The sequence below is a fragment of the Carassius carassius genome, chromosome 18, assembly GCF_963082965.1.
Source record: "Carassius carassius chromosome 18, fCarCar2.1, whole genome shotgun sequence".
In the NCBI taxonomy this organism is placed as follows: domain Eukaryota; kingdom Metazoa; phylum Chordata; class Actinopteri; order Cypriniformes; family Cyprinidae; genus Carassius; species Carassius carassius.
In genome coordinates, this window is record NC_081772.1 from 5,148,829 (window position 1) to 5,375,607 (window position 226,779).

Genomic DNA, 226,779 nt, shown 5'->3' on the forward strand with positions numbered 1-226,779 from the left:
AATGCACAAAAAATCAGTTGTCACACTATATCTCCCAATAATGTGTCTTAAATGATATGTGACCCTGGAGCACAAAAGCAGTCTGAAGTTGCTGGGGTATATTTGTAGCAGTAGCCAAAAATACATTGTATGGGTCAAAATTAATCGATTTTTCTTTTATGCCAAAAATCATTAGGATATTAAGTAAATATCATGTTTCATGAAGATATTTTGTAAATATCCTACCGTGAATATATCAAAACTTAATTTTTGATTAATAATATGCATTTCTAAGAACTTCATTTGGAAAAATTCAAAGGTGATTTTCTCAGTATTCAGATTTTTTGCACCCTCAGATTCCAGAGTTTCAAATAGCTGTATCTCGGCCAAATATTGTCAAAAAATTGTATTTAATTGAAAAAGCATTTAAATGCTTATGAACGAAGCTCTGTAGTTTTTACAGTTGGAGCAGAACATATAATACTAATGCAATGCAATGATGACTGAGACATGAACAAATAAATGTTCCAAATGATAACATAACAATAACATGCAGATCATGCATAAATTGAGATTTATGACAGATCACGTTACCTTCCCTCTAAGCCTAAACCCAAGGGGGCATCTTCTTTACAGTGTGGTTTTTGACAGCTGACATATAGTTCTCTGACACAAGTGCACCGTTGAGTGCTTGAAATAAATGACCTACTTTTATTATCATAGACCACGATCAATCTCACCAAACATTTTCAAGTGACATCGTAACTGTATGGGATGCATAACTTAATGCTTATAAATCTCAACTCAGAAGTGGTGATTCACTGCGATTCGTCTTTGAGCCAGGTACTTGAATAAGAAAGTTTGAATAAGGATTAGAAAGATTGCCTGCTAAATAATAATTAAATTTTAACATTCAGAAGAAAATAAAAAGTGGTGTTTCATAGATGTTAAAGCTGACCTAATTGAGCTTGACTGCTTTCTCATGTCTCTGATGTCTATGTCCAATATGAATCCAATAAGCAGTTTAATGCATGCTTATTGCACGTAACAGTGGTAGAGTCTTTTTTTTATTAAATATGAAGTAAATAATAAATATAAAAATATCTATCGTCTGTCCGTCTGTCTATTTATATATCTATATACATAACTTCTAATAAAATATGATATAAATAATCCTGAAAATGATTAATGAAATCATAATAATGAAAACTGTAATAAAATGTGATATGAACCACAAAATAAAATAACTAAGCATATTAAATATAAATAAGATATTTTAAAGGTAAAATACAACAATAAATAAATAATAAATAAATTCTAATAAAATATGATATAAAATATGCTATAAAAAATAAAATATGATATATAAAATTTATATATTTAAATAATAATAGATATTATTAAATAGCCTAATAAATATAAATACGTAAATTGTAATACAGCAAAATATTTATTTAACACTTTCTGGTATTTATTTATTTTTAATTCTGCTAGTACAACTAAATATGTATTTATTTGGTTAGTTCATTAGTTAGTTGAAATATTTTAGTTTTGTTTCCAGGCGAATTGCATCAGAAACGGGGGACTGAGTCTGGACAGTGACTCTGACACCTCTGCAGTGTTTCTGTGTGACAAGCTCTCCTCAAGACTTGAGACTGGAGGCTCTCTACCCCAGGGTCCTCCCAACAAGGTGGGAAGGGGGGTCAGCTGCACCGATCACATGGAGGCCAGGCCTCTCTCCCCCTCTTGCTGGCCGTACAGTTTCTGGCGACAGGTGCGAGCGATGATGACCACTCAGTGCACACACATCAGGTCAGTATGGCTCCGTGTGGGGAATACAGCAATCAGGTCCTGGAGGACGGCCTGTGTCGACTCATGGCCACGCTACCCAAGCTGGACGACAAGCGCTGCCCGGACATGAAGTAACATACTTGCTTCATGAGAACGAGGAACTCAAAAAGCAGATTCTGGCCCTGCGGGAGACAGTGTCCGAACGTCAGGAGGAGCTTTGCAACTATCGTCATTGAGTCAAAGTCTTAGAACTACAGGTGTGTGTGGATTTTGTGGATTTGCTTAGTTTCCATGATTGTTGGCTCAACTGTTACTACTTTCAGACTGGTGTGTGTGTGTGTGTGTGTGTGTGTGTGCGTATAGGCTATAGATAAATTATAAAACTCTGCTGTAAGACCTTAATATGCCATGTAGAGGGTCAAGACTCAAATCTTTTTAAATATGTTCATTGAGACCGCAACAAATCAATTCAAAGATTTTTGAACCGATTGATTTTTTTTTAAATGCTGCATTCTATAAATGGAGAGACGTTCAGAACAAGCCGATACACTTAACTAAATTGAATATTCCAGGACTACATATGACAGAGAGGACAGTATAGAACGAATCGATTGAGTCGTCTAATTTGAAACTCTGACGCGATGGAGAGGACGTTTAGGACGAACCGATTCAGTAGAATGATTCAAATTTCCGACGTTACTTATGAAAGGGAGGGCCATTTAGAGTGAACCGATTCAGTAGAATGATTCAAAATTTCCTACACTACATATGAGAGAGGGCCATTTAGAGTGAACCGATTCAGTAGAATGATTCAAAATTTCCTACACTACATATGAGAGAGGGCCATTCAGAACAGAATGATTCATTAGAATGATTTGGACTTTTCTGTGGTGAAGTAGCTTGTTACTGCAATGTTTTGCTAGCAACTGAGCTAAAGTTACTGGTATTGAAAAAAAATTTAGTTATATCGCCGCCACTTTTTTCCTCAGAGTTTTGTCTGTAAAATAATCTTAGTTTGGATGACCTCTGTATTACTTTTTGACAGTGAATGAGAAAGCTTGGCCCACAGGTTAAGCATTGAGTACTGAGTCCGGTAACGTTAGTTACAGGTGACGAGGGACAGACCTAAGAATAATTATAAAACATCTTATTCTGATAAGTATAACATTTCTCTATGATACTTACATGTTTTGTTTTTTTACTACTATGTTCGTGATTATTATCATTAGTATCATGGTTTTTGGACATTTACTATGATAATACCATGGCTTGTTAACATGCATAATAATATGTTTTAGTTCACCCAAAAATGAAAATTATGTCATTAATAACTCACCCTCATGTCGTTCCAAACCCGTAAGACCTCCATTCATCTTCAGAACACAGTTTAAGATATTTTAGATTTAGTCCGAGAGCTTTCTGTTCCTTCATTGAAAATGTATGTATTAAAGTGAATATTAAAGTGTGAGTCAATTATTAACCAATTTAAGCCCAACACTCTTACCACAGTATACTGTCCATGTCCAGAAAGGTAAGAAAAACATCATCAAAGTAGTCCATGTGACATCAGAGGGACAGTTAGAATTTATTAAGGCATCGAAAATATATTTTGGTCCAAAAATAACCAAAATTACGACTTTATTCAGCACTGTCTTCTCTTCTGGGCGCTACTGATGTGTTATCTTTGTTACTGGGCGCACCAGAAAACACGTCAGCAGCGCCACTGAACGCACTTACAACAGACCCAGAAGAGAAGACAATGCTGAATAAATTCTAACTGACCCTCTGATGTCACATGGACTACTTTGATTATGGTTTTCTTACCTTTCTGGACATGGACAGTATACCGTACACACAGTTTCAATGGAGGGACTGAGAGCTCTCGGACTAAATCTTAAATATCTTAAACTGTGTTCCGGTCTTACGGGTTTGGATCGACATGAGGGTGAGTCATTAATGACATAATTTTCATTTTTGGGCGAACTAACCCTTTAAGCTGTTCATGCTGTTAAATGAGCTGATGATTCACACGGACAGATCCTGTCTGCTTCTCCCTCTCCTGGCCTATTATGCAAATGCACTGCATTGCACTTGAGAAGGTCTCATTTTGCAAAAGTTAACAGGAATTGTTCTTGTCACTTTTTTTTGACTGGGAGTCGTGATGTTTGTTTGTTTGGCCTTTCACATGGTGTAGAGAAGAACTTTAGTAATTCATCTATGGAGCAGTCATAAAGGCATTGTAAAGTCCATATGAACCGAGCATTTAATTCAAGTCTTGTTAAAAGATACAATCACTTTATATAATGAACAAAATTTAATTAGGCTTTTGTTTACATCGATCTTGGATTAAACTGCACATATACAGTGAGTGTGTGTGTATACTGTGTATATATATAATTTCTAATGTATGTACTATTAACTATAGTTAATTTAAATATAATATTTAATTATTATTTTCAAACTCTATTGTATACACAGCCAAAAGAGACAAATTAGACAAATTAAATTACAAGTTGTGGTGCATTAAAGGCATAGTTCACCCAAAAATTAAATTTCCTTTCATCATTTACTAATAAAATTACATGCCAAACCCAAAAGACTGGTTAATCTTTGTTATAGTTTGTATATAGTTTTAGGAAGACATATGATAACTTTATAACAAACTGATTTAATTTCAGATTTAATTCACATCTGTCTTGGATTAAAAAGCTCAAGGTTTCATTAAAATACCTTAATTTGTGTTTCGAAGTCTAACCAAAGTCTTATGGCTATGTGAATAAGTAAATGATGACTGAATTTATTTTGTTGTTGTTTTTTTGAGTGGACTAGCTCATTTAGCTAGTACGGAGTTATGGTCAGTTCCTGGTCTGAACCAACAGAGGGTGACAAATCATAGCACCATTTATGAGACAGCCAAACGTATGACCTCTTCTTCATCTCAAATTGTTTAATGAGAACTGAAATGGCTCACACTTTATACAGTATGTTTTTTATATTAATTATTTTATTATAGTTTTATGTGTTTTCACTCCAGAGGTGCAGCATGTCATCGCCTGTGCCTCTATCTACTATAACGGAGTGCGTCACTCTGGGATCTACACCGTAGTGCCCTCACTAGGGGCCATGCCAGTGGAAGTCTATGTAATATGGACACTGACGGTAAGAAACCACTCAACACATGCAGTAATGACTGTCCAGGACTCAACTATAAGGATGGGCCCGGAGTTTTGGGTCAGTTGACCATCCTTAACAAAATATATATTTATAAGGGCTGTCCCCGACTAAGGATTCGAATCTGAATTTTTGAACCTTGCCGATATTCGACTGATAGTCGAATCCTATGTTTGGGGGGGGGGGGCAAAATACATAGAGTCAAGTTAGACATTCGACCGCCTTAATTTTAAACTTAATTTTAGCCCAGTTTTTGGCTCGCCGACAGGTTTTGAGAAATCACTGACAAATGCCCGAAATCTCAGGCAAATCTTTGCTCGTTCACGCGAGTGACAATCACGCAGTGTGAATGAGCAAAGACACGATCTGAGAGAATCGCCGACGAGTCGCCGATGCCTGTGAGATATTTGGCTTGCTAAATATCTGGACCTGTCGGCGATTCAAAATCATGCTGTCTGAAAAGTGTTCTGACTGAAAACTACATCGGCAATGACCGACAGCCAATGAGAGAGCAAGATACAGAGCAGCGGGAGTTCGGGGAGGAGTTATAGACCACAATATCAGCAAGCATGGCTTCATTTCAGAAAAAGTCTTTCTTCTCGGTCTATTTGGACCCATGAAATGGAAGAAAAATTAGTATAAATTTAGCAGGAGCACCCGTGTCTTTTCGACATTTCATTGCAGTCTCACGTGAAAACTCCGGTCTTGCATGTGTGATATCGCATTGTTTCCTTGTCACATCTCGCGTGTGTTTGGTTGTGAAACATAGTTTGCGTGCCAGACAGAGTTGTCGGCGATTCTTCCTATTGTAAAGTCATGCAGTGTGAAACCTTCTGTCGCCGATCCATCGTGCAGTGTGAACACAGCAGTGACTGAATGCTGGCCAAGATAGTCATGCAGTGTGAAAAGAACAGTGACCCAAGTTCTTTGAAAATCATGCAGTCTGAACTCGGCTTAAGGGAATGTGTAACGAACGCCTTGCGGATACAAAAGGGGTAAATAATGTTTTATGTTTTGATTAAAGAAGTGCTATTGAATGATTAACCGCGATTAATCACATCCAAAATAAAAGTTTATGATTACATAATATATGTCTGTGTACTGTGTATGTTGATTATGTATATATAAATTAGTGGTGGGCCGTTATCTGCGTTTAACGTGTTGTGTTAACGTGAGACTCTTATCGGGCGATTAAAAAAATATCGCCGTTAATCTATTCTCAAAGTTGGGTTGGGAGCTGGGTCTATACTAAGCAAGCTATGATGACTTTCACCTTGATATTTTATATAACCGACTGGCTGAGGCCAGCCTAAAAAGATGCTCAGGACAGTTGACGGGCCACTGCTGCGCATCGTCACGAAAGCGTATCTTTTTCACGTGTTTTTAAGCCTTACCACTTGTCGATTTAAACATTAAAGCATCCAAAAACAAGACGCGGAAAAGTTGAACAAAAGTTGAGTAGCTGGTTACTCACGCGCTGTGTTCGGTGCACACGAGAGATCGAGAGCCGCGACACTGATCACGGACAGCGACACTGAACCGAGCTCTCTTCGGCTAAGTTCTCCTCAAAGTCCCTCCTGCACCTGAACGAACAAAGACAAATCGCAGTTTGAACAAACAAAAAGATTGGGCTAGTTGCATATCTCCGCCATCTTGGATTTCCGGTCTTGCGAGTGTGTGCGTAGATATTTCCGGTTGTGCTAAAAGTCAGTGCTGAGAACCGGAGAAATCCAAATATTACCTTCTATATGTTTACAGGATTTATAATATCACTTCAAATGCAAATAAGATATCCACTGCTATTATTACTATACTATAAATGTTAACTGAGCCAGTGGATTTGAAACTTGTGTATGTTTGGGTCTGGTGAATGAATTTAATACACTTCCCTACTGTTCACGAAATGAAAGTTGAACTCATGGTGCGTATACAAAGCTACATAATGTATTTTTATCTTACCAATTATGTAAATGTACAAATTACTTATTTCTCGAAAATGTTTGTATTACATTGATTTTTTTTATGAAATATTTACCTCGTGAGACGTGGGCTGCGATTTATCTTCATAAGTATCCATTTCTCAATTGTGCACATACATCAGTTTGTTTCATCATTATTTTCACAACATATTTTATTATTTTACACAATTAACTAATACATGACTAAATCTGTTTCATCTGATAATTAATGCAAAAGAATAACAATATACCTGCGCTGCTCGGATAATGATTGACATATGTCAGTCATATAATGATTTATGCTGCAGATCTTTCACAAAACAAATACTGTAAACATTGATAAAAACACACATGAATGCAAACAGCGATCTTTTAATTTATGCAAACCTACCATAATTACATTACGTTTAATTGTACAGTTACAGTTATAAATTATGTTATCAAATAAAGTTAATACATGCTTTATCAGAAATCTCTGTGCGTCTCGTTTGACAGTCAGAAACCTCTTTAACAGTCAGAACAAAATCAGCTCTTTGAAAATGTAAAGTTTTACATATTTGAGTGGTTTGTGTTTGAAAGAAGAAATCCCAGTGGACTGATTAACCTGACACTGACGCTGATCCGCATAATCAACAAAAAATAAAGCAATCTCCGTGTTGTATCTTGATGAATTTCCACACAGAATTACGCAAAAATGTAGGGTGGATGTTTCCCCATGTCTTTGATATACTACTATCCGCTGTTAAATAAAAAAATCATTGATTATATACATCTAGCCAAGTTTCGTATGTAAGTTTCCCTTATAGTAAATGCGAGCGTCGCAAGACCGGAAGTAAGTATGCATACACTCGCATCGCTGAAGCTCACCGGCGCCATCTTGTGCACCTAGCCCATTCAGTACTCGCGGTGTTCTGGTGTTCAGGGCTCACGCAGAGAAAGGCGTCTCAAAACACTTGAACATCGAATTTGCTTATTTTTGCTCTTGTGCCAACAAATACATACAAAATATGTCAAAATATCCACCTTGGAAATTATGCTCGAAAAAACTGTCAGTTATTAAAAAGTGAAAGTAAACAGTTGAGGAAAAAAATGGGATGTGTATTATATTGGATGCGTTCATCGTCTCTTAAAGTGACCGCGCCTAATTTAGCTACTGGCTGCTGTAATGTTAATCCAAGAAAATCAAAATGAAAATCACTCACTGCTCTTGACTGAATTACTTTGTAGTTTTAACAGTCAAACCAAAAAGTATTCAGTCACCAGATATAATTTTTGATATATATAGCAAAACTGTAATAATGTGAGAAATGTTGAAGGTGTCTGAATAAAATGTAGGTTTGATTGTATATTTAATTTTTACATTGAAGACTATCCAGTGCTATTTTACATTTAATTATTTGGTTTCTGTACCTTGACACCTACAAACTTGAAAAAAACTTAAACATTGTGTAAATAGCACAAATAAATAAAAATAAACGAACATACAAATTAAACAATTTCAAACAGGGCCCTCTGGTACAATCTTCACCGGGTCCCCGCTGACCCCAGCTACGGCCCTGCTCACGCCTGTTTCACACACACTCCGTATGCAGTCCGTGTGCGTTACGTATGTGGTGCAGCACGGACTCGACAGAGGTGGGTAGAGTACCTAAAAACTGTACTCAAGTAAAAGTAAAAGTACTTCTAGAAATAATTACTCAAGTAAAAGTAAAAGTACTAGTCTTGAATAGTTACTTGAGTAAGAGTAAAAGAGTATCGGATAAAAAATCTACTCAAGTAGTTAGTTACTAGTTACTTTGGGTCATATATACTGAGCCTATTTTTATTTAGATATATAGATAAAATGTATGTAATGTATGTGTGCATGTAAAAATGTATATATTTCATCAGCCTTTACTCCAATTTATGTAATTATAAAACCTTGTCTGTTTACTTAAATAACAGATATAGGTGTCATGCCATAAAAATCTTAATCGGCTATTTTTTGTCCTTTTTAAGCTTCATTCAACTTGACTCCCCTCTGTTATAAGCCACACACGTACAACAAACTAATGTCACAGTGGTATCGTGTACTGTAAACGAATGTAGCCCAAGTTATTACCTGTTAAACAGTAGACAGCACACGCGGTGTTCATCTAATAAGGATCTCCATCGCTAGCAAATAATATCCTTTGCAGATTTGCTTTCAATTCAATGCAGTTCCAGCCACGTTTTCAACGCTGCTGATCTTAAACGTTACAACTCTGAGTGAACCACTTCAGATGCTCAGCGCGTGCGGCAGGGAACTGAACGACTCATTCAAACTGATTCATGAACCAATTCACTCGTTTGCCAATTGGTTTGATCAAGCCTTTGAACAGAATTGACTCAAAAGAATGAATCATTCGCGAAAGGGCATCGCTCATTGCCCAGAGAAAAGTAGACGGCGCGTTTGGAATAAACTGAAGCACCTAACATTTATTGCATTAAGATAAAGTAACGAGAGGAGCGTCGCCCAAAGTAACGAAGTAAAAGTACAGTTCTTTCCCCAAAAAATTACTCAAGTAAGAGTATAAAGTACCCATCTTTAAATATACTCCGAAAAGTATTAGTTACCCCAAAAAATTACTCAAGTAAATGTAACGAAGTAAATGTAACTCGTTACTACCCACCTCTGGGACTCAATGTGCTTTCACACAGGACGCGTTTGCAGTTCGCTACTCGGTACGTAAACGATCGCTGCACTGCTGCAGACGCAACGCTCCTGGAACGCAACTGGAATCCGTTAACATGGGTGCGTAAAAAAATATGCAACGCATACGCACTGCAGACGGAGTATGTGTGAAACAGGCGTAAGGTTGTTTGCACCTTGTGCAATGTGGAATTAGTTTACAGCTTTTTCAAGCACTTTGTGATGCATTTTGGAAACAGGAGATGAGCCCCTTTTCTAATGCACCACCTAGCTTGATAAACCCCTTCTCAAAGACTTACTGTTTGTCAATTTTATTTCAATTTTTTTATTTCAAGATTTATCTAGATTAATTTCAAGATCACAGTGAGATTAATCTAGATTAAAAAAATTTATCTATGCCCACCACTAATATAAATACACACACATGCATGTATATATTTTAGAAAAATATGTTATGTTTATATTCTAACTATATTTATATATAATATAAATTATATGAATATAAACAGTATACATGTAAATACATGTAAATATTTTAAATATATATACTGTATGTGTGTGTCTTTATATATATATATATATATATATATATATATATATATATATATATATATATATAATAAATGTACACAGTACACACACACATATATTATGTAAACAAAAACTTATTTTGGTTGTGATTAATCCCGATTAATCGTTTGACAGCACTAATTAAAAGATAAAAAAAACGTCAGCGAAACCCTAACAAATAATAATTTAAAAAAAAAAACATTTACAATAGTGCTTTCATTATAACGTTGGCCTATATGACAGTAGTTATTAATGTTCTGCATTTTTGTTTTGAGTTGCGCGTGCTGAAGATGACCAGTAGAGTGATGCATTTGATAGCAAGTTTACTCAACGGGATTCATCTTTTCATATAGAATACGCTTCATTATTCATACAACATAATGTTAATATTAGGACTTATAGACTATCTACAAAAAGGGCTCGAATGCACATGAACATATCTCCGGGGCTCTGTGTTGTGGAAGCGTTCTTCACACAACAATATATACATATAGATATTTCATAAATCGATTATATTCTGAAGCACAGTATAAAACAATTCAAATGCGAAAAAGAACTCTGATCAAAATTAGAGGACACCGTTTTAGGAAAAGTACTACACATCTGAACATCCTTATAGAAAACTGCTTATTTGCTGAGCCGTACTGTTCTCTATTTTGAAACATTTTGCTGGAAATCTGCTGTGGATGAATAATTGGGTTATTTTTATAAAGTTTATAGGAAAATTTAGAGACTTTCAAAACTGTAGCAAAAGAAACTGATTCTCTTTTATGTCTAATGAGACTTCAGTTTTGTGCTGAAATAGCACCATTGGGGCGGATGAGGAACCTTCTGAGGCTTAAAATAGCAAAGGCAAATATCATTTTGATGACCTACAAAACACTTCCTAACCATAAGTATAATTGCTGTGGTCGTTAGATGAAAGCCAAATGACTTGGCATGTGCATTAACCTCATAAAAAGAGATTTGATTTTTGAATGCTTGAAAGTATATTCTTAAAAAAAAAAAAAAAAAATAGTGACGTGACATTCAGCCAAGTATGGTGACACATACTCAGAATTCGTGCTCTGCATTTAACCCATCCAAAGTGCACACACACACACACCCGGAGCAGTGAGCAGCCAGTGGCGCCCGGGGAGCAGTTAGGGGTTCTATGCCTTGCTCAAGGACACCTAAGTCATGGTATTGCCGGCCTGAGACTCAAACCCACAACCCTAGGGTTAGGAGTCAAACTCTCTAACCACTAGGCCATGACACTTTTACATTTCCTTCCTAATAAAAACATGGTCATAATTGGAGCCCATGCATAATGCATGTCTCAGGTGGCGGCTGGACTGTGATCCAGTGCAGGCAAGATGGCTCTGTGAACTTTGACCGCAGCTGGAAGGAGTATAAAGAGGGATTTGGAGACCTGCACACCGAATACTGGCTGGGAAACGAACACATCCATGAACTGAGCAGTCAGGGAGACTATCTGCTCCGTATTGACCTGGATGACTGAAGCAGGAAACACAAACACACTGTTTATCAGAGTTTCAGGTGAGGCATGTCCATCACTGACTGACTGGAAGGACTTCATATGGATGCACAATGTTTAATACCGATTAAACATTTGGCCTTGTAATCAGCATTGTGTTTGTGAGGAAATTCAGCACTTTGAGTGTGTGTGTGTTTGCAGTGTGGAGGACGAGAGCACTCGGTACTGTCTGCATGTGTCGGGCTTCAGTGGGACAGTGGAGGACTCCTTCAGCTGGTACCATGACAAGCACACCCAACACGGGTAACATCTGTGCCGAGATCTCCCACGCTGGCTGGTGGTAAAACCATTGTTTCTACGCAAACCTCAACAGCATCTACTACAAGGTATGAGGTGGCCTGCTTGTTATAGACACAGAGGTTGTAGGTTTAAGCCCCAGAAGTGTTTATGAGCTGTTACTGTTACTGAACCCTTGGTTTGGTAATGTAGTTGAAAATAAATAAGTAAACACTAAACAAACAAATAAATAAAATTGTTATGTTAAATATAATTGTTAAATGAAAAATAATTTAAAAATATAAATTTAATTTGAAATCTTTCATAAATTGTCATTACACGTGCAAGTGGGTAATATTGTGGCTTATACATTTTTTTTTATGTAGTTTTTCTCTGATGAGTGTATCTCTAGTCTAGATAGACTTATTTTTTATTAACATTTTGAATTATACTTTATTTTTATGTTTTCAATTTTAATTTCAGTTTGTTTTAGTACTTTAGTTGTTTTTTAATACTTTAAAAAATGTCTGAATATAATTTTTTTTATTTGTATTTATTAGTTTTAGTTTATTTAGTACTTAAATTAAAATGAGAAATGTTGGCTCAACATGGCTTTTTTATTTATTTATTTGATTTAATTTCAGTGAACATTTATTTTAGATAATGAAAATGTTTTTATGGCTATGGTTTTAGGTTATTGGAATTGTTTATTTGTATTTATGCTTTGAAAACCTTGGTTTTTTATTACTTTTTTATGACCCTATGAACGTTTTAATGACTATTTGACATCTTTAAGTTCCATCAAAATAATTTTTCAAAGTTTAAAGTGTCAAATCATCTGAACATGAAAACATAACCTAACAAAATCTCTAAATAAGGGTATACTAAATTCTTCTCTGTGATATAATTTACTGTGTGATGAATTTCTTAGCACTTGAACTACAGAATGGTTTTAGCAAGCTGGTTATATTACACTGACATTTTTGCAAGTAAATAAATAAATAAATGAAACTGCTAATTTAAAAATACACATTTAATTAAAATCTTTCAGAAACTGTCGTTTAACCTGTAAGTGTGTAATATTATAGCATGTAATTTTTTTTAATTAATTTTAAATCTTTTATTTTTAATTTAATTTAATGTAGCTTTTCACTGATCAATGTACCACTGTTATACTATTATAGTTTTTATTAATATTTAGAATTTTTAGTTGTCTTAGTACTTAAATGTTTTTAGCAAGCTGGTTATATTACACTGACATTTTTGTAAGGAATTAAATAAATAAAATTGCTAAATGAAGAATAATTTTAAAAAAATCAATTTAATTAAAATCTTTATTTAATTGTCAATTAACCTGTAAGTATTTAATATTTTAGCATGATCATTTTTTTATGTAATGTAGTTTTTCACTGATCAATGTATAACTGATATACTTTTAAGAGTTTTTATTAATATTTAGAATTTTAGTTGTCTTAGTACTTAAATGTTTTTAGCAAGCTGGTCATACACTGAAACTGACATTTTTGTGTAAATAAATAAATAATACAATTATGGCATATGGCAAATCTGTTGTCTTTTGAATTCAGGACTGTTACATCAACTAATCATTTTTAACCAAACAAAAATACTAAAATGCATTTTAATTTAGAAAAACATACTGATATTAAAAAGTGTATTCAAGTCATTCTCTGAATGAATAAATGTATAGTGTAAAGATGTATTTAAATCAGAAGCTAAAGAATCTGTGCTGATGTCTGATTCTGTTATTCTGATGGACAGAGTGGCCGCTACTTGCTGAAGGGGAAGAACCCTCTTGGTCCGGACGGTATCGTGTGGTACACCTGGAAAGATTCGTCCCAAAGCACTTTCTTAAAACACCTGTTTACCACTATTTTCCTGATCAAGAGGATTATTGCATGAGTATGATTAATGATTCATTATTGCATTTAATCAAATATGTGACCCTGGAGCACAAAAGCAGTCTTAAGTGGCTGGGGTATATTTGTAGCAGTAGCCAAAAAAAACATTGTATGGATCAAAATTATAGATTTTTCTTTTATGCCAAAAAATCATTAGGAATTAAATTAAGTAAAGATCATGTTCCATGAAGATATTTTGTAAATTTCCTACCGTAAATATATCAAAACTTAATTTCTGATTAGTAATATGCATTGCTAAGAATTAATTTGGACAAATTCAAAGGTGATTTTTTGCATCTAAAAAATCTAGATTTTCAGATTTTCAAATAGTTGGATCTCAGCCAAATATTGTCAGATCCTAATAAACCATACATCAATGGAAAGATTTATTTATTTCTATATATTTATTTTATATAATTTATTCAGGTGGTGTATAAATCTCAATTTCTAAAAATTGACACTTAAGACTGGTTTTGTGGTCCAGGGTCACAAATACACTATTGTTAAAAATTTAGGGGTTGATAAATTATGTTCATGTTTTTGAAAGAACTCTCATGATGGCTGCATTTGTTTGATCAAAATATTACATACTAAATATAATCTCTTTAAAAATATTTTACTGACCCCAGATTTTTCAATGGTAGTATATAATAATAATAAAAAAAAATTATATATAAAAATATATTTTGGAAATATTTCATAATTATGTAGAAACCGCTCACATTATCAAAACTACTTTGAGAGAAAAAAAAGACTTGAGTTTAACGATTTTGTTTTTCATGAAGGTAAAATAAGTGGTTAACTGGTAAAAATATGTAAAAGGGCTCACAAAAAAAAGCCAAAAACTGAAGCCAGAAACACTGTAGCACAAAACAATTTTCATTTGTTAAATATGCCTGTAATTTTGTAGGTTCTTTGTGGAGTACTGTACTGAAAGCAAAAAATAATATGGTTTATGAAATGGAAAAAGTGATTGAAATAAAGAGGAAATGCTACAGTACAACAACCTTGATGAACTGGTCATTTTAAACATGTACTTATTTCTATGTTATACAGTTATCTTACAAAGGCTTTCCTTTCTAAGCACAAAATCACACCAAACATTGGTCTTATTAGTGTGTGAAGCACATTCAGACATAAAACAACACATCTTTTGAGACAGCCTCATTCATATTCTCTATAAACACACAGCTGACTCACAAGGCTCCCTTTCCTAGCCTTGAGAGCCGATTCGCTGTTACCAAAACAGCTTCTTACAGTATCTTGAATTAAGCAGAGCCACCATCTACATAGGCCGCTTGCTAGGTTTTGAGACACAACCCCCATCTCAGGGTTTCCTGTTATTCACACTTTATATCCATTTTCAGACACTCGTACAAAGAGAAGAAAAAAAAAAACTCCCCCGCATAGCATACAAATCAGTTTTTATTAAATCGTAATCTCAATTGTTTTGTCATTATGTGTGCAAAAGACTTGCAACCACTGCTATACATAAAAAATATATGAACAACATGCATCAGGTGGAGTATAATATCATTTTTACAGGATAACAAATTGGTGATAACTGCACTGAGGTGGAAGCATCAAGCGGAGCATAATCTCTGTTTGTAATTTGGCTTTGGGGAGAGAAAATTAATGTCACAATGTCTCTTATGGGGAAAAAGGACCAGCCCTCCTGTTATCATCTCCAGAAAAGTTCAATGAAAATGATTGGGATTGTTTTTGAGACCAAACACAAACAGGATGATGCATCTGAAAGGCCACAGTAAAGTGCAGTGGGGAAAAAAAAGCATTTCTATATCTATATATTTTTTTTCTTTTCTTTTTTTTTCACAGGGTCTCTACAAAACCAGGCACAATCAAACTTGGCTTGGCCTCATAAATGCACCAGAATCTGTTTAGATCACTTGTATAAAAGCATGTGTTGTATAAATGTTGCGTCTCTCTCTGAATCTTTCATATTTATAATTAATCAAAACTAGCAAGGTCATAACAGAGCTTGGAACATCCGTCAAATCAACAACTACATAATTATAATAATTAAAGCTCCCATATGATCTGATATTTTAGTCACGATCTGTAGCTGCTTTTTAAAAACACTTGAGCTTAGCCAGTGCTCATGCAGGTCACGGATCGGTGCTATCTTTGGCCTGATATCGACAGGAGATTTTTATGGCACTGACATCATGACACAAACAACATGAATAGAAAAACAGAACGAGAATAATCGTGTAAGATGAAAAGAGAGAAAGAGTGAGGGAGCTTCTCCGCCGTTACATAGTAGTGAACTGACTGTGAGCGTGTCGTAGTTTCTCTGCAATCTGCCAAAACACAAAAACCAATTCAACAGTTTAACATCTCCAAACATTATAGCACATTTTTTTTTACTTTTTCTATTGTTTAGACACTTTACCATCTCATAGAATTTGACTTGCTCCTCTAGGTACTGCTGCATCACCCTGTTGTAGTCATAGATACGGTTGCTATGGAAGTGGTTCATTTCGGCTGCACAGAGACAGATGTGTTAAAATTGTCACTTCAATGTTTCGAATTTATAGGATTTATTTTATTATTTTTTTTAAATTATTACATTTTACAAATATTTTTAACAACATGAAGCCTTGGTGAACAGGAGAGACTTTGAAAAACAAACACTTGCAGGTTTTATTACACTGTATTTTACTGTATTATATTATATATATATATATATATATAAAAAATTCTCCTATTCATGTTGTGAAGTATAATAATAAAATAAAACAATGATACAATAACAGAACAAGAAAAGAACATTTTAAGATTGTGATTTTGTTCCTCTGTACAGATTTCAAGCAAAAGCAAATAAAAATAAATACTTTGCATAGCTAGAAAAATGTACTTATATTGAATAAAGAAATTTTCATTTTCATGGCTTTCCCGAATCTGGAAATCACTGATATCTTCAAGTTTTCCAGTCCCGTGGGAACCCTGTACTTAACTCGGTTTGTGTCTGTTGAAAATTATAGTTATGCTTCCAGCATTCTAATGTTGTGCTAACATCATGTAAGACTTAGTGTAATTATGACTTATTCTGTAATGTAATACAAAAGTTCTAAACAGGTTGTTTTGGGGTCACTGTAAGTAAATCACAATACCTTGCAGAGAGTAAGACATGGTGCTGGCACGTTTCGACATGGTGATCTTATCTGAGGGGGTGATTTTACCCGCAGCCACTAGTTTATCTGCTTCCTTTACCTTCTCTATGGCAGCCTGTGTGAGAGAATGCAGTCAGCCAAGTCAGTTCTCCAGTCTTCATATCTTTGTATATAATCTACGGCTCTGTTCAAACATCTAGTGAGCTGCCTAAAAGATCAGGTTCTATGACAATTAGGACGCTTGCTAAGTTTTAAACCAGAGTTTGAGTCTATAAGGATGCATGTCTGCACGCTGACATGGTGAGTAAAGTACTCCTGTTTACCTTGTGAACGCCAATAGTATCAGGAAAGCATCCCAGCAGACCTTTGTACTCATTGTTAGTTTCCATGAGGAAGTGAAGGTCTTTCTTGGGCTAGAGAGAGACAAAACGTAATGATTAAATCAGACGAAAGGGTTAACAGAAATCTAAAACATTTTCAAGGCTATGCTGGAGACAGACAACAACCATGTGTTCATTCATTGAATTTTTCAGTGGTAAGGTTGAAGATAAATAACACAAGGCTATATGAATGTGGATCACATAACTATGGCTTCCTCCGACCTATACAGCTGCTTTCAGGGTCCTGATCCTGATTATTTTGCGATAATGACCTTACATGCATTACTATTCAAAAGTTTGGGAACAGTAAGATTTTTCCGAAGTTGATCAGTGACCGAACAGACATTGCTAATGTTACAAAAGATTGCTATTATATGTAAATTATGTTCTTTTGAACTTCATATTCATCAGAAAATACTGGAAAAAACATAACACTGTTTCCACAAATATATCACATTTTTACATTGATAATAATAAGAACTGTTTCTTGAGTAGAATGATCATGTGACACTGAGTAAAATACATTTTGAAATATATTACAATAAAAAAACATTTTAAATTATGCAATAATATTTGTTTCTACTGTATTTTTGCAGTCTTTATGAGCATAAAAGCAAGCATAAGAGCAATGTTTCAAACATTGGAAAAAAGATCTTGCTGGCCCTCAAGTTTTGAATGGTAGTGTAATGTAAAATATGGTAATATATAAGGATGTTTTGATGTACAAATAGTTACACTTCTCCTGTAACATAAGAGGCTGTAAGAGACGTAACTTCCTAATATAAGAGAGAACTGAGATGTTCTAGAGTAAGGTTTTTTTTTCTACCTGCTCCGCCACCATCTGAGCAATCTCCTCGTAGGTCTTTCCTGCTGCCGTCAGTGCATCTGTGAGCACAGCCTCTCCTTAAAGTCAAACAAAATCATACATTCAGGAAAGAAAAACAGACTAATGGATGAACATCTAACACAAATACTGCTGGTTAAAGATGAAGCGAGGTGAGGGAAAAAGGAACAAGAAAATGCTCAAAGTTTCTCAGAACTAGACCAGATGGTAAAAAGGGAACAGAATATTTTTACCTCATTGATGTTCTTTAGTTAGAGGAACCAAATAGTTTCTGATACCTTCATATCCACTGCTGATGAACACTGAAGACAGGTTTTGGAAAGCTTTGCCAATCCGTTGATATTCCTTTGGCAGAGCTGTGAAGAACAAACAGGAAATACGACTTATAAACTTGAGAATCTAAAAACTTGAAGTATGACATTTTATCCAGCTGTATTTACTCAGTGAAACTTATAACATCCAAATGAAAAACACAACACCAACATCTCAAAAAAGCACTGAGTTGGAAAAAGGATCACCCCCCGCCTAAAAATGACTTGTAAACTCAATCAGGTTAGCTGATCACCTTCTCAATGGCGCACAAAGCCTCTCTAGTGTGATCAGTTGTGCTCATTTTGATTAACTCAGCATGAAAATAGATTTCCTGAAACATTTCAGTCCTTGGTAGTGCAACTGAAGCAAACAATCAGCTATGGGTGGCGAGACACAGTCAAAAGATCTCTGGGAGAAAGTTGTGTACAGGCACAAGTCAGAAGATGAATACAGAAACATTTCAAAGGCTTTATCAATGCCTAGAAGCACAGTGAAGTCTGTTATTAAGAAGTGGAATGTATTTGGTACAACAAGACCTTCCATGGATCAAGACGTTGCTCCAAACTGGATAAAAGAGCTGGAGGAAACTGGTCAAAGAGGCGACCAAGAGACCTACAGCAACTCTGAAGCAGCTGCAGGAATTTATGAAAAAGAGTGATCGTTGTGTGCATGTGACAATATCACAAATTCTCCACAAATGTGGTTTGTATGGGAAGGTTGCAAGAAAAAAGCCACTCCTCAAGAAAGGCCACATGCAGTAACCTTAACAATTCGGAGGCCACATGACACTAAAATTGAATTATTTGGCCTCAATACCAAATGATATGTCTGGCAGAAATCCATTACAGCTCACTACAAAAATCACAGCATTCCTGCAGTAAAGCATTGAGGTGTTGATATCCTGTGATGGGGGTGTTTCTCTTCAGCAGGAACTGGGGCACTTGTCAGGACAGAAGTAAAAATGGATGGGGCAAATTACCACCAAAGTCTTGAGGATAATCTTTTGCCCTCTGCCAGTAAGTTGTCAATGGGGAGAAGGTTTACCCTCTAACATGACAATGACCCAAAGCACACAGCAAAACGGAGCACACAGTAATTGAAGGAGAAAAAGGTGAATGTTCTTGCATGGCCTATAGTCAGAGGCCAGACTTAAACCCCAATGAAAATCTGTGGAATGACTTGATGAATGCAGTCCACAAACACTCACCATCAAATTGAACTGAACTTGGAGCAGTTCTGCAAATATTGCTAAGTCTAGATATGCAAATTTAGTAGAGACAGAGACATATCCCAACAGACTAAAGGCTGTAATTAAAGCAAAAAGTGGTTAAGCAAAATACTTATGCAACTTTTTCCAACTCAGTGATTCTGTTTTAAAAAAAAATTTCTGACATGTTGGTGTCATATCTTTCACATGGGTGTTATATGTTGCAATGAGTAAATACTGCTGGATAAAACAAAACGGTGTCTGTTTTCATTTCAGGCTGCAAAGCAACAATGTGATTTTTTTAAAAGGGAATGAGTCTTTTCTATATCCACTTTATATATCTATCTACACAAATATATCATATCTATATGTATATCTATATGTATATCTATCTATATATCTATATCTCTCTCTCTCTCTCTCTCTCTATATATTATATATATATATATATATATATATATATATATATATATATATATAGACATTAACTTGAGTTGGTCAAACTGACAATAATAATAATAATCTCTTCCTGATAAGCAGGTGACAGGTTAGCACTTTTGATTACATTCTGTTTGCTGTAAAGAAGTTTCAAATGCAAATAGTATGTGATACTCACGGCCTGTGCAGCGTTTCCAGTGTTCATTTCCTACTGTCAGCAAGTCTTTTACACCATCATCCATCGCCCTGGTGAAACGGTTGAACTGTTCACTCTTCTGCTCTCTGAAGGTAACAAGACAACACAGATGAACTTCCATCAACAAGAGGATGCATGCAATTCACTGGCAGACCATCTCTGACCAGCTACAAAAAAGCTTCTGGCTGATCACATTAACTTGAGTTGGTCAAACTGACAATAATAATAAGCTAATAACCTACTTGGACTAGATTTTAAATCAGGGAAGTGATCCTGAGGAGGGCTGTACTGTAGGACTTACACTTCAGTCAGGTCCAGGTCTGGCAGTCCCTCAGGCTCTATCGTGGAGAAAACCATGACTCCGACGGTCTCATCTTTTTCTGCTTTTCTCTTTCCCATTTTCCAGTCCTGTAATACAGATTTATAGTAATAAAATCAAAGACAATGTCTAAAAACCTACAGTATTTAGATGCATATTTACATGGAAGATACAAAGGGATCAAAAGACAACTGATTAGATCAACAACTACATATTTATTTAGTACTAAAAACACTCTTTACCTTCTCATCTTTGTACGAGAGAAACAGCTGGAAGACTTCACTGCTGGAGATAACTGGATGCCGGCACATTCGCGACATCCAACCCTGAAGCCTCTCCATGCGCATTTTTATAAATTCCTCCTCAAAGCGACCTGAAAAGGGGGGTATTAAATCAACCTCATACTATTTGCATTTGAAACTTCTTTACAGCAAACAGAATGTAATCAAAAGTGCTAACCTGTCACCTGCTTATCAGGAAGAGAGGGGATTGGAATAGCCGATCCAAATTTTTCCAAAAGCCTTTCATATAACCAATCGAAGTGCTTGTACCTATGAATGACAGGCTTGTTCGTGGTCTGCAAAAACATAAGATGACATGAAACAACATCAGCTGGAATGACTAACACAGAGATGCTCATGCAAACATGATGGTTTCTGTACTTACAGTGGGTATGACTTGGTACTCAATGTAACTCTTGAGGCCATACATTTTGGAGCCCTTTTTAGGGTCAGCAACAACACAGTCCAGCTGATAGTCTGGATACGCCCACACTGGGCCAACTTCTCCTGTCTGAAATACAGTATGTATATATACATCCACATTATATAAAAATGATATAGTAATTAAAACCCTTCATGGAACATGAGTCTCATTCTAGTATGTGGCAGTCTCAATACAACAGGTTCATCGAGAAGCAAAATTACATAAGTCTTGTTTTATGATAAAACGATCAAAATGAAGTGAGTTTAAGATCATCATTGACAGATATTTGTTCCTGTTTTAAGCATCAATTCACATAATTGTAATCGATTTCTCAGAAAACAAGACCTCACCTATTTTCTGTTGTATTTCAATTAAATCTATTTTGATTTAAGGCTGTTTAGATATTTGCAGTGGAAAAGACTACGAAAGATTTTTTGCAGTGCATGCAACTTTTAATGCCATTACTACTACTTTCAGACTTTCTGCTATGATTTAAGGCTTACATAAACAGACAGTTTGGTTCCTTTGGCGGGCAGTTTGGACAGCAAGTACAGCTCAGGACCTGATTTAGAGAAACCAGGGAATCTGCAAAGAGAAGATGTTGCTTACAAAAAAAAAATATGATGATAAAAAAAAAATGGAATCCAGAAAGAACACACGAAAACGCATATGAACTGGATTATATCTTTATTATGCGTATTATTATTATTACATGACTCTTGGATGCATGTCCAATCTGTGTGGTGTGATCAGACTTACTTGTTGAGGGCAATTTTCATGGATGAACCATGAGCTCCGCCTCTGTTTATAGCCCCGCCCTCTCCAGCTTCAGATTCAGCATAGCCACCCGATGACTTCACGTCATCCCACTCCTCGTCCCACTCATCGTCTTCTGCACCTATAAACAGTAATTACACACACTTCAAACATACTTAAAAAAAAAATACTAAGAACCAAGTGTTAGTTATTAAAATCACACTCAAGAAAAATCAGCCACAACTAGCTGGACAAATCAGCTAAACTAACCTCTGATAAAGATTAAATAGATCATAACAAATAGATCATAATTGTAATTTGTACAAAAACTGGTCATTGTCACAAAAGTATAATGTATACAGTATAAACTTATACTATTCTGAAGTTCTGTATATAAAAGGTATTTGAAAAGTAATAAAAATGTAAGAATGAATGCTTAACCATTTCCAAGTCAGTTTTAATATAATAATTTAACAACAACAAAGACATTTGCATTTGTTAGTTTTAATAAAACCCCTGGGACATAAACATGCCTGTTCTGAGGCCGTGTTAAATAAACAACAAAGTTCACAGCAAGAAAACCCCTACAAAACATTCTCACACACATTCCTGTGAGTTTCTGGCAACTGTTGAGCTCATGCAGCTTGTTATTAAAACCACATTAAAGTCCTCACACGAATTTCATGGTTTACCTGAGAGATCAATAAGACATGGGTAGGGGTAAATGTCTTCAGAGAAAAGGAAAAGATTATTTGTTATGATAAAATAAATCTTTTAAGTTACTTTTTGACAGCAAATATCACCTCCAAATTATGCACCTCCATTTTAAAGTATAAAACTAATTGCTCAATGGAAAAATTACAAATATATTTCATTCTTAGTAGAACATGAGTTGATGAATAATTTGGTGAAAGTGTCATCTTGTTTGTGGGAATAAATCAGTTTTTCAAGGGAAAAAAAAAAATCTACAAAAGGTACAAATGAACCTAAAGTAATCCGCAGCATCTGACTGCCAAGAGTTAAAAAAAAAAAAACACACAAAAAACCAACATCTTTGATCATCAGTTTATACTGTTCAACTAAAACAAATACTAGGAAATATAATGCGCAGTATGCTAGTTTTGCATTATGAATGCACTCTCTTGTAATAAAAAAATCTGCCAAGAACATCCATGAAGCGCAGCATGTCGCTACTCACAAACTCCAGAGCCTTCTTGTTCTCTACATATGCTTGACCGAAACCCTTAAAGAGGAATGTAACAGCTCCCAGTGAGGAATAAACATTATTTTAAGTATTTTTGTCTTGTTGCTGTGGTAAACGATCATAGAGGTGCCCTCAACAAATTACTACTTAAAATATATAACATTCAAGGTTCAACAACAACAACCTTTATTTATAAAAGCACATTTAACACAATAAAAACTGATCCAAAGTGCTGTACACAGTGCATATCAGGACTACACTATAAAAAACAACAATTACAAGTTTCCAAAAGCTAAAGAATAAAAATGTGTTTTCAGAGTAGATTGGGCCCAGCCACAGAAAAGGCCCGATCACCCTTTAATTTGTAACGACTTCGTGACACATTTAAAAGCAAGTGATTTGAAGATCTAAGTGACCTAGCAGGACAGTATGGCACAATAAGATCACAAATATACCTTGGTGCACAGCCAGACAATGCCTTGTAAACAAACATAAGGATCTTAAAATCAACTCTAAACTTAATGGGAAGCCAGTGAAGGGATGCCAAAACCGGAGAAATATGATCCCTCTTTCTAGACCCAGTCAAAAGTCTTGCAGCAGCATTTTGAACAATTTGCAATCGAGAATGAGGAAGACCACAATAAAGAGAGTTGCAATAATCTAATCGTGATGTTACAAAAGCATGAATTGCAACTTCTAGGTCTTTGCTTGAAAGAATATTCTTCAACTTTGCAATAGATCTTAAATGGAAAAAGCTTCCTCTAATAACCGCACTAATCTGTTTATTAAAGAGTAGTGAAGAATCAAAGATCACTCCAAGGTTTTTGATTTGTTTGCATACATTTGTTGAGAGAGGACCTAACTGTGCTTTCAGAGCAGGAGAGGAGTTCACAAACTTTTTGACCAATGCATTTCCGAGACCTCTCTATTCCTTGCCAATTACTGAATAAGAAATGTAAAAAATCATATTGATTCAGACTGGTTTGATAATGAATCATTAAGACCAATCATTTTTTGTTATATCCTGTGCAAAATCAGTAAGTTTTAGTCCAATGCGATGACAGTAACTAGCATTTTTGGGGAAGGAAATGAAAAAGAAAAGGAAATTGGGTTAAAAATGTATGTAACATGACAAGAGGTTTAAAATAAAGACACAAGCACTCAAATAAGCCAAAACAACTCAAATAAAATATTTCACCTTCTCAACAAGTTTTTCCTATGAAGAAACAGGATTCATAGTCTTGAAACTTTTGGATATATGAGGTGGCGTTATTTTAGTGCAATTGTAGATATGGAAAATTTATTTAATAATTAAACACCATGGGAATTTATATAATGAATATAAATTTTACTAGTCATGCTTAACTCTAAAATGTTTTATTTTAGCAGAAATTGTGAGTAACTGTGGATATTTTCATAGCTTCTTATCCTTGGTTCTTACCCACTAAATCATGAATGACTGGATAATTGATTATGTAATGGAAATTGACTGGTCAAAAATAGTGAGATCCCTGAAGAACATTGTAAATTAATATATGCTTGTAATATTTATGAAATTTAATTATTTTAATTTTAATTATGTAATTTACAAAAACTAGGAGGTACCAAATATTAAAACCCATCTGAAAACAATGCTAGGACTAAGGGGCCTTCCAATATTGTTGTGGACAACTTTGAATCCAAGAAGTTGGAATACTGAAGATGTAGAATGAATAATCCAACTTGGGTTTGAATAGTTACCTGGACCCTGGTAGGCCTGCGGATGCCCTTGTCCTCCAGAATGCCATGCATTGCTGCTGGTTTTCCCCGTCTCTGTGCCCTCTGGCTGAGCTGCCCAGTTATTAGAAACCCCCCCAGATGCATTGCTATCAAACACTGCCCATGGGTCATTACCATTACTTGTCTGAAAGAAAGAAAAAGAAAAACAATTTTACAATTGGTAAGAAACAGAAAGCATCAAATAGGAGCATTTTCACTAGTGGTCTCAGACCAAGCAATGCATATGAACCATTTACAAATAATATTGATATTTTATTATGCAAGGCTAAATAACAGTCCTAACCACAACACACACTTAAGACCTAAAATCTTTTCCACAGCATAACATGAGTCTGTCTTGACCATAATTTATGTACATTTAAATTTATGCATTTAGAAGACGCTTTTATCAAAAGGTACTTACAGTGCATTCAGGCTATCAATTTTTACCTATCATGTGTTCCCGGGGAATCGAACCCCCAACCTTGTGCTTGACAGCGCAATGATCTACCAATTGAGCTACAGGAATACTAATTAATTAACTAACATTTAATTAATGTTCAACTGGTTGAGGTCAGTCGACTGCTCTTTTGTCCTGTAGACTGAGTAAATTATGATTGCACATGCTCACAATCTTCCATAATTCAAGCAGCACACAGCAAAACTTTTTATCTGTGAAATTAAAAAAAATTTAAAATGATACGAAAAGCCCACTCACACCTGACGACAAGCACTCTAATAACCTTTGGTTGTCATTATATTATCCTGAAAGACTTTATTTGAACAGGTATTTTCAGATGTTGACCGATTCAAGGACTTCTAAAGAAAGGGAATATACGTATATGGATGGAAATGTTGAATGGAAAGAGATTTTGACCTTCCTGATGGATGCTTCAGCTTGTCAACACTGAACAACTGACTCTCAATGGCCCTCTGGCCTTCATGACATAAAAGCCCAGAGACACAGAGACACAAAAACATAGGCTCTGTGTTTCCAAATCATTATCTTGTGGTGCACAATAGACACATCATCCGAGCCTCATTCATGTTATTATCTCGTTGTATTCAATACGATGAAATTTTGCTCAGAGCATGTTGAATGATTTCTGTCACATAATATTGTTATTTTACTGCTGTTGACGATAGACATGCATCAGATAAAGTCAAACACTGTTTGGTTCCCCATTTTTGTATTTCCTCATGCAAAAACTGAATGTCATGCATTGAGAAATGTAGCACCATGCAGAAAAGGACTGGTTTCAGAAAGTTTTATGTCGATTCATGCATGTTTGGAACTAGGAAGTTCCAAACATGCATTTTGGAAATTTCTGGCCGATAGCTATTCAGATGCCACTTCTTTGACTTATAACTCAGTAAAGGGCAAGTTTTCCTTTAGAAAAAGTGGCAAGAATGTCTGCTTTTTCACAACTCACGTATACTGTTTATCAGTTTGCAGCCAGGTCAGGTGGTTAAAAAAGCAGTATGGAACATTTCAAATCTTGATAACAGACCAGTTTTCAGTTTTTCAACAACAAAACATGAAAAACGAAGTAGCGGTCCAACAAATGATTGAATCATCGTATTTATGTTTCAAAAGCGGGCAGATAGACTGTGATGTCGAAACAGTGCTGATCAGTTTGATTGATGTGCGATTTGCAGTTGTCTGGTGTAATCAGTGGAGTCGGATTCAATCTGAATGCATTCAGACCCCGAGAACCAGGTGTTTAGGTTTTGGTCTTGTTAGTGAGGGCCCCAGAATCGAGCATGTGTGGCGTCCGTCATGCCAAATGCATTTCGTGTACCTCATCAGGGGAGGTGGATGAAAATCCTGGGGTTACTGGGGTGACTGGAGTTTCCGGCTGAGCTACATCCACCTTAGGGGAAAGATGTGACATCATCATAAAACGCTGAAAAGGAAAGGTTACCCTGACATGACCCTAAATACAACACCTTCTTCATCAAACCACTGATTTTATCAATAGCAGAAGCCTAGCTGAGACCTACAATGGTTTTCAATTTCAGACAGTTCAGTTCGAAAACTAGCACAAAACATTATTCATATATAACATGTATTTGAATTGCATCTAAAAGGCATTCCATTTGGATTATACAGTTTTAACCTATAGGAATTTAAAAAAAAAAAAGAAAAAAAAGAAAACAACAGGTAGTGTTTCTGTATTAATAAACTGAATAAGTTTTAAATTCACAATAATTAAAGGTACATTAGGTGATTGTCTTCAGAAACATTTTTTGTTATGCTGGTTAAAAGTATCTTCACATCCTGATAGCAATCATCAAGTTAAGTGGTCTAAATGTATTTATATGCATTTATGTATTTTGTGGAAGGCGTAGGACCAAGAAATGTTCGTCCAATCAAAACGCACGGTCCAAGCATTTTAATTGGCTTTCCTACCTGCCTGTCAGCATACATATTTGCATACCTATGTGCACCCTGTTCATGTGAGACCAGGATACGTCATCAGCGTGTAGACAGAGCTAAAATCGCACACAAAAATCAACAACCTTCCTTCCTTGGTATTGTAGTACTGTTATATGGATGTATGCTTTCAGTGCTATAAGGTTAAAGTAAGCATTTCCCAAGATCTCCTACTGCACCTTTTAAAATGTATATATTTATCATCAATAAATTTAGTTAGGTTTTTAACCAACTAATTTATCTAATTAATTAATTTTAACCAACTGAATAATGCCTGTTCCATAGTTAGCCATATTTTAACCATGTTCATACTTTTAACTTACCTAATCAATTTAATTGTTTTCACAATATCAATGCTGATATTAAGCAATCTGAATAAATGCATTTTAAAAACATGGTTATTTGAATAAAAAAATAAATAAATTGAAACAGTTGATAATAAACTATGTCACTAATTTTCATTCCATTTATTTTCTGTATGATATAGTATGTGTCATAGATTTTATGTGCAATTCAAATACATAATTTAGGCCTAAATATTTTTGGGAGCGCACAGAAACAAAACTATTTTTGGTTGAGCAGTTTTACATGTTACCCACGCCCAAGCCCCGTCTCTTTCTGTGTAAGTGGGTGGTTATTTAAAAAAGTTTAAAAAAAAACTTGCTGTTTTATCGAAGATCTGATTTACATCAAGACTTGATGACCCACCGATAAAAAATGAGAGCGCTAACTAATATTTGTGCCTACAGAGCACAGGGACTTCTGTGGTTAACTGTGTCACACATTTAGCAAAAACTCATATTTATCTAGCATTGCTGCTGGTTTCACATCTGTTATCAGAAATCCATCGAGCGCATGCGGACTATAGCTTCTAGGTTAAAGACTCTCCTTTGACTAGCCAATCAGCTCCAGGCTTTGAGATAACACCATAAACAACTGCTTTTCATCACGGATGGTTTCACATGATCAGTTCTGATGAATCATGACCAGACTTGACAACATGAACTCAACATGAAACAACATGACAACATGACACTCATGAACTCAACACTAAAAGTATTCGTTTTAGTTAAGCACGATTCATCATTAAAAGATTTTCTGAAGAAAAAAAGGTTTGTTTTCATAAGCTGTAATCAGCTTATAACAACTTAAAGGAGCTATGTGGAGGTTTTTACTTAAATAAAATCTTTAAGATAGAGTTTTCATTTGTACATGTATGAGCCAACCATGATGTAAAAAAAAAAGAATGACACCTCGACTGCCACCACGGTCGCCTCTATCAGCCTGTAGGCTCAATTGTGTGTGGAGGAGTAAGGCCCGAATTGGCGCGAAAATTCACAAAATGTGACGTCATGCGCGTTCTCGTCTACTTGGGCTTACAACCGTACGGCAGACCAGCCATTATAGTAAGCAGCAGCAATAGTGTTTTCAAATGGACTCTGCGGATGGAAAGAAGTGACCAGCCTCCAGCACAATTCAGACACCCACGGACACTCCTCGTAAGTAAAAAAAAAAAAAAAAAAAAAAAAAAAAAGAGCATGCGCACTGAGAACGAGCATGAGACTGGCTGCAGTTCCTCTAACGGCCACTGGTGTCAGTAGCGGTTAGAAATTTCAGAACCTACGCAATGCTCCTTTAACATATTGTGAGCATTCTAACATTCTAATATGTTTCACTCAAATAAAATCCTGATATTATTTTCCTGTAGCTGCTCTGAAATGTTTCACTTAATGGAAGTCAGACGAAAGCGGTTTTATGTTCTTTAAAACTGCTCAAATTTACACAAAACTAAAGCCAATGGCAGGGGAAACAAATGCCATGCAACTCAAGGATTCCCACTCCTCAAAATATTGCTGATCAAATCATAGTTCCTCCAAAAAACAAAGCAGCCCACTCAATGAAAACTTCAGTCTCAGCACTGAAGGCCAAACCCACAGTACCTCACTAACAAAAGGGAGAATCCAAACACTTCATCCTGTATATTAATTAAAAATCATCATCCTTCACATTTGGCCCCTCGCTGATCCTCTGAATTAGCACCACAGGATGTTTTATTCTCAGTATCAGTATTTGCTTTCACATGCATTTATACATTCGGAGTAAGATGTTTAATTCTTCAAAAGTGGAATCTCCCTTCCTGCTCACATCCTCTCAGGAAGTTAAACAGTGGGAGAAATACTCTGAGAAGGAGCATTAGACAGATGATGAACCGAACAGTGCATGATAAACTGACTGGTTTATGTGCAGCATTAGCCAACAGACTGAACAAGTAACGTGAAATTTACCCATCATACTCATGATGCTTTACCTGTGCGGTGCCGGCCGGGGTCGGCATGTGACTGTCGAAGAACGAGAGATCGAGGGGGGCTGCATTTCCTCCAGATGTAAAAGGCTTAGCCTGGTTAATCTAGTAGAACATGAAGAGAAGAGTTTACAAGTGTCAGTCATTGTCAAATCAAACAGAATCAAGCGGGTTTGTACATTAAAACAGAGATTTTGTTCAAACTTTGTGTTATATGAGACTAAATGGAAGTTCTGTAAAATGTTATATTTAATGGTAGATAATAGATTAATTTAATATAATATTAGCATTTCATTTGTTAAATTATCATCTTTACTGTATTTAAAAAAAAAAAAAAAAAAAAAAAAGTAAAATCCTGTGAAGCAAGGTTTTAGATATGATATCTCATTTCATGCACTATGATTACTAGTATCTCATGAATTGGTAGATTTATAGACAAAGTTGTTCTAATCCAAATGTGACCCTGGAGCACAAACCAGTCATAAATCACTGGGGTATATCTTTAGCAATAGCCAAAAAAAATTGTAAGGGTCAAAATTATCGATTTTTTTTATGCCAAAAATAATTAGGATACTAAGTAAAGATCTTGTTCCATGAAGATATTTTGTACATTTCCTTCTGTAAATATATTAAAACTTAATTTTGATTAGTAATATGCATTGCTTTAAAGGCAATTTTCTCAATATTTAGATTTTTTGGAACACTCAGATTCCAGATTTTCAAATAATTGTATCTCGTCCAAATACTGTCCGATCCTAATAAACCATACATCAATGGAAAGATTATTTATTCAGCTTTGTATTAAATATATAAATAAATAAACAAATAAAAAAAAAAAAAAAATAAAGCTGCTAACGTTGTAAAAAAAAAAAAAAAAAGTGACATTTTTAATGTTTTTAATTGCAAAACCTGAGGACTAAATATATCAATAAAAAGACCATGGATACTACTAAATTCAAACTTAAGCCTAAATCACTATCATTAGCAAAATGTGAGATTAATGTTTTATTTCTATATGGTGCAATATTTTGCTCATTTTGACGCACTCATTCGATACTTCCTAGGAAAATATTCCCTCCAGATGACTTTATATGAAAGTTTGGACTATTGAAGTCCTATTTTTTTTTTATTCATAAAAGTATAAGAAATCGCTTTTTCAACCCAATTTAACTTCCATAAAAAAAAAACTCCAAGAATTAAACAACCACAACAAAAAATTGTTTTGGGTGCGCAAAGAATGTGAATTTGGAGAAGTGTGAACATGTGGTCATTAGTTTGGCTCGGAGAACAGAGAAATGAAGGAAGCACATGTGTTTGTACGATAGTGCAGCTGTGAGTTCAGGTCAGGAGGGATACTGAAATATATGTCTGCAGCCAGCAACAGAAGGAATCAATCCACAGCCTTTTTATACAGAGAGTAAACTGTTTACCAGGTCAGCGTCTGCATGACTGCCTCAGCATGGCTTTATAATGTGATTATGTTCAGCTACACAGTATAATGCTCTTTAACACAAAGATACCGCTGCATCTTGATTGATAAACAACTGGACTTCTCAAGGCTTTTTGGCTTAAGTTTCCATAAATAACACTGATGTAACTCTTGTATTTTCCAATAGCAAGGAAATTCCTATTTTTCCATATCAAGTATTATAAAGTGAAGCAAGCACATTCATTCAGTGAAAAGAAAACACTTCCTGTTGATCAATCAGGTCACATTCCAGCAGCAACGGTTTCTCTGTCCTTTTGGTATTGTAGCAGATATGACTCCAACCAGACAAATTAAAGAGTCGATCAGGGCTGTGGCTGAAACACGAGCTGAATTCCTCAGTAAGGCAACAGGAAGTCATAAAACATTCTGTGCCACAAGTCCCAAGCAAGATAACCAACCAACGCTTTCACAGAACAGCTTTCAACATTAACACCACTAGAACAATTATTGACAATTTCAATTCGGAGAAGAGATTTGTCAAATTTGTTGTTCGTAATTGATAAGCAACGCCGGACATCACATGTAAACCCATGAGAGTACTACACAAGATCTTTTGACTTCCCCCACCCAGCAGAACCAGACTGAAATTCCTAAGGGGGAAGGGGCTTTGAACCTCTGGTCTCCACAGAAATCTTTGTCAAGAGAATGGCAAAGAAACTGTCTTTTCTACATATATATGGACCAAAATGAACTCCAAAATGTCTTCTAAATGAATATCAGTCCATCGCTTAACTCCATATTCATTTATATGTAACCCACACATTTGACTATCATGTTATAATCACTTATTGTGTATGTCTTTTAATAACTATGGGATAGCTTAAGGATACATAGTCATGTCTAGTATCTATGTAATCGAATCTGCTTGCTTTAAACAGTCCTGACAATCAGTTATTGGTCAAATGTATCATATTCTTGTTATAGGAATCATGTCCAAAATTAGACCCTGCAAGAGCGGGAAAATTCGGACCACATGCTTGGTAAGATAAACATATGATTTATGATACCCCCGAGCCAAGACAATATCTGATTGGTCAAGACAACATTTGAGGTGTGGCCAACAGGCCAGTTTAAATACTCAGGACACCATAAAATCTGGCTTTTAGTCTCTAGCTTTGCTTCTGCTATTAGTCATGTCGGCTTTTAGTTGTTAGCTTTGCTTCTGCTACTAGTCATGCCAGCTTTTAGCTTTGCTTCTTAGCTTTAAGCCATGCTGTTTGTCATCACTGTTCTTTGAGCGCGGTTCAAGCGTGCTTCAGCCTGCATGCCTGCTGCTACTTAGCCACGATGAGAAGAAACACCACATAGTCTCGTCAAACTTTATTTCTTTTCTTTTCCGTTTGAGAGTTGCGTGTTCCGAGTTAAGTTTTGTAACGTCGAGTTTCAACTTCAACCCGCACACAACTCCGTCTTCAGCCAACGCCCAACCAGGGCTTCCCAAGACGTCACTTCAGCGACTACTGAACTTCCAGCCAATCAGCGACATCGGAATACCCCTTTCAACGACAACAAAGGGGACTCCCTTTTCACAGGAGACGCAAGCAACCTCCAGACTGTGACCTTTACTGGTGTATCTAATATAATTTTAACCTCATTGAGGAACTCAATGCGAGGATTAATTACGTGATTGATGGTTGTTCATGTCTATGCAATTTAACGTATTACTGTAAACTTTGGATTCCACATTTCCATTCTCTTAAACTCATCTTTCCCTAACTTCCGATCTTCCTGCAACTTGTGTGAATGTGTAAGTGCGTGCATTTGTGTGTTAGATTAGTTTATATGTCTTAGATTTATCTAATAAAGCCTTATTCATATTGAAAAGAGAAGTATCTTGTGTTTTGTGCTTACAAGTTAATGTCTTAAACTGCCGATCTTGTTACTGTGCTAATTGATAGTGTTTTCACTATAGTTTGGATATTAATATCCAGCGCAGATTTGATGTTAAACGGCTCGTTCAGTGAATCGCAGGGCGTCTCAGTGATCTGCCGTGAAACAGTGATTCTGTTCAAATTCCCTTTAAAATCTTAAATGATTCCCTTTGAGCTAAACTGACCTGTTTCCCTTACAGTATCAAAGCACTGCCAGGTGCGTATTATATATACTTTATCATCCATAGTAAAAGACTAATATGCCGGCCATGTAATTAATCAGCTAGAATTTATTTTGAAGTATTGATAAACATAAGCACCTGAACTTTGTGCACATTTTGTTTTTAGATATTTCTGAGTGGATTTTAAGTATCTACTGTAAAAATTAACTGTTCTTTTAAGTTGTTATTAATGTTGCTAATCTTGTTTTAGCCTTCTGTAAGCTTTTTTTTTTTTTTTTTTTTAAGATGTCTCCCATGAAAACAACAGCTGCATCTATTTGATCAAACATACAGTAAAAACTGAAATATTGTGAAATATTATTACTATTTAAAATAACTGCTTTCTATTTTAATATATTTTTAACAGCAATTTTTTCCTGTGATGCAAAGCTGTATTTTCAGCATCATTACTCCAGTCTTCAGTGTCACATGATCCTGCTGAAATCATTCTAATATACTGATTTAGTTCTCATTAAATATTTTTTATTATTATTATGAATGTTTATTTATTGTGACACCATATCAGCAAAAAACAATGGCTATATTCATAGCGACATTAACAATATAATTTCAATACGTCAATATAATTTTTTTTCTAAGAAACAATCATAATACAAAAACATCAATAGTGCAGATACAATAGTCAGTAACGATTAATAGTAAAGTAACAAGAAAACAATAGCACTGATAAAAATGATCAATGTTGAAAACGGTTGTGCAGCTTAATACTTTATAGGAAAATGTGATGCATTTTTTATAGCATTCTTTAATTAACAGAAATTTAAAAATAACTGTATTTATTTGAAATACATTTTAATTATTTCTTTCTTACAGACCAAAAGCTTTTTAAAAGTAGCGTATATACACACAGTATGTCATCTTTGTAGAAGCCATTTTTGGCAACCATTGCTTACCTCTATATAGTCCTCTGGCACCAATCCGACTTCTCCTCTGGAGTTCTTTGCCTCAATCCATCCTCCACCGATGTTCTGAGAACAGAAGAGAATGGTTCATCTCTACAGAGAAGGTTTTGATCCGTTCATACACATGCAACAACTCATGGAGACAGACAACAGACATGAAGAGCCAGGTGTTATGAAACATTATGAAAGTAAAATAAACTCACCTGGTTGGTTATTGTGATTGTCTCCCCCTCTCGAACCGACAGCTCATTATTCCCAGGCTCTGCCGTGAAATCATATAAAACCTGTGCCTGTGTGGAGACTAAACATGCGTAAGTAAAACACATGCATATACAACACACTAAATTTGTTAATTAAGCTTTCATTAAATGTTACTAGAACAGAACCAGTGACACTTGTTTTACTGTTTTTTTCTTTGGACACTATTAAATGCTCATGACCTCAGCATTAACCTGTTTAACATGTAACGAACACTGTCTCTGGAATTTTTTACATGTATTATATAATCAATGAATTAATGTCTTTTCACATGAACAACTGTCACCATTGCAAATTTGGTGAACCACACGAAAATGTCAAGGTCTTTGTGCCATTTTTTTAGCACAAAATCATATAAAAAAAACAATTGATTACATATCAAGTAAATAAATTGATGCTTATTATTTTGAACATTGCAATTTTTTGCATTTTGATATCCAAATCACACCTCTGAAATGTCAAAAAAAAGAAAAAAAAAGAAGAAGACTTTTTTTTTTAATTACTATAATTAGGGCTGAAATTATTCCTTGAGTAACTCGAGTAACTCGATTACAAAAAATGATCGAGGCAAATTCCTCTGCCTCGAAGCCTCTTTTAATTTATTTTCAATCTCACGTCAGGTTCTTTCGCAATGATTTGTTTAATGTGACACAATGTGTTTACGTCACCCACAAAGCGGAAGGAGACACAAATGCTGCGTCCGAAATTTCTTTTACTGTCTATGGAAATCGCGTACTGCGAGGAGTCAGCAGTGTTTTGATTTGAGGGCGCAGGCAAACGTAAAGAGAACATCGTGGCGTGTGTCCATTGCAAGATAGAGCTGGCATACCACAACTAGGGCCCTATGATTTCCATGATGCAGAGAACGCGGAGGGAATCGCGGAATCCAGCCATAAAAATAGAATTTACAGTTTAACGCGGAATGGCATGGAATTTGCCAAGTTTTGAATTAATTAATCAAAAGTCATTGCACTTACATCAATCACGATATGGACTAATATCTGTAAATATTAAACCGGAACAATTTGTTTAAATATGAATCCTGCATGTTCTGCGGGTCTCTGTTAATGAATGGAGCAGAAGCGCGACTTCCTTTATTAACACACACGGAAACGCGTGTGACGCTCCGGTGATTTTAGCATCTGCTGTCTAACTAAATGAGGATGTGAACACATGAACAACATCTCCAGAACTGCTCTGACAGTCACTTCATGAGCATTTGACCGTTTGTAAAGGTAAAGGTACGTCAACCCATCAAAATAAAAGTCCGGTTAAAGTCTATTGTTCAGCAGAATGTACATAGCCTACTACAAAAAAAAAATCAAACATTTTTTTTTAAGGTTTAATTACACAACATTTCTTCCATGTTTTATTTTTAATAGTAAACCCCCTTTGTTTACCAAAAAGTTAAGTTAATTTTCAATAATTAAAAGATAAATTAAATGAATGTTTTATGTGTTTAATGTTTAATGTGCATCTCAGAAAATGCTTTATTTAAAACCCCAACTGAATGGCACTTAAATGCACTTAATTCATCTGTCAACTTTATTGTCATTGTTCACAGTACAAGTACAGACAGAGAAACAATGGGTAATAATTAAATGTTTATTTTTGATGTTTGCATTGCATTCTATGCATTTAAAAAAGAAAAAATACAATTTCTAAAAAAGGAAACTTAGTTGTTCATTTTAAGAGACCCAGGAGTCTTATTTTCTCTTACGTAAAATTAATATTGCACTTTAATTAAGCAAAAACAAATTTTATCCGATAACTCGATTAATCGATGGAATTTTTGGTAGAATACTCGATTACTAAAATATTCGATAGCTACAGCCCTAACTATAATGCAATAAATAAATAAATAAATATAATATTAATTACATTTAAAAAGATTTCTCAGGTACAAGTGATTATACATTACGGCAGAATTTTCCTGAATTTTATTAACGCTGGGTTTAATTTATCAAATAATTACTGGATGTTTTTCCAGTAATAAGAATTTTATTTCCTATATTTGGACATTGTCACGAGATTTGTTCATAAGGTACTTAATAATGGTGATAAAAAATGGAGGGGGGCTTACTGAATTATACAGAGCACATTATTGTGATAAAAAGCACACAAATGGTCACAAAGCAGAATCAATTCCACAATTCATTAAGAAAAAAAAACCTTTCCACAAAACACCCATTATTCTAACAGACACAGAGGCAACACACACACACACACACACATCCTGAAGCTATTGAAAGGCAAACAGTGAGGTCTGTATGAACAGTCTGAGACAGGGTCTCTGTATGTAGGCATTTACAAGCCACCATTACTAAATGCTTAGACAGAGAGAGGCTGTGAGTGAGAGAATTCACTTATGATTTAAATTAAATTCAGCACTTAAAAACAGTGATGATCACAAACCGTCTTATGTCATAAATGTGCATAACCATTTACACAAGTCTTCCAGAGAAACAAAAACAAGTGATGATGAAATAGAAATGATGATATGCAAGACAACGAAACATCCTCATATAGACCTTAAGGGCCGTGACTATGAGTGACCGAGTTATGAAGCCTGTAACGGTTATAAACACTTAAGGGCAAAATTAGCTATATAGACCAAAATCATTTTTTGCACCAGGCTGAAAACATGTTTTTTTTTTCTGCTGTAAAGTTGGGCATTTTAACATGGGGAGTCTATGGGATTGAATCTCTTTTGCAGCCAGCCTCAAGCGGCCAGTCGATGAATTGCAGTTTTAGTCACTTCCTTATTGGCTTCACTAGAGAGCGGGAGGTTGCCGCTTGGTTAAAACATAATTTATAATATTTTTTACAGATAGAAAAACAAAATTTTGTTTCAGTTTATTCATGTTTATGATAAAGAAATTATTGTAAAATTACAGGAATGAGTAGTAATTTAAAGTGTCATTCTTATAATTAATGGTCTTTTTTTTTACCTTAAAGTTTTTTAAGGTTAAGTCTTAGTATTATACAAACACAAAAAAGTCATTTAAAGCAATTTTTGCTCCCTTATAGGTAAACATAAAGAAAAACATTTCACCACTGTTCTGAGGCATCAAAATTACAATAACTGGCCAGGAATATCTGTTAAAAAGCAATGTCATGCATTTATATGCACATAAATGGCTATATATGACAGACTCTCATAAATAGGTCCCATTAAACTAAATATATTAACCCAAGGAGAAATTATATTTAGAGACCTAAGTTCTCACTTACATGGAGAATTAGTAACTGATTAACTAAACGTGGTGAATGGGTTACAATTCAACTACATATCCCAGCTTGCATTGCACACGACGTCATGGTCTCACTAAAATGTCACAAGACTCTTAATGATACATATTTTCCGACGTTCACCAAAAATCCATCAAAACATTGTTAAAATAACAAAAAGAGACCCATTTCGGGGTGTTAAACAGGTCAGTTATGAAGCCTGTAACGGTTATAAACACTTAAGGGCAAATATATACTTTGCCAGTGCAAAACCAGTGTGATTTCAGTTCAGAGAAACTACAAACAGATCAGACACAAACTTTAACCAAAAATAAGTCAAATAAGCCCTTACCTTCGTCTCCATTATACCCAAATTAACCAGTCATTACAGAAACCTGCAGTTTGATGGCGATAAACTCTCTCTTCTTCATCCAGACATGTTTCTTCTGCCCAAAACAATCCTTCTCAAACCGCTTTATTTACATCACCAAAGACACTTTAATCTCTTGTCCGAGCCTAACAGACTCGAATTTAGTGGAGCCAGAAAAGTGTGTAAATCCAAACTCGACGTTTCCAACGTTTAAGAGCTGTTCAACTTCACTGCAGCTGAGTGTGTTACACATAAGTGACACAACCGGAAACAAACTCACTGATCGAGCGGCCTGAAAAAACTTACACTGCTGCTGTATGCCTCTGTACGTAGGACCTATATAATTATAATAATAATAATAATAATAGTAGTAGTGGTAGTAATAATAATAATAATAATAATAATAATAATAATAATAATAATTATTATTATTATTAAAAATACTAGGACACATAATATATATGTATGTAGTGCATATAATATTTATCGTTATTATCATATAGTATATTAAATTAAGTATTAATATACATATTACATATATCGTATATACTCCATAGTGTGGGACTTTTAGGATCACATTTTAGACTAATAATAAAAGCTAAAATTTCTAATGTAAATAAAGTAGGGATACATACAAAATCAAAGTCTTGATTTTGTTTTGTTCAAGTAGATATTTAAGCTGTTGTGCCCATAAATGTTTTAATTTCTGGCTGTGTCAGCTTTTTAACTTTTGTCAAGTTCAAACTGAGAGGGGCGGGGTGAAACGACAGATGTGTGAGTTTAGAGCGGCCTCTTGTGGACATAAGTAGTATTTATAAAATGCATGACGGCGTTAAAAACACTGATCTTGGAACGACAAGATGAAGGTGAGTAGCCTAATTAATGACATCATTTTCATTTTTAGGTGAACTATCCCTTTAAGTGTAGTAGAATTTCTGTAATTCTCACCTGTTTGATATACATATCATTTTGTCTAATTTTAAATGTTTTTGCTCTATTCTTTTTTTTCTATCTGTTTTCTTTTTTATTTATTATTTAAAAGCCCATGCTACATGTGTTAACCTAACTGAGACTTGTTATAGCACTTATGTATCATTGCTCTTTTTTGTTGTTTTTGATTGCTTCCACTGTCCTCATTTGTAAGTCGCTTTGGATAAAAGCGTCTGCTAAATGAATAAATGTAAATGTAAATGTAAAGAAGTGATGTCTGCTTAAAACTCACAGACCTTTTCCCATTGACAGGGTGCAGAATAACAGCTAATAATAATAATGTATTATTTTGTACAAGAGAAGCTGAAAGAATTGAACTTGGATATCCTGATACCAAGCTTTAAAGGTAAACTTTAAATTAAAATGCACTTCTTGTTCATTATAACCCACTTGTGCTCTGGGTAAACCAATTTTCATATATGGCCAAGCTGGGTGTCACAGGACATTTAACTACAGAAGATTGTTTAAGCAACATCTGCTCCAGCACCATGTAGAGGCTGAGGAAGAAGAATCCAGCGAGACAATACACTTGCATTACACATTGACATTGAGGTCTGACAGCAGTACTCTAACCTTTCAATGAGGAAGATAATTCTGCTGATGACATAAAATGGGGTGAGTTAGAGCAGAACACTTATCAAAGATAGAATGGCCTTGTTTCTATCAAAGTTGAGGGCATAGTCCCTGTCTACTGTCATCTTTGTAGCTCAGCAAACATCTAGTTTGGTCTTTGATATTGTTATAATTATTGAGCTTTACAAAGACAATGTATTTCTTACGAAGGATTGGAGAAAGTGAGACCTCTGATGACCAACAGCTAAATCAGCAATTGCAAATGCAGTTAAACATTTGCATTGCTTAGATACTGAACACAAGCAGATGAAATAACATTGTTCAAGCAGGGTATCTAGTTCGGCCAGTGGAGCTGCCTCTCCCCGGTGTCTCATACACCCAAGGGACTTACAGACAGGGGACTGTAAAACAGGTGGCAGTGCAGGATACTTTCCAAAGGATTCCTTTATGTCGATTACTGAAACTCATTCTTGAGACTCCAGGGACAATGGAGAAGATAATGAGTGGAAAGCGGAGCTTAATGACTCAAACAGAGGTTAATCCACTAGGCTCCAAGAACTCAATCCATAAATTGGAATTCATCTAATTCACTCTTAAATGTCTTTCTCCAGAGTCCCTTTCGAGTCTTGATTCTCACTTTATAAGGCAGATGATGCCAAGATGTATGGTATAGATGCTGTCCTGAAGTCAGTTGTTGATAATATCAGTGACTTGGAAACAAATGACGTGGAAGTATACATGGCTTGCTCCAAAGGCACAATGAAGGTTTGGGTTGCCAACATTTGTGGGGATGATTTGGGACTAAATTCAATTCTTGGTTATACATTGAGTTCCTCTGGGAACAGTGTTTATCACTGGTGCCATGTGAAGAAACAGTTCATGCAAACACAAACAATGGAAGATCCTTTACTGCTCAGGAATAAGGATAGCCCTCTTTCAGGTCTGGTGCAAAGTAATTCAACAGAAACTGGTGTAAAAAGACAGAGTATTTTGAACAACCTGAAATACTTCCATTTGACACAAAATGTATCCTCCTTGAAGGAGAAGGTGCATAAAGGGACAGAACATCATCCAGGAATAACCCTCCTTGTGTTTTATTCTCCAGATGGTGAGCCTCAGTTTGGAGCAGTTCAGAAGATTGTAGTTTTTGATTTAGTCATCAAGTTCATTGTTAGGAAATGGGACCCAGTTGGATTTGAAAGACACTATTTTGAATGCTGTGTCATTCCTACTGTCATTGATGTTGACTCCATTGATGATTACCCTCCTCTACATTGTAGTGAGGTCAAACAAGGAAGGGCACAGCAACCACTATGTGCCCATGTGCTACCGGTTGTTTTAAACGAAATAAGTAATGTTTTTTTTTGTTTGTTTTTTTTTCAAACATGTTTGTAGAACAGTGGTATACCCACAGCTAATATTCCCTAATTTGAGCGATGGACATGAACAATATTTAAGAAAAAAGATTAGGAACTTTACATAAATAACTAAGCATCATAAAAATACCTGTTGCCATGCACACGTACATGCTTAATTTGTCTTTCTTTTCCATGTTCAGGACCATCATGCTGTGGGGAAATCAATGCCTGTGATTGACCAGCAACAGAACTACAAACTCCTGTCTCTGACCGAGTCTGATGGGTCCCAGTCTCATTTCTGACAGCTGTAATATGTTTTTCGTAAAGCCTTTATGTTCAGTGTTTCCAATAATACATCCCAAAGGAGTAATGTGGAACCTGATTCAGCAGGCTGGTATGAGGAGGAGAACTGTGACTCAGGTGAGGGGAGGGGGCGGGTGGAGGGGGGGAATGGGGTGTTTACAGACAGCTTACAAAGAGGGCTGTTAAAGTGACTACAGAGAACTTTCACATCCTCTGCCTTCTCAAACATCTTACAAAGACACAGTTTGTCAGATTTTGTTGAGGAAACATGGGTACATTATCTCTTGTCCTGCTCTTGCTTTCAGTCCAGTGGTCCTGGGCTCAGGAAGACCCTCTTCTGCCTTTCTCTGAACACCTGGACCCCGAGCACAAGGTGCGGCTGAAGTGGGGATTTGATGAGATCCAGGGCACAATCTTGTTCGAGCTCACTGTCAACACCAGCGGCTGGGTCGGTTTTGGCTTCAGCCCGAAAGGAGGAATGACTGGAGCCGATATCGTCATTGGAGGAGTCGGACCTGGAGGCAGTTTCTTCACGGTAAATTCAAAGACTGTATCTGATAACAGCCTGAGTCATTTACAGTGGAAATATAACTAAATGATACCTTGGAATAATAATGTTATATATATATTCTGAGTGGCAACAACAACACACACACACACACACACACACACACACACACACAAACACACACACACACACACACACAAACACACACACACACACACACAAACACACACACACACACACACACACACACACACACACACACACACACACACACACACACACACACAAAACATCACATAATGTATCACAGAATAAGAATGTGAATAACTCAATTTTAACAAAAATGTCCGAAAAAAAACTTATAATTCCAAGGTGACGTATTTTTTAATTCTTTTGATATTATGTTATTTGTTCTTGACTCATATTTCCAGTTTAGTTTATATTTAGTTTATATTTTATATTATTCTTATTTTTGGGTTCCTTAGTCTTTCACATCCTAGTCCACATCCACATCCAAGTCTGAGATTGATAAATGTCACTTACAGTGGATTCAGAAATAACTTTATAATCTTTTTTTTTCATTCATATATCTATTTCATATATTAGTTCATTAGTTCAACAAGTATCTAATATGAATTCTTATATTTGTTTAGTTTTTTTCAGCAGTTGTAAGCTGGGATACTTTATAAGTCTGATATAATTCAACGTCTGACAAAGCCTACTCGTGTAGTAGACTAATAAACAAGATGTTCTAAAATATGTAAATGTTGGTAAAAAAACAAAAACAAAAAACATTGAGCTATTGAGATTCAAAGTGTTAAACTGTAAATCCAGTTAAGATGTTTAAGGAACTATACATCTACAACACCATAAAGACACCCGTTGCCATGCACACGCACATGCTTCATTTGTCTTTCTTTTCCATTTTCAGGACCGTCATGCTGTGGGGAAATCAATGCCTGTGATTGACCAGCAACAGAACTACAAACTCTTGTCTCTGACCGAGTCTGACGGGAAAACAGTCATGAAGTTTCAGAGGTCCATCGGTTCCTGTGATGAAAATGACTTACCCATCACTGTGAGTTCTGTTAAACCATTGTTTTCTATGTTCATTACAAAGGAAAAGTAGGTCAACACCAGCAATGTACCTCTCCCCTTTTATTGTTTGAAAGATGCCGTTTTTCCAGAAAACAATGACAGCAGAACTATGGCATTGCAATAATATACTATAGCTATATAAAGGAATCCACACAATGTTAGGTCCACTGGGATCGGGTGTTTCTGAGAACTCCCCTGTGTGAACAAACTGCTGAACTTGTTTGACAAGGAGCTGTCTTTTTTAACTTAAAACCTCTGAAATTCTAGCTCAAAAATTAGTTATCAATGGCATCATACACAATGCAAACTTTTATGAGTGACAACTGCATTTTAGCTGTAGCGTGCTTGTGGTTTATTTTTGTTGATTTTATTTTATAAGCGTTTTTTTATTTATTTATCAGAATCTCCCCATGAAGCTGATCTATGCTTATGGCCAGACTGATGACATCACGTACCACAGCACCCGAAGAGGCACGAAGGAGCTGAACCTGTTGAAGTACATGCCTCGGGTCAACCCTCCAAACAGCAGCTTTTTTGACATAACTATGGTCAATGTAAGAAAGTTTTTTAATTTCTTGTCTTGCTGTTCTGTCTGTAAACCCAAGAATGGAGTACAAAAGAACAGCATCTATTTGAAATATAAAAAGATATTTTGTAACATTTTAAATGTCTTTTCTGTCACTTTTAGTCAATTTAACGTGTCCTTGTAGAATAAATGATTGCTGAGCCCATACTAGTGCACCCCATAGTGGTTTGCATAGATTATATTACAGGTTGATCTCTTTAAATTGCTGAACTTTTTACATGTTGATTATATTTACAATCATTTCAGTTCACTGTACCAGCCAACCAAACCCACTATCACTGCAAGATCGTGAGAGCCCCGACATTTGATCGCAAACAGCACATTTATCGCGTAAGTGATTGTATGAACTTCACAAACATGATCTGTCCAGCGATCTGTCAATCGTGGTTCATCTTCAACTTATTTTCATTATGTCCAGATTGAGCCGGTGATCACAAACCGTGACCTTGTGCATCATCTGCTGCTGTACCGCTGCCCTCCGAGTGTGACGGAGCCGTTTGAGGCGGAGTGTTATACTGGGGTGGATGACGAGTGTATGGAGACCGTGGCTGTGTGGGGAGTTGGTGGAGGGGTTAGTATCTTCTGTGTTCAAGGCATTTCTAATGTGAGGGGGAAAAATTAAGACATTACTTACTTGAATGAACCACTAAGTTACCACTGTGAACAGATTACGGCAGTTAGTTAAATTCGAAAATCGGATCACTTTGATTCTTAAGCGAATCATTCAGACGGTTTTCTAAACTTATTCAGCTAGTTGATTAAAAGATCTGCCTCAAAAGAATGATTATTTTTCAGCCTTTTATTAACGATGGTAATTATTCAAATACTATTCATGTGTAAACTTTCTTAATGAGATAAAATTACTGATTGAACCTTACCTTTTAATTATGTGTTTGAAGGATTTTGAATTTCCTGAAGTGGCAGGACTTCCAATTGGAGGAAATGTTGGTGATTTTCTCTACAGGCTTGAAGTGCATTACAACAACCTCAATAAAAGTGCAGGTCAGTCGGTCCACGTTTACTATGTAAAATACCAATTGTGATGAACATGAAAAGTCTTTTGATGGGATAAAACAATTCTTTCTTCCCTGCACAGGTCGAGTTGATAACTCAGGTCTGCGATTCTATTACACATCTGAACTCCGTCAGCACGATGCAGCTGTTCTGATGACAGGGCTTGCGGTGACCCCTGGGTACGCCATCCCACCCAAAGCCAAATCCTTCCTCACATATGGCCTGTGTGACACTGCTTATATTCCAGAGGTTTGTATGTATGTTTATCTACTCTCACTCTCACGATCAGATTCAGCAGATGACGGGATGATCTGTTGTGTTCTGTGTTCTACAGGTTCTGCAGACGCCACATGATCTTCAGGTGTTCTCTGCCATGCTGCACACACACTTAGCTGGACGCAAGGTGCGAGTCGGGCACTTCAGGTAAGCCTGTGTGCATTTCTTTCTTCTGCGGTTCATAACATGAAGTTACTGCAAAGAATTCATTTTTTTTCTTATCCTCTTCAGAGGGGGAAAACAAATCGATCTTCTAGCAGCAGATGAAAACTATGATTTTGAATATCAAGAAGTGACAAATTTGGGCAAAACTAAGACAGTGAAGCTGGTAAGTGTTAAACACACACACACACACGCATATTTAATTATTGTAAATAAATGAAATAAAGCAACGTTTTGGTCTTTCAGGGTGACAAATTGCTGGTGGAGTGCACCTATAATACTGAAAACCGCAGCACACTCACACGCGTGAGTACATTTACACTGAGACTCATATTGGTTTTTCTTCAGTAGCATGTACAGTATCTTCAAATTTCACAGATTTTCAATTTCTTAAAATCAAGATTATATTAAAAGTCAGAGCCTGGTGGGTGCACATATGTTTTCATATGACCCTGCATATGACCACCAATGTGTATGAGTTTTAATCATATTTATGAGATTTCCTGATCCTGTTTCTCTTACTTCATCTATATTTTCCTTTTGGCTATCCTGTAAAAACATAGAACAGCCATGAAGTAAGTGTTCTGCAGTGAAGTAATTTTGTAGGACAAACTGGAAGCTGGTATCACTCGTTCAATGTCCCAGACGATCTCTGTAGTCGCATTTACCAACTTGTTAGTTAATTTCCTTTTTCAAGACAAGTAAAAGCTTTTACAAAGGTGTATTACTGATGTATTTTATGTTGTAGAATTAAACTTAAAAATATCTTGAGCTTGTGTTAACCAAATACCTCAGTCAATTAACTAAAATCTCATTTACAACAGGACGATGTAACTGGAAGTGCTAAAATGCCAGTTTCTGGGATTGGCCAACAAAAATACATCATCCCTGCAGCACTCTGTGTAATACTTAAAATACAGAAGAAAGATTATAGATGTGTAAAACTCCCTTTATCTGCCCGCAGGGGGGGCTCTCAACTTCAGATGAGATGTGTTTGGCCTTCCTCTTCTACTATCCAGCGATGAATCTCAGCAGCTGTGTTAGCTTGCCTGATGTAGCTACTTTAATATCTGAGATGGGAGCAAACGATACTGTGTAATCTAAAACTCTGATTGTTTCCATGAGTTTCCCTCTCAATATGTGTCCTAATGATAATGCAGCTTTTATTTGTTAACTTGGCAGTTCTTGGGACAATATGATGTTCATTCAGACCTGGAATGACATGTCTATCAATCAATACCAGCAAACACTGAAGAGAATCGACCAGCTCGTCGTGGTCACAAACTCAAATGTAAGTGTCCACAACTCCACAATAGGAAGCTTTCAAACTTAACTGCTTCTTCTCTGATCACAGCTGTTTACCTGATGCTCTTTTGCATATGTATTTCCAGAACAACGTATCATACCATAGAGGGACACTTCCTGATCTCAGAGTCATCCCGTCTGCACCCTGCATGAGCGGCGGTGCCACCAAAAGTCTCGCTTTGCTATCACTGCTCCTCTGTTTGGCAGTGCAGTGGGCATCCTTATGAAACATTAATTCAAAATGCTACTGATGTAACCCATTGTTCTTTCATGGTCTAATTAAATGTCAGTAATATTAACAAAGCAAAAACTCCTGGACCGCAACCAGAAATACAAAAATGTTTTGTTTTCTTTTGTTTATATATATATGGGTTGTTGACATAAAATGACATTTTCACTGTCCCACAAGATAAAAATTTATATAATTAATATTGTCATTATTTAACATGCACTAAATGGTTAAATATTTATTTTTCCTACACTGTAGAGTCATTGGGTGACAGAGTTGTTGTCAGCTCCTGTAGTGTGTGACCCCCTTTTGCGGATCATTTAAGTAGTGTGTTAATTAGTGTGAGCACCACAACGACTTCAAGACAGACAGCAAGTCATGTAGTCTGAACATACTGCGACCTGCCAAGTCCTGCATTTGTTTGAAATTTTTTATTATTAAAAACATCTTTCTAGTTAAACCTCATTTGAATAAACAAATATTTGAATATTTATTTTTTATGAGCCTGAATATTCAAATACAAACATTTTTTGAAAAATGCCCATGCCTTATCTGAAGGCAGCTCAACATGAACAGTGAACAGTTCCTCTGTCAGAGTGAATGTTGATGACCATATATAAACACCACTGATGTTTCTTACCGGACCTGAGACTCGAACCCGCAATCTTCAGGTCACAAGTCCGATCCTAACCATTAGGTGACGACTGCCCCTAGTTAACAAAACATTTATAATTAATATTCTGCTGAAATATTACAGAACAATGTGTTTAAAGAGAATAAAAAATAGTATCAAAAAGAAAATGGTCCTGCCTGTTGATGATTAATACCAGCAGTGACGTTCTACAACGTTGTCTGTTGACGTGGTACATTCATATCGTCGGAAATATAGCAATCATGGTACCAATGAGCAGTGAGCCAGGGCTAACAGTGACCGGATTCGTATACATGGTATAATGATTCATGAGATCGGGAGCTGATTGAGACACACCCAGAGACTGCATTACAGTCCCGAGAGACTTTCTATGAACGTTTTCTTTCGAACTTTCATAAGACATTGCAGAGGTTTCTCCGCTATGGGAACAATATCCAATCCCGCCGTGAGAGAGGCTGTGAGCAGCCTGAACAAGTCACACACACCTCAAGAATGAACACACAAATAATTCCCATAAGCAATAGCGATGCTTGTTGGGCAGACTCTCGGCTGATGGGTGGATATGAGCCAATGAGCTAAAACCCAGGTACTGTATTCTAAATTTGTATATCTGGCCAGTGATAACATAAGATGCGCTGAGAACAGGCAGAAGCAACAACAATATTGGAAGAGGCTGCACAGAGATAACTGTGTTTACATAGCATAACACATAACATGATAATGGTAGTATAAAGTGAATCAGACATGAATAACAGGAAACTGCACTGAGTATAGGGCAGACAACAACAACAAAAATTGCATAAAGTGCTGTGCATTGTAATTACTGTGCAAAACAGCATAACACACACAAATAGAGGTAACATAAATCTGAATCAGTCAAGCACACCATGGACCTTGGTTTCCAAATGAAATACAAAACTTGCTTTTGTCTGAAAAAAGGGCTTTGGACCTCTGGGTACTGGAATAACAGTCCAGTTATTCTTCACCTTAGCCCAGTTGCCTCTGACGTTGTCTGTGGTTCAGGAGTGGCTAAACAAGAGGAATATGACAACTGTAGGCAAATTCCTTGACATGTCTGTGTGCGGTGGTCCATGATGCCTTGACCCTCAGGCTCAGTCCATTGCCTCAGTCCATTCCTTGTGAAGTTTAATCAAATTCTTGAATCAATTTTGTTTGACAATCCTCATAAGGCTGCGGTTCTCTCAGTTGGTTGTGCATCTTTTTCTTCCTCACTTTTTCCTTCCACTCAACTTTCTGTTAACTTACTTGGATACAGCACTCTGTGAACAGCCAGCTTCTTTGGTAATGAATGTTTGTGGCTTACCCTCTTTGTGAAGGCTGTCACTGGACAACTGTCAGATCAGCAGTTTTTCCAATGATTGTGTAGCCTGGGGAACCAAACTGAGAGACCATTTTGAAGGCTCATGAAACCTTTGCAGGTGTTTTGAGTTGATTAACTGATTGGCAAATAGTGAATTGGTGGGTTTTTGTTAAATGTGAGCCAAAATCACCTCAATTAAAAGAACCAAAGACTTAAACTACTTCAGTCTGTGTGCACTGAATTTATTTAATACACAAGTTTCACATTTTGAGTTAAATTACTGAAATGAACTTTTCCACGACATTCTAATTTATTGAGATGCACCTGATAATTCTCAAAAACCCGATAAGGCACACCAAAGTATGAGCTTTCACACCACGTGAGGTTGATGACTCAGAAGACAGGGCAAACAGTGAAATAGTCTGCACTGAAGGGGTTAGATAGTGATTTAAGCATGTAGCCCGGTCTCGGCCGGAGAGTGACGCTGCAGCCACGGGGTCCGAAGCAAACACAGTTGCTTGTAGCATTTGGACCACTCAGACACACCATTTTTCATTAGATTTAACAAATCAATTATTCTTTAGATTAACAAATAGTCACAGACCCCTTACCCAATAAGCTGTGACGGTGGATTAAGGAAAGTCTGGAAGCAGAGTTAACGGATTTAATGGGCTGAGAGGAATACAAATACACAAACAAACAAAGATGCTGAGGAGACGACACTTCGTGGTGGTGGGAAGGAGGTGAGGAATCCGGGTGATGGCGGAGAGAAGGTGAGTAGTCCGGATGATGACGGCGAGTAGGCAGCAGGAGAGGATGGCACAGGAACTGCGGGGAATAGAGCCGAAGGTAAGTGTCCGTGGCTGAGTGAACGTGCTGAGAGTGGATGAGGTTCTAGGGAAAACACAGACATCCAACGCATACAACACTAAAGCCAGACGAACAGGGTAACCACATCAAACAAGTAACAACGATCTCACAAACAAAAGACGTGAGACAAGCCAATATATAGTGGATGAGTAATGAGTGGCAGCTGTTGCTGATGACAATTAACGGAGACGCCCACAAGCTAATCAGTGCAGACGCGAAACACACAGATTTCACCACAAAGTGCAAACACCACGAGATCACGGTTTACCAACCGTGACAGTACCCCCCCCTCTAAGAACTCCTCCTGGAGTTCCCAGAAGGGCCTACCTGCTGATTGTAGTCATCAATAAGGGAGTGATCCAATATGTCCCTAGCAGGTACCCAACTCCTCTCCTCCGGACCGTAACCTTCCCAGTCCACCAGATACTGGAATCCTCGTCCCCTCCGTCTCGAGTCCAGAATGGCATTAACCGAATATGTCGGTTCCCCATCTACAAGACGCGGCGGCAGGGGAACCGGAGTAGGCGGATTAATACGTGCATAAAACACGGGTTTAATTTTGGACACATGAAAGGCGAGGTGTATCCTCTTGTACGCAGGAGGTAGTTTGAGGCGGACTGTCACCGGACTAATGATCTTGGTGATAGTGAACGGGCCGATAAATTTGGGAGCTAATTTATTAGACACGGATCGCAGAGGAATGTTACTGGTAGAAAGCCACACCTTTTGACCCATGACGTAAACGGGAGGCTTTGACCGGTGGCGATCGGCCTTGGCCTTAGTGCGCTCCCTCACCCGGAGCAGAGTCTCGCGGGCTCTGGTCCAGGTGCGGTGACACCTCTGGACAAACACGTGAGCGGAAGGAACCACGACTTCAGATTCCAGACTAGGAAAGGCTGGTGGCTGGTACCCTACACTACACTGAAACGGAGAGAGGCCCGTAGCTGACACTGGCAACGAATTGTCGGCTTACTCCACCATAGAAAGTTGTTGACTCCAGGAAGAAGGATTCTTGGAGACCAAACATCGCAACGTCCTCTCTAAATCTTGGTTGGCTCGCTCAGATTGTCCGTTGCTTTAGGGATGATAACCCGAAGACAAGCTAACGGATGCTCCTAACAATTTGCAAAACTCTTTCCAAAATTTGGATATAAACTGAGATCCCCTGTCCGAAACCCCGTCTACCGGGAGGCCATGAAGCCGAAAGACGTGATCTAGAACAGTGACCGCTGTCTCCTTGGCTGTCGGTAATTTGGGCAAGGGAATGAAATGTGCCACCTTCGAGAACCGGTCCACTACAGTCAAAACGACCGTCATGCCATTAGAGGGCGGGAGGGCGGTAACAAAATCTAGAGCGATGTGGGACCAGGGTCTCGAAGGGACAGAGAGCGGTTGAAGAAGCCCATCAGGAGGTCGGTTAGATGACTTACCACTGGCACAAACTGAGCAAGCCAAAACAAAATCGCGGACGTCGCGAGCCATCCGTGGCCACCAGAATCGTTGTCTAACTAACCCATTAGTTCTACTTATACCTGGGTGACAAGCCACATTAGAACAATGACCCCACTGGACAACTTCGGACCTTAACTCCTCCGGCACAAATAAACGGTTCGGTGGGCAACCGGACGGAGGCATTACCCCTTCTAAGTCCGTCTTGACCTTCGATTTGACCTCCCATACGAGTGCTGAGACCACTAATTTCTCAGGTAAAATACACTCGGGAGTCACCGGACGGACGGAGGGATCAAAAAGACGTGATAAAGAGTCGGGTTTGACATTCTTGGAACCCGGGCGGTACGATAGGGTACATTCAAGTCTTTTGGCAGTTCTAATGTATTCTAAGTTCTTATGATCGGTCCAAACAATAAAGGGAACCTCTGAACCCTCCAACCAGTGACGCCATTCCTCTAATGCTAATTTGACCGCCAACAACTCTCTATTGCCAATGTCATAATTACGTTCGGCAGGAGATAGTCGATGTGAGAAAAACGCGCAAGGATGTACCTTATCGTCCGAAGCAGCACGTTGGGACAACACTGCTCCTACCCCCACCTCTAACGCGTCGACCTCCACCACGAACTGCCGTGTGGGATCAGGGGCCACAAGGATGGGAGCCAAAACGAAGCAGTTCTTGAGGTTAATGAACGCAGCCTCAGCTGCGTCCGACCACCTGAACGGAGTACTGGGAGAGGTCAAGGCTGTCAGAGGTGAGGCTAGTTGGCTGAAATTACGTATGAAACGCTGATAGAAATTGGCGAACCCCAGAAACCGCTGTAGGGCCTTACGGGAATCTGGAGATGGCCAATCTATCACAGCCTTAACCTTGTCAGGGTCCATACGTATTCCCTCGGATGAGACAATATACCCTAGGAAGGGAACAGACTTGACAAAAACTCCGCCTTGACAAAAAGCCCATTCTCAAGTAACCTCTGGACGTGTTGAACGTGTTCCTGGAGAGATGAAGAAAAGATCAGTATGTCATCCAGGTAAACATATATAAACTGATCTACCATATCTCTCAACACATCATTCACGAGTGCTTGGAAAACCCCGGGCGAGTTGGAGAGCCCGAACAGCATGACCAAGTACTCAAAGTGCCCTCTAGGGGTATTAAAGGCGGTTTTCCATTCATCCCCCTTCCTGATGTGGACCAAATAATAAGCATTGCGTAAATCCAATTTTGTGAATATGGATGCTCCCTGCAACCTCTCGAAAGCTGAAGACATGAGTGGTAAAGGATAGGTATTCTTAATAGTGATGTTGTTCAGCTCTCGGTAATCAATGCAAGGTCGCAGAGAACCATCCTTCTTACCCACAAAAAAGAACCCCGGCCCCGCTGGAGAAGAGGAAGGACGGATGAACCCAGAGGCTAAGGAATCAGAAATGTATTTCTCCATGGCCTCCCTCTCAGGAATAGAAAGAGAGTATAACTTGCCCTTAGGCGGAGACTTACCTGACACTAAGTCTATGGCACAGTCGTAGGGACGATGCGGAGGGAGAGAAGCAGCACGGGACTTACTGAACACTTCTTTCAGGTCCAGATACTCAACGGGCACTTTTGGCAGAACCATGTTCTCCTTCTGAAAGACAGAAACAGGGACAACAGAACAAGCAGAAACCAGACAAGACTCATGACATCTTTCACTCCACAATGTGACAGTGTTAGAACCCCATTCCACTCGTAGATTATGCTTGGATAACCAGGGGTGACCTAAAACAATGGGAGCAACAGGGGAGTCCATGAGAAAAAAGGATATGGTTTCTTGATGGTTTCCAGACGTGAGCAGTGTGATGGGTTCTGTATGGTGTGTGATGTGAGGCAGTTCCTGGCCGTTGAGTGCGGTGACATGGATGGGGAGAGACACAGGAAGGACAGGAATGTTCAGGTAATGTGCAAGTGAAGAATCAATGAAATTACCTTCGGCTCCGGAGTCCAGAAGGGCGTGACACTCGTGATGTTGATTCTTCCACCGCAGTTTCACCGGAAGGAGGGTTGATGATGTAGGTGAGGAATTCCCATAGTAGCCTCCCCACCCTATAGTAGCCTCAAGTTTACTATCAGGCTGGCTCTTTTACCGGGCATGAGTTGGTGTTATGAGCAGAGCCTCCACAGTACAAACACAGTCCTTGGGACCTCCGCCGTTCCCTCTCCCTCTGGGACAGCCAAGCTCTACCCATCTGCATGGGCTCGTGGTCGTCGACAGAACCGACCATGTTCTCTCGACTCAAGCGCCCCCTAACAGGAGAGATGGTAGATCTTGAAAGACTGGGTTGCGGCCCAAGCGATTAATCCGTGCGTCAACTCATAGAGCCAGTTCAATGAGTCCGTTGAGAGTGGGGGGCAGCTCGAGGAGGTAGATCTCTTGCTGAACACGGTCGGATAACCCATGCAGGAATCTATCCCACTGCGCCGCCTCGTTCCACTGGCACGCGGCCGCCAGGATGCGGAACTCGATGGAGTAGTCGGTTACTGAGGAAGAGCCTTGACGGAGTTCCGAGAGTCGATGAGCGGCTTCCCTGCCGGTCGCGGCCGGTCGTGGCCCGGTCGCGGCCCGGTCGAAGACTCTCCTCATTTCCTCAGAGAGGGCGTAGAACGAGGCACAACACGGGTGTTGGTTTTCCCACACCGCCATCCCCCATAAGGCCACCTTGCCAGACAATAATGTGAGCGTGAACGCTACTTTAGAATTCTCAGTAGCGAAGGTGCGGGGCTGTAGGGCGAAATGCATTGAACACTTAGTTAAGAAAGTTCTACAAAACGCTGGCTCACCCGCATAGTTCTCTGGCGCCGGAAGTCGCGGCTCAGGCCGGAAGTGTTCCTGGGGAATCTACCAGGGGACCGACGGCGCAGGCGGTGCGATGGGCGCAGTGGGAGACGTTAGTTGATGGATCTGCTGGTTGAGCTCGGACACCTGTGCCACCAGCGCTTGGACTGCGCATCTGGTGTTCGAGATGCTCTCCTGCTGCTGATCCATCCTTTTGACGCTGTGATGCATGAAATCTGTGAGTGTATTGGTGCTTGCTGCTTCCATGGTGGTGAGATCATTATGTGACGGTGGATTAAGGAAAGTCTGGAAGCAGATGCGAGTTAACAATTTAATGGGCTGAGAAGAATACAAATACACAAACAAACAAAGATGCTGAGGAGACGACACTTCGTGGTGGTGGGAAGGAGGTGAGGAATCCGGGTGATGGCGGAGAGAAGGTGAGTAGTCCGGATGATGACGCGAGTAGGCAGCAGGAGAGGATGGCACAGGAACTGCGGGGAAAAGAGCCGAAGGTAAGTGTCCGTGGCTGAGTGAACGTGCGGAGAGTGGATGAGGTTCTAGGGAAAACACAGACATCCAACGCATACAACACTAAAGCCAGACGAACAGGGTAACCACATCAAACAAGTAACAACGATCTCACAAACACAAGACGTGAGACAAGCCAATATATAGTGGATGAGTAATGAGTGGCAGCTGTTGCTGAAGACAATTAACGGAGACGCCCACAAGCTAATCAGTGCAGACGCGAAACACACAGATTTCACCACAAATTGCAAACACCCCGAGATCACGGTTTACCAACCGTGACATAAGCATACTGGGTGCCAGGATGTCTGTGAACAACACCAGGCCCCTGGTTACCATGACAACCAGGACCCCTTAGCCAGATCAGATAAACTTTTATGACCTTAAAGTATGTAGAGAGAATCTTCCTCCTACTCAGTTCTCTCAAAAACAGACACATAATGCCCATAAAAATTGACTTTTCTCTTTCTTTGAATTAACACACATATACTTTAGGTTTTTGTGTATGTTGTTACTGTTCTTGTATATTGCCTTTTGTATAGTATAATGTTTTTTGCATGCTTATTATAGAAACACTTGTTCATGTAATCTTAACTATATGTAATTTTACCATGTTTAGTATATATGAATTCGTCTTCTGATTATGATCTTAACAAGAGTGTATATGTTGGTACATAGGCAATATATTAGTGTTCTAAAAATCTTAAGTAATTTGCATCAACACTCAATCGAGTTCCATATGCAAATTACCTTGCTCTCAGACAAAGGGACATAAAACTCTCCAGTATTTCCATCCTCCCACTTGGAATTTCAGCATTTCTCATTGGATGTGAAGTCCGAAGTCCACAATGTCAAAGGGAGTCAAGATTTAATCCATTACTGCAGCGGCCACATGTGTAGTAAGCCCAGATGACATACCACTGAAGCAGACGCTATGAGTCCCAGTAGTCTCTAAAATTCCTTCAAGTGAACAGAGTTGCCCAGTCTGGAATGGCACAGGGAAGACAAAATGGCAAGTTCTGCATGTTGACACATGGTCCTAGGGACTCCAAGTGACAAAGTAGAGTGTCTATATAGCTGACTAGCTTATTCCGGGATGGAACTACAATCGGCTAATCGTCTAGATAGTTGAGAACACACATCGTGATCTCTCTGAAATAGAAATAGCTGCAATCCATGTACGTACTTTGAGAAAGTGCGTGGTGCTAAAGTCAGTCCAAATGGGAGAACAGAGTATTGGTATGCTGTGCCCTCGAAAGCAAACCTCAGAAAGCATCTATGATGCGGTGCATCTGAATGTGAAAGTACACATCCTTTAAGCCCATCTACGCAAACCAGTCCCGGGGCTAATTTACACCAGGATCTGTTTCAGCGTTCTCATCCTGAACAGATGCCTGCAAAGACTCCAATCCCTCCCAATCCTCCCTCTCTGAGGCAGAGATGGATATTGAGTCATTCCCCTTCTCCTGGCCAAAGGACACAAACTGCAATGTTGGAAGGAGGAAAGAAGCAGTCCTCGGGGAAGGACAACCATATAATGGTATTAATCAAGGAGGGCAACCATTGGGTTTGGTGGAGCGTCAAGACTAGGGTCCCGTCAGTGGGAGAGGGAGGACCCACCAGTGGCACACTGGGAGAAGTGGCAACATCAGACTTGTCCAGCGCCCTCTCGGCATGGGCCAGGCCCAGGCAGAAACCTCTGCGATGTCTCGTGAAAGCTCAAAAGGGAACTATGAGAACACTCGGGGCAATTACAAATGCAGAACAAACAGTTTACAATAGTGAAAGCTAGCATAACACTGGTGGAATATGAAAAAAATCCCTCCCTTTTACACTTTGGTGTTGCATCAACCTATCGTCCTAATGAATGAACTCCCCTTGATTTATCAGAATCAAAGCCAGGAACTAAAAAAGTAAAAAAAAAAAAAACAGGATTCGAATGACTTTAAATCAGTTCACTAAAACATTTATCATTAGTTTACTTTGTTACACCAGTAGGTGGCGAAAACTGTTCTAAGCTATATTCTGATTAAATTATTATTATTTGCAAGCAACATTTTTGTAAATATATTGTTACAATATAGTAGATTTGTTCACATAAATTTTGTTGGTAAGTAACAATTCAGAAGAAACTTATATTTTGACAGTTATACACACACAATCATTTAATAGAAGCATTAGCTCCACTGTAAACATTAAGATTTGAACACTTCCTGTACCTTTTTGTTGAGTTCATTTCAACATTAATTTTGTATTTTAAAATAATATTGCAACATCAGGTGATGTGGAACCTGATTCACCAGACTGGTATGAGTGTGTGTGTGTGTGTGTGTGTGTGGGTTGTGTGTGTGTGGGGGGTTACAGAAAGCTTATAAAGAGGGCTGTTGCCAAAGACACAGTTTGTCATATTTTGTTAAGGAAACATGGGCACATTATCTCTTGTCCTGCTCTTGCTTTCAGTCCAGTGGTCCTGGGCTCAGGAAGACCCTCTTCTGCCTTTCTCTGAACACCTGGACCCCGAGCACAAGGTGCAGCTGAAGTGGGGATTTGATGAGATCCAGGGCACAATCTTGTTCGAGCTTACTGTCAACACCAGCGGCTGGGTCGGTTTTGGCTTCAGCCCGAAAGGAGGAATGACTGGAGCCGATATCGTCATTGGAGGAGTCGGACCTGGAGGCAGTTTCTTCACGGTAAAGACTGATAACTGTCAAAGTCACCTACAGTGAAATTACAACTAATTTTATATTATTTTGATAATTTGTTTATGTTCTTGATTGTTATTCATATTTCAAATTTTGTTTATTTTGTATATTTGAGTTTCTTAGTTTTTCACATAATCAAGTCTGATAATCAATAAATCACTTCCAGTGGAGTTACAAATAATTGTATATTATTTTGATATTTTGTTCTAATTCATCATGTATTTCACATTTAGTTTATTTTCTATAATATAAATGGTAATATTTGGATTTCTTAGTATTTCACACCATCAAGACTGAGGCTGATAATGCCAGTGGAGTGACATGCTCTATAAATCAAATTTTATATTTAAGATAATTAATATTTTTTATATTTAATTTGTATTCTGGGTTCATACTGATATGTATTTCATATGTAGTTTATGTTATTTTTTACCAAACATATACATTATTTATTAATATCTGTTTTTTTTAAACTAGATGTTCTAAAATATGCAAATGTTTCTAACATTAACCTGATATTACTATAAGAAGTTGAGAGTCAAAATGCTAAACTGATAGCCCAGTTTAACCGGTTTGGAAACTACAACTATAACTATGGCATCATAAAAACACCTGTTGCTAGACATACATGCTTCTTTTGTCTTTCTTTTCCACGTTCAGGACCATCATGCTGGGGGTAATTCAATGCCTCTGGTTGACCATCAACAGAACTACAAACTCCTGTCTCTGAATGAATCTGATGGGAAAACGATCATGAAGTTTCAGAGGTCCATCGGTTCCTGTGATGAAAATGATTTACCTATCACTGTGAGCTTGCTTAACCATTTTTCAATACATGCAGTGTAACCCTACCCTTTCATTTTTTTAAGATGCAGGTTTATCCAGAAAGCAACGATGGTGGAACTATGGCATTTAGGCTTGGGAAAGTATGAGATTTTAAATGTACTTGGACCTTAGGCAAAAATATCACAGTTTCACAATATCATGGTATTGCGGTTACAGTTGTAAAATGTCTTATGTCTGTAAAAAACAACAGCTTTCTCTGCCATTGAATATACTATATTTTAAGCAACATTCAGAAAATTTGCAACAGTAGTATTTGTGTCACAGAGCTGTGGAGCCTTCATGTTTGGCCCCTTGACGGGAGCCTTTGCAGCTCCCTGTAAGTGTAACTAAAATTTTTTAGAGGCTAGAGCTCCATCTACAAGACATCTTGATGCCTTTAAATGGTCAGTCTTCTCTGACTGGTGTGCAGCACAGAACCAGCACCCTTCATCATGCTACAGTACATGTTCTACATGCAAACCATTCAACAAAAGCTGCTGGATAAGGAGCTCTCCTAAACCATGTTTAAAGTATGTGACAGCCATTGTGGCAAATTGTTAGCTGACTTGTGGCCCCTGTCGTTTAAGATCCCCCTTCTGGCTTCAGCATCGGTCAAGCGAGTCAGTGAGTGCTTCCAGTCTTGAGTTTAGGCCAAACGATTGTAGAGTCGTCCACAAACCTAGACCAAAAGTGCTCTCCACTCCATTCAGAACACAAGTCATAACCCTCTTAGTGCTTCCTAATCAGAAGGTGAGCAGGGTCCTGATCCACTCTGCCCGGTTCGGACTCTTAGAGAGTATGTTGAGCACTCTGACACATTCAGGCACTGAGAGCAGCTCTTTGTATGCTCCGGAGGTAGCTCTAAAGGGCTTCCGATTATGAAGCAGAGGTTGCCTCGCTAGATAGTCGATGCTATAGCCCTGGCTTATGCCTCAGCGGGTGACTAGTCGTCGACGTCTACCATCATTAGATTTTCCAAGCTGGGCGTTCTAAAGGGAACATTCCGGTTATTAACGTATCCTCAGTTCTCTGAGATAAGGGAACAAGCTTTGACTAGGAGGCTGCTGTGCTATAAGGCTGCACGCGAATCGATGACTGTCACTTCAGTCGAAAGATTCTGTCAAAATGGCGCTCTGAGCTGACTTACATTACATAGGTTGAAGTGCCATTGGTTACGCTAATGTAAACAAATCAGGCTTCAGTATCATAGTAAACAGGAGTCTCCCCATGGCAATCAGTAACGCAACGCTCGTTCCCTTATCTCAGGGAACCGAGGTTACGATCGTAAACAGAGTGTTTTTCAGAGCACAGTATACCTTGAAACTGGTAACTGGCCCATGCTTAATGGCATTACAAAACAAAACCATTAATGTAAAGTAATCCAAACAATGTTAAGTCCACTTGGATCAGGCCATTTCTGAGAACTCCCCTCTCAGAACAAACTGTTGATCTCGTTTGTCAAGGAGCTCTTAGCTGCACATCAAAAACCCTCCTTAAACTGAAAACATGGACTGTCTTTTTGAACTATAAAATCGTGAAATTCTAGATCAAAAATAGCTAAAAATGAGTTATAATTGGCCACATACACACTGCAAACTTTTTTGAGTGACAACCACATTTAACTGCAGTTAAATGTGGCTAAAGAGTTTCTCATTTCAGTTGTGTTTATTTTTATTTATCAGAATCTCCCCATGAAGCTGATCTATGCTTATGGCCAGACTGATGACATCACGTACCACAGCACCCGAAGAGGCACGAAGGAGCTGAACCTGTTGAAGTACATGCCTCGGGTCAACCCTCCAAACAGCAGCTTTTTTGACATAACTATGGTCAATGTGAGAAAGATTTTTACTTTGTTGTTTTGCTCTTCTTTATGTAAAACCAATTTTCTGATCCTGACATTTCTTGTTATTTAATATGCAAATTTTTTTTTCAATAAAATAAGACTTAAATCTATAATATTTATCTAGATTAGAGCATATGTTGCAATGTATGTTTTGAATATAGACTACTGTGCAAAGTTTTAGGGTTACTATTTTATGTTTTTTAAATATTAAATATTTCTTAATTTAATTTAAAAAAATATATATTTTATGCTTACCAAGGCTGTATTTATTTGATTAAAATATAATTTATTATAAATACATCAGCAATGTTGTGGAATATTATTACAATTTAAAATAATTATTAGATCTATTTATCTGTTTGAAAAAAAAAGGATTTTTATTTGAATATAATTTCAAGTGTAATTTATTCATATGATGGCAAAGCTGAATTTCAGAAGCCTTCAGTGTCACATGATCCTTCAGAAATCATTCTAATATGATGATTTGCTGCTAAAGAAACATTTCTTATTTATAAATTGAAAACCATTTTTTACCCTTTTTTTAGAATAGCAATTTCAAGAGAACATTAAATAAAATAAAATAATCTTAATAAATCTTAATAAAATATAAATCTTTTGCAACATTGTATGTCTTTACTGTAGCCATTTAATGATTCCTTGTTGAAGAAAAGTTCTTCCAAAAAAATCTTACTGACACCATAGCCTATTTTTGAATAGTAGTTAATGCAAAGATAATCTTGTCAAAGTTCAAGTGAGTGTATACTTTCACTTTACATGTTGATTATATTTACAATCATTTCAGTTCACTGTACCAGCCAACCAAACCCACTATCACTGCAAGATCGTGAGAGCCCCGACATTTGATCGCAAACAGCACATTTATCGCGTAAGTGGTTCTATGAACTTCACATCACATATCAATCAGTCAGTGGTGAAAATATTCGACTTAGATTCATTATGTCCAGATTGAGCCGGTGATCACAAACCGTGACCTTGTGCATCATCTGCTGCTGTACCGCTGCCCTCCGAGTGTGACGGAGCCATTTGAGGCGGAGTGTTATACTGGGGTGGATGGAGAGTGTATGGAGACCGTGGCTGTGTGGGGAGTTGGTGGAGGGGTTAGTATCTTCTTTGCCTGAGGTTTAAAGCATTTTCACGAGAACAAACAACCAAATTTAAGCCATTAATTATGTTATGGTTAAACATATCGTTAAAATCAAGAATCAAATCAGTTTAATTCTTAAGTGAATCATTTAGAGATGTTTTCTAAACTGATTCACTGAAAAGATCCTTCTCAAGAGGATAATTCATTTTCAACTTTTATTAGCAATGATACTTTATTAGGCCTATTGAATTTTTTTTTCCTATTTATATGTAAAAAAATTCTTAATGAGGTAAAGTTACTGATTATCTTTTCAATTAAATTACATTTTTCAAGACTTTTGAATTTCCTGAAGTGGCAGGACTTCCAATTGGAGGAAATGTTGAAAATTTTCTCTACAGGCTTGAAGTGCATTACAACAACCTCAATAAAATTGCAGGTCAGTCAGCAGAGGTTTACAGTGTAAAATATCACACTGTTATGAATAATTCAGGTCTTTTGATGTGATAAAACAATTCTTTCTTCCCTGCACAGGTCGTGTTGATAACTCAGGTCTGCGATTCTATTACACATCTGAACTCCGTCAGCACGATGCAGCTGTTCTGATGACAGGGCTTGCGGTGACCCCTGGGTACGCCATCCCACCCAAAGCCAAATCCTTCCTCACATATGGCCTCTGTGACACTGCTTATATTCCAGAGGTTTGTATGTATGTTTATCTACTCTCACTCTCACGATCAGATTCAGCAGATGACGGGATGATCTGTTGTGTTCTGTGTTCTACAGGTTCTGCAGACGCCACATGATCTTCAGGTGTTCTCTGCCATGCTGCACACACACTTAGCTGGACGCAAGGTACGAGTCGGGCACTTCAGGTAAGCCTGTGTGCATTTCTTTCTTCTGCGGTTCATAACATGAAGTTACTGCAAAGAATTCTTTTTTTTTTCTTATCCTCTTCAGAGGGGGAAAACAAATCGATCTTCTAGCTGCAGATGAAAACTATGATTTTGAATATCAGGAAGTGACAAACTTGGGTAAAACTAAGACAGTGAAGTTGGTAAGTGCTAAAAGTTTTGAAAAAGTTACAGGGGTTTCAAGTATAATTATCAAATATACACACTGGACAATACCAAATGCCACATTTATATGTTAGTTTTTATATGTTTTAGTATTTAATCATTGGCAATAAGTGAAATAAAGTAACGTTTTGGTCTTTCAGGGTGACAAATTGCTGGTGGAGTGCACCTATAAAACTGAAAACCGCAGTACACTCACATGGGTCAGTGCATTTACAAGAGGCTCATATTGTATTTTCTTTAATGACATGTATCTTCAAATTTTACTGCTCCTCATAATATTAAAAGTGGTCAAAAGAGTCTGGTGGGTGCAAATATGTTATCATATGTTCTTGATGTGTATTAATTTTCCTGGTCCTGTTCCCTGCACTTTTCTTGTATTGTCTTGTTGGCTACCCAGTAAAAATACAGAACAAAATGCATAGAGTGCTGCAGTTATGACATTTGTGGGTCAAACAAGATAGGATTTTTCCATTGACTTTTTGAATATTGCAAAAATAATCTGCGAAAAAAAAAAAACTACACTTTTTGTTTCTTAAGATAATCTTCACAAATGAAAAGTGCATGCATTTTTAAGCCTAAATGCAAACCGCATTTGCACAACTTCTACATCATTAACATGAAGCTTCAGTCAACTCTTTTAGTCCATATTTTCCCCTAAGAGTGTGATTATAAACACAATGAGGCTGAAAAAAGGACTAGTGAGTAGATGAGTTTATCTGTTCACTATGATGATGTTTAAGGTCCCCAAAAACCTCTGTCGGCCACTTCTTAGCAACTGCCTTTTTCAAGACAAGTAAAAGCTTACAGAAAATATTGTTCGGAAGTATTTCTGATGTATTTTATGTTGTAGAATAAAATGTGAAAATGACTTTAGCACAGACCCTATTTCAGGCAATGAACCAAAAACCCATTCAAAATTGACTTTCAGACTGCAACCAGAATACATCATTCCTATAGCACTCTATTGACTCTATATATCTGATCATTAAAATATGGAGGGAAGATTATGGATGTGTAAAACTCCCTTTATCTGCCTGCAGGGGGGGTTCTCAACATCAGAGGAGATGTGCTTAGCCTTCCTCTTCTACTATCCAGCGATGAATCTGAGCAGCTGTGTTAGCTTCCCAGATGTAACATCTTTAGCATCTGCAATGGGAGCACCAGATATATAGTAATCTAACTGAAAACCCAGATTTTTTTTAAATACATTTAGCTCTTAAAATACTTAAAATAGTAATGTGCCATTTAATTTATAATTTTGCAGTACCTGGCTTTATATGATGTTCACAAAGATTTGGGATGACACGTCTATCAATCAATACCAACAAACACTGAAGGGAATCGACCAGTTTGTCATAGTCACAAACTCAAGAGTAAGTGTCCATACCTCCACAATAGGAAGCTTTCAATCTTAACTGCTTCTCTGATCACAGCTGTTTACCTGACGCTCTTTTGCATGTTTATTTCCAGAACAACGGATCATACAATAGGGGGACACTTCCTGATCTCAGAGTCATCCCGTCTGCACCCTGCATGAGCGGCGGTGCCACCAAAAGTCTCGCTTTGCTATCACTGCTCCTCTGTTTGGCAGTGCAGTGGGCATCCTTATGAAACATTAATTCAAAATGCTACTGATGTAACCCATTGTTCTTTCATGGTCTAATTAAATGTCAGTAATATTGACAAAGCAAAAACTCCTGGATCACAGGGACAGAAATTGAAAATTTATAATATGTAACTACTTATTTTAATAAAAAAAAATTATTAGATGGAAATGGACTTTACACTTTACTTTCCTTGCTTTACTTGTCTTCTACAATATGAAAATCTTCAAACAAGTTTATATTAAAGAATCACTTTGACAGCATGATTCAGAATTTTTCCAACCTTGAATTGTAATTAAAAACAACAAAATGGCAATAATACGAATAACTAATACTAATAATTATTATTATTCAAAATACAGATTTCATATACCCAGTTCATTTAGTGTTTATGCAGTGGTATGTCGACAGATAAAATGATTGACGTGTTGATGCTATCGACTGCAATTGTAATTCTTGTTTTTCTGTGCTGGAATATTCTGAATATCTTTCACAATGAAGAAAAAAAAACACTATTAAAATGATAATTAAAGTAGTCCTTATGAATCATGCTTTTTGTTTCAAGCGTTTTTTCCTAAGTCATCCCAGCCAACATGTATATGTGGGCTCCACATGGTTTACCAAGTGGGCATGGTCCTAAAATGGGCATCTTATCTGTGGCCCACTTGGGTCAGCTAAGTAGGTCCCACATGGTCAAAAACAGATGGACTCCCTATGTGGGTCCTAGTTGGGTCACAAATGGGAAATGAGGACATAGGCTCTAAATGGGCAACACAAATGGGGCCCATATGGTTTTAACAAATGGGTTAGACATTGGCAAATACAATTAATCCCATATAGGCTGCCTACACTGGGTCAAGGTAGTACTGTGGGTTCGGTGCCTTGCTCAAGGGCACCTTAGTTGTGGTATTGCCGGCCCAAAACTCGAACCCACAACCTTAGGGTTAGGAGTCAAAGTCTTGTCATCATACGTCATCTAACTCCTACAGTACACAAATATACTGGTGTGCTGGTGAGCATTACAGCCTTTAATTATCGTTCAATATTAATGCACTGCTTATTGACACATGTATCGGAAATTGAGCAGCTCACACATCCAGAAGAAAAGAAACTTGTCAATGCTGCCCCACGACTTTTATTAAATACAGTTTAAATACTGATTCACTACATTATATTTTCTAGCAACGAGAGGATAAAATCGCTGTTTTTAAGTAAACCAAAGACTATAGAATACCCAAGACGTGTCACTTGTATAGTTTTGAATGGGGAAAAATGCAGCGCTCAATATGGCCGCTTAATTGCAGGAAGCCCTGCCTTCTGAATAAAAGAGCAACTCGATAATCGGTAAAGTCATCGCGTCACTGCAGCTGCTGTTATAAGCGTCCCAAGTGCTATTGTAGTAAATTAAGCTCAAAAGGGAAATGTATATAAATAATTACAATTAATTATGATTAATTACAATTATTTATATGAGCTGCCAGTAGTAACTGTAGCAGAATTCAATTAACATCAACTAATCTGTTCGTCCAGCAAACCCTTAGCGCAATTTCATATCAACTCTAAGAAAGGATATTTCCGTGGCCACAGAAAATACTTTCATAGAGTATTAATGCTTTGGAGCATGTAGAAAAATCTAAATCGTAAAAGGGACATTGATTTGCAAGGCAGAATCATTAACTAATGTAATTTTAATTAACTTTATTAAAAGAGACATCAAACAAATGCAAGCTAGTTTAATAAACACACAAACATACTAAATACAATCCCTCATACAGGGGAAAGCACAAATGAGTTTGATGGATGATTCCATCAGGAAAACCAGAGATTGAAGCTATGAAGAGTCAGTTAACCACCTGTGTAAAACCATCAGTGCCGTTTATAACGGGGTCCATAGCTTATACTAAACCTCTGTTTCATTTATTTAAACGTATGATACTTGCATTTCCTTGGCCTGGAATGAGTGTCTGGATGCAAAGTCTTGATGGTTAGGAGGGTTGTGTAGGAGTCGCGATCACGTTCTTTCGGTTTTGAAGAGGCCTGGTGCAAACTTAGGGGTAAAAAAGAGTTCTAGCTCACATACTCTTAGCAGAAGAAAGGAAAGAGCTCGAAGAGAGGAGGCCGAACTGTGTGTGTGCCTTTTTAAACCCTTCCAACCAAAAGAGAATCGAGACATCCCTCCCTACCTCTTCACGTGAACGTGTGAAATGGAGGGGTAGGGGAAAGGGGAAGGGCTAAAGGGTAGAATTGGGATTGGGCCTAATATGATTTTAATCATAAGTACATTTGCAAGATGTTTCCTCAACTGGTGATAGAAAATGTGAGTAACTTTTTTTTTTTCTTTTTTCTGATCGTCTTTTCTTCCTCTGGGGGGGACCACAAATAAAGTGGAATAGAACTTGTCACCATCATCAGTCTTTTATTTCATTCACTTGAGTACATCATAACCTCCAGATATGTCATATCAGGATAAATGCAGCTGCAGGGAAAATTATATGATGGTTGGTTTGATCGTGGTGTACAAAATGGCTTTTATAAAGCTTGTAACTTAAGCTAATAACCTTGCTATAATATCTATTGAAAGAGTCAATTTTTGTGAATCCTCTTTGTCTTGTTGGAGAATTCACATTTTTCTGATGGGATTGTCATGCTTTAGGTTTATGTTTAAATTTTGAATCATTACTTGCAGTTTTAAAACTGACAATTTGTTTATGTTGTCTAAATGGCTTATAATATCAAATGGCAATACAATTAAAATATATTTAAGATTGTATAAAATAATGGTTAAAAAAATATATATTTTTAAGGACTCGTCAGCCCTGCCCCACTCAAAATTCACCAAGGATCCAGAAGAAGCCCCGTTCACACTGCAAGTGACACACAACGACAAAGCAACACGATCCTATTCATTTCAATGGAGAGTTGTCGATTTCTGCAAGTATAGGTCTCTGCAGGAAAGCAGAGTTGGGAGTTACCAGATTAGGGTGTTTTTAGACCATGATACCTGATTGGCTGACGTCATGGTGATGTTAGGTTTAGGGATGGGGTTGTGTAAGGGGGATCATTTTGATTGCATGATTTAGAAACACCAGCAGTTTGAAAACACCCACAAAGTCATAAATGCCCACTTCTGCTCTGCAGAGACCTAAGTCTCGATTTCTGTGGCAACAAGAGCAAAAGAGGCCTTTGGCAACTGGATGGGGCGTGTCCAGCGATGTGACAAACTCTCAGGAGCGACAGCCAATAGGAAAGAAGAAGATAGAGCTCATGTGATTGTTCTCTCAGCTGTAGATAAACATACACAGTGGAAAAAGTGAGCCTTATCGCCAGCCCCTCTGAACGCAGCTTCATTATGGACCATTTGGAGGAGGATCGTCCTCTATCTGCTACACTGCACTGTAACTTCTGGAATGTATTCACTGACCTTTTGTGATATGTGACTTTTTTTTATTTTTACTAAATGTAATAATTTTACGTAATTTGATTTTGCATAATTTGCTTAAAGGGACAGTTCACCCCAAAATGAAAGTTCTACCATCATTTACCCTTCATAACCCTTATGTTTTTCCAGACCTGTATGAATTTCTTTATTCTGTTGAAGACAAAAACATATTTTGAAGAATGGTGATAACCAAACAGTTCACAGTACCCACTGACTTCTATACAGTAGTAGGAAAAGAAAGACTGTGAATATCATTGGGGTGCGTCAACCGATTTGGTGAGTAAATTATGACAGAATTTATATTTTTGAGTGAACTACCCCTTTAATACAATGTATAATTATGATTCTGCATTAAAAGTGTAACGTTTCCCTAAAAATATTATCAAAAATATATGGAGATGCATATATTATCAGAAATTATATCAGCACAATTATTCATTAAAAGATCATAATCTAGATCCAAATCCCATTTACTCTTATTCCTAAATGACAATGATTGTTGGTGTCGTATACTAACACTGTGTCTACACCAGACGCTACAGTTCTCATTTCGTGCTGTGGCACAACAGCTTAAGTCTGTCTACACTTGACACAATTATAATGTCACTGATTATGATCGATTCTTTTGTATTTAATCACCGTACTGAGCCTGAGCCACACCGCGCTGGTTTATCTATTTGTTTTAAAATGCAAACTTAACATTTGTCTTTTTCAAAGTTAAATTAGGAGATGATGAGCACACAAAGCTTTGTGCTGTGCTGCTCATACTAACCAAGCAATAAACATCCCTTCCCATGCTTGATACAAGGTGTCTGCAGATCAGAGTCCAAAACAGTCACTTGTGGGACAACATTTAGAAAAAGATTATATCAGTAATGTTACATCAGTAGTTGCCGACAAGTAACTGTTAAAAAAATGTATTTGTCAATGAATCATTCAAGAGATTCATTAAAAAAGTCTGATTCATCCAGTAATGAAACAAGTTAAGTATGTATTAATGAGTCATTTAATCATTTAATTCAGACCACTTTATTTTTAATTCATTCAAGATTACGCATTTTAAATAGACTGTTGCCATTAAGATTTAGTCAGAACTTCTAGTAAATTACATTTTATTTTTAGTTGTCTGTTCAGAATCGTGATGTCTGTTTGAAACAAAAAAAAAAAAAGTGGATTCTCTATGTATCCAGAATCATGCAACTCTAACTTAAGTTATTAAAACTGTGACTTTTAAAGGAATAGTTGACAAAAACTAAAGAATCTGTCATCATTTGCTCACCCTCAAGTTGCTCCAAACCTGAATGCATTTAATTATTCTGCTCAACACCAAAGAAGATATTTTGAAGAATATTTGTAACCAAACAGTTGTGGGGTAATTCATATTCTTTTTTCATACTGTGGAAGTCAATGGTGCCTCACAAAATAAATACATAAAAATAAATAAATAAATAAATTATTATGCATTATTTTGTTATTTTGATAAGAAATTATCAAAGGCTGTTCCATCCATGTCAGAGAATCTGAACGTGAGAAAACAGAAAAATATCTCAAATGCATATGCATACATTATAAGCTGATTTTATCATTACAAATTGAAATCAGAATTGTCTAAATAAATAAACAGTTATTCTCTATTAATTTGCGCTTCCAGTGATATTCCAATACACTGACCATTCCAATTGAAGTAGTTTTTTTCTTATCCTTAGTATAAGTTATGTCATATAGTATTTTAACATGTGTAAGCATAGTATTTACGCGTTTACTAGACACATCCAGAAAGTCTATCGGAATGGCATGTAGACACTTTGGTTTTTACTTTATTGTTTTCTTTACTCTAAGGCATTGCAGCATCCTCATACATCAACTTCTTGACAAAGTTTGAAATGTCCTAATTGTTTTTTTTAAGTATCACTATGATTCAGCTCAGCACAAAAGTGTTATTTGAATGTTATCTTATATAGCTGTATATCTAAAAAATAAGAAATAAAAACATTGTTTGGCAGAGTCTCTTAAGAAGAAGATCAACCGGCAAGAAGCTGAGTACTAAGGGTGTCCTCGAATGCACAAATGTAAGTCTGCAGTGTAAGCAGTACTGAGAAATGTATAGTTGCTGCTTCTGTCCCTGTTTTTTTTGTTTTGTTTTGTGGAAATGTTCAAAGCTTTCAGTAAACACTGGTTCAGAAACAGGTTCAAAATAACATTGCAGGTGTTGTGTCGATTTGTCCTAACCTGTCAGATTTTCCTACCTTCCACTAAAACAGTGGGTAGTACAATTCGACAATGAAAATGCTACTGTAAAGTATGGTTTATTAACGTCTACACCTACCACAACCATAAACCTACCCTTACTGCGATGCAAATACAGTAATTATGTGTTATATTCACGGTTGTAGATAGAAGGGATACAGCTACAGGAAACAACAATAAATATTTTATTCTACCAATTAGATTGTGTTTTTATTAAAGTCTACACCTACCCCAATCCTAAACCTACCCTTACAGTAATGCAGATACATTAAATATTGTTGTTTAGCATGAGAAAAAGGATGCAATATTGATGTTTTTTAAAATAATAAAGTAACTTTTTAAATTACTTTATTAAAGTAATGTTAACTGATTACTTTTGATTACTTTTTTATTAATTTTCTAATGAATTTTAATTTTCAACTGTTAATCATTTTCAAACATTTACACCATCCAGCCTGTAGTGGCTCAACACCGTCAAACTTTCAAAATAATTCATCACTTGAATTAAGATGATCAAATTTGACTTTATACTGCCTTTTACTTTGAGATTGATCCGAAGTTCAATGCAGATTTAAAATCATAAGAAATTGTTTACTTGAAACCAAATCTTTGCATAACTACAGGAAACACTGCATCTAACAATGGTTTGGGAAAAAAATTGTTAATTAAAAAATAATAATAAATAAAAGCATATAGATCAGCTCAAATATGGTTATCTAATAATCATAAGTACAATTCTGTGTACTAAATTCCTGAAACTGGTGTTTCATTTCAAACATTGGTGTCTCTTTGTATATGATATGATGATAGTTTTCTCAAAACAAGTTAAACGCTCATGATGACTCAGTGACTCAGAGCAGTTCTAGAGGTTATGCTTGTGTTCATGTTCTCATATATTGAGGCGGCAGAGGCTGAAAACACTGCATGTCATTCATTTCCATGAGGGGTGGGCTGCATGGGAAAAAAACATTTCAGACGGGAAATCTCAAAACTCATACAAACTAATTCTGAAACATGTACAACCCTATTTTTTGTATGAACCTGACATATAAATGGTTTAAATCTATAGGTTGGGGACATGCAAAATAATTCAAAATAATACGTTCTCTCCTGAACTGCACCTTCACTTCCATTTTTCTTTTCAGTCTCTTTATTTTAGCCTGAAATCTATCTCTCTCATGACTTTAATACTTAACAAATCTATACTTTCTAAATTGCCTACATCTCAAAACTAGTGCATCACTACAATATATTTATAGAAAAATCCTAATACTAAATATGAGTCATTATAATTACCCTTATAAAAATTTACATAGATTTTATAAAAATACAATAACCATGTATTTCTATTATTATTATTATTATGGCAAATGGATTACCATTTGTAATTATTTTTAAATAAATTGATTTGTAAATTCATTTTTAATTTGTGGTTACCATGGGTTAACAATAGTAACCATTGTCTTTGTATTTAAAGTAATATCATGTTCCTTTTTCGTGTGTGAGCTGAAGCATTGCAGTCACAACTAACCGAGTCATGATTTATTAGAGATTGAATTATCGAATAGCGGATTCAGAAATAATCGCTTTAGTATATTCGACAGGCAATTATACAATAATAATATTAAATAAAATAGCGGGCCAAATCAGCTGCCAGGCCCCTGGGAATTGTGCTGGTTCTCCTAATGGCCATTTGTCTCAGAGTAGGCTAGTCAGTGCAATTTGGGAAATTAATAAATTAAAACTGTATGTGGATGTGCGTAAATATTAAAATGTAATCCCCTTTGTAATCATTAACATTTTCATAAGTAACTGTCATTTAATTACACATTTTTTCTTAGTAACTGTAACTGAATACAGTTAGGCCTACATTTATTTTGTAATTAAATGACGTAATGCCGTTACAACACTGCTCACAAGCTACAGTTAGAGAAGAGAGAGTGCTTGGGGATTATTAGTATTGGGGATTATTGACAGAAGCCAGGGGGGCAATTTGGCCAGGACACCTAGGTTACACCCCTACTCTTTACAAGAAGTGCCATGGGATTTTTAATGACCACAGTGAGTCAGGACCTCGGTTTAACGTCTCATACGGAGGACGGTTATATTATATTATATTCATCGAACAGCAACAACAAATAAATCACTCTCTGCTCTTGATTGAAAAGCTTTTGTAACTCTTACAAAGAATCATCTTTAATTTATACAGTCTAATATGCAATGCCATTTTACATTTTATTATTTTAATCAATTTCTGTACCTAAAAACTAATGCTAGACTTACTTAAAAAACTGCAAATCACTGTTTATTTTATGTGTATCTTTACTCTATTGTATCTATTTGTGCTGTTGCTTGTAGTTAGAATTTTATTTTATTTATTTTTATTTTATTTTTCCATAAACACAGCACATACCGATCTGTACCGAAACCGTGACTCTAAAACCGTGAAACAAACTGAAAAAGTGAAAAAGTTTAACCGTTCCCCTACTACGAAAAATACTCTAGCCACTATTCTGATTAAATAATTTTAATATTATATTATCTTAAATTGATTTAAATTGCTAATAATAATAATATGCCATTATATTTGTTCACAAATGTTGTTGGTCCATCAAAATTCAACAAAAACTTATTTTTTGACAAGCATACTTACAAGAGCATACATACAAGAGAGGCTTTAGCTCCACTTTAAACATTAAGCTTTAAACACTTCCTGTGCTTTTTTGTTTAGCTCATCTCAACATTCCTTTCTAATTATAATTATGTTGTGTGTTAAAACAATATTGTAACATCAGGTGATGTGGAACCAGATTTAGCAGGCTGGTAGGAAAACTTAGACTCAGGTGTTTACAGACAGCTTACAAAGAGGGCTGTTAAAGTGACTACAGAGCAGTTTCACATCCTCTGCCTTCTCAAACATCTTACAAAGACACAGTTTGTCAGATTTTGTTGAGGAAACATGGGCACATTATCTCTTGTCCTGCTCTTGCTTTCAGTCCAGTGGTCCTGGGCTCAGGAAGACCCTCTTCTGCCTTTCTCTGAACACCTGGACCCCGAGCACAAGGTGCGGCTGAAGTGGGGATTTGATGAGATCCAGGGCACAATCTTGTTCGAGCTTACTGTCAACACCAGCGGCTGGGTCGGTTTTGGCTTCAGCCCGAAAGGAGGAATGACTGGAGCCGATATCGTCATTGGAGGAGTCGGACCTGGAGGCAGTTTCTTCACGGTAAAGACTGATAACTGTCAAAGTCACCTACAGTGACATTACAACTAATTTTATATTATTTTGATATTTTGTTCTTTTCTTTTATTCATATGTATTTCATTCGTAACTCTAATATGTGAGTCTTATAATTGGGTTGGAATGTAAGATCATTTAGAAGTTGATATTTTATTTCAATCTGTGAAGGTGCTTCAAGCTATTTTGTAATAAACTAGACATTAAAATTACCTGGATACTGTAAAACAGCCTTTATGAGTGTGTGTATTCTGGCCTTAACCAGGCATTTCCAGTTAGTTACCTGTTATGTGTAAACAAATGATGTAGAACATATCACAAAAACATGTTGTTATGAGAAAAAATATACACAGTTTGTCATTAATTTTGTTCAGGACCGTCATGCTGGGGGTAACTCAATGCCTGTGATTGACCAGCAACAGAACTACAAACTCTTGTCTCTGACCGAGTCTGACGGGAAAACAGTCATGAAGTTTCAGAGGTCCATCGGTTCCTGTGATGAAAATGACTTACCCATCACTGTGAGTCCTGGAACAACATTCCCACACTAATGTTAAAAAGTTTGGGGTCAGTCATTTTTGGGATGAAATATTTTTTTCAAACACCCCATTAACAAAAAAGAAATTGTGAGGATTGGAGAATGGTCAGTATTAGATATTTTTAAAGGGATAGTTCACCCAAAAATGAAAATTTGATGTTTATCTGCTTACCCCCCGGGCATCCAAGATGTAGGTTACTTTGTTTCTTCAGATTTTTGCTTGTTTTGCTTCTCAGATTTATAACTCAAACCATTGCAGTCTGTCAGTCATATAATGTAAGTAAATGGGAATCAAGTTTTTGAGAGTCAAAAAACATCCACAAACAAAATCAAATTAAATCTTAAATTAAAATTAAAACTTAAATATGTTATTTCATGACCCACAACAAATAATGTAATAACACTTGACACCTACAGTGAACAGGTTGGATAAATGTACTGTTTGTTCCTGGAACACATCCTGCTCTACAAATAAACAGAACACGGAATTCACACAATGTAAGACACACTCTGGGACAATGAAGTCTGTATTGACCCTGTTTTGTTTAGGGACCCTCAGTTGTACTTAAAACCCCTTAAACAGATGAACTGAGAAGAGAGAAAGGCTAGATCAGAACGGACAGCTAAAGAGTTTTTTTTTTTTTTTTTGGTTCAGATTTTCCAGCTGCTATCTGCAGATCAGGTGTTTTTGAATGCCTATCAATGACTGTCTTTTGTTTTAATTGCATGATCAGAATCTCCCCATGAAGCTGATCTATGCGTATGGCCAGACTGATGACATCATGTACCACAGCACCCGAAGAGGAACGAAGGAGCTGAACCTGTTGAAGTACATGCCTCGGGTCAACCCTCCAAACAGCAGCTTTTTTGACATAACTATGGTCAATGTAAGAAAGTTTTGTTTTGCTTTATTTACTTTAGTCAATTTCAGAAAATAGCCAATTTTTTTTTAATAATATATAAAAGATTTAACTTGGTGTGATGAATAAAGAGACAAGCAGTCTTACATGTTAAGGTTAATATTTGTCCTAACAGGCTGTTAACATTTTGCATTAATATTAATTTTGGAGATACAAATCCAGCTACTAAACATGTTGTGCATTATGTATTAAACACAAAAACGCTCCCTCTGACTGCAAATGTATGAGAATTATAGTTTTCAGTGAGAACAGAAAATGTTGTCGTGATGTATCAAGTTAGAATAAGGTGCTTTGATTAAGAAAAAAATAATTTGAAACCACTTTAGACTAGACTATAATGTTTCTATTATAATTGTTCACTTGTAAGAGTGAATTAATGGAATAGTTCACCCAAAAATAGCATTGTCAAAAATTGCCATCGCTAATGCCTACTCTACTTTGAGTTACAGTAATGATTATTTTAATCATATTTGCAAAAACATCTGTCTTAATTTATTAATTAAATTATATTTACAATCATTTCAGTTCACTGTACCAGCCAACCAAACCCACTATCACTGCAAGATCGTGAGAGCCCCGACATTTGATCGCAAACAGCACATTTACCGTGTAAGTAGTTCTATGAACTTCACACACACAATCTATCCTGATCTATCCAATGATCTGTCATCTTCATTACCAATTTACTTTCATTATGTCCAGATTGAGCCGGTGATCACAAACCGTGACCTTGTGCATCATCTGCTGCTGTACCGCTGCCCTCCGAGTGTGACGGAGCCGTTTGAGGCGGAGTGTTACACATCGTTAAGAACTAACTTGTGTATGGAGACCACTGCAGTGTGGGGAGTTGGTGGAGGGGTTAGTCCCTGTTCTGCATCAGACATCATACATTTCATTTCTTCGTTATTTGTATACTTTTAAAATGATCAATTTAAATCTTGGTTGCAATGACTTAAGATTTCTGGATTCTATGAGTGATCAAAAAATATTTCGGTTTCATATCCTTTTCTTTCAGGCTTTTGAATTTCCTGAAGTGGCAGGACTTCCAATTGGAGGAAATGTTGGTGGTTTTCTCTACAGGCTTGAAGTGCATTACAACAACCCAAATAAAAGTGCAGGTCGGTCAGCACCTTGGTTTTCAATGTTAAATATCTAATTTAAGGTGCTTGGAATTATAAAACACTACATTATTATATATTTTCCCTGCACAGGTCGAGTTGATAACTCAGGTCTGCGATTCTATTACACATCTGAACTCCGTCAGCACGATGCAGCTGTTTTGGGGACAGGGCTTGCGGTGACCCCTGGGTACGCCATCCCACCCAAAGCCAAATCCTTCCTCACATATGGCCTGTGTGACACTGCTTATATTCCAGAGGTTTGTATGTATGTTTATCTACTCTCACTCTCACGATCAGATTCAGCAGATGACGGGATGATCTGTTGTGTTCTGTGTTCTACAGGTTCTGCAGACGCCACATGATCTTCAGGTGTTCTCTGCCATGCTGCACACACACTTAGCTGGACGCAAGGTGCGAGTCGGACACTTCAGGTAAATGTTTTAAACGCTTGATTGTTTTTTACCAATAACTCTCCAAAAGAGTTCACAAATGTTTTTTTAAATAGTATTCACACTCATGTCATTCCAAACCTGTGCTTTTCTTTCTTATGTGTTAAATAAAAGATCAGTAAAAAGTTCATGCTGTTTTTGCCCGTAATAATAATAATAAATATGATTATTATTATTATTAGTAGTAGTAGTACTAGTATTAAATTGGAACAGCTAGCAGTGTGCCAGTGGTTTTCCCATTTTACTAATGACACAAAGTACCATAAAAGTAGACCATATAATATTAATATTTATATTAATGTTAAGATTTATAATTTCCATAGCTCACTTTACAATCATTGAACGAAAAAACTGCCAATACAAATGAAAGAACAGTATCAACTAACATAATGGCATTATATATCAGTATACACATTTTCAGCAAATACTTTTTTTGGGGGTTAACTATTCCTTCAAATGTTCAGACTGTTGTCTATTTCAGAGGGGGAAAACAGATTGACTTGTTAGCTGTGGATGAAAACTATGATTTTGAATACCAGGATGTGATGAACTTGGGCAAAACTAAGACAGTGAAGTTGGTAAGTGTGAAATGATTTGAACCATTGAACAACTTGCAGTGCTGTTTAGTTTACAGTGATTTTAATCATAAATACTGTATCAAATATATGCACTGCACAATACCATACATCACACTGATATGTTATCCAAGCTAAAAACTTAACTGAAAAGTTAGTTCATCAGTACATAATTATATAGTACACAATACACAGTACACAATATTTTTTCAGAAAAATAAAGATCTTTTTCGCTTTCCAGGGTGACAAACTGCTGGTGGAGTGCACTTATAACACTGAAAACCGCAGTACACTCACATGGGTTAGTTTTTTATACAGATATAATAACCTTTCTTAATGCATTACATATATTAAAAAAATCAAAAAAAAAATTTTTTTGGCTCCCTGCAGGGGGGGCTCTCAACTTCAGATGAGATGTGTTTGGCCTTCCTCTTCTACTATCCAGCGATGAATCTGAGTGGCTGTATGAGTTTCCCGAATACAACAACTTTAAGATCTGAGATGGGAATGCCAAGTCCAAAGTAATCCACTTATACACACAAGCATCATCTAAATGTCATCCATGAATGCATTTAGCCCTAATAATGACCATGGCTTATATCTTATAATTGCAGTAACTGGCTCATCTTAATGTCCAACAAAACCTGGAATGACACGTCTATCAATCAATACCAACAAACACTAAAGAGAATCAACCAGCTCGTCATAATTACGGATTCATTTGTAAGTGTCCACACCATACATCAATCTCTTGCTTTTCTAAGTTGTTAACACTTTTCTTTGTGTTTATTTTTCCAGAATAACATATCACGCAACACAGGTCTGATTCCTGACCTCAGTGTCATGCCGTCTGCACCCTGCATTAGCGGCTGTGCCACCAAAAGTCTTGCTTTGCTATCACTGCTCTTCTGTTTGGCAGTGCAGTTCATGCAAAAATACTACTGATGTAACTGGTTATTGTATTCATGTCAAAGATTAAAAGTCAATCAATCTAGATTAGGAGCTCCTGACCCTCACAGGTATAATAGTTTCAATAACCAAAAATCCTACATAATATACATTACTGTAATAACAAATCATATCAGGGAAATCAGGTTTCCCATGTTCCTGGAGATCTCAAGGAATGTCAAAAGTCTAATTTAGGGCCTAGAAAAAAACAGGTGTTTTGTTTTGATTCGTTCAAAAGTGTATTACAAATATTTAATGGCTTAAAAAAATTCTGAGGCTTGATTTTATAATTTATAACATGTTTTCAATGTCTCAATTCAGATGTACTGGGATGTTTTAGGAGAAAATGGGCTATAACTGTAAAAAAAATGCTTTTATTGAAATAATGATCAGCTTGGGAATTTTAACATGGGGAGTCTATGGGATTGATTCCCTTTTGCAGTCAGCTTCTAGCGGCCAGTTGACGAAAAACAGTTTAAGTCACTTCTGTATGGGCTTCACCAGAGAGAGAGAGAGCATCATACGCCCAGAGAGACTTCAGATGACAAAACACATGCCTTGTGTAACCAAACCTACTCTGTAAGTAACCAACGATAGATGTTTTATAATACAACTCTTATAATACAAAAAACATATTAAGAGGTCACAACTACTGCTCCATGGTGATTAATTACCAAAGTTGGTTATTCTTTAATGCAATGTCAATAATGTTTATGCTTGTAATCAGATCTATAGATTTTTTAAAAAATGCATTAAAAATGAAATTCACCAATGACTTGATTGTTTCCCTTTTTTAACGAGCGTTAATTTTCTGTGAATTTTCTATTCGTTTTTGTGGGGCAAAGTAGAAACTGTTGGGTCTTTTAATGGAAGAACTAATTAAAAGGCTGACATTATTATTATATTTTAAATACTCAAATAATAATGTCAGCATAATATTATTTTCTTTCTTAAAAAGAATAAGGGAAGCAATATATAAAATATAACAAACAATTCTTAAAAAAAAAGAGATAATTTTTTTAATTTCCTGTAAAATCTGAGTATGAGTAAATGTATGCGATGTATGTAATGGGTATATTATGAGTGGTTCTTTTCTGGTCTAATTAAGGTAATATTACAATATATATTTACTTAAATATCTAAAACAATAAATTAACCAAATACTGAAAAATGATTGATGGAAATATAGAACCTCAATAAATCTTAAATATTGCATCAGCATAAACATTTTGGAAAAAACACACATTCTTACAAAATAGAGACAATGTTTCAGCTTTTTTGTAAAATCCATATTTATTTATGATTTACAAAAGCCTATGTAACAACCATTAAAATGAATCAAATGAATTCATCTTTAACCTAAAATGAAAACATGACTGTGTGTGTTTATATGTCAGTTTATGTTTCTCAAAGTGGCAAAAAAGGAAGGATATTGACATTATCCTTATGCATCATTTGATTTATGAAGTCTGTTCTCTGGAAAATTATTTACACGGGCACCAACAGGTCTAGACTATGAATGAAAAGATGCATTTGCTTCAAAAAGAAGAGACACACCAGATCCTCCATTTAAATAAACATCTGCAATACTGTGTGCTGAGGGAAGCCAAACAGCGGATAGTGGCCTATGGTGTTTAAATCGCACGTTTGTCACTCACTCATCAAATTTAACCTGCAGATTCTATCCTGACTTATAAAAACAAACTAATCTGTCACTATTTCAAGAAGGTTCAAAGAAATTCCTGTTAATTAAAAGGCTCCTGCGTCTCATTTCCACAAACCTCTTTATTTAAATCAGATCTTTTTAACATTATACTACCATCACACTTTGCTTCACCAACATCAGCTGGCTACTTTGTCACGTCATCGGTTTCATTTAAACACAAAAACTCCTTAAGTTTTATGAAAGTGGTAAACCTCAGCGCTTACGGAATGACAGACTTCCAGATGGTGCTGTAAAATATGACTACATCCTCAAAGGAAATTCACAAATGGTGCTAACAAGTTTATGAGAGCTCATTTCGGAGCAAAATTATTTTAATGCAGACACGAGACTGGCAGAAAGGTGCCTGAGTTTCCATAAACGCGGAAGAACCAGCTTGAAAAATAAAAATAATAAACTGTGACAAAACAACGTAAGTTGTAAGCCTCCTATGTAGGTTTCGTTCACGCGCTACTGTTGATTTGTTCAATAAAATATAGAAAACAATGCGGACCCCTGTTATGTACTCAAGAGTGGTTTACATTTTTCTATTATATCGGCACTTAACTTTCAAAAGAAAAATAGTGAAAAGATGTAGAAAGAGAATAAAATAACACCATAAAATATCCCACATTACTAAAATAAAACTATTAAATGAGCATAGAATGTGTCAATTTCTGAATTTCATAAACAAAAATATCACCCCTTCATGTCATTTCAGTTTTCTTATTAATATAATTAAAAGAATTTACAGTGCTTTATTATAATATATCTTTTGAGGGAATTTAGGAATATCGTCCCGTATTGCAGCTAAAACCCAAAAAGAACATTTGGGAATGACTGGGAAGCCACAGCTGGATGTGTTCTGTGTGTGTTTTTTCCACGGATGGGTCACATATTGGCAATTAGTCCTACTTGGGTTCTTCACTACTGCTTTACGTTCAGTTCGTTCTCCAGTTCCATCAGCTTTCGGGACGCTTTCATTTTATTCGACACTTCCTTTCCCTCTGAGAAGAGTCTCTGGCGCTCCTTAAACGTCATGTTCTCTGGAGCTCCTCCTATTGTGTTCTCCTGATCGGGGCCGCTGCAATTGAGCAATCATTTGTTATTAAATGCAGTATTCATAAAAACAATTATCCTGAAAAAAAAAAATGCGATCATTTATCCATCCTGTGTCATTCCAGACCTGTGCAACTTATTTTTGTGGAATACAAAAGGATAGAAAACGTATCAAAATTCATCGATTTCATTAAATACGTCACATCAAATTGTATCATGCCAGATTGGATGTTATGATGTAAAAAAATCACTGACAGCAAAATCCGGCACAGAACTAAATTAAATGCAGATTTGAGAATTAAAAGAGTTCAGACTTTACTTTGCACAAAGTTATTATGTAGCATCAGAGGACTTGATATATAGCACAAATACAGTCAAACAGACTACTTCTGTGGTACTTTAAAGGTGTTTTTGTCTCATTTTTGAAGCTCGACAGTTCCAGTCCCCATTATATAAAAAGGATCTTCTGCTAAACATCACCTTTTGTGTTCCTCAGTTTAAAAAAAATCTAATTATGTACAGGTTTGGAACAACATGACGGTCAGTAAATGATGACTGAAGTTTATTTTTAGGTGAACTATCCGTTTAAACAAAGCACAGATAAATGTCCCAAGTAGACGGGTTCTTCTATGTTTGGGTGGTTCTTCTAACACAACCAAAGCTGTGAGCTCAGAGTTTGATGAAGGGATAATGTTTGTGGAAGCTTAATGAAAAACATCATAGCTTAAAGTCCAACCCCTGCATGGCATCTTTAGTTTCTATGCATCATATAAGCACAAACATTTTGGGTTTCAAGACACATTCAAGATGCATGAGTGTGTTTCTCACCCTTTCGTCCACTTCTCTCGCAGGTCCTTGTAAACCTCTCCTGATCCTAGTCCTGTTGTGCTTCCAGTGTATGAATTAAATCCTGTTTTATTTTTGTCAAATGGTAAAAAACAATGTGAATTTCACAAGAAACATCAATGTAATTTTTAAGAGCGATTAGCAAGATAATTGCAAAAGCTGCTGGGCACATAATGGTGAACTGCATGTACAGTATATATACATACATTTAAAGTTTATATATATATATATATATATATATATAGTTATTTGTAACTAAATAAACTAAATGAGATGACTATCACATGGAAAAACAAACTTAACTTTAATTAAAATTAAATGTTACCTTTACAAGTAACTGAAATAAAATAAGTTTAATTACTGAAATTAAAACTAAAACAGAAAAAAGCTACACAAAATAACAGAAAAAAAACTAATAAAAAATATTTAACGTTTTTTCTTACATTTTTTTGTTGTTTTTAAATAGTACTGTTTAGCTTTGTTTTTATATTAGTTTTAATTTGAGTAATTTTAGTACTCAAACTTTTTTTTTTATTACAGTTACTTGCCAAGGTAACATTTCTCATTAAAAAAAAGAAAAGTTTTTCCAAGTAATATTTATTTTATTGCAGCTTTATTTCAATCACAACTTTATTTCAATTGATTTTCAATATTTTTAGTTACCAATAAAATATTAATAATGTTAATAATTTAAGAACGTAATTTACAATTCTATATAAATGTACAGTATATAATTTAAGTTGATTTTAAACTCCAACATCCCCATAGCACAGACACTTAAATCTGTGCACCGTGCAGTTTAACCATACTGTTGGCCCAGCAACTTCTGTTTTCAACAGGAATCCACAGACCAGAAGCTGAACAGCGAGAAGAAAGCTGGTTTAGTTAGTGTTAAAGCATTCCAAAGCACACCTGACACGAGGTCTGTGGATCACAGGTCAGAGCTGGAGGTCAAGCACCAGCTGCTACTAAACTTGTTTTGTGTTGAGAAACGTCTGCAAGTGAGACGCTTCCCAACTCTGCACAACTGGCCTGTACGGCAACCTCCACCACTGACCCACCGTAGGCATCATCTGTGAGGCTCACGTGTCCTTGTGTCTGTCAGGGCGAAGGGATGGTCTGCACTGACCCACAGAACGGAAGTTTGTTTATAACCAATGGGGTGCAAGAGCACCGCCACAATCCAAATGCATGTTGACGCTTTCATTGATTGACTGATAATGGAATGAGTTTGGGCCGGAGAAAAACACAAACACATAGACTTGTGAACCAGAAAAAATGTATAAACTTCTCCACTGGTGAAAACCAAGTACATCAAGAGCAAAACAGGACAGCTGGTGGTTTAGCCTAAAACAAGCAGTCAAAGAATGAAAAGGTTTTGTTTCTGAGGAACATTTAAGGTTTTCTTTTTTTATGCCGGTTTTTGATTTATGAGCTAACTAAGATCTGTGGTTCACATTACTTTGAGACTTTCCTGTTTTTCTTTTTTTTTTAAATTACAGTCAGACCTCAAAAATGAATTTTGAAAATGTTCTATGCTAAAGAAAGTTCTGACAATGATTCATCGAACACCTAAAGTCACATTTTTATTGTGTAGTCCTTCATAAACTCAGAAAAATGTGTAAACAGTTGTACTTTTTTGCTTGTTGATACTTACTAAAATTAAAATGTGTTTTACCTTAAAGGTGCTGTATGTAAGATTCTGACTGTAGTAAAAAAAACAAAAAAACAATGCTACAGTCAGTAATTCTCCTTTGAAAATGTGCGTTCCGAGCTGGAATGTCTTTCTCTGTTTTGGTTTGTGAAATCCGCCCAATGCTAGTTAACCCAATTGTATTTCGGCACCCCAAGTTCTCAGTTGGTTGAAAAAACAGCGTATTTCATTCATCGTCAAGTGCGATCTTTCCTGTTTGTGTCGTTAATCTGACAACCTGCGTGTGCGTCATGTCTGAGGAGGAGGGGCCGAGTGAAAAAAACCCTCTCCAATATTTTGTATTTGGACTGTAATACCTAGTTCAACCACTCAGTGTCAATCCTACATACAGCACCTTTAAAAGGTACAAAAATTTCAATTTTTACTTTTTTTAAAAACTTTTTTTTCATAAAATTAATGTTGAACAAATACATCCCTTTACTCAAAAATAAAAACAAATCCTTTCTAAAAACCCATTAAAAATTCCCGTGGCAACTCAATAAAGCAGAAAATGACCATTAAAGGCTGAAAGTCCACAGCTTGTGATCCTTTTTGCTCAAGAGACTTGGTGGTTCCAGAAGGTCGATGCACCTCCTCGGGGAAGGTGAGGAGAGGGGCTGTGGAATCCCATGATTCCATGCATCCCAACATGAGAGCAAGCAGGGGAGGGTGGGTGGAGCCAAGCAAATGATGATGCCAAACACATATAAAGACAGCAGGCAGACAGACAGAAGATAAGAGTGAGAACTACAACACAGCTGAAACCAAGCAAAACCAATACTGTCAACACTAAAGCTCTGTTCCATAACCTAGTGAGTTGACTTTTAAGGTGACATATTAAGTGAACCTCAAAAGTGACTGGTTTGAGCTACTCTACATAAGCAGCAACTCACAAGGATAGAATGCTGAGCCAACAATGTCTTCTGATACACAACTCATATTATACATAATTAATCTAGATTGATCTAAATGATTTTTTCTGTAATGAACATTAAAAACAGAAACAAAATAATGTGTTATGTATATGTATACTTTCAAATTAAATTATTCTACATGCTTTTTATAAATTTAAATATATTTTTTTTAGCAATGAATGTACTATTTTAATTAACATTTTACAATAAAAAAGTATGTAGTACATATATGCATAAATATATTGTGATCTAAATGTTTCATATAATATTTGAAGATTTATATTATTATTATACTTTTTTTTTCTTATTATTATTAACATTTATCTACTGTAGACTTGTCCACCATCTTAGATTACATTTTATACTGCTTGAGGATTTGGCCAAAAAGAACCTGCAGTTCCCTAAGTAGACAGCTTACTAGGTTTTGGAACAGGGTCTAAATGTAAAGTCAAAAATCAAAGGGTGTGTATGAAATATCAACAGTGCACTAGACTGGTATCAAAACATCACTAGTGTTTTGCGGAGAGGCTGTTAGCTTGAACTGGTTTTGGGTCCATGAGTGGCTTCAGCAGTGTTGCAGACAAGAATGAAGATGTTGATTTGGTAAGAGACGCATTAAGCAAAGCAGCAGCGATTGCAGTGGTTGATTCGTAGCTTGAAAAGTCTGAGCATGGAGGAAAGCCGCGCTTTTGATTGGTTGATTAATACAAAGTTAGTTCCTTGGCACGCGTAAATGCAATTTTGATCACAACAGGCCCCAGTGACATTAAGTCGGGGTGAAGCTTTGTGCAGATTACATGCAAGGTCAGATACACTGGGCATCCTTGTGAAATGGTTGAACTGCTTTTTTTGCACATGACTGTTTAAAAGTCTCACAGCTGATATGTTGCACAAGTTACTTTAAAAATAAGTAGGTACAGACAATTGCAAAATCTACAAAACAAACAAACAAAAACAGTATTTGTATACACAGTATACACACAGGTTAATTGAGAACTTAGTAACTACATTTTTTTTCCTCAGTAATAAACTTTAGAGAGGTAAAGGTTTAATTGAAATAAATTAAAATCAATTTTTTTTATTTTAAATAGTATTTATATATATATATATATATATATATATATGTTCATATTTATATTAAAATAAAATAATTACACAAATAATATAATTAACTTATGATTATTTAATTTGCATATTTTAGCAAAATTCAAAGCTATATGAAATTGATAGAAAAATCTTACTTTCATATACAAATATACTTTTAAAACATTGAATTTTTTTCTAAACTTGGCTGAACTACATGCATGGATGTAAAACGAACACTTGAGGGAGGCAAACCCAAAAAAAATATTTCAGAGTGACTGTCTGCACCAAGATTGCTAAAGGTCTCTGTGATGCACAACAAGTTCAAATGGCTTTTAAACAGTCAAGCACAAAAAGGCGCCTCATCCGACAGATCTTTTCCCCTTTGCCAAGTGTAAACCGGACTGAAGAGGTGCAGTGCTGAGACCACCACTGCAAGTAACAAGAAGCCAGTGTCTCGTTCCCTGAGCTGATAATGGATGGGCAGGCGTCTAGCTGCTGAAGCCCAGCCTGCCCCAAAGCAGATCACACACACACATGAAACGGCTGGCAACACCAACAGTACTTGGACTGATTTTGGACCGCACAGCGAATCACAAAGGTCTACTGACTGCTTGTACGGCTCTAGGATGATTCGAGGAAGAGGAATCGGGGAGAATAGGTGATCGGAAAAACAAACAAACAAAAACTAATTACTAATTAAAAGGAATATTCCAGGTTCAATATAAGTTAAGCTCAATCGACAGCAATTGTTGCATAAAATTAAGTGATACCTTATATATATATATATATTTTAACAAGTTCCGTTCAGAAGTTTGGGGCCTTTAATTTAATGTTTTTTTTTTTAAATAAGTCTCTGATAATCACCAAGGGTGTATTTATTTGATTGAAACTACAGCAAAAAGAGATATTGTGAAATATTATTGAATTTAATTTTCTATTTGAATATATATTATTTTACATTTACACATTTAGCAGATTGCATTCAGGCTAACAATTTTCCCCTAACATGCGTTCCCTGGGATTCGAACCCCCTATGACTTGAGCTACATTTTAAAATGTAATTTATTCCTGGGATGGCAAAGCTGAATTTTCTTCAGCGTCACACGATCCTTCAGAAATCATTCTAATATGCTGATTTTGTGTGATTAATGTTGACAACAGCTGAGCTGCTTAGTATTTTTGTGGAAACAGTAATACATGTTTTTCAGGATTCTTAAAAACAGCATTTAATTAAAAAAGAAAACTTTTTTTATATTATAAATTTATATAATATCACATTTTTATCAATTTATGCAACCTTACTGAATAAAAGTATGTATTTCTTTTTAAAAATCCTTACTGACCTCAAATTTTTAAACCGAAGTCAATATCGTCTGTTAATCGCAAAGATGCTTTCAGTTAAGCTCAACTTGAACCTAAAAGATTCCCTGTAAAAGGAAGGATAAAATGAGAATTGAGACTGATTGGCTTTGATACTACGAAAATTTACAGATAGAAAGGTAGACGGAATGTGGAAAATGGAGAGTGCTAAGTCTTCACTGGAAAACAGGAAAAGGAACAAACGAACACCCCCCCAAAAAAACGAATGAACCAATAATAAATGGAGGTTGAGCGGGCTGAGGTCGGGCCCCATGCTCTCCTCTTCGTCTCTACCTTTCGAGTTGGCTGATGGGATGAAGCTGGGTTTGGCGGAAGGGTGAGGGGGCTGCCCTGTCTTGGGAGCAGTACTGTTGGCATTGGCCGCTGCGGGCAGCTGGAATGAGTTGGACAGAAAGATGCCATCTGAGACGGGACGGGGCTTGCGTGCGGTTGGCGGCGGCTGGGGCTTTGGGTCGGGTGGAAGGTCACCATAGGACTTCCGGGTGGCCGAGAGCTTAACCTGACCTGTTAGGCCCGCGTCCTCCTCATCCTCCTCCTCCTCGTCATTGTACGAGACAAACTTGGCAGTGTATATGGTGTCAGGGGAGGTGACCTGGGTTTTGAGGTAGGAGGTGTTTCTCTGAGGTGGGGGCGGAGGGGCACTGTTGTTGTTAGTGGTGGGGGTGCTTGAGGGAGAAAGGGGCTGGTAGTCCCTGGGTAGTGGGGGTCTGTACAGACCAGGCTCGTCTGGCGTCAGCAGCTTGCGCTCGGCTTCCTCGTGCTGCCGGCGCCGCTCTGCCTCCAGGCGGGTGTAGTACTCTTTCTCCTGTCTCCTCTGAAGGGGGGAACATGGGAAGAGCTGGTTAGAGCTGCCTTTGCAAGCCTGCGCCGCTGCGAGGCCTGGGTTAAAGCTAATGGTACCCTGGCTAATGGATGCACCAATGTAGTAAAGCTACATTGTAGTAGAAAAAATGTGTTTACTGATATGATATAGTGTGCTTTCGACTGAATTAAGTAGCTGAATCCTGCATGTTGGAGAAAGTAAGCCACTGGTTTTATTTAACATGGCTACACTGCAAGCAAGCAAGGTCATAACCTAGACGTAAATCAACAGCACTGTCAATACTACAGGTATAGCATAGCGAGCTTTGTTGATTGTTACACAAATAGTTTCACAAGTTCAATCCACTTTGCAGCTTAATGTCAGATGTTTTATTATAATGTTCAATTCAGAAATGAGTTCTTCTGAAACAGTCGTCAACATAAAATTAGGCTGCTGTCAGGAAAGAAAATATTTTTCAAAAAATATATATTTGTAAAAATTCAAATCAAAATTAAAATATATAAAAAATACATTTAATGAAACATTTCAAAAAGTAGAAGTCCAATTCAAATTCTAACGTAAATAAATATTTTAGAATCTGAGTTAAGTGCATAAGTGTTTAAACACTTTTGAAAGTCCTTTGAAGATTTAAATCCAGTGATTAAACCTTTTTTATGAATGCAATCTAGTTTAGCTGCATTGTGCTGCTTGCTTGCAGTGCAGACACTGTGTAAGACTTGACTTCGACTAAGCACACCAGATGGTGTTGAAGAGGTACAAGTCACTACAGCTGACAAATATGCTTGTTTCTAACAGGAATGAAAAGACTGGAGAGTATAATACTGTTACAAGCTCCAGTTGAAGGACTGGATGGTTTGGCATTTGGTGGTTTAGCTTTAGAGAAAAACACCCAGTGGCTGGCTGCTCTGGTCTCTGTGCATGGATCTCCTGGGTTAGTTATTGCGGTGGTGGGAATGTCTCTTATGAGAGCATGTGGAGGCAAAACACTTGAGCTAGTTCAATCTGGGATGGCCTCCACGAAAACCAAGGCAGGCCCATTTCTAACAGCACTTCCAAGCAATGTTGTATGGAATGGCAATGCTCTCCCAACAATATGCTGGAGTGTTGTTTAAAGATCTGACATGTGACGCGTTTCTTAGAAGGGGATGGGCATACATCACAAACACAAGAGAGAAAATGATGTGAAGACATGCAGTTGGACATCACAAATGGGCTCTAAAATTACCAGTGGTCTGAAAATGACGCACACTGACACAAAAAAAAAAAAACTGGATGGTCACATAATGGTCACACAGTGGAACAATGTTGTGGTCACATTTTTAATTTATGAATGTAAATTCAGACCACTGGTAAATCGATGACCCACTGAGGCATTCCAAAAGTGTAACACATGGGCATTAAACGAACTTAATTTAGCCTCTGACGGTTAACGAATCATTCTTAACTCCAGAATTGCTGTTATCCTTATTATTATTATCAGCAAGCATAGGATATACATATATACACACATTATTTTAAATTAAGCATAAGGGGTTGTGATCTCAGTCTGACACATGAAGTATCAGCTGCTGTCTCCAATCACACCCACTTACAAGGTCGTAAGGAACCATCCACGTGGAAATCGGGCAAAACCTTGAAAAAGCTTAGTGTTAACATGAATAAACATGGCTGATCACATAGGTCTCCATCAGGAAATTATGCCAAAAATGTATTTATATAGGTACGGAGACTGTTTTGGGAATCTACCCCCCCCCCCCCCCCCCAAACAAGAACATCTCACTATAACTAGCCTGACTAATCAAAAGCAAGAGAACTGGTCTGAGATATTAAAATCTAACTGCTGTTGTTGTGATTTGCATCTAAAGCCTGGCTGAGGCAAATATAATCTGCATCCCAAGTAAAGTGTGCTAAATGCGTCTGCAATTGGCATATTACACAAAAACTTATTTCTTGACTATAAGTTCTTTATCATCAAAATCATCTTTATTGCATTTATCTTCTTATAGAAAGTTGCTATTTGTCGCTGGTCCGCTTCGATCTCAATACCTTCTCCTCTGCTTCTCGCCTGATTCTCTCCTCCTCTCTCCAGCGTCTCTCCTCCTCCTGTTTGACTCGATCTTCTGCCTCACGCTTACGGATTTCCTCCAACTGCTGTTTCCGTCGTCGCTCCTCGTCCTGTAGCTGAGGTGCACAATGCATAATCAGGTTTAGAAAAAACAAAACAAAATGACTGACAAACTAAACTGATCCTAAATTAAATTTATGACAGTTAGAAATCAAACCACACATTTTATGTCAATTTTAACCGTAGTTGTAAAACTACAGATATATCTCAACTTAAAATTAAAACGAACCTAGAAAAACTTCAACTTGCACTTTCGCTCATAAGTTTCAGGTCTCTACAATTTTTTGTTTTTATTTTTGACAACTTAACACTTATTCAGCAAGGATGCATTAAATTCATCAAAAGTGACATTAAGGACATTTTGTAGCATTACAAAATATTTATATTCTTCAAATAAATTCTGTTCTTTTGAACTTTCTTTTCAAAGCATCCTAAGAGCAAATAATTTCTGATTGACAGAATGATTTCTGAAGGATCATGTGAAACTGAAAACTGGAGTAATGATGCTGAAAATTCAGCTTTACCATCACAGGCAGGGCTCATGAATGAGTCACTTGTCAGAGTAAAAAAGTTTCTTGTCCGGCAGGTTTTTATTTTTATTTTTATGCAAATGTATTTTTTTTTCTGAAGCAATAGTCTCATCAGTACTCCAACAGTTATTACTTTATTCAGCATATTTGTGAAATTTGCCTTAAATTTATTGCCGTTACACTTTTTAACTTTATGAAGAACATTATTTTCCTAACCTGATTAAATATACATCACCATTTACGTCAAGTTCTAAAATTTGATTAATATATTAACTAGAATAACAAGACTATATGGTTGTTCCTATTCAACTGAAATCAGTAACAAACTTCATTTTCCACTGCAGAGGAAACACAGAAGCTGCATCAAAAGTGCTATTTATATTTACTCAGGCTGTTTAATGACGATAAGAAGTTCCATAAATTAATTTACTCAAAATTGCAAATGCATAAATAATGTTATTAGATTTATGCTTTACTGTTTTTTTTATTTACATACAAATATGAAATGTTGGAAAAATGCAATGATACTTTTAAATATGAAATTGAACCACCAGTGAACAGTAGTGTAACACTTAACTATGTAAACTTATAAACCTATATTCAAACCTCTCTCTAATAGTAATAATAATAATTTAAAAAACCTTACATGTAATATAAATGTAATGTTTATATTTAAAATAGTAGCCTAGTTTAGACTAGGCCTGAACAGGTACAAAACCTTATTCAAACTAGCCTGCTGTGGTGATTTGTATAAAGGTGTTTCACACCAGTAAACTTGTCAATGTAGCCCCTGTAATGAGAGGTATCGTGCACTGCACACCATCACACAGAATCACATGCACATACACGGCTGCATGCAAAACAACTTACTGACCCAATTTCAATGCTTCTTCACTCTTTCAAAACATTCAAAAGGAATTCCAAACACCTCCATCAAAATTCATACACAATACATATACAATGCTCAACAGGTTAGGAAATACAAATCACGGCCATACACCTTTTCCCTCCAAAATCAGAAGGATGCGGACATAAAACAAAGACGTGTCCAGTAGTCAGGATAGGGGAAGAAGAAACCCAGCACAGAAAACCATGGAGAAACACAGAGTAAATGAGCGGCAAAGCGTCAGGGTCAATACAGTGATGAGTGGAGTAGATGGAGAACCAGGAATGGTGATCACAACACGGAAATGAGGCCCACATGCAAACAAGCTCAGGGCCGGAGAGACCGGGCTGAAAGAAAACATGCACCAACCCATCCCCTCATGATGACACTGCACTGAAACAACGGCTGTTGAAAACCAGCAGAGCTCAATTATGTTCTCCAAAAAAGAAAAAGCTTTTTTTAAGAATGCATTTGGTGGTTTTCAAGGTGCTAATTTTGTTCTACCAGACACAAGGTTGCTGTCCTGTGCACATTTAAAGCTGAAGTGTGTAATTATTTTGATGTTAAACGAATAATACATACAGGCTACAATCAACAGCATTTGTGGCATAATGCGGAGTACCTCTAAAACTTATGTCACCTTGTCCCTCTGAAAAAAACCTGGGTTACAGTGAGGCATTTACAACGGAAGTGAATGGGGCATTGAAATGCTCATGGTTTTAATAGTATAGTCACAAGACAAAAACAATGAGTGTTAACGGTTTTAAAGTGGATTTTTTTTTACCTTTTCTGTTTGTTTATATTGAATTTTACAGTCTTGATACGATGAAAACAACTCCATGAACCCCGAAAATTATCATAAAAATGACAAGAACAGCTTTACAGATCAAATAATAAAAAAACTTAAGAAATTAAGTCAGTTTATTAAATTATAAGTTTACTATATCTTTCAAAAAATGGACCAATTCATTTCTATTGTAAGTGCTTCAACTTTTTGCTTTTTTTAAAAATAAAACGAGGGATGAATCTAAGTTATTTTAAAATATTATTTTAATAACTTTAAAAATTTAATTATTTAAACCATTTTTAAAAATGAGGGGTGATTAATTATTTTCATTATAATTATTTAATAATTAAGAATAATTCTTTAAATTATTTAAGACAATGAGATGCGAGTCTAAATACTTTTTTATTATCTTAATAATGAAAAATAATTATTTTCATAACAGAAAAGGTTGAATTCTCTAATAAGTTTGGTGATACTGGCTTAGAAATGACACACTTAAGCTTTAAAAATGCATTTTATGTAGAAATTCACTTTCCTTACGGATCCATTCAGCTCATTTTTACTTTTAGACATTGTTCTAAAGCAGCAGTTTTCCAGTGAAGCATAATGAACATCTCAAGATGGAGTCCCGTTTTTGAAAAAGCGGTACATCTCTCTCTAAACAATACCCATGGGTAAAGAAGCTACTACGACCAAATGAAGGGAGGGAGGGAGGTAGTAAACAAGAGGAGACACAGGTGGAGCCGAACAGGAAGAGAGGTAAAGAGCATAAAGAACATACCAAGTCTAGTACAGAGATTGCTGGAACAGCAGTCTGCTGCAGGAGAAACAAAAACATACAGAGCAACCAAAGGGGTGGGAGAGAGAGAATAATTAAAGTAGTAAGAAATAAAGAAAAGGAGGGGTTTTTGAGAAGATAAAAGTATAAAAAAAAATAAAATAAAAAAACGCTGGCGCAGTGGGCTGGGACGCAGTGATGTGCTGCCAGGAACATTCCAGGGCAGTATGGGTCTGATTAGCGCCAGTGGTCCACTTCTCTTACACAAACATTAGAGTTGGGAAAGAATTTACCCATCATTCCACGTCCCCCCACTGAAGCACTGGCAATATTTTTCCTTCAAACACACAGGATTGTGTTGACCTTCCCTTAGACGGCTCGACCTGCCAACTCCTCAGAGATGGAGCGATATCAAAGGCAGCTTCCAGCAGTGTGCTACACTCAGCAGACTCTCAGGTGGACGCTATGCTTTGCATGACAGCTGCTACAGCAGGTGTAGGAGGGAAGAACATTAGTGCTAGCGTTGAGAGTCTCACAGACTTGGAAAGCACAAGGAAGCTGTTTGGAAATGCTGCACACATTCCAGCCCACCAAGAAGTCAAGAGCCTGAATTAAACTGCAGTAAAATCATGTTTTGCCTCATTACAGGCTGTTTTCTGGACACAGATTAAGCCTTTGGTTACTAAAAAGGCTACATGATACATCCAATATATATTATATATTATACATTTCTTAGAGATAAAAAAATAGCCAATTTGAATATTAAATACATATAGTCATTATGCATCCTAAAAATGAGTTAATCCGAAAGGCACATTTCAATGATTTGTTCATTCAAAAATGTTAAAAGTTTTATAAAATACATTTTTTTAAAAGTTATTGATTTAAAAAGTGTAGTAAAATATATTAAAATAAATACATATTATACTAAAAAATGTCATTTCAGAAAATACATAAATTTTGCATACTATGTATCATTATTTTGGTGCATAAAAAGAATTATAAGAATTATATACAGTATATATATATATATATATATATATATATATATATATATATATATATATATACATACACACACACACACACATATATATTATACAAGTTTTTTTAAGCTGTATATTGGTGTTATATAGTATATTTATTTTATTGTATAATTTTTGTATTTTTGAAGCCTAGGTGTTTTCATTATTCAATATTTCAAAAAATAAATCACCCAACCCTAGTTATTAGCTAAATCAATGGTCTTAATTCTCCACCCTGCTCAGAGACGAGACCTAATATGTGCCTGAAAAGGCCTTGCATGTAAACAAAATATGGTCATGTCTTGTCAAAGACTAATAGCACATTTCAAATGATCCTGATTCTGATCCTACTGTAAGTGGTTGGTTAGCCAGTAACTACATGTCAGAAATGATTCCATCGCTAATTATTTTTTAGAAGTTAAAGGAATATTCAATTTTAAATGGCAGATGAGATCAGAGATGTACTGATCTGGACGAGGCAGGCTGATGCTGGTGCAAGCAGTGGAATCGGGTCCAGTGATTGGCATCGGAAAGCCCTGCTCCTCCCCTCCGTCAGTGCGCATTATATATATGTATATGTGTGTGTGTGTGTGTGTGTGTGTGTGTGTATATATATATCTATCAGCAGTGCAGCATGGAAAAGCAATGACAGGCATGTTGCAGGAGCACACGGCAAAACTTTCATTATAATAGTGGAGACTAAAGCATCACACAGGGAATCCCAGGTTAGTTGTCAAGTTGTTCCATCACCAGTCTGTCCTGCTGCCGATTGTAGATTTAAACGTAATGGAAAGTCTATGAACATACAGAAAAAGAGACCTGCACTAGACTACAAACAGCACCGCAGAAGTTTACAACTAACTTAGATGACTCAATCTCTCCAGCACTGGGAAAATTCAAGTGTACTCAAGTAAAACCAGTTGTCCTGACTGTCCTGAGTCTTTCCAAAGCAGTTGAAAAACAAAATTAATGCTCAATCGTCTAAGCATGAAGAAACCATTCATCAAGCTAACACTTAAAATACTTAGAGTCAACATGATAGGCATTACAACCCATTTTACTTGATTGTATCCATAGGGATATGGCTTATTTGATTGAAAAAAGTGGGTGCTACATATTAAAATAAATCCTCATATATAATAACGTTTAAATATTTTATAAGATTAATACTTTTATTCAGAAAGGATGCATTAAATTGATCAAAAGGGACAGTAAAGAGACTTATGATGCTACAAAAATTTATATTTCAAATAAATGTGGTTCTTCAAAACTTTCTATTATCCTAATAATAATAATAATAAGCAGCATAACTGTTTTCAACATTGATAATAATGATAAATGTTTCTTGAGCAGCAAATAAGCATATCAGAATGATTTCTGAAGGATCATGTGACACAAAAGACTAGAGTAATGATGCTGAAAATTCAGCTCTGCAACACAGGAATCAATTATATTTTAAAATATATTACAATATAAAATAGTTATTTTGAATTGTAATAATTCACAATATCACTGTTCTTTTAACTGCTTTTAGCAATCAAATAAATGCAGCCTTAGAGAGCATTCAAGCCTTTTTCAAAAACCAACCAAAAATAAATAAATAAAAATTCGCACAGACCCCAAACTTTTTAACAGTAGTGTATCTAATTCTTTTTACCAATGAACTTCCATTATTTTCCAATTGATTGTGATTCATAAATAAGCAAATGCACTCACAAAGTAGTTTTTCCTGACAGAATACTTTAGATCTGAGTATAAGGCCTGGAAATCACAATTTTAAATGTTTTGTCATTGGAAGCACTGGTAACGTTTATTTCATTAACATTAAATCTCACATTACAAAATTCAGCAATTAGCAAATGCTGTATGTTTTACTATATCTTCCTATGTAGTGACAACAACTATACCATTTGTAGGTTAGCTACTGGTTGGTTTCAGATGTATAATTATAAAGACTTTTTTGGATAAACCATTCAGTAAATGGGGTCAGCTTTGATTTCATGTTGACTTTAACTGTAATATCCACACATTAATCTCTAGCTATCCCACTTCCCATTCTGCTCACCCGTGCTCTCTTCTCAGCCTCCAGTCTCTGCATAATTAGCGTGGTGTCTACATCTTCATCATCCTCATCCTCCTCATCCTCATCATTCTGCTTGGACTCCTGCAGTCTCTTCTGGAACTGCCACTCCAGCATGAGCTTGCGCAGACGGTCATTTTCCTCGGCTGTGCGTTCAGGTTTGGCCTGAAGCTCCTGGATCTCCTTGTCCAGGAGGTCCACGATGTGAAGCTGCTGCTGCTTCTCCAGTTTCTCACGGGCGTCCCTCTTCCAGGGGTCAGGTGACAGGCTGTCACTGGCGGACAGTTCCTCCTTGCTGATGGTAATGTATTGCAAGTCACGTCTCTCTATGGTGCGTGGCTGCTGTTGGGGCAAGAGGTCACGTATTACTGTGTCCTGTGTTGGCTGGCGGGGAAGGCTGGCTAGCTTGTCTGGTCGAGCAGGTTGTGGCTGTGGTGGTTGGGGAGGCTGTACCGGGGGAAGGTACGGTTGGGGTGCCTGCATGTGGAGCTGTGGTTGGGGCATCTGTTGGTGCTGAGGGGCGGGCGGCAGTGGACCGTGCTGGTTGTTGTGCATGACTGGGCCAGGAGGGTTGCGAATCTGCACCAACTTCTGCTCCTGGTCTCTTCTCTTTCTCTCTCGCTCCTCTTCAAGCCTGGCCTTCTCCTTCTCATACCAGCGCTGTTGCTCCTCGCGTTTCTTGCGGTCGGCCATGGCCGCAGCAGCCGCTGCCTGTTGCTGCGTAACGGAGGGTGGTGGAGGAAGTGGCAGGTCTGTTTGCGGCTCGTAGTCGTAGTGCACAGGTGGAGGAGGAGGAGGAGGTGGAAGATCTGATCGGGAAGGTTGGGAGACACCTACGGGGCCAGAGTGGGGTACTATCGGGGTCTTCCAGCGGCCAGGGCCGGTCTTGTGATTGCCTTGGATCCTGGAGCCAGAGGATGACGAGAAGTTGAGGTGTTCTTGGCTAGAGGTGCTGGACTCCACCGAAGAGGAGATCTGGTGGTTCCAGTGCTCACCACTGCCTCGTTGATACTGCAGGTGCATCAGGTCTTCCTGGCGCAGGTGTTCACCTGGGTACCCCCCCGGCATGTCACACAACTCCTCCTGAGAGCGAGCAGCCTGCTAGCAGGGCACAATGACACAGCAGTGAGACACATATTTATGCAAAAATGTGAAATATTTGTAATGTTTGTTGCTCGTAACCTTAAAAAGCTTGTAAAATTATGCTTAACATAGGCATGCTTAACATAATTTAATTTACTTATTGTACAATTCACATTTAATTATACTAAATTAAAATAACATTTTATCTGATAATCTAATCTGATCATAAATCTGATCATAATTTGGATTCAAATAGACATTTTGGAAAAGCATAATAGTAAGAGATAATACACACTGCCCTTAAAAAGCTTATGTTAGGTTAGTTTTTGTTTTATTTTATTTTGTGAAGTTTTTAACAAATAGTATCTTAGGCTCCCAAAGGGAGCATTCACTTGATCAAAAATAAAGTAAAGAAAATTTAATATTGTGAAATATTATTACAATTTAAATTAACTGCTTCTATGGTAAAATATCTTAAAATGTAATTAAATCCTGAATTTTCAGCAGCCATTACTTGAGTCTTCAGTATATATTGTTTTCAAGATTCTTTGATGAAGAGAAACTTCAAAAGAACATCATTCATATGAAACATAATAGGGATGGGATGGTATGAAAATTTAATATCACGATTATAGTGACTAAAATTATCACAATTATCAATATTATCACGGTTTTGTTGAAACGAGATGAAAGTGTTCAAAAATAGTTGATGCTCACACTGAAAACATTTCAGCAAGTTTAATATTTAATAATCAACAAACAACTAATAAAACAAGCAACTCTATGCACTTAATTTAAAGAAAGATTAAATTCTTCCTTACATTGAAAAGTGTAGAAGCATAGAAAAGCATAGAAAAGTCACTGACTTTCGCCATTCCTTCTCGAAAAAAAACAAAAAAAACATTGTGCGCTGCGCTTGCGTCAGACTGTTGCTGGCTGGACATGATTTAATAGCGAGTTATTAAAACCGCGATAATCAAACACGGTTTTAATGATAATTCATTTTTAAACGATATTACTAACCTTCAGCACATTTTATCACGGTTATCAATAAAACCGGTTATCGTCCCATCCCTAAAACATAATAAAGGCCTTTACTGTCACTTTTGATCAATTTAATGCATCCTTACTCAACACAAGCTTTTTTTTCTCTCAAAGAAATCTTACTGACCCCAAATCTTTAAATGGTAGAGTACATTATACAAACATAGGATACTATATATGATTTTACTATTAAATAAATCGATATACTTATACCACTTATACACCACTCATATGCATTCTCTTCCTACAAAAGGCTAACCTGCATAGCCATGCTGTTGTTAGAGTTGTTATCCATAGGGAGGAGAGGCTCCAGTTCGTTGTTTTGCCAGGGCTGCCCAGGGCCCATCCTGTCCTGAGATTTGGAGGCTGGGAAGGTGAAGTATTCTCTTGGGTATGTCTGAGTGGGGATCGGATATGCCTCTGGACGGGGTGGTGAGGGCTCCTCCTGTGGGACAAACAGGATAAAGATAAATTAGACTAAATCAGGACAGTCTAATTTCACTTTACATCTCTTTTTAGTGTATTATTATTGATTACAGAAACTAGAATAAGAGTTTGCATGTATGTGTATAAGTCAAGGAGTGTGGATCACAGAGTGATTGGCCAATCAGATGGTGGTTACAGACATGATTGGGATTAATTACAACTGGGACACAACAAAGAGTCACGATTCAGGTTTTTATTAGGCTTCTATTAGGCTGTGGTTTTAGAGTAAAAAAAGACATGTTCTAGTATGTGTCTGGGTCTGAGAGTTTCTGGTGATTTAATTAAAACCAGGAGTCCTCACTGAAGAAAACAACTGCATTACAATATCTGAAAGTGCAACACATTACAGTATTAACTATTCTCACGGGCTTCTGGATATAAGGGAGTAACACATTAAAAAGGTGGCACTACTAACTTATCTACATATTTCATTTGTGTGTCACTAGGATCAGCAGTTTACAAAAATGTTTATCTTGTTAAGCAAGGAGTAATTTTTCCAATAAATTTTGTAGCATGACAAAATGCTACAGTTCACTTTTGGGTAGCTTCAATGCAGCAGAAGTAGCAACATTTCTTAATGACTTTGTAAATAACTTACTACAAATGGGAATCGTAAGGAATTTAAATTAAATTGTATCTACCAGTATTTGTTTGATTTGCTAAAAAGGACCAGCTCATAAAAGTCATTTGCTTGGGAATTGTTTAAACTACTGTACACTTGTCATGCTGTATGGTTTTATTCAGTAATAAGAATCAACTCATAAGACTCATCTATTTGGAAAATTGTTGGACTATAGTTTTCATATTTTATGTTTCTGAATTGTTAAAAAGAATCATTTGAATTATAAGAATCAAGTGTTTTGGAGTTTTTGTTTCAGTTTTCAGGTTTTTGATTCCGTTATCTGTCTTATTCATTCAGATATGAGTTGGACAACACAGATTGCACTGTAGATTCAAGAACAAGTGTTGCTAAACAGCAGTGCTAGAAACTCGTAATTCACTTGGCAAAGAGAGTTTCAGCACACACATGCAACATTCATCTTAAAGGTGCCGATGATTGTGTGAACTCACATCAGGGCAGAGGTTACCCGTCGAGACTGAAGTGATCTTTCCTGGGGCTCCAGGATAAACAGGCTTCCCACCCGGACTCTGGGCCTGGTCTTTAGGGGGGAAAAAATGCATATTATTACTATAATGTCAGCACTTGAAAATGAGCCACAGTGATAAATGTGCCAAGTATTTGAAGTGGCATACTTACTAGCCACATTTGGGCTGGAGCGATGGTCTGCACGGTTCTTCAACAACCTGTCCTCCTTCTTTGGTTCAGGATAGGTGTCCCACGTGTCCTGGGGGCTCTCAGGTGAGCCGTTCTGCACAGAGTTGTTGTAGAGCTCAAAGCCCTCACTCTTTGGTCTCATCTTTCCCTTGTCTCCACGTCCACGGTCTGATGCTGTAGAGATGAAAAAGAGGCTCGAGTTGGATTCAATTCAGCACTGGGAAAGTGCCAATCTCTCTGTAATGGGGGAAATCCCCCAAAATGCATTAAATCAGAAACATTACCAGACATTTGTCGAAAGCATTTATATTTAACGCAAATCTTGAACCATTTTGTGTGTAAGTGGAAATGCTGTGCCCTTTTTAAGGAGAATACTGCAGCTGCCACATGCAAGCCCGTTAAGATCACTTACCGCGGGGCATCATGGGGGACGGCTGGTTGAGGAGTGTGGCCAGACCGTGGTAAATGGCTCCCTGTTTGGCCACCTCGAGTGTTACAACCGAGCCAGTTCGTGTCATCAATTCCGCCGCCCTACAAGACAGAGACATCTGAGCAAAACACACAAAACTGCAGACTATGATGAAAGAATTTCAAGTTCAAAGCATTATTTGTGCAATCCCACAATCCCATGAGATATTATTTAAAGAGACTAATCTCATAGAATGTCTGTTTGGATTTGCCGTCAGCTGACTGTAAACAAAGAGACGGAAAAAATCCCAGAGGGAATTTAAATTGTGTCCATTCACAAGGCTTTTGAGCCATATGCTTCTCATTTAACTTACATCCACAGATGTAAGAGTTTCATCAATTCCAACACTTCTCAAAACTACAAGTATAAATGAAATTTTTCGGACAGAAATAAGAATGCTTTTTAAGCCCTTTTGACTTTGCAAACAAAAGGTGCTTTATACTACACAGATTAATGGCTGAAAATGTTGAACTAGGAATAAAGATGCTTGCAAGTCAAATCCATAATAATTACATGACAAACAACGGTGTCAGAAATGTACAGTAAGTTCTCCATGAAAGGGGAATATTTGTCACTTTTCAGAAGAATTTCTTATTTTAGTGCGCATATTTTTGTAAAAGCATTACAAAAAATGTGTCATTTAGGATGCCAAATATTTCAATAATCCCAATAATGAGACCCAGAATTTATTCAAATGTTAGATTTCAGGGGCATTTTAATGGCGTTTTTACCTAACTATGTTCTAAAGACCAAGAGATGTCAGTCACAGTTTGTTCTTACACAACTTAATTATACATTTTAAGACACAGTCTTTGCTTAAGTGGTGTAATGAAATGGTTTTAGCATGCAATCCTTTCATTAATTTAACTGATCTTCTTAGATGTAGCCGGAAATTGCATGCTTTACCTGTAAGTCCATTTCAGATTTATTTAAATCCCATTCTACAGTCGTGGCCAGAAGTTTTGAGAATTACATAAATATTAGTTTTCAAAAAGTTTGCTGCTAAACTGCTTTTAGATCTTTGTTTCAGTTGTTTCTGTGATGAACTGAAATATAATTACAAGCACTTCATACGTTTCAAAGGCTTTTATCGACAACTACATGACATTTATGCCAAGAGTCAGTATTTGCAGTGTTGGCCCTTCTTTTTCAGGACCTCTGCAATTCAACTGGGCATGCTCTCAATCAACTTCTGGGCCAAATCCTGACCGAAAGCAACCCATTCTTTCAGAATCACTTCTTGGAGTTTGTCAGAATTAGTGGGTTTTTGTTTGTCCACCCGCCTCTTGAGGATTGACCACAAGTTCTCAATGGGATTAAGATCTGGGGAGTTTCCAGGCCATGGACCCAAACTTTCAACATTCTGGTCCCCGAGCCACTTAGTTATCACTTTTGCCTTATGGCACGGTGCTCCATCGTGCTGGAAAATGCATTGTTCTTCACCAAACTGTTGTTGGATTGTTGGAAGAAGTTGCTGTTGGAGGGTGTTTTGGTACCATTCTTTATTCATGGCTGTGTTTTTGGGCAGAATTGTGAGTGAGCCCACTCCCTTGGATGAGAAGCAACCCCACACATGAATGGTGTCAGGATGCTTTACTGTTGGCATGACACAGGACTGATGGTAGCGCTCACCTTTTCTTCTCCGGACAAGCCTTTTTCCAGATGCCCCAAACAGTCGGAAAGGGGCTTCATCAGAGAATATGACTTTGCCCCAGTCCTCAGCAGTCCATTCACTATACTTTCTGCAGAAGATCAATCTGTCCCTGATGTTTTTTTTTGGAGAGAAGTGGCTTCTTTGCTGCCCTTCTTGACACCAGGCCATCTTCCAAAAGTCTTCTCCTCACTGTGCGTGCAGATGCGCTCAAACCTGCCTGCTGCCATTCCTGAGCAAGCTCTGCACTGGTGGCACTCCGATCCCGCAGCTGAATCCTCTTTAGGAGACGATCCTGGCGCTCGCTGGACTTTCTTGGACGCCCTGAAGCCTTCTTTACAAGAATTGAACCTCTTTCCTTGAAGTTCTTGATGATCCTATAAATTGTTGATTTAGGTGCAATCTTAGTAGCCACAATATCCTTGCCTGTGAAGCCATTTTTATGCAACGCAATGATGGCTGCATGTGTTTCTTTGCAGGTCACCATGGTTAACAATGGAAGAACAATGATTTCAAGCATCACCCTCCTTTTAACATGTCAAGTCTGCCATTCTAACCCAATCAGCCTGACATAATGATCTCCAGCCTTGTGCTCGTCAACATTCTCACCTGAGTTAACAAGACGATTACTGAAATGATCTCAGCAGGTCCTTTAATGACAGCAATGAAATGCAGTGGAAAGGTTTTTTTTGGGATTAAGTTAATTTTCATGGCAAAGAAGGACTATGCAATTCATCTGATCACTCTTCATAACATTCTGGAGTATATGCAAATTGCTATTATAAAAACTTAAGCAGCAACTTTTCCAATTTCCAATATTTATGTAATGCTCAAAACTTTTGGCCACAACTGTACAGACATCATTAAATATCCAAATGCTACAGATTTACCTCTCTTGTGAGAGGCCGACCAGACTTCGTCCATCCACGCTGAGCAACTGGTCTCCAGCAGCCAGACGCCCATCCTAAAGAGAAACATTCAAAAACAAGACTCAAACAGTCATTAAGCAGCAAGGTTGAACTACTTTTTATGAATTCTTTTTCAGAGTACTACTGAATTACACTAGTTAGTGGTTTCTGAAGAAATGAGGTCACAGCATTTGCCCATAAAGAACATCACAATATAAACCAAACCGAACTCACCATGTCTGCCGCACCTCCTTTGACAACAGATTTGATGTAAATGCCAAGTTTGTCCTGTCCAGCACCCTAAAAAACACAAAAGAAAGATTATTAGCACTCTGTGAAAGATCTAAATGTCATTTACAGGTAACTGTGGAAACTGCTGGACGAAGAAACCAGGCATTCATTCATGAAAGACTATAAATCTGGAGCCAGCTGCGAAGACATCCACATAAATAAACTCATTCATAAATTCAGAGCAGATCTGAAGGAGTTTTTGTTCAAACTAGTCATGATTAACCCTCTCAAAATTCTTCATCCTATATCCTAGGTCAGAGGTCATCATCTGACACAGGCCATATGGCTGCTGGACTGTGTGCACCCATTGAGACATCAGCTTGACAAATGCAATTGCATGCTAGAGAAGCATCTCTCAAAATAAAATTAGTAATGCCATACAAGTTTCACCACTCAAACATAACATTTCTAACACGTAATGCTCCATAACTCTGTTCAAAGCTTTAAGCTGACGGTGCACCACTGACATGAGTTTTAAAGGTGTTAAGAACTTGCGATTTCAAGTTTGTATCATTTGTCTTTTCCAATGGCTGGATTTGCTATTTGAGCAAGCAAGTACCCAAAATCCCCTGGCTGCTGGCAGAGGTTCTATTTGAGTGGGATCATGCTAAAAATGAACTATAAAAATGTGAGGTCTGTATTACATTCCCAGCCATCTCAGCTGTTTTCTCATACAGAAATGCAAACTGCTCATACTCATCCACCTGACAAATCCTCACATCTGCACAAATATAGCAAAACTACCACTGTGACCTAAATGCAATTTTTTTGACTGAGGAACTGTTCACAAGAAAAGAGAAAATTCAATACTTTACTTCTTTGTGTAGATTTTAATTAATAATAAACACATGAAAAAAAAAAATGTTTGAGGTTAAACCAAGTGGAAAGTGTCTAGAGGCACCATATTTGTGCTCAATTTGAAATACTTTAACCTTATAAATATCTGTTGTTGTACAGAAACTTATCAAGACTTAACAAAAGTGTAGAGACGGTAAGATTTCATTTTTGTTTATTTTGTTCAAAAAATGACAGTAAAGGACAAATCAGCTTCATATCACAGGAATAAATAAAATGTCATAATATTTTAAAACAGTTACATTAAATTTCAATATTAATATTTGTGTTTCTGATCAAATAAATGCAGCCTTGGTGAGCAAAAGAGACTTCTTTTAAAAACATTATAATAAAACCTACTCTACCCCAAATATTTGAACAGTACATATAGCGCACATATCATGTGGAGTACTTTAAAGCAGTGTTTTTACCCATTTCTGGAGCTTAACTAACACAGACCCAATCCACTTTCACTGTATGAAAAACAGATAAATAACTGCACTTGGAAATGGAAACAAGAAAGAATTGCTACTTTAGAACTCAATATATGTCTTCTCCTTCAACAGTAAAGTATGTACTTCTAAATTCCAGGGCCAGATCTCTAAAAGCCCATGCCATACTCTAAATTATGCTTTCATGGTCATAACAAACCATTACTAAATGGCACACCACCCAAGTTTACAACAATATCCACGTGCAGGCACAGACTGAGCCCGCTGGATCTGGTTTTTCCTTTGGTTTATGAAAAACCCATGCTGCTCAACACAGGACTGCCATGTTCGGTTGACAACTACCATGCATTGCTGCTGTTGTATGCTGTTTTTAGCCTCACATATTCACACACCTCAGAAGTCAATAACAATCTACCTTGTGCAGGAACACTTAAAATGAACCTGTTCTGGCCGTCAATGGAGTACGATGTCTATTGGGTTCAAATGGTGAAGTTACAGCTACTAGATGGCTCATTCTGAAATAGTCTCTCAAATAGTTTTATTGGACAATGATGAGATCGTCCTTTATAAGATGCGATGTGAAATTCGAAATAACTGTTTGCACTAGATTGCTCATAAGCACTTTATGTCATAGTTAGAAACCTAAAAGAAGCTGACCAGAAGCAATGGATCGAGAAACCCAGTAACAGAATCTGCCTGGGAAACAGCAACGTCTTTTATTCTGCCATCTGAAATAAAGCCAATGTTAGCCACAGACCCCCATAACCCACTCACATTACACTGACATAAACACACCCTACAATTCAAACACAGCTGTAACATGAACACCACATGAATATCACTTAGAAATCTCAGTTAACTTTCAGGATTTAACCACAAATATAAGAAAAATATCAACATGCACTAAGTGCTAAAAGCCCTCTAAAATGCATAAGGTCATTAGTCGAACTCAATTGTAACATTCTTTACGTCTAAAAAAATAAAAAAAGCACCAGTTCCACAGAACCTACAGCATTAAATCAAGGGTGGGGTTACCAAATACAGATAGATCAGAAATTTGCATGCACATCACATTCAAAAGACAATAACAGCATCAAAATGCTACAAAACCAGTCTACTGTGAGAACAGGTGATGAAATAAGGAAAACAGTAATGGAAAAATATGCAATCAGATGTCATAAATCATCTTGTGGTGCAGATGTGTAAAAACTACCTACCGCTACAGTATGTGCACTGATGACTAACAAGTAACTTCTTTCCTGTATGTTGTGAGGGTGATATGATATGAGCCTGGACAATGGTCCATCCTCATAGGGAGTATACACAACAAACTATTCCAAAGGACCGGCGGGAATACTAACCAAGTTGTTCATTGCTATTCTTGTTGGTTCACAATACTTTATATTTATAAAATCATATATTAATGTATATGCAGAAATTAATATTAAACTACACTTAATTTTAATCAATTTCACAAACAACTACAAAGAAATGGCAAGTAGCTCATTGAATTAAATGTGAAAGTTTTTTTTTTTGTAAAATCGTTATTTACATCTTTATTTTATGGACAAATTCGAAAAATCTTTTTTTGTTTTGTTTACAGTGTAGATAAATATATGCTGTAAAGTCCTTTTTTAACTTAATGCATTAAGTAAAGTTAATAAATTGAACTATTTTAAAGTGTTACCAATTAATGCATGGCTTCTATTTCTGAAGTGTTATGCTTAGTATCAAATATGTTTTGATTGGCTGTGTCACACTGTACAATAGATTTCCTTATGATTTTAGCATCATTTCCTAGTATCATTTCACAAACAAGCAAACATACAAAAACACTGGAAATCTGCCACACACTATCATCGCTCAGAAATTCTGCTTATGCCATTTCATAAGAGGCAATAAGGCCAGCAACACACTGACATAATACCCAATGCAACACACTGGACACTGAGAGCCTAATAACAAGAAGTAAATAAACTGAAATTGAGATAAATAGAGATCTGTGCATGTGAGCCACTTCTCATCTGCTGAAAGGTCTCAACTTGTCTGAGGGAGATACATGTCGCCTGGCAAAGCCCAAAGCTCTGATTAAACTTTGAAAGTACGCATTACACTGTGATGACAAACAACCGTTCAAAAACCAGTCTCTCCACATTAAAGAGTGAACCTGCGGTGAAAGACAGATGAGAAGCCCTGAGGTTGGGCTCTGAGGCAGGGTGGTTTCCATGCCGTCTGAGCACGTCTGATGCAGGAGTCTCGTGCAGACCTAGTGGGAGAACAACTCGACTGACCTTTCCTCAGGATACCTGGGTTAAACTAGCTTTGATCAAAGCCTGGCACACATAACATGAAATGAAGTAAGGTCTATAAAAGCCACTGATAAAAAACAGATGCATGTTAACAAAATAACTAACACTTCTACTGTTTTTAAAACAAGGGGTGAGGTGATACTGGCACAGAGTTCATTACTGTGTGCTGGAAAGCCAAAGAAGTCAATTTTACTTAGTATAGGGCTTGTTTCTTTCTAAAAGAAAACGCTTCATCACTAGACTTTAAGCAACAGAAAAGCATATTTGAAATGCTTTCATTGAGAATATGGTCATCACATTTACAGAGTCTCTCTCTTTTAAAGTTTATAATCAAATAATCTTTGGCAGAGCACTCAAAACACTCCATGCAGGTACACAAGCACAAAATATAACTTAACATGTTGCATTATCAAAATGAGAACATTATTAATTAAACCACAAGTATGTGTGAAATTCTCAGATATACTGCAAGGGGGCACTAGTGCAAAAAGTCTTCCATGGTCACTCTTCCCGTTAAGGTCAAGTAGTGTCACGACAGAGAAACAGTTTGAAGAGCAGGTTAGTGAGACTGGTGGTATGATCATCACGGTTGTGCAACCTAAATTAAGAAAGCAAACATATTGGACAATTGGAACTTGAAATGTCTAAAACTTAAGACAAACTTTGAATGCTAGCTTAAGATCTGAGGGTAGATCTTAATAGATAAGACTGATAGAACAAATGGAAAAATAGATAGATCAAAAGACAAGACAGATAGACAAAAACAATAAGACATAGATAGACAGCTAAATGGGTAGACTGATATAAAAATGATAGAACAACAGACAAACATAAAGATCAAATGATATATGACAGACTTAAAAATGAGAGACATAAACAGATATGCAAATGTATAATAAGTCAGGCGTTACAACAAAACACCACCTTACTTGTGAGGTAAACACTCATTGCGTAAGTGTGCATGTCACTGAGCGTGTGGTGTGGGATGGATTGTGTTCTAGCTGTGGTTGTTTTCATGCTCATCTTTCTAGGGACACTGTCAGGAGCACAGCTTAAAGACAATTATAATGTCTGTGTGGCTAATAGACATCTTGACATATCCAAATGTGAGTATGTGAACACATCTTGTGTTTTAAATAATATTTAAGAGAGGCTAAATGCCTCAAAATATAAAATAAGCAAAAATAGAAACCGTTATCCCTGCAGGCTTCTTCACAGCAGCAGGTTATTTGCCTTTTAGTGAGTCAGAGGGTAAAGGTCAGTAAACTTGGGGATGAACTGAGGCCTAGCAAGAACTTCTTCACACATAACGGGATACCACAAAAGACACAGTTCAACTACATATTTTCCAGCTGCTGTCTGGCATAGTCTGCATTCAAAAACATGCATGCATCTGCATTTCAGACATTAGACATTAACAGGATGATGTTGAAGTCTGAAGGTGTTCACTGATAACAATATGTGGAGCAGATGCTTTAACCACAGAACTCAGTTTCCTTTGAAGGTCCTAAAACCACATGGAAGCAAGCAAACAAAGTCTACAGCTTCGAGGTCCCACCCTGACGCTTCCTGTCCACGGAAAAGCTTCCCAAACCTGCCAGTGCAAAAACAGGAAATTGGAAATTGTATTTCTTACCTTTCTGGACAGTATACTGTGCACACAGTTTCAATGGAGGGACTGAGAGCTCTCGGACTAAATCTAAAATATCTTAAACTGTGTTCCGAAGATGAACGGAGGTCTCACGGGTTTGGAACGACATGAGGGTGAGTCATTAATGAAATAATTTTGATTATTGGGTTAACTAACCCTTTTTGTGAAAGAGGTATTCAGGGAGCTGCATGTGTAAGCCTAAGCAATCAAGTGTAATTTGCTAACAGCCCCAAGGAGTCAAGGCAGTGCCTGAACTCTGACCGAGATGGAGTCCATGGGCCACTAGGAAAACAGAAAATACATCTATTCACTGAAACTTGACCCACCACCATCATTTCCTGCCCCGAATAATCCCCCACAACAAACACAGCAGTCAGGAAAAAAGCAGCCAGGACAGTACTTCGCTCCTGAAGGTAGCTGGTCCTTACTGTCACGTCTAGACGGAGGGAAGACAGATGGACTGCTGAGGCTGTCGGCTAATGGTGGGTGCAAAATATCATGACTAACACAAGAGACTTTCAATAATGAGCTGCTTTCAGCCAACGGTCTTCATCACGTCTGAGTGGCTCCCATTCCAGCTCGAACGATCTGCAGACTCTAAAGGCTGCTTGCTTCAGTTAAGAAAGACCAAACAAAAAGGTCCGTCTTCCTTCACATTCTTCTGGTGGTGCATTTAGAAGACAGCTCAGTGTTTGGACACAAAGAAAATGTCTCTATTACAAATCTTTATTGTAAAAGGACAGAATTATGTCCAAGATATGAGTCACGACTCAATTGAAGAGTTTGGTTTTACGCGCAAGCTTGACATCATTTGTTTCAAACAAGAATGTCCCCAAGTTTTACTAACTAACAACTTGGGATTGTCCTTTAACATACTAAAATCATGCAGCCCTTCTTGAATGACACATCTGTAAACTTATAAATAGAAAATAGTGTACAAAGGGTCATAATTCCCTACCTCTTCCCTTCCGCTCTATGTGGACATGCAGAGTCAAGGTACAAAATCTTGATGAACGCAAGCTGACAGCTTGAAGCATCTTTAATTAGACAATTGTAGGGGCTTTTCAGGTTTCATTTTGCCTGAGGACTAAAATGAACTAGTTCTTGAATAGGGGCTGCACCCACAACTGTCAAAAGATCTCATCCCGAACCACAAGAAAGAAATCCTGGATCCTTAGAACAGTGTTTTCATGGTCATGTTTTCTTTTGAACCTGCGTACCAAAACAAAGTCTTTGGCGCACCGCCACAGTGGGTGGCCATACTGGTTTCTCTTCATATCAATTCAGATTAATACAATTTTTGGAGACATTACATTTGCAGAGACTCTTGCTAGGCTCACATTCAGTTCTCCACTCTCCAAGTCCTCAGGAAATTCATGCTAGCATATGGGAAGTCACATCCTTCTATTGTTGTTTTACATGAGATCAAGAAGCGCACAGAGAAGGAAGTCAGTAAGCCATAGTGCTCCAAACCATTTCCACAAACAAAAATTTGTTTTGCTTTGAAAAGTTAGGTTTGGCAATAAAATAGAAGACCGATCCTGAAGGCTTTGATTTTTGTAGCAACAACTCAATTTGGGGCTGAAGAAGAATGATTCCAGAAACATGGCAGAATTTCAGGTAGGCACTCATCAATGTGAAGTATAGGTCAGGATTTCCTTTGTTCTTCCCCCTGTATCTCAGCATCATCCCAGAAGAGCTGTTATCTCACAAACTTCTCCAGCCTGAGCATATCAAGCCCTGTGGCGGTAGCACGGCCATCTAGCTGGACTGACAGTGCCAGATTGTTTGCAACAAGTGATGATGACTGACTAAGACTGCAATACATGGTGGAGAACTCAATGTTCAGAGCTTGGAATCATTATGCCTGTGACCCTGATAACAAGATACCACACATTTAAGTTTGAAAACATAAAAAACTTACAATACAAAGTTTTCTTAAACTTGCACAGGACAAAATGGAGATGGGCACCTTGCTAAAATATTCTTTATGTGTACAGTCACTTTTTTTTGTACGTATAACGTTTTAATGTGTGGCGAGATCCAGTAGAAAAAACGACCACCTGTACAATGTGTACATGCATGTCTGTGCATTCTGGTCGCATGACTCTGTTTACATTGGCAAAACCTTGCTTTCTCACACTTGATAACATTCATCTGAATTAATGTAAGCCTGCATGTCCTTGTCTGGCACCTATATAGTCAAAAGCGGCAAAACTATAATCCAACTAAAACCACCATGCTGACTTTTTTTAGCACACCATTAATCTCTCAGCGTTTACTTGCTCACTTTCCCACATTAAAATGACACGCACTCCATGTCAAGTGGTTCCTTACCGACTCCTTCCTCCCGACCACAGAGAACCACATGGTGCCGCGCTCCACTCCAGAGTAGAGAATGAACTGAGGAATCAAAGAATAGTGGTCCACAAAAACTTATCCAACTCTTTCAAAAGCAGACGGGTCTACTGGGGAGCAACTCCAGAGCTATATGCTCAACACAATATGCAAAATATCTAAAGCCAGTGTAGGAAATACCACATCCAGACTGTTATGTAAGAGAAACTCCTATAACTCACTAACAGTTAGGTAAAGTTTTAGCGTTACTCCCAGCTGCGTCCCAGCTCCACACCAGTACAAACCGCCTCTCCTCTTTAGATCCACCCATTTGTCCCAGAGCATGCCTAACTCCCCTTTTTCACTCCTCCTTTCCTTGTCCTCCAATTTTTCACTCCTTTTCTTCCTTCTTTTTCCCAGTTCTACCTCTACCAAACTTTATGCTTCCTCAGAGACACTAACAGATGAAAATAGAAGCAGTAAAGGGGAGGTTTTTCTATGAAAACAAATAGTTCCTGTTAACCCCCTTCTCCTCCCACTACACCTCCCTTCTTGCCTCTTCTCTTTCCGTGAACCTGACGCACATTTGGTGAGAAAAACATTCTTCTGTCCACCAAAGTGGTGAAACACAGTCTACTGAACTGCTGAAAATGTTTGTTCCATATAACCCACTGAGAAAAATCTCAATTTGAAAAATTAAGAAATATTTACTTGCACAGTAAAATCATAATCTGGTCCATATTGGATCTGAAATCGCTTTCTAACAGCATATATCAGTCAAACTAGTAAGAGTTTAGAGTATAAACAAAACCTTAATTTGCAATGTTGACATCAAAACTAACGAAACAAATCGAAACTTTCTATGCTTGAAGAGTTTAACTGGTGAAATCATGCAAAACACGTAATATTTTATCCTATTCACTGTGCTGTTAACTCCAAAATAAAAGTATGCATTTTGTAAAATAGGTGACGACCCAGAAGAAATTTCCTTCTGCTGAAAGCAGCATACCAGAAAAGCACTCAGTCCGACAAGGAAACAGAAAGATTTGCTTATGATTCCATTTCGTATCTAAATGTTTGACAAGCACACAGACCAGCTTGTGACTGAATCAAACAAAGCATGTCCTCTTGAAAGCATATCCCTGTTTAGACCGTCTGTTATGACCTGATACTACCCACTCAGAATACAGCAGCCACCAACATCAGAAACCAAAAGCCAATCCTTAATTTAAAATTGTTCTCATCAAACTAACCGGATTTAGTTCTATGCCAAAACCTAAATACCCAAGATCACAGACTTTAAAAGGGGTATAATATTAATTCTTACCTTGGCTGCCACAATACTGAGGCCCATCCCATTGTGTTTCTTCAAAGTCACTGTCACAATTTCCGGTTCCTTCTGCATTGGCTGTAGAGAGAGAAGACAGGTGATTTTACTTGGGGGGGATGGGGGGGTGGAGGATTTGTCAATATTGTAATTTTGGCTTTAGGTCCACGCTGCTTCTGAAAGCTGTGTCTGGTTCTAGAGAAAACTGAGCTAAGAGGAGGAGGAGAGAGAATTAGGGAGGTTCTGCCACTGCTGGTTCTCAGAGCACAGCCGACCACAGAGCGAATCGGCGGGCGCTGGAGACAAGTCAAGAATGAAAGCCACATGTGTCAGCTCCAGAGTGCATCAGGCCTCAGTGGGCTCCCTTACGCACAGGCAGGCCCTGGGAGAAAGAGAGGCACCGTGCCACTGCCTCCACATTTGAGAACCCCAAAGTGTAAATGGTGCACATGGCATGCATTCATTGTACAGGGAACTTTAGCTATGCTGCCTGTCTGCATTGTTGAGTACAGCTTTGGGGGTGGGAGCAGAGCTGGTTTAAAGCACAGTGAAGCTTTATGAACACTGATGGGTAATGCAAGAAATGTCCTTGGATGCCTTTGGTAAGGTTTTACAATAGGCAACATAGCAAGCAATTTTAGCTTTGTTAAAGCATGTTTCTTTCGAAAATTATTTTCTGATAATCTTACTTAATGAATGCATAAACTACTAGAAACTCCCCTCCATCAGTAATCTAAAACAGTGTCTAAATAACCATTTGCTATTGGTCAACATTTTTTTCCCAGCCTATAGTCAATGTCTGTCAACAAGGAACGATGCTAAGTGATCACTTAATCATAAACATAATTTTGTATCTTTAAAATAGTGTGTTATAAATAATACACAGTACGACCAGAAAATGCAAACAAGGTACAATATTTGAGTTTACGGTAAGCATTGGTCCTGGGGTGGCTGTAAGAAAAGGATGTGGGTTGGTTTGGCACACGATCAAGATGCATTCATCAGATTTCTGTATGATATTTAAACGCGCTCCAAGCTCCAGCTTTGTCTGCTGTAGGGCAGACCGACATTGTGTAAAAAAAAAAAAAATAAAAAATAAGATTATGTCTTTTTAGAAAAAAATTAATCACTTATGTAAAAATACGAGAAACAGACTAATTACAGGGAAGGAGGAGCATTTAAGGGGTTAGTGTGTTTAGGGTGAGGAGAAAGATATAATTTACAGCTAGCACTATGGTTAAATATTGCCCTCTGTGGTGTAACTGTTGTTGGTTGAAACCTAAGAGAATGTTAACTTGACAGAACACACACACTAGCAACTGACATCAAAAAGACAAACTGTTTTCTGATGCCCTCAAAGTCAAATCCATCTACAAATCTATTTATCTATCTACCCATCTATCTATCTATCTACCCATCTACCATCTATCTACCCATCTATCTATCTATCTATCTATCTATCTATCTATCTATCTATCTATCTATCTATCTATCTATCTATCTATCTATCTATCTATCCATCTATCTATCCATCTATCCATCTATCTATCTATCTATCCTTCCAAATGGCATAATAACTTACCAGTTCTGACATGTCAGCTGAGAAGTGACTGTCACAATCGGCTCCTTCAAAATAAATGGTCCAAGTTCCCGGCGAGCGTGGATGTGGTGTCAATCGACAGAAACCTGGAGGAGAATGAGCAGATCAGAACACATCCACTAAATGATAAAACTTCAAATCCACTGGTCTCTCACTACCTGTGTCACACACCTGCAAAAACACGCAATTCTTACTGATAGGAATGGCAGCAAACAGACAGTTGAACACAGCCTTAACAAACCACATTCCACTGGTATCACGTCAGCATTAAACAAACAAAGCCAACAACCTCTGATTCACCATCCACCTGATACTTATTGTGCACACCGCAACTGACATCAAACGCTCTAAAAACTCATTTAGATTAGCAGCATTCTGTTTATCAACCATACCTCTCTGGCAAAGCGGCTCTAGGAACTCTTGGAATCCGTTGGGAATGTTCCGCACCACGTCGCACGAGTAGCCATCCTCGGGCAGTAGGAAAGGCAGCTGGAGGTCAGGGTCCTCTTCCAACTGTACTTCCCGCCCATCGCTTCGGGCCAGTTCATCCGCAGTGTTCTCGGCCACAGCCACCACGTGATCAATCAGCTCCTGTGAGCATGACGGGGACAATGATCCTGATGTTACACAAGAACTCTAGGAAAATTTGAACTCTAGTTAATCTCCTCCATCTCTGATTCGCTTTGTAGAGTGAGTTTTGGAAAGATGGGGTGCTTTTAATTTGGTCTGGGAGAAATTCCAGAACAGCTAACATCAGTTACAGCCCCTTTTAAAGTAATGAGTTCACATCAAACAAGAAGGTCACATTATGAGAAACCCTGAAGTAAGAGGAAATGAGCAGAGCTACTGTGAAGGTGCAGAACACCTGGTTTGGTTAATCTCAAAAAGGACACGTGTCATCAGGCCAGGAATACACGGCCCAAATGAGACAGTTCACTTACAGGAGGAATGTAGGGCTCATCAGGAGCGCAGTGGTAGTTGCTCAACAGAGCGTTGAGCTGTAGAGAGTTGAGCTTGAAGCAGGTGTTGTTGATGTTCTGTACATCTTGCATGGAGTATTTGTCCATGGTGAGGAGGGTCGTTGCCTACAGAGAAAAAGGGATAGTTACGATAAAGTAATGTGTTGGTTCATAGTCAGTCTAACTAGGACTGAGGTTTTTAAACTTTTCATGCCAAGTGCCACCTTTGATCAAACCAGAACATCCTAGAAGAACCATCTTGTCACTACCAAAATTCCCTCCAAGAAATAATGTATTCTATGTATAATTGTGTTATATAGACAAATGTATGGCAAGTATATTTTCAAAATAGGAAAAAGTAAATAAAAGAACTAAAAAAATAAAAAAATGTAATGACACTTAATTATAATAAAAATACTACTAATAAAGTCTTTTAGTGTTGCAAATGTTCTCTGCATACCACTGGTTTGTACAATTACAATTTTATATATATATATATATATATATATATATATATATATGTGTGTGTGTGTGTGTGTGTGTGTGTGTGTGTGTGTGTGTGTGTGTGTGTGTGTTAGGGAAAATAAAAAACCCTCAATGTTACTTGACAGCAAGGTCAAATTTTTTACATTTTTTAAGAGCAAAGTGAAAAATAAAATAACAAACGTTGATCATGAGAAACAAAATATGCAGTTCACTTTCACATTACTGTACATTTTAAGAAAAAATCTTGATGTTGAGAAAAAGTTGCCAATGTTAACTTTGAACTACCCCCATACTGGAAAACAAAAGATTAGTGATAGCATGAACAGGCAACATAACCCAAGGTCACATTTTTAGAAATGACGCATGCTGTTCCTCCATCTAATAAAACAATCATTATATACAAAACAAGCCATAAGCAACTCAGAGCAGCCCAAGGGATTCTAATCCTGTTGTGCGTGTACATGCAAGCTCTGCTGATGTTGTGGAGGTAAATATCTGCAAAAGAATAGAAACACCTCTTTGTGTGGATGTGCCCACAAGAAAAAGGCTCATAAAGTGGGGAAATCATGTCTCAATTGAAATCTAACAATAATAAAACATTATTACTAATAAAAACTAAATATATTTGGACCAGATAATGTCTTATTTAAAATCAAAAATTGCCAAAAGGTGTCTGTAAGGGTCTGTTTAGTGTGTATTAAACATAGTTAGTTTAACCTATAGCTTATAATGACTCAACTTTAATAGCTTAACTATGAATGGAACTCTGGGAAAGACTGGTGTATATATTTGCATGTGGTACCTGAACTATGCGACTGAGGTGGCAGTCTGCCGCCAGCTCCAAACCCTGTTTCTCAGCCCACGCCTCGATGTGGCTGAGCTGCTGTCGCAGGATGGCGCCCCAATAGTGCGAGCACAGACCCGAGTCTGCCTCTGTCACCAGCTTGTTAAAGAGCCACATGTTGATGAAGTGGAAGAGCTGCGAGAACAGCTGAATGGTGAGGGCAGCGTTGACACGGCACCGCCGCAGAAGAGACATGGCGCCCGTTAATGTTTGCAGAACATCCTCTGAGGAAAAAGGAAAGTCAGGGCTTTTAATGCAGTATAAACAGAATCAATACCATGACTTTTTTTATTTTATTTGCAATTATAATGATGAAATGTTATGAACTACCGCTGTTAGCTGGGACAGATATTTATACAAAAGGTTGAAAAACATTTAGATTTCTTTTTTATTATTATTCTCTTTGAATATTTTTTTTGTTTGTTTTTGTGGTTGTTCCCTGATATGCATCACATTTAAAATTGGAATTCCTTGTAAAAAAAGGGTTGAGAAACATTCTTCTAGAGAACTGGAAGTGCTACTATGTTGCTTAAGATGTTTTAGTTCATTTCAGCATATTTCTGTGTTCCTTAAGACGTTGATGGCATTTCTGTCCACTTGTAGTCATTAAGTCATTTTGTTGAAATTGACAAATTAACATTCTACAAATGACCAAGACAACAAAGAAATTAAGATGTTGCAAGTTCCTTTAAAGAAACTGAAAGAAATCGCTGCATTGTGTAGAACATTTCTGCTGTTGTGTTTTAAAACCACCACTAGGTGGTCCCATATAACTATTTCAATTGTAATTCGGATTTCTGTTTTTTAAACAGATTAAAATCTACCAATCAAAAACTGCAACTGTTGATGAATTTTACACAGTTATTGAACTGATCTGAACCAATACTGAACTGAATAATGACACTATTGTCTTTTTAGATCTGCTTTACACAGCAGAATTTGAATTAGTCTCATATTTGAAGAAGCTTGCATCAATGAGTCAGTTATTTTTCTGTTTATTCCTCTAAAGATGCTCTGTTTTGTATAAAGCTCTATATAAATGAAGGTGACTTGCATCAAAAAACATGAGACTGGGTCTCTGCTCACCTATCTTGGGCCTCTGTGGGTTCTGTTCATCGGGATCTTCCAGGAAAGCTGGCATGTAGTTATTCAGATCTGACTGCAAGCAGTGCACCAGGTACCTGCAGGAACACACATCACTTGGTGTCCATATATCCACAATCAAAAGCTTAAAGGAACGTCCTGTAGAATCCCACAATAAATCTGAGACCTGGCCGCTTCAGAAACCGCACAAAAGCACAGTTGTTTCAGCTGGTCATTCCAGTGCTTAAAGGAAACAGAGGCTCTCAAACCGCATTGTTTTTGCTGAAAACCGGCCCCAGGACTGTAACAGTCTCTCATACACCTAAACTACAGCTCAGCCAATACAAGTCAGACCCAGAACATTCCTTACAATCATAAATATACATTGAAATATGCTGTACAGGATGGCAGCTCACTAGGTTTTGAAACATGGCAAATGTTTTTAAGTGTAAATATGCATGCACGTTCAAAAACTCACTTAAAAGCCATCTGAACCAGGTGAGCGAGAACATCCTGTGCATCTAGCGTGATGCGACTCAGATCCTTGTCCTGTTTGATGAAGTTCAGTAGCTCTGAGGCATTAGCCATCCAGAAGGCCAGAGCCCCGGCAATGTTCTTCTGTTTCTGTAATGCATAGGCCGTTACACACAGCTCAAGTAAAACAATCTTACGTACAAACAAAAAAGAAAAGAGTTACAGCCATGAGAAGCACTGAGTAGCACTCCCGGGATAGACATGTGCCTCTGTCCGACCTTCCCGGCCTCCAACAACCAGTCACCGCGTCCAGACAGAGGTGAAATCATTCACGTGTTACAGTTAGCTCAAGCTAGGCATGACTGACTGGGAAGCTGCGGTGACTGGTTGCTCTGGATCCCACATCCCTGCAACACAGAGAGGGGATACACACGGTCCGGAAATAAACGGACCTCTGTGTATACCTGCACACATCTATCCCACATGACGACGACAGCAACCCCCTGCCCCGCCCCTCCCGAATACGTTATACTGGCCACAGGACGCATCCATAAGAACAATGACGTTAACCACAGACATGAAGTCAAATGAAAAGGAAATTAAAAGTTTCCAAACAAAGCGAAAGAACATGGGGTAGTCTCTCATCCACACTGAAGTGCAGTAAGCAGAGGTCAAAAATGGAAGATGGTGCTATTAAAATGTTGCCACAATCAGAGTTTGTTTTTTAGTATCACATGTTCCATGTTGAGTCGTAATGAGGGGTTATATGAACAATTGTGTCCAGCTGTAAGAGGAGGGATTACTTAGTTGGCTTGGGTTGTTTGCTTTCTGTTATGGGGAATAAAAGAGGCATGGAAGACAGAGCCAAGCTGACAGATAGAACAGAGAGAGAGAGAGAAACAGGAAAAATGAGATGCCTCCCTCGCAGTGCGAACTCCTACCTGATCACCTTCAGCAATCTCCTGTAGAGATAGTAAGTGTGGGGGAAGAAGGGGAGGGGGGGTGGACAGACAACCAACAGGACAGAGAGAGAGACTGTCAACAACAGCCATGGCATGGACAGAATTCACAGGCATGTAAACACAGACATTCACGCTCACACGAGACAGGTCACAACATCATCCTGCACTGACTGCCATACGGGACGTCCGGGTCAACCAGAGTGATTTTATAATTAATGGTGCGGTTTAAAGATACAGCTGCTTTTCTGTGACACCAAGGATGATATTTACAGGCCACAAGATAAATGCTCTCTTTTTTTTTACTAATAAGAAATGCTTCTTGAGCAGTAAATCAGTATACTAGAATGATTTCTAAACGATCATGTGAAACTGAAGACTGGAGTAATGATGCTGAAAATGTAGCTTTGCATCACAGTAACACATTATGATAATAAAATATATTAAAATATAAAGCAGTTCTGTTAAATTGTAATATGACTGCTTTACTGTATTTTTGATCAAATAAATGCAGACTTGTTCATCATAAAACACTTCTTTCAAAAACAATTTTAAAAAAATCTTTTGAACAGTAGAGTAATTGTGCTAGTGAAACCATGAAAGGTGAAAAAATAACTGTCTGATAAAAAGCTCTATAACAATAATGACTAGCAAGAACAAGAAGCAAATGATGGTTATTTTTGTTTTAAGGAGTAGATCATTCTTTCATCCATGCCCTTTTAATGCTTATATGAGAAAACTGTGGTTTTAAACCTGATGTTAACAATCAGGGTTTGACTAATGACAAACCTACTAAATATTTTGATCTGTGCAGATAAAAAGTTACTTCAGATAAACACAAAAAACAAATACACATCCAAATTAAGAATATTCTAATGTCTTACTAATTTAAAAATGGAGTACAGCTTTGCTACCAAGCCTTAAAAGATGAATTCCTGCTCTCTTTCTGAAATTGTGTTTCTCTTTTTCGAAGTTTAGGCCCTTAAACATGCGAGGCTTAAGAGTTTGGATTTCCCCAAAAATCCAGAAAAAGAAAATCAACATTTAAATGTATTATTACACTAACGTGGTTTTATTTTTAAGAGTCTGTATCCATTCATATAAACGACAGTCTCATTTTCTCATTTTAGATACTGAACTCCATTGAACGGTGTGTAACAGGGAGTCAGGAAATGGATGATTTATTAAATAACTATTTGCATTTGAACATTTCTGTTAGTCTATGAGATATACAGTTTGAACACCTGGGTGGGCCACTCAAAACCTGCAGGCGCTGACCAAATAAGAACATAAATAAACAGAGCATGTGGACCTCATTTCTGAACTGTGGAGAGGCGTTCACAGTTATTTGTGGTGACCAAATGATGAAAGTGAACGATGGCGATCCAATGAGGCCGTGTGCAGTGACTAGACACAGTTGAGAAAAGTTTTACTCTTAAATTAAATGAGCAACGACAACTCGTTGACGTTACTGTAAACAATTTCACTGTTCTGTAGAATTAGTATCTGTCCCTATACAACGATACAGTAAAGAACAATGCAGGGAAAACAGTCATAACTTGTCATCACGATTCATGCATTGATAATCTAGTCTCGTTTATGATATTTACACCACTGTGCAAAAGTTTGGGGTCAGTAAGACTCTCTCTCAAGGAAATCAATACTGTTATTCAGCAAAGATGCATTAAACTGCTTAAAATAGACTGTAAAGATATTATACAATGTTACAAAAGTTTTTAAACTTTCTATTCATTAAATAATCTTGAAAAAATGTATCGCATGGCTTACACAAAAATATGTGCAGCACAACAGCTTTCAAAACTGATAATAATGAGAAAAGTTTCATTTCAAACGGATTTCTAAAAGGATTTCTGAAGACTGGAGGCTACTGAAAATTCAGTTTTGCCATCACAGGAATAAATCACATTTTAAAATATAATCAAGTTTTTTTATAGTTATTTTAAATTATAATATTATTTCACAATATTACTCTTTTTACAGTTTCTTTGATCAAATAAATGCAGCCCTGGTGAGAATAAGAGACTAACAACCCCACATTTTTAAACTGTAATGTACTAGAAACATCAAGAAGCTTTTTTTATTTCTTTTTCTAGTGATACATCTCAGTATGGCCACTTGGTGACTGCCAGAAGTCGATGAACTAAGCGCAGCTAGGAAAATATGGTGTATGGTTCAGGTTAAACAAGGCACAGAGACACAAACACACGCACAGACATTCATATAGAAACAAACACGAGTGCAGTAGTGTAAGCACTGTTTGCTGAGGCAATGACCTGAATCGATGAAAGCAGAGTGAAACAAGCTTCAACACTACAACTACAAAACCATGTATAATGTAACTCCACAGACAAATCTATACATCAGAGCTACAGCGACAAGTCTAGTTATAATATAACAAAGTTACACACAACTTGCATTGTCAAAAAATGCTAAATATTAATAATTATCATCAGAAATAAGAGATAATTCTAGTAAAAATTGTCAACACCCACCTGGATAACTCCTTCCATCATGCTCACCATCTTGTTGACAATGCCGATGACCTTGTGTGTTCGCTCAGAGGGGCTGATGTCAGGCCGGTGCTGACTGGACATGACATAGCGGCAGGTCATGTACAGCACGTAGGTGGGAGACAGCTTGAAGTGCACCGTTGAGCTGTTGGTGTAGTTAATGATGGCAGACAGGAAAGCATCCTCGGCTATGGGGAGAAATCATAGGATAGAGGAAGCAGAGAGAGATTTAATTGGGATGGACCAAGCTTTAATGTACCAGAAGAGAGCTAGGTTTTAGCATGCACATTCATTTAAATGACAGTTACACATATACATTTTGTTTTGTCAGCTGTGCTGTAAATTCCATACTACTGATCACCCTGCAGTATAACTGACAGTAAAAAGCATGTGGAAACAACAACTGTAATATAATAGCTTAATTATAACAGAATTCATTTTGCAAAGAGCATGTTGTTTGCAAAAACATGTTGTGTGGGTCTTGCTTTTATACACTTCTCAGCTATATCTACGGTGGCCCAGTAGAGCACAACACAATGAAATCACTGCAGCACAATGAAATTCGCACAATACAATGAAATTAGAACAATACAAGGGAAACAAGCAACAACACAACAATACCACCGCAGCACAACAATAGCACAACACAACAGAAACAAGCCACAGCATAACAAAACATCCACAACGGAAACAAGTCACAACATAATGAAATTGTCGCAACACAAAATGATCCCGCTCCCTTTCTTGGCCACTATAAGGGATGCATTAAAACTAAGGACTAAGGAGGTAATGGTCTAACGAAATTATAATTTCAGGCATTTTACTGTAGTAATATATATATATATATATATATATATATATATATATATATCATTATATATCATATATATCACATAATTTTTTTTTAACCATTAGCCAAGTCATTTATATGGCAATGCGAATTTAAAGTGTCATAATCTTGGTGCAGTAAGCTCTTTAAATGTTTACATTTTTAAATGTTTAGATGATTAAGAAGCCCAAATTTTCATTTTAAAGCATTGTTTACTTGGCCACATGAAACAGCGTTATGAAATGATTTCCACAGTAATAATATGTGCAAGTTCAAGAGTCCATAAAACATTGGTCTGGTATTGGTCGAGTAAAATGTTCAAAATTAAAGTTTGGATAGTCCATTACCACTATATAAAGCTTGCACGTTAGTTTTTTTAATTTATTTTTTTGCAGTAAGTGTAAATAGTCCTTAGATATTATTTATAGGATATAGTGTAAACAATGGTAGATGTTTGGACCTCAGTGTTATTGTACATTAAAAGAATGCAAAAGTAATGCAGAGTGTAAATTATTAAATTTCTTTCGCTATTTCGCTTCTTTCGCTATTGGGACAACAAAGCCCTTCATAAACCTATACCCCTAACCCCAATATACTTCATTATTAAACACTCGTTTTACACAGTATTTATTTCCACTTTTGGAATATTTTCTACATTGAAAGTAAATGCCTTTCTGGTCTGATATGTGCTGGAGAAAAAAGAGAAGAGAGAGACCAGCAAAAGGCAGACTTAAATCAAAATGCTACTTTTATGTTTCCTCACTACGCCACTGCTCTGTTACCCAACATGTGTTGGCCAACCAGACACTGATGAGCGTAATCAGTGTAAAACACCTATATGTCAAAAAGGCTGAAAATGTAAGAAAATTTAAGGATTTGAGAAAATATATTGGATATAAAAAATTTTATTTCGTTAGATCATTAGATACAGCATTAAATCATTTGATTGTGTTGTACTAATTCCGTTGTGTTGTGGCTTGTTTCCATTGTGCTGTGGCAATTTTGTTGTGTTGTGGAGATTTCATTGTGTTGTGCACTACTGGGCCACCGTACATATCAAATTAAAAAACCTGAAACTAAACAACAGATAACAATAACATAACACACAACATGACACATAACATGTCACACATATCGTAATACACAACACATAACATGACAAGACACAACATATAACCATTACACATAACCAGTTTTCGTGAGCTTTTTTTTTAGCTAATATGTTAACCAAAACGTACAAATGCAAATGAAATATATAGTGGGTGATTTTCCACTTAGGGTTGTGTTGTGTCAGCGGCCCTATGTCGTTTTTGTTTTTAGGTCCAATCCAACCATGCAACTGCACAGAATTCCTTCTCTGGTTTCTGGCATAATACTCACTCCTGCCACCTAGTGGCATGGTGGGACAATTATATAGTCTAAAACCAGGGGTCTCCAACCTTTTTGTGAGTGAGGGCTCCCTGAAGGGATAAAATAGTCTTGAGGGCTACTTGTTTGATATAGACACACACACACACACACACACACACACACACACACACACACACACACACACACACAGTTTCAAGTTTTGAAAAATACAACAACAAACTGTAATATTGTTAAATATGACTATTGAATATATAATTACCGTATATACCCGAATATAAGACAAGTTTTTTTGTCCTAAAAATAGGCTTTTTTGTCCTAAAAAGTGGGGGGTCGTCTTATATTCGCGATATAGACAAAATCATGGGGGGAAAGGGAGAAAGAACAACGGCATAAATATGAAATAGTGACTGAATGATATACTTTACATACTTGCATGTAAAATTAGAAAGCAACATAATATCTGTGTTTAACTAAATTAAAACGCTGCTCCTCTGCAGCGCGATACGCAGAGAGAACAAGAGAGGTGCGCGCACGAGACGCAGAGCGAGCGAGAGAGAGAGAGAGAGAGATGCGCGCGCGCGAGACGAAGAGCGAGAGAGAGAGAGAGGTGCGCACGAGACGCAGAAAGAGAGAGATAGAGAGACGTGCAGATTCTAAATATTTTAAATTATTGAATTATTTTATTATGTTTTAATGGTATATGAAATGTCACCAATAGTTATTTTCTCATTTTATGTCATTATCATAAAAAAAAAAAATGAAAGATTACAATTCAGGCTATTTATAGAACGTGCTCGGCGGGCGACTCAGAGACTCCACGCGGGCTACCAGGTGCCCGTGGGCACCATGTTGGAGACCACTGGTCTACACATTATATATTCTAACTTAAGAATGGACGGAATGAGTCGAAGAGAATGAATTTAGATTAATTTATTTTGAACTGACTTTATGATGAAAAAGGTTTTCTAGCAGTGATCAATACTTTCCATCTATTGATCCGAGGCAGCTAACCATTGGTGATTTCTATAATTAGCTGACTGTTTTGCTTTATAATTGACACAGCCAATGAAAGAAAATGCATGCCACCATCAACCAGGTCAAGTGGAAACACTATGTTGTGTCTGCAACACCCAGCCAATGCCAAAACATGTAAACTTAACAGCAAGTTAAAACCCACCACACCAGACAAAACACATGACCCAGTTAAGATCAGATCGGGGAAATTAAACAAGCACAAATCGACTGGTTTTGCTTTGCACATGAACGTGGTACTCACAGTTTTCCCTGAACTCGATGGTGGCTGGCAGAGTGAGCTCTGGGCCGTCCTGGGACCTGCAGGGAAAGAATTGATGCTCGATCAACCAGTTAAGATAGGACAGATTGACACCGCTGTCTACAGACGCCCACCGCTCCAGAGATCCCACTCCTGGCCTGCCGTACAACATCCTGTCCCAGATGCCAAACTGTGCTGTGCGTGCTTGAATGTGTGTTCTCATCTCTACTGGATAATTGATGACAAGACTGAAGCCAGGTGAGCGGCGGGCTCAGGTGTCTCAGGTTCAGACAGAGGAAAAGGGTTAGGTTAGAAATAGAGACCTATACCCGGCACGGACTCCATAGAGACCCTCGCTGACTGATAGCTGATGTGCACTAAACCTGCCGTTACTAAACTGAAAATGTAACTAACAGGGCATTGCTCTGTGTCATTTACTAAATCACTTGTTCTTACATTTTCTACACTTAACTGCAGAGCAAAATCCACAGAATTCTGAATTATGCATTTTCAACATCACATCAAAGCCATGCAAATAAAATATAATAAATAAAAAGATAATAATAATAATAATGAATAATGAAAAATGAAGCTAGGATCACTTACTTTAAAGTTATAATAAAGTATTAATATTTGATTTTATTATTTTTATAAAAAAATTACAATGTATTAAAAATACATTTTATTTTAATGTTTTCAATTCATTTTTTAATAATAATAATAATAGTAATCATTTATTGTTGTTATTATTATTATTATTATTTGTGTTGTAAAAATTTAATGAGGTAAAATCTTTTAATCTGACAGTCCTAGTCTTATTTTAACTAAAATAATGAACAAATTAGCCTGAAATATCAGCTTGCGCAAATCCAAGCTGATAATGAACCATCTATGTGAAATCACACAACTGATGGAATTTACTGCTGATTAGATAACCGGCTTTACTGATGAGATGCATATTAAACATCGGCCGATATATATGGTGCATCCCTATTAAATATTTTAAATGATTAATAGACTCAAATAACACCATGTGAATGTCAGAATTTAACATTTTACAGACAAATATGTTTTCATTTTTTCCAAATTTGGCTTGCCTTAAAAAAAAAGGGCACACAAGAGTCAGTTAAGTCCTTACCTTCCGTCATGTTTGTTAAAGTCCTGTTGTTCTCCCCTAATCATGGGCTTCACCAGGCCTCTTTCACTGTTTCCTGAACGTTCCATCTCCAGCTTCCCTGAGCTCTGAAACCACCAAATCCCATAAGAGATCCGTCACAACACACGAACACATGCACAAAGATCCATAAGAAGCAGGCCAATGTTGCACCTTGCTTGTAGGGAGAGCAGAGCCACTATGAACGTCCCCGTGAAGGTCAAAGGTCGTTTCTGGGACACTTCTGAGAAACACAAAAAGATAGGGGGGGGGGGGGGGGGGGTTTAATCATTTTAGCAGATGACATGGAAGTAAACAATGCTTGTGGTCAAACAAACAAACATAACAAACTGCATACACTCTAAAACACACAACTACATAAAACCTGAGCTGAATGGTAAGTCAAACAAAAACAGTGGCCCACAGCCTCACAAACACCCGGATACTAGTGTGTGTGTCTATGAGCTCTGAAGAAAATCAGCAACACACAGACATTCTTACCAGCCTAAATGAATGAGTAGAACCCCACAGCCTAAAGATACACCCGCAGTGTTTGAACAAAATTATACCAATGGAAAAATTACCGTAAATGACAAGATTAGAAGGCAGCAAACCGCTACAGTGTTCAACAGCTGTCCAACAGCTGTCCAACAGCTGTTTCCAGCTCTTTGTATTCAGATGAGACATAATATATCCAGGTATCATCTATACTGCAGCTTGTGGAGTGGGCAGTACATCCAAACATTTCCATGAAATTCATTACATTTCCAGCTAGAAACTGTTTACATACTAAAAAAAAACATGTGGTAATGTCCATTTTGGATTATCCAGTGAATTAAATACTTTAAAAATGAAAAGTACAGGCCATAAACCAAAAGATATGATTATACCAATAACAAATTAATCCTGGCATCAGTGCAAAAACAGCTTCACGTTATGTAACTCCAAACAGTACAAATAATATTATAAAATGTATTCTTCTGATTTATTGAGCCACAAAAAACAGCCTTTAATGGGTTTTATTAATGTGACAAATGACATAAACAACTTAATTTCCTAACTTCAAACGTCTTCCCAAGAACCTTTTTTTAAAGGTAGTGTATACAGAACATTTAATATTATTTATCTGCAGTGTGACTACACATGATGTCTAGCCTACATGTTTCCACATAACACAAATGAGGAAAATGAGATATTACAAGGATTGAGCCCTTGTCTGATCCTTGCCATCAGCAAGCTTCCATGTCCTGCAATGAGCAGTGCTGTAATCCAGCAGAACATCAGGACATCAGATTACAGATTCTGCTTACCGCCACAAACATGTCTGCTAAGAGATGAAATGCTTTCACATCAAAATTAATGCAGGAAAGGAACCTAATTGAACCTAGACATCATAGACAAATGGCCTGAAATGAACGCAGATTTAATTACTGCACATTCACATGCATGCCGATGAGATAAAAGCTCAAACTAAAATCTCAAAGTTGCATTAAAAAAACTCAAAGCCAATACATGAAAACTCTGGAAGAGCTTTATAATGAAGCTACATGGGGGAAAGCTCATATGTTCTAACAGAGAGTCATAATCTACAAATAAACTATTACTAATGAAGAGGGCTGAGAAAAAATTGTGTTATGCAATTAAAGTTGACTATTCAACACCTTAAAATAAACGCTATCAATGAAGTGCCTCTTTTTTTCATATCCTGAGGCTATGCTAATGTTTTTCCCCACCAACATGATAAATTGTTACGAATCCATATTATATTATAAAAAAAAATAATAAAATGGATGTACTTAAGTTCTTAACAGATTAACAAAATATTAATATTTCAAATATATTCTGTTCTTTTAAACTTTCTATTAGTCAAAAAATCCTGAAATTTTTTTTTTTTACCACCGTTTCCTCAAAACATATGTAACTTAATATATAAAATATCATATAGTGAATTACATTTTAAGATACAAGTATGAGAAGTCAGTGTCAACTAACCACAAATACAGAATGAATCAAAAATAAAGAAAGTTTCAGAACACCTCCATATATTTAAGAGTTAAAAGAACAAATGTTTTAATTCACATTTTATGATTAGATAAACATAATACTGTTAAAAAAATAATAATAATTAGCAAGCTAAATCAAAGTTTATTGGTAACAAACAAAACGACAAATCTTCATGTCACCTGATTACTTAAGCCTAGTGTTTAGGCTCCATGAAACACGTGTAAAATGTGGATGAACTCACCAGGACAGCTCTACACTCCTCTTGCTCCTCTTGCTCCTGTCTGGTATGTTTAACAGTGGAGTACGGCAAAGATTGTGTGTTGGGGGGAGCGTCACTACACTCCGCCCTGTCTCAAACACAGTGTTTCTCTCTGAAATGACACGGGGCACACCCCTCTCCAGCCCACGCTGATCAGATTATAGAGTCTCTCTGCGCCTGTGGCCGACATAACCTTTCACTCACCCACTCCCTGTCACTCTTCCAGCCTCTTTTCCAACAGTTCTCACAGTAAAGGCTGCATTTAATACTAGAAATCTGACAGGACGGTTCACTGCAGAGAAAATCAGTTTGCTAAACCTGTGGAACCCCTGTTGCCATGGCAGCAGAGCATCCCATAACACAATTCGTGCTGATTGTTCAGAGACAGCAGTTACATTTACAGACACCATAAAGTGAGACACTAAAGACTATCAAAAGACTGCCATCTAATGGCTCCACGAGTACAGAACATCTCATGAGCAACTGTGCCATATTTGTCCACTTTTGAAGCATTTTTACATCAACTTATGTTATTAAACGTTAGCTTTTCATGGCCACTTTCCAGCTTCACTATAACTCTTAGAATTAAATTGTCTGTTTTTGTTACTATAGCTTTTGGACTTCTATCTTCACCAACATTTCATCACATTTTGTTAAAACAATCGTTTTAGTTTTAGTTAAAGCAGCTGTTTATGTTTTTACAGTACAGTTCAAAAGTTTGGGGTGAGTTCTTTTTTTTTTTACTTTTAAAATTAAAACATTTAGGTCACACTTTAGATTAAAGACCAATTCTGACTATCAACTAACTTAACTAAAACTTTTGCCCCAAACTCACAATTTGCTGCTGCTTAATAATTAGGTAGTTTTTAAGTTTAGGTATGGGGTAGGATATAAAGAGATCTAAAATATGGTCATGCAACATAAGGCATTAATGTGTGCTTTATAAATACAGCCAATATTCTAGTAACATGCATGCTAATAAGCAACTAGTTAATAATGAGAATTGGTCCCTAAACTAAAGTGTTGCAAAGACACATTAAATTTCTTAAAAGTGACAGTAAAGATTTCCTCAAAAAATATACAAAAAATATCTTCAATTGTAGTTAGCTACTTTTTGTTAGTAGCTTTAAGTACAGCTAATGACTTCGCTTGGCAAGCTATAGTTTCAAAGCTTCCCCATTACTGCATCTAATGTTACACAGTACAACAGATGGTTCATTGTGCTGCACTGCCACAGCTGGTCAACAAAGGATCAGTAGACGGCTACTGACAATTGAATTAGTTCAAATCTTTCTGGACACACTCAATGTGATTCTTTTCAGTTCTATGTGGCTGCTCTTAAAGAAAACATGTCTCACCCTGATTTGTGTCTGCCCTTCATCATGGGCCCTGGGTCTCTCTTGGACATGCTGTGGTCATAGCTGGGGTCTACGAATTTGAAGACGTGAGTGGCTCCGAACTGGAGCGTCACACCGCTGTGCAGAACCGTAGTGTCAGAGATCCGCTGTCCATCCACGAATGTCTCAGCATCCAAACTGACAGGGGTCACAGTCACCAGCCCGTCCGCATGCATCAGGTCACAGTGATGAGGCAGAATCCCAGGCCCATACAGCTGAGGTGCACAAAAAAATCAGGCATGTGTTTGGATGAGCTTTTAAATGTCTTCACCTTTCGTTGTTCTACACTGCTGCACAGAAATGGTCATTTAAGCGTTTTCCTTACCTGAATGTTTCCATCTTCACTCCGGTCAGATCCAACCTCAGTGACGCTGAGCTGTAGTCGGTAAAGTTTGGGTTTATCCCTGGAGTCTGACCCATCTGCAGAGCAGCCAGAGAGCATTGAGACACACACATTTGAGTTTTTTCTGCATTTTACTCACACTCAATACATTGTGCATGCTTGCACAAACCATTAGTGTCACTTCTGTGCTTAAGGCCATGTGACTTCTTTCAAAAACATTTAAAAAAATATTACTCACCCTCAATATTTGAATGGAGCTGTATATAAATACTGACCTCACTAATCAACTAGTTGGTCATTAACTGACCAGTCAACCCTCTTGACATAACCTTAATAATAGTCGTCAAGTACGTTCCTTGAATACTGTGCAAAATCAAAGACTTTTCTAATATAAAAAAAAGGGAAATTCCTCAGAATCCTTGGAACTTTGCTGAGAAACAACAAACTAATAATAAATGTAAATGTAAACTGGTAATAAATGTTGATGGGATAGTTAGGTTTTCGTATTTTAATTCTTAAATGAGTAAGTTGATTGGCATAGGAGTTGTAAGGAAAATACAAAGCACAAAAAGTAAAAGAAGGAAATAAGGCTTAAAACATGAATTTATGTCATAACATCCTCATAATAATGGTGTTAGAGCCACTTTTGTATATAATTTGGTAAATGTATTTTGTTCAATTGACAATAGCTTGACACAGCCTTTTTAATTTTAATTTAATTTAAAATTAATTTAATTTTAATTAAAAATACAAAGACTTTTTTCTTTTGAATAACATGCACTGATGAATCATGCAGAGTTAGACCAGGAACATGTATTAGAAAAAGTAAATAGAGCCAATTTTAATGTCATGTTGACTTTTAGACAAGGATCTCTTACCATGAATACACTGTAAATAACAGTCTAAGATATTTAGCAATTACGTAAGAGCCTGAATTGGCAACGCTGGGAACTTTGTACCAATAGAAGAAACAATGTGCTATAAAACTAAAGGCTTTACTAGAAAAACACCTCATCCATCCACTCTAGTGCAAAAATTTTAACCACATAACTGCACCGTTACTTGTAGGGCACAAAAAAGTTGATCTTTTAATTTTGCAGAAGTGTTTTATATCTTCTCTTTCAGAGTGTTTGTGAGAGAGAGAGGTTGATCTGGGGGAGGGTGGGAGGTGCAGGCAGATTTGTGTTACCTTCATGATGACGGTAGTAGTAGGCATAGTGACTCCCTCGCCCTAGGACGGGACGCATGCACAGGAGCCAGGAGCAGACAGAACGGTGGGACACACACCGACACACGCCAGAGAGAGAGAGAGAAAGCGAGAGCGAGAGAGAGATACAGAGAGAGGAAAATCCAAAGAGTACCAAACGCAGCAAGAAAGAGAAAAAAGCGCCATAAGCAAGTGGTCAGTCTGTTAGCTGACACATACTCCAGAGGTGCGTGAGCATGTCAATCAAATCACAATTTTCAAGGCCCAGAAAATCTATATATATATATATATATAAAAACATGATGCAATATTAAATAATATTAAATTAGATAATTTTTAAAAATGTTAACTGAGTATATAAATAATAATATAGCAAACATGCATATTAAATGATATGAGAACGAGTCAATCTTTCGTTCGTTATCTGGCTCGGCTCGGTGTTCATCTTCAGTTCTCTCTTCACAGCAGTTCAGACAGTGTACTGTTTGAGTACATTAATTATTCCGGGATATTGGTTTGTTTTAACTCAGAGGGAGTGTCAGCCACATTAAAAAAGTTAACAGCATAAGTAATTTGTGACGCGAACCGTTTAAAACGGAATAAGAAGATCCGGTTACATCGAATGATTCATTCGCGAACCGGACATCACTACACTGCATTGAACGCACTCAACAACAGACCCGGAAGAGAAGACAATGCTGAATAAAGTCATATTTTTTTTATTTTTGTACCAAATTGTATTTTCGATGCTTCAATAAATTCTAACTGATCCTCTGATGTCACATGGACTACTTTGATGATGTTTTTCTTACCTTTCTGGACATGGACAGTAGACCGTTCACACAGTTTCAATGGAGGGACTGAGAGCTCTCAGACTAAATCTAAAATATCTTAAACTGTGTTCCGAAGATGAACGGAGGTCTCACGGGTTTGGAACGACATGAGGGTGCGTCATTAATGACATAATTTTCATTTTTGGGTGAACTATCCCTTTAAGCTTTAATGCTTTCATTGTAGACAGCCTTAAGGTTTTTGTCTTCGCAATGCGGCACTGATTGCCTCCAATATAGACACAGGAGAGTTTCTGCTCCTAACTCTCAGTTAAAAAGCGTTGGTTATAAACGCAGTGAAAGGGTTAGTTGTGTGCTTTAGTGAGGGAGGAACAGTATGCAAGCAACAGTTAGACTGTGAGACAGCGTTAGTGAGGGTCAGATCTAAATTATGTGAATTTTCAACTCTTAAAAAAACAACTCGACTGAAACTAAGGTATATTTTAAGGGGTCTCACTAGCTGACTCTACAGAGGTCCAGACAGTGAACTCATTTGTTGGCCATAGCTCTACTCATGCGTGAATGTCAGTGGGCAATCAGTGGGCTGCTCTACACAGCTGTCACATCAGTGCAGTTGAAAAACTAGAGCAGGCTTGGATCAACATGACTGATCCAGAAACAGCTCTGCTAGCATTCAATGACTCACAAAGGCATCTGTTTCTGCTCTGCATTTCCTGGTGAGAGGATTTGCTGTCAAAGTGTATGTTTGTGTGTGTCACCTGGGCTCAGTTCAACCAGGTAGGGCAGTTTCTCGGGAGGAATGGATCCATGAGGCGGCCTCATCCTGTTGTCGGGTTTACGTCCTTTCCTTGGAGCATAGTCTGGAGGACGCTTTTTCAGCTGGAATACTAAGGCCTCTGTAAAATTGACATAATAGCCCATTAATGTCAACAGGGGGCAGTATAAGATGGTGTAAATGAGAGTCTTTTGTATTAAACTCATTTAAATGTTTTAAGCATGTAGCATGTAAAAGAAAGAAGTATTGGATGGGTTTTCAATGTATTTTGATCAAATAAATGCAGCCTTTAAGTGCAGAGAAACTTTTAAAAACATTAAATAAACTAAACTTTTAAAAATTTGTCCAAAAATAAGCCTAAGAAATGGCATATGTGGCTGACCTGTATCGCTTGTCCAGTCTCTGAGGATCTGCAGAGGGCAATCTGTGTCATCTAGTATAGTCTCATTCACTGGTTTATCATTTGCATGAATCACCTGCAGAAAAAGCAAACATGTACACACTTTCAGAGTCAAAAAAATAATAATTCCAATTTAAAGAACTAATAAAGTTTGACTTCTTTGGCGAAGCATGCTAATATTTCACAGTGCGTACTCCAGGCAGGCATTAGACACCTGTTTTAGTGACAGATACACACTCCCTGACACAATTTAACAGCAGCTTTTTGGACAAGCTGTGTATGTGATTAAAATTGGCCAGAGTGATGGGAGAGGATATTACGATGCCACACAAAAACTCTCAGTGTGATTGGCTGAGAAGATCTGGTGATCAACAGCGCGGACAGGCCAAGGTTGACACTTTTGTATCAGCAATGTTTCTCATTCGCTGAAAGCAGAGATTAGACTTGCCACTTCAAGCACTTCCTGCCTTCCTCCTTTACACTTCCTCTTCATCCCCAAGTATATCTCCATCTTTCACTCTGTGCAGTGCTAGACATGTGCAGGCATGGCACCTTACAACACAATTCAATTACTCTCAGCTGAACTGAAGCAGATATCAGCTGCTGGCTTTAATCTGGAAGACAAATCGTACAGTGCCCTGATGAAATATGATGGATTTGTTCACAGGAGGAGGAGGAGGGGTCCATAAAGAGAGCCGGACATGACACGGATGTTCAATCAGCTTAATAACTTTACATTAGACCCACATGGCATGTGAAGGCACAAAATTATGAAGAAACCTTCACAGATTTCCGCAGAATTGGAAGATCAGTGATTCATGTGATTATTTTAAATTGGAAATTTGAAGAATTTAAGCTTCATTATAACAATAAAAATTAATACACATTTTGAGATTTGTTAAAGATTACATTTATTTCACCTTCAAATTTTAGAGAAGTACAACTCTCTGAAAGCATTAGAAAGCTAACACTGCATTAAAATTCACCTGAGCAATGCAGTAGTCTCTGGGATTTTCCTTCTCCAGACCATATTTCTCCAGAGCCTCGGCCACAGCAAAGTCAGCCATATCAGTAGTTGAGAGCAGGATGGTCTTGTAAGGAATGTTCGGCTTCAGACTATCAGCGTAGATCCTCAGAGTCCCTCCTAAAAGAGAGAGATTGTGTCAAAGATAATTTAAAACTAATAGTGCAGCTTAGTGGCAGACCAATATATCGGCGAGGTCAGTTAATCAGATGATACCTGGCTTTTGGAGATGATCAGAATTGTCTGATAATACAAGAAAATTAAGAATTTATAGTGCAGATTAGTACAGCAGAGAGGCCAATCAATCAGCAAATACCTGGCTTTCTGAGATTAACGGAATTGGTTTATAATCATGCCCATAGACTCCTTAACTGTCTACCTTGTGTCAGATCCAAAGTCTAACGGCAGGCTAATATAATGGCAAGGCCGTTTAATTGGCCAATTCTTGGCATTTCAAAACCCTTGCATCAGTGTCAATGATGGTTTAGGGTAACAGCATTAGCAACACTTAAAACACTATCTTATGTTCTGGATTTCGGTTGTGTCTAATGTAGGTTAAAGGATTTTATTAGTATGGAAGCACACACACAGAGTGAGAACTCCAACATTCCCAACACTGGGATCTAAGCCCAGCTGCGTTCACTACTAAGCCTCTTTAACCAGTTCACACACTGCCTAACTCTTGTCAGATGGGGTGAAAGTGATGAGTAACTGGGAGCCTTTCTATGCATGTCACGTTAAGGATTTGCCTCTGGTCTAAACCCTCAGCAGCAGACATACATTATTATCCTGATAACATAAGCCTAGGAAATCTAAATATCTGTGTGTGTCCAGGACAGAAAGGCTATTTTAGGTGTCAGTGTGAACAGAGCTACAAAATAAAGTTTTATGTTGCGATCTGGGATTGTTTCCCACTTGAAAGTAGGTGGTTCATTGGCAAGAGGTTACAACAAGTGCAGTGGAGATGCCAGGGCTCTGATTTAGTGCTCTTATTATATATTTAGACTGTCCCATGGAGACAAACTGCTGATATTTTACATGACGCAAAGCCATTTTTTGGACCAAACAGTGTCTAGATATAAATATACAGCAATAAAATGAGTCTATTAATCTTCCAGAAAAGCTCAATGACCATAAATTCAATTCTTATAATGCACCAACACTAAATGTTTATATGCTCATGTCTGTATGAATGAACTACTTTTGTAGCTTAGTTTCCATATATGGTCGTGAGACTTTAATATGCAAAGCGCTCTGTCATGATTGGCTAGGCTCTTTGCATGTGAAATGGATAACAAGGCTTTCTGCTGAATAATTACCTAGTTGATATGTAAATAGGGGCAGTTGTATGTCAGTGTAGATTATGTTGACCTAGTAGCGTTTTTCAAACCTGAGTCCGGTCGACCGTCTCCACTGCGAAATTCTTGCATCCTCTTCTCCAGCTTCTGCTGCCGTCTCCTCTTCATCACCACCTCTGGGTTTGAAATGGTCCGTGTGAAACTAGTCTCTGGCATGTCTTTATATACCTCAGCAGCCAACCTAGAGTTCTCTCTATCAGGAAGAGGGAAAACAGGAGTAATAGAAAAAGTCAGTCAATTAAGCCTTCCTACTGTAGCACAGAAAGAAAAATGCTAAATGTCCTTTCACAAATGATTAGGACAAGAGCAATCAAACAGGTGAATGGATTTAGTTTTAAAGATGCTCTTATATGGTTTCTTACTAAAAACCCTTTTAATCGACTATTGCCTGTATGTGCATGTCTACGATACAAGGCGAATCAGTTGATACTCCTCACCCATCCTCGCGGTTCAGTGTGTGATCGTCTCCATCTGGAATTCTGGAAAACGCCTCCTTCTTCTTCTCCTTCTTCTTCTCCTTCTTTGACAGTGTTCTTTTGAAGTTCTGGATAACCCCCTCCTTCTCTTTCTCAGGGCCATTTGTCAGTGTTTTCTGGTGGAGAGATCAAGAGGAAAAATAAAGAGAAAGATGTTGAGAAAAATTGCAGTGGGATATCAAGTAGAGTAGGTTATGATTCAGAAAATGTAAGTTAATTCAGAAAATTCTTAGCATCTCTTTTTATGTCTATTTAACAATGTTTTTAAGCTTCCTACGTTTTTTATTAATATTTATTTAAATTATTTTTGAAGAATTCATTGCATTATTAACTATTATACATTCAAGGGGTGAAAGGTTAAGGTTAAATTAAGTGGAACAATGTGTTTCTATTGATTTCAGGTCTTGACACCGTTGTGATTTTGCAATACATCATAGGAAACACTCAAACAATTTACAGGGAGATTTCAAAGCATTGCAATATGAGTGAATGGTTTGAGCCAAAGCAAGGATTGCAGAGTTCAAATTCAAGCATGCTTAACAAGTTACTCTATAAGAGAGCACCAGACAGATGTCACAACATCACTTCAACTCCAAATCATCAAATGGTTAAGTGGAGAGCGACTAAACAGCAGATTTTTAGAACGTTTTTTAGTTCAGAAATGATATAAAAGCAATCCATCCTAAATTATGGACATGAATTCCACTTTCTTTCTTTTTTTTTTGCAACGTAGAAGTAAGCTATTTTCTGTGAATGTGTGAGACTTCTGCATCATTAGTTAAATGACTAGAAGAATAAATTGCAGTAAACAGTAAAAGTATGTGTTACACAGCATTTTCTAATAATACGCAGCATAACGGACCATTTTTGTACAGCTGAAATTACTGGAAGTGAATAATACCAGCCTTATGCCTTATACATTCATGTTACAAATGGCTGCATGCCTAACATTAAAATAAGGTGAAATGCATTCAAAATGCATTATCCGTTGCTTATACACAAAAAAATTACAGCTTTCATTCTTCACACCTCTTGCAATGTACTGTATCTGCAGCAGACAAATGCAAGTGCTGTTCTGTGTGTGAAGTTGTGTGGCAAATCTAAGGTGACAAAAACACGATTAAAACAGTGATGCTGGCATCTTATCCTGAGATGATACCCAGTTATAGTGTTAAACAGCTGCCATTAGTACTTACATTGTTGACTGAAACATATTGCGGTTCAAAGGGAGGAATCAAACTTTGGTACGGGCCGAATAATTGAACTGTGTGTGTAAATAGCCTAAAATGCAGAAAATTGTTGGGATCTTCCGCCCAGACACCCAAACACACATTCCTGAAGACTCAGATACTCCTAGCTCTGATTTTATGTCTCTTTGGGGAGCCTTGCTGCACAAAACACTAAGAGCCACTGAAGTGGAGGAGAGAGATGCAGACGGAGTATAAAAGAGTAAAAAAACATTTGATCTGCTTCACTTAGGTGAGGAAATGAAGTTTCTGCTGATGCCCGTGTTAGTGTCCTGAGAGGGTTTTTAACTGACGTGGAATGGGAGAAGATGGTTTCAGGGGCTGTCTGAACAGCAGGGGACTAAAAAAGCTGTTCCATCATAACTAAGAGCAGAAAGCTCAATGGGAACAAACACAGACATCCTTGGTGAATCATCGTAAAACTATAGCTCCTGCATTCAAGCCAGACAAACCACAGAATCAAGCTCTGTGAAACAAGTTGGTTTTGTTTTCTAACTTTTGGTCTTGTCTTGGTCAGCTTTTCTCACCTTGGGAATAATGTCGTTTTCGTTCTTGAGAACGAAGCGGCCCTCTCTGTCGTCTTTGTTCCAGTTCAGCTGTACGACCAGTGGTTTCTCATCCAAGTCCAGTTTCCTCTCTTCTGTCACAGAGAAAGAGTATGCCAGTCAGACAATCACCTCTCTAGAGAATTTAATCAAAGTACATGAAACGAAAATAAAACTACAGTCCTAATGGATGAAACAAAAGCACCAGAAAAAAAAAACATTATTTTCTATATTACAGCATTTAAAGGAATAGTTCATTCAAACATGAAAATTGTCATTAATTACTCAACTTCGTTCATCTTCAGAACTCAAATTAAGATATTGATAAGATATTTGATGAAATCCGAGAGCTTTCTGATCCTACATAGACAGCAATGTTTTATAGCCCAGAAAGGTAGTAAGGAGGACATCGATAAAATAGTCCATGTGACATCAGTGGTTCAACTGTAATGTTACGAAGATAAGAGAATAATTTTTGTGCTGTGCCTTGTTTACAAGAAGAGGAATGCGCACGCATGTGTCGTGGTACTGAACACAACACGGAAGAGGAGAAACTGTTGAATGAAGTCATTTTTTTTTTCTTTTTCTAGCGTACAAAAATTTTTCTCGTAGCTTCATGACATCACGGTTGAACCACTGATGTCACATGGACTATTTTATCGATGTTCTTACTACCTTTCTGGGCTATAAAACGTTTTAGTTTAGCTCACTGATTTCATTAAAAAAAAAAATCTTAATTTGTGTCCTGAAGATGAATGAAGGTCTTACAAGTTTGGAACGACATGAGACTGAGTAATTAATGCAGAAATTTTGGGTGAACTCAATTCAATGTAATATTTATTCAAAGACAGACACAAAGAAATTTGTTCTGCTCGTGCTTCATAAGAACCAATATGTCAGTTTTGTTTTATTTATGGATATTTTACAAACTAGATATATTTTTGTCCACTGAAAATTTGCAGAAGGTTTAAACTAAAATATTAAGGCCACAAACAAACTCTAGAAAGTATGCAGCTACATGTGATGTTGCATTATAAACTGCATTTTGACTTTTCCAAAATGCAACAATGTGAAACTGAGTTGTGTTGCTAAGTCTCAGCATGCATGCATGAACACAACCATTCAAAAAAAAAAAATATTATATAATATATAATATATATATATATATATATATATATATATATATATATATATATATATATATATATACTTTAATCAAATACATGTATCCTTGGTGAACATCAGACTTCTTTCTTTTTTTACCAAACCCAAACTTTTGAACTGTGTTTGTTTTATGACAAATTCAGATTTATTTAGGAATAGTAAAAAGTCACAAAACTGCATTTTATGATTATTTTTGTGTTCCTATGACTCACCGCCACTGACATGGACCTCATAGAGGGAGTATTTGGGAGAAGACAGCATCCTCATATCCGGTCTGAACTTTTCCGCTAGCGTCTCGATCACATCCTGCGTTGTGGCCGTGCTGGACACTCGGATACACTTTGTGGCGAAGTTCCCAGCCACTCGATCCTGGAAGTAAAAGCGCATCACGCCATGGAACTCTAAGTCCTGAAAGAAGAAAAAGAATATAACAATAAGTGCATGCTATTTTGGTCCACGTTATTTTCTCATTTCATTCCACATTCCCCTACAAGTTTATGCACTTTTAAAGAGCATCTACATAATTTAAGATACACATTCAATCTGCTGTGAAAGTTCATCTCTTCCCCATCTGCAGTTTGCGATTAAATCTAGCAGGAGGCTACATCTTTACCTTCTCTGTTGTGTGTAAAAAAAAAAGAGCAGCTGTGTGTGGCAACATTAAACTCGTAACCTGCAGCAGAGGCTGATATTTGAGCTGGCCAAACAAGATGCATCTGGGACGAGGACAGCAGCCTTAAGAAAACTGTGAAGACGTGCTTGAAGAAACGTTTCTGTCTGTATAATAGAGGAGCAGGTGTATCAGCATTCACTTATATTGTCTGATTATACCACAGCAATATGAGCATCAGAGTGGTTTTATATTAATTTTAGTGAGCTGTAATAGCACACCACAGATACACAACTCATTCACTCTATATACTGCTGTTTCCGGACACACCAGACCACACGCCTGCTTGTGTGCCACACTGTCTTACATACATAGATATATGAGACACCTGGATCCTCAGGGTCATAATAAGGCTCCTATAAAAACACTGACAGACAACACAGATCGCTTTCAATATTATATTCAGCAGTGCTTTAACAAACAAAATCCAAATGAGGTGAATGAGGTTTACTGTAACTTTTCTAAGTGATCGGACAATTTTGCCAGTAAGATGACCGACAGTCAAGCTGAAGTCAAATTTTAAAATGTAGTTAATTATAATAATTAAACTACAATGATGCAATACAAGCCAATGTACCTATAACAGAATAGAAAGAGAGGTCAAAATGACATGAAATAGCAGTCATTGTGCATCTAATTCCTATATGACGGACTTCTGAGTCAATATTTAGAAGGATTTGGGGCTTTCCTACATTTTGACCAATTAATTTCGTTAACTTTTCCTAGATCTTTTCAATTGTTCAACCTAATCGCATAAGGATAAAATAAAAATTAAAAAAATTGAAAAAGTGCCTTAATGTCGTGTTGAAGCCAGCTGTATGAGCAAGAAAAAAAATAAACTCCTCTGTAGTGGAGGGAAACAAAGGCTCAGTTCTGAATATAATAAATATATAAATCACAGGCATTCTAATTCCTGAAATGTGAGTGTGTGTGTGTGCAAGAGGTGTGACTTCAAACATCAAGAGAACAAACGCCATGGCAACCAGAACAATGAGTGTCAGGAGAGTCACCGTGTGTTTCCTCAAAACACAAAGGGCCATTTCCTGTCAGATCTAGTGTGAATACCAACTTCAGGCAGTTTGATTCTATCTGTAACAAAAGGCCTAATAAAAAAGAAAATCAACTCCCTTATAGTGAATTTGCCACAGCTACGGGCCATTGCTAGGTAAAATAAAATAAAATAAAATAAAATAAAATAAAAATCACTCAGTGAATCACAATAAAAAAAAAAATAATAAAAATAAAATCACAAAATTTTCCACCAATTTTTTGGAGCATGAATAAGATTTTATCAGTTTAGCATGCTGGACTGCACTAGACTTCATATAGTTCAACTATCTAGTGCACACAGACACAGGAAGACAGGACACACTCTTCGGCTACACACAAGAATGTCTTTGAAGCCCGGTTAGAGGGTTTGCTGATGAAAAGGCTGACTGTTTGCCCCCCGCCGTCCCACCTTTGACCTTGGAACTCTAAACCCTGCTGGAGAAAACTCATCCCAGCTTTATCATCATAAGTACAGAGGAACGAACGCACAGTCTGAAGCCATGGACTGTGTGCGGTGGAACTCATAAATCAGTTACAGGACGGGATGCTGTCTTTTATCTGTTATCCATTTGAATTTCAGGAATTCCGTAGCAGAGTCAAACTTTCCATCCAGGCTGATATCATCACGCTCCTCTGCTGAGAACCATAAATATGTCAACTGTCACCGCTTTCGGCATATGGAAAAATGTGCAGAGCACCTGGAGAAATATAAGTACCGGAATTTGAAATATTCCCAAAAACATTGACAATCCATGATCCATTCAGGGAGGCTGGGCCCCTCCCCTCGATGGTGGTGACATCCAGTTTAAAGGGGTGGTTCGGGATTTTTGACATCGGACCTCATTTTTAAGTCAGCCTGGTTGTTATTCATCAGTGGAGACATTTTTTTTTTTAAATTATCCAGTCTTTATATTTGGATAGATAGCCGATGCTAGGCTAGCGCGAATCAATGGGTATATGTTAGCCAGCCATTAAAAACCGTTTTACCCGCTCCACAGTGCACCAAACGCAAATCAATTATAACACTAGACTATCGATGCAAATGTCCGTTGATAGAATAATGTTAGAAATCAAACTTACCTTTCATCACATTGCATTAGTTATAATTTGTTCCCTGTAATCATAAGCCTTGTCGGCAGCAGCAGCGGAGTGATATTGATTACCTAGGCAACCGAGTGAGCCGGTTAGCTGGATGTAACGACTGTAGTGCGCTTCTGTTCTGTGTTTACTTTTTGCCGCATTACTAACCGGAGCAAAGTAAAATTCCGCAGCGGCTGAGAAACTAGTTCCTTTAGGATCATTGAGATGAAAGGTAAGTTTGATTTCTAACATTATTCTCTCAACGGACACTTGCATCGATAGTCTAGTGTTATAATTGATTTGCGTTTGGTGCACTGTGGAGTGGGTAAAACGGTTTTTAATGGCTGGCTAACATATACCCACTGACTCGCGCTAGCCTAGCATCGGCCAACTATCCAAATATAAGGACTGGATAATTAAAAAAAAAATGTCTTCACTGATGAAAAACAACCAGGCTGACCTAAAAATGAGGTCCGATGTCAAAAATCCCGAACCACCACTTTAAGACAGTTTTATTGAGGTATCACTCAGATAATTTAATAGATTCATTAGTATTTTGAGGTTTTTATTTTTCCATTTTCCATTTTATTTTAAGTTCATGTTTTAGTAACTTTGTTTTTAAAATTATTTTATTTTAACTAATGAAAAAAAAGTTTTTATGGTTTTAGTTTTACTATAAAAACCCAGGTTAAGGCTGAAATCGGTTTTCTAGAGGTGGAAATTGCACATTTGATAAACAGCATGCACTATGCATTGAAAGATCCTTTCAGTCTCAGCGTCAAAAAATATTCACATTGCACGGAAATGACTACGTCCATAACGAAAGGTGAAATCCTACCAGCAGGGGGCGACGACAGGTTATTACAGCCTTCATGCAAATCATCAGACAGTTTGACAAGGATAAGCTTATGAGCTCATAGCTTTATTTCCAAGTGGAGAAAAAGCATAATAAAACATGTCAGTGTAGAATTTCGGCAACCCGACCTGACGATCACACCCAGAATAACTAAAAACACATGGGACTGCAGCCACCTCCCAATTCACACCACACAAAGCATTCTAAAAGCATTTCCCCTGACAGCAGCTTTTACTAACAACAGGACACAATTTTTGCTAAATAATTTTGTGATATGCATTGCTATGTGGTTGATATGATGTTCTGCGTGGTTGCTAACTTACATTTACATTTGATATGCTATAATGAAAAGCGGCTTCATTCAAGATATAGTTTATTCCCTGGGAATCAAAAACAGGATTTTGGCATTGCTTGTGCTATGCTATACGCCCTGAAATGTCTTGTTGAAATCCCAGTGTATAAGCAATAACCATAGTGATGCTTGCCTTCACCAACAGGCTAGAAAGAAAAAGGGCTGTCATCATTACAAAACACTAGCGCAGAATGCAAACAGGCTAATCTGCTTGCCACACACTGCATATGACTAAAACTTTCCATGTAGCAAACCAACAGTTCAGACAGTTAAGATAGCACTGAGTCAACAACTTCAGCCTGCATCGTATACAAACGAGAATGACCCTTAAGACCACGAGGTCAGCATTCAACTCTGCCCAAAGCGCAATTAGCATACTAACAGCCCGGCTCTGGTCTTGACAGTCAGGCTCACCGATGTGCAAACAGACTCATGAATGGGTCACCATACTTGGCTGTATGTCACGTCACTTTCCAATTTCCACTCTTCAAAAGTTGCTGGGGTATATTTGTAGCAATAGCCAAAAATACACTGTATGGCTCAAAATTACTGATTTTTCTTTTATGCCAAAAATCTTTTTTTTTTTTTTTTTTGCACCCTCAGATTCCAGATTTTCAAATCGTTGTATCTTGGCCAAATATTGTCCTAACAAACCACACATAAATGGAAAGCTTATTTATTCAGCTTTCAGATGATGTATAAGTCTCAATATAAAAATTAAAAAAAATTGACCCTTATGACTGGTTTTGTGGTCAGGGTCACAAATAGATTAGAAGTTTATTATTTGCCATAATAAAAATGTACATAGAGAATAGATAAATTTACAATAAAATAATAAAGTAGTAGCTATGTTTCCATTAAAGTTGTGAATTTAGCTTATGCGCAAAATTTGTATATTGCATAAAATATTGCTGCAGTGGGTGAAGCCACTCTGGTTTTTATTTTTTACTTATTTATAAATTATTTGCACTTCAGAGCGCAAAAACAAACACATGCACATAAAAATAGGTGGATGGAAACATAGCTAGAGGTCACTTACATAAACAATTATTAAATGCACATTACCAGAAACTGTTCAATTCTAAGAGTCAGAGTGAGGGTCAAAATAGTCATCTAAACCTCAATTACGAAGTTTTGATACAATAACAAATAAAATGCAACAATTAGGACTAGGGCTGCTCCGATCACGATCGGCCGATAATTATTGCGCAGCGGTAAATTCCCTCAGGTGCGTGATTTCACATAGAGCAGCTGTTACTACACAGAGCCATTGTTAACCGAGAAGATGCGCAAATCCACTTCATTTTCAGTTAACAATGGCTCTGTGTAGTAACAGCTGCTCTATGTGAAATCACGCACCTGAGGGAATTTACCGCTGATTAGAGAACCGGCTTTACTGACGAGATGCGCATTAACGATCGGCCGATCATGATCGGAGCAGCCCTAATTGGGACACAATATGACCCCTTTAAATGTTCAGATAATTAAAACCTAAAGTCCTAGAGAGGTCACTGGGTTATATTAAGTTGGTTTAAACCTGCAAGTAAAGCAGTGAAAGCACATTCCTGTGTGAGCACCTTTCACCTCTGATGGAGGCTGATCCTGGGGGAAATCAATGTGTTCAACAGGTCTCTGACCTGGATTAATGCAGTGGTGTGTTTAGAGGGGTGGCGTTAACCCCATGTCAGCAGGACACTTCGTTCGCTGAGACAGAGGGCAAATTCCCAACACACAATTATTTGGACAACTGTTTTGCTTATTTTCCATCACAGAAGATATCTGGACTAAAAATTAATGACTTTAAAAGGGAAGCAGCTGATTTTGGTGTGATGTTGGGTGTCCTAAATCAGATGAGGATAGAAGTTAAAAACACATACTGGGATAACAGAGAGATAGAGAGAGTGATAATCTAATGAATGTCAAACCAAAATACGTGAACAGGAAGAGAGGGAGAGAGAGGTGGGGGGGGGGGGGATTTGCAGGTTTGTCCTCTTCCTCCTTTGACTCCTGTAGTTTTGTCTCTGAGGACAAGAGAGCTACCCAATGTCACATCTCATCTCAAATATTGAGAGATGACATTTCAAGTGAAGACGGTTTCAAAACACATCATTTTTACTGTTGGCAAATTCTCTCTGTAACACAAGGCACAGGAAGAGTAAAGCAAGATGAATGCGCTTCTGTATCAATAAAGAGATGTAATAAAAATAAAATACAACTTTTTTGCTAAAATATATTTATTCATTAAACATTTTTATTTTATAAAAAAAAAAATCCTTAGATTATTTGATATAGAATACATTTAATTTCCATTTTACTAATTTATTTTAAATAAAATAAATCTATATAAATTAATGTAAAATTAACAATTATATATATATATATATACGGAGCCCCGCACGTGACATGCAAGAAAAAATTAATAAATTGTGTGCACGATTTACTAATTAGTTCCTTCAATGTACTAAAACGTGCACACGTTTACTATTGCGTTCCCTCAATTTACTATTTTGTTCACTCAAATTGTAAATAGTGCGCACGATTTAGCAAATCGAGGGAACGCAATAGTAAATCGAGGGAACGCAATAGTAATCGTGTGCACGTTTTAGTACATTGAAGGAACTAATTAGTAAATCGTGCACACAATTTATTAATTTTTTCTTGCATGTCACGTGCCGGGCTCCGTATATATATGCATGGTAACACTAAAATAATAAATAGTTTATCCATTCACAAATGGCTGCCATATAATTAAATTACTTATTATTGCAGGCAAACCAAGAGAAAAATGTGTGATACTGACAAAGAAAACTCAGTTTAGTTTATCTCCACCCAAATTCATCTCTTGATTAGTCATTTTTATCTATGAAACAATTACATCACTGTTTCTGGTAACAGTGTTAAATGATTCACACATGCAATGATTCATTCAGTGTTCTACATGTAGTAACCAGTTTACTCCAGAGATCCGGGTCAGGGTTAATTCACGAGTCTTTGACAGTTGGCAGATAAACAATGAGCCATGGATGAGGTAAGCATGTGGAAATGCAAAACATGACATTATAGGAAGATAAATGCCGCAGGACCACAGCCTTGAGCGACAGATCTATAATCTCAGGGTTAAAAGTGGGTTAATTGCCACAGTGCTTTTTAAAACAGAAACAACCCCCCAAAAAAGTTTTGAATCAAAATGTATATTTATGGAGAAAAATACCTCAGCAAAGCTACAACTTCTTAAAAGGTTATGAAAGAAATAACCAGCACCCGAGCCAACAAAATGTAGAGATACAGAGTTCATCTTCACACGAAAACTACAATTTTATTGTCAATTTACAAAACTGAAAGTAATGTAAAAAAACTGTTGGTTATGTCTTAAGTGAAAGTAAACGGTTGAGAAAAAATTCGGATGTGTATTATATTGGATGCATTCATTGTCTCAAGCTGCAGTTGCTCTGTGACGCCTGTTAAAAAGAAAAGAAGAAAAAAAAAAACCTGGACGCACTCCGAGAGAAGGTCGTTAAAATCAATTTCCTATTTTCGTTTTCGAAACTTGTGTTGGTTGATTCGTGCAATAGATTTTCGAACATAAAGTGACAGTCGACACGGTCACGGTTTTAGACTATACAGGAGAAGGGATGGGAAAAGATCTGGGCACAGTTTTTCCAGAACTTCGTGCCAAGTTAAAGCGGTGTCGAGCTGTTTTAATGAATTTGTTTAGATGTATTATGGTGCCCGAACCCGTATGACTTTGAACAGAGACCGCGAACATTTTGTTTACTGCAGCCGCAGCCATCATTACCAAGCGCGAACCTTTGACTCTGACAATGAATGAGAATATGAGACAAAGCGCAGGCATAGTGTGACATCCGTTAACCAATAGTGTAAACATAGATGACGTCAAGGGTTTTTTTAATTAAAGAAGATAGCCTTCATTTGTATGTAGACCTAGGCAATTTATATATTCACAATACTTACTTAAATATAGGGCTGCAACTGACGATTATTTTGATAATCGATTAATCTGCCGATTATTTTTACGATTAATCGATTTATGTACTTATATTTTAGTTTTTTTTTTAAATTTCCCCAAGTAAATTATTAATAAAGGGTCTTTATCATTCAGCATAGATTTTTAAGAGATTTTAACCATTTTGCATTGTCATATCCTCATCAAAAATATACCTGGAGTTGTTTTATTATGTGTTAGTGATCCTTTGTCGAACTCTTCTGAAATCAAAACACTGACCCATACTCTAGCAAATTTCACAAGGAGATTTCAAATAATTTTTTCACCATGGCAGTCCTTAGAGCTCCTAAAGTAGTTTAACATCCCGAACAAAGCTTATTAAGGAATCTTTCAGAACATATTTTCACAAAGAATAAGGATAAAACAGAATAAGATTGCAGTGCGTTGTATTTTATTATTTACTGGGAAACAGCTTTATAGCTTTTGCTGTGAAATTGTAAACAATCCTTCGAATAAAGTGCCAATGGCCTGAATCCTGAATGGAACTCACAATTTAAAGTAAAATCCATCAGAAGGTTGTCCAGAAAAAAAAATTGGACACAAAAAAACCTGCTTTGTGAAAAAGAGCAGTGAATACTTAGAAAAAAAGTGCATTTTAAATATCTTTAAACATTTACCTCTCTCATTCAGTCATAATTAGGCTGCATTACTGAATTATGAACTGGTAAACGACAAACTGATCACAGAACATGTTTGTAAAGCTTTAAATGTTAACTGTTAAAAAGCAATGTTATCAGCTTTTACGACTAAACATTTGCAAAAAACATTGTACTGGAGAATCTGCACAAATAAAAGTCTTAGGGGCCGTTCACATATCGCGCCTAAAACGTGTGGAAAACGCTAGGCGCACCGCTTTCTCCTCCTTTCCAAAGCGCTCGTGCAGTTGCGCCCATGAGGTGTCTGCCTTTGCTAAGCAACCATGACGCGCTCTCTCCTTGAAGACGCGGAAATTTCAGCAAAATGGATTTGCAGCTCTAAAAATCGCTTGTAGCTCTGCTACTAAATTTATTTCAAAATGGAAATCCATATACAGCTATGATCAGCTTTTCCTTCATCTTGGCTGAGCTTTTAACGTTGTTATGGGAAAGGATGAAGCTGATTATTTAGTTCTTGTCACATGACCTGCGGTGCGCTTGCCGCATTCTGAAAAGTTGAAATGTTTTTAACTCGATGCGGTGCGGACGCGCCTGGAAAAACGGGCGCGTCGCGACTGCGTCGCTTCCATTATGAGCGCGCATACTGCGCGCCTACATTGGAAATAACGAACATGAGCGCGCAAAAGACGCGATATGTGAACAGCCCCTTAAACAGTTCAGTAGTGCAGAGTTTACAGGTTAATCTTCTTTTTTGAAGGCTCAAAGTAAAGTACTCCCACATCCCGCTGACTGCTGCAGAGATGCTGTTCGGGAAGCACGTGACATAAAACGAGGCCAGCTATTGGCTATTCGCTACTTCTCCTGTTGTACTGGCTGAGTAAAACCTCCGGTGGCTCATTACTGCCACACTTTGGTCACCGCAGATTTGAAATATGCACGAAATGAGCCGCTTACGGCAAATAAGTTATTTAGCAACGAATCGATGACTAAATTAGTTGACAACTATTTTAATAATCGATTTTAATCGATTAAATCGATTCGTTGTTTCAGCTCTACTTAAATATAATTAATAGTATTTTAATGCTTTTGTATTAGTTGTTTGAAGAGTAAAAAAAATTGGTCGGTCTTAACGCAAATTTACAATCGGCAAGTCGGTCGGACTAAAAGCAAAAAAAAAAAAATTAGTCGGTGCTAAATTGACAGGGTCGGTCGGGTTACGGCAAACAAGAATATTTTTAAGGATGGCCTAAATACAGTTTACAAAAGTTCACGAGGGAGCAATCGGTTTCCAATCTACTGTAAAGTTTTGTTGTTCACCGCTCATCACACCACAGCTGTTTCCTCCGGCAAAAAATCTAGCCCTTAACACATATGAACGCATACTTTAATTACACTTACTTAAATATACTTAATCAAATTTCGTACTTCATACATACACTACTGTGCAAAAGTCTTAGTCCTAGGTAGTCTGTTGTCAGACTGCTTGTGCATTCAACATGTTAACGGATCAGAGCGTTCACACTGCACGCGATAAAAGGCTAGAAATAAAAAAAATTATATCTAGCACACGAGAATAGAGAGAGTTGTGAGTGCATAGGACGCAGTTTAAGTGAGAGGAAACACGTTTTAAGTGCTTGCACTCTCTCCGCGCTAGAGCAGCGTGTATCTGAGCAAGTACGTCTGGTTTTGTGACAGAACAAAGGAAATCTGCGTGTGAATGGAGAGATTCGCACTCAAGCATTATTTTAATGTTCTTTCGCGTTATAATAACGCGCTCTCGCTGCTGCTTCTGCACCGCTTACACAGACTGCAAACGGAGTACGTGTGAACCAGGGATGGCCGTTTTCCGCAAATATCACATTCGAATATTTGAGCTCACAAAAAACGAATATTTGAATATTCGTTTATTAAAAAAAAAAAAAGTCCAATTACATATAATACTAATAATTCCATTTCTACTACTACTACTATAATAATAATAATATATACAAATATTTTTTTTTACTAAATTAAATACAGATTTTCATATACATTTACATGAAAAATGTAGATAAAAATTTTTTCTAATAAATTTCAAACCAACCAACAAACAAAAAAAATAAATAATATATATATATATACACACACATATATAAGAGTCAGCTAGTAAAAATATCTAAACTAATAATAAAGCATGTTCAAGAAAAAGTTCAGAAAAGGCAAATACAAAGTCTAAAATCACAAGCTGCAGAATGAATGCATCAAACCAAACCGGCACTGCATGGTTCTCCGAGGAGCCGTAAATGAATGTGACAGAGAGCTGAGGAAACAGAAAGATGCTGCTTTTAGAACAACCATGTATTAAAAATGAACAGAGAAAGTGTGTGTGTAGGAACACAGAGGAGAGACGAGAGTTTGGGGTGGTTGGTATGTGAAGTCGGGTCACGGCGAGTGGAAAGACTTCTGTGACTTTCATGTTTTAACCAACACTGCTTATCATTCTCCAAAGCCCTGGACTGTCCTGATTACCACTAAACTCTGAGTGAACTTCCCTCTTAACACACAGCTCTAACTAAAACCCCATATTCCTATTTTATTAAGAAAGAATTTTCCATATTCTGGAGACTCAAAGATAATGATTGACTAGTAATTAAAATTAAAATTAATAAAAAAATATGTTAATGACGTAAAATTAGACATAAAGTGATCACTTTAAGGAATATGCCTAATATCTGTTGGAAAGACTGTTGTCCACCGCATTTGGTGCAGGAGTTTTTTTTTTCTCATTTATTTTTTAATCATCATCATTTTCCTATCAGTCCGAATCACCTGATATTTCAAACTATATATTTTAGAATTCCAATTTACAAAGAGTTTCCATCTTTTCTATTATAGATTAAAATATTTTCATGGCTTAAAGCATATATACAAAATAAAAAAGTAAAAAAAAGTTAAAACATTGAAATAGAACAGTCTGCGTATAGATTTAAAACAGGCCTGCGTAAAATATATTGATTTCTCGATTTTAATCGATTCTCGTTTTTACAAAATATTTTACAAAATATCCCTTTTTTCCCAAAATGTCTAAAATCCCAAGAACAGATTAGACTAGCCTGTTTTAATTTAATGAACAGAACTTTGTAGTGTGCCTCGTATCCAATAAATAACAATAAGCTGTTACTTTTGATATCAAATAAAGTCTCAGATTTCAAATTCTGTGCATTTTATTAAAACATTCAAACAATAAATGCTACTTTGGCGCTGTTTAATGTGGAGTGAATGTTGTAGTGCTTTTCAGTTCAGGAGTTGTGAACTGATCGTCTTGACTTTAAAACTAGTTATTATTATAATAGCTGACATGTGACAAAAGTTTAATCCACAGTATTATAATGTAGTACCAGCTGACTCTTATGTATAATTTACAGCATTAGTTGAGAGATTTGTTTTCCTTGAGAAAATGTAACATGTATTGTACCTGATATTTAATCAAAATAATTGATATTGAATTGAATCCAATCGCAAACTTGTGAATAGAAATCAAATCGAACTGTAAAATGTGTGTCAATACCTAGCCCTAATTTCTAATAATGTCCGTAATATTGGTTATTAGACAATTATAACCCATTGGTATCTATGAAAAACGGAAGTTACCATGGTACTACATAAGCAATTACAGCTTCTGCAAGAGACAATAAAGCTCTACTACACACAAAGACCATAACAATTCTCTTTCTGCCATACATGAATATTCATTAAGACATAAACGCACACTAATTTCAACATGACACTCAAGTAAGATTTTTCAAGAAAAAAAAGCTATTATAGATGCAGTGTAAATGAGTCATGATGCTAAAACAGGCCAAGGTGCTTGTTTAAATCACCTAGTGTTCAATGTTCTAGAGCTTCAAATCACAGACACAGAAAAAGCATCAACCTTTAAGTTTTTTAAACCTCGCACCTTATGAGCTCCATCGATTCTTTATATGTCTAAGTAGCTTCATGTAAAACGCGGAGCATCTGATGGAAATAGACCATGTCCAGCTATAAACAGACTGCTTGCATCTCAGAATAGAAACATATTTAAACATCCTCATGGTTTGCCCTGCTGGCAGCTGGCAGATCTGGCCGGGAGCTTGTGGTGAAGATGCTGTTAACCTCCTACAGCGGACGGGGCTCTCTCTGAACACAGAGGTGCTGATAAAGACACCTCTTATACAGGTGCATCTAAAAAAATTTGAATATCATGGAACAGTTCTTTATTTTTTGTAATTTAATTAAAAAGCAAACTTTTTCTTATATTCTACATTAATTGCACACCTGTATATCACCAGAGAAAGACAACAGAATTACTCCAGAAAATGTTTTAGAATTAAAATTTTAGGAGCACGCAATCTAAGCCTGTAAAAACAAAAAAATCTATCTATCTATCTATCTATCTATCTATCTATCGGTGCATGCCAGTAGATATGTACATATACCTAATTATTTGGTTTACAAGTAAACTACAGCAGTGTTTTCCACTTAATTTCATTCACAGCAGTAGTGGGAAAAGAATTCAAAAAGGGGCCAGCTGAGCAGGCTTGTGCTGATTGGACCAGTATCCGTTTTGATCAGCGTTCAGTTGGGATGACTAATCCTGACGCTGTCTGAGCTCCTGTCAGCAGGAGTGTGTGTGTGCCTCCTTTCATGCTTCAACACACACCAGTCACATGACCAGTCTTCCATGGAGTCTCGTGTTCTTGTTTTTATCCATGCAAACAAACATAAAGGTTGGATAAGGGTTGGACAAATGTGTGGGTTATTTTATTATTTTACATAAGTGTTTTTTCTTATTTGTGGCCAATTAAGAAATTATAATATTAATATAACACAAAATATATAAAATAAAATAGTAAAAATGTTTACATTTTTTAATGTTTTAATACTACAAATGACCATACCTGCTTATATCATCCAAATCAGAAAACAGTGATTAATTACATTTACATTACACTTTAAATTTAGTCATTTATCAGACGTTTTTATGCAAAGCGACTTACAAATGAGGACAATGGAAGCAATAGAAATCAAGTTTTTTTATTATATAATAAATAAAAATAAAACAGATCAAATAGAAAAAGAATAGAGCATGCAAGTGTAAGAGGCCTTTTTTGCTTTTGTTAATTATATAATAAATAAAAATAAATCATATAGAATACAAAAAGATTAGAGAAGCTAGTGTCTTTTTAAAGAAAACAAGCAATTAGTAAATGAATATTTAAAATCAATAATAATAACAAAAGTCAGAAACAATTGAAATTACTAATGATTAATATTCAACCATTATTATTATCATCATCATTATTATTAAATAAAATAAACGATGACAAAGAAAACAAGTGTTACATCTAACCAACCTATTAATTTGGATAATCCAATAAAGCAAATCTCTTAATCTATCAAATCTCAAGACTCGAGAGCAGCCCCATGTCCTGACAGCACACCAGAGACCACCTGTTCCTCTGTTTATAAAACACTGCATCCACACGTTGCATCAGTGTTAACCTGGGCTAAAAATTCAGCTGCTAAAGAGGGCCAATGTCACACTTTCTTGCGACAGCATAACACATCTGGGTCTCCATCGGTCACTCCCATCTCTGAAAAAATACAGACTTACTGCTCAGGACTTCTTCCCCCTCAATCTTAATTTCTAGACAAGTAACTGGTTCATGCTCACAGAATACAAGACGACAGAGCATTCAGCTTCTTTCTTATAACAAAGGATTCAGTATAACCACATGACTAGTACGAAAAACTTCATGCAGATGAGGCCAGGCCTGTACGGCCAATCAGCTCAGAGCTGCAGGCCTATTCAGCGAATCAGGACAACATATTTTTCCCCTTCACCTCATCCAGGTCTAGCTGTTTGAGAAGGGAGTGGATGAGATCCAACCACGGCCCTGTTAAATCTGATTAGCAGCTTGTTTGTGTAGCAGGATTAGGCGTTCCTCGTGGTCTGGCCCTCCCGGTTCGGGCGTTCCTCGCGGTTCAGTTAAAAGCTTGAGGACGCGTGCAAGAATAAAGAGTTAACCGTGTTAATAATGCACGGTTGACCATGCCCTCCCCCCATGGTTTCCACATATATCCAGAGATAAAGGTAGAGGTTGCTTACCCTACAACACAACAAAAGCAAACTGGAAAAAAGTTTGGGAATGAACCACAAATGGCGCATTTAATGTGATGCAAAAGAGGGAAAATAGTAAGGCCAATATGTTGTAATGTTCTGTCCCTTCATGCCGATCATTCAGTTTACAAAAAACTGGAAATAAATCTGGCCAAAAAAAAAAAAAAACTTCCAGTGGAAAACATGGGTTATAAATGAGTTATCCATATATGCAACATATTAAACTGTGTGTCCTGTAGGAAGGTGCTACGTTTGAGCTTAAGTGCTCGATGAGCGATGCATCTTTAATCAGTGGACATTTACTACCAGATACCCCACCATAATGTTTGATTTCTAACATTATTCTCTCAACGGACACTTGCATCGATAGTCTAGTGTTATAATTGATTTGCGTTTGGTGCACTGTGGAGTGGGTAAAACGGTTTTTAATGGCTGGCTAACATATACCCACTGACTCGCGCTAGCCTAGCATCGGCCAACTATCCAAATATAAGGACTGGATAATTAAAAAAAAAATGTCTTCACTGATGAAAAACAACCAGGCTGACCTAAAAATGAGGTCCGATGTCAAAAATCCCGAACCACCACTTTAAGACAGTTTTATTGAGGTATCACTCAGATAATTTAATAGATTCATTAGTATTTTGAGGTTTTTATTTTTCCATTTTCCATTTTATTTTAAGTTCATGTTTTAGTAACTTTGTTTTTAAAATTATTTTATTTTAACTAATGAAAAAAAAGTTTTTATGGTTTTAGTTTTACTATAAAAACCCAGGTTAAGGCTGAAATCGGTTTTCTAGAGGTGGAAATTGCACATTTGATAAACAGCATGCACTATGCATTGAAAGATCCTTTCAGTCTCAGCGTCAAAAAATATTCACATTGCACGGAAATGACTACGTCCATAACGAAAGGTGAAATCCTACCAGCAGGGGGCGACGACAGGTTATTACAGCCTTCATGCAAATCATCAGACAGTTTGACAAGGATAAGCTTATGAGCTCATAGCTTTATTTCCAAGTGGAGAAAAAGCATAATAAAACATGTCAGTGTAGAATTTCGGCAACCCGACCTGACGATCACACCCAGAATAACTAAAAACACATGGGACTGCAGCCACCTCCCAATTCACACCACACAAAGCATTCTAAAAGCATTTCCCCTGACAGCAGCTTTTACTAACAACAGGACACAATTTTTGCTAAATAATTTTGTGATATGCATTGCTATGTGGTTGATATGATGTTCTGCGTGGTTGCTAACTTACATTTACATTTGATATGCTATAATGAAAAGCGGCTTCATTCAAGATATAGTTTATTCCCTGGGAATCAAAAACAGGATTTTGGCATTGCTTGTGCTATGCTATACGCCCTGAAATGTCTTGTTGAAATCCCAGTGTATAAGCAATAACCATAGTGATGCTTGCCTTCACCAACAGGCTAGAAAGAAAAAGGGCTGTCATCATTACAAAACACTAGCGCAGAATGCAAACAGGCTAATCTGCTTGCCACACACTGCATATGACTAAAACTTTCCATGTAGCAAACCAACAGTTCAGACAGTTAAGATAGCACTGAGTCAACAACTTCAGCCTGCATCGTATACAAACGAGAATGACCCTTAAGACCACGAGGTCAGCATTCAACTCTGCCCAAAGCGCAATTAGCATACTAACAGCCCGGCTCTGGTCTTGACAGTCAGGCTCACCGATGTGCAAACAGACTCATGAATGGGTCACCATACTTGGCTGTATGTCACGTCACTTTCCAATTTCCACTCTTCAAAAGTTGCTGGGGTATATTTGTAGCAATAGCCAAAAATACACTGTATGGCTCAAAATTACTGATTTTTCTTTTATGCCAAAAATCTTTTTTTTTTTTTTTTTTGCACCCTCAGATTCCAGATTTTCAAATCGTTGTATCTTGGCCAAATATTGTCCTAACAAACCACACATAAATGGAAAGCTTATTTATTCAGCTTTCAGATGATGTATAAGTCTCAATATAAAAATTAAAAAAAATTGACCCTTATGACTGGTTTTGTGGTCAGGGTCACAAATAGATTAGAAGTTTATTATTTGCCATAATAAAAATGTACATAGAGAATAGATAAATTTACAATAAAATAATAAAGTAGTAGCTATGTTTCCATTAAAGTTGTGAATTTAGCTTATGCGCAAAATTTGTATATTGCATAAAATATTGCTGCAGTGGGTGAAGCCACTCTGGTTTTTATTTTTTACTTATTTATAAATTATTTGCACTTCAGAGCGCAAAAACAAACACATGCACATAAAAATAGGTGGATGGAAACATAGCTAGAGGTCACTTACATAAACAATTATTAAATGCACATTACCAGAAACTGTTCAATTCTAAGAGTCAGAGTGAGGGTCAAAATAGTCATCTAAACCTCAATTACGAAGTTTTGATACAATAACAAATAAAATGCAACAATTAGGACTAGGGCTGCTCCGATCACGATCGGCCGATAATTATTGCGCAGCGGTAAATTCCCTCAGGTGCGTGATTTCACATAGAGCAGCTGTTACTACACAGAGCCATTGTTAACCGAGAAGATGCGCAAATCCACTTCATTTTCAGTTAACAATGGCTCTGTGTAGTAACAGCTGCTCTATGTGAAATCACGCACCTGAGGGAATTTACCGCTGATTAGAGAACCGGCTTTACTGACGAGATGCGCATTAACGATCGGCCGATCATGATCGGAGCAGCCCTAATTGGGACACAATATGACCCCTTTAAATGTTCAGATAATTAAAACCTAAAGTCCTAGAGAGGTCACTGGGTTATATTAAGTTGGTTTAAACCTGCAAGTAAAGCAGTGAAAGCACATTCCTGTGTGAGCACCTTTCACCTCTGATGGAGGCTGATCCTGGGGGAAATCAATGTGTTCAACAGGTCTCTGACCTGGATTAATGCAGTGGTGTGTTTAGAGGGGTGGCGTTAACCCCATGTCAGCAGGACACTTCGTTCGCTGAGACAGAGGGCAAATTCCCAACACACAATTATTTGGACAACTGTTTTGCTTATTTTCCATCACAGAAGATATCTGGACTAAAAATTAATGACTTTAAAAGGGAAGCAGCTGATTTTGGTGTGATGTTGGGTGTCCTAAATCAGATGAGGATAGAAGTTAAAAACACATACTGGGATAACAGAGAGATAGAGAGAGTGATAATCTAATGAATGTCAAACCAAAATACGTGAACAGGAAGAGAGGGAGAGAGAGGTGGGGGGGGGGGGGGATTTGCAGGTTTGTCCTCTTCCTCCTTTGACTCCTGTAGTTTTGTCTCTGAGGACAAGAGAGCTACCCAATGTCACATCTCATCTCAAATATTGAGAGATGACATTTCAAGTGAAGACGGTTTCAAAACACATCATTTTTACTGTTGGCAAATTCTCTCTGTAACACAAGGCACAGGAAGAGTAAAGCAAGATGAATGCGCTTCTGTATCAATAAAGAGATGTAATAAAAATAAAATACAACTTTTTTGCTAAAATATATTTATTCATTAAACATTTTTATTTTATAAAAAAAAAAATCCTTAGATTATTTGATATAGAATACATTTAATTTCCATTTTACTAATTTATTTTAAATAAAATAAATCTATATAAATTAATGTAAAATTAACAATTATATATATATATATATACGGAGCCCCGCACGTGACATGCAAGAAAAAATTAATAAATTGTGTGCACGATTTACTAATTAGTTCCTTCAATGTACTAAAACGTGCACACGTTTACTATTGCGTTCCCTCAATTTACTATTTTGTTCACTCAAATTGTAAATAGTGCGCACGATTTAGCAAATCGAGGGAACGCAATAGTAAATCGAGGGAACGCAATAGTAATCGTGTGCACGTTTTAGTACATTGAAGGAACTAATTAGTAAATCGTGCACACAATTTATTAATTTTTTCTTGCATGTCACGTGCCGGGCTCCGTATATATATGCATGGTAACACTAAAATAATAAATAGTTTATCCATTCACAAATGGCTGCCATATAATTAAATTACTTATTATTGCAGGCAAACCAAGAGAAAAATGTGTGATACTGACAAAGAAAACTCAGTTTAGTTTATCTCCACCCAAATTCATCTCTTGATTAGTCATTTTTATCTATGAAACAATTACATCACTGTTTCTGGTAACAGTGTTAAATGATTCACACATGCAATGATTCATTCAGTGTTCTACATGTAGTAACCAGTTTACTCCAGAGATCCGGGTCAGGGTTAATTCACGAGTCTTTGACAGTTGGCAGATAAACAATGAGCCATGGATGAGGTAAGCATGTGGAAATGCAAAACATGACATTATAGGAAGATAAATGCCGCAGGACCACAGCCTTGAGCGACAGATCTATAATCTCAGGGTTAAAAGTGGGTTAATTGCCACAGTGCTTTTTAAAACAGAAACAACCCCCCAAAAAAGTTTTGAATCAAAATGTATATTTATGGAGAAAAATACCTCAGCAAAGCTACAACTTCTTAAAAGGTTATGAAAGAAATAACCAGCACCCGAGCCAACAAAATGTAGAGATACAGAGTTCATCTTCACACGAAAACTACAATTTTATTGTCAATTTACAAAACTGAAAGTAATGTAAAAAAACTGTTGGTTATGTCTTAAGTGAAAGTAAACGGTTGAGAAAAAATTCGGATGTGTATTATATTGGATGCATTCATTGTCTCAAGCTGCAGTTGCTCTGTGACGCCTGTTAAAAAGAAAAGAAGAAAAAAAAAAACCTGGACGCACTCCGAGAGAAGGTCGTTAAAATCAATTTCCTATTTTCGTTTTCGAAACTTGTGTTGGTTGATTCGTGCAATAGATTTTCGAACATAAAGTGACAGTCGACACGGTCACGGTTTTAGACTATACAGGAGAAGGGATGGGAAAAGATCTGGGCACAGTTTTTCCAGAACTTCGTGCCAAGTTAAAGCGGTGTCGAGCTGTTTTAATGAATTTGTTTAGATGTATTATGGTGCCCGAACCCGTATGACTTTGAACAGAGACCGCGAACATTTTGTTTACTGCAGCCGCAGCCATCATTACCAAGCGCGAACCTTTGACTCTGACAATGAATGAGAATATGAGACAAAGCGCAGGCATAGTGTGACATCCGTTAACCAATAGTGTAAACATAGATGACGTCAAGGGTTTTTTTAATTAAAGAAGATAGCCTTCATTTGTATGTAGACCTAGGCAATTTATATATTCACAATACTTACTTAAATATAGGGCTGCAACTGACGATTATTTTGATAATCGATTAATCTGCCGATTATTTTTACGATTAATCGATTTATGTACTTATATTTTAGTTTTTTTTTTAAATTTCCCCAAGTAAATTATTAATAAAGGGTCTTTATCATTCAGCATAGATTTTTAAGAGATTTTAACCATTTTGCATTGTCATATCCTCATCAAAAATATACCTGGAGTTGTTTTATTATGTGTTAGTGATCCTTTGTCGAACTCTTCTGAAATCAAAACACTGACCCATACTCTAGCAAATTTCACAAGGAGATTTCAAATAATTTTTTCACCATGGCAGTCCTTAGAGCTCCTAAAGTAGTTTAACATCCCGAACAAAGCTTATTAAGGAATCTTTCAGAACATATTTTCACAAAGAATAAGGATAAAACAGAATAAGATTGCAGTGCGTTGTATTTTATTATTTACTGGGAAACAGCTTTATAGCTTTTGCTGTGAAATTGTAAACAATCCTTCGAATAAAGTGCCAATGGCCTGAATCCTGAATGGAACTCACAATTTAAAGTAAAATCCATCAGAAGGTTGTCCAGAAAAAAAAATTGGACACAAAAAAACCTGCTTTGTGAAAAAGAGCAGTGAATACTTAGAAAAAAAGTGCATTTTAAATATCTTTAAACATTTACCTCTCTCATTCAGTCATAATTAGGCTGCATTACTGAATTATGAACTGGTAAACGACAAACTGATCACAGAACATGTTTGTAAAGCTTTAAATGTTAACTGTTAAAAAGCAATGTTATCAGCTTTTACGACTAAACATTTGCAAAAAACATTGTACTGGAGAATCTGCACAAATAAAAGTCTTAGGGGCCGTTCACATATCGCGCCTAAAACGTGTGGAAAACGCTAGGCGCACCGCTTTCTCCTCCTTTCCAAAGCGCTCGTGCAGTTGCGCCCATGAGGTGTCTGCCTTTGCTAAGCAACCATGACGCGCTCTCTCCTTGAAGACGCGGAAATTTCAGCAAAATGGATTTGCAGCTCTAAAAATCGCTTGTAGCTCTGCTACTAAATTTATTTCAAAATGGAAATCCATATACAGCTATGATCAGCTTTTCCTTCATCTTGGCTGAGCTTTTAACGTTGTTATGGGAAAGGATGAAGCTGATTATTTAGTTCTTGTCACATGACCTGCGGTGCGCTTGCCGCATTCTGAAAAGTTGAAATGTTTTTAACTCGATGCGGTGCGGACGCGCCTGGAAAAACGGGCGCGTCGCGACTGCGTCGCTTCCATTATGAGCGCGCATACTGCGCGCCTACATTGGAAATAACGAACATGAGCGCGCAAAAGACGCGATATGTGAACAGCCCCTTAAACAGTTCAGTAGTGCAGAGTTTACAGGTTAATCTTCTTTTTTGAAGGCTCAAAGTAAAGTACTCCCACATCCCGCTGACTGCTGCAGAGATGCTGTTCGGGAAGCACGTGACATAAAACGAGGCCAGCTATTGGCTATTCGCTACTTCTCCTGTTGTACTGGCTGAGTAAAACCTCCGGTGGCTCATTACTGCCACACTTTGGTCACCGCAGATTTGAAATATGCACGAAATGAGCCGCTTACGGCAAATAAGTTATTTAGCAACGAATCGATGACTAAATTAGTTGACAACTATTTTAATAATCGATTTTAATCGATTAAATCGATTCGTTGTTTCAGCTCTACTTAAATATAATTAATAGTATTTTAATGCTTTTGTATTAGTTGTTTGAAGAGTAAAAAAAATTGGTCGGTCTTAACGCAAATTTACAATCGGCAAGTCGGTCGGACTAAAAGCAAAAAAAAAAAAATTAGTCGGTGCTAAATTGACAGGGTCGGTCGGGTTACGGCAAACAAGAATATTTTTAAGGATGGCCTAAATACAGTTTACAAAAGTTCACGAGGGAGCAATCGGTTTCCAATCTACTGTAAAGTTTTGTTGTTCACCGCTCATCACACCACAGCTGTTTCCTCCGGCAAAAAATCTAGCCCTTAACACATATGAACGCATACTTTAATTACACTTACTTAAATATACTTAATCAAATTTCGTACTTCATACATACACTACTGTGCAAAAGTCTTAGTCCTAGGTAGTCTGTTGTCAGACTGCTTGTGCATTCAACATGTTAACGGATCAGAGCGTTCACACTGCACGCGATAAAAGGCTAGAAATAAAAAAAATTATATCTAGCACACGAGAATAGAGAGAGTTGTGAGTGCATAGGACGCAGTTTAAGTGAGAGGAAACACGTTTTAAGTGCTTGCACTCTCTCCGCGCTAGAGCAGCGTGTATCTGAGCAAGTACGTCTGGTTTTGTGACAGAACAAAGGAAATCTGCGTGTGAATGGAGAGATTCGCACTCAAGCATTATTTTAATGTTCTTTCGCGTTATAATAACGCGCTCTCGCTGCTGCTTCTGCACCGCTTACACAGACTGCAAACGGAGTACGTGTGAACCAGGGATGGCCGTTTTCCGCAAATATCACATTCGAATATTTGAGCTCACAAAAAACGAATATTTGAATATTCGTTTATTAAAAAAAAAAAAAGTCCAATTACATATAATACTAATAATTCCATTTCTACTACTACTACTATAATAATAATAATATATACAAATATTTTTTTTTACTAAATTAAATACAGATTTTCATATACATTTACATGAAAAATGTAGATAAAAATTTTTTCTAATAAATTTCAAACCAACCAACAAACAAAAAAAATAAATAATATATATATATATACACACACATATATAAGAGTCAGCTAGTAAAAATATCTAAACTAATAATAAAGCATGTTCAAGAAAAAGTTCAGAAAAGGCAAATACAAAGTCTAAAATCACAAGCTGCAGAATGAATGCATCAAACCAAACCGGCACTGCATGGTTCTCCGAGGAGCCGTAAATGAATGTGACAGAGAGCTGAGGAAACAGAAAGATGCTGCTTTTAGAACAACCATGTATTAAAAATGAACAGAGAAAGTGTGTGTGTAGGAACACAGAGGAGAGACGAGAGTTTGGGGTGGTTGGTATGTGAAGTCGGGTCACGGCGAGTGGAAAGACTTCTGTGACTTTCATGTTTTAACCAACACTGCTTATCATTCTCCAAAGCCCTGGACTGTCCTGATTACCACTAAACTCTGAGTGAACTTCCCTCTTAACACACAGCTCTAACTAAAACCCCATATTCCTATTTTATTAAGAAAGAATTTTCCATATTCTGGAGACTCAAAGATAATGATTGACTAGTAATTAAAATTAAAATTAATAAAAAAATATGTTAATGACGTAAAATTAGACATAAAGTGATCACTTTAAGGAATATGCCTAATATCTGTTGGAAAGACTGTTGTCCACCGCATTTGGTGCAGGAGTTTTTTTTTTCTCATTTATTTTTTAATCATCATCATTTTCCTATCAGTCCGAATCACCTGATATTTCAAACTATATATTTTAGAATTCCAATTTACAAAGAGTTTCCATCTTTTCTATTATAGATTAAAATATTTTCATGGCTTAAAGCATATATACAAAATAAAAAAGTAAAAAAAAGTTAAAACATTGAAATAGAACAGTCTGCGTATAGATTTAAAACAGGCCTGCGTAAAATATATTGATTTCTCGATTTTAATCGATTCTCGTTTTTACAAAATATTTTACAAAATATCCCTTTTTTCCCAAAATGTCTAAAATCCCAAGAACAGATTAGACTAGCCTGTTTTAATTTAATGAACAGAACTTTGTAGTGTGCCTCGTATCCAATAAATAACAATAAGCTGTTACTTTTGATATCAAATAAAGTCTCAGATTTCAAATTCTGTGCATTTTATTAAAACATTCAAACAATAAATGCTACTTTGGCGCTGTTTAATGTGGAGTGAATGTTGTAGTGCTTTTCAGTTCAGGAGTTGTGAACTGATCGTCTTGACTTTAAAACTAGTTATTATTATAATAGCTGACATGTGACAAAAGTTTAATCCACAGTATTATAATGTAGTACCAGCTGACTCTTATGTATAATTTACAGCATTAGTTGAGAGATTTGTTTTCCTTGAGAAAATGTAACATGTATTGTACCTGATATTTAATCAAAATAATTGATATTGAATTGAATCCAATCGCAAACTTGTGAATAGAAATCAAATCGAACTGTAAAATGTGTGTCAATACCTAGCCCTAATTTCTAATAATGTCCGTAATATTGGTTATTAGACAATTATAACCCATTGGTATCTATGAAAAACGGAAGTTACCATGGTACTACATAAGCAATTACAGCTTCTGCAAGAGACAATAAAGCTCTACTACACACAAAGACCATAACAATTCTCTTTCTGCCATACATGAATATTCATTAAGACATAAACGCACACTAATTTCAACATGACACTCAAGTAAGATTTTTCAAGAAAAAAAAGCTATTATAGATGCAGTGTAAATGAGTCATGATGCTAAAACAGGCCAAGGTGCTTGTTTAAATCACCTAGTGTTCAATGTTCTAGAGCTTCAAATCACAGACACAGAAAAAGCATCAACCTTTAAGTTTTTTAAACCTCGCACCTTATGAGCTCCATCGATTCTTTATATGTCTAAGTAGCTTCATGTAAAACGCGGAGCATCTGATGGAAATAGACCATGTCCAGCTATAAACAGACTGCTTGCATCTCAGAATAGAAACATATTTAAACATCCTCATGGTTTGCCCTGCTGGCAGCTGGCAGATCTGGCCGGGAGCTTGTGGTGAAGATGCTGTTAACCTCCTACAGCGGACGGGGCTCTCTCTGAACACAGAGGTGCTGATAAAGACACCTCTTATACAGGTGCATCTAAAAAAATTTGAATATCATGGAACAGTTCTTTATTTTTTGTAATTTAATTAAAAAGCAAACTTTTTCTTATATTCTACATTAATTGCACACCTGTATATCACCAGAGAAAGACAACAGAATTACTCCAGAAAATGTTTTAGAATTAAAATTTTAGGAGCACGCAATCTAAGCCTGTAAAAACAAAAAAATCTATCTATCTATCTATCTATCTATCTATCTATCTATCGGTGCATGCCAGTAGATATGTACATATACCTAATTATTTGGTTTACAAGTAAACTACAGCAGTGTTTTCCACTTAATTTCATTCACAGCAGTAGTGGGAAAAGAATTCAAAAAGGGGCCAGCTGAGCAGGCTTGTGCTGATTGGACCAGTATCCGTTTTGATCAGCGTTCAGTTGGGATGACTAATCCTGACGCTGTCTGAGCTCCTGTCAGCAGGAGTGTGTGTGTGCCTCCTTTCATGCTTCAACACACACCAGTCACATGACCAGTCTTCCATGGAGTCTCGTGTTCTTGTTTTTATCCATGCAAACAAACATAAAGGTTGGATAAGGGTTGGACAAATGTGTGGGTTATTTTATTATTTTACATAAGTGTTTTTTCTTATTTGTGGCCAATTAAGAAATTATAATATTAATATAACACAAAATATATAAAATAAAATAGTAAAAATGTTTACATTTTTTAATGTTTTAATACTACAAATGACCATACCTGCTTATATCATCCAAATCAGAAAACAGTGATTAATTACATTTACATTACACTTTAAATTTAGTCATTTATCAGACGTTTTTATGCAAAGCGACTTACAAATGAGGACAATGGAAGCAATAGAAATCAAGTTTTTTTATTATATAATAAATAAAAATAAAACAGATCAAATAGAAAAAGAATAGAGCATGCAAGTGTAAGAGGCCTTTTTTGCTTTTGTTAATTATATAATAAATAAAAATAAATCATATAGAATACAAAAAGATTAGAGAAGCTAGTGTCTTTTTAAAGAAAACAAGCAATTAGTAAATGAATATTTAAAATCAATAATAATAACAAAAGTCAGAAACAATTGAAATTACTAATGATTAATATTCAACCATTATTATTATCATCATCATTATTATTAAATAAAATAAACGATGACAAAGAAAACAAGTGTTACATCTAACCAACCTATTAATTTGGATAATCCAATAAAGCAAATCTCTTAATCTATCAAATCTCAAGACTCGAGAGCAGCCCCATGTCCTGACAGCACACCAGAGACCACCTGTTCCTCTGTTTATAAAACACTGCATCCACACGTTGCATCAGTGTTAACCTGGGCTAAAAATTCAGCTGCTAAAGAGGGCCAATGTCACACTTTCTTGCGACAGCATAACACATCTGGGTCTCCATCGGTCACTCCCATCTCTGAAAAAATACAGACTTACTGCTCAGGACTTCTTCCCCCTCAATCTTAATTTCTAGACAAGTAACTGGTTCATGCTCACAGAATACAAGACGACAGAGCATTCAGCTTCTTTCTTATAACAAAGGATTCAGTATAACCACATGACTAGTACGAAAAACTTCATGCAGATGAGGCCAGGCCTGTACGGCCAATCAGCTCAGAGCTGCAGGCCTATTCAGCGAATCAGGACAACATATTTTTCCCCTTCACCTCATCCAGGTCTAGCTGTTTGAGAAGGGAGTGGATGAGATCCAACCACGGCCCTGTTAAATCTGATTAGCAGCTTGTTTGTGTAGCAGGATTAGGCGTTCCTCGTGGTCTGGCCCTCCCGGTTCGGGCGTTCCTCGCGGTTCAGTTAAAAGCTTGAGGACGCGTGCAAGAATAAAGAGTTAACCGTGTTAATAATGCACGGTTGACCATGCCCTCCCCCCATGGTTTCCACATATATCCAGAGATAAAGGTAGAGGTTGCTTACCCTACAACACAACAAAAGCAAACTGGAAAAAAGTTTGGGAATGAACCACAAATGGCGCATTTAATGTGATGCAAAAGAGGGAAAATAGTAAGGCCAATATGTTGTAATGTTCTGTCCCTTCATGCCGATCATTCAGTTTACAAAAAACTGGAAATAAATCTGGCCAAAAAAAAAAAAAAACTTCCAGTGGAAAACATGGGTTATAAATGAGTTATCCATATATGCAACATATTAAACTGTGTGTCCTGTAGGAAGGTGCTACGTTTGAGCTTAAGTGCTCGATGAGCGATGCATCTTTAATCAGTGGACATTTACTACCAGATACCCCACCCCCCCCCCCCCCCCCCCCCCCCATATCAGGAATCCAATAATGGCCTCATGCCCTCGTGTTTGATACAAGCGCAGTGCTTACACAGCATTAACTCTATTCAGCAGCATCTGGAAACAAACCCACAGATATTAATAACAACCAGAGTCGAGCAACATGCACTATTATTTGGTTGACTGTCATTATAACATAACAGACTGTGATTTAATTGTGCATTGTGTAATCTTAAAATTATATCATTACTACCATTTATTTGTATAACAATATGTCCATTAAACATGAACACATAAGCACAGCATGTATTATAAATACTAACCACAATGTAAGAAGCAGGACTTGAGAAGAACAGGCAGATGTGTACAATATCAATCACCAACTGATCTGACAACATGACCTTTGACCCAGCCTATACAAAACATGTGCCTGAACACAAATCCCACAATTTAACGGCAAATGCAATGCACTCAAGGATGAAGTGACTGTACAGTAACAGATGCTTTTCCTAAACTGGAAAACCAGAGATGGGTTGGATGAGTAGGTGTCCTTTTTCTGTTAAACTGGGGAAAAAGACAGATTCTGACACAGAAACGGACTAGTCTAGAAATGACTGCAATAATCAAGACAAATCATGCTGCGTCAGTGCATATTATTACAATGAAAAAAACAAACATTGGTCTTCATTATCCTTCATCAAAGAAAACTCATTAAATTTGCTCCACTTTTGAAACTTTTGTGCTTTTTAAAGCACTTTCATTCAAGCAAACCACAAATGAATCAATTTCCAATGAAAAACATCAAATCTCAACAAATCCACCCAGCAATTAGTGATGAACTGAAATGAATTTATTGAAACAATAAAAAAAGAAAGAATAATTTGTTTAATGAATCAACACTAAATACAATTCTAATTTTATAATATACAACTAATAATATAATAACATTATATAATAATATATAATCGAATAGTTAAATTGAATTAGAATTCGTTTTCACTTCAATTCATTGTAGAAATATGAACATTTAAAAGATGGGTGCAATAAAAACTAGTTTTTAAGATTAAGTCAAACACACATTAAATAATAAAGACAAAAGATTAAGTAAAAATATAAAGAATTTGTAATATAGTTCATATTTAACAAATTTAGCAAAACTTTACTAATCAAAATATGACATCAGAGAAGCGCCATTTTAAATCAATGCTTTTAGTTTTCTAAATAAACATCTAATTAAATGTCGCTAATTAAACGTCACCTTTTATTTTTTGTCTAAATATTTTCTGTCCACTAACAATTCTAGCAATTTAAGCAGGCAGTGTCGTCCCAAACACATGAGTAAGAATTTGACAGATCATGCAAACATCTCCTAAAATCTTGTCCACAAAGCAAAAATTCAACCCAAAAATGACAAGTCCAAACGCTTTTCCAACCATCCATTTAATTCATGTCACTCTTATCAACTCCTTTCAGAGAAAATGCGCGGAAATATCCATTGCAATTTCTGCTGATCAAGAATCGAAGCATCAGCTTGCTTAAATTTGACTACAAAAACACTCAAAGGTCAGCTCAAAAGGTTCAGTGACACCCAGCGGAAGACATTTAATACATACACCCACGAGGACCGCGACCACCATTAGTCGATGCAACGGGGCCCTCGTTTACAGCGGGGACCCAGCAGCTGTTATCAGTGGGGTGATTTGAAGCCTGTCTGGTAAGCTTACAGTCGTTCCAGTGTGATGGGCTGAGTGCTGACGGCTGCTGACCCAGGGACAGTCTCTCCACGGAGAGGAACAATGAGCCTCTTTCATGCCCAACACTTGTTGCTTTCTAGCCAAATCCCCCCTGCATGAGTCAACCCCTCCCAGAATCCTCGACAAGATACAGAGTGGTTTCGGTCTGTCAAAAAAAGAGAGAGAAAGAAAGAGAGTGGGGCAGGGAATGAGATGCGGAGAGTGAAATGGGGAGGGATAGACTAGTTGTAAATCTAACTCTTACACATTCCTTTCCCAAATACACGCACTCAACAGTTTGGGAGTGGTTTGTCAAGGGTCGCTCTTAAACATAGAAAAAAAGTGAGAGAAGAGTGCAAGGTAATGAGAAACTTAAAGGACACTGATTTACCGACAGGAATGTGGGCTGCACATCTCCAAGTGAGTCAATCAAGCCTACCCACAGAGCTATTCCTCCTTGTAGACAGCATTCAGCTATTTTGCTGGTTAGCACAGTCACGCAGGATAAATGGCATGGGGAGAAAAACAAAAGAACTGGTGCATACTGGGATACTAGATCCCAGATCTTGTGCCCAAGCTTGATGCTTGAATTCAACGAGGGGCACAGAGTCATGACTGAGAGGTGAGAACGAAGCCAATCTCATTTCTCATGTGTGTCCACACAAAGCGCACAGGAAACATGGATGAAAGTTCACAGAATGGCCACATCCTGCCACATCCCACTCCATGGCCCTGATGAGTGAATCCATGCATTTGGTTCTTTGGCTTTCTTATTTCCGGTTTTGAGAGGATTCTGCAAGATTGAGACAAAGGGCAACAGCAATGCATGCAGACTGTGCACTCCTACATCTTGCCTCTCAATTTGTATGTAAAAAGTTGCTTAAAATGACTTTCAAACCCTTTACGCACAAATCCAGATTTACCAAAAGCATCAATTCACAGCTATAGAGGGTTAATCTAGCTGTTTGTAAACATGTAAAAATAAGTCCTAGATTAAAAATATACAAATGTTTGAAGTCAGTGTTTTTGATGGAACACCAGGAAAGAAAGGCAACAGAAATGAAAACAAAGGCCTCCCCACACAAACCAAAATATCAAGCTTGTTTCCATTTGTGTGTCTAAATACACTGTATCTCCATAGGAACCAATAATACCTGAATACCTCAGTGGATAAGGGAATGTGCATGTCAGAACAGGAACTAGAGAAACAGTGCTATGTAAATTCAAGAGCCAGCCCTAATGATTATTGCATAAACACTATGTTTGCAGGGCATTATAAATTACTCTCAATGAGCCATAGCAGTGCAGGTTAGCTCTACATCAACATTCATATACGAGACGGTCTATAGTTCTGTTCCAAAACCCCAGTGAGCACAGTCTACTGTCTACCTAGGCAGGATGCACCGACTGGCCAATCCAATAAGGTTAGTATTATTTTAATGCTATGGCTGATAACAATAAATAATACATATTAAAATTCAATAAATGTTTTAATTCTATTTATTATATTTACATAAAAAAGTGAGTGTGAAGTGACGTGACATGCAGCCAAGTATGGTGACCAGTACTCAGAATTCGTGCTCTGCATTTAACCCATCCAAAGTGCACAGACAGAGCAGTGAACACACACACACACATACACTGTGAGCACACACCCGGAGCAGTGGGCAGCCATTTATGCTGCGGCGCCCGGGGAGCAGTTGGGGGTTCAATGCCTTGCTCAAGGGCACCTAAGTCATGATATTGCCGGCCTGAGATTCGAACCCACAACCCTAGGGTTAGGAGTCAAACTCTCTAACCACTAGGCCATGACTCCCCCTATAATTAGCATAATGTTATTTTTAAAATTGAAGTAGAAAATACTAAAGATAAAAATATATACCGCACACAAAACTCACTGCAAACTATATGGTGAAACTAAATGCAATGCATAAGCCTACATTTGGCTTTAATTTTGCATACCATCAAAGCTTGCCTGCATTCTGGGATTGCCTTTTCATTGAAATTTTAATGCAGATCTATGAGCGCTCTCATCCTCTGTATGGTTCTTGTACCTGAACAACAAACTGCAACATCTTAATCTGATGTTACAAAATATTGCCCAGGTTTAATGAAGTTACATGAAAAGCAGCTGTAGCTGTTACATGACAAGTGTAAAAGCTGAGCATCACTCTCCAGGGCACTTTCATCACGGCGGAGTGTGAAGGGGGCAGGCAGGTCCCTCGGGGTCTCTCCATCATCACACAGGCAGGAATAGGCAAGGGAAGAAGGGTCCGCTATCGTCAGCTCTTCACACTCCGAGCCCCTGGGGAACACATGCGTGTGATGACCATCCCTCACATCTTCACGTCCTTCAGCGGCAAAGGATCGGGCTCCGACTGTCCTTGGCCTGCTAACAGTGAGTGCCCACATGTAATCAGGATGTCGCAGAGAACAACATTGAGCCGAATTCAAATATCCGGTAATAAATCTCAGAGCAAAAAAAAAATCCTTGGTTTCCAGCCACTTCAAGATAAAGTTACACCCCCGAAGGCCTCAGGATTTCACTTGGCTTCAATTAAAACCATGGAATGATGTGCTGCAAACGGACAGGTGTGCTGAAGGAAAACAACTTTGGAGGAAACCCACTCTTGAGCATTTAATCACCAAGAGCAAACCACAATTTGCACAAGCAAGCCTGAGGCAAGAGGGCAACACGCAAAATCGAGGCTCAAATATCAATACCACAAAGCTAAAATCTGATCGCTCGTGATGAGGCCTTCACAGCAGCAACCAAACTCAAGGCTGGATTACACATTTAGGCTTTTAAAATCTGAACACATTTCAAAAACTAGGCATCAAACATTTGCAGACTTTGTAAATGGTTAATGTTTTCCAAAATTGGCTCAAAATATCAAACATGTTCTCTGTATTCTCTGACTGGACAGTCTGAAACAAACAACAACAACAAAAATTGCATCTGTGCACATCATACACGGTATGCCATTTTTAACTGCCAAAAATCTACAGACTGAATCTGACTACCAGCAAATAGTGTTGACTCCATCCAGACTGTAAACCAGTGCACAAATCACATGGTATATTCCAACCTTCAATCATCTAAAGAACAGATGAAGGTCCCGTTGTGGAGAACCTTCAGTGTATTCCTGCTAAAAAGACCAATAACAACAAAAACCATGACAGTCAGTTTTTGTGCAGCGATGTATCAGCTCATTCATCATTTGTGACACATTGGACCACAAATGGTAGTACATGGAGAAAGCATTTCTGGTTACCCACTGGTGGACGTTGTGCTTTGGGGTCGCTGTGGTCCCACAGCTGAAGCATTTCTTCCTCAAGGACACATTATGGCCTGGAATTCCACGGTAGTCTTACATTAGAATCTGAATTGAATTGAAGCCAGGCCAGTTGACCTCTTGGTTAAATAACTCCACATCAGCGGGCACATCATTAATCCCTCTGTCAATGTCTGCTCACAGGCAAACAACAGCACCATAATCATAAAGGACGGGTGAAATCAGGCCACTACGATCCAATACTTACAAACCAGCCTGGATTCATGATATGAGAGGGAAGATCCTACAAGCATTTCACACTCAAGTCAAACTCCTGTTAAATGGGCACAACAGAGACTCAATATATATATATATATATATATATATATATACTATAATAATAATAATAATAATGATAATAATAATAAAATTCACAAATACTGTATATATTCCATTACATCTTTAATATCAATTGATAATCAATACTGTCATATGCATTCCTACAAACAACAAACTTCAATAGTATTTCAGGTCAAGCGAAAGTTAACCCTGTTCTGATTAGAAACAATAGGCTTGAGCTTTTTGTTCAAAAGCAATGCGAGTCTATACCTGAAACCAAACCCACATAAACATCTTCCACACATATATCCATTTCTTCCTCTCTAACGCTTGTGTTGTTTTTTAGTACTAAAACTCACTGCATACCACTTTATAAGCCAAGAGCATTTTATTCATATAAATGCTGATTGCTTTGTTCTGAATCCACCAGAGGAGCCGGGCGGTTTCCTACAGGCAGACAGTCAAGGGATCGTGGTTCAGCGGGTTTACCAGTCTCCTGTTGTCCTTTTCCTGTTTGAGACAGGAAGAATAATAGCCAAATAATAGCCAGTGGTGTTATGAAGACAATTGTCATACAGTTCATGTCATGTCATACAACTTTTGCCAAATAAAATTTCAATGTATTGTGAGTTTTACTCTACCCAAAATAAATATCTTGCTGAAGAAATATTTTCTGGGGTGGGGGGGGGGGGTATTTCTTCAGCATATTCATTATTGGAATTTCTTTCAATTTTTTCTTAAGATATTTAGGATTTCCCGAACATTTAAAAAAAAAAAAAAAAAAAAAAAAAACTTTTTGACCATGGGAACCCTGCACCTGCAATGGATAGAACCACAAAGCTTGCAAAACAGACATTTGTCTGTCATCAAGTGCAGATTTCCTGGAAAAAGAAGAACAGTTTGTCTAGCTATTCAGGGAGCTGGTGTACCAAATCCAAGAAATTATATAATTGTGCACCATACCATCAGACTGACATCTGTACTTAAAAATGCTGCTAGAGTGATTCACATAAAAAGCGACCACAAGTTAACACCAAGTCTGTTTTTCCTGTAACAAGAAGAGGAAGGACAAGTAAAGATATTACAACATCCTGGCAAAGGTTCATCTATCTTACGAATGAATAGAGATCATTTGCGCTAAGTATCAACAGGACGCCCAAGGTCATGAGGCCAGAGAATAACAAATCCAAACACCCTCAGTTGCTGCAACAGTGAGCAAAGATAACGGAAATGTTAAGCAATCAGATCAAAGTGAAATACTTGGGCTCACAATTCATCAAATAAATAGTTAACTAATCATGCAATATATCTATTATAGCTTTCCCCCAATCCAGGTGCAGGAATAAGTCTTACATCTCTCTCTAACACAATTCCTTTGCCTTTCCTTTCCTCCAGACTGCAGCTTTATGTCATGCCCTGTTATCAGATATATTTACCAGTTCGTCTGGCAACTGTCACCTGATAAGCAGAGACAAGCAGCTAAGCCACTGAATAATGCATCGAGCTCCAACGTTCTACATCTTGCCAACAAACAGACCCTGCGGCCTCCTATCTACAAGGCCGAGCCTAGCCAGAGACACAAATCGAGAGAGTTAATATTTGCCAGTTACTTTGTACATTATTAAAAGTGTGTCAAAACCATCATCTAGTCGGCTGCTGCAACAAAAAAAGACAAGGACTTTCAGGTAGCAGTAACTCAGCACGAATGTCCGTGTCCTCAGTTGCCAGTAATGATTCACTGATGTAGCAAAAAGAAAAAAGGACTCCCCTGTGCAACTGACATGAAAGAGAAAGCTTGACTGTGCACGTCTCCTCCACTGAAGCGCTCCTCTCTCACTCGCACATGCTGTCATCATGCATACAAAAAAAAAAATACTCTCTCTAGGTCTTCCTAAATGAGTCACATTAAATTTTTCCACCTAATTAAACCAATTCTGATTTGAATGACTAGATTGCAGAAGGTTTAAATAAGAGCATCAGCGCTGAGTGTCAGACTTTACATTTCTTGCCTGCAGACACTTCAGAATTCAAGTAGCATCTCATTCACCTTTATCCCATCAAAAGTTTGGTTCTTTCACCAGGAACACCTGGAAACACTTCGCCTCAAACAGTCAGGTGAAGTAATTTAGTCTCGAGCTTCCTCACAACACCTTACCCTTTCTTAAAATGCTCCCAAGGCCAGCATCAAGTCATCTGGATAACCGCATAATGAACTTGGTAATTGGCAGCCGTTATTTCTTTGCCAGATTAATAAAGATGAGGGAAGGAATTAAATGGGAAATCACATCGAGCGGGAAAGAAATTATGCTCTCAAACGTGCCAAGGTGTCATGTGATGGTATGGCAGCAAGAAATCCATTTTACTAACCTCAATCAAAGTGTTTGGGAAATAAAACTGACAACTATGATCATTAGGGCTGGGACAACACGTCGAGGTCATCGATGACATCGATGCAAAATATGTGCATCGATTCGTCGACCTGTTTTTATTTCTCTAAAAAACGTTTGCAAAACGTTTACCTTATGTGCGCTGAATATACGCGATGGTTGGATCAACATTCTGTCCAACGTTATATAACCAATCCAGGGGTTTTTCTGCATTGATCTTTTTTTTTGGCGGCTGTCAAAGCCTTATTTGATCAGTGAGTGACAGTGACAGGGCGCGAACGAGAGAGAGCCCCGGCTGTGCGCGCGCACTCACAGTCTTCAAACAACACCAGCGCTTCTTGCTCTCTGTCTCCCTCGTGCATATTAATCAAAATCATTAAACACGATAGAAAAAGGGCGAAACACCCAAGTTTCACGCGCGCTCGCGCACTCACAGTCTTCAAACTACACGAGCGCTGTCTTGCTCTCTCTCTCTCTCTTTCTCTCTCTCTCTCTCCCTCTCCCTCGTGCATATTAACCAAAATCATTAGACACGATAGAAAAAGGGTGGAACGCCAAAGTTTCACGTGGAGCATTCGGAGATTTTTTTTTTCTCCATGACAGGCTGCTGGCTCCCACTGTTAATTTTTATTTTTTATTTTTTGGAAAAGCACTCTCTGTATTAGCTTAAAGCCCTAAAGTTTACATTGGTTACTGTATTCTTTCAATTGCTCTAAACAAGTATTTTGGGTGAACTTTTTTATTGAATGCTAGACATCAAGTTGTTGTTATTTTCATCTGAAAGAAGAACTTTTTTTCAGTAAGCTAGGCCCTATGTGTTCAGTAAGCTTGTTTCAGTAAGCTATGTGTTTTCAAGGCTTCAAGGTTTTATTGAATGCTATCTCTATACAAGTGCAAAGTAATGCATTCTTAGTCAGTCTTTTATTTTGTAATTTTAAGAGCAATAAACATATATTGCAATGTTAAGGAATTCATGTTTTTTTCATTCAGATATGTAAATCAACATGTATAAATTGTTAGTAGTCAATTAATGGGGAGATAATCGAAATCGAATCGGTCTGGAAAAATTAATCGTTAGATTAATCGATGCATCGGAAAAAAATATTCGCTAGATTAATCGTTTAAAAAAATAATCATTTATCCCAGCCCTAATGATAATATATCAAAGTTTTTGCATTCAAGCTTACAGAGCAGACTCAACAACAACAGAAACTATAAAATGCATGAAACATTCTATAGATATGGTGCTTAAGGGCTCAGATTTCAAGAGCAAGACTCAGCTGTGCAGAAGGACAAGAACCTCCAGACAGGTTTAGCAGAGGTGTGACAAACAGCAACAGACTCCAGTGGTCAGATTATTATTTTATTAGAATCAACATGACAACTTTAGATTAGGGATGGGACGATAACCGGTTTTATCGATAACCGTGATAAAATGTGCTGAAGGTTAGTAATATCGTTTAAAAATGAATTATCATTAAAACCGTGTTTGATTATCGCGGTTTTAATAACTCGCTATTAAATCATGTCCAGCCAGCAACAGTCTGACGCAAGCGCAGCGCACAATGTTTTTTTGGGTTTTTTTCGAGAAGGAATGCAGAGTCAGTGACTTTTCTATGCTTTTCTATGCTTCTACACTTTTCATTGTAAGGAAGGAAATGCCACAGAATTTAATCTTTCTTTAAATTAAGTGCATAGAGTTGCTTGTTTTATTAGTTGTTTGTTGATTATTAAATATAAAACTTGCTGAAATGTTTTCAGTGTGAGCATCAACTATTTTTGAACACTTTCATCTCGTTTCAACAAAACCGTGATAATATTGGATAATCGTGATAATTTTAGTCACTATAATCGTGATATTAAATTTTCATACCATCCCATCCCTACTTTAGATGGCCTTCTGTTCAGTACTAGGGGTGCTCAGATCACGATCGGCCGATCGTTAATGCGCATCTTGTCAGTAAAGCTGGTTTTCTAATCAGCGGTAAATTCCATCAGGTGCGTGATTTCACATAGAGCAGCTGTTACTACACAGAGCCGTTGTTAACTGAGAAGATGCGCAAATAAACGCTGAAAATGAACGTGGATTTGCGCATCTTCTCAGTTAACAATGGCTCCGTGTAGTATCAGCTGCTCTATGTGAAATCACTCACCTGATGGAATTTACCGCTGATTAGAAAACCGGCTTTACTGACAAGATGCGCATAACGATCGGCGCAACCCTATTCAGTACTATTGAAGCATCAGCGATCAATAGCCGCATTTCCACTGTTGGGCCAGTGCAAGCCAGGGCTTAAAACGGGCCGAGCGGGGCTAATAGCCTCGGGCCAGTAGCACCAAGGCCAGAATAGCGCAGCATTTCCACAGTCGAGCCTGAAGCTCCACTGCGCTTCACTAAAACCTGCCCTTTACACGCCTCTCAGAAACAACGTCACGCAATCCCATCATTTCAGCAACAAAGAGAAGTTATCAGAAAACTAAAAAAATAAGTCACTCGAACTAGCGCGATCACAAAACGAATATGATAAAAGCGGCCGTTTGTTTGCATACTTTGTTAAAAATTCAAATTCAAAAGCATCGATGTTTTACTATAGAATAAGTGATACATTTAATTAATTTATTAGGACTCAAAATTAATCACACAGAAATAAATTTATATCTATTTTATTTATTTTTAACGCTTATGAAAATAGCCTGCTTATTCAGTCAAGTCTGTTTCTGTTTATTTGTAGCCACAGTAGCCTATATACACGTCACATTGTTCATAACCCCTCCTCTAGCCCCAGATGGCCCGCTTTGGCACAAGGTTTTCGTCGGATCAAAAAACCCTGGCCGTTGGCCCCGACGAGGCACGATCAAGTACCGAAAGTGACAGTGGAAACGCGACTGGCCCTGGCACGCACTAGCATGCCCGCTTTTGGCCCGACAGTGGAAATGTGGCTAATGAGCCAAAGCATCTTACTAGTCAAATAGGATCACTGCTGCTGTTGTTTTTGGTATTCCAATTCAGCAATTTTAGTTAATTTCAACCTCATTTCTAAATCCACACTATATCTGTAACTATTTCAAATTTTCTGCACAACAGGGAAAATCTAAAGATGCTTACATTTGGTGAAATGCATTAAACAGAACTGAGATTGCAACACTTACTAGAAATGAAATTATTATTAAAATCTGAAAAATCATCAAGTTTCAATCAATATTTACTTAAAATAAAAAAATAAAAATATTATAATAGCAGTCAACAGATATCTATAAATGGTCTGTAAATAAAATTATAAATAATGCAATTTAAATATTATAATATATCTAGATGATCACATTTTACTCAAAATCAAATTAATTAATCAATCAATCAATTCAACCGATTTAGAATTAATTGTAATAAAATTGTAATAAAAATACAATTTAATGATCAAAAACATATACAAAACACTTATTTTTCTTAAAAAAAAAATCTTATTTTTTTTATATTTATACATAAAAGTCAAATGTTATGATTATAAACATGATGTTCACAAAACAGCTGAATTTAGATGAACACTTATTTTACTCAAAATCCACAAAAAAATAATAATTCTAAAATAAAAATAACACATACTAGATTATTGTCCAATTGGACACAATCTCAGAAATATGCTCAAAAGCCTGGTCAGTCTATCACTCATTTTTAACAAGGAAACAAAAATGCAATAAGTGGGAAATGTAAAGAATCTTTCGAATGTTGTGTCTTTCACTTCCATTGAAATCTGCTGAGCTTTCTGCAAGCACAGATTTCATCTCTTGATCACAACATACAATCACAACATCAAAAACCTGAAAAGCAGGAGAGATTTTTCATTCCAGAATAAAGCTGTAATCGGGCCATAAAAGTTAGGCCCGACAGGACCCAAGCCCGACAAGTACATTTTGATTGACAAGTACATTTTGAAGCTTTTTAAAAGCCCTAACCCACTTACAGCCCGACATTATTAAAATGTGCGCACGCACACAAATATATAGACCAACGCACCAATAAAAACGAGTCTTTTTTAAAAAATTAAATTAAGATAAATGCTAAATTAAGATGGTATTTGGCAATAATGAAATTAAGATAAAGGCTCCGCCGGATTTGCTTCGCACTAGCAGATGATATTTAATAAAAGAATAATGCCAACATTAGTGTAAATACTCTCTCCACATTATGCATTTAAGACTCAATGAATATTTAGTTATCATTTGAAAAACCTTTACTCACAGAGATTAGGCTAAGCCTACATGTTTTTGTGGAGGAAAATGATTGAATCCACTGTAGATGTCTTCAGCGCGTTCCTGCGCTCACTGATGGTGCGTCATTATTCACTCATTATTCTCATTATAAACACGGTCAAAACTTTTCCACACTTCAGACTTTGCTTTAGTTGCTGGTGCACCCAAAACGTAATCACAAGAGGCAATCCTCCGTTACATCTACTCAGCATCCATTTTCGCATCTTTCTTGCGCTAATCGAAACCCATCACATGACCGATCGTTTACCTCGCAAACCGGAGCGCAAGCCCGAGCCCGCGTAAGATGATATAAATTAAGCCCGAACCCGTCGGGTCCCATCGGGTCCGGGCAAAGATCTTCAGCTCTATTCCAGAAACCATCTAATGTTTCAAAGCACTTTGTTTCACTGTGGACATCGATTGATGCCAAATATGAACACATCGCCCAACCCTAATACCAACAAAACTGGATTCAGGAACCAGTAGCACACATACTTTTTTACATCAACACTAGCACTTATCATCAACCCTTGAAGATTTGAAATGGGAGTGAATAATCTGTACCTATTAGGGCTGGGATAAACGATTATTTTTTAAACGATTAATCTAGCGATAATTTTTTCGATGCATCGATTAATCTAACGATTAATTTTTCAGACCGATTTGATTTCGATTATCTCCCCATTAATTGACTACTAACAATTTATACATGTTGATTTACATATCTGAATGAAAAAAACATCAATTCCTTAACATTGCAATATATGTTTATTGCTCTTAAAATTACAAAATAAAAGACTGACTAAGAATGCATTACTTTGCACTTGTATAGAAACAGCATTCAATAAAACCTTGAAACCTTGAAAACACATAGCTTACTGAAACAAGCTTACTGAACACATAGGGCCTAGCTTACTGAAAAAATAAGTTATTTCAGATGAAAATAACAACAACTTGATGTCTAGTATTCAATAAAAAAGGTCACCCAAAATACTTGTTTAGAGCAATTGAAAGAATACAGTATGTAAATGTAAACTTGAGGGCTTTAAGCTAATACAGAGAGTGCTTTTACAAAAAAAAAAAAAATTAACAGTGGGAGCCAGCAGCCTGTCATGGAGAAAAAAATCTCCGAATGCTCCACGTGAAACTTTGGCGTTCCGTCCTTTTTCTATCGTGTCTAATGATTTTTAGGGATGCACCGAATATTCGGCCACCGAAAATTTTCGGCCGAAAATGGCCAAAAAGTGCATTTTCGGTTTTCGGCCGAAACACTTATTACCGAAACAACACGGCCGAAATGTTATGATGACGCAAACAGAAACCGCGACCTGCACGTGCACCTGCATAGCGCAGACCACGAGCTCCCCGCGTCATTCACTTCACACCAGTGGGTCTTAGAGAACATTCTCTCTATTCTTATTCCTTTATTCGCAGCACTAAAGCGTCTCCTAACTAAGAGATTGAGACGGACCACGAAGTGAAAACAAAGAAAAGTACAGTCTTATAGAGTCTGTTAGCACACGTCTCACTGAGATCTTTTCGGATCCTCCGCACTTCATCGCGAATGTGCTTGATCCGCGTTATAAAGACCATTACTTGGACGCGGAAATATGGCAGAGCACACGAGAAATGCTCCAGGCCGCGCTGGATGCGGAGAACCCGCGTGGAGACGGAGAAGCGCCAAGCGCAGGAGACTGAGATCAGAGCGCAAAAAAAAAAAAGACTCGTCTCTGCATATATAATACACACACATATACATATACATGCATAATATCAGATTGTAGCCATATTTCTGCTAGATTTTTTGCTAGATTTCTGCTTTAATTTGATAAAAATGTTTATTTATGCCCTGGCCCTATTTAAATACACTCTCTCAAATATTTCTCAAATGTCAGGCAGATGACAAGCTCAACTGCTCAACAGCTAGATGGTTATCTGTCTGAAGTCCCCATCCCCAGAAGTGATAACAGTCTTGCCTACTGGAGAAGTAATGCACTTTCTAGTACTACAGAGAAAAATTTCAATACTCTTCACCTAAATGCACTTTTTATGAGAGAACAGTTAATTTTAAAACCTTTCTGCAGGCCAGTAGGCCTGTACATTATTATTTAATATACAGATGAGTGGGATTAAATTTTAGTTTGAATTTTATTTTATACTGTGCATTGTTGCAATGTGCTTAATAAATATTTGCATAATTTGTAATTATGCATTTTTATGTTTTTTTATAATTTATGTAATTGTAATTATCTTTGAAACTTTAATATTAATTTATGCAATTGCAATGTTTTAATTTTAGTAAAGTTAGTACACGGTCATAGCAATAAATGCAATGGTACTAATAATTGGGATAATTTCTTTCGGTGTTTCGGTTTCGGTTTTCGGCCTTGGTTTTCTCTTTTTCGGTTTTCGGTTTCGGCCAAGAATTTTCATTTCGGTGCATCCCTAATGATTTTGGTTAATATGCACGAGGGAGAGGGAGAGAGAGAGAGAGAAAGAGAGAGAGAGAGAGAGAGAGAGAGAGAGAGAGAGCAAGACAGCGCTAGTGTAGTTTGAAGACTGTGAGTGCGCGAGCGCGTGTGAAACTTTGGTGTTTCGCCCTTTTTCTATCGTGTCTAATGATTTTGGTTAATATGCACAAGGGAGGGAGAGAGCAAGAAGCGCTCGTGTAGTTTGAAGACTAATGCGCGAGCGCGCGTGAAACTTTGGTGTTTCGCCCTTTTTCTATCGTGTTTAATGATTTTGATTAATATGCACGAGGGAGACAGAGAGCAAGAAGCGCTCGTGTTGTTTGAAGACTGTGAGTGCGCGCGCAGCCGGGGCTCTCTCTCGTACGCGCCCTGTCACTGTCACTCACCGATCAAATAAGGCTTTGACAGCCGCCAAAAAAAAAGATCAATGCAGAAAAACCCCTGGAATGGTTATATAACATTGGACAGAATGTTGATCCGGCCATCGCGTATATTCAGCGCACATAAGGTAAACGTTTTGCAAACTTTTTTTAGAGAAATAAAAACAGGTCGAGGAATCGATGCGCATATTTTGCGTCGACCCATTTTTTTTTCGTCGACGTCATCGATGACCTCGACGCGTTGTCCCAGCCCTAGTACCTATATAAACAGATTTGTGACTGTTCTCCCTGGCTGGCTATGACTACGGAACAAATACATAGAAACAAAGATTTTTTTCTTCTCCTCTTAAGTTGAAGTAATGTCTGTGTCTCCCTTACAGGATGAGTAGAGGAGCTCATTCCGTCCTCGTACCAGGCCGAGACAGGACCTCTGAGGAATGCGCCGACCAGGATCGGACAAAACCCAAACTCGTAATAGCTTTCACAAAACACCATCACATGCAGAGACAGCGAGGAAAAAAACAGGCCAAAATCCCCAGCCCCCGGGAAAATGCCTGAGACAAACCATCTGTAATTTGGGAGGGTTAATTTGCACAATGGAAAATACTTTGATCATGCAGCAATAATTTCAATACACTATGTCACTTCTTGGCTCTTACCGCTGACGTCTTGGAGTGTGACTGTGAGATCATGTTGGCAAACTCTCTAGATTCACTGCATTGTAATGGACAAATCCATGTGATTTGACACCACTGAAGCAATGGTAACAAATACAACAGTTAAGCCTCTTCTGAGAATTCAAAGCACTCTCTTACTGCCCACTTTCTTGTGTCATTGTGGAAAAATATATGTCACTTTAAGCAAACGTCATATTAACCTTCCCTGGTGAGGTTTGCACTAAGAAATGCAATAAAATTCAAAAGCTTTCAAAATACCTTAAAGCTCAACGATAAAGAGATCAAACATCTCCAGCACAAAATACTCCCAGAAAAAGACCCAAACTGACCACATATGGGCACAGAAAGCAAACCGTTCAAGCCTGACTCAGGTAGAACATCAGAAAGCCAACACCATAATAGGACATTTCTTCTCTACAGTAGCAAGTTATTGTTGGAGATCTCATACGCTAGTTTAGGCAACCCTTAGTTCTGCACGTTTCCACCAAAGAACAGAGGAAAGAGGGAACAAGGAACAATCACCATGACAGAGTAAGTGTCAAGCCTGAGTTGATTTACAGCACAGGCCACCCATCTCAACTCACGGAGGTTATTGGCAATGACAGGTGGGCAATTTAAAGTCCTGAGATTGAGGTTAAGAGCTAGCAGAAACTATGTTAAACTCAGTATTTTCAAACCTTCAGCTGGAATAACCATTAAGCAGACCAATGAAATCAAAGCTAAACTCTTTAAATCCAGTCTCATGCTGAGCACCTACCACCTACCAAAAAGCATCTCAAATAAGCCTTCTATCTACTTACATTCTGCTCGTTTAATAGGGCTGTGAAAAAACAGCATGAGACATGATGCAACAGCCAAAGATGTCGATCTGAATTTAAACGACAGTGACATTATTTTGTATATTGAAATATGAAAATTAAATATGTTTATGCTACTAAATTTATACTGAATTTATTTTAAAATGGCTACCCCTGTACAGCTATGATCAGCTGTTCCTCCATCTTGGCTGAGATTTCAATGTTGTTATGGAAAGGGTGAAGGTGATTGGCTGGTTCCTGTCACATGACCTTCATCACGCTTGCAGCATTCTGAAAAGTTTAGGTGTTTTTATCTAGCTGCAGCACATACGCATCTAGAAAAATCTAGCATGTCATGAAGAGCTCTCTATTTGTGTATGTTTGCTACGTTTGAAAAAACGAACTTTAACGTGCAAAAGAAACAATATGAATGGCCCCTAATGACAAAGAAAATTTAGCCTTGACATCAAAGAAATAAATGACATCTTAAAATATTTTCAAATAGAAAACATTTTAAATTGTTATTGTATTTCACAATATTACTCTTTTTATTTATTTTAATCAAATAAATGCAGCCTTGATGAGCATAAGAGTGTTCTTTCAAAACAGAAAATCTTAAATTTAAGTGTAAACTAATCGATCAGCTAGAAGAGTCTATGAATACTCAACCATCATGACCCATCCCAACTACGTAAAAGAAAGATAAACTGAATAAAACATCCTCTCCATCATTCATCTGAATTACAAAGAATGTCTTTTTTCACCCTGAGTCGAGGGGAACCTATTAAGACCTTCTGAAGCTGCGCCTGTCAGCCTTCTAAATTTAAAGTGCCAGCCGGTCTTTTTTTATAAGGCTTGTCTTGCCTAAATAAATAAATGATAAATAATAATCCTCCTCCCCACTAGCAGCTCGTATTCACAGGCTGACATTAATGCCCGAGTCTCCATGCGGGCGTAGCTAGAGTTTGTAGTGACTGTAATTTTCCTTGTCAGTGTGAACATCCTCTGAGCCCTGATGGCTTTAATTAGTGGAGCCACACTGGCAGACGAAGACACCCATGAGACAAGAACACCTGAGACCACAACGAGTCCAGCCGGGCACATTTCATCAGCACCCACAATAGGGCTCCACAATTAATCTAATTTCTAATTGCGATTACAATTAGGCCATCCTTAAAAATATTTTGGTTTGCAGTAACAGTAATTTTTTTTTAAAAAAAGGGTCGGTAGGTCGGTCTATATTTTTTTTTTTCAAGTTTCAATGTAAAAAAAAAAAAGTACATTTTTGTGATGGTGATGACGTCGGTATGAATTTAAACAAATTAGCATATCGTGACGTCACTGACTGGGTCTTCAACCCGTGCCTTCGGTCGCACCATTGCAAACCTCATTTTGATGCAGGCTATATAGACCACAAACAAATTTAAATCTTTGTCAAAAACATGTTTATTGCATGAATTTCAGGTGAGAAAAAAAATGAGGTACTGTTTTACTTGCATCCACCGCTACGTATCAATGCAACCTACAAATGAGAGAACGTTTACTTTGCTTTCTTGGGTTGTCACTTTTGTGAAAAAAATCCTGTTTGATTTGAGTGACGAGTGTTCATTGAATCGATTGTAAAATCGATTTTGCATGTCTAAAGTTTTATACGGCAAATAACACCAAATATAGGTAAATCCACGGACAACAGGCAGGAGGAATGTAAAGATTCAATATATTGGTAAATACCAATATTTCTGATGATTTATTGGCGTGAAGTTACGTGCAAAATGACAAACAGGAGTGCAACATTTTCGAAAAACAATAAGCAGAGTGGACTGCCATAATGCAAAACATTTACTGCAGGCTTCAACATGGCTGTGTTTACGATTAAATTTCAACAACAACAACAAATCGCATAGGCGATTTTCTTAGGCTATCAAAAAATATATATTTTTTGAATGTTTGTCGAATTTAAAATAATCCATATTCGAATGCGCATATGAATTTCGGGTGTGCATTAAGGAAGCTGCCTTATGAGCCCCTGTACGTGTTCCATTCCATCTCGCCGCGCGCACAGCTGTGTCTACACAACTTTCAAAGGCGGACGAGCTCGACACGCAGTATCTGCTTTCTCATCTTTCACCTCGTGTACGCGCACGAGATGCGATGACAATATATGTGTCATTGCATTATAAGGTTGTGTTAGCCTATCCAGTTGAAGCCACTTAAAAAAAAAAAAATCAATGTGGAGAAGATCTTGTTTAGGCTACATCAAAACTGAAACCAAGCCGTTCACACAGAACGCATATTTCGCGCATCTCATGTTTTTAAATGAAAAAATGTATCCTGTGTGACTGGTTTTCCGCCCTTTTTATTTATTTAACAATGCATGCATACATGATGCTGTTTTGTTTATAGTTCTTTAAGCAACTTAATTAATAATAATTGGTTCATAAACATTATTTTAAATATTATGTTTTTTTGACAGTCATATATTCTAATGCTTTGAATAAACTTGCAGTAATATTTTGCTCGATGCGCTATCTTGAGCCTCAGAAGAGAAGCAAAAAGCTTTTCTTCACCCTAACTGAAATTATGCATTTAAAATTTGAATACAATTCGAATTTTGATCATATTTAAGTAAAAAATTTGCATTTAGTTTTTTCAGCTATTTTGACAGCCCTAGGCGATTCAAGCCCGAAACTGTATGAGATTGAATACCGGCTGAATTCACATTTCTGTTGTAAAAAAGAGAAACATTGTGCAGAAGTATTATTTGCTGTTATGCGTGTTTGTCCGAAGCTGAAGTTGCTGTGTGACCTGCTTTTATACAGTCTATGTGTGTGACGCCTGTTCAAAAAAAAAAAAACCTGGACGCAGTGTCACAGTGTGACATCCGTGTAAACACAGATGACGTCAAGGGTTGTTTTTTTTAATTATATAAGATAGCCTTCATTTGTATGTAGGCCAAGGCAATTTATATATTTACAATACTTACTTAAATATAATTAAAAGTATTTTATTGCGTTTGTATTAGTTGTTTGAAGAGTAAAAAAAATTATTGGTTGGTCTTAACGCAAATTTACAATCGGGAAGTCGGTCGGACTAAAAGCAAAAAAAGAGTCGCTAAATTGACAGGGTCGGTCGGGTTACGGCAAACAAGAATATTTTTAAGGATGGCCTTACAGATACCTATATTAAGTAATCGTTCAAAGTATACTGATGTTATTCTGAGTGCTTGTGTTTTGTTTTCTTCTTTTTTCTACAGATATGTTATAGGTTTTACAAACAGCTTTCAAATGAACCAAACTCTGATGTCAAACACAAAGTGTGAAAAAACTCAAAAATGGTCAGTTGCTTTTCAAACAGCACTTGGGCCTATTTCTTTAGTTCTGATCTAGTTCAATGTAAATTGGTTATCTGGGATTGAACTTTGTTTTTACAACTTTTACCGCAGTACAATCTCACACAGCTCATTAGAGGAGGTAATGCTGCCAACGTGTGAGGAACGGGCACTCGGCACTAACAAAAAAAAGCAAGGTAAAGATGAAGATCAGCTTTCAGCAGATCTTTCCTGAAACAAGACTAAGAGTAAATGCTATTTAGAATAACATCTATAACAATGTGATCCATGAACACTAAACCAAAATACTACAAGCTCAGCATTGTGATTTGACTGTATGTAGTTCTCCCAGCTTGGCGAAAGCAGTATTTACAGATTATATCAGGTGAGTATGATGACAATCATCTCACATCCGCTTTCTAACAGCAAACTGGCACTCAGACGTTCAGCAGCCATGCAACAAAACTGTTGCATAATCAGTATCTGTTATTTACACAAGCAAAAGATTTCTGTTTTCTACAGACAAACACGATCACTGCCATTCCTAAACCACCACAAAAAGCTGTTAAAACTCTCTCTTCATGTCACTCTTATGCAATAGAATTCATAAAATCAGACACGCTAAATCAATTAGCAGGGGGACAAGAACAGAGTATAAGAAAAAACTATGGGCATACCTAGACTTTTGTCCATGAACTTGACTTTGCTCTGCATGTAGTCAGCTTTAATAATGTCTGGCAGATTCTTCAACATGCACATGTTTGAGCATCCCTTTTTACATTAAACATTACATGTCAAAATGTTTTCATTTCGAATCTTATACAAATCTCTCTCTCTCTTTTTGTTGTTGTAAGGTTATAGAACTAGCTGGTTTTCAGTAGTTTACTGTTCAACAACTGTTCAAGCAATAGTTCATCCAAGGTTTTCATGTCACAAGACGTTAATTAATGGACTGGATTTGTGTGGATTACTTGTGTTTTTATCAGTGTTTAGACTCTCATTGTGATGGCACCCATTCACTTCAGAGTATCCACTGGTGAACAAGTGATGTAATGCAACATTTCTCCAAATGCATTCTGATGAAGAAACAAACTCATCTATTTTATGGATGGCTAGACATACATTCTTTCTACATTTTCATTTTAGGGAGAAATATTCTTTTAAACATCTAAGCAAAAAAATGAGGCAATAAATTGACCATATCAGCTGTACGTGAAATATTTCAAGTTTGTATTTATATAGCACATTTAAAAACAGCAAGCAGGGCTGACCAAAGTGCTGAACAATACACAAGATAAAAAAATAAAAAATAAATAAAAACTTTCATGACATGTTATCAAAATGAATTAAAAGCTAAAGTAAAAAAAGTAGGTTTTAAGAAAAAAGTTAAAAGATTGAGCCATTTGGACGTAAGTCGGAAGCCTGTTCCACAGCCTAGGCCCGGCAATCGCAAAGGCTCGGTCTCCTCTTTTCTTTAGCCGTGATCTGGGGACAGCCAAAAGTCTCTGATCACCAGACCTCAGGTTTCATGTGGGATTGTGTGGACAGAGAAGCTCGGACAAATAGCTCGGTGCCAGATTGCTTACGGATTTAAAAACAAAGAGAAGAATTTTAAACTCAATTCTAAAATGCACAGGTAGCCAATGCAGTGATTTTAAGATAGGAGAAACATGATCGAATTTACGTTTTCTTTTGAGTAACTTTGCACCAGGATTCTGTACTGATTTGAGACGAGCAATAGAGTGTTTGGCGATGCCATAGTAGAGAGAGTTGCAATAATCCAACCGTGATGTAATGAGCGCATGGACAGCAATCTCTATGGTTTTCTCAAAAAGAGAGGATCTTACCTTAGAGAGAAGACGTAGAAGCTGGAAGAAACAAGAACTAATCACCGCATTTATTTGTTTTTCAAATTTGTTCAAAGTTCTTAGTGCAAGATGAAGTTGGAAAAAGATAATCCAGATTAATGTTACTGCAATTAAAGTTGTCATGGGGGCCAAAGACTATAACCTCGGTTTTGGATTAATTCAGAAATAAAAAGTTTTGAGAAAACCACATTTTTACAAATGTGAAATGTGAAATTACTTGATGGCTAGTGAATGTCCAGATTTTTATGTTAAGTTAACATTAGGAATGTACCGGTTGACCGGCCATAAATCGGAACCGGCGGTTTTTGCTTAAAATACTCACGTGTTGGATGAGAAACGAAACGGACTAAACTAGGGCTGGACGGTTAATCGAAAAATAATCAAAACCGAAATTCATAACCTCTAACCGACGTAATTTTCACAGAGGAACACAAAAACTAGTTGTCAGCGCTGTCCTGTGATTTATCACTAAAGTAGCTTAGAATCTCAAAACGTATTATAGCATGTTTGTGTGCAGCGCACATGAAGCACAAGCGCGTGCATAGAGAGCAGCGGTCGCGCTGCGGGTTCCCGGTTTGTGTCCGTTCTCGGACTGTTCTGTGTATTTTAACTGTAGAAAAGGTTGTTCCGAGTCGAAACTACGATACAGAAAACTACATCAGTACATCATCATAAACGCTGCCGTTTTTGTCTTACGTGAACATAAACAGATGAGAAAGAAAACACATGTGCAGTATTTTTGCTTAAAGAGACAACAGCCTAATAAACGTGCTGCCTGTCATTAATGTTAATCAAAGAACAAAAAAAAATCATTCACTGATCTTGACTGAATATGTTTAATAACTTTACTTAATTAATCTTTATTTTATTTATAAAAAGAAAACTATGCAGTAGGGCTGCACGATGTGTCGTTTAAGCATCGATATCACGATGTACGAATCCACGATAGTCACATCGCAGGATGTGCGATGTAGGCTGTCGTGGTTGATCTGTTATTCATTAACTGTACGGGCTAGCTACTCCCCTGCCCTTGACGAATGTGATTCGCGGATTAATTGCACAGTTTAACCATCATAGAGTGAAAGTTTTGAAAGGGCAGAGAGAGAGAGAGAGAGCGTGCGAGAGAGAGAGATAGAGAGAGCGCGCGCGTGAGAGAGAGCGAGAGAACACGTGAGAGAGAGAGAGAGCGTGCGCGTGTGCGAGAGAGAGAGAGACAGAGAGAGGGAGAGCGCGAGACAGAGGGAGAGAGAGAGAGAGAGAGAGAGAGAGAGAGAGAAAGAGAGAGAGAGAGAGAGAGAAAGAGAGAGAGAGAGTCGCTCACAGTCTTCAAACAACACGAGCGCTGTCTTGCTCTCTCTCCCTCGCACATATTAATCAATTGACACGATGGTGTCGATGTTTAAATCATTTAAAATGAGAATGTAAGTGTGCTCACCCGATTTTTGTTTGTAAGAAAAATTTTTTATTAGATTTCATATCGCAATATATAATCGCAGAAAAATAAAATATCGCAATGTCATTTTTTCCCAATATCATGCAGCCCTACTATGCAGTTTTCAAAGTTTTCAAACTTTTAATTACAGTTTCTGTACCTGAAATTTAGTTTAGTTGTATTTATTTATGGTATTGCTTATTGATTTGTTTGTTTCTTTCTTATTACTGACCTATCTTATTACTTGTCTTTAACACATTAATATTTGAAATTTATATTAATCTAGTTGTTTTTGCTATGGTATTTTTTTTTTTAATCACAAGCAAAATTCCTCTTGCAGTGTTTTGTAGGCTGCTTATTTTTGCTCATGTTATTCAGCTGCAACAGAATGCTTTGTAAAAAAATTTGATTTCTAAATGTTTGACTTGAATGTTTGTCTGATTTTTTATCTTATTGGAATCGAAACTAGGAATCGATAAGAATCGGAATCGATAAAATTCAAACGATACCCAACCCTAGTAAGAAATGTTACGAACATAGATAAAATAACTGCTGATAGTCAATCATATTTACAGTACAAACCTTGTCAGTGGACTATGAGGGCAAAAAAAACAAAACCGAAAACAAAATAATCGTTCATTAATCGTAATCGAGGTAAAATGTTCAATTAATCGAGGTTTTGATTTTAGGCCATAATCGTCCAGCCCTAGACTAAACTGTGACAAAACCTAAATTTTTTTTTTTTTTGTAAATTAACACTTGCATACACGTTTGAAAAGCCAGAAGTAAACGTCAGTTCTGCATTAGGATGATTATTTTAAATATTACCTTAAAATTACATAGACTTAATTTGATTTAAAAATCACCTGCTGTAGCACACTGAAAAAAAGTGTTTCATTCATCAAATGAAAAAATTTTAGGGTGATGATTCACATCTATATTTTTTTAACTTGAGACAATAAGTTATTTATTTTTCATTGGCTCAAGTAAAAATATATAGATGTGAATCATTACCCTATGTTTTTTTTTTTTTATTGGATGAATGAAACACTTTGCATCTTTGTTTTATTTGCACCAACATTATTTGATTCTGACGTCCAAACTGATAGGTAAAGCTAGGTAAAGATACATTTAAAACCCAGAGAAGATGATGAATCATGGAACTGCGCTCTCTCTCCACCTCCTTGGATAATCACGGGGTGAGACCAGAGTTCATTTGTTAATCATCTGCATAAATGCACAAAGCAATGAGACGGCTCAGTCGGGTCAGCCTGCAGGTCAGCATATGTGCAGCGTACAGGAACCACTTCAAGGTCTCTCTCTCTCTCCATGAAGCATTTGCTTTCCCTAGAGCAATTCTGTGAGGTCTTAGCCAGACGGTGCATTAGTTTGTGTGGATTGTGATTGTGATGTGGATTGTGATGCCTGGACTTGTCCCTAAAGGTTATTACACTGAAGCACTGCATTCATTCTCATATATGCACAAAAACAAAAGTATCAATGTCAAAGACTGATGCAAAATCAAAAGTAAAAGTGCTGCTGCCGGGCTACAAGCTCTGAATCAATCACGGGTGGGCCATGACGGCAGCAGGAGCCACAGGGACGTGTTCTTTCTGTCATGCCTGTAACCCAGGTCAACTAATGACTCCTTAATTCAGCACTTCCTGCAAGACAAGCCAAAGTGCTCAGCAGGACGAGAGAGGACAAACACAGCGAGAGAACATACAGAAGGAATGAGAGGCTGTTCTTCACTGACGAGACTCGACTATGGAAAAGACATTAATAGACTTTCACAAGGTTTTTCTGCTGATATATCGCAGCTTACTTGCTGAAATAACAAATACGTCACCAGAGGTTTAGCTGAGGCAGATGCTCTGCAGAACTGAGTCAGACTGATACTGGGTCAGTCAAGGGCAAGATGGAGACCACAAGGGGCTGAGCTTGGAAGGGGAAGGACGTGCCTGCAGACCTCAGCGGGTCAGCTCTGAGCACGCTTCTGCTGACAAAAAACAGCCATGAATCCTCCATCAATTTGGGGTTTTCTTAGGGCATTTACTGACAGGCCATATGAACGATTGGTATAGAACTGTGTATAAAAAAAAACATAACTTGTAGATTTTCAGATTAATTGAAGAATTTATTTGGATGATCTCTATATAAATTCTTAAAACCACGAAAAAAAGAAAAAAAAAGACGGACAACAAACAGGGCCAGATTCACAAATAAATGACACTCAAGAATCATTTACAAGTGAATCAAGAACAAGCGAGTCTTCTGTGCTGAACCTTTGAATCAATCAAGTTATTGTTTGAATCATTTTGATGGATCTTTCACTGAATCCATCAGAATGATTACTGAATTAATATAAAATTATTTACATCTAGAATATGGAATATTTTAATAAATGCCTCAATGAATTAAAATCAAAATTGAAATCAAATTGAATCTGAATCAAACCTGTAAATCAGTTTCCAACAGCAATTCCAATTTTTTGGACCGATGAAGTTTTACTACAACCCGGTTCAACAGTCAAACAGAAGCCAAAGGTGACCAACAAAATGTTTTGTTGCTGTGATGGCTGGTTGGGACTCTGTGTCAAGGTGAAATCTTGAATGAGACTGTTAAACCAAATTAGCCACGGTAAGACTCAATCTATTTAATCTTATCTTCAAGTGGTGCTGATCTCCTGCTGGGTCTGCAGTTCTGAAGAAAGAACAGCACAACCAAAAGATCTTCACTTATCATTTAGAGATTAGCTTAACATCTGCCACCTCTCTCCGAGAGCTCTGCTATCATGACTATCAGTAAACGGAGACAGTTTGTGAACTACACGAACCAGAAGTTCTCTCTGTAACAGCTTGGATTTTTGCGGTCTAATAAAGCAGAGATAAATCTGTCAGACTCCAAGACTTTTCCAATGACGCCTCTCAACAGAGCTGGATTTACAGGTCTCCAGAACAAACATCAAAAACCTTGTAAACAAAAAACGGACCCTAGCCCTACTTCATGAGGTTCATTCAGGGCGGAAGTTGTTAACAATCCTAGACAGCTGGTGTGGTCCGTCTGATGGGCCGCAGTAGACTTTTAAAAGAACAAAAACACTGCTCTTCTTCCTTCAACGTCCTGACAAATGAAGCACAGCTTTGACAGATATTCACTAGAAGAAGAGCCAGCCCGTTTGCTGAGAGACCATTGCCCACAGCAGCTTATAACACCATTAGCTCAGTGTGCTTTGTTAAATAGAGAGACATCCTTGTCCAGGTCATAAGACAGATTCACAGATGTGTTGGGCCGCTGCCCCTGAGAGGATTTTGTAAAAAGAGCGAAAGACAGAAAACCGATTTCATCTGAATACTTGAGATGTCAACATAACGACTTTTAAATATTATCAGACATCGCTCATAATATTCTTACTTAAATTGTAATAATATTTCACAACACTTTTCTACCAAGATATTTAACATTTAATAAAAGTCTGCTCTCTATTATGTTTTGCAAAAACCAACTCAGATTTATGGAAAAGCAGTTGAAGCAGGAGCCTGCAGGGACCTGCACACCTGCCTGAGATCCCCGGCAGCCATTTGTGTTCACTGAGGTGATCAAAAACAGAAGAAAAGGTAGACGTTTTACAAGCTTTCAGTGTTTGGGTCCCCGTCATGGCATTAGCAGACAGATACAGACCTCCACCTTGATCTTTTAGTGACGGGTTTTCAAAACCAAGGTTGCAAAGAGTGAAGTTCAAAAGGCACAAAGGAGACTTTGATCTCAGTCACTACAATGTTCTGCTTTGATACCATGCGCTTTTTCAATGAGACTATTAAAGATTAAAGATAAAAATTACATTTGTAGCATGTTTAGCTTCTATAATGTGGCCCTTTTTTTGTCAAGAGAAAATTTATATTCAATGAAAAATAACATCAAATAAAGTACATAATTTTCTCGTTTAAAAAGATTTACATTTAATTGAAATGCTATTTTGGAGTGAAAAGATTCCTGAAAAGAAATGTATCATGGGAAATGTCTGAGAGGCAAATCAGAATATTAGAATGATTTCTGAAGGATCACGTGACACTGAAGACTAAAGTAATGATACTAGGGGTGTGCACGGATAGTCGAACATTCGAATATTCGTTCTGCCGTAATTATTCGATAAAAAAAAATTATATTTCGAATTTCGCAAAAAAAAAAAAAGAAGTTCACAAAACCTAATTTGGTCACTTTCTGTGATTCTCCACGGCATATTTGAAGATGTATGCAAGCAAAAAATAATGAATGAATGAATAAGGGGCCGTTCACATATCGCGCCTAAAAACGCGTGGAAAACGCTAGGCCCGCCGCTTCTCTTTCTTTCCAAAGCGCTCGGCAGAAGCGCTCCTGAGGCATCTGCTGTTGCTAAGCAACAATGACGCGCTCTCTCCATGAAGACGCGGAAATTTCAGCAAAGGATAAATGGATTTGCAGCACAAAAAAAATTGCTTTCAGTAGCTCTGCTATTAAATTTATTTCAAAATGGCAATCCATATACAGCTATGATCAGCTGTTCCTTCATCTTGGCGGAGCTTTCAACGTTGTTACGGGAAAGGATGAAGCTGAATGTTTAGGTCTAGTCACATGACCTGTGGTGCGCTTGCGGCATTCTGAATATGTGAATGGCCCCTAAGAACTGCGTCTTCTACAGTACTTCAAATATGCCGTGTAGAATCACAGTAAGTGACCGAATTGAAGAACATTTCTGCGGCATCGCTCAAGTAACGAATAAACACCGCTAACTTGGAGAATGCAGTGAAAACTCCACTTCTCGCGTCTGCCCTAGACCCTCGGCACAAACATCTCAGGTTTCTCGATGAAAACATGAGAGAAGTAAGAAAAAAAAACTTTTTTGAACATTATCAGAACATTTTCCTTGATGCGAGTGGTGCGGATGCAGCCGCCGCCACCAACGATGAAAAAGATGCAATGCCCACTTGTCGGAAAAGGCTGAGCCAGTTCTTCAGCGATGATTACAGAGATTCCAGCCGCGACGAGTGGGAACAGTTCTTGCTGGAGCTATGTATTCCACCAGATGAGGATCCCATTCAGTGGTGAAACGAAAACACGAGACGCTTCACAAAACTTATTCGCTTAGCACACCGTCCCGGCAACATCTGTGCCGTTAGAGCGCGTTTTCTCCGCGGCCGGCCATATTGTTAACATACTAAGGAGCCGACTTTCCCCCGATCATGTTTACATGCTGGTATTTCTTAACAAGAACATGTAAAACAATAAAAAAAGCAAAAAAGATTTGCTGACAGTTTTAAAGTTTCAAAGTTAAGTCTACGTTCTACAATAACCTAATTGCTGCAGGCTGCTTTACGTTTTTTCTTTGTTCACTTTTTTTTTTTTTTTGCTTTTAATCTGTACTTTTGTTTGTTTGCACGCATTGTTAAAGGTTTTCAGCTACAAAACACGATGTGTAATGTTCAAGCTTATTGTAAGCTTGTTCAAAATGACGTAAACAATAAATGTTGCTGAAAAATAACGTCTCTCTCATTAAACTTAATTTAAATAAACGAATATTCGAATATTAGTTTTTTGTGAGCTCAAATATTCGAATGTGATATTTGCGGAATACGCCCATCCCTAAATGATTCTGAAATTTCAGCTTTGCCATCACAAGACTGCATCAAATTAACACATTCTGGTCTTTAGCATAACATGCACAAACTAAGGACATTAATTAAACAAAATATGTATGATTTTTATTTCATGTTGATTGAGATAATTTTCATTTTCATACAACTACCTACCATACAATCACACAGTAACAGAACAGAAATGTCATGTAGTTATGCAGAAAGCCCAACATTACTTGACTTCTCTTGAGCAAAAATGATAGATTATTATTAAGCAGTTTTAAAGAAACGTTTTTGAGACACTTGTTTCTGATAAAGGGGCTGTTTCACATCAGTATCCTTAATGAATTCCAGATGCAAGTTGTCATCTCTCATGGACTCAAGTCCTTCGTCTCACACCTGCCCCTCCCATTGTTGAAGGCGCTAGCAGGAGTTGCAAAGCAGATCGAAAGCAACTTTCAAAATAAATATTTAATGTTGGTGATCATCGCATGACTTCGTACTGGGAACTGTGTAAAATTATGTCAGAAAGTTCCTGTAAGCACATGCACTTCACGCATAAGAGAAGCCACAACAACCAAATCTTTTAATAGCACATGATTCACCAGAAAGCACAGAACAGGAACATAATTTTAATATCCTACCCCTTGTTTTAACACATGCATGCATCTGTCATTCTATAACACAATGTCCGCTCTTTCATTTTCAGTCTGCATTGGTGAAGGAGTTCCCAGATACGAAATTGAGTGGGTAGCCGTTATTTATCGTCCCACCAACTGCAGTGTCACAAATCAAAGACAGCAAATACTTAACGGCAATGACAGGTGTGTTGTTAATAAATGGGAGGACCAAGGTTAGGCCATGACAGTTGTGTAGTAGCATTGTAACCGGAGCAATCACGAGGGTGCCACACCATTTACTGTCTCCTGAGCTGGAGTAATTTACCCCAGTCCTGAAATCATCCCACAAGGCCACTGGGCCTGATGAGAACTGCCCCTTCAGCTCAAACTGGGAGTAAATTGAGGAGATGAAATAGTACCGGCCAGTTAAATTAAATCTGGTGGTTAAGTGGCAGAAGCTTAAAATGCCCGACCGATCACAGAGTGGGAGGATTTTCTTTCCCTTGACACTTGCAATTCAGCCATGAGTCATGAGAGGGAACAAGGATCCCTCCCATTAAATCCTGTTTAAGACATACCATGCTATTACAGCTGAAAAAACAACAGCTTGTGGTGTGACAGGATAAGGGATAATCAGACAAGAAAAAGACACACTCCAGAATACAATCAATGTGGAATCAAGGGTGTTACGTCATGTAAACGCAGTCATAAAACAAGGTGTAGCTGTCGAGATAGTTCTAGGAAAGGTCATATATACACACATATCTTATTCATGATCACACTTGTAATAATATCTTTTATGAGCTTCTGCCTAAAATTATTTCATGAAAGCTAGCTGTATGATTCGTTGATCCTTAACTGTGAATTTGTGAAATGAACTTTACTTGGACACATTCACTTCTGCTTTGTAATGTAGAAAAACACGTTTTCTGTAAAGTTGCTTAGAAACAATGTGTATTGTGAAAATAACACTATACAAATATTTTGTAAATTTGAATTGAATTCGCTCAATGTCTTTATTCATCTAGAAATAAACAATGTCATCAAATGAACACCTAGCCAGTAAATCACACTAATTAAAGGTTCACTTGTTTTAGCCGTATTTCCACTGCTGGAACTTTACCCAGGAACTAGGGACTTTGGGCTGGTACTTGGTGTGTTTCCACCGCAGGGACCAGGATCTAAATAAAGTTATTTTATCATTGGGAGCTCAGTGCTCATTTTTAACAACGAGAGCAGTCTCGACTCGGCTAGTCCTTCTGACATGTGCCGCATCTACGCAATATCGCGTAGTTCATTATCGAAGTGTTCATTATCGAAGGCGCTTCATCTTGGATAATGAATGTGGTAGCTTGTCAGTGATCTACGGCTCTGTCTATTAAATGCCGCTCCATTTAAAAGCAGGTGATGGCGATTTAGCGGTAATCACGGAACCGGATTTACTGACTAGGTGTGCATGATCATATCGTTAGATATATCGCCCAGCCCTAATCTGAACAAAACCATTAAAGATCATGTGACAGTGAAGAATCAGCTTTGCCATCACAGGAATATACTACACTCTAAAATATATTTAAACAGAAAAGCATTATCTTAAATTATAATAATTTAAGGTTGATTTCACAATACGACTGTTTTTACTTTATAAAGTATGAAGTAAATGCATAAAAAGTTAAAGGTTTAATACTTGGTTTGATTGGGACCTATAGTGGGACATATTGGGAAGTACAAGTCATAGTAATAGTGATTACAATGCAAACCTTAGTAAGCACTAAAAAGCTTTTAGTTTGTCCCACAAATTCACCACCCATATACCAACTAGAGAGGCCTGTGCCAAAAAAGAAGTTGCTGTCTATCTAAATGGTGCACAGCGAGAATAGCAGGGCCTGACAGAAACCACTGATTGTTTTTCACAGGACAACATTCAGCTTTGTCTAACAGTCTGAGCAAGCAGCAGCCAACTGGGACAAACACTCTCTATCCTAACCGTTTAGACAAGCCAGGCACAAAACGTGCTTTCTAAAACAGGCTCCACTCGAGGAATACATCACAATCTCAGGAGTCTAGAACAAATTGCAAGTATGATTGCTTAGATAAGATATACAACTCTTCACTTCAATTAAATGTATGATTTGAGGTATCAATTAAGTCTGTAAATAGAAATGATGCAGAAAGAGTTACGTTTTAAGGGATAGTTCATCCAAAAATAATTAAATACATAAATAATACTACCGTTCTAATGTTTATCAGTAAGGGGTCGTTTAAAAAAAAAAAATTTGAAAAATTTTTTTTTTTACTTTAAATTCCTTAAGGAAGACTAAAATATTGTATGACAGTTTTCAACATTATAAGAAATACTATGATTTCCGAAGGATCTGGGTAATGATGCTGAAAATTCAGTATTGCATCACAATAATATATTTTATTTCAAAATATATTAAATAGAAAACAGTCATTTTAAAATGGTAATAATATTTCTAAATGTTACTGTTTTTAATATATTTCTAATCAGATGAATGCAGCTTGTGTAAGCATAAGAGACCTCCTGGTAAGATCTTTTTCAAAATATCATAAAGTGTTCATAAGAAATTCATAAAGTTTTGGAACAATATGACGGAGAGTAATTAACGATAATATCTTTTTGCATTTGGGAAAACCTGGGGGATGTGTGCAACTTACAGGTTTGAAAGATCCAAAAGTGTGTGCGATTACGTGTGTGTTTGCAAACAACAGTATCAGGTTCAACTTGTGACACACACACACACACACTTCCAAGGCCTCTAAATTATGTAACAGCACACAGTCCAATTACATCTTTCCTGGTTGGACTTGTACATTAGGGATAATAAAATATTGCTGAAGCATCCAATTACACCTGATTAATTTACTATTCATCAGGAAACAGTTTCAATGATTGGTTTTCCCATCCCTTCACATCCATATTTTAATTTCGAAGGCTTGTTTTAACAACATTTAGTATGTGACTAAACAGTGAAACTTTGCATAGAGGTGAAACTCTAGCCTTGTTTAAACTTTCATTATGGCCACACACTGGCACAATGAGCTACTCCTACAGCGAATGGACATGATGATTAAAGAGGGGAATTCAAGCCACACACCGAGGGTGTGCCTACCATTCACTTTGAATAGTTTATAAACTAACAACACTCTTCATAAATGCATCTCAATAGCAAAACCAATCAGTCACCTCCTTCCCTGCTTGTCCGAGGAAGTTAGACTGCTCATTAGGGCTGGACGATTATGGCCTAAAATCAAAACCTCGATTAATTGAACATTTTACCTCGATTACGATTAATGAACGATTATTTTGTTTCTGTTTTGTTTTTTTGCCCTCATAGTTCACTGACAAGGTTTGTACTGTAAATATGATTGACTATTAAAGGTGAGATATTTTTTCCTATTGAAAGAGCGATATCATAGCTCACCATCAGCAGTATGTTTGGAGCATTTATTACATATTATTGCTCGGTGTAAGAGATAAATAAAGATCAGATAAAGATAAATTAGCACAGTACCAGTACGAGTGATTGCTTGTGTGAATTAGTCATACCTTCTCTATATTATTGTGAAGCTGTGGTTTGTAAATAGCCTAGTTCCTTCAAAAGTAGAAAAATATGCTATAATAAGTTTTGACATTCTAAGCTACTTTAGTGTTAAATCACAGGACAGTGCTGACAACTAGTTTCTGCGTTCCTCTGTGCCCGCGATCTTCACAGCTACTGTTTATATGAGTGTACGTGCCACAATGCAGCTGCGCGAACTGGGGCTGTCAAAATGGCTGAAAAACTAAATTCGAATTTGCAATTAAATATTATGCAAATTCGAATTATATTCGAATTTAAAATACATAATTTTAGTAAGGGTGAAGAAAAGCTTTTGGCTTCTCTTCTGAGGCCACAAGAGGGCGCATTGGGCAAAATATTACTAATGCACGTTTATTAAAAGCATAAGAAAAAAAGTGCATAATATTTAAAATAGTGTTTATAAAACAATTATAATTAAGTAGCTTATAGAACTATAAACAAAACAGCACCATGTGTGCATGCATAGTTTAATTTAAAGGGGTGAAAGCATTTTTCATTTAAACATGAGATGCAGTAGGATGGGGAAAACCCACCATAAAGTCTCAAGAAATGTGTATGAAGAAAACTGAACCCACCTTAATTTTACATGGCTTTCTAAACATGCGGCTCTATTGTGTGAGATGCGAGTGCAAGGGTAATAGAAGACGTCCCTCTCTAGAAAATGCGTATTGTGTGAATGGCTTGGTTTCAGTTTTGACAGAAACAAGATCTTCTCCACATTCTCTTTTTCCTCTAAATTTTGACTGAACATCGCAGCAGCGCTGCATCTAGTTGCTTCAACTGTATAGGTTAACAAAAACATTCTAATGCAATGACACTTTTTTTATTGTCATCACATCTCGTGCGACACTGATAAAGGCCATAGTATAATTTTACCATCCGCGCTCCATCCGCATTATGTAATTTTTCGTTATCAAGAGGGCTCGCGGACAGCCGCACATCTGTCCACGCGGTCTCAAAAAGTGCCTGCACGCGGACGAGGTGCGCGGCTGTCAACAGCGCATGCACGAGGTGAATGATGACAGAAGTGGTACTGCTCGGCGAGCTCGTCCGCCCTCTGAAAGCTGTGCGGATGAAGCTGTGTGAGACGGGACAGAACGCGGAATGTGAAGTATACCCGGGGTGGGCCTTAAAGCTGCCTCCTTAACGGACACCTACAATGAATGTGGATTTGTTTTTTTTGACAGCCCTAGCCCTAGCGCTAACATGGTAGCTCGATATAATAATACACATCCGATCATCTAATCGCTTGAATGTCCAAACCAAAAAGCAAATACAGCTGACAAAGTTTAGTGAAGACGCAAGGCCATCAGTATGTGTTTAACCGGCGTTCACCTCCGTGTTTTGCTTTTATGCCACTGACTGGACGGGGCAGAGTCATGTGGCTACACGCGCGGTAGTGTGCTTTTAAGGGGGAAGTGTTAACAGGATTAAAAAACCGAAATAACTGACATGGGAAAATTACGTCGGTTAGAGGTTCTGAATTTCGGTTTCGATTACTTTTCGATAAATCGTCCAGCCCTACTGCTCATCCCATATGGAAGTGATTTTTTTCAAGCAGGATTTCCCCCAAGGTTTACCAAGCACCAGAACCAGACACCCATCAGATACAGAGCCATCAACATCGCCACACCTACAGATACCACCACCCCCAAACCAGTCAGCAAAACCACCCAGGTGGACCGCAAACCTCATCTTTCCCTGCATCTGTAGCTCCTGACAGTCCACATGTCATGCTTCCAACAGCCAAACGTGTGAATTCAGATTGGGCAAAGCAGGTTACAGAAACATCTGTGCCTTTCAGGTCAAAAGACGTTATCTAAGGCCGGAATCTCTGTCTAGTTCAATAAATATCTGAGGGGCGGTGTTGTGCTTGGAAACTCTCTCCTGCAGGTCATCTCCCATACATGCATTGTCTACTTGTTACAATATTATTGCTCTCTGTAGGTAACGCACCCTCCCACCACCCCTTCCTGGCTCTGGGCCCTGGTGGGGTGGAGAGCTACAACGGACAGGCCCGGACAACTGCCAAAGAAAGCACTTGCTCTGCTCAGGTACAGTCATTACAATGCTGAGAAAAAGATATGCACATTTAATTTCTAAGATCTCTTTAAATGAAAAACAAATGTTGTTTAGTGAGACATTTAGACAAAAAAAAACTATTGAGAACTGAGCTGCTCTGAGACACTAAAAACACGGGATCATGTGTAAAACAACACACTGCCCACGCTTCGCTTTGAAATACACTGGACATGCATTTAATTAAATAGCAGCCATATCTAAGCCAATTTTATTTCAACTAAAAGTGGATGCCTACTAACAGTGGTCACTGAAAAGTTTTTCCAACCGAAATCCTAAATGCATTTAAGAGCCAAACAAGCCGATTTGTGAAACGGACCATCCTCTCTGAGCCCTGTGGTTCTGTCACACTAGTCTGAACCATCAGTCATTAGCTGTTTCCTAGGCTGTGATTTAGCGGAGCACTTTCAGACAGTGAGTGGCTGACAGGGGCATCCTCTGTCCCATGAGAGCAGAAGGCCATTCTGCTGTGGTTGATCTCTCGTTCCAGTGTTATCTTAAGGCCAGCACACACACTCACAGGATGGCTGTGCTTATCTCCTCTGTCCAACACAAACAGAGAGCTGACGCTGTGGTCATTTTCCCTCAACCCTTCTCAGCAGCAGAGCTCAGCCCCCATAATTCATCAGAGATTACGAGCACTGAGGTCCAAGCGTGGGTTTTTTGCTCATATGCACGGCCAGAGTGAGTTGGTAGAGGTTTTTCTGAAATCATTTTGATACTACAATACTACTTATCTGAAAGCATCCTCAAATTAGGCACTGAATAAAATAACATTATTAAATATTTAATATAATATTTATTACAATTATGTGAACTAATATGAGACAAAACACTAAATATATAATGTAAAAAGTTTTAGTTTAAATGCACACATCTGCTGCTGAATCTGAGGCTGCAGGATCAGCTATCACAATTGCACAACAAAGACCATTTTCAGTGCAACAAGCAGTACAACAAGAGTGATATCAGCCGGTACGATACGGCCTGATTGTGCTCTGAGAAATCATTATTTTGCACTCAAAAGAGCACTGAAGTAATAATGCAGCCACTGCTCTGTACCATGAACCTTTCAACAAGCTGTAATGATGTCATAGCCACACATTCTATGATACAACATTCCTCAGTCCAACCAAGTTCTATTGTGCTGAACTTTAGACAGGAACACTATAACTTACAGTACAGGAAGCCTGAATGAACCCACATGATGGGTAGTGAAGGAGGCACACCCTATTTCAACCAAGTGAGACATTTAGCCCTGATGAGTCTGACCACACAGAAAATAAAACAGGCCCTCAGTGTCACAGAATGAAACATTCCAGAACAATAAAAAGGGGCTGATGCGTGCCTCAAACACAGAATTTCCACTTGCTTTCCACTTTTCCTAAATTATGTGAGAAAAAAAGGCTTATTCCCATCAACCTACTTATTTGACATTATGACTAATCTCACCAACATTCCATTTCACTTTAATTATATTTGGATTAAATTTTAATCTGTAAAAAAAATCTCTCTATCAAGGATATGACAGCACACTGAACGCACAATATTATAAAGTCATATACTGAAATATATAGGTTATGGTCACTCATTAAAAAAAATGTATTAGTGTGATCATCATGGTATCTTCGTTTCATTTTATGAAACTAAAATATCATATATTATCAAAATATTATCTTTTTCATACAATAACGCGTTTTGTTATATATTATAAGTGTTTATTTTTGTAATTTTTTCCCCATTTTAATTAATAAAAATGAAAGAAAAAAATTGTAACATATTACCAATACACAACTGTACCATTGCACCGCCACAGCACTTTCTTCAACTGTTGGTACTAAAAAAAATTTTTTTTTTAAAGTGCAGTAAACAAGAACAGGCCTCAAGAACGGTCCAGAGCACTTGGATAAGACGTTCCAGCATGACTGCCAACTGAAAGAGAGTTTCACGCTCATGGGAGGACACATGCGTAAAGTAACAACAAATTATACATTTCAAAATGTGCAACACGACGCTAAATATTTGGCTTAGCTTTGAGCAACATTTGCACTTTAGAAATAGACTTTAGGAGGGTGTGATGGGTCAGATATCTCAACAATAAGGACTCAAAACAATACCAGAGATTTCCTGATGATTTGAGAAATATTCTGCAACAAAAATATGATATTACACACCAAAATCTTGTTCAAGGATATTCACTGAGCCTAGGGAAAAGAAACTGAAATTAACTGAAATAAACAAAATGCTGTCTGTTTTTGTAAATTAAAGTGTAAATTAAGGTTGCTAATATTGTTTTATGAGTCTCCTTAAACAGGTTTACATGCATGCAAGCTCAAAAAACACATTAAGTTTTCTAAAAAAAAAAAAAAAAAAGATTTAATTTTACCTAATTTCTAAATGATTCATAAACGCCCCGTGCAAAGCAGTTCAAAGAACCAGTCTCTCTGAACCCCTTCCTTGCGTGAGCCCTCACTGCTGTGATTGGTCAGATGGCGCAGTCCTTTGTGATTGCTCTACCGCGTACAGCGCGTGTCAGAAACGAAACACTCATTGCCATAACAGAATGACAGCCCCGGAGAAGTCGATACATAGAAAAGATGGTACCGATTATACCTCACCAGTTCGAGCCGCAGTCTGATGATGAAACGGTTGAAGTGGCTGATCGACATGAGACTGATTCACAATCATGACTGGAGCAGGATGTTTCTCAGTGGTTAGTGTAATGTGTTTGTGGTAATTATAAGATGTGATCAAATTAATTTACTCTCACAGCGTAGGAAACAGCATCTTCTCAACATGATGTTAACCACACGGAAATTTTACTGTGTTTGTGGGCAGGCAAGTTGGTGACCTAAAACATTGGCAGACATTATGTAAATGTGTTACTTTGTGACGTACAGCCGTAACAGAATAAGATTAGAAGATTTATCGTTCACTGTTGGCTTCACAACTTGCAGATAGTTCATGTTCAAATACAGCAACATGACACACTGCATGACAGGTAACATTCAAAAAGGCATGATAGGAGCACTTTAATGAGAAAGCATGTTGGAAAGATCAGCATAAACAGACAAGTCAACAGCTCTAAAAAGCCATCTGATCCTGTGAGGTCACCTGTGTGAGGGAACGATAGCCAATCAGGTCAGCCCTGTAGCGGCCACTGACTGACCATCAAGGCCTCCCGGGAGATAAATAGAGACTGACAGGCCAAGGCTAGGGTTGGGATCAGACCTCCCATTCACAGGACATCCATTGAGTCTAATGACAGCCATTCAGCGTCAAGACAATGAGGTGTTTGTGTGCACAGACTGCAGAACCACCTCTCAAAAACAACAGGATCAAAGTTACTGGGTGGATGTAGGAAATCTAGGTGTCTTGATCTTGTACTATGTGGATGGGGGATGCATTTTATGCCAGCAATAAATGCTATCAAAACTACATACTGCCTTTGGATTACTACTTCCAGTCCATTTCATATCCAAAAAGATTCTGCAAGTGTTTTTTTTTTTATCAATTTTAAAATTAGGCCTGCAACAACTAATCAACATAACCAAAAACCACAATTAAAGGTACAGTTTGTAGTACCTGCCACTCGAGGGCGCACTATCAAAACAATAACAATTGCGTGGGTTGATGACGCCAAGAAGGAGCGTGGAATGGTGGGATTTGTTGTCTTCTACTCAACCGCTGACGGCCATCAAATCAGATGGAAACATAAATTATGGATTTAATGCGAGTTCAATGATTTGCGCGAGTAGATTACATACAAAGTCAATGCAAAGACGCGATCAGAGTATGGATCAGACGCGTCCCTTGCGCGGGTCTAGAGACGCAATGCCTTGCTTTTGGTGTGTATGCCCCATTATACTAATCTTGTTGATCGTTATAATAGCATACGTTTTCTGTAAAGATACGAATCAAAACAACTCACATGTCGAGTAAAACACAAGCGAGACTGGCATCTCTTTCTAGTTGAAGTTTGTCGCGAAGCTACTTCCACATTTGCCCACAACACTGTTGTCATGTGGTTTCTACGTCCGATACAGTAGGTGGCGGTATGCACCTGATAAGCTATAGTTGCAATCTGCCATAAAACTAAGAAGAAGAACTAACGTCATTGACAGGCGACTGCACTGCCCCGTGTCAGTTTAGAATGGGAATTTTCTCATGATTTACAAGTAGTTGAAAACATAAGAGATAGTGTTAGTAATCAGCTGGACAAAATATATAACACTAGCCTAGTGGTTTTTGGATATTTTACTGCAAATATCTTACAAATTGTACCTTTAAAAAAAAAACATTTTAACCAAACAGTTGCTGGTTACCATCATTCTTCAAAATCATTCTTCTGTTTATGTTCAACACAAGAAAGTCATATGCAGGTCTGAAACAATGTGAGGGTGACCAAAAAAATAATGACAGAATTTTGGGGTCAACTTTCTTTTAAGGAGTTTTAACTTTAAACCATCGCTTTTGGCCAAAATACCAGTCCATAATCCATAAAAACACTATGTTCTCTCATATCAAACTCCACCAATATATTTGTAAAGAACTTTTTGGCTTGTAAACGGTGCTTGATCTGTGCATATTTCTCTCCGGATTCAAATGGGATGGATTTTTCACTGGAGAAAGCAATATTATGGATAGAGGATTTGTATTTTAGCCGAAAGCAGCAGTTTGAGGTTAAAACCATCTCAAAAGAAAGATTTCTCACGAATATGCATCTTTTGGATAACAACTATTTGGACTTTCATTCTGACGGCACCCATTCACTGCAGACGACCCATTGGTGAGCAAGTGATATAATGCTAAATTTCTACATCTACATCCTGGCCTGAGGGCGAGCGAATTTCAGCAAATTCAAATTTTTGGGTGAACTATTCCTTCAAAAATGAAAATTGTAATCCTATATGCAATGCAAGTAGTGATGGTTTTTATATAAACACTAACTTTAATGTAATGGAAATTACAGTAATCGTTTATTAATCAAATATCAAACTAGCTGTATAGAATTGACATCAATTCTGATCCTCTGTTGACAAGCTCTCATGCAGAATTAGCAAAACAGGGCCGACGAGCTGTTTTCAGCCAGTAGCAGGGAAATAAAACGCTCTCCTGAAGGAGAGAGGGTGAAGCACATGTGTGTGCGAGTGGAATGCAGTCACAGTACGAGGAGGAAAAGCACAAGAGTGGAATACAATGATTCCAATAGGAACCCCACCCTCTGCACCACGTGAGGCCACTTGTTATGATTCAACACACAGACTTCGCACAGGAGCTCTGTCAACGGCTGCAGGTTCAGAGAGAAACACCAGCCGCAGTCAACTAAAAGCTCAGCAAACCCTCTGCGTCACTGTAGTTTCTGCAGGAAATCACAGAGATTCATAAACCCTGATTTCTTCGTACAAAGATTTTGAATAATAAATGAACAGCAAATGACTTTGGAACAGTTCAGAACTCCAAGACAATTTAGGCAACTGTTAAACGGTGGTATATCTTAAAGACCTCATGAACTCAAAATTGTAAGTCTTGCAGGAGAATAGAACAAAAATATTAATAACACATTTTAATGCTTGCTTTCCTTTCCCAACAATCGATTTTTGGAAAAAGATGTTGCTTGTCTTCATTGCATTCATTTACAACACAATGGGGTTTTTTTTCAGGTTGTGATTTAAATTAAAAGCTATTGGCTATTTTAAACAAAAACCTCTCACCCCCACTTTTCTGTTTTAACAGGAAACACATCAACACTGTGCTTGAAACATGGAGCTTTTGTGTTGACATAGGAAACAGGTTTAATACAAAAATAAAAGACAGAAAAAAGCATAGATATTAGATATAAAATAGCAGATATTCTTGATGCTGAACCCAAAAAAAAGCATTATAATCCCCACAGATTAGGGAACTATGGATTAGAATTTTTTAATTACTGCTGAGGGAAACCTCATGAGTTTTAAACATGCACAATTACAGTGTAGACTACAGTACATTCCTCAAAAAAAAAAACAAGCTCAGAATGTGCGCATATAAAGGCACAAAAATCACCATGGAGATGATTTCCCAGAGAGCCACATGCTGTTGAGGTGACAAGCCTCATAATTTCTAACACAACATTTTTAGACCCATAAAAATGTTGCATTTTATTACCTTGAGCACCTCATTAAACACACAAACCTGACTCTCTGATGCCCTGAGAAATAAGAATTTAAATTTATATAAATGTAGCATTTGATTATAATCCATCAGTAAGAACTGTGTACTAATTCAGTGCTTGTTCTGCAAAGAGGTCACATCTGATTTTCTCTAACATCACGGAGTGTAAAATTACACAAGATGATGGTTTGTACTAGGGCTGAAACGATTACTCGAGTAACTCGATTACAAAAAAATGATAGAGGTAAATACCTCTGCCTCGAAAGCCTCTTTTAATTTTAAATCTCACGTCAGGTTCTTTCGCAATGATTCTTTTAATGTGACACAACGCTTTTACGTCACCCACAAAGCGGAAGGAGACACAAGCGCTGCGTCCGAAATCACAAACTGCAAGGAGTCAGCAGTGTTTTGATTTGAGGGCGTGGGTAAACGTAAAGAGAACGTCGTGGCGTGTGTCCATTGCAAGATAGAGCCTGTCCTGCTTTCTGAGCATTTCCTCCCCCTTTAAAAAAGTGAGGCTTTTTCTTTGAAGGTATAACTTCTAGGACACCTATCCAGCTTTGATGCACAAAAACTAGAGATGAATGATTTTTTTTTTCATGATAACAGTAGAGCATGGTGCTACTAACAACACCAAAGTTAATTTTCTAATATTCGATTACTTGATTTAATTAGAGAATATTGAATAGGTTGTGCGATTATTTTCTTAATTTTTCCCAAGTTTAATAACGAATCATACCCATCGATTTTCAAATATTATTTTTGCTTGGAATTCCCATCCCTAATAAATGTACATTGATTATTTTTATGTATAACTGTCCGATAATCATACCTAAAGCTAATATTTCATTGTTTTCTGCTTTGACACATTAAAGGGGTCATGAACTGCCCTTTTTTCATTAAATTGTACTGTTCTCTGAGGTCCACTTATAATTTTATCAAGATTTTTACATCAAATATATCATTTAGAAGTAACAGGCTATTTTCTGTCCTGTTTTGACCCCCCTCATCGAAACTCTTTGTTTGAATAGCCAGATTGTAGACACAGAAGTAAACACCACTGGTATGACTGGCTAACAGTTGTGTATGTTTGTCAGCCTACACCCTACTTAGATGGACGCTGCTGTGATTTAGGATAAAAACACATAAATATCACTGTGTTATAAGTTATTTACACTTGTGTGATGCGACATTACTGTTAGACCCAATATAATCATTACAGAATCGTCTTTTAGTTTCAGTCTTTCTGAAAATTCTGTCTTATTCGTAAACAAATCCACAGTAAGTGAGCAAAGGACCAAGTTCTTACTGACGACTTGTCACAAACTGTCTTTGGTGGACAAGGTACAGATGCAGATACAGGAAATGACGGCATGCATCACTTTGATCCTCCATCTTCTTAAAAACACAGTGCCAACTGGTGAAAAGCTTGGTATTTGTATTTCGGACTCAAATTAACTTCAACACACCGATCAGTAAAAACAACTGCCTGATGCACCCTTGCTAAAAGCTCAAGTAATCTTACGAAAGATTATGAAATGTTATCTTTTAAACATGTTATCTTGTATCTTTTTAATTACCATATAAAAAGCAAAGTTTCATTTACATTGAATCATTTAGTAGGTGTTTTATCCAAAGTGATTTACAAATGAGCACCAGTGCAAGAAATTTCTCCTAAACAGAGGGAACTAAAGGAAGCAATCGGACTTCATAAAGACTATGCACACAAAGTTGTGCAAAACAGGAAGACGCCACACTGCAGATACCACATGCAAAACAATCCCTACTACAATCCCTGAAAACCAAGCTAAAAAATTATGCATGCAATAAATGACTACGCTGGTCAAACACGCTTGCTTATTTAATGCATAACAAGGCATTTTTTGTAGGTTTGCCCTGGATCTCCAAATAAGATCTGTAAACATACCGTAATGCTAAATGATTTTGATACATGTTAGTATTACAAAAACAGTAGCGTTTCAAAGGTAAAGTAACCTACTTATTTAATGGATTGTTTACATAAATGACTTCTTACATAATTCATTCTCAAGTGAGAACTGCAAAGCATTTTAGGCTTCACAGCCCAAAACAAAAAGATACAAATTAAATATGCAACCACTTTGCAAAACAGCTGCGTGCAGTATGTCATGGCATAACTAATAATAATTATATCTGAAATTTGTATGTATATATAAATTGAATATATTGTAAAAGATATATATATATTTATATAAAATATTTTCATTACATTTATGTTTTGCTATCTAATAACAATAAAAATAAAACATCTGTTCTGAACACTGGTTATAAGACCAAAAATAATCAGGACTGAATAATAAAAAATAATAATATTATTAGTAGATCTCTAGTTATACAATGTTCCAGTGAATAAAATGTGACAATAGAAGCTTGCAAATTGGCTGTCACAGTTGGTTGGAGGACAAGACGATTACGTCATCATCTGCTCTTCACCACTCCTGCTGATCTTAAGAGTTTGTGGTCTTTAAAGGGGGATTCGGAGAGGTTCTGTCAATCCATTGTCCACTTCTTATTAATCACCCTCTACAGACCAAAACAAACCTAATCTAGGCTTTTATGTCACATAAGCAGGTGCCGCAGGGGCTCAATATCACGTCATATGCATGAATTATTAAGGGCCAAAGAATATTCTTAGCGCCTATGGGGGTTTCCAGTAAATCAGCAAGGAAGACCCCCGACATGATGCTTTACCCCCAACCCCCTTCATTCAATGCATTCATGCACTACCCGCCTAAAAACACTAATTCCCTACGAACTCTGGCGTGCAATCCAATGCATATGCAGATGCCAAAGCATATGCACGCAAAAGCATATGCACGCAAAACCAATGCACGTTAAACACCCCATTTATCCCGCGATTGTTTGCTAAATCCATCTAAAACATGTTTAACTAACAGTTAAGCCAAAATAGAAATGCATTCTCATGCACCCGAATGACAACATGCATGACGCTTGTGTTATAAATATCGGAAAACATACACTGTACAAATAAACAAACAACCATTTCAGGTTACATCACTTAAACGGCCAGTTTCTGTTGACCATCGACTGACATCCTAACAAACCATGTTTAACGAAAAGGCCAAAGTTGAACAGCAACAGGGACTCAGCTAGAAGTGTCCACATTTTATTCATACTAACGTTAGACTATTTATGCTTTACTTCACCTCCAACATGGGCATAACCTGCCATTCCCTGACTCAAAAATGCATTAGATAAGTCCCGACGTGATTTAGCCGTTGCAGAGCCACTGAGACACAAAGAAAGGTAATATATGACAGATCAAGCGCACGTTTTTTTTTACTATAACAATCTCGCGTGTTGGGGGAATGAATCTCGCGGCACGGACAGACAGGCGACCGCGCGGCCTGTGCTCGCTCTCGGCTCCGCGGACTCACCTCAGTGGGTTGGCTGATCTCGAACAGGTCGAGCCGGTTGGCGTTCCAGTGGTTGATGATGTCGGCGAGTTTCCGCCGCTCCTCCTCTCGGCTCCCCGACATTCTCAAATCACTAATAATTCTAGTCAAGCCGGAGAAAGAAACAATCCGCCTTTTTCCTCGCCGGTGCGGTTTTATCCACTCAAACGGGCTTCTTAACCAACGGCCTGATATAAAAAATAAATCTGTTACACCCAGATACTGGGCTTTCAAACGCGGTTTCCGCGGTGAGCGTCGCTCTTTCCCGCAGTCGCCGGTTAATAATGCACCTCAGCTCTATCGTCCACCGCTTGCACTGTTTCCGCCTTCCCAGGCAGCTCTCGTTTGTCTTAACGCGCTCCGTGCGCGCTCCCTGTGGCAAAGCTGGAGCTGTGCGCGCGCCCGCTATACTCCACACAAAATTAATGAGGAACGCTGACGGGAACGCGCACAAGAACAAAATGAAATAAACTTCTTGTGCAAGCACTTGCTGCTCCATTCAAAATAGTTACGTGTGCACGCGGATGTCGTAAGATAAAATTACATAATAAAAAAAATCGAACTAGTTTGACGCGATAAAAGTAGAGATTTCTTCATTTGATACCCAGGAGTTTTAAAGTGAAAATCGAATTCCGTCAAATGTATTCAAGCTTATATAGATATATGAAACATATGTTGCTTATTTTACGAAAACAAATTAAGCTTGAATAAATTTCAAATAATTTTCTGGGGGGTATCAAAAGAAGAAATCTCTATAGCCTCTTATTCAAATAGCATCATGGTGTAGACTGTTGATATTTAAATCAGTTGTCCTTTACAAGATATGGTTTCTCAAAACCCTTGGTCCTAAGTATTAAACATTGCATAACTCATCCCCATTTGAGCTATAGACATGAAATCGTGTGGCTTGTCTAAGTGATCTGACTCCCATTCTTCAGAAAATGTAAAAATCTAGTCAGATTTCCTCATACTTTGGTTAATAATCGAACTGTTGGATGTTAACAAAATGGCCTAACACAAATGGCCCTCACACAAAACCGATGCAAAAAGCATCACTAATTCACATTTTGTCTGGTCTCAGTTTTACAACACTGTATACAGATTCTGTCTAGCACTGCACTTTGGTGGTCTGGAGAGCCAGACATCAATTGTTCATTTGAAGGGCAAATTAAAGAGAAGATAGATTGGCAAATAAATCATAATTTGCTATCTATAAGTGTTATGAGTCAGCGATCTTTGTGGCAGGTTTCTTCACTTCGATCTATCTGTCTTATTTCATGCAGATCCAGGGACAGAAACTGACAAAGCACAACTGGAAAGATCTTATTAAAAGAGAAAAAAAAAGTGTCATCACACCTGTCTCTGTGACTGTGCCCAACTCTGTCAATAATCTGAAAATAATCAGGAAACTCACCATCTGAAAATATTTATTGTAAAATAATACTTTCAATGTATATATGCTGAGAGAGAAATTTTCTAAATTCTATCACAAAGAACAAACCTGGACCTGCCAATAAATACATAAATATTTGTAAGTGCATTTTCTACATATTGTCGCCCAAGCAACAGTTACTAATTTTACAAGAAGGTACTGATTCATTTTGTCTCATATTAATATTTTTTCTGCTTCTGTTTAAGTTGTAATAAACTATGGAAGCCTGTTTTCTCCATCTTGTGATGTTGACTTGTTTTCTCCAAATTCCCAATTCTATCAGAATTCTGAGTTACAGTATAAATTTACAATTGCGAGTTAACATCTTGCAACTACATTTTTCTCAGAATTATTAGTTTGTATCTCACAATTCTGAGTTTGTATCTTGCAACTGTGACAAAAGTCAGGACAAGACACAATTGACCTGTTTCACTATCCCAAGACAATATGTAGTAGTGAGCTCAAGGGTAACAATTAGTAAATCACAGCTGTACTGTAATATCTGTGGCAGAAAAAGGAAGTTGGTGAGAGCCAAAAAGTAACATGGTTTCCTGCTGCGGTCTACAGGGTGTCTTTTTAACAGCGGTTTTATTTTGAATCCCACTTTCACATGTACATACACACACACTTCCTTTAAAACTGAACTTTGAACTCAGAAATTCACTTGACATCTGAAAGCACTTAGGGGATCTTTATATCTGCAACCTTCTTCTGTGATAAGAATAGGCGCTATAGAGAAAAGCCTGTACTCTAGCAATAAAAACAGAGGAATATTCATGCTGCATCCAGCATCCTGATCCCTCCTGCTGCCTTGCATATATTATTTTATTACATTATAAACAATTAATTATCACTGACAGATCAGTATGAATTTATACTGAATGTATATCCAGAGGGCTGTATTGGACAACGGATAAAACCTTATGGATAAAAATGTCCAAATAGCCAATATATTAAATGTATTATATATTGTGTTTATTCAAGAAAAAATAAATACATATAAAAACTGAATAATAAATAAAAAATTATATATCAACATTATTTATATAATAAATTAATTATTTTGACATAGTTCTGAGTGAAATTTTTCACATCATGATGATGACTCATTTACAATGACTCCATAAATTTGTATTTTATCTCAAGGTGCTTCACCAGACTTAACCAGAGCCAAACGTATCTAAATGGACAACACAAAAAGAATTAAGTGACGTTACTGCTTTGTCTAACTGATCCACCCAGCCATCTGTAAGTCACTGAACTCAAACCCAACGAGACTAATTGTGCATTCAAAAATAAACAGTAGCGTTTCAAAGGTAAAGTAACCTACTTATTTAATGGATTGTTTACATAAATTACTTCTTTTTTAGATTTTAGCAAGAACACACATTGACATTTTAATGACAACTTCATTTATAGCAGAAATGAAGCTGCCAGCAACCTAATCATGAGCCCTACTCTTCTGCACAGTGATAACCTCAAAACTTTTTTTAATCTCCAAAATAACTCACCATTACATGTATAACAACTCTAACATTTACATTTTTTTATTTAAAAAATCTTAAAATTACCATTTTCTTTCGACATGTCTCCGTCTTAATGTGATCCCATGAAAAGCATGCTGGGAACTGAACATCCTCTGTTCAGTTACCTGTGTCAACAAAAATGATTCATGTAGTCCCAACACAAAGTTATTTAAGTTCACTTAAATTTTACAAATTTAAGTGGACGGAACATAATGGAAATAAGTTATGTATGTTAGGTTCTGCTCATTTCAACAAAGTAATTTGAACAAGCATTAAAATTATATATTTTTTTTTTTTTGAGTGAAGGCTGATTGAATGTAAAACCCATCAGTGTTGAGATAAGGTTGCACTGACTTCCTGAGCTAATAACCAAATGGTCACCAAACTGAAGCAGCACTCCAGTTACAGACACAAACTGCCGGTTTTTGGCCTGTTATAGCGCTCTGCTGGCACAGCTGTGTTTGATATTAGTGTAGCTTTACAGTGAGACAGCAGAGGCCGTGGCATCTAGAGAGCCAAAGGAAGACTTCAGGGCAAGAGTCTGCTCTCTACAGCTCTTTTCAACCTACTTATACACATTACAAAATGCTATGAATATAAAAAAAAAATATTTTTGATAAAATATTCAAGGTAAAAAAAAGAAGCTGATATTTTTGCTAATGGTATGCTTTGAATTTTTGTCTCAGTAATAGGTTCCCACCAGCTGCTACTTCTCTTTAAAGTCAGCAGACAAAAGAGAGGTTGAGGAACACAAATTTCCCTTTCCCAATAGCTGCAGCGAATGACTACTGTAATTTGTCAGCCTAATTAAAAGGCCATTTTGGGAAGTAAGAAGGTGCAGAAACGACACTCTTTTCTGTAGACTGAGCTGATAAAGAGGAGTGTAAGAAAAAGGGGCAAATGAATAATTCATGCTATTTTTGTCACAGTTAAACTCATTTTCTGTCTTATTTCTTTCTTCCTGACCTTGAGTCGCTCATGCAGGCCCCCATCTGACTCAATTCTGAATCATACATAAACAGAAACTGTACCTGTGTTAATGTTGCACATGCACTATCAGTGTGCGGTCATTTAGAAGCAGGTGCTGCCTTTAGTAAATTCAATATGCAAGGTCTCTGGTGTTATTTTAGCTGTACAAAACTGGTTGTTATGGTGCCTGATAAGAAATACCAGTTTGCAACATCATATTATTTTAATGTATTGTCATAATTATAAACACACTTTTTTGTAGCGCAAATAGTTTCCCTGTTTTTTTACACTTTGATATTCTTCTAGTTATTTAGTGGCCACTAAATCTTGCACATTCACAGAAAACCCTTTCACGTTGCAAAATGAGGTGCACTGCATCCAAACATAATAGACAGATTTTTTTGAATTTCATTCATACTACCCATATTCATATATAGAACACGATTTCTTTAAAGTTCAAATTCAAAGGTAGTACGTGTTCAGTCATCTGAGGGCACGTGACGTGAAAATTTCTCCATATTTTTAATTATAACACGCCAACTGGCAGGATTAAAAATATAAAGCTGCTTGACTTGGAAGTGACCACTGAGTAAGTGGTGGTTCATGCATTGCTACACTACAATGGCAAAATTTCACCAAAGTTTCACTAATAGAAAGTTTTCACAGACTGTGATGATGCCATGATTTCATCTTTATTACATTACAATTTTTTTATATTTTTATTTAAAAAACTGAACACTATAATTTGTGTTATATAATTTTGGCACAAATTACAGGAAACTACATTGTAAAAAAAATAAGTCAGTAAAATAACAGAAGAAGTAAAGGCAGCTCATTACAAGGGATATTATCAATAAGTTTTAGAGTTAATTTCCATTAATTCTAAAACATAATGCAATGCAGTGTAAAATTCTAAATACTGGAAAAAACCTGTATAAAATAAATACGGAAGAAAATCCTTCAAATTATTTAACAGATTGTTATAAAGTCTATAGTTAACGCTGCTGCATACGTGTTAATTGGGCTAATTTGACATATTTCTCTCTTCCGACCATAATTAATCTCTCTAGATTTTTTCCTCTTTTGTAAGGGCATAGAAACGATATCATGGATTTTTTTTTCTTGTGCTATTAGAACAAATGGGAATGCAAAAATTATATTTGTTGTAGTCTATCATTAACCACTACAGATCTTTGCCCAACTTTCACTTCTGAGAACCATATGACCATGCCCTTAACTTCATGGCTAAAAATATCAGGCCTCAGAACCTTATGCTAACGAAAAACCATTAAGTCACATGCGGACAAGTGAAGTATTCTTAAAGTTTCAGTATCATATAAGAAAGTTATTAAATATATAATCATTATTCAAAATTGCTGGATTTGTGGACAGACAAAACAAATTTAGACCTTTTGAAACATCACAAACAATCATTTTGAGGCTGGAAGTCTGGTTTAACCCAACAATGTTAACCCTCATCCTGTCCCTTCCTGTCTTTCTCTCTTTTGGGAGGATGAGTTGAGGGGAAAACAGGCAGGACTAGGGTGAAGCACACACATGTCATCATGAACCATTTCAATTTGGCTAAATAAAGACATTTTTGTATTGTGTCAGCATCTCTGTGCCACTGAGCATTGTGCTGGGACCAGCTACAGAAAATGCACATCCACATCAGCAAACAGCAAACAATGGGCACGGTGCGAGTGACTCACGCCTGTCATCAGTAGCTTTCAGCAGGAAAAACCCGTCTCGCCTGCTAAACCATACACATAAAAGAAAACAATTGAGGTTGTGTGGGTCATGGAAACCTGGTGGCAAATGCCTGAATGAAAGAAGCGCCAGCGCCTCCTAGCATTGGAATGACATCATGCACTCAGTACTTTATTTACATGCAATTGGCTGAATGGTTCCCAGCAAGTTTCTGAATCAGTACAGTAAAAATCTTGTTAAAGTCAACATGAAATCAAAACTGGCCCTATTTACATTCCAGGGTTATTATAGTTAACTTAAGAATATTTATAAAAAATAAATAAAATAAACTTTAACTAAAATAAAATACAATATATGTATATATCATATTATACAATGTATGTATATCTAATTTAGAATATTCATTTAAAAAAAATACATTTCAATGATGCTAAAGTATCATTGTTACATTCTTAAAGTAATTTCCAGGTTTTATTCCAATTCCCAAAATGTCCTTGTAATCCACATTTTAATTCCCAAATAATAATTTATTTTCTTGGTAAATATCCAGATTCACTTAATAATATGTCACATTACAGATAAAAATTTAATTACCTGACTCAATAATTGAATAGCTGTCTATTCCGTCTATTACATTAGAGGAAACCATTTACAATTTATATATATATGTATATGTATATATATATATATATATATATATATATATATATATATATATATATATATATATATATATATATATATATATATATATATATATATATATATATATATGTATATATACAGTACAGACCAAAGTTTGGAAACATTACTATTTTTAATGTTTTTGAAAGAAGTTTCTTCTGCTCATCAAGCCTGCATTTATTTGATCAAAAATAAAAAACTGTAATATTGTGAAATATTATTACAACTTAAAATAATAGTTTTCTATTTGAATATACTATAAAAAATAATTTATTCCTGTGATGCAAAGCTGAATTTTCAGCATCATTACTCCAGTCTTCAGTGTCACATGTAACATGCAGTCTATCACATGATCCTTTAGAAATCATTCTAATATTCTGATTTATTATGAGTGTTGGAAACAGTTCTGCTGTTTAATATATTTATGAATAAAAGGTTAAAAAGAACTGCATCTATTCAAAATAAAAAAAATTCTAATAATATATATTCTAATAATATATTTTCTTTACTATCACTTTTTATCAATTTAACACATCCTTGCTGAATAAAAGTATTGATTTTATTTAAAAAAAAGAAAGAAAAAAAAAGAAGAAACTTCTTCTATATATATATAGATCTGAATATGAGCTCAAGCATTTCTCATCAAATTCTGTGAAGATCCTTTTGTTTTTTACTCTATACTGCTATACTGTCTATTTTTATTTCTATAAATATTTAGATATTTATTTCTATATTTAACTAAGAACTCCATTAAAAATGTCCTCCAGGTAAGCATGATTGCTGAACATGATTGCCAGTCTGATTGGCTGTTTTATATTTTTATATTTCAGTCTCTCAGCCGGTCGGCCTGTGGAGAGTGTTTTAATTTCCCAGAGGATTAGACTGCTGAATGTCTGGCATTCCTTAAGGGACTTGCAGAAGAATGGGGGGTTCAGAAAGGGGGAAAACTAGACAAAATCATATATAGAGCCATGGCAAAGTTAGTGAGTCTGTAGACAATATATCCTGCAGGTACGATTTAACCTGGTTTGAGAAAATTTTCATTTCAGCATTTGGCAGATGAGTTTATCCAACACTGCATTCAAGATATACATTTTATCAGTTCATGCACTCCCTGGGAATCAAACCAGTGACCTTGGCTGTCATTGTCTAATTGTTTACATATCATTGCGTATTTTTGCCTTAGATAACAATATATCAGCAATCCATCAAACTAATTATTTCGTTATAAAGAAAAATAAGCTTAGGACAAGCACTCTTTATGTAAAAAATGTTTTTTAGTGTTGAAATGCTAAAATAATAAATTTACTGTTCACAATTCATTATTTGGACCCTTTCAAGGCTATTGAAACGTTACAATAATTGATGTGATGAACATGTTACCTTTGTAGACCTGAGGGGAATGTACTTAATACAGCCACTAAAATTCACCAAAACAAAGTTCCCTCTAGCCTACGTTCAATGTCCTCTGACCAAAGTTTGTTAAACACTGACCTCAAGTGTTAGAACTGGTAGAAGCAACATCCAGAATATCTTTCTGAAGTAAGAGACAAATTTAATTTCTGACAGGAATAAAAACAAGAATGGACTATCACTGCTGTTTAACAACATAATGATTGTACAGCTGACGAAATGTCTTTCTGACAAAAAAATCTATAAAAATAGGTAGACACTCGATAAAACACTTTTAAAAGTTGTGAGCTGTGATCTAGAGCTTTTAGAGACAGTGCAAGCGATTGTAAAGACTGTCTCTCCTTCACACCCTCCTTTTCATATTCACATTCAGTTCAATATGGCTAATAGTAATAATGTACTCTTACTTTTCTGTAGAATATAGAAGGCCTATATATTGTGTTATATCAGGACATATTAAGGTGAAAAAAGTACATAAATTAAAAAAAATAATAATAATAAACCAAAAAAAAGTATTTAAAGTATTTAACATATGGCTACTAAAATAAACCCTGGTTCCAGGAACTGTGCACCCTGTAGGAGAAACCATTGGAAGATAAAATGAGTAATAATGAAACATACTTATGGAATCTTTGCAAGATTTGCATGGTTTACAGGCGTTTCTAAAACAATCTGGTTTCCAGGAAAGAATGAGGAATGAAGCTGACCTCTATTGAACATTGTGCTGTTAATTCGTTATTTAATGAGTTGAACTTAAGCAGAAATTCATGAGTAACTATGACACTTTAGGAATTAATAGCTACAGTATTTTTTTTTGCCTCATCTGACTGTTGTGACCAAATGGAAGAATGACAGCAAAGCCTTACAAATTAGTAAAAATCAAAAACATAATTATAGCTGGTTGAATCTTTGATTCTCAATTAATTAGCATAGTGTGTGCATAATATATTTCAAATGCAAACATGTCTTTCTATCTTATAAAATTTAGATTAGGTCAAATCTGTTTATAAGACCTTAAAGCCTACATTGTGGGGACCATTATAATGGACACAACAAGGAAATGGGGCACAGAAAGGGACTAAATAACATCTATATTCAAATGGAAACATTTAGTCTATAATAATTAAATAAGCATAATTTAAGAACAACCATTGTGCTTCAGAGCAAGACACTTACAGTAAATCCACATAAACGATTATAATAAGTCACTTCAGATAAAGTGATCACACTGTAAATGATACAACCTCAAATGAATGCTGAGGAAAGGAATGAAATGCTCAGATAAAGGCTGGGTGGAGTCAATGATGCGCAATTGTGACTTTCACCTCCTAGCTGCCACATCTTGATAATACATATAAAACAATATTAATTTCACAATCAGAGACAAACTTTTGTCTGCGGATTCAGAGAGGACAAACTGCAGTGAATTCGGTCATTTAAAAATATTACTGTGAAATGTGCAGCAAATGACAGTGTTATGGAAGCTTATACTGATTCGAAGTTTGGAGTTTGTAAAACTGTTTTTGAAAGAAGTCTCTTATGGTTTTTACACAGCAAAATATAGTAAAATAAAAAAAGGATATAACTACAGTAAAAACAGTAATATTGTAAAACATTATTACAATTTAATATATTTATATATATTGTTCCATAGGAAAAAAGAAGAGGATAACGTGTGATAAAAAAAACACTTTAGTAACTGATAAGCAATCAGTTTGTCTTTATTGACTCAGCTTTAGGCATCCAAAAACTGAATGTTTTTCATGACTGCATTACAGTGAACTTTGTCCTAGAGCATTTTCAGCCTTGTTTTGTATTAGCTCAGTGTGACTTCCAAGTCAATCTAGAATCTGTTTTGTCTTTCACTGAAGGAATTCATCCCTTTTGAAGCATTCACTGGATTTCAGGATGAAAAAATTGATGAGCCGAACCACCAAAAATGTCCTTGTGGTTTCACTTGGATTTTTGCTTTTATTTACAGCATATGGAGGACTGCAGAGTTTACAGGTAACAAATCAGAGATGATAAATAAATAAATATCTACACAAACATACTTAAAACATGACTCTTTGTAGTTGCTCAGAAAAGGTGCAAAGCAGATCATTTATTTAACATAAAGTTTTAAAAAGTTGTGTGGGAGGCAAGATTAAATTATTATTAACAATTAAAGCTATTAAAATCTGGCCTCTATAACCTTAACCATAATGATTTATGTAAAGCATATTGTCTTTCAAATGTTCCTACAGAACAGTTTCCTAATGAAGAAACACTCTTACATTGATTTGTTACAAAACATAACTTTATTGTTGGCTTTGATTTGTGGGTATATTTATATTGATGAAAGCATGTTTGTACGTTACAGAGCAGTCTTAATGCTGAGGATGGAAGGGGTGTTATTTCTCTCAGTGTCATCTATGGAGCTATGATTTTGTCCTCGATGTTTCTGCCTTCAATAATGATCAAAAATCTGGGCTGTAAATGGACCATCGTCCTTTCTATGGCTTGTTATGTGTCTTATTCCTTTGGAAACCTTGCGCCAGGCTGGTGTGTGCATTTCTCTGCCTTTTGTACTGATTTGTTGAACAATGTAAACAGATATGTAAGCGTAGTTGCTTACAGTATACAGTAAGTTAAAAATGGCATTATTCTTTGTGCATGTGTGAGACACCATTTCAAATACCAGGCCTGAAATGACTATTATGTGTGAAATACAAGAGACATATAGGTGCATCTCAATAAATTAGAATGTTGTGGGAAAGTATATTTATTCCAGTAATTCAAATCAAATTGTGAAACTCATGTATTAAATGAATTCAGTGCACACAGTCTGAAGTAGTTTAAGTCTTTGGTTCCTTTAATTGTTATGATTTTTGCTCACATTTAACAAAAACCCACCAATTCACTATCTCAACAAATTTGAATATGATGACATGCCAATCAGCTAATCAACTCAAAACACCTGCAAAGATTTCCTGAGCCTTCAAATTGGTCTCTCAGTTTGGTTCACTAGGCTACACAATCATGGGGAAGACTGCTGATCTGACAGTTGTCCAGTGACAGCCTTCACAAAGAGGGTAAGCCACGAACATTCATTGCCAAAGAAGCTGGCTGTTCACAGAGTGCTGTATCCAAGCATGTTAACAGAAAGTTGAGTGGAAGGAAAAAGTGAAGAAGAAAAAGATGCACAATCAACCGAGAGAGCCACAGCCTTATGAAGATTGTCAAGCAAAATCGATTCAGACGTCAGAGGCATCTTACCTGGGCTAAGGAGAAGAAGAACTGGACTATTGCCCAGTGGTCCAAAGTCCTCTTTTCAGATGAGAGCAAGTTTTGTATTTAATTTTGACACCAAGGTCTGGAGGAAGGGTGGAGAAGCTCATAGCCCAAGTTGCTTGAAGTCCAGTGTTAAGTTTCCACAGTGTGTGATGATTTGGGGTTCAATGTCATCTGCTGGTGTTGGTCCATTGCGTTTTTTTTTTAAACCAAAGTCACTGCACCAGTTTACCAAGAACTTTTAGAGCAATTCATGCATTCTTCAGCTGACCAGCCTTTTGAAGATGCTGATTTCATTTTCCAGCAGGATTTGGCACCTGCCCACACTGTCAAAAGCACCAAAAATAATTGGTTAAATTACCATGGTGTTGGTGTATTTGATTGGACAGCAAACTCACCAGACCTGAACCCCAGAGAGAATCTATGGGCTATTGGCAAGAAGAAAATGAGAAACAAGAGACCAAAAAATTCAGATGAGCTCAAGGCCAGTGTCAAAGAATCCTGGGCTTCCATACCACCTCAGCAGTGCCACAAACTGATCACCTCCCTGCCACGCTGAACTGAGGCAGTAATTAAAGCAAAAGGAGCCCCTACCAAGTATTGAGTACACGTACAGTAAATCAACATACTTCCCAGAAGGCCAAAAGTTCACTACTTTTTTTTTGTATTTTTTATTGGTCTTATAAAGAATTCTAATTTGTTGAGATAGATAGTGAATTGGAGCCAAAATCATCACAATTAAAAGAACCAAAGACAAGAAAAACTTCAGTCTATGTACACTGAATTTATTTAATACACGGGTTTCACAATTTGAGTTGAATTACTGAAATAAATGAACTTTTCCATGACATTCTAATTTACTGAGATGCACCTGTATATTTATATTGTTATATATTTAATATTTTTATATTGTTTAAAAGTTTGGGGTCGGTAAGATATATATAGAGATTTTTTATATATCTTTGAAAAAAAGTATTTTCTCACCAAAGCTGCATTTATTTGATCAAAAATAAATATAAATAGATTTCAGTTTTGCTAAATTTTAAAATGTAATTGTTCAATTGTGATGTGCTGCTACTTACTGACCCCAAACATTTCATTTAAACATTTAAGAGCTGAAGGTTCTGTTAGTTCAGTTAAGTTATCTGTAGTGTCTTTCAGCACAACATTCAGCACCTCATTTCATCATTTTTGTCTGCAGGCCAAGTCTGATGATAACCTCTGCTGTTCTGGGTATGGGAGGTTCACTACTGTGGTCTGCAAAATGCACCTATCTCACAATAAGTGGAAACAGACGAGGCCAGAAAATCAACAAGAAAAGCCAGGATATCATCAACCAATATTTTGGAATATTTTTCTTCATTTTTCAGTCATCAGCGGTGTGGGGAAACCTCATGTCATCTCTGATATTCGGCCAGGATGCTAGCATAGGTACAGTTGGATTAAATACTTTGCCAGTGTCCATTTTTATTAATTTATTTGGGTGACTGTAAATACACCGAGCGTTTATGCATTTCTAGAAGTCCCTGAGGAGAACCTGCAGTTCTGTGGTGCGACATCATGTGTTGAAAATTTCACAGTCGCAAACACAACCCTTCCAGCAAGACACCTAGTGAACACACTGCTAGGCTGCTATATCGGTGGGTAACAATCATTCATATTTGTGTCCAAAAAATAGTTTAGTCAATCATATAATGATTTCATCCATACTTTCCACTGAAAAAAGATCTAGATTTGAATGTCCAAATTACTGATTCCTGTATTGCAGTGAACATAAAAATGCAATTATTAATGGTGTTTAAAATTAAAGTTCTGCACAAACCCCTAATAATTAAACTTCAGTACATAAGTCATCTAGCATTGTGTGTAGGCAAAGGTCTAGATCTATTCAGAATACTCTAGAAACCACAGAGCAATCACTAGAACCACCAAGAACAACCTACCAAGCACCTAGTAATGGACAAGTGCCATTTACAGCTCTTTCAGGAAAAATACAAATCTAGTTTGCATTATTCTAGGAATTTCCTAACCTAGTGTTTCCTGGTCCATGCAGGTTTGGGGGTTCTGGCCATCATTTTTGTGGCAGTGTTCCTGGACAACATCGACCGAGATCTGGTCATAGAATTTCGTAAAACCAAGGACAACCAGTCGTTTTGCAGCACCTTTCTGGCTACCTTCAAGCTCCTGAGAAATCCTAGATTGTTGCTTCTCATCCCATTGACCCTGAACAGTGGGTTTGAGCAAAGCTTCCTAGCTGGCGAATACACAAAGGTAGACCAACATGTCTTAAAAGCATAAAGAAATAAAACCGTGAAGGAAATTCTAGGTCTAATTCTAGTTGACAAGTGATCATTTTAAACTATTTTCAAATAATATTTTGAAATATGCACACATGCTATTGGAATGTCAAAAACAATAAGTATCTTGTCTCGTCATATTCCGTTATTACATTAATCATGTAAATGATAAAATATTTGAGAAATTTCAGTAGTTTGCATCACTGTACAGTATATTACTGTTTAAGTATGTGAGTTTATAAGCAGACCAGCCTAAATTAAAAATGTAACCTTTCGTCATCCTAACAACAAACAGAGTGCTGCGTAATGGAAGGTAGCAGAGTAGATGAAAACCTTTATTGCCCCGAGGGGAATTTGTTTTGCACACATTTAACATTAAGATTAAGGGAGTCACATTTAACATTAACACAGATAACATAAAGGATACAGTAAAAAGTAAAATAAAACAAACAACAACACAGCAATGGTGTTGACATACAATCATCAATCTAATCACTAAAATAAATCAATAAATAATTAACAAATAATCAATAGTACACATTTAAAAATGTCTATGTGCCTTTGTCTGATCTGTTCAGTAACTGAATGCTCCTCGGCACAAATGATGTAATGGCACGTTTAGTTTTTGTTAGGGACAATCGAATCTGCGTCCAGAGGGGAGGGGGAAAACTCTGAACAGGGGTGGGATGGATCATCCAGTATCCTCAGAGCCAAATTGAGGGTTTACTGATCTGCGAGATTGGAGATGCTTTTAACCTCAGATCCAGTAATTTTCCTGCCCATTTTAGTCACCTTGTCGAGCATATTCCTGTTCTGGACAGAAAGACCCCCCCCCCAGCACTGGATGGCGAAAGTCACCACACTCTTAATAAAAGTTAAATAAAACAATGTCAGAGTTGTTGTGTCAGCATTGAAACTACGCAGTTTCCTTAAAAAATTGTTGTGCTTTCGAGTATCTTGCTAATGTTTTAACAGACCAGGTAAGTTTGTGATGCTCTTCCGTCAAGGCTTATTGAATGGGCTGGCACGTCACTCTCCCATCTCGCAAAGTGTTCTTTTTAGGGCATTTGCCTGCTCAACTGTATGCTCCGGGGTGTTAGAGCAGTTATTTTGACCTATGATATTTTTAATACCCCTCCACGCCATACGTGAGTTATTTTCCTTTAGTTGTTTTTCAACTTTGTCTTTATATTGTCTCTTGCCCTGTTTGATTTTCGTCTGTATTTCCTTCTGAATCAGCTTCCCTCCATACCTGGCATTTGCTTAAAATGCTCTTTCTTTATCCACTAACAGTTTTTTAATATCAGTTGTAATCCAAGGTTTTGAATTGGCAAACTGTTTCACACATTTTGTCGGGATCACATTATCCACACAAAAGTGAATATATGACGTGACAACATCCGCATGCTCGTTGAGATCTACACAGTCAAAAACGCTCCACTCTGTTCAATCAAAACAGCCCTGCAGAGCTGTCACACTGTCATCGTCCCACACACGCACTGATGCGATTTTAGATTTTTCCCTCTTCAGTTTTTGTCGATAAGAGGGCAATAAAAAGACAGTGTTATGATCTGAGCAGCCTATCGCTGGTTTGTTGACTGCTTTGTAAGCATTTTTTATGTTGCCATAAGCCCATAACATAGATCAATTATTTTTGATCCACGCGTAGCGCAATTCATATATTGATGATAGTGGGGTAATGCAGATGACAAAGAGCAGCCATTAAAGTCACCCAAAATAAATTTGGGAGCTTGTTGATCTCTATCAAGTCTTAACGGTGTACCAAAGCCAGGTAGGGAAAGACTGTCATCATTCACTGTACGGTTCAACCAAGTCTCACTGAAACATAACAGACAACTATCTCTGTATTCATACCGGTATTGAGTAGAGGCATGGAGTTCATCTAATTTGTTCCTTAGCGATCTCACATTAGAGAGGACCATAGTTGGTAGTGGGGGTTTAGATCCTCTTGCACGAACGCGGCGTTTAATTCTTCCTCCCGAGCCACGCTTCCTCTTTGTCCTGACAAATCGCTGTTCAGTTGGACGTAGGCATTCCCAGGGAAAATCCGTTGGAGGTGTCCACTGCAGCTGTGTTGTTAGGCCCAGCTGAAGTAGTTGATGTCTGTCGTAGGTTATCCTGAATGGCTCAGCAAGTAGTGCAAGAATTTTAAATGTAGGGCATTTTATTGCTGTCTATAATGGAAACGGCCCAGCCATATGCAGACTGGGAGGACATGAATACTAATTAATCCTAATGAAATATTTTTGCAACCCTCTTTCCCCTGCAGAACTATGTGACCTGTGCGATAGGAATACACTACATTGGCTTTGTGATGATCTGCTTTGGTGCTTCTAACTCCCTGTGCTCATTCGCATTTGGTAGACTGGCTCAATACACTGGAAGACTCCCCCTCTTTTGCTTGGGTAATACAAGAACAGGTTCACACATGGTTTAAAGATTAAGTCTGATTGGTTATGTTTGTTCTATCTTACTACACTTTCACAGCTGCAGTGACAAACCTGGGCTGTTTTCTGGGTCTTTTGTACTGGAAGCCTCATCCAGACCAGCTGGGCGTGTTCTTTGTGTTTCCAGCCCTCTGGGGGATGGCAGACGCTGTGTGGCAAACACAAATCAATGGTGAGTGCTTCATACTGCATACCACTGTAATCTATACAGTTAAGTTATTATTACAAATATAAAATTATAAAAATAAATAATTCAATATTAAAATACTTATATAAATGCTTCCATAGATGTTTCAACATTTAGATATATTTTAATTTATAAATATATTGTGAATTCATTATACTGTGTGTTTATTTCATTTGTAGCACTTTATGGCATTCTCTTTGCTAAGGACAAAGAAGCAGCATTTGCCAACTACCGCATATGGGAGTCACTCGGTTTTGCTATAGCCTTTGCTTACAGCACATTCCTCTGCCTGTCCACCAAAATCTACGTTGCTCTGGCTGTTCTTGCCCTTGCCGTGGTTACTTACCTTTACGCTGAGTACAACGAGTACAAGCATCCAACTCCACAAGTGACTAATGACGACTTGCTTAACCAGAAAATGAGGACGTCAAAGAATTAAATGACAAAGATATTATCTCTCAGACAAAAATGCAAATAGATTTTAGTTGATATTTCTGCCTCAGTATTAGGCTGGGCACATTTTTTTCCGATTAATCTTTTTTTTTAATGACGTCAATTCAATATTAAGCCATGAATCGATCTTATCCTATATTTACTTCAGCAAACATTTAAAATAAGATTTGATTAATGTGAATCTTTTCATTAGTCTTCTCCACTTGATGGCACCCACTTATTTATGGAGCTAGTATTTACATCTGAATTGTGTAAATTTGAATTAGTGACAAGTGTCACTTAACAAAACAGAATTTTATGTGACATTTAACATAGTTTTGAATTAGTTTTTTTTTTACTTGAATATTTAACATTTGAAATTTAACACAGTTGAATTTTTTATGGTAGTTTTTTTATAGACATGTATTTTCAAACTTTTTGTTCTGAATTGTTCCTAATTAAATAAATTTTCCAACAGAGTCAGTCACTTTTTGATTTTTTTTAATCTGTTGGTATTTGATAGAATCCATGATGCCATGTGTCTAAACAAGATGTCCAGGACCTCCAGCAGAAATATAGGCCCACAACATCAAAAATAGAGGCAGTATATTTCATTGTACACATGGGGTACTTTTTATCCCTGTGTTCACAAAAAACGTCTTGAGTGTTTGTTGCTAAAAAGCTCATTTTTTTAGTTTCATCTGAACATAGAAGCCAATCCCATTTAAAGTTCCAGTCATGTCTGATAACTGAATATGCTTTAGTTTGTTTTTGGATGAGCTAGGAGAATTTTTCTTGTAACCCTCCCAAACAACATGTGGCGATGTAGGTTCTGTTTGAATTTTTTAAAAAGGTTTTCTGAACCCGAGACTCAACTATTTTCTGCAATTCTCCAGCTGTGATCCTTGGGGAGTCTTTAGCCACTCAAACTCTCCTTCTCACCATGCATTAGGAGGATGATATAGACACACGTCCTCTTCCAGACAGTTTTGTAACATTTTATGATGATTGGAAACTCTTAATTATTGCCCTGATTGTGGAGATGGAATTTTCACTGCTCTAGTTCTTTTCTTAAAGCCACTTCACTAATTTGTGAAGCTCAATTATCTTTTACTGCACATCAGAAATATATTCTTTGGTTTTTCTCATTGCGATGGATGATTATGGGATTTTTGGCATTGTTTTCCCTCCTATTTATATTTCTTTTATCCATGGCTGGATAATTTCATGTTCATAATCACCCTGGAGTGCTCAAAATTGTGAATATGAATGGGAAAATACTTCCCAGAGATATTTTACTCATAAGAATTTCTAGGGGTGCCAATAATTGAGTCCAACATGTATTTGAGAAAAAACATTTATTTCATAACTATATTTCCCCCCATTTTAAATTCTTATTATCCCAGGAAAGGTTAGTTTTTTGTGATTTTTTTTTTAAATAAAAGATCAAAAGGATTAACAATGCAGATTAATTTTCACAGCCTTCTTTGATCATATTTACCAAGGGTGCTGACATCTTTGGCCATGACTATAACAACCAAGTAAAGATAACTAAATATATC

General features: G+C 37.2%; 6 protein-coding genes, 1 long non-coding RNA gene and 1 pseudogene across 24 annotated transcripts; 6 read left to right on the forward strand and 2 right to left on the reverse strand.

Annotated features, from left to right (window-relative positions):
• Window positions 1–1,797: 1,797 nt before the first annotated feature.
• On the forward strand, window positions 1,798–13,813 carry LOC132092858 (fibrinogen-like protein 1; annotated as a pseudogene).
• A 1,808-nt stretch (window positions 13,814–15,621) lies between these two features.
• On the reverse strand, window positions 15,622–38,454 carry LOC132092185 (sorting nexin-9-like). Of its 2 annotated transcripts, XM_059498313.1 has the most exons (19): window positions 38,150–38,454; window positions 34,512–34,598; window positions 34,300–34,374; window positions 29,811–29,909; window positions 26,868–26,939; window positions 25,048–25,210; window positions 22,107–22,245; window positions 21,851–21,932; window positions 21,309–21,434; window positions 21,102–21,219; window positions 20,885–21,015; window positions 20,625–20,731; window positions 20,306–20,409; window positions 18,449–18,526; window positions 18,153–18,229; window positions 17,270–17,359; window positions 16,947–17,061; window positions 16,226–16,317; window positions 15,622–16,133 (listed from the first exon to the last, which is right to left on the reverse strand). In XM_059498313.1, exons 1-19 carry the CDS (start codon window positions 38,159–38,161, stop codon window positions 16,086–16,088), a joined length of 1,815 nt encoding a protein of 604 aa, XP_059354296.1. In that variant the 5' UTR covers window positions 38,162–38,454; the 3' UTR covers window positions 15,622–16,085. The 2 variants fall into 2 exon arrangements, with proteins under 2 accessions (XP_059354296.1, XP_059354297.1); XM_059498314.1 differs by lacking the exon at window positions 26,868–26,939 and having other exon boundaries at window positions 38,150–38,453.
• A 3,204-nt stretch (window positions 38,455–41,658) lies between these two features.
• LOC132092188 (DBH-like monooxygenase protein 2 homolog) lies at window positions 41,659–46,687 on the forward strand. The gene is made up of 13 exons (XM_059498317.1): window positions 41,659–41,926; window positions 42,831–42,977; window positions 43,399–43,551; window positions 43,830–43,913; window positions 44,002–44,154; window positions 44,483–44,585; window positions 44,680–44,846; window positions 44,932–45,020; window positions 45,105–45,201; window positions 45,282–45,341; window positions 46,000–46,130; window positions 46,218–46,326; window positions 46,427–46,687. The coding sequence occupies exons 1-13, from the start codon at window positions 41,660–41,662 to the stop codon at window positions 46,565–46,567; spliced, it is 1,701 nt and encodes a 566-aa protein (XP_059354300.1). The 5' UTR covers window position 41,659; the 3' UTR covers window positions 46,568–46,687.
• Window positions 46,688–56,602: 9,915 nt separating this feature from the next.
• LOC132092187 (DBH-like monooxygenase protein 2 homolog) lies at window positions 56,603–63,805 on the forward strand. Its single transcript, XM_059498316.1, has 13 exons — window positions 56,603–56,898; window positions 57,571–57,717; window positions 59,418–59,570; window positions 60,384–60,467; window positions 60,547–60,699; window positions 61,020–61,122; window positions 61,218–61,384; window positions 61,470–61,558; window positions 61,644–61,740; window positions 61,903–61,962; window positions 62,803–62,933; window positions 63,027–63,135; window positions 63,233–63,805. Exons 1-13 carry the CDS (start codon window positions 56,632–56,634, stop codon window positions 63,371–63,373), a joined length of 1,701 nt encoding a protein of 566 aa, XP_059354299.1. The 5' UTR covers window positions 56,603–56,631; the 3' UTR covers window positions 63,374–63,805.
• An 8,082-nt stretch (window positions 63,806–71,887) lies between these two features.
• Window positions 71,888–77,047, forward strand: LOC132092186 (DBH-like monooxygenase protein 2 homolog). Its single transcript, XM_059498315.1, has 13 exons — window positions 71,888–72,278; window positions 72,665–72,811; window positions 73,563–73,715; window positions 74,274–74,357; window positions 74,451–74,606; window positions 74,764–74,866; window positions 74,960–75,126; window positions 75,212–75,300; window positions 75,800–75,896; window positions 76,135–76,194; window positions 76,284–76,414; window positions 76,508–76,616; window positions 76,692–77,047. Exons 1-13 carry the CDS (start codon window positions 72,012–72,014, stop codon window positions 76,836–76,838), a joined length of 1,710 nt encoding a protein of 569 aa, XP_059354298.1. The 5' UTR covers window positions 71,888–72,011; the 3' UTR covers window positions 76,839–77,047.
• A 1,561-nt stretch (window positions 77,048–78,608) lies between these two features.
• Window positions 78,609–209,166, reverse strand: LOC132092199 (afadin-like). 17 transcript variants are annotated; one of them, XM_059498332.1, is made up of 35 exons: window positions 208,809–209,165; window positions 137,438–137,633; window positions 136,044–136,153; window positions 134,231–134,385; window positions 133,826–133,986; window positions 132,398–132,555; window positions 131,394–131,487; window positions 130,995–131,132; window positions 129,428–129,469; window positions 128,221–128,315; window positions 127,857–128,110; window positions 124,410–124,479; window positions 124,221–124,324; window positions 123,086–123,141; window positions 119,592–119,797; window positions 117,061–117,081; window positions 116,124–116,269; window positions 115,649–115,743; window positions 114,521–114,786; window positions 113,215–113,358; window positions 112,666–112,864; window positions 112,256–112,359; window positions 110,674–110,754; window positions 101,707–101,772; window positions 101,455–101,528; window positions 98,857–98,975; window positions 98,427–98,618; window positions 98,240–98,328; window positions 96,942–97,127; window positions 94,541–95,653; window positions 91,454–91,489; window positions 88,391–88,525; window positions 85,795–86,335; window positions 80,431–80,512; window positions 78,609–79,627 (listed from the first exon to the last, which is right to left on the reverse strand). In XM_059498332.1, exons 1-35 carry the CDS (start codon window positions 208,908–208,910, stop codon window positions 79,471–79,473), a joined length of 5,787 nt encoding a protein of 1,928 aa, XP_059354315.1. In that variant the 5' UTR covers window positions 208,911–209,165; the 3' UTR covers window positions 78,609–79,470. The 17 variants fall into 17 exon arrangements, with proteins under 17 accessions (XP_059354315.1, XP_059354322.1, XP_059354314.1 ...); XM_059498339.1 differs by having other exon boundaries at window positions 86,026–86,335; window positions 136,044–136,156; window positions 208,809–209,164; XM_059498331.1 differs by having other exon boundaries at window positions 136,044–136,156; window positions 208,809–209,164.
• Window positions 81,702–82,154, forward strand: LOC132092190 (uncharacterized). Its single transcript, XR_009422199.1, has 2 exons — window positions 81,702–81,949; window positions 81,993–82,154. It is a non-coding gene; the product is annotated as an uncharacterized LOC132092190 (long non-coding RNA).
• Window positions 209,167–218,360: 9,194 nt separating the features above from the next.
• Window positions 218,361–225,340, forward strand: LOC132091805 (protein unc-93 homolog A-like). Its single transcript, XM_059497910.1, has 8 exons — window positions 218,361–218,567; window positions 218,923–219,104; window positions 221,035–221,264; window positions 221,354–221,473; window positions 221,887–222,104; window positions 224,421–224,556; window positions 224,639–224,770; window positions 224,965–225,340. The coding sequence occupies exons 1-8, from the start codon at window positions 218,469–218,471 to the stop codon at window positions 225,222–225,224; spliced, it is 1,377 nt and encodes a 458-aa protein (XP_059353893.1). The 5' UTR covers window positions 218,361–218,468; the 3' UTR covers window positions 225,225–225,340.
• Window positions 225,341–226,779: the final 1,439 nt, after the last annotated feature.

What these genes read in the sequence shown, in the direction of transcription:
- LOC132092185 (XM_059498313.1), bottom strand. An exon ending in TGCCAGAGGACTATATAGAG is followed by an intron (nt 29,910 to 34,299) that starts GTAAGCAATGGT and finishes ATGTTCTACTAG; the next exon opens with ATTAACCAGGCTAAGCCTTT. An exon ending in CCCCGGCCGGCACCGCACAG is followed by an intron (nt 26,940 to 29,810) that starts GTAAAGCATCAT and finishes CTTTCCCCTAAG; the next exon opens with GTGGATGTAGCTCAGCCGGA.
- LOC132092188 (XM_059498317.1), top strand. Translation starts at nt 41,660, where the DNA reads ATGGGTACATTATCTCTTGTCCTGCTCTTGCTTTCAGTCCAGTGGTCC. An exon ending in AAAATGACTTACCCATCACT is followed by an intron (nt 42,978 to 43,398) that starts GTGAGTTCTGTT and finishes TTTATTTATCAG; the next exon opens with AATCTCCCCATGAAGCTGAT. An exon ending in GCAAACAGCACATTTATCGC is followed by an intron (nt 43,914 to 44,001) that starts GTAAGTGATTGT and finishes CATTATGTCCAG; the next exon opens with ATTGAGCCGGTGATCACAAA.
- LOC132092187 (XM_059498316.1), top strand. Translation starts at nt 56,632, where the DNA reads ATGGGCACATTATCTCTTGTCCTGCTCTTGCTTTCAGTCCAGTGGTCC. An exon ending in TTGACATAACTATGGTCAAT is followed by an intron (nt 59,571 to 60,383) that starts GTGAGAAAGATT and finishes CAATCATTTCAG; the next exon opens with TTCACTGTACCAGCCAACCA. An exon ending in TCATAGTCACAAACTCAAGA is followed by an intron (nt 63,136 to 63,232) that starts GTAAGTGTCCAT and finishes GTTTATTTCCAG; the next exon opens with AACAACGGATCATACAATAG.
- LOC132092186 (XM_059498315.1), top strand. Translation starts at nt 72,012, where the DNA reads ATGGGCACATTATCTCTTGTCCTGCTCTTGCTTTCAGTCCAGTGGTCC. An exon ending in CTGGAGGCAGTTTCTTCACG is followed by an intron (nt 72,279 to 72,664) that starts GTAAAGACTGAT and finishes AATTTTGTTCAG; the next exon opens with GACCGTCATGCTGGGGGTAA. An exon ending in ACACTGCTTATATTCCAGAG is followed by an intron (nt 75,127 to 75,211) that starts GTTTGTATGTAT and finishes TGTGTTCTACAG; the next exon opens with GTTCTGCAGACGCCACATGA.
- LOC132092199 (XM_059498331.1), bottom strand. Translation starts at nt 208,910, where the DNA reads ATGTCGGGGAGCCGAGAGGAGGAGCGGCGGAAACTCGCCGACATCATC. An exon ending in ATGAGCCCTACATTCCTCCT is followed by an intron (nt 112,865 to 113,214) that starts GTAAGTGAACTG and finishes TCATGCTCACAG; the next exon opens with GAGCTGATTGATCACGTGGT. An exon ending in CGAGAGAAGTGGACGAAAGG is followed by an intron (nt 79,628 to 80,430) that starts GTGAGAAACACA and finishes GCTCAATTGCAG; the next exon opens with CGGCCCCGATCAGGAGAACA.
- LOC132091805 (XM_059497910.1), top strand. Translation starts at nt 218,469, where the DNA reads ATGAAAAAATTGATGAGCCGAACCACCAAAAATGTCCTTGTGGTTTCA. An exon ending in CGGCCAGGATGCTAGCATAG is followed by an intron (nt 221,265 to 221,353) that starts GTACAGTTGGAT and finishes ATGCATTTCTAG; the next exon opens with AAGTCCCTGAGGAGAACCTG. An exon ending in TAGCTGGCGAATACACAAAG is followed by an intron (nt 222,105 to 224,420) that starts GTAGACCAACAT and finishes TTTCCCCTGCAG; the next exon opens with AACTATGTGACCTGTGCGAT.